General features: G+C 39.4%; 9 protein-coding genes and 4 pseudogenes across 37 annotated transcripts in view; 7 read left to right on the forward strand and 6 right to left on the reverse strand.

Annotated features, from left to right (window-relative positions):
- ZNF283 (zinc finger protein 283) overlaps window positions 1-14,198 on the forward strand; it is a 21,004-nt gene extending 6,806 nt beyond the window's left edge. For 4 of the 6 annotated variants that reach the window (XM_081030304.1, XM_081030303.1, XM_081030306.1 and 1 more), the window contains 2 exons: window positions 1,902-2,028; window positions 8,998-14,198. In XM_081030304.1, the coding sequence (XP_080886430.1) occupies window positions 1,902-2,028; window positions 8,998-11,027 (2,157 nt within the window). In that variant the 3' untranslated portion in view covers window positions 11,028-14,198. The remainder of the gene's footprint in view (window positions 1-1,901; window positions 2,029-8,997) is intronic. The other 2 variants (XM_081030308.1, XM_081030307.1) reach the window with 1 other exon arrangement.
- LOC308490210 (tetraspanin-6-like) lies at window positions 7,321-7,792 on the reverse strand (annotated as a pseudogene). Its single transcript has one exon. The product of its transcript is annotated as a tetraspanin-6-like (transcript).
- Window positions 14,199-26,457: 12,259 nt separating the features above from the next.
- Window positions 26,458-43,715, reverse strand: ZNF404 (zinc finger protein 404). Of its 4 annotated transcripts, none has more exons than XM_081032008.1 (5): window positions 43,682-43,715; window positions 42,829-42,899; window positions 35,748-35,823; window positions 33,364-33,490; window positions 26,458-27,148 (listed from the first exon to the last, which is right to left on the reverse strand). In XM_081032008.1, exons 3-5 carry the CDS (start codon window positions 35,754-35,756, stop codon window positions 26,469-26,471), a joined length of 816 nt encoding a protein of 271 aa, XP_080888134.1. In that variant the 5' UTR covers window positions 35,757-35,823; window positions 42,829-42,899; window positions 43,682-43,715; the 3' UTR covers window positions 26,458-26,468. The 4 variants fall into 4 exon arrangements, with proteins under 4 accessions (XP_080888134.1, XP_080888133.1, XP_080888136.1 ...); XM_081032007.1 differs by lacking the exon at window positions 43,682-43,715 and adding an exon at window positions 43,520-43,681; XM_081032010.1 differs by lacking the exon at window positions 43,682-43,715 and adding an exon at window positions 43,661-43,673.
- A 59-nt stretch (window positions 43,716-43,774) lies between these two features.
- ZNF45 (zinc finger protein 45) lies at window positions 43,775-77,258 on the forward strand. Of its 3 annotated transcripts, XM_081032434.1 has the most exons (7): window positions 43,775-44,115; window positions 53,822-54,336; window positions 65,782-65,931; window positions 67,316-67,362; window positions 69,440-69,566; window positions 70,192-70,287; window positions 73,487-77,258. In XM_081032434.1, the coding sequence occupies exons 4-7, from the start codon at window positions 67,348-67,350 to the stop codon at window positions 75,313-75,315; spliced, it is 2,067 nt and encodes a 688-aa protein (XP_080888560.1). In that variant the 5' UTR covers window positions 43,775-44,115; window positions 53,822-54,336; window positions 65,782-65,931; window positions 67,316-67,347; the 3' UTR covers window positions 75,316-77,258. The 3 variants fall into 3 exon arrangements, with proteins under 3 accessions (XP_080888560.1, XP_080888561.1, XP_080888562.1); XM_081032436.1 differs by lacking the exons at window positions 43,775-44,115; window positions 53,822-54,336 and adding an exon at window positions 66,021-66,093 and having other exon boundaries at window positions 65,808-65,931; window positions 73,487-76,796; XM_081032435.1 differs by lacking the exons at window positions 43,775-44,115; window positions 65,782-65,931 and having other exon boundaries at window positions 54,224-54,336; window positions 73,487-76,796.
- LOC308490350 (ATP synthase subunit f, mitochondrial-like) lies at window positions 55,980-58,292 on the reverse strand. The gene has a single exon (XM_081032437.1). The coding sequence runs from the start codon at window positions 56,320-56,322 to the stop codon at window positions 56,017-56,019; it is 306 nt and encodes a 101-aa protein (XP_080888563.1). The 5' UTR covers window positions 56,323-58,292; the 3' UTR covers window positions 55,980-56,016.
- Window positions 77,259-82,755: 5,497 nt separating the features above from the next.
- On the forward strand, window positions 82,756-95,543 carry LOC308490352 (uncharacterized protein). Of its 6 annotated transcripts, none has more exons than XM_081032442.1 (6): window positions 82,756-82,915; window positions 84,828-84,958; window positions 86,298-86,391; window positions 88,908-89,034; window positions 89,571-89,663; window positions 93,479-95,543. In XM_081032442.1, the coding sequence occupies exons 3-6, from the start codon at window positions 86,377-86,379 to the stop codon at window positions 94,903-94,905; spliced, it is 1,662 nt and encodes a 553-aa protein (XP_080888568.1). In that variant the 5' UTR covers window positions 82,756-82,915; window positions 84,828-84,958; window positions 86,298-86,376; the 3' UTR covers window positions 94,906-95,543. The 6 variants fall into 6 exon arrangements, with proteins under 6 accessions (XP_080888568.1, XP_080888570.1, XP_080888567.1 ...); XM_081032444.1 differs by lacking the exon at window positions 82,756-82,915 and adding an exon at window positions 84,237-84,336 and having other exon boundaries at window positions 88,818-89,034; XM_081032441.1 differs by lacking the exon at window positions 82,756-82,915 and adding an exon at window positions 84,237-84,336.
- Window positions 95,544-96,806: 1,263 nt separating this feature from the next.
- Window positions 96,807-113,359, forward strand: LOC308490353 (uncharacterized protein). Of its 2 annotated transcripts, XM_081032447.1 has the most exons (5): window positions 96,807-96,934; window positions 97,437-97,507; window positions 100,200-100,292; window positions 103,356-103,482; window positions 110,563-113,359. In XM_081032447.1, exons 3-5 carry the CDS (start codon window positions 100,254-100,256, stop codon window positions 112,428-112,430), a joined length of 2,034 nt encoding a protein of 677 aa, XP_080888573.1. In that variant the 5' UTR covers window positions 96,807-96,934; window positions 97,437-97,507; window positions 100,200-100,253; the 3' UTR covers window positions 112,431-113,359. The 2 variants fall into 2 exon arrangements, with proteins under 2 accessions (XP_080888573.1, XP_080888572.1); XM_081032446.1 differs by lacking the exons at window positions 96,807-96,934; window positions 103,356-103,482 and having other exon boundaries at window positions 97,374-97,507; window positions 110,563-113,332.
- A 4,746-nt stretch (window positions 113,360-118,105) lies between these two features.
- LOC308490414 (uncharacterized protein) lies at window positions 118,106-127,966 on the forward strand. 4 transcript variants are annotated; one of them, XM_081032566.1, is made up of 6 exons: window positions 118,129-118,279; window positions 118,801-118,836; window positions 122,491-122,549; window positions 124,186-124,312; window positions 125,147-125,239; window positions 125,737-127,966. In XM_081032566.1, the coding sequence occupies exons 3-6, from the start codon at window positions 122,535-122,537 to the stop codon at window positions 127,923-127,925; spliced, it is 2,424 nt and encodes an 807-aa protein (XP_080888692.1). In that variant the 5' UTR covers window positions 118,129-118,279; window positions 118,801-118,836; window positions 122,491-122,534; the 3' UTR covers window positions 127,926-127,966. The 4 variants fall into 4 exon arrangements, with proteins under 4 accessions (XP_080888694.1, XP_080888692.1, XP_080888693.1 ...); XM_081032567.1 differs by lacking the exon at window positions 125,147-125,239 and having other exon boundaries at window positions 118,130-118,279; XM_081032568.1 differs by lacking the exons at window positions 124,186-124,312; window positions 125,147-125,239 and having other exon boundaries at window positions 118,106-118,279.
- Window positions 127,967-137,404: 9,438 nt separating this feature from the next.
- On the forward strand, window positions 137,405-151,029 carry LOC308489655 (uncharacterized protein). Of its 4 annotated transcripts, none has more exons than XM_081031088.1 (7): window positions 137,405-137,642; window positions 137,959-138,109; window positions 141,209-141,281; window positions 141,714-141,775; window positions 143,177-143,303; window positions 144,090-144,212; window positions 147,979-151,029. In XM_081031088.1, the coding sequence occupies exons 4-7, from the start codon at window positions 141,761-141,763 to the stop codon at window positions 150,102-150,104; spliced, it is 2,391 nt and encodes a 796-aa protein (XP_080887214.1). In that variant the 5' UTR covers window positions 137,405-137,642; window positions 137,959-138,109; window positions 141,209-141,281; window positions 141,714-141,760; the 3' UTR covers window positions 150,105-151,029. The 4 variants fall into 4 exon arrangements, with proteins under 4 accessions (XP_080887214.1, XP_080887213.1, XP_080887215.1 ...); XM_081031087.1 differs by having other exon boundaries at window positions 137,405-137,465; XM_081031089.1 differs by having other exon boundaries at window positions 137,424-137,465; window positions 144,111-144,212; window positions 147,979-150,629.
- A 2,125-nt stretch (window positions 151,030-153,154) lies between these two features.
- On the forward strand, window positions 153,155-175,916 carry LOC308489658 (large ribosomal subunit protein eL13-like; annotated as a pseudogene). The gene is made up of 3 exons (XR_013995415.1): window positions 153,155-153,233; window positions 172,502-172,563; window positions 175,148-175,916. The product of XR_013995415.1 is annotated as a large ribosomal subunit protein eL13-like (transcript).
- Window positions 175,917-180,357: 4,441 nt separating this feature from the next.
- Window positions 180,358-180,893, reverse strand: LOC308490211 (ferritin light chain-like; annotated as a pseudogene). The gene has a single exon. The product of its transcript is annotated as a ferritin light chain-like (transcript).
- Window positions 180,894-181,814: 921 nt separating this feature from the next.
- On the reverse strand, window positions 181,815-190,120 carry LOC308489896 (small ribosomal subunit protein eS6-like; annotated as a pseudogene). The gene is made up of 2 exons: window positions 190,077-190,120; window positions 181,815-182,564 (listed from the first exon to the last, which is right to left on the reverse strand). The product of its transcript is annotated as a small ribosomal subunit protein eS6-like (transcript).
- A 9,620-nt stretch (window positions 190,121-199,740) lies between these two features.
- ZNF235 (zinc finger protein 235) lies at window positions 199,741-212,275 on the reverse strand. 3 transcript variants are annotated; one of them, XM_081031095.1, is made up of 5 exons: window positions 212,199-212,275; window positions 210,696-210,757; window positions 208,657-208,783; window positions 208,066-208,149; window positions 199,741-203,004 (listed from the first exon to the last, which is right to left on the reverse strand). In XM_081031095.1, exons 2-5 carry the CDS (start codon window positions 210,708-210,710, stop codon window positions 201,041-201,043), a joined length of 2,190 nt encoding a protein of 729 aa, XP_080887221.1. In that variant the 5' UTR covers window positions 210,711-210,757; window positions 212,199-212,275; the 3' UTR covers window positions 199,741-201,040. The 3 variants fall into 3 exon arrangements, with proteins under 3 accessions (XP_080887221.1, XP_080887222.1, XP_080887220.1); XM_081031096.1 differs by having other exon boundaries at window positions 199,747-203,004; window positions 208,665-208,783; window positions 212,199-212,227; XM_081031094.1 differs by lacking the exon at window positions 212,199-212,275 and having other exon boundaries at window positions 199,747-203,004; window positions 210,696-210,866.
- Window positions 212,276-216,212: the final 3,937 nt, after the last annotated feature.

Raw genomic sequence — 216,212 nt, forward strand, 5'->3', positions numbered from 1 at the left:
TCCCTTTTCCTATCAGTGTCATTATATTCATTGAACACATTGTTCAACATCTCCTGTGTTCTCAGTCTTCTATCAGGAGCAGTGAAGAAATGGAGTCTTTTGAGAGCAATATTGAACTTCTGTCAAAGACTAAATCAAAGAAATACAGCTGACAGCACACTTTCATGTGTATGCAAGGAAAACCAATAGTAGATTGATTTCATCTAGCAAAGCACAAACAGGATTTATATAAAAGAAGGAGGAAAGAGGAGAGAATGAAAGACTGTAGACATCTTGAAAACAACAGCTTTCCTTTGATTGGCAGGCAGCTTGGAAAGAAACCAGGCAAGGTATTGTGCCCTTAGACATCTGGATGGCCATCCAAGAGAGCAGTTTCACTTGTGCATTCTTTGGAAGACCTTTGGTATTTCACTGTGACACATCGATGGCAGGCCGTCTTGGGTTACCACCTCCATCTTCGTTCCTCTAGGACTGCACCACTTCCCTGATCAGAATCTCTTACCCCTGGGACAAGTTGTGGTGTGATGAGTTAGTCATGAGGGTCTCATTGGACCACACAGGAAAGCTTGGAACTTCGTCACAGACCGGAGTTTTCCAGAGCATTAAGGTGGACTTTGTGTTTTCTTGGTCTCAGCCTCAGTTTCTGTGTGATCGCATGCTTTGTGAGGCTTTGAGGATTAGAGTGGGGAGAGAGTGTTTCTTTCCAGGGATTCCCTAATTGATGAACACCAGTGTCAACGTCCATTTCTTCATTGACCAGGATGTGTAGGTCTTGGGTGACATCTGTATCCTATATCAATATCCTCCAACTTGGGAATAAGAAAGGTGTGAAGCAAGGGGTGGTTGATGGTACCAAGTAAGTAGATGATCCAGATTTTTTTTTTTTTTTTTAAGATTTTATTGGGGAAGGGGAACAGGACTTTATTGGGGAACAGTGTGTATTTCCAGGCCTTTTTTCCAAGTCAAGTTGTTGTCCTTTCAATATTAGTTGTGGAGGGCGCAGCTCAGCTCCAGGTCCAGTTACCGCTTCTAGTTGCAGGGGGCACAGCCCACCATCCCTTGTGGGAGTCGAATCAGCAACCTTGTGGTTGAGAGCCCACTGGCCCATGTGGGAATCGAACCAGCAGCCTTCGGAGTTAGGAGCACGGAGCTCCAACTGCCTGAGCCACCGGGCCGGCCCCCAGATTTTTAAGTACTAGATGATAACGGAGCCCCAGAATTAAGAAAATCGATAGGTGTTTTGTTCAATCTATATGTATACATATAATAGTTATTAATGTCGTGTATCCAAATGATGAACTGAATTGTAGCTAATAAAATATTTTATGTATTCATCATAAGAAAAAATGCTTATGATGTAACTTAACAGAATGATTTACTTGCGTTTTAACGATAATCCTTAATTTAATGGAAATCATTTTTCTGAAATAGAGATTTATAGTGCATTTGGAAAGAAAATGTTTTCATGTGTTTTTTTTTTGTATTCCTTAAAGGGAAAAAAGATGGTGTAGCAGTTCACATTTATAAAGTATTTAGGAGGCAGGCACATAGCAGGTTGCATATATGTATACACACCCATAAACACCCCTTACACACACACACACACACAATTTTTATTTAATAAAAGAGGAACTGGGATTATTTTACATATTACCAGACAGGTCTGGGTAGCTGAGTTATCTCACAGTATCCAGGAAGTTCTTTCTGCTATAACAGGATTCTTTAGAACATGTAGACATTGTGCTTTAGTAATACTAATGTCCTTACTTTTGCAAACTACTGTGTATCATAGGCTTTCAGCCTACTTGTTATATTTTCCTCTTCTTGCAGTTGATCCTTCACAACCTTCTTTTTACATCTTGGAAAAATTTCACAAGTAATGCGTGGGTTTTTGGTTTTAGGGGTCGGTGACTTTCAGGGATGTGGCCATTGACTTCTCTCAGGAGGAGTGGGAGTGCCTGGACCCAGCTCAGAGGGACTTGTACATGGATGTGATGTTGGAGAACTATAGTAACTTGGTCTCACTGGGTAAGGTCACCTGCCTGAAATCATTTAGAATCTCCTCTCTGCAATCAGCTTTCTCCACTGGGAATTACAGGGCTGCCTTTGAAGAAACCAGGTGAATTTCTTCTCCCTGTTCTCAAAGGAACGTTTTGATATTTGTTGGGTTAGAAATGGCTTCCTTTATTTAGCACTTTGATCTTTCCCTCCCTCAGCGAGCTTCCTCTGCCCCTTCCTGCAATGTCCTCTCTTCTTTAATGACCAAGGAGCTGGATTTGTATTATGGTGTATTTATTTCATAAGCATTGTCAGAGAAACCAGGTTTCATACTCTGTTTAACGTCAACATTTCTATAGATAATCTGTGTCCTTGCTACTCACAATGTGGTTCTGTTGTTGGAGGAACCGTTAGAAGGCCTGAGCTGAGTTAGTGAAGGAGAGAGTATCGAGAATTAGTGAGGGAGACAGGCGGGGCTCCAACGACAGCCAGATTTATTGGTTTGGGGGAATAATCTGGATTGTTTTCTCAGTGATTAGAAGCCAAGGTTTGGTTTACGTGGGGTTTTACCTTTTTTATTGTTAAGTATGACACAAATACATAACATCAGCTTCTCCTGTGGCTTGTTAGAAATGCAGCTTGTCAGGCCCTAGCCCTGACCAGCAGAACAGAATCGGTATTTACACAGGATCCCCAGGTGATTTGTATGCACGTTAAACAAGCACCGCTCTTAGTTTTTTTCTGACCCACATGCAGGGAGTATAGCTATTAGGTTGGTGCGAAAGTAATTGCTATTTAAAAGATTAAAAATAGTTAACAAAAACCGCAGTTACTTTTGCACCAACCTAATAGAAACAGGGTCCTGATATACTCTGGCTTGCAAAAGAGCCTCTCCTTTCATATAGAGGTGGACTGAATGAACAGAACTCGTTTCAGACTAAGCAAAGGCATTTCTTTACTTACAACAAATTTGAAGTTGGAGTAAAAATGTCTCATGAAACTTCTTGTTTTCCTCTTAGCAAAATGTGGGGCAGAGCCAGGAGTGCAGTTTCCAAGCTCTCACCCTTACATGGAAAGATGCTGGTTCAGGTAGTAAATGGCCATCAACTGTGATTGGATGGCCATCAGCTGTGGCTAGTTGGCCATCAGCTGTAACCAGTGAGCCATGGGCCACTAATATAACTGTTATGGTTACACTAGCAGCAAATGGGGGCTAGCAAGAAGATGGGGGCTGAGCCTGCAAGCGTTACAGTGAGGGTTGTGAACAGTGTGGCTCCTGCTTCCTGTGTCTCCAACCCGGCCGCCAGTGAGACTATAGTGTGTATGACTCCCCTATCTATGGCTCCGTGGGTGTTCCTTTTTGGTCTAGCCATATCCTGCGTTCTTATGTGGGGAGTGGGACCAGAGACCCCGCAGGCCGCCCCGAATGACACAGAATTATGACAGTAACAATAATAACAGTTAGCACTGTGCTTACTAAACCAGGCTCTGTTCTCAGCAGAGCAAATACATGAACTTATTTGACTCTCATAACATCCTCATGAGGTAGATACTATTACTGTTTTTATATGAGGCTCGTACAGTTCAAGTGACTTCCCAACGTCACACAGCTGATGGGAGGCGGTGGCACCGATTAAACGTAGGAAGTCTGTCTCCAAAATCTGTGTTTTCAACCTGTTCGTTCTATTTGCTTTAACAAGATAAAGCCTGAATGAGTCTAAAACACGATCTATTTCCTAGGTGATATCATGCTCTTTATTCCCATCATCCTTCTCCTCTCAGAAGTCTTTATTAGTATTATTTTACCTTTACTTTATTGCAAATTAACTAAATGTTTTGAGCTTACAATTATTTAAAAAATTGTCTACACCATTTGGCATTTCTTTTTTTGCAAGCAGACACTGCATTTGTAAGTCAGATGGGATGACACTGGAGCAAGGAGAGGAGCCCTGGATGGTTGTGTGGGGAGGGCCGAGAAATTGGAACTCAGGAAGTTGAAGATGAGAGGGAACCAACACTGCAGGGAACAACCTCACAGGTCACAGAGAAGGAGAAGGAGGAACAGCTGTTCGGGAAGCTCCCTAGGAGGGACCAAGCACTGTGGAGTGAAGGCCTGACACCTGGGAGGAAATTGAGGTCTCACTTTGGGCCACCTTACAAACTTCATCGTGATCTCATTTCCTACTCTTCTTGGTTTTCTTCTCATGTTTCCCTCACATTTCGGTGAGGAAGGTGTTCTTTTTTTGTTTCCAGTGCATCCATTGTACTTATACGTGGGATTAGGCTGCTTTTCCACTCTTTTGCATTTTTCTCTCTCTGTGAATAAATATACGCATTCATTCATAAATTCTGCAAATATTTTGAGTGCCTGCTCCCAGCCAGTTATTGTACTGGGCATTGTCAATACAGTCATGGCCAAGATTAATGACTTACCCATTCTCATGCAGTTTGCGTAGTCAGGGAGAAACATAAAATAAGTAAATAAATAGATAAATGATGTCTTATAATGAAACATGTTGTTCAGGAAATGTAAACAGCATAAGAGAATGGAAAACAATGGGACTTGATAGGCCTAATTCAGATAAGATGGTCAGGGGAAGCTATCTGGAATAGACACATGAAGCCTGGGATCAATTTAGATAAGTATCTGGAGAGGAGTATCAGTTGCAGTGAACAGTAGGTGCAAAGGCCCTGTGGTCGGAAAGGAACTTTGTTGGAGGAAGTGTAAAAAGGTCAGGGCAGAGTTAGTAAAGGAATATGTACTAAGAAATTAGGTCAGGAGATAGGATAGGCAAGGACAGGATAATATACAGCTTTGTTGTTTTAGGAATTTGGGTTGTTTAGTCTCTTTCAGTCTGAAATCGCTCATATGTCTCTCCTTGACTTGCATTGCCTGCTGCTTTTGAAGATTAGAGGTCAGTTGTTTTGTACGGTGTTCTTCAGTGTGGGTTTGTCTGCTCTTTCCTCATGCTTCGATTTCGATTATGCATCTTTGGTGGAAATATCAGAGTCGATGCTGCGTTCCTGCATTCTGTCAGGTAGTGCAAATGATTTGTCATTACGGCTGACTCTTCCTTTGAGCCATTGATTAGGGTAGTATCTGCTGGCTCCCTCCCTGTAAAGTTAATCTTTTTTCCTTTATTGAGTATTTTGTGAGGAGGAACTTTGAGGCTACTAAATATCATATTCCTTTTCACACTTGGTTTATTCATATATTGCATGTCTAGTCAGTGAGTTGTAATCTGTTCTTCCCATTATTTATTTTGACGCTCAGAATATTTGAGCTTGTCCCAGATTTGACCATTGGGAACTTTGTCGTATGGCATTTGTGTCCTTTGGCACGTCCCCATCACTCTTTAAATGCTTCTTTATTTTCTTATACAACAACACGTTCCAGGCTCATCTTGTACTTTCCCTATTCTAGCTCTAAAGCCAGCCATTTCTTCAAGGTGCCCTGGTTCTTTTTAGTCGAGAATGGTTTTTAGAAGCCAAGATCTAGGTAGTAGGTTTGCTCATTGCTCCTGAGGGATGGTTGCTCCCAGCCCCTCTTAGTGGACAGAACTAGGGTATACTTACATATATATACGTATACGTATATATACATATATATGTGTATATATATACATATATATACACACACACACACATATACACACACACACATTTATAGCTATACGAGGTCAGACAACAATTAAATTTGCGAACTTGTTGCAATGATGTTGCTAACCTTTTTTGATATCAGATGGATTATTCATTATGGATTTGTACCAACTGGACAAACAGTTAACCAAGTTTACTATTTGGAAGTGCTGAAAAGGCTGCATGAAAAGTTAGACGAAAATGACCTGAACTTTCCGCCAACAATTCATGGCTCTTGCATCATGACAATGCACCAGCTCACACGGCACTGTGTGTGAGGGAGTTTTAGCCAGTAAGCACATAACTGTATTGGAATACCCTCATCTGATCTGGCCCCCAATGACTTCTTTCTTCATCCGAAGATAAAGGAAATATTGAAAGGAAGACATTTTGATGACATTCAGGACATGCAGGGTAATGTGACGATAGCTGTGACGGCCATTCCAGAAAAATAGTTCCAAAATTGCTTTGAAGGGTGGACTAGGCGCTGGCTTTGGTGCATAGCTTCCCAAGGGGAGGACTTCAAAGGTGACCGTAGTGATATTTAGCAATGAGGCATGGAGCACTTTTTTTAGGATGAGTTTGCGAACTTAATTGTCTGACCTCGTATATCGGTAACCTTGTGTCCACACAGATATCTCCCAATTCCAACTCACCACTACAGGTTTCATTTCAGCTTATTCATTTTCCATATTTCTGACTCCCTTCTTTGGTAGTAAAAAATCTGGCTTCCACCATCCTGAATCTATTATTTGATTGAACTCTCTGTATGTAACTAACCTTCCATTATCACCACCACCTTGATCATGCTATTGTCTGTCTCATCCCACGGGGCCTGTGCAAACCCATGCTACATCACGTACACACAGACACTTGGCCTTCCCCTGCTTGCGTTCTGACTCCCACATGCAACCCTTTTCTGCTGTAACCCCCTTCGTGCTGGTTGACCTTCAAATACTCTGCTCCGTGCTTCATTTGATTAAATCTTGATCCTTTAGTGTTCATTTAGAAACTATTCTGTGTGATAATATGGGAAGTAGTCATTAAGCTCTTCTGTTATATACCAAAGTGTGATGGTTGCCTTGAGGAAAACCACTTGTGAAGTTCGAATTATGAGTTAAACTGGGTGCTTTTTCCATGGAACACCATTTTTTTTCTTGAAAGAATGACTGATAGACAAACCATGGTTATCCAGACTTAAAGTTCCTCCTCACAAAATACTCATTAAAGGAAATGTTTTTTTCTGATTAGATAGGGGGTAATACTAACATCTGATGACATATTATCAATATTAACATTGATATTATATAATGAAAAATGTCAACATCTCAAAATCTGCATAACTCAGTGAACCACTGTTTTTCAAATGACCAGTGCATGATGTCACAAAATTATGCACAGATAGAAGAGCCTCCAAAGTGCAATGGATTTTTTTTCTTTTTTGCAATTTGCTAGCTCTTCCAGTGTTTCAGAGTGGTAAGGGGGTTTCAATGATCTTAGATGAATGGGACAAAAGGTGGATTTATATTGAACAAATGTCTAGATTGAATTAGACTATTGGTGTAGTTTTTCATTGGTGACAAATGTCAGGCAGTTTTCCATCCAGGTGATCTAGTAGTTCATGGGGGTAGAGGGATGTAAATGTCTTTGAAGTTGGATAGGAGTAAGACCGTGTTATGCTGGTTACACTGTCTCATACTGGTTATTTGTTATGGCGCAAGAGAGGCAGTAGGCAAGAAGGATTCTGATCAGCTGGAAGTAAGCAACACCAAAGGAAATTCCGGCAACAACTCCCATTTCTGATTCTATAATGATCATCACCTTTACAAAACAACCTTCACCGTTTACTTTATCTGCATCTCTCTGAGGACCACAATCTTCAAGTTTACAACAGCTTTCTGGAAATTCTTTTTCTGAGTAATAATTAGTATCTTTCTAGTCTCTAAAATTGGTGTCACCACAACAATGCAACGTATGTTGAATCTTGTTTACTGCATGGCTTCTGTAATTTCCTGTAGTGTTATACTGCTTTAAAGCCTTCCCATAATTATTCTTAAAGCTGTTCTTAATCTCATGTCTGAAAACCAATCTTATGATGGCAGCGACCAGTTCAACCAAAAATGAGAGTCAGAAACATTGCATACAGTTTTAGCATCTATGCAGAGGCTTGGCAGGTAGCAAAACAGCCAAAGGTTCCCAAAAGAATGATAACAGTGCCAGTGCCAATGAGTATAAAGGGGACATTGGTGGCCTTCCCATTTAAAAGGGAAAAATAATTCTCTAGGCTCACATTGCCAATTCTCCAGGCTCAAACGCCAACGGCCAGAACATGAAAGTAGATAAGGAGGATACTCTTGAAATAAGTAATGACTGGTTTAGCCTGCAGTCTCCGAGATGGGGGTGCACGGGGTCATCAGAACAGCTAAAGTACAATGGATTTTAATGTAACATAGTATGAAAAATTCATAGGTATGGTTGCATATTGCACATTGCAACTAACCTTTAAGAAACTACCGCTTCTCAAGTTTTACTGTAGTATCAAAGAATAACATCCCCAATTATCTGAACAGACTCATAAAATATTTTACCATTTTACAGTTATCTGTGGGAAGCTGGGTTTTCTTCAACTACTTCAAGCAAAATAGCATTGCCACTGACTGAATGCAGAGACAGATACCCTGTTTCCCGAAAATAAGACCTAGCTGGGCAGTCAGCTCTGATTTGTCTTTTGGAGCAAAAATTTATACCCAACCCAGTATTACATCATATATCATATCATATCATATCATATCATATCATATCATATCATATCATATCATATATCATGCCCGATCTTATATTACATAAAACCTGGTCTTATATTATAGTAAAATAAGACTGGGTCTTATATTAATTTTTGCTCCAAAAGACACATTAGAGCTGATTGTCCGGCTATGTCTTATTTTTGGGGAAATGCGGTAGTCATTAAAAGTTCAGCTGGAACCACACCTGGGCACAGAAGGGCTTGGTTGATGGAAGGGCACATTTTGGTTTAAGGGACCATCTACATAGGAAGATGAGGGACTTGTTAAAGTGATCTTTGTCAAATTCTCCAGACAATTGTCAGATCAGAACATTAAGATCACAAGAGCTGAAAAATCAAAGCTGAGTTTGATAAGGAGAGACTGGATGGTTAGGAGTTCAGTAAGTTTACTAATCCAATTCACTTATAGGTATTATTTTTTTATTTTTATGCATTATATATATACATATATATATATATTTTATATGTATTATTTTCAATTTGTCTTTTATTTTTACTATAGAGGTCATTTTTCTGGTAGAGGAAGTAAAATGTGTGGTTTTCTTGTTTTCTTTCAGATTTGGAGTCAACATATGAGACCAAAAATACATATTCAGGAAAGAACATTTTTGAAATAAAATTTTCCCAGTGGGAGATAAAGGAAAGAAATAAGACCCTTGGCCTTGAGGCATCCATTTTTAAGAATAATTGGAAGTGCAAAAGCAAATTCAAGGGACATCAGGAGGACTACTTCAGTCAAATGATAATCAGCTATGAAAAAATGCCCACTTACAGAAAAAGTAAATCTCTTAGTGCACAGCGAAGAATTCATACTCCAGAGAAACCCTGTGTTTGTAAGGAATGTGGGAAGGCTTGTAGTCATGGTTCAAAACTTGTTCAACATGAGAGAACTCATACAGCTGAAAAACACTTTGAATGTAAAGAATGTGGGAAGGACTTTTTTAGTGCCTATAAACTCGCTGTGCATCAGAGATTTCATACTGGTGAGAAACCCTACAAATGTAAGGAATGTGGGAAGACCTTTAGTTGGGGATCAAGTCTTGTTAAACATGAGAGAATCCATACTGGTGAGAAACCCTACGAATGTAAAGAATGTGGGAAGGCCTTTAGTCGTGGCTATCACCTTACTCAGCATCAGAAAATTCATATTGGTGTGAAATCCTACGAATGTAAGGAATGTGGGAAGGCCTTTTTTTGGGGCTCAAGCCTTGCTAAACATGAGATAATTCATTCAGGTGAGAAACCTTATAAATGTAAAGAATGTGGGAAGGCCTTCAGTCGTGGCTATCAACTTACTCAGCATCAGAAAATCCATACTGGTAAGAAACCTTATGAATGTAAAGTATGCGGAAAGGCTTTTTGTTGGGGCTATCAACTTACTCGACATCGCATATTCCATACTGGCAAGAAACCTTACGAATGTAAGGAATGTGGGAGGACATTTAATTGTGGCTCGAGTCTTGTTCAACATGAGAGAATTCATACTGGTGAGAAACCCTATGAATGTAAAGAATGTGGAAAGGCTTTTAGTCGTGGCTATCACCTTACTCAACATCAGAAAATCCATACCGGTGAGAAACCTTTTGAATGTAAGGAATGTGGGAAAGCCTTTAGTTGGGGTTCAAGCCTTGTTAAACACGAGAGAGTGCATACTGGTGAGAAATCCTACGAATGTAAAGAATGTGGCAAAGCCTTTGGCAGTGGCTATCAACTTACTCGACATCAGATATTTCATAATGGAGAGAAACCCTATGAATGTAAGGAATGTGGGAAAGCCTTTAATTGTGGCTCAAGTCTTGTTCAACACGAGAGAATTCATACTGGTGAGAAACCCTATGAATGTAAAGAATGTGGAAAGGCTTTTAGTCGTGGCTATCACCTTACTCAACATCAGAAAATCCATACTGGTGAAAAACCTTTTAAATGTAAGGAATGTGGGAAAGCCTTCAGTTGGGGTTCAAGCCTTGTTAAACATGAGAGAGCCCATACTGGTGAGAAATCCTATGAATGTAAAGAATGTGGGAAGACCTTTAGTCGTGACTATCACCTTACTCAACATCAGAAAATCCATACTGGTGAGAAACCTTTTGAATGTAAGGAATGTGGGAAAGCCTTCAGTTGGGGTTCAAGCCTTGTTAAACATGAGAGAGCCCATACTGGTGAGAAATCCTATGAATGTAAAGAATGTGGGAAGACCTTTAGTCGTGACTATCACCTTACTCAACATCAGAAAATCCATACTGGTGAGAAACCTTTTGAATGTAAGGAATGTGGGAAAGCCTTCAGTTGGGGTTCAAGCCTTGTTAAACATGAGAGAGCCCATACTGGTGAGAAATCCTATGAGTGTAAAGAATGTGGGAAGACCTTTAGAAGTGGCTATCAACTTTGTGTTCATCAGAGATTTCATACTGATGAGAAACCTTATCAATGTGAGGAATTTGGGAAGTCTTTTACTCATGGCTCAAGTCTTGTTCAACATGAGAGAACTCATAGTAATGATAAACCCTATGAATATAATGAATGTGGGGAAGCCTTTATATGGCCATCTTACTCAAATGAGTCAGTTGATACTGATGAGACCTTATGAAGAGATGTCAAAGAACATTTTTCTGTGTGTGTATGGACGACTTACAACAAGAAGAGAAATTTTACTCTTGAGAAATCTTATGAATGGAGGGAATGTGCAAAAGCCTTACCTGTGTATGGACAGTTTACTTGATATCAGAGAATTCATACTAGTGAGAAATACTTTGAATATAAGGAATATGAAAAAGCTTTTAGATTTCTGCACGATTTTATTGAATGTCAGTTTACACTGATGTAAAACCATTCAAATGAAAGGAATATCTTTATTCATGGCACAAAGTCTGATAAACATTGGAGAATTTATACTCATTAGAAATACTTTAAGGAGTGTGGAAAGACTTAAAGATGAGGTAAACGTCTTAGGGTACATCATAGGATTCATCCAAATGAGAAACCCTTTGAATTAGAATGTAGGACCGCCTTTAGACAAGTGCTGTTCAAATTTGTCTAGAGACTAGTGCTAGCCCACAAAATTGTTACCTGTCCATCATGAGATAAATGCAGAAAATGAGAGTGAATGTTTGGAAACTTTTACAGCAATTTGATATGATATTGCCATGGCATCATTACATTTTACAAAAGTATCAATCAGTCCATGAATGATTGGAAATTAAATACAAAAGTTTGCCCTTTTTCAGAAATAATTTGAGACATTTACACTTTTAAAGACATGAGACAAGTCATGATATGATTTAATTAGAATAAGAAACCCCTCACTTGTCGCCTCTCTGATTAGAATAGCAGAATATTCATACTATAGGATTTGGCAAATGTGGGAATCACAACTTCCTTAAGCCCATAAAAGCATAAATTTATACGAAGTTTGTTCATTTAGCAAATGTATAGAAGACTTCCAACACTTCTGTCTGTTAAATTTCAGCAAATTCATCCTAGAGAGTAACTGTTAACGTAACAAAGGTAGAAAGCCATTTATCCATGGCCAAACCATACTTGTTGTCCTCACCATTCCACCTCCTTACTACCTGTGGAATGTTGGACAAAATGCCTATCCCCAATGGGCATTATCATTAAATTGCTGGTGATGGTAACTAATAGTGCTGTTGTAGAGATCGAATGGATTTAGTGTGCATCAGGTCCTTTGAAGAGCATCTGGTATGAAGCTTATGCTCAATAGATATTAGCTGTTCTTATCCTCCTCATTCGTATTACTAGTGAATTCTCAGGAGAGGAACACACATTGGTATAATGAATTTAACAAAGCTTTTCATAATCACTTATTCATTTGAATTTCAGATAGTTCATTCTGGATGAGATTTAGGCAAACAAAGAACTTGAGAGGATTTTTATTCAGAATTTAGCCCTTAAGCTGCATGAAAAATTAAGGCTGAAAAGTAAAGTGGATTTAGCAAGTGTTAAGATGTTGGGAATATGCCTCTTGAAGAACCGGGGAAAGGTGTGAAACAATTCTCCTGTGATAAATTTCGAGACAGGTAGGCAATAAATAAATTCTCTGTTCACATTTCAAGATAAATTAGAAATTTAAAAGAGAACTGTCCAAAAAGAAAATTGTCCATTTGGGAATTCTCTCCCAAAATTTTATTACGACAATTTTCAGACATTCAGAAAAGTTTAAAGAATAGTATAATGAATATACTCTGTCTAGAATCAATAATTGTTAATATTTGGCTGTATTTGCTTTCTTTCTGAACTTGTATATGTGTATGTATGCTCATGTACCATTTGACTTACGATGTACAAATCATGATAGTTCATTCGTGAACACATTAACATGTACCTTTTAAAAACAAGAACACTCTGATTCTTTAATACAATGGTCACACAAGAAAATTACCATTAATTCTGTAATATTCTTTTATATTCATTTCTATTTCCCAATGCTCCCAAGACTTTATGCTATTGCTATTTATTTTCTAACCAGCATCTTCTCTATATTCATGCATTGCATTTGGTTGTCATGTCTCTAGATTTCAGTCTTGAACAGACTTTTTTGGGAGGTCAGTAAGCACATGAAGTAAATTTATTAATCATTGGGGAAATGCAAATCAAAAGCACAGTGAGGTACCACTTTACACCTACTAGTATGGATATATATAGGATTTTTGGGTTAGTTTTAGGTTTACTAAACAACATAATGATTAGACATTTATGCCCCTTACAAGGTGATAACCGCCGCCCCCCCCCCGTGCCCTCCCCCCCGCCAAGTCTACGTTGAACAGACGACTTTTTGAAGAGCTCAGGAAAGCTGTTCTGTAGAATGCCATACATTCTAGGTTTGTTCCCCCATGGTGAAATTTAATTTGTGCCTCTATTCTTCATATCTCTTATAAAATCCAGTTAGAGCTAGAGGCGTAAACAGCTTTGGCCAGAACACTTCATACCGTGTTTCCCCCAAAATAAGACCTAGCCGGACAATTAGCTCTAATGCATCTTTAGGAGCAAAAATTAATATAAGACCAGTCTTATTTTGCTATGTTATAAGACCGGGTCTTATATTAATTTTTGCTCCAAAAGACGCATTAGAGCTGATTGTCCAGCTCCGTCTTATTTTCAGGGAAACACAGTAGGTGCTGACGTGTTCTTGATGTTGGCAACACATCACAAGCACATAATAGCTATTTTCCCACTATCACCAGTGCTACATTTGATCACTTGATTAAGATGGTGACTGTTAGAGCTCCCCATTCTAGAGATTCATTACACAACTAGAAGGATTGGTGAACCTTGGTCAACTACTTTTGGAAATGTGTAAACATGTATATGTGTAAGTTCTGAATTAAAGAGAAAATTGATACAATTATAGATTCTTCAGAAAAAATTATAATGAAAAGATTGTGTATTGGAACTTGTAGGAGGTAGCTGAAGCTCTACTCAGTGGCAAACTAATACCCAGACGAAGGGCCAGAGCTGTGCCTCATTTTCCCCAGTGTCTACATGGTCCATGTCACACTGAATTAAGGAACTAGAAACATAGCAGCCCCTAAATCAAGACACAGAAGCAATTAGGACAACTAAAATTTGAGATTAGTGATTAAGAATTTAAGGGGTGGCCGGTTAGCTCAGTTGGGTAGAGTGTGATGCTGATAACACCAAGGTTGCCGGTTCGATCCCCTCATGGGCCACTGTGAGCTGCCCCCTCCTTAAAAAATAAAATAAATAGAATAGAATGGAATAGAATAGAATTTAAAGCAGTAGCCGTCAATCAGTATTTTTCTGTGAAAAATCCATTTACCTCAATGAGACTGATAAATCTGAACAAGGAAAAATCAAGGAAGAAAGAGGGCAACATTATAGAATAATGGATAAGGAGATATTATAGAGATGGAGGGTATTTTTAAAATTTAAGGTAATACAATGTATTTAAACCCATTTAAATAAACAAAGGAAAAGTTTGAAAAATTTGGTCCAGGATCTCCCTTTTAGGAATAACACTTGGAAATTGTTAGTCCCTTAGGCAAAAATTTCAAGGTGAAAATAATTTCTGTTTTACTAGCTCATCTTACCTGGATAACACAAATCTAGTAACAAAACTGAATGGAGGTAGCTTCTAACAAGAAAAAGCTACATGGATTGGGTGGGGGGAGGGAGATGAGGGTAAGGGGGATCAAATATATGGTGATGGAAGGAGAACTGACTCTGGGTGGTGAACACAGTGAGATTTATAGATGATGTAATAGAATTGTGCACCTGAAATCTATGTAATTTCACTAACAGTTGTCACCCCAATAAATTTTTTAAAAAGTGTAAAAATTCTAATGAAAACATCAGCAAACAATCCAAATATAAGTTGTAAGAATTGTGCAATAGAAACAATCTGTATGAAATACCCAGATCCAAATTCTTCTGGTTTAAATATAAGTAGAAGCTAACTGACAATAAACGGAGTCAGCACAAATTTAATTAATTTGCATATTTTATCTTAGATTTATATGGTTTTTAGAGTAGGAAACCACACATACATGAAATGATTTAATCTATTCTAACAAGAAAGACTTAATATTTGGAAAGCAGAATGCATCTTAAAATTGATGGCTTCTCATGATGACTTTCAACCAGGTGGCTGTCAAGACTTAGTGCTAGCATCAAAGCATATTAGTTATAGTGAAATAAGAGTGTTTATATACTCACAGTTAGAATTCAACCCTTTAAAAATTATTCATCTCCACAATTGTCGGTTCCATCGAAACTTCTGCATTGGCAAAGATGTCTGTGGTTCATTTTGGTCATTATTTTAATCTGCACGTCACCCTATGTCCATTTTGTGCAGATAGGCCGTCCACGATATCACTGTTCAGTTATTCATCTAGTGATTGACAGCATTGTTCCACACAAGTGCAATTTTAATAATCAAATGTACCATAAAGCAGAATACTTTGAGGGTTTTAGTAGAATAAAACATTGCTAATGAGTCTGTCACTCCCAGATACCATGTTTTCATGTTAACTAGCATTTCTGAAATTATGTCTCAAAAATCACGAGTGCTTAATAGTACTTGAAAAACGAGGGGGATATCTGGTTAAGGAAGCAGAATCTACTAAATTCCCCCTTAAGGCATAACCTAAGTACCTTATCAGCTTGTCAACAGACTAAAGAGTATTCTAGTGAAGAAAATTGTTCAACTTTGTTTAAACTGGTGCATCTCAAACTTTGCCATCTTAGAGATGTGAAACTGCACTGGGAAATGCTGCCATAACTAAAAGAGACTTAAAGCTGGAAATATTAGTCATCAAGTCTGCTTGTTAGCTCCGATGAAATGGCAGTTAGCTTCATGCTCTCAAATGATTGCCTTCTAATGTCTTACCTTGTTTGTGAGTAAAAATCTTTATTGTTCTAAGTTGGAGTGGGCCCTGAGTTTTTATCAAATGACATATCATCTCTTCCTGCAATTGTAGAGTATTTAATTTGTTAACTGGGATCATTTATTCTGACAGATTGACTTCTTCCCATTCCTAGAAACACCCAGGTTAGTCACTGATATACTACTTTTTTTTTTTTAATTAATTTTATTGGGGTGACAATTGTTAGTAAATTTACATAGATTTCAGGTGTACAATTCTGTATTACATCGTCTATAAATCCCATTGTGTGTTCACCACCCAGAGTCGATATATTACTTTTTGATGCACTACTTGATTTTATTTGCTATGTTATTTAAACTTTTTACATCTGAGTGAGATTGTATAATAGTTTTCCTTTTAAACATTTTTTAATGCAATTACCCATTTTTAAAAATTGTACGACTATATTGGTTGTTTTGTTTTTGAATTAGATACCCTTAATCACTTCTAGTTTCATCTGTCGGTTTTCTCTGTGAATTTCTAGTTTGGACACAACAAATTCACTGAGTGCCCAGCATAATTCCTTTAAGGAGCCTTCGTAGCCATGTAGCACCAGCCAAGGTCCACATAACAGGAACCACAGTCCCTCGCCGAAATCCTTCATTACATTTTGTTAGGAAGTCAGGGCTCCTTATGGGACTATTACAATCAGACTTGTAAGTGTGTTATAGAGCATACATGTGTACATTTTTTTCTGCATATACTGAATGTGGAATTGGCTTGGGTTTCGTCATAGATATGCCTGTGTTAAAACATTTGTAAGTTTAATTCTTCTAAATAGATTCACAAACAAATATTCCAACTGGCACTTCCACCAGCAGTGTATGAGTGTGCTGCTTTCTCCAAACCCTTCACAGTACTTAGCATCAGTTAGAAAACTTTTTTTTGCTACTCTAATCGGTATACAGTAGTCTCTGATTGTGATGATTTTTGTTTCTATTTCCATTTTTCTGATTGTTTATTGGCTATTTGGATATTCTTGCAATTTCTCTCCACTCCTGGCTCCTGATATTGGATGCATTAGGTATGTCTAGCTTCACAGCTTGGATAACATTTAAAGTGTGTGTGTATGTGTGTGTTTTCATTCCCCACCAGACATTGAGTTGGTTGATGGCTGGGGGTGAATCAGCTTTATCTCTGCATCTCCAGCTCTTAGTATGAACCATGACCCTTAGTTTTTTGATACAGATAGGATACACTCAGCAGAAATTAAAATAAAACTAACTGAAGCAATGAGAAAATAGTATATTGAGTCACATAATGGGCTTTCAGAGGGAAAGCCCAATCCAGAGATTTTTGATTTATCAGCAAATGAAATATTCAGAGACTCAGATTCTCTTCCATTTTCCAGTCTGCATTCCCCAATGTTGGCTGGTACCATGATGGTTGACAGATTTCTAGACATTCTACAGACACAGGACAACATGAGAGATCATTTTCTGTGACTTTTAAGAGTAAGGAAACATTTCCTGTTAACCAGTGGTCTGCTAGGCTACAATACGTCTGCTCTTAATTGCTAAAATGGGTTATAGATAATTTCTGAAATAATCACTCGTATTCCTTTAAATTAGTTACAGACTCATAAGTTTTATTTAAATAAGAAATCTAGCAGATTCATAAATTCCATTAACTTGTGTATGGACAAAGAACCTGTGATCCTTTATTTTAACAAAAATTTGCAAATATGTGGACAATTCATAAAATAGATGACAACTCATATGTATATATTATTAAAACCACAAAACATAATTACAGACTGTTCAGAGGTTAATGTTTACTTCAAAAAGACATAGCAAAAGTTCTGAAGTATTGAAGTCTGTATTATTAGTGAGAACATTTCCTAAAAGTTTTTTTATTATCTGATTTTTTTGTAGCTGTGGAGGAGAGGAGGAGTATTATTGGTCTAACCTTGTAAAGTTCTTTTTTCCCCCCGAGTCAGTTCTTTTCACATTCTTTTTAAGTACCCTTTTACTTACAGTGAATTTTGGGGTGGCCATTCATTCACATAGCAGACAGGACCTGTTTGTGCCTCACTGTTCTATGTTCTGTTTCACAGCTTATGAAACTGAAAGCAAGCAGAGCTCAAGTATTCTTCCTACATTCCTGCTTGGGATGTTATTAAAAGAGTTCCCAATCTGCTTCAGGGGCTCATTTTATAAAAACTTGGAGGACATGTCTTAAACAAGAATCACATCCTTAATTCCTGTAGCTCTGGAGGTTAACATTTGGGTCAACACATTCACCCTGCAAACAGAGAGGGCTGTGCAGGGGCAGAAAGAAAGCCAAGAGCTCTGTATTGAGCTGAGGTTTCAGCCTCAACTGGAAGCCTCTTCCAGAGGGAAATTCTCCAGTCTCTGAGGGAAAAAATCATAAGGGAATCAGACTCCTTCAGTAAGAGAAGTGCAATGACATGTGACCCAGGGAATACTGGACTTTCAAGTGTCAGTTGTGCTTAAAGTTGACTTTGCAAGATTGCAAATTTGCGTTAGCAATGATGAGAGTCTGTTTCCTCTTCACACCCTCTCCAACCTCCACTGCACAGGTTCTCTGTCAGACTCTTCCTGTCTCTCTATACACTTGCGTTCCTGGTTCTAACTAAAAAACAATTTTTAAAGGATTTGAATGGAAAAGAATAGAATAAAATAGAATCCCTCTTTCTGACCTTATTCCAGTATCTTCATAGAGCAATGGAATGAGGATGAGAGAGTTGGGAGTTAACAGTGCTCTTCTGCTCCCTGGGATTCAGGAAACTTCTAGAATAAGTAGGCTTGTCAAGATGAAGATAAGTAGGCGTATAGTGGTCCAATCATGTGGAATGTGCCACAGCAATAATGGCTCCATGCCTTGTGTTCCAGAGAGCACGTCCGTGGATTTTGTTTTGGGGTTTCAGATTTCATGATGAGATAAAAGCAAAGCTTAATAAGCTGTTTTTGCAGCTGTGCATTATCTTACTGTTATTTGAGGGTCTCTAACGATAAGCCCCTCCAAAGGCTTCCAGTCACACTTGCAATTATACATTTGTTATTAGGTCCTAAATGACCTTGACTCCATGACTCTGACATTATTCCCATGGTTCCTCTTACCTCCCTGCTATGGTCCACCACGCTATGTCCAGAATACAGCCTTACAATGGCAAGCTGTCTGTCACGGGACACTATCAGAATGCCTCTCCTCAGCTCTCCACAAGGCTTCTTGTAATTCAGGTCTCTACCCACATGCTACCTGATTGGGCATGTCTTCCTTGACCACCCAATCTTGACTAGCTCCACCCTTATGCCCGTCACACTGCTTCACTTTTTTTCCTTATTGTACTTAACACTAAGTTATTTATTTGTCTATATGTTGATGGTCTTTTCTCACTCTTGAATGTAAGAAGTTTCATGAAATCAGGGATCAAGTCTCTTATGATCGTTGTAGATCCAATATCCCGAGAAATGCATAGCTCAATGAAGATGCTCAATAAATACTTGTCAGAGGAATAGAAGAGCAAATGGATTAATGCATGTTGAAGAATTTAGATGGAGGTAGAATACTTCTACCTCATTTAGAGACTAGACCCATCCACTCAGGGCTCTGGACATTATCAAAATGAGTTCCTCATCTTTAGAGAAGGAAAATACGTGAGCACTACGACAGTTAAATGTACCGAGGAACATAATCTCTATGAGGATGCAATTTAGAATAATTTTATATCCTGGATTTAATTGAGCTCTGGTAATATCAGTGTAAGTGGAATCAAACCTTATTCATTAATTCTGGAATGAAATAGAGGAGTGGTGGAGAGGATTGACTCAGAGAGTAAGTGGGTTCCCAACATCGGTAATCACCACTTACTAGTAGTTTAATCTCTTAATCACTTTTGTATCTTTAATAGAGAGATAACGATAGTGTATGTCTAGGACTGCGAAGGGTGTACAATCTGCCCCTGTATGCCTGTCTTACCTCATCTCTTACCAATTCTCAGATTACTTCATAAATCCTAACTACATTAGCAGTTCTATCAGAGACACATGTGACCCTGAATAACAAACTGCAGTAATTTATATACTCAATTTTTATTAAGTATTAATTTTTTACATTATTATAAGCAAGTAACTTCTGAGTGCGATGAGTTAACTATGTTGCATTTTCATTCTACTTTATTTTTATTTTGAATTTCCAATTTGTTCATTTTTAATATGGTTTCTTTTCTGTATAAAAACTATTTACTATTCATTTCTGAATTCTTGAGAGACCATATCAGGAATTCTGTCATAGTTTCATTTTGGAAATATCCAATAGGCATGTGTCCGGACTGTGCAATCTCTGTAAACCCAGTTGTCATACATGGTTTTCCTTCTCCATCACTGAAGTGGTCTTATTAGCATTTTTCATACATCGAATTCCAATTCCTAGATCCCATATTTTTATTTTTTCCCATTTGTTTAATAAGTGGAGAACACCTTTAATAATTTCTGGAAAAGCATTAATAAAAGGAGAAAATTTTGAGACCTTGCCTTTCTGAAAATATATACTAAATCATCCTTGATTGATAATATGACTGGTATCTAACTTGAGTTTGGAAAACATTGTAGAAATTTGAAATAATTGCTGTGTTGTCTTCTGGTTGTTAAGAAATCTGAGGTCTTTGATTTCTCACCCTTTGCATAGGACCTGTCCCCTCCACCCCCAAAAGCCTTAAAAATATTTTTTCTCCCCAATTTTTTGAAATGTAGATGTGGATTTATTTTATTTCTCATTAGATTAATGAGCCATTTGAGTCAGCTTTGGCAAATTCTGTTATAGTTTCTTTGATACTGTTCTCCTCTCCATGTTTATATTTCTCTCTTTTGGGGAATAGCAGTTAGTCAGACATTCATTTCCAGGAAAGTTTTGCTATTTTTCTAATGTTTCTTTCCCATTTCCCACCTTTCCCCACTTTCCTAGAGGTTCCTCCATATTATCTTCCAACCGCTCTACTGAATGCCTGTCTCTTCCATCTGATTCTAATTTCCCAAACCTCTTCATTCTTCTATCATTTATGTTAATAGCATCCTTTATTTGCTTCAGGGATGCAACATTGTCTATCTGACAATATTAATTATAATTTTTGAATTTTATTTTGCTTCATTCATATGCTGTGTTTCTCTCATGTAATTTTTTCCTCTTTGTTTTTATTTTTCAGAATAGAATATTTGTCCAAGAGCTTGCTGATCCTTAGTTATCTGTTCATATTAAAGGGCAAGGCCTTAAAAACCTGATTCAAATCACATGTGGTGGGACAGGAATTGTATCAGGTGAGTCTTGCATTAGGATTATTATATAGGCCCTGCAATTTCATTAGGGTAATGCTAACCCATATAAATAGGCCATTTTTTCTTGAGGTGGGCAGTTTCTGCAGAGCAGAAAACTCGTATTTGCTGCATTGGAAGACAATATTCAAAGAGAAAATAACATTTAGGAAAATAATGCACTTAGGAAAAAACATAAATCACATTACTAAAATCTCACATGAAAAAATAACCAGGATAAATTTTAGATGAGTCTGTACAGTTAGACCCAGAGTGGTCAAATATTGAGTGCTTCAAAATTGTCGAATGAATGAGAGCTGTTTGTAGAAGGACTAGTTGGAGTTTTGCTTTACCACAACGGATGAAGTCAGTTCTGAAGATTTGTGTCACAGCTGATGAGCACAAAGGTCCTGGGGGCTGAAAAGCAAGCAGCCAGGACCGTAATGATGTTCACCAGTGCAGGCTTTGGTTGGCAAAGCCAGTCATGTAAAGTGATAAGATAGGAGAGAATAAAATGAAACAAATGAGCTCACTGGGAGGACAGTGTGAGGGGTGGTAGTCAGTCTCTGAGGAACCCCCCTGACGACACTAGTCTCTGTTTACTGCCTTACAGCTGAGGTAAACTTGACTTTTCAGTAGCCAGGGATTTTCTTGGACTATTAGCCCCACGGAGACCTCTTGTTTTCCCATTGCTGGAAGAAAGCGATTGCTTTTAACAATACAGCTCTTTAAGTAAATGCCTGATGTTTCAGTGATACTCCAAACTTGGAACGATAGAGTCTATTACCTGCCAAGTATTGTTCCCTGTACTGAGTACAGAGCAGGAGTTGGGAAATTTTTTTCTGTACAGGGTCTGACAGTCAATATTTTAAGAATTTGTTGGTCACAGAGTGTCTGGCACAACTACTGAACTCTGAGGTTTTAGCATGAAAGAAGCCATAGATAGTATGTAAATGATTGAGTGTGGCCATGTTCCAATAAAACTTTATGGACAAAAACACTTGAAACTCATAATTTTCAACTGTCAGAAAGTTATTATTTGTCCTCTGATTTTTCCAACCATTAAAAAAATGAAAAACCATTCTTATATTTGCATATTTGCCGTAGTCATATAAAAACGATGGCTGGATTTGGCCCATGAGCTCTAGTTTTCTGACTCCTGCTATAGACAAATAACCAAAGAGTCAAAATTCTTGCTGTGATGGACATTATATTTGACATAGAATAATCCGAATATAAATAAACAGAAAGTTACACATTGTGATGAGTGGTAAGCAGGAAAAAGAATATTTTTTTGAGTACATAAAAGATATCAAATTTTAGATGGAGATAAAACAAGATAAATATTAGTTTAGATCATTTTGTTACAATATTATGAAAAAAGACTAAAAATTGTATTTTATAAAAAGTGAAAAAAAATTAAGCTGCCTAACAGGTACACATAGAATACAAGATCTTTCTAAAACTATCAAAGATCAATTAGTTCAAAAACAGAAAAGCTACATATACTCTTCTTTAGTTTTAGATGAGTTGTACAATGTGAAATACTGTCCAATTAATACTCTGGGTACATTTTGCCTCAAAAGACTTCCAAATCAAAAAGAAAAGTTGTCAATTTGTAGCCTACAAAATCAGATTCATAGCATAGGTTTTTAAAATCAGATATGTCAAAAAAGAATTTCCACAAGGTATGAAAAAAAGTCATTTCTGTTATAACAGATGGTGCTCCAGCTATGTTAGGTTAAAAATGTGGATTCCTTGGAATTTTAAGGCAAGAGATTGATGTTTTCCTAATTGCGTTGCTCCACAGTATGAAAAGTATAGTTTAGTATTTATACATGTAAACATTATGAATCAGAGTCACTTTATGGAACTGTTGAAAGAAACAGAAAAACAATGAATTTATTTTATGTTCTTTGCTAGTACTCAGTGGTTGAATGGTGGCATAGTTTTATAAAGATTTACTGTACTTTGAACTCCAAGACATTCTTTAAAAAAGTACTTACCAAATATTTCATAATTAAATCACAACAAATGACAGTATGATTTGTTTTCCCACCAGTATCACACTGCATATGAACAAACAAAATCTGAAACTCCAAGGACAGAAAAACCTTTTTTATGACCTACCTAAAAGGGTAGGAACATTTGTTGAAACTGAAACTTTTCATAAGTTAATGATAATTTTATATATATTTATAGGATGAGTAAATATATGGAAGTATTTCACTGGAATCAAAAGTCTTGTGAAAGTATATTTTCAATGAAGAAATAGGAAATCTTGGTAAAGAAACAGAAACTATATAAATACTAAATGAAAATTCTATAACTGAAAAATGCAGAACCTCAGATTAGATGTGATAGATAAGCTGAATATCAAAGTGGAGATGGCAGAGAAAAATATCAGTGAACTTGAAGACAGAGCAATAGAAATTATCCAATCTGAAAAACAAACAAAAAGACTGAATAAAAGAGCCAGTGAATAATGTCAAAAGATTTAACATATGAATACTTGGAATCCCAGGAGAAAAGCATAAAAAATACCTCAAGATATAATGGCCAAATTTTTCTGAAATTTGGTGAAAGGCATAAAGGTACAGATTTCAGAAACTCAGAGAAACCCACACAGGATTAACACAAACCATACCTAGGTACATCATAGTCAAACAGTTTGATAACCAAAGGTAATGAGAAAATCTTGAAAGCACTCTGAAAAATGACATATTACATACAGAGGAAAAATAATTCAAATGACTTATAACCCAGAAAGGCCAGGAGTCAGTGATACATTATCTTTTTTTTATAAAAATAAAAACAAAACCCATAATTCTATAGCAAGAACAAAATATCCTTCAAGAACAAAGGCATTTCAGTAAAAGAAACTATGAAAATTTGTTACCAGCAGATGTACATGTCAAGAAGTGCTAAATGGATTTCTTCTAGCTGAAGGGAAATGATACCAGATGGAAATTCAGCTCATTGGGAAGGAATGAAGAGCATGAGAAAAGGTAAATATATGGGTATATATAAAAGATGGGGTGTTTTGGTCTTAGTTTCTTTAAAACACATAAGACTTTAAATTTCAAAGTTGAGTGCAGTGTGATTTTCCATGGGTTACTTATTAATTGAAAAGAAAAAATGTACTGATACAATATAGAGAGCTGGTGAACAAGAGATCAAACATAATTTCATTAGTATGTCACCTGATATTTTACAATATTAAGTACATAATACTATCTATGAAGTAGTCTTGCCAAAAATGTTAAATCTGAAACCTAATCAAGTTTCTAGACATAACCTCTAGTTCACAATACAAATGATAGAGAAATAAGTTAAGCTTATCTTGAGAAGCAATAGGACTAATACAGAATATACAACATTATATAGGTTACTTCTCTTGAGTCTTCAGAATGTCTAAGTCACAAAAAAGGTGACCAAAATAGACTTAAAAGCCATAATCATATGAAAAATATGAGCTTAGTTTGGTTCTCAGGTTTTAAAAAAGACAGTACTTTTAAAAAGACATTCTTTAAACAATTGGAAAAATTTGTAGATGGACTGAATATTACAGGACACTATAGAACATAACTATAACATAGTTATAACGTAACAACACTATAAAGCATAACTATAGTTAATGTTTTTTTTAGGTGACAATGGTATAGTGGTCATGTAGATTATCTTTAAATCTAGGAATTGTATGTTGATTTCTTAGAGGTGAAGTGATACCTAAAACATTCACTCACAAAGCACAGCAAAATGATATGTAACATATATGTCATTTACATATTATTATATATTCAATATGTAATGAGTATAATATATGTTCATCTGTATATATACATTTTCATACAGAGAGAGAGAGAGATCTATATCAGGTACACTGAATCTAGGTAGAGGGCAATCAATTTTTCATTGTTTTACCTTTTATGTAAATTTGAAAATTTTAAAAAACTGGAGGAAAAGTTCTCCACGTCAGCTTCTGTCTTTGGCTACCCAATTGTTAATTTCTAATTTCTTTGAATTATAAGGGATGTCGAGTGTACGTTATCTATATTACAGAATATATTGTAAGAAAATTTCTTTAAATCACTCTTTTTTCAACAATTATATTCAACAACTATATTTTTCAATAACTGTAGTCAACATTCAACAAAGGCAAGGTTTTTTTCCCCATTATTGATCCTCAGGGGGATGAGCTTTAAATAAAAAAGCTTCTTGTTTAATATATTCTATGAGATTTTATCCAGAATGAATGATCTGAAATAAAATATGACTGAGAGATGACAGAAATATTTTTAAAATACCATACTCAGTGTCTTCCTTCCACATGAATTTATTTATAGTAATACTAGTGATCATCATAAATATAATATTTAGTGAGCAAATAGTATGTGCCAAATACCCTTCCAAGAATTTATATGTTAAATAATTTAATCTTTACCATAACACCATTGGGTAGTAGAATAGTGATAATGATCAAGGATGTGCCACGGCGACAGGCTTTCAGACTCTAATTACATTAGGAGTTTCTCACCACTGTGAAATCTTAGATGTTGAGTAAGTTGATAGCAACGACTAAAGGCCTTCCCACATTCCTCACATTTGTGTGGTTTCACACCAGTATGGATTCTCTGATGTTGAGTAAGTCGATCGCTTCGATTAAAGGCCTTCCCACATTCTTTACATTCATAGGGTTTTTCACCTGTATGAATTCTCTTATGTTGAGAAAGACCGGAGATAGAACGAAAGGCCTTTTTACATTCTTTACATATATATGGTTTCAAACCAGTATGAATCGTCTGATGATAAATTAGTTGAGAATTAAGTCTAAAGGTTTTTCCACATTCCTTACATTCATAGGGTTTCTCCCCAGCATGAATTGACAGATGTGTTTTAAGGTCTCCAACACGACTGAAGGCTTTCCCACATTGTTTACATTCATATGGTTTCAAATCAGTATGAATTATCTGATGTTGAATAAGGTACGAATGAAGTTTAAAAGTCTTTCCACATTCTTTGCATTCATGTGGCTGCTCACCAGTATGAATTCTCTGATGTTGTGTAAGTTGAGAGCCTCTACAGAAGGCCTTTCCGCATTCCTTACAATCATAGAGTTTCTCACTACTATGAATTCTCTTATGTTTAAGAAGGCTCGAGCCCCTGCTGAAGGCCTTTCCACAGTCCTCACATTCATGTGGCTTCTCGCCAGTATGACTTCTCTGATGTTCAATGAGTAAATAGCTGCGAACAAAGGCCTTTCCACATTGCTTACATTTATATGGTTTCTCACCAGAATGAGTTTTCTTATGTTGATAAAGACTTGAACGATGACCAAAGGCCTTCCCACATTCCTTACAGATAGGGTTTCACACCATGATGAATTTTCTGATGTACACACATATGTCGGTACAATCTAAAAGTTTCTGCACATTCCTTACATTCGTAGGGTTTCAAACCAATATGAATTTTCTGATGTTCAGCAAGGTGAGAATGACGTCTAAAGGCCTTCCCACACTGCATACATCCGTAGGGTTTCAGAGCACTATGAATTATCTGATGTTGAATAAGCTGTGAATAAAACCTAAAGGCCTTCTCACATCCATTACATTCATAGGGCTTCAAATTGGTGTGTATTTTTTTATGTCTGATAAAATGCTGGAGAACTATAAAGGCCTTTCCACATTCCTTACATTCATAGGGTCTCACATCACTGTGGTCCCTCAGTTGTTCAGTAAGGTGTGAGTATTTTCTGAAGCCCTTCCTACAGTCCTGCCATTCACATTTCTCTCCAGTGTGAATTCTCTGATGTAGAGGAAGGGCTATATGTTTTCTGAATATCATTTGACTAAAATATCCCACTTTACGTTCCTGTTGTCTGCCACAGTCAATTCTGCCCTGTGGGTAATTTCTGAAAATAAACCTCATAAGGTTCAAGGTTTTACTTCTTTTCATTGTCTCCCAGTGGTATGAATTTACTTCATAATTGCTTTTTTCTGAAGATAATTTGTTGGTCTCAGTTGTGAAATCAAAGTCTGAAAGAAAATGAGAAAACAAATTCTATTTTCCTGTACTGGGGGTGGTGAGAGGCCTTCTATAGTAAAAATAATAATAAATTGACAAGTATTTCCATAGAAGTAGAAGGGTCATAAAATTCTAAAACACTGTCATGAAATTCTTTAAAGGCAAGAAGAGCTCAGAAAATTATGAACGTTCATGAGAATGTAGTTTTGTGAGTAAGCAAACAGAAAAAGTCAGTAGTTCTCACATTTAGTTCAGGATTAGAATTACCAAGGGAACCACTTACCTTTTAGATACCCACTGAGACTCTGTGAATCAGAAGCTATAGGAGTAGGTCCTGGTCATCAAACTACATTTCTAACATTATCTGCCAGATGGCTCTCTATGTAATTTTTTCAATGATTTGTCTTTATCTTAAACTGAAACCCAAACACATAACCATAATTTGTGTCCCCTATATCCTACCACTCAGCATCTTTTCAGCTACTAGAACACACCACAATCTTTCCCATCACCCGGGGCTCATGCAGGGGCTCATGCTCCACCTTTCAGGAATCCTCTTAGGTGGCTTCTTTTAGTGACCATCTTCAGGTGTTGCATGTTAGAAACCACTTCCTCAGAAAGACTGCCTCTGCTAAGTGTAAGTAAATTCATACCCTTATTCTGTATTCCAACACCTAATCTCTGCTTTCATAATGCTTTTATCACATATTGATGGTCTCATTTGTTTTACCATTTATTTTCTTACTCTAAAGCTCAAGTATAGATGCAAAACATTCTTCAACTACCACTGAAAAACAAGTCCCTATCACAAAGTAAGTGTTAAATAATTAACTGTAGCATAAAATATTGAATTAAAAAAGTAATTTGGATGAAAATAAAAGTAAACAGTGATGAAAATCACTGTCACTGAGGAAGGCAACTGAATAAAATAACCATTTAGTTTCTGAAAATGATGCAACAGTTAACTACACTGTTTCCCTGAAAATACGACCTAGCCAGGCCCTCAGCTCTAATGCGTCTTTTGGAGCAAACATTAATATAAGACTTGGTCTTATTTTACTGTAAGACTGGGTATAATACAATATAATATAACATAATACAATACAACATAATATAATGTAATTAATATAATATAGGGTCTTATGTTAATTTTTGCTCCGAAAGACGTATCAGAGCTGATGGTCTGGCTAGGTCTTATTTTCAGGGAAACCAGGTAGTTCTCCCTGATCCTAATCTCTTACACCTTATTATAGTAAACTATGCTTTTCTCTATCATTTATATTACAGATGAGAAAGATGCACATCCAAATTAGCTCAGTCAAAAATGTAAGTGGAAAAAGTTGGTAACTGATCATTCTCCAGTTGCATTTCCCTTTAAAAATATACATGTCTCTACCACTGTTGTTCAGTCTTTCCTGTGCATAGTCATGACTATTTTCTGTTTTTATCTCAGTCAAGGTAATCAGTTATTGTATTACCTTCATTGATAGAGTTTTAATATCACCCATCAGTCCTACAGATGTTCAGTCTGTTTTGTTTCTCTGATACCTTTCCCAAATTCTCCCTTCTACTCCTTTACAGCCAAGGCTAATTTTTCTTGAATTTTGCAGAAATGTATTTCAGTAATTTTTCTTTTATTACAGTATATATTTCAGTTCCGGATTTTTCTTGAGTGGTTACCCTTAAGATTATGTAAAAGAACGTTTGATATTTAGAGTATTCCATTTTCTCAGTAATTTTTCAGTAATTGTATTAATATTATTTCTAAAGGCTCATGTAAATCTAAGCAAATACATTTGGCGATGTTTGGGAAAAAAATTGACTAAATAATATGAGGGAAGAGTCTGGGAAACTGAGTGCCTGGGACTCCGCAACAAAGGGTACGTTGAAGGTAGGCCGAAGACTGGTAAACCAGATGACAGAGCAGCTTGACGCAATCTAATGTGGTAAATGGGTCAAGTACGAGGTCAAGACAAGCAGAATTCTTCTACAAAGAAAGTATGGTATGTTTACAAAGTTGAAATAATACAAACAATATTCTCCGAAGCAATAAGAAATAAGTAACAATCATAAAAAGCCAAAAACACTTTCTGTTTATAAATAAAAAGCTCTCAATGACTACTGTTAAGTCAATAAGAATGTAAAACCACAGAACTTTTTGAGGACAATGATAATGAAAATACCAGGCATCAGAATCAATGGCCTTAACTATAGTGCTGCAGACTCAGACTGAAAGGCCTGCATCTAATGGGAAATAAAATAAAATGAATGAATTAAGCATTCTACTTAAAAATTAGGAAAATAAAAAAATTAGAAAACGAATGATGATGTAGGTTGAAGAAGACAGAAAAGGGAAATCAATACAATAAGAGCAAAATTTAACTAAAACTGGACAATTGACCCATACAGACCACTAACTTACCTATATTCTGGGAACAAAAGGAGGAACATCCACACATCATGACAATAGTGAAATAGTCATCAATAAAGAAATAGAGAATGTTAAAAAAAAATACAACTATGCAAATAAGTTTGAGATATACATGAAATGATGAGTCTCTCTGAAAATATAATTTATCAAAACTGACTCCCAACTAGATTTACTGACTTTGTTTCTAAAAAATACAATATGGAAAGGAAAAAAAAAACACGAAAAACCTTAAAGTAAAGAAAACTGACAGATGCTACGTTAAAGAAGTTTTTAAGGTTAACCTCCCAGAATGAATCATGTTATCACATAGTCCCAATGTGATACGATGAGAAGGGCACTTCTCTGGTATTCTCCCAAATCCATAATCTCAGTTTAATCCTAAGAAAACATCAAACAAACCCAAGTTTGGGGGCACTACAAAATACCTAACTAGTACTCTTCAAAGGTATCCAGGTCATGAAAGACAAGGAAATACAGGAACTATCACAGATTGGAAAAAACTAAGAACATATATGATGACTGAAAGCAGTGTATCCTGGATTGGATCCTGAAACAGAAAAAAAGTGCAAAAACTGGTGAAATATGAATAAAATATGGAGGTTAGTAAATAGTATTAATATTTTAAAATGTTCATTTGATAGTTTTCATAAATGTATACAATTATGTAAGATACTATCATTATGATACTGGAACTCTTTGTAACCCATTTGTAACTCTTCTGTATAAAATTAAAAAGTAAAACAACAACATACCGACTCCAGAAGAGATGGAAAACCTGAACAAACCAATTTCCACTGAAGAAACAGGAAAAACATTTGTATATTTATCTTCACAAAAAGCTGGTCACAATTAGCTCCCCTGTTGGCCAGGTTTCAGTCTCTATAAAACTATTTTCTGCTAATGCGAACTGGGGTGCCTTGGAGTAATAATAGCTAATTCCTAGTCCAGGGAAGATAAGATACAATGTGAATCTGGGACCTCTTGTACTGAAATGCAAAGGAGCTTTCAGAGACAGAGTCAGTAATTTGTGCTTCTGGTCATGTAGCATTAAGAAGGATATGAGTCACCCTCCTACCTTAAATAACTAGAAAATCAAACAAAATATACAAAACAATGGTTTTCAGATATTGAGCAGCAGGTAGTGCAGGATAGTAATCTCCCGAGAGAAGAAACAAATAAAGAGAGTCCTACAAGAGCCACAAAGCATGGGCAGGGAGAGCTAAAATAGAGCCCAGCTATATCCTTGAGTTGAAAAGACAGAATAGAGAGTTAAAGAAGAGAAAGAAATACAGAAGTTGCAAGGCTGAGTTTTGGAGAGCAGGGAGCTGCAAGGAGAGATACGTCTAGAAATCTGTAGAAGGATCCCCTTGAGACTTTGAGTACAAATCTGGACAGGCCTGTGAGAAAACGAATGAGGCCACTGAATGTACTACCAGATAGGATTAGGCAGAACAATCCCTGGAAATCACACAGGTTAGGGGATAATTCCTTTTCTACCAACCAGAGTGGAAAACCCCTGTAACACATGAGATTTCAGAGTCCCCAGAAGGGTATGGCCTCAGTAGTGGGGCCAAATTAGCCCTTGTGTAAAAGCTGTTCTGGACCCACTCTAGCAGAGCTTTAAAAGCAAACCACAAAAAGGACCAACATGTTTTATATTACATAACTGCATCCCAGAACAAAGCCCAAAAACATACAAAAGAATATTAAAAATGCAGCATCCCAACATAGTAAATTTCAAACAATATCTGACATCTAATAGAAAATTATCAGGTATGAAAATAGGAAAATAATGACCCTTACTAGGAGAAAACCCAAAAGAAACAGACCAAGGAATGACACAGATAATGGAATTAGTAGACAAGGATATTAAAAGAGCTATTATAAATATACTCCATATTTTTAAAAAGATAGTTTTCCATTTATCTCTTACTTTCTATAGCTTATTCTTTATTAGGCTCAACATACAAAGAGCTCATAGGGAAAATTTCCTGTGTATTTTTTCATGTTCAAACTGCTGCACTTATACCTTAATGACAAACCATCTAGGCCTGAATCTTCCAATTTATGGGAAGACTCTTGATGACTAATTCAATTGTTTTAGTGCTTATGAGACTTCAGGTTTTGGTCTTTGTTTTTTCCTCAAGAGGAAATTTTTGTACATTAAAATTTTCTAATATATTTCATTTGACTTTTTAAAGTTTTTGGCACAATGTTTTCCAAAATATCATATTTTCACTGTTTCTAAGAAGGTGCTTTTTTTTCCCTTACATAGGGTTTTTTCTTGATTCATGTTGAAAAAATTTCAGTTCTTTGAGATAATCAAATTTATAGTTGTGACTTACTCTTTTGTATGTTTAGTTTTTATTTCATTAATTTCTGTTATTTCTTTTATTATTTCCTTTCTTCTACACTCTTTGAGTCTACTATGCTCCTCCTAACTTATCAAGTGGATGATTTGCTTATGAATTTTCCGCATTTCTTCTGGAAATAAAAGATCCATTGGGAGAGGAGGCTTACCTACCACCACCTTTCTCCTGCAGAAACTCAGTGATTCTGAGTACAGCTAGAGGTAAAGGCACAGTGATTAAAAAGAGAGGTAGCTGAGTGTTGCCAAAACTGAAAACCAGCACTGACCCAGCCTAGTTCCTGATTGTATTATAGTGATCAGCCTATTCCATCAGACTAAATAGAGGAAAATGTAAATATTCTCTGGTAGAAGAGACCATCATTTAGAGCCATCTTTAGAAGATACCATCATTTAGAATCACGAGTACACAATGTCCAGTATACAATCAAAATTACTAGTCACTTGAGGTGGCATTGCCAATATGATCAATAACAAGAGGAAAAAAGAAACAATAAAAGCAGACCCACAGATGATACAAAAATATGAAAGCATACAAGATTCCAAAACAACTACGAACAAAATGTTTCAGAAAACAGATGAAAAACAGTAATGAAAAGAAAGTAAATAAAAGAATGAAGAATTTCAACAGATTGGATGTTACAAAGACAATCAAATTGAATTTATAGAACTGAAAAAGACATCTGATATGAAAAACCCCCTCTTTAAAAGCAGATTCATCAAAGCAGAATACAGGATAAGTAAGCTGGAATACAGGTCAACAGAAAATAATAATATAGAGAAAAGAAGATAATACATGATAAAATTGAGATATGGTCCAAAGAATTAGCATAGGTATAATTGGAGTCCCAGAAGAGAGGAAAGAATGGTATTTTCCAAAAACTGAACAAAGACTATCACTTTGCAGGACAATCTATCAAATCACTGCAAGCCAATATTTCCACTGCTATAAGTATAAAAAATAATATGAAAAAAGATAATGTTCTAGAATCATTCTACTACTGTAAAAATTATCAAGCGTCTTTTGTAGTAAAGAGAAAATCAGGACCTTGTGTTACCTGTTCTCCATGTAGGTAGACCAGCAATTAAAATAGAACGTTTATGGCTATTCTGAACATACACACAATATGAAATTTGTTTTCTTTGCCAGTGGGTATGCAGAAAAACTCCAAGAATTCAAATCTTTAGTCATTTAGAAAAAGGAGCAATTGTAAGACGGGGCAGAGGGAGGTAAAAAGGTAAATGAAAGATAAAGAAGATTCAGGAGGTGAATGGAAGTGCCCATTTCCATATAACAAAGTCAAAATAGTCTTTTGCTAATAAGGAGAAATTGAGCTTGTTTCTTGGCACAGAGCATAAAATATACAGTGGAGAAAGCAAATATTCCAGATAGCAGATTTTACATCATTTCAGGCCGACGTCCTTACCCAGTGAGACCAGGTTACTGTAATTCTCCAACATTACATCTCTGTACAAATCCCTCTGATCTGAATTTAGGCACTCCCACTCCTCCGGAGAGAAGTCTATGGCAACATCACTGAATGTCAGTGGCACCTGAAATGACAAACCCATGTATTATTTGTAAATAAGGAAAAAACATTCAAGATGGAATATTGAATTGCAGTAAAAGGACAATATATACAAACAAGTAGGATGAAGTTACAAGGTCATAACATGAGTAGATGAGAATAAATAAATTAGTACCTGAAGTAGAGTGCATACACACTTTTGAAGAATCCTTTTGAAGCACACAACATTTCTTCAAAAATACAGAAAAACTTAAATACCAAATATATGAAAATGAAGAAAGTAATCAGAGTTTTCCCAATTAAATGACATTGTCTATATATAAGCATAATACAAACTATGTACCTAAATCACAGACTATTAGTAAATGCAATTTCTTACATCGTTTCTCTTCAAGGAATACGTAAAAATAATGGATTGTTTCCCCCCCCCAAAAAATAAACTATAAAATCTCTTCCAGCCAAAATGGAATAACAGGAATTGGATTTACCCTCCCACATGAAATAACCAGAAACCTGTATAAAATGTACGAAATGATGGTTTTTAAGACAGAAAACATTGGGCAATGAAAAACTATCTCTGAGAGACAAGTAACAAATGAAGTGAACTTTATGATTGCCCTAGCTTACTGCCAGGAGAGAGTGCTACTCCACAACTATTAGAATATTAAAAGTAAAAACACTGACCATTTTAAGTATTGGCAAAGATGGGGAAAAAATGGAACTGATACACTGCGGTAGGAATGTAAAATGGTACAATCACTTTGAAAAATAGTTCACTGGTGTCTTAAAAAGTTCAACATCCATATGACCCAGCCATTTCACCCTAGTGTTTACCCAAGAGAAATGAAGCAGAGATTCCATGAAGGTTCATAGCAGCTTTATTTGTAATAGCCCAAAATGGAAAGCACCCAAATATCCATGAACAGGGGAGTGGATAAACAATTTGGTATATCCTGAAAATAGAATACTAGTCAGCAATAAAATGGAATATGCTACAAATTAATATGCAATGACATGGATGAATCTCAAAGTAAACGTGGAATGAAATAAGAGACAAAAAGGAGTGTATAATGTATGATTTCATTTATATAAAGTTGTAGAAAATGCAAACTAACCTATAGTGACAGAAAGCATACAGCGGTTGCCAGGGCACAAAGGTCAGGGTGGGAAGGGGCAGGAAGGAGCAATTATGAAGGGGTATGAGAAAAATTTTGAAGTAATGGATATGTTTATTATCTTGACTGTGGTGATAGTTTTGCAGGTGTATACATATGTCAAAAATTATCAAGAATAAATAAAAATAAAAAATAATTATCAAATTCTGCACTTTATGAGCAATTTATTGTCTGTCAGATTTCAATAAAAGCAGCTTAAAAAGACAAAGTACATATACTTAATTATATGTCAATTATACCTCAAAAGACTGGTAAAGTTTCTATCTTAGGACATAGTTTGTGTAAAATTAAATAATTTTAGACACAAATTTATTATGTCAGAATTCGTCCAAAGTATTTCTTTATTCTGACAAATCAATGTTTTCATTTATTCCTCGTAGACATTAGACTTAATCTTTCTTAAAGTATTAAGGTATTGATAATTATATTAAATATTATAATTAATTATATTAAAATACAAAGTATTGTACTATTATGATATTTCGGTTGGACAGAAATCCTAACCTCTTCCCCACAGTTCAGTATTATCTAACACATGTAGTTCTAGATGATACTCCTTCCCACAATCCCTTACTGAGTTTGACCACACCAATGCAGGGTGATTCAGATTCACTCAAGACCAGCTGTGTCTGTTCCACTACATCTCTCCAGGCAGGCACCAATCCCATTTCTACCCAAGCCTAAAAGCTTTTCAAAGCTGAGATTTCATCTCACACTGAGACTGAGACCACTTAGAACTCAATTCTCTCTTATCTGCTTGGAAAACTATAGAGAAAGTTTTCCCTCTTATGGTCAAATAGAACCGTGATTTCTATAGCGTGAAACCATGAACGTGACAAGGGAAGCTCAAGGTACTTCACTCTTTCACTGCTCTTGAGACCAGACTGAACACATAGCAGATGAATAAACTATCTGATGAATAAGTGAAAATCAGTTCGAAACAAGGGAGCAAATGAGGAGGACAGCATCCTTCTCTGTAATGGGAGAAACTGAAATAGGGTCAGAGATACAGCTTTCTTAGGTAGGAGGTTTCTGGATAAAGAATGAAAGTATTACATTAATTATATATCACAATATTTCAGGAGGGGGAAAGAGACATCCACGTACCTGGGCCATGTTTTTAGAATTGCCAATCCTCCTCAGGTTTCCTCTACTAGAGAAGCAGAGTTCAGAGAAGCCAGAGCTGGGGGAGGAAAAAGAGGCCTTGAGACCTGGTGTATCTCAGAACTCCAAAAATTATTTAAGGTAAGATAGCCTTTTTAAAAAAAATTCCTTCTTCCCCGTGTCCTTGCCAACTCTCCCACCTCCCAAACATACCAACACATGTCAGGGGACATGAGAAGTCTAGACAAACTCAAGCCCTTTCCCATACCTAGAGAAACAAGCCACACAAGTGTGGTTACAGAGCACAGGTAAGTGGAGTTACACTAATAAAATGTTCTTATATTAGTTATGTGGTAAAAACTTTAATTTAAAGGAGATTATATTAAAGACGCATCTTATAATATCTAAGGGAATGACTAAATAATTATACAAAGATGTACAACCAAAATATCTAATAGAGGAGATAAAACGGAATACTGAAACATAACTGAGTAATAAAAAAGCGGGCAGGAAAAGAGGAATAAAGAATGGATGAAAAAAAGAAAAAGAATGGATGGGACAAAGAGAAAACATTTTAGCAAGATGACATACTTAAGCCACAGTGTCAGTAATTGCATTAAAATGTAAATAGACTAAACAGCAATTAAAAACTAAGATTGTCAGATCAAATTAAAATGATAAAATAGGATCGATTATGATGTTTACAAGAAACATACCTTAACTATAAAGTCACATGTGTTAAAAGTAAATGAGTGAAAAAATATATTTGACAGTAATTAGAAGATCTGCATTAACAACAGATAAAATAGACTATAATGTATTAAGTATTATTATAGAGATGCGTCCTATATTTCAACAAGAACATAACAGTAGTTCTACATTTGTTATGTACCTACTAACATAGCTTCATAATATATAAAGCAAAAACAGAATTAAGGGACAGATAAATTTCTAATTAAAGTTGAGGTTTTAATACCCTCTCTTGGTAACTGATAAAGGGAAGAGAAAAAAAATCAACGAGGCCATAGAAGTTTGAACAGGATTAATCAAATTGACCCAATTGAACATTATACCCCAAACTACAAACTACCTGTTCTTTTTAAATGCTCACCTCCTATTCATCAGAATAATATTATCAGTTGTAAAACAAGTATTTATAAATTTCAAAGGATTAAAACCCAGTGATAATTATGACCAAGAAATTTATTCAAATAATGCAAAGGTCATTTAATTTTCAAAAAGCAATCAATGTAATCTTCCAACTTTAAATAATAAAGGAGAAAACCATTCAATCATTTCATTAGATGCAGAAAAATCATTTGATGATATTCAACATCATCTCATGATAAAAATTCTCAGCAAGCTGGGCAGAAAACATCTTTGATAAAGGGGATCTACAGAATAAAACTACAACTACTGTTATATGAGAGGTGACATATGGAGCACTGTCCTTCTGAGTTCAGAAACAAGCTAAGGTTGTCCACTCCCATCACTTCTATTCAAATTTGTACCAGCAGACCTATCCAATACCATAAGGGAAAAATGTGAAATGAAAGGAATAAAGATTGGAAAGAAAGAAGTAACCCATCTTTATTTGCAGATAATATCATTTTGTACACAGAAAAATTTCAGTTCTAGAAACTATTAGAATAAGTGCATTTATTAGCAAAATTGTTGACTAAAAGATCGATGTGTTATGCCTGATCACTGCCCTGTACACCTGAAGCTGAGGCTGAACAATAATGAATGTCAACTATAATTTTATATGTATATAGTTACAAGAAGCGGAGTACAGCATTGGGAATAGAGAGTGGAAATGTAAGGGCTGTGTGCGATGGCAGAGGGCTAGTGGATGGGGGGAAAGGGGTTGTCCCTGTGTGAGGGATATAAATGATAAACATCTAACTAGTACATTGTTTTGTGCACCTGAAACTAATTAAAAGTTTAAAAAAAAGATCAATGTGTAAAACACAACTGTATTAAAGCAAAGTCATTGGAAAATGAAACTTTAAAAACCGCAACAGTTTATAAAAAATATAAAACACCTTGCAATAAATCTAACAAAGGTGTGCCTGACCTTTAGATGGAAAATAACAAAACATTAATGAAAGAAATGAAAGATGAATGAAATAAATGGAAACATATTCCATGTTTGTGAATTGGAAGACTCAATTTTAAGATTATCAATTCTGTCTAAATTGATCTATTGATTTAGTGCATCTTCAACAATATCAGCTATTTTTCTTGAGAAAAATAACAAACTCATCCTAAAATTATGTGGAAATGCAAAGAAACCGGAGTAGTGAAGACAGTTTTGAAGAACAAAGTTGGGGAAATCACATTACCAGATATCAAGACATAATGTAAAGCTACTATAATTAGAACAGTGGGACTGACACAAGGAATGAAGAATAGACCGACAGAATAGAACAAAGAATCCAGAAAGAGACCTGCACATATATAGTCATGTTTTTTACAATAAAAGTGTAACTGCAACTTAGAGCAGAAAGTATAGTCTTTTCAACAAATGGTGCTCGAGCAATTGGTTATCTGTATAGAAAAAATGATTCTGACCCTGATCCTACTACATACACAGATAAAAATTCAAGATGGATCATAGGCCTAAATATGAAAACTAAAACAATAAATAAAGTTTCTGGAAGAAAAAACAGGAAGACATTTTCATGATCTTGGAGTAGGCAAAATTTTCCTTTTTTTATTTAATTTTTATTTTCATTTATTATAGACTTAGAGAAAAGTTGCAAGAGTAGTACACAGAATTCTTATATACCCGACCCTAATGTTAACATCATAGATGGTACAATGATCAAAACCAGGAAATTAACATCGGCACAATACTATAAATAGCGTATTTACTCAAACATCACCAGTTTTCCCGCAAATGTCCTGTTTTCTTTTCCAGGATCCTCTAGATGATCCCACATATCATTTAGCTGTTATTTCTCCTTAGTCTCTTTCAATACGTATAGTCTTTCTTGTGGTAGTGATTTGCAGTTGCTGCCCTAACAAATTACCACAAATTTAACTTAAAATAACACACATTTATTTTTTCACAGTTTCCATGGACCCAGAGTCTGGACACAGTTTAGCTGGGTACTCTCCTCAGGCTGGTCTCATAAGCTGCAAAAAAAGTGTCGGTTGGGCTGTGTTCTCAGTAGGAGGCTCAACTGGGGAAGAATACACTTCCGCATTCATTCACATTGTTGGCAGAATTCATTTCCTTGAGGCTATATGACTGAAGGCCCAACTTTTGCTGGCTGTCAGCTGGAGGATGTCCTCAGGTCCTAGAGGCCACCTGCAATTTCTTGCAATATGAGATTCTCCAATATTGCCACTTCATCAAGCGGGTAAGGCGCGTCTCTAGCTCCAGTCTGCTATGATGGAGTCTTACATGACAAAATGTAATAACCAGAAGTGACAGCCCATTACTTTTGCCATATAAAGTAACCTAATCACAGGAGTGAAATCCCTTCATCTTTGCCATTTTCTATTGATTAGAAACAAGTCACAGGTCCTGCTCACCCTCCAAGGGAGGGGATCATATACGATTATACCAGCAGGCAGGAATCACGGGGCGATCTTAAAGTCTGTCCACCATACCTATCTTCATGCCTTTTCGTGTTGGAGGAGTACCAATCATTTATTTTGTGAAATGTCCCTCTACTTGGTTTGTCTGATAGTTTCATAGTTAGAATAAGGCCATGCAGTTTTGGCACTGCCACAGTGGTGCTGTGCCCCTCGAGTATGAAAGGGATCGTGATGTCAGTGCTTTATTACTGATGTTAACCTTGATCACTTGGTTGGAGTGCATTATGCTGGGTTTCCCCTCTGAAAGTTACTACCTTTCCTGTTGTTGTCAGTAAGTATCCTGGGTGCTGGAAAATACTTCGACACCATGAAAATCCTCTTTCTCCTCAAACTTTCAGCCACTAATTTTAGCATCTATCCATGGATTTTGTCAGAAGCAATTGTTACTGTGGTGTTTTCCTAATGGCCATTTTTTGGCCTTTCTTTTCAAAATTTAGGTATAATTAATGTATAATTTAGTCTTGTCGTCAGAGGGGCAGAGAGGTCCAGCACAAGGGACAAAGTAAAGCCACTCAAGGGACCAAGATGATGATGCTTGAAGGAAAAGAGGGAATGATCAATGACTCTCAAACAAGTCCTTCATAAATTCAAATACCTGAGCCTCCCTAGAGGGTCATATTGAGGGAATAAGAAAGCTCCAGAGATCACATTTTGACGTTAAAGATATGGTCACACAAATTCTGCTCCTGTGGTTTTTCAGCATCACATCCCTGTACAAGTTCTTCTAAGAGGGCGCAGTCATCAGTACTGCACCCAGAAGAGGCTGCTGCCACATTCCCAAATGTCACTATCTTTGAAATTGCAAAGACCTAAGTTCCTTGTGGCACTGAGAAATTGGAAGACGTGAATTTGATCAAGATATGGAAATGAGGCAGCATGTAGAAGCGATGTTTTCAGCATTCTGAGTTCAGGAACAGCTGATTGTTTATGTAACAGAACATCCATGTAATGAAATTTTAAGCAGTCATTAAATGCTAAGTTTGAGAAGCTGTTAAGGGAATGAAAATATTCGCCATACAGTGTCAGTAAACAAAATTAAGTTACAAAGACCAAAACCCAATTAAAAAATGGGCAAAGAATTTGAAGAGACATTTCTCCAAAGAAGATATACAAATAGCCAATAAGCACATGAAAATATGCTTAGTATCATAAGCCACAAGGGAAATTCAAATTGAAACCACAAAACCAACTTCCTACCCACTAGGATGGTTATAATAAAGACAGATAATAACAGGTGTTGGTGAGAATGTTGAGAAATTGGCTGCTGGGAATGGAAAATGGTGCAGATGTTTTGGAAAACAATCTGACAGTTCCTCAAAACAGCTACCGTATGAACCAGCAATTCTACTCCTAAGTATAATGCTAAGAGAAATAAAAACATGTCCGTACAAAACGTGTACACAAATGTTCATAGCAGCATCATTTACAACAGCTAAAAAGTATTAACAACCCAAATGTCCATCAGCTGATGAATGGATAAATAAAATGTGGTATACCAGACAATGGAATGTTATTTGGTAATACAAAAAAATGAAGCACTGTTCCATGCTAAAACATGGATGAATCTTGAAAACACTATGCTAAGTGAAAGAAGCCAGTTACAAAAGATCACATATGGTATAATTTCATTTTTCTGAAGTGTCCAGATGGAGTGAATTAATATAGATAAGTAGAAAAGTGGTTGCATATAGCTGGGGAAATTGGGGGAAATGGGAAGTGACTGCTAATGGGTTTAGGATATCTTTTGGAGTGATGAAAATGTTCTGAACTTGAATGTGGTGAGGTTGCACAACCCTGTGAATATACTAAATATTTTAAATTGTACACTTTAAATGGTTGAATCGTGTGTATGTGAATTGTATCTCAATAAAGCTGTTAAAAAATTAAGTTACAAATGCGCAAATTTATACAAACACAAACTAGGATTACTTTATTTATCAATATGGAGAGAAAAAGTGACAAACATCAATAAATAGAATAAAGTTTGGAAAACTATATATCCATACATTAACATTGCTTATTTGTGCATTATACTCCTGGTTTTCTTCCTTTTCCTAAAAGTTTATGTAATAAAATTTTAAACAATGGCCATTCCTTAATTTTACACACACACACACACACACACACACACACACACACTTTTTAAAAATTTTTTAAATAGGTGGAAAAAAATTTCACCCCACCCCTTTTAATATCCCTGAACCTGAAGATGAAACCTAGTACATTCTAGAACAAAAGTCCTCAAAATTTTGTGTCTGGGAGCTTGTTAGAAATGCAGATTGTCAGCTCAGACCTACTAAATTAGAAACTCTGGGGCTGAGGCCCAACAATCTGTGTTTGAACAAGCCCTCAAATGCACCCTACATTTGCGAACCAATGCTGTTCAAAAAATAGCTGCTGTGTTTTTACTGAAAGGTTTTACTTCATTCCCGTCAGGTTCCAGTGTCTCAACCCACCCTACAATTTGTTTGCCTATAGAAATGTATTTTCATGTAAACCAGAGACCATATTTGGATGTTTTGAAATGGATTAATGGTAGTCTCAATGTGGTTTCCTATTATATATGAGTATTCCTGATGGCTGGGCTTATTTTGCTTCTGAACCTGCCCTCCTTAGCCACAATGTCCTGAAAACCGCTATTGAGACATTTTGTCCCATTTAATGCCACTTTGCATTTAACATCACTAGAATAAAAACAGTAAGGTATAAAAACCAAATTATGAATTCTCATAATTTGAACATACTCTGTAAGTGCTCCTATAGTCAAAATGAGGGCTCTTTTAAAGAACTTCAATGCAAGTCACCTGACTTTCTCTAAGTGGCAATTCACACCTTCTATCTTACTTATTCTGAGTTCACTTCCTTACTGGATAACAAGTTGTATGAAGTATATCATTGTAATCCAATGAGTACAGCATATTGGTATATTTTAAATACCTGGTATTTGACTCCCAATTTCAAAACAGAAATATATCCTAACAGAATGACTATAAAAGGACATAATCTATACGTAATGTTCATTATAGACTAATTTAGTTTTGTCAAAAATTAGAAATAAAAATTAGAAATAATTTTGTTGCTAACAGTAGGCAACAGGTTACATAACTTATGGAGAGAAAGGGTTTAGGGTCCTGACAAGGGTGTCATGTGCATGACCCCACGATTTACAAATATGTCACTACCGTGTTTCCCCCAAAAGAAGACCTAGCTCGACAATCAGCTCGAATGCGTCTTTTGGAGCAAAACTTAATATAAGACCTGGTCTTATTTTACTATAAGACCCAGTCTTTATAATATAATACTGGGTCTTATATTAATTTTTGCCCCAAAAGATGCATTACAGCTGATTGTCCAGCTAGGTCTTATTTTCAGGGAAACACAGTATTAGCAAAGACATTCGGCAGAAGAAAAAGAAGGGTCTTGTGTCTTTAAAATTAACGTGTGTTTTATGAATAATGAAGAAACATAAACTCACCTGGATTTTAACTTTTAGATGCCTAACAAAAATTCTTTCCTCTTCAGCATCCATTTTTTAGACAGGCACCACTGGAAAAATAGGAGGCAATCATGAGACATCAGGATTTTCTTGGATATCACAGTAACTTAGAAAACACCGTCCATAACCACACCCTCTGACCCAGTCCACCACACACAACCAGTTGGCCATAGGAAGGAGAATGGAACAGTGTTGACCTTCCCAGTACAAGAGAGGCCAGGGTCACTGATGTCTAAAGTGGAATCTGTCTCTATAGCAGGTTCCTGGGGCTAGAGTTGGAAAATGCTGTGGTCATGAAACATGTAGCTGGCCCCTCGGTGCTTCCGAGGCAGAACCTCCCACGAGGGAATCTTACTCTTAGGACCTCTTCCTCGGAGTCGCATACAGCTTCAAAAAAACAAAAAAATCTCAAGATCAAGTCTTCTTGCTGGGATCCTCCATTCTTTCGTTCTAAGGCTCAGGATCTGGCTTCCCTCTTTTATCTCCTGGAGACCCCAAGTGGCTGTGAGGGGCGAGGGCGGAGGAATCAGCGGAGGAATCAGCCTTGAGTTCCGCTGACAACCCATACGGCCACACATCCCTCGCTCAACCATAAGCCAGGTAGTTAAGCACAATCAACAGCAGTCACTGACACAAACGCACACATTCACACACTGTTACGGACACACACCTGATCTCCCATCAGAGACACAGATCTCTGACGCTCACGCAGACACGGGCCTGACACTCCGGGCCCACACGCTTCTCACCCCCACCGCGGGCTCCAGTCCGGCTCGGGCCAGGGACTGTGGAAGCCTCCGCTCATGATTACCTTTGGACACGACTAACTCACCACGTAGGGACCACAGCTGCTTGGACACCGGAAGAGGACCCAGAGCTCGAGGTCGATGAGAGCCCCGTGGCTTCTGGGAAATGCAGTCCAGACGGGATAGTCCGAGCGACTGGGAGCCGGTGGTGCCGCAGCTTGTTCTCGGTGTGCGCAGGCGCGGGGGTGCGCCCGCGCGAGGTGGAGGATACCCCGAGGGTGCCCCCACTGAGTATGATGGTGAGTTCAGGTGGTCTTGTGTAGGTGGAGGAGGCAAGTGGAATCTGCGTCGAGGCTGTAGAAGACACAGCAGGGGCATGCGGACTCGGAGCCTCAGACCTGCGTGCAGGAAGATGAGGTGGCGGGTTCCTGGGTATGGTGGTTCCCTGGATACGAGCTCTGTGAGGACAGGGACTTTGGTCTTTTCGCCGCCTAAGGTAGCGCCAGGAGCACAAGCGGCGGTGAGTATACATTTGTTTTAAAGAAAGAGTGCCTGGGCGTCTGTATATATTCATGTTTTCATTCTCTGTGACATTCTGGGACCCACTGTGTGTCTGTACCACATATGGGTTTGTATTTCTGTTTGCGGGTTTTTTTGGAGTGTGTCCCTTTGGGTATGAAAGTGGTTTGTATTTCAGATTTTGAGATTATATAAAATTTGTTAAGCCCTCTTCTTTCCCACCCTGAAATTCCTCATGCCCAGTAACTTTCTCTTCTCTCCATTAAAACCCGAGTCTGGCTGACTTTTGTCCAAGACACATCCTAGCAGGACCAACTCATCCATTAGGCACAGTAGACAAAGTGCCTAGGGCCCACAAAACTTTTAGCGGCTCACACAAAATTCTTTTAAAAATCAGAATTAAAAATTTATTTTTAAGTTGAAGAAAATGTTTACGTCAAGGAAATTCAATATATTAACTTATTAATTACTAGACCAATACAACTATAAAATGTAATTTTAATTTTTATGGAAAAGGGGGCCCACCAAAGTCGTAATGCAGCCCTGCATATAGCCAAATCAAATCAGATTTCAAAACATTTTTATCTCTTCCAATTCCCATTTGGGACTTGTGAAAACAGCATGACCTTAGATGAAACTGTGTGTAAACTCTGTCACTCATGCTAGCCCCCTCTCCATGGCCCCAATATAGACTGGAACACTTCCTTCCCCAGCTGGACGAGCACCTTGAGAATGAAGTTTGAACACTTGTTTTAGTCTCCTAATAACATTTTCTTTCCCAGACTCTTTGGGAAAGACAGTAAAAAGTTAAAACTTGAGTGCTTGTGTGATTGTGTGTGGAATTGTACCATATGATACACTTTTTGAGGCCTGTGGGATTGTAACTTGAGTTATGACGTTGTGTTTTTATCTGTGAGCGTGATTTAAAATTTATATGGTGTTTTGAATAATATGCTTTTTTTAAGTGAATTCTGTGGAGAATGTGAAGGTGAATCACTGTGTGAACAGGATTGTTGAGTGAGAAACTGCATGACTGAGTTGGATATGTGTGTCTTTGATTATATAAATATAGAACCCTCTGACATTATGACTGTGTATATTTGTGAATGACCGTAAGCCTTCTTATCTTCTCAACAATGAAATAAAGAGAGGAATGTTGCATCTTTTTGGAGCAATAACTTTACTTCAAGATTTGGATGAAAGAGGATTTGCTATTTATCTAGAAAATCATTTGATATTTTATATTTAGTCAGATAGATTTTTTTCCCCCTCAGGAGAATACATCAGCATACCTTTTCAAATAAGAAAGAATTTAGAGCCACATGCTCTGTATGCTAAAGGTTTCAACTTTCATGTCCATCTTAGACACCCAGAGGCAGGATTCCATTCTCTTGTGCTGTGAGGGAGTTTTTAGTGAATACATTTGGAAAGCCCTTGAAGAAAAACATAATTTACACTTAGAGAGGCAGTTTCGCTGAGAGCAGAGAACTAGGAGTAGGGAGTATTGTCCTGGATTTTACATCAAGTATCATTATTTCTATTTTCTGAAAAGAAAACAATGACTCAGAGAAGACAATAGGTTTAAGACCATTCAATTTATCCATCAGAGAACTACATGCCATGCTTCAAATTATAGATAATTAATACATTGTTATATGATTCCAATGAAATGCAAAATTAGAGTTCTGTTTGCTGTGTAAGGCTTTATTACTGTTAAAATATTTCAACTTTGAATGACAGAGTGGTCATTGTCAGTAATAACACAGCGATTTTATCTTTGGTACATTCCCATTCCTCACATTGAGTTTTTAAAAAACATTTCCTCCTACTTTTTTTTTTTTTAACTTTTATTTATTTTAAGTGTGTTTTTCCAGGACCCATCAGCTCCAAGTCAAGTAGTTGTTTCAATCTAGTTGTGGAGGGTGCAGCTCACAGTGGCCCAGGCAGGGATTGAACTGGCAACCTTGGTGTTGAGAGCACTGTGCTCTAACCAACTAAGCTAAGTGGCCACCCATTTCCTTCCACTTTTAATAAAATACTAAATACTTCAGTATGCATCTCCTAAAAATAAGGTTATATATACATGTATGTGTGTATATATACACACACACACACAGACACGCGTGCGAGGTCTGACAATTAAGTTCTCAAACTCATTCTAGAAAAAGTGCCACATACCTTATTGCTGAATATCAGAACGGTCACCTTCAAAGTACTACCTTTGGGAAGCTATGCACCAATGCCAGTGCCTAGGCCACCCTTCAAAGCAATTTGGGGACTCTTTTTCTGGAATGGCCATTAGAGCTGTCATCGTATAATCCTTGATGTCCAGAATGTCATCAAAATGTCTTCCCTTCAATATTTCCTTTATCTTCAGGTAAAGAAAGAAGTCATTGGGGGCCAGATCAGGTGAGTAATACAGTTATTTGTTTACTGGCTAAAAACTCCTTCACAGACAGTGCTGTGTGAGCTGGTGCATTGTGGTGATGTAAAGGCCATGAATTGTTGGTGAAATTTTCAGGTCATCTAACTTTTTCATGCAGTTTTTTCAGCACTTCTAAATAGTAAACTTGGTTAACTGGCCAGTTGGTACAAATTCATAATGAATAGTACCTCTGATTTTAAAAAAAGGTTAGCAACATCATTGCAACAAGTTTGCAAACTTAATCGTCATACCTCATATGTGTGTGTGCAAGTGCGCGTGTACTATATATATATAACATATATGTATATAACATATATGTTGTATAGATAATGAAATTACTGGGACAGAGATTATATACATTTTTAAGCCTCTACAAGAGAACTTTGCAAGAATAGATGAGTAATGTAAGCAGAGAGAGAGAGAGGGAACGATGGAAATCCTAAGAAAGATTCCAGAGGAAATGCTAGACACCCATGTTCATAACAGCATTCTTCACAATAGCCAAAAAGTTAAAGCAGCCCAAATATCCACTGATGGATGAGTGGAAAAACAAAATATGGTATATACATACAATGGACCATTATTCAGCCTTAAAAGGGAAGGACATTCTGATACATGCTATAACTTGGATGGACCTAGAGGACATTATACTAAGTGAATAAGCCAGTCACAAAAAGATAAATATTGTATGATTCCACTTATATGAGGTACCTAGAGCAGTCAAATTCATAGAGACAGAAAGTAGAATGGTGGTTGCTAGGAGCTGTTGGAAAGAAGTGTGGGAGGTAATTAGTTGATGATTATAGTTTCAGTTTTACAAGATGAAAAGAGTTCTGGATGTGAATGGTGGTGATGGTTTCACAACAATGTGAATGTACCTAATACCACTGAACTGTACACTTAAAAATGGTTAAATGGTAAATTTTGTTATATATATTTTACCAAAATTTAGAGAGAGAAAAAGCCTGAAATGCTCCAAAAAACAAAACAAAACTGATGAAACGAAGAATGCCTTTGATGGAATCACCAGTTGACTGAATATGGCCAAGCAAACAATCAATGAACTTAAAGATATATTAATAGTAAACTGAAATGCTATGAAAAACAGAAAAATGGAATGGAATTTTTAAAAACTTGAGGATAAATACAAAAGGTGTAATATATGTATAATGGAATACAGGGAGGAAAAGAAAGAGAAAGGAGTAGAAAAAAGATTGAATTGATAATGGCTGACAATTTTCCCCAATTAATGACAGGCACCAAACCACAGTCCAGAAAGGTTAGGATAAATACCAAAAACTACACCAATGCATATCATATTAAAACTTTAGAAAACCAAAGACAAAATCTTGGAAAGATGCCAGAGTTTGGGGGGTGGCAACTAACTAGAGAGACACAAGGATGAAAATTAAATTAGACTTCAAAAAAACAGACAAGCAAGAATAACATGGAGTGAAATATTTGAAGTGTTGAAGGAAACACCCACTAACATAGAATCCTATATCCAGTGAAATTATCCTTCAGAAGTGAAGAAGAAATAAAGGCTTTCTTAAAGAAGTAAAGATAGGGAATTTGTTGCCAGTAATTCTGCCTTGCAAGAAGTGTTAAAAGAAGTTCTTCATAGAGCTACAAAATGATACAGGTCAGAAACTTAGATCTATGAGGTGTGATCAAACAATATGGTGAATGTTTAAATTAAAATAATTATTACAGTAAAAGACACATTGCCATTAATCCCCCTCAAAATACTCTCCCTTGCTTCGAACACACTTATCCCATCGTTCTTGTCAATTTCTGAAGCAGTTCTGGAGGTCCTCTTTCATGAGCGTTTTTAGTTGCACTGTCGCATCTGGAATGAAGCATGATCAGTACCCTATCTCATCCAGATGATTAAGGTCAGCATCAACAGTGATAAGTCATGTTGATTGTGCATCCTTATTATGATGTGATAAAATAAAGAGACACTTCACCTTTGTGATAGGCTAAAAGAAAAAAACTGCCAACCAAGAATGTCCTATCTGGCAATGTTAGCTTTCAGAAATGAAGAGGAAATAAAGACTTTCTCAGACTAACAACTGAGGGACTTCATCACCACTAGACCTGCCTTACAAAATGCTGAGAGTTCTTCAAGCTGAATTGAAACAATGCTAATAAATAAATTGAAAATACATAACACACTGGCTAAGGTAAATGCACAGTCAAATTCCAAATTTGGTCGTTTGTTAACCACTTAACTATAGAATAAAGGTTAAAGGACAGAATAGCCAGGTAAAATTAATAAGACAGCACTAGTAAGTCCTTACTATCAATAATTACTCTAAATATAAATGGATTGAATTCTCCAATCAGAAGGCATGAAGAGGCTGGATGGATGAAAAAAGAGCAAACAACATGCTGCCTAGAAGAGACTAACTTCAGCTTTAAGGACACACATAAGATCAAAGTGAAGGAATGAAAAAGATTCCTTGCAAGTGGAAACCAAAAGAGAGCAGGGTAGCAATAATTATATAAGACAAAATAGACTTTAAGCCAAAATGGTTAACTCTTGTTATTATATAATGTAAAAGGTCATTACATAATGTAAAATGTGTCAATTCATCAAGATGGTATATCAATCATAAATATATCCACACCCAACATTAAAGCACCTAAATATACTAAGCAAATGCTAACAAATCTCAGGGAAGAAATGGACAATGTTACAATAATAGGGGACTTCAGTACCCCAATTTCAAGAATAGATAGATCATCCAGAAAATCGACATGAAAATGTTGGACTTAAACCATACTTTAGATTAAATGGACCTAACAAACATGTATAGAACATTCCACTCAACAGTGGCAGAATATGCTTTTTTCTTAAGGGCACACGAACATTATCAAAAATAGATCATATGATAGGCCACAAAACAAGTCTTAGCAAATTTAAGAAGAGTGAAATTATATCAAGTATTTCTTCTGGCCTTAATAATATGAAACTAGAAATCAATAACGGGGAAGCTGGAAAATCTACAAATATGTGGAGATTAAACAACAAACTATTGGACAACCAGTGGATCAAAGAAGAAATCAAAAGAGAAATAAAAAATTCTCTTGAAAAACATGAAAATGGAAACAAAACATACCAAAACCTGTGGGATGCTGCAAAAGCATTTCTAAGAGGGAAGTTTATAATAATAAATGCCTATATTAAGAATATAAAATCTCAGATTAACACCTTAACTTTACACCAGAAGGAACCAGAGAAAGAAGTACAAACTAAATCCAAAGCTAGCAAAAGGAAGGAAGAAACAAATATCAGGGCAGAAATAGAGACCAGAAAAGCAATAGAAAAGATCAATGAAACTAAGAGCTGTTTTCTTGAAAAGGTAAACAAAATTGATCAATTTTTAGCTAGACTGAAAAAAAAGGGACACACACACACACACACTAAAAACCAAAAGACATAAATAAATAGAAATGAGGCAATGCTGCTAATATCACAGAAGTACATAGAATCATAAGGAACTAGTATGAACATTTATATGTAAACAAATTGGATAACCTAGAAGAAAAAGATAAATTCCTAGAAACATAAACCTACCAACACTGAATCAGAAAGAAATAGAAAATCTGAACAAACTAATAACAAGTGAGGAGATTGAATTAGGAATAAAAATCCTCCCAACACAGGAAATGTCAGGCCACCTGGTTTCTCTAGTGAATTCTACCAAATATTTAAAGAATTACCACCAATCATCCCAGCTCTTGCAAAAATTTAAGAGGAAGGATCACTCACAGACTTATTTTGTGAAGCCAGCAATTATCCCGATACCAAAGCCAGACAAGAACATTACAAGAAAACTACAGACCAATATTCCTGATGAATGTAGATGCAAAAAAATCTCAAAAAAATATCAGCAGACTGAATTAAACAGCACATTAGAAGGATCACACACTGTGATGAAGTGGAATGTATCCCTGCAATGCAAGGATGGTTCTGCATACACAAATCAATAAATGCGATATACCACATTAATAAAATGAAAGATAAATCATATGATCATCTCAATAGATAATCAAAAAGCATTTGATAAAATACATCCTTTCATGATAAAAACTCTCAACAAATAAGGTATAGATGGACCATACTTCAATATAATAAATGCCATATACATCAAACCCACAGTTAACATTATACTCAATGGTGAAAGGTTGAAAGCTTTTCCTCTAAGATGAGGAACAAAACAAGATTGCCCACTCTCACCACTCTGATTTAACAAAGTACTGGAAGTCCTAGCAGAACAATCAGGCAATTAAAAAAAAGACATCCAGATCATAGAGGAAGATGTAAAATTGTCTTTGTTTGCAGATGATATAATCATATATATAGAAAATCCTAAAGACTCTACCAAAACTCCCCAAAACAGTTAGAACTAATCAATGAATTCCCTAAAGTTGCACAACACAAAATCAACATATAGAAATCAGTTGTACTTATGTACAATAACAACAAAATATTTAAAGATGAAATAATCCCATGCCCAATAGCATCAAAAACAATAAAATACTTAGGAATAAATTTAAACAAGGAGATGTAAGATCTGCATGAAGTGTAATAATTGAGTTTGCGAACTTGTTGTAATGATGTTGCTAACCTTTTTTGACATCGGAGGGATTATTCATTATGAATTTGTACCAACTGGACAAACAGTTAACCAAGTTTACTATTTGGAAGTGCTAAAAAGGCTGCGTGAAAAAGTTAGACGACCTGAACTTTTCAGCAGCAATTCAAGGCTCTTGCATCACGACAATGCACCAGCTCACACGGCCTGTCTGTGAGGGAGATTTTAGCCCGTGAACAAGTAACTGTATTGGAACACCCTCCCTACTCACCTGATCTGACCTCCAATGACTTCTTTCTTTACCTGAAGATAAAGGAAGACATTTTGATGACATTCAGGACATCAAGGGTAATACGATGACAGCTCTGATGGCTATTCCAGAAAGAGTTCCAAAATTGCTTTGAAGGGTGGACTAGACACTGGCATCAGTTCATAGCTTCCCAAGGGAAGTACTGCGAAGGTGACTATAGTGATATTCAGCAATGAGATATGTAGCACTTTTCTAGGATGAGTTTGCAAACTTAATTGTCTGACCTCATATACTGAAAACTATAGGAGTTCAGTTAAAGAAATGAAGAATACACAAACAAATGGAAATACATCTCGTGTGCATGGATCAGAAGAATTAGTATTGTTAAAATGTTCTTAATATCCAAAGCCATTGATAGATTCTATCCTATCAAAATTCCAACTGCATATTTCATGGAAATAGAAAAAACAATTCTACAATTTTGTATGGAACCACAAATGACCTCTAATAGACAAAGCAATCAGGTGAAAGAAGAACAAAGCTGGAAGTGTCACACTTCCTAATTTCAAACTATACTACAAAGCTATGGTAATTAAAAAAGCATGGTTCTGACATAAAATTAGACACACAGACCGATGGAACAGAATTAAAAGACCAGAAATAAACCCCTGAATATACAGTCAAGTAATATTTGATGAGGGAGCCAGGAACACTCAATAGGCAAAGGATAGTCTCTTCAACAAATGTTTTTGGAAAAACTGGATAGCTACATACAGAAAAATGAAATTGTACCTCTCTCCACACCACTCACAAAAATTAACTCGAAATAAATTAAAGACTTAAAGATAAGACCTGATAGCATAAAACTCCTAGAAGAAAACATGGGGGTCAAACTCCTTGACATAGGATGGGGCAATAATTTTTTTTGGACATGACACCAAAAAACAACATATGGAATTCTACATCAAACTGAGAAGCTTATGCACAGAAAAAAAAAAAACCCAAAACAAACAGACAAAAAAACTGAAACGTGTATATATGGAAAGGTGCAACCTATAGAATGTGAGAAAAGACAAAAACTACCAGATAAGGGGTTAACATCCAAAATATATAAAGAACTCATACAGCTCAATAGCAACAATAAAAAATCTGATTGAAAAAATGGTCAGAGGAACTAAGTAGACATTTTTTTCAAAGAAGCCATCCAGGTTGCCATCGCGTACATAAAAAGATGCTCAGCATTACTAATCATTGAAGAAATGCAGATCAAAACCACGAGATATCACCTCACACCTTTTAGAGTGGTTATCATCAAGAAGACAAGAGATAACAAGATGTGGAGATAAGGAAACCTTGTTCACTGTTAGTGGGAATATAAATTGGTTCATCCACTATGGAAAACAGGGTAGAGGCTCCTCCAAAAATTAAATATAGAACTACCATATGATACAGTAATTCTACTTCTGGATATATATCTTGAGGAAATAAGAGATACATGCACTCCCATGTTTACTACAGCATCATTCACAATAGCCAAGATATGGAAACAACCTAAGTATCCATCAGTGAATGGATAAAAAAAGTTATGGCATATATACAATGGAATATTATTCAGCCATGAGAAAGAAGGAAATGCTGCCGTTTGCAACAACGTAGATGGACCTTGAAGGCATTATGCAAAGTGAGCTAAGTCCAACAGAGAAAGATATACTGTATAGTATCACTTTTATGTAGACTCTAAAATTTATGAAGTCATAAAAAATAGTAGAATGATGGTTACCAGAGGCTGGGGGTTGGGGGAATGGGGGATATGTTGTCTTAAGAGTACAAATTTGTAACTAGTAGATAAGTCTTGGGGGGCTAATCCACTGCTTAGTGATTATAGTCAACAATTCTGTATTAAAACTTCAAAGTTGCCAGGAGACTAGATCTTAACTGTTCTCAACACAAAAAAGTAATGAAAATTATGTGAAGTGATAGAAGTTTTAGCTAACACTCAGGTGGGAATTATATCGGAATATATCAATGTTTCAAATCAACGCGTTGTACATCTTCAATTTACAAACCTTCTCTGTCAATTATATTGCAATAAAAAGAGCAAGAGTTATGTGATGTGATTCTTTAATTTGAACTCAAAGAATTTTTATCAAGATATTATATAGTGTGGACCCTATTCTATACCATATTTTCTCCAGTTCCCTGCGAATGCAAGAAAACTAAACAAGGAAAAGCGGAGAGTTTTGCAGCTCTGTTTCATATCCTGCTTGATGGTTACATCTCCTTTTTATGAGTTCTTGGTCACAGGTGAATAAAGGCCCATGTAATAAAGGCTTATTCAGTGCAACTCAGCCCGCCCCTTTCTCTTCTGGTCTCTATTTTTAGTTCAAATATGGCACTCCTTTGTAATTATTTTCCATTTATTTTTCAGATTTCCAACTTCTGTCACGTGTAAAAGAGAACAGTGAGAAAAAAGAAAAACGCAAACGGAGTTCCACAAGGACCCGCTGGTTTATTTGGATTCCACCTGCTACTCTAAAAGGAAACTTGCACGCCGGCGGGAAGCTCAGCCCTCCAGAGGATTCTGGGACACGTAGTCCAGACGCTTGCTGTGATTGTAGCTCTTCCGCTCCAGGACAGTGCGGGCATCTTACTTGCTCTCCCGGGGAAATAAGGATGTATAATTCTGCATGTATGGAGGCATTTCGGCTACCGGAGGGCGAGGATAGGAATCCTGCACCTTTCGTGGATTCTGGGAAATTCGATTCAGGTCGTCGGTGTTGGAGCGGGTACTTTTACCCCAGGCAGGCGGGGCAGCGACTCTTGTTCCTCTCGAGGATGCTGGGAAATGTAGTCCTTGAGCTCTCTCTCTCCCCCCCCACCCCCAAGTCAGAGACACTTCCGCTGCAGCAGGTTGAGCTCGCGGCCTTCTTTTCTCTCTGGGAGGTGAGTGAGGTGGGTGACCATGGGGACCTCGCGGCTTCTTTCAACTTTTCTGACCGGGTCGTGAGATCCGCGGAGCTGGCGGTGGGTCTCAGAGAAGAAAAGCTGCGGCCAGCGGCAGAGGGCGGGATTGAGGGGCGGGGGCGGCCGCTTGCCTTACCCTGGCCGGAGCCTCTGCGTTAGGGGCGTTTCGCGAGCCCCCGTTGCAAGCGGACCGGGATCGGGCAGGGTTTGCAGGTCTCCCGGGCTGTCTGCTGCCAACCCACCTGCCCCTACCCCTTCCACACGCACGGTCACTTTCTAACCATACAATGTTGGCTGAGAACTTTAATTAGCTCGGTGCCTCAGTTTCCTTTTCTGTAAAGGGATAGTACAAGTACTTGCCTTATACGTTTGTTTTAAGAATTAATGGTATGGTACAAGCGAAATGTTTACAACACTTCAGGCATGTGGCAAGGTGTTAAAGGTTAATGTGATCACAAAATCTCCTTTTCTCTGGAAGCTCCTCGAAGTGTCACTTGTCATTCTCTCGTCGTTTTGACCCCTGCAGAAAAGGAGGCTGTGCCAGGACTACTGACCGTTTTTAAGAAAGAATGCGTCACAGGTATTCTCTGTGGTTAGGACCAGACAGAATCGTAGTATCTCCCAGCCCCCTTTCCTTTCCCTGCCCTGACTTTCGAAAGGGGGCTGTAGGAAGGAGGGGAGCCAGCCCAGGGCTCCTCTCCACAGAAACCCACTGCGACAGTACTTAGCATTTCTCTTCCTTTTGTGTTCTGAGCCACAAAAGGTATTTTATTCATTAGCAAATGTTTCTGCTACAAAGGTGTTCAGTTGGTGTTAACTAGTTGTGAAAATATGTAGAACATGTATGTACAGGGCATGAGTGATAGTCATAGCAGTTAAACACTGAGTGCTAAGTATCATTCTAAAGGCTTAATAAAAATTAATATATTTAACCTTTACAAGGCCCTCTGAAGTGGATACTGTTACTACCTCTATTTTACAGGTGAGGAAATGGAGACAGGGTAAGAGCAGTGGGATTTGCCTCTAGAGCTAGTGTTCCGTATATCTTTGGGTATCCTTAGTCCCACAGTCTAAAATCCCACAATTGGAATTAGGAACCAAAATACAAAAAACAATCTACAGAAATAGTCAACCATAGGAAACTGGCTGCAGAGGAGTCAGTTTTGATTTGGAATCAAATTGTGGAGATAGGTTGGAATTTATTGTAGAGGCTTTTCAAAGTGGTTAGTGAATTTGGACTTCGTCATAAAATTTTGAAAATGTTTTCATTTTATTTTATTCCAAACAACATTTATAGTCCATATTCTGATTATAGAAGAAATGTACACTCATTGTAGTGAATTCAGAAAATACAGGAATCTACAAAGTAAAACATTAAGAATTACCCAAAACACTAGGATATAGACAGTTATTAATATTTTAATGCGTTTCTATTCAGCAGTTTTAAAGTATTTACGTTTTTTGAAATTGTTATCTATTCATAGTTACCCCCTTAACTCTTTTTTTTTTTTTTTTTTTTTTTTTTTTTTTAGCAGTCACGTCATCTTTTATTAGGTGTCAATTAGGATACGAAAAGATTCAGGGGTGCTGGGCAAAAAGGCCATGGTCAGGAATGCAGTGTGTGTCCTCCACACTGAGCCCTCTTCAGCGGTACTTGCGTCAGTGGTACTCATGCTTGAGTTCCTTGTAGGAACGGCAGTAGTTGAAAAGCACATAAGCTGCCAGCACCATGGAAACCCCAGCTACACTCCCTTGCTTCACATTGACGTACTTGTTGTAATACCGGTAATAACCTTTCTGAAATGCTCCAGCAATGCCTTTAGGGGTGAAATCTCGCATCAGTATCCACTTTGGCAGCTCCGCTATTTTGACATCCATGAGTTTCTTGTCCTTCATTGGTAGGACCAGCGCCATCTTGGAGTCCAGGACCCCCCTTAACTCTTTACTGTGGAAATTTCCAAACATACCCAAAGTATGGTATAATGAACTCCTATGTAACAATCATCCTGCTTCAATCCTTGTTAATAATCTTGTTGCTTTTTCTTCTCCCCATGCACGTATTTTTCCCATTGAGTGTTTTAAAGCAAACCCCAATGTTGAGTCAGTAAGACTTGAAAAATTAATTATCATAACTTGTTTATATATAAAGACCAACGGGGGCTGGTGGGGGCAGGTTGTATTAATTTGCTAGAGCTGCTGTAACAAAATATCAAAGACTGAGTGACTTAAATAACAGAAATTTATTTTCCAACAGTTTTGGAACTAGAAGTTCAAGGTCAAGGTGTGGGCAGGTTTGGTTTCTTCTGAGTCCTCTCATTTTGGTTTACACATGGCTGCCTTCCGACTGTGCTCTCACATGGTCTTTCCTTCGTGTGCTTACATGCCCCTGCTGTCCCTATGTGTATCCAGATTTCCTTTTACAGGGACACCAGTCAGATTGGTTTAGGACCCACCCTGATGGTCTCATTTTAACTCAGTCACCTCTTTAAAAATGCCCTATCTCCAAATATAATTACATCTGAGGTACTGGAGTTTAGGGCTTCAACGTATGAGTTTGAGGGGCATTCAACCCTTACCAGATATTAACAGCAACTCTGTTTTTCTCTGTTGGCAACTAGGAGAATATTACTTACATGAAAAAGTTAGAAAGCTTTGCAGTTAGTGAAGGAGGATGAATAATTTTCTCCTTTGGAGTTGCTCTTGCCCCTAGCATGTACCTCTCAGTTTCTTCTCTCTCTTCCATTAGGCTACAGGGACCTTTGTTTCATGGACCTCGTCATGCTCTCAGAGTGCCCAGCACGAGGTCAGCAGAGAAGAGTGACTCAGTGAGTGATTCATGTAGCTGTCCAAAAGGGTGCTACATCCTGGGACTAGAGAACAGAAAAGAAAGATAGTCCATATCCATATTCCTTGTCTGTTTTTTTACTTTCGGTGGGCTGTAGAATCCATCAACCTTTTCAGAGTATTCAAAAATTGCTGTGCAGTTATGCATTAAATTAATATTGTCCCGATCTATAACAAATTTCCTTAGAAACAAATCCGTGTTAATGTTCAATGTTTTTGTTTTTTGCATGGGGATCATAATGGGAATGAGAATGGTCCACATATGTGGTGTACCTCTTGGACTCAGAATTTCCAGTGCTTTCTATGTACTAACTCATTTTTCATCACAATGCTATTTTTAGTCTCATTTTTAAAAATGAAGAAACAGGCAAAGACAGTTGAATAAATGACCTGGTGGCACAGTCAGCAAGCGACAGAACCAGGATCAAACCTCAGCAGCTAGGTTTGCAACCTAGCTCCAGTACTCTGTGACTGGGTAACCTTGGGCCAGTTTCTTAAGTTCTCTGTGCCTCCATTTTCTCACCTGGCAAATAGGGATAACATCACTACCCACATCCTGAATCTTTCTGAGAAGGTGAAAAGAGAGATGATACATAAAGGGCTTGAAATAGTGCCTGGCACATCGTAAATCCTCTATATTACAGACTAGAGTTGTCCATTATCTATTACAGGTGAGTATACAGCATGAAAAATGCAGCGAGTTATTGAAAGGGCAAAAAGATATTTTAAGGTATTCTTTTCTCCCCTGCCTTCTGCTTTTGGTACTTCAACTCTGTCTTACAATGGAACAAAAATGAATAGTTTCTACCATTGTTTAAACCTAAACCAATTTGCTGTCTTTTGAACCTAGAGAGTCCCGGGAGGCTGAGTGTATGGTCTCTGCTGCTTTAAAAAGGTCTGAGTCTGCATTAATATAGGAACCATTAGCCACATGTGACTGTTGAGAACTTGAAATGTGGTGAGTGCTAATTAAGACACAGAATGGATTTCTAAGACTTGGTATGAAAAGAGAATATAAAATATCTCAAGTTTTATCTTGATTACAAGTTAAAAGTGGTAATATTTTAGCTATATTGGGTTAAATAAAATATATTGTTAAAATTAAGCTCACTTGCTTCTTTTCACATTTTTTTAATGTGTCTACTAGAAACACTTAAAGTACATATGTAGCTTGCATTACATTTCTGTTGGACAGCACTGGTCTGGCATTTACAAGTCACTCTTGCCTCTGAGACCTCTGAGGGCATCTTACAATAGAGAGTTGGTAATCAGGAGGCTTGAGCCACGCATAGCCCTGCCCTTGGCTTCCTAGATGTCCTTGGACGTTCAGATAACTCCCTAAGAGGCGGAATAGAATAATGTGGTTCTCAAACTTTGGTCATATCAGAATCACCTGGGGAACATGGTGAAAAATAAAGAGTCAGGCCTTTCACTATTTGAGTAAGTTTGGGCTTTATTAGCTTTCTCTGTAATCCCGATTTTGCTCTGACCCCCTCCTGTTCACCCTGTTTGGGGAGGAGGAATTCCTTTCCTAAATAGGGAGATGGCTGAATACGTGACTCTTAACACTGGACAAATGAGACTGGCAACTGTTTATTAGTCACATACTCAGAGCTTGTGGGAGGAGGACACGTAGCATGCAAGGCCATACAGGGCGTGCACTTGGGATTAGGATGAACCAGCAAGGGCTGTAGTGGGCGGGCTTTGTAGTGACAACAGGGTAGGGTGACCCTCGGTTCCCATGGAGGATGTGATTGTCTTGTTTGAATAATGTCACAGTCTGGCAGGGAGGTGAAACCTATTAGATTGAGGACCTGGTGGGGGTGCAGTTGGTCCAACTGATAGGGTGAATCGTGTCAGGTCTTAAGTTATAAAGGTGACTGAGTGACAACGTGGAGAGATTGATGCCACTGAGAAAGATCTAATACAGTTCCCCCAGATAGGAGAGGCGTAGCATGCCACAAGGCCACCTGAAGCCTGTCACACACAGGAAGCAGGAAGCAGGGGATGGGAGTGGGAGATGGAACTGGAACTATTCCGTTAGTCCTATACTGGCAGGAAGGAACTAGGCAGAGACATCCCATGTTGGATGCTAAGTAAAACCAGGCAGGTCAGGGTCAGTGGTTGGGGGAATTACATTAGGTTGGTGCAAAAGTAATTGCGGTTTAAAAGGTTAAAAATAATTGCAAACACCACAGTTACTTTTGCACCTACCTAATAATGTGACCTAATAATGTGACTCATGTCCTCGAAAGCTTGCTTGCAGAGAAGTGGTACATAACGTTGGTCAATAGTCTGGCCCTGTGCTTCAGCAGATGTATGGAGAGGTCAGGAATAACAGCAGTCAAATAGCCAATATAGAATCTTAAAACATGGTTAACATACAGGGGAACTAGCTGAGTGGGGTGCCTTTCCCCCAGGGTCAGGGCCATATCTGGAGAGAGCAGAGGAACTCATGGCTAGGGTTTTGGGGCCATGTGAGGCCAAACATTTTAAGGCAGCACCTGGCATTTCAGACTTTACAATACAGACACACATCAGTTTACGGTATGGTCAAGGGCATGGGTGCTGATGTCAGATTGCCTGGGTTCAAGGTCTGGGGCGGTGGGAGGGGTGCAAAAATGCAGATATCCGCCACCCACCTCCACAGATTCGGATTTAATTACTTGTGGATATGACCTGAGCATTGCTTATTTTTAAAGCTCCCTTATGAGTCTAATGTAGTAAAAAAGGCTCTGGGTGAAAATCTTGACTCTTGTATTGGCCACTGATTAATCACGAGCCAAGTTAACTTAGCTTCTCTGTTTCTCAGTGTCCTTATCTGTAAAATGGGGCGAATTATTGCCTCAATCTCTAGAATCGTTATGAAGATCAAATGACATGCTACATGGGAAGCATTCAGGTAAACGATGCCGTGTAGGTGGTAAGTCAGCTGCTATATGTAAGGCTTGCCGTGAGATAATGAGGCTAGTCAGGCGGGTTGAGAAAAGTGAGTGCTTTATTCTGCGCTCCCGAGCGAGGTTCACCGGTCCGCAGACCGGAGCGGCGAAGTCGGCCCAGGGTAGAGGGAGGGAGGCTTATATGCGATTTTGGGGGTGAGGGGTTGGCTGAGTGAGGTGGCAGATGAGCAGGCCCCCCTAGCAGCAGATCGGGGGCTAGAGGCTGTGTCCGGAGTTGCTTATCGCACCAGCGGTCTGCTGCCTTTTCTGGGGAACGCGAGGGGTCCCAGTCTCTGTCAGGCGAGGAAAGATCTAATTTAGCAAAGGGGAATGACTTGGCTCCTGGGGAGGGGTCTAATTTGGCAGAGGGGTAATGACTTGGCTTCCGGCCGCTTTGACCATGCCCGCAGCTGACCTAACACTATAAAGGTCAGCTACCACAAGTATTGGGAGTATTTTATGGACGGCCCGGGTTTCCTTGAGGGTAAAATTAGGTACTTAGAGTTGATCTTGGTACTCCTTTTGATCCTAACAAACCTTGATGGTAATTCTGTTTGTTAGGATCAGAGAGAAAGAGAAACTTGAGATTTGTGTTTACTTTCTTTAGTTTGTTTGCCCTTGAGCACTAGGGCAGTCTATTGGGGTTAGTAGTTGGAGGTGAAAAGCTCAAGTTCTTAGTCTGTCTGAAAATATCTAGAGGGCTGTATGTAACTGATGCCACTCAAACTGCCCTCCAGGCACCAACACCATCAGCATCACCTGGGCTGTTGTTAGACTATAGATTACTCTTAGTCCCCACCTGGATCTTCTGATTTAGAATCTCTGGGGTGAGACATAGGCAGCTGAGTCTTCATGGGGTCCCCAAGCGATTCATGGAACATTACAATTGGTAGAGAGAACAGTCTTTTTAACAACAAATATTTTCTGTTTCCCTCTGGCTAAATTACATGTCCTTGAGATATCAGATACTGACTTGGCCCCTTTGCCTTTGGTTCGGGGCTCTGCTGAAATGGAAGGGAAGCCTTTCGTGACACACTTCCTCTGTGACAGCCCCTCTTTCCATCTCTTGTATTCCTTTACCCTGCCTATTGTTCTTCAAAGCATCTCTCACTATGTTATTGGTTTGTTACCCTTGTGTTCCATTATATCAGCTCCATGAGATCAAGGTCTTGGCCTGCTCTGTTCACTGCATTTTTCACGTCTAGGATCGTTGGCTCTCGATAATTACATGTGGAATGAGTGATTCAGGTGACAAATAACGAGGCCTGATCTGTATGATGGATCTGCCGGCCATTCACTACAGCAATCATTCTGAAATCTCTGTTGAGTTCTTACCAAGTGCTTGTAGCAGCATATTAGGAGTTGGGGATCCAGAACAGGCAACAAAACTCCCTGTGGGACGGATGTGATGAATATAAATAAGTAAAATAGCTAGTGGTGTTAGAACGTGGTGTGTGCTAAAGAGAACAGAATTAGCAAGGACAGGGGATAAGAAGTGTGGGATGTGATTAGGAGATCAGAATTGTCTATACGGTGGCCCAACAGAACCTGTCTGAGGAGGTGACATGTGAATAGAGAAGGAAGTGATTATAATTAGTTTAGTTAATTAGTTTCAGGTGTCCAAAACAATGTGCTAGACATTTTACACCCTTTACAAAGTTATAACCCCCTCCCCAATCTACTACCCCTCTGACATCGTATGTAGCTGTTATAGTTCCATTGACTCTATTCCCTGTGCTGTACTCCAATCCTGTGACCATATATATGTTAAATTATAGTTGACATTGTTATTCAGCTTCCGCCTCAGGTGTACAGCACAGTGGTCAGGCATCTACACTGTCCCTTAAGTGGCTTCCCTAATAAGACAAGTGCCCATCTGACACCCTACAAAATCTTTACAACATTGATTATATTCCCCAAACTGTCTTTCATATCCCTGTGGCAATCTTGTGGCTACCAATTTGTGCTTTCTAATCCCCTCACCTTCCCCTCATCTCCGCCCCCCTCCCATCTAGCAATCTCAGGTTTTCTCTATATCTCTGAGACTGTTTCTGATTTGTTCATTTATTCTATTCTTTAGATTCCACATATTAGTGAGATCATATGGTATTTGTCTTTCTCCATCTGACTTATTTCACTTAACATAATGTTCTCTAGGTCCACCATATCTTTGAAAATGGTAAGATTTCATTCTTTATGGCCGAGTAATACTCCATTGTATAAATGTACCACAATTTCTTAATCCAGTCATCTACTGATATTCAACAAATGGTGGTGGGAAATCTGGACAGACACATGCAAAAAAAAAAATGAAGCTGGACCACCTCCTTATGCCATATACAAGAATAAATTCAAAATGGATTAAAGACTTAAATGTAAGATCTGAAACCATAAAACTTTTAGAAGAAAATATAGTAAGTAAATTGTAGGCATTACCCTTAGCAATATTTTTACTGATATATCCCCTCGGGGAAGGGACGTAAGAGAAAAAAATAAACATGGGATTACATCAAACTAAGAAGTTTTTCACAGCAAAGGAAACCATCAATAAAACAAAAAGGCATCCTACTGAATGGGAGAAAATATTTGTCAGTGATACATCTGATAAGGGGTTAATATCCAAAATTTATAAAAACTCATTCAACTCAACACCAAAACAAGAAACAAACCAATTAAAAAATGGGCAGAGGACATGAAGAGACACTTTTTTTAAAGAGGACATACAGATGGAAGTGATTCTTGAATTGGCTCTCCTAACCACATTTTTCCCCTCAAGTCTCCTCCTGTCTGTCTGCTTGGAGAGTAATCTGTTTCCAACACAGAAGGAATCTTCTTACACTCCCTTCCTCAAGTCTTTTGCTGCTTTCTGCTGACCTGTGGATGAAACTGAGACTTTCACATCATCGTAGTATGAATCCTGCCTTTCTGCACATCTTTTTCTGCTTCTGATTTTTATTGGGGAAGGGGAACAGGACTTCACTGGGGAACAGTGTGTACTTCCAGGACTTTTTTCCAAGTCAAGTTGTTGTCCTTTCAATCTTAGTTGTAGAGGGTGCCATTCAGCTTCAAGTTGTCCTTTCAGTCTTAGTTGTGGAGGGCGCAGCTCAGCTCCAGGTCCAGTTGCCGTTGCTAGTTGCCGGGGGCGTAGCCCACCACCCCTTTCGGGAGTTGAACCGGCAACCTTGTGGTAGAGAGAATGCATTCCAACCAACTGAGCCATCCAGGAGCTCAGTGGCAGCTCAGCTCAAGGTGCCCTGTTCAATCTTAGTTGCAGGAGGCGCTGCCCACCATCCCTTGCGGGACTCGAGGAGTTGAACTGGCAGCCTTGTGGTTGAGAGCCCAATGGCCCATGTGGGAATCAAACCGGCAGCCTTCAGAGTTAGGAGCACAGAGCTCTAACTGCTTGAGCCACCGGACCGGCCCTTTTTCTGCTTCTTGTTTGTCCTCATGTTGTAACGTTCCTTCTCTTGCAGTTTTTCAGTGGTTCTGCTTCTCTTTGGCTGATAGAAGTCAGTAATCCTCCAGGACTTAAATCAAACCACATGTTTGTAGAACTCCTTGCAATCAAGTGTGGGTTGAGCCCAGGATCTCTTCCAGAGGACCCTGCTCACTACTCTGCTACTTAGTATGTGTAGCATATGAGGTCAGACAGTTAAGTTCTCGAACTCATCCTAGATAAAGTGCTACATATCTCACTGCTGAATATCACTATGGTAGCCTTCGCAGTACTCCCCTTTGGAAGCTATGAACTGATGCCAGTGTCTAGTCCACCCTTCAAAGCAATTTTGGAACTCTTTCTGGAATAGCCATCAGAGCTGTCATCGTATTACCCTTGATGTCCTGAATGTCATCACAGTGTCTTCCTTTATCTTCGGGTAAAGAAAGAAGTCATTGGAGGCCAGATCAGGTGAGTAGGGAGTGTGTTCCAGTACAGTTAATTTGTTTCCTGGCTAAAATCTCACTCACAGACAGTGCCATGTGAGCGGGTGCATTGTCGTGATGCAAGAGCCATGAATTGTTGGTGAAAAGTTCAGGTCGTCTAACTTTTTTTTTTTACGCAGCCTTTTCAGCACGTATAGATAGTAAACTTGGTTAACTGTTTGTCCAGTTGGTACAAATCCATCATGAATAATCCCTCTGATATCAAAAAAAGGTTAGCAACATCCTTGCAACAAGTTCACAAACTTCATTGTCAGACTTCTAATGTGCCAGTTTCCTAATCACTAGACTAAGTTGAGACTGGGTAGTTGGATTTCTCTTAATAAGGTTTCCATAAGTGTTCATTCAATTAATAAACTCATTTATTTAACGAAGAATAAGTTAGCCTGTCTAATGCTAATTGTGCAGGCGATGACATAGTTGTTCTGAGTATTTTGAAGGGCACGTTCTGTAGATTTTGCAACAGGATTCCACCCACGTAGGCAGCACCTTGGAAGAACAGAAAGCACCTTCCTTCGATGATATTTTTATAAGTCCTTTTGGAAGGCTCTTTTCCTTTCAAAGAGGACTTTGATTTTGCCCAAGGACAGCAAATACGGTGAAAGACTTAGAGGCAAAACTTGGAAACAAAACCCCACTCTCCAAATCCTTTCCACTGGCCTCAGCCTTAGAATTTCACAACTCGGAGACCTTTTGACTACTTAATTTAGTCTCTCATGTGCCTCTGCCTGATGGCGGGTTCATTCATCAGGACACTGACAGTGACGTCTGAGTGACTGCTGGAGCAATTGCTATGTTACAGGCACCGTTTTAGGTGCTTGGGATATAAAGCTAAGTAAGCATGAATCACCAGGCAGACAGTTTATATGCTAATGATCCCCTTTCCCCCAGAGGTGATGGGGGGAAGATTGTCCTGCAGAACACTCCTACTGAGCAGAAGTCACTGGATAAATACACGGTCAGAACACAGTGAGTTACAGATTCCCAACGGGTATTTCTACGAAGATGGGAAAGTTTTACATTGCCCTTTTCCCTACTAGCGTTCTTCTATCTTCAGTTGGATGGCTAATAATAGTTAACTCATAAATAAGTAAAATGTAATTAACTAATGATAATCTGTTAACCTGGGCATTTTACTCTCAATGTCCACCCTCCCCAGAATCGGAATCAAACCTTGGGAGCTACAAGGAGAACTTCAGGGCCTCCATGTGTCTTTGGGCGGCTCATGGCTGAAGGGGAGAGTGGTGTCTGGAGCCCAGCCCACACTCTGCTCGTCAGGCTGTGTGCGGCTGAGCCACCCCAAGGAGGTGGTTCCTGACTGTTTCATGCAAAGCCGCCACACGGGTAACTTCTACTGAATGTTTAGGCTGCCAGACACTGTTCCAAATGCTTATGTGTAGTCGCTTAGATTGACCTTCGTATGCAGTTTTATGAGATGGCGTCTATCATCATCACCAACATATAGATTAGACATCGAAGCACAAAGTCCTAGCAAGTTGGAGATGCCAGTATTCAAATACTAGTGGTCTGATTCCAGAGCCTACACCCTTCACAACTCTGTTCTCTTTTCCCTCAAGCAGATCCTTTGGCTTCAGAGTCCTCTCCCTGTTTCTATGTCTTTTATCCCTAGCTCTGAAGTTCTCATTTCTCTTTCTGTGAGCCCTTAGACCCCCCGCCCCCATCTGCTTATTTTCATCTTTAGAAGCAACAGAGAGACAAGATCTTGATGTGAGAGCTGGATTCAGGTTCCGCCCCTGCCTCTTGACCTCGCCAAGCCTCAGCTTCCTCATCTATTAAATGGGAACAACAGTCACCATCATCATCATTTACTGAGAACTTCCTAAAATGCCAGGTACTCTGCCAAAGGTGTTGCTTAAATGAGCTCATTTATTCCTCACAACAATCCTATGACTAACATTCTGTTTTTCTGTCATGTTATAGGTAAGGATAGGCACAGAGGTGTAGGTGATTGGAATAGAGTCACCCAACTAGTCCAACAGTAGGGTCTTCACAGGTGTGTGGGCGGTACCTTAATGAAACAATGCATGCCAAGTGCTTCGCAAGGTCCCTAACCCGTCCTCAGTGCTTATTCAGTGTTAAACATTACCACGTTTGTTGTTTTTATCGTTACTGTGATCACAATAGCTTGTTAATTTAAATGACATCTTGATTACCTAACTTACAGTTAAATAAATCTTGCAGAGTCACAGGTTTTTATTAATTTTTCTTCATCTCCATGATATAGTCTTTTTAAGGCCCTACTGTTACCAAAGTAAATTTGGCAAGGTCTTATATCTTTGAAAAAACAGTCGCCCATAGAGTCAAATTCAGCGAGAAAGAATAGTGGACAAAGGGGGGATGGGGAGTTATTGTTTAATGGGTACAGTGTTTCCATGTACCCAGGGATGGCGAAAAGTTCTGGAGATGGATGATTGTGTAACAATATGAATGCACTTAATGAACTGTATACCTGAGAATGGTTAAAAGGGTAAATTTTATGTGTATTTTACATTGAAGAAAAACCACAGTCGTCCATGCAATCTTAAATATTATTGCAAAGGCATCAAATTAAGTATGACAAACCAAGGGAGAATTAACAGGTATTTCAGAGGTGAGAGGTGGTTTTCATACGGCAGAGCAATGACTTACACAGGCTCCATTGATAGGAACCATTTATGAGGACAGGTTTTATGTCAGTGAATATTAATCTGCTTTTCTGCTGCTACTGAGAATTAAGTTACTCTGAAAGTAACCTTTGAGCTTTATGCCTATTCACTTAATTCTTACAACAATCCTATGAGGAAGGCATTGTTAATCCCTCCATTCTTAATCCCTCCAGATGAAAGAATTAAGGCATCAAGATATTAATAATTTACCCAAGATGTTACAACTAGTAAGTAGCAGTTCCATGAACTCAGGCATTTGGCCCCAGATATTACTGTCTTAACCTGGGTACTTGACTCTCAGTTCTACCCTCCCTAGAATCAGGATCATACTCTGGGAGCCACAAGAACTTGTATCAGGGCCTCCATGTGCAGTTTGGCGGGTCATTCACTGCACAGGGTCTCTTGGCTGAAGGGGTGCATGGTGTCTGGAGCCCAGCCCACACTGTGCTCATCAGGTCCCCCTGAGGAAGGGGCACGGTTGCTTTTCCACATAAAGTAGCCATATGGGTTACTGACATCCTTGGCCCGACTGATGGCTTTTTTCTCCTTCTCCCCTTGTGCCTTCCCAAGACTGAGCCCTTCCCCAGAAGAAGGAGGACAAAATGACCAAGTTCAAGGTGAGTGGGGCTTGCCTCTCTAGGTTTTAAATTGTCATCTCATTTCTCAGTCGTTAGACACAGCCTGTTTTTTTTTTTCTTGGGAAGGATTAAAGAGAACAGTATGCATTTGGGAAGCTCTTATGTGCCAGATAGTCCCTGCTTTTTATTTTAGCGTAGTTTAATTTTTGTTCTTTTATAATTTCAGAAATAAGACTAAAATAGAAAAAGTCAACACCAGTGGAAAAAAAATCTTCCACTTTACTACTGTTTTCCCATGTTCTTTTCCTTGTATGCATTCATAACTGTATATTTGTAATCACTGCATAGTTAAAATTCTCAAATTATAATTAATATTATATACCTTAAATTTTTAATGGCAACATCATCTTCCCGTGAATTGATGTACTGTGTGTGCCTCTCATAACTTTTCCCCATTCGTGGACATTTATGTGGTTTTGATTTTTTTACTGTTTTAAAGAATATGGTAGTAAGTTTTCCTAACATAACCATTTTTCTCCAAAGGGAATTTGGAAGAGTTTGCCATTCTTTGTTCTTAATGTTTTAGGAATGCTAAATTGAAAAAGTACTTTTGACATGCGGTACCTTGGCTATTTTGTATGTAGAATATTCAAATAGGGCCTGGGACAAAAGGGTCCTACTGATGCTTCACACGGAGAAAATATTGTTAGATATTTTCCCATAAGAAAGCTAGATTGTTTCTTACCCATGTCTAAATCATATCACGTGCATGTTTTACATACCGATTTATATTTTTTATTCATGTATTAATTTATCAAAGTAATAATGTACTTCATTTAAAAAGTCCAGTAGTACAGAGGACTTGCCAGATAATTTTCTTAGTCTTAGACCAACCTTAGGTAGTACTTGGTCTCATCTGCATTTTTTAATTACAAAGAAACAGGATTGTAGAATTTCAGAAAACTGCTTAAGTTCACACAGGAAACCAAAGATCCAACTCATCCAAAAAGCCCTGTAGGATTTTTACTTGGAGAAAGAGAGAAGCAAGGGAAAAAGAATTCTCCAATCAGTGACTTAGTCCTTTGTGTGTGGGGCCTGGTTATGCTAGTGGGTAGAAGACACCACATATATACGCCTTCCCTGGTCACTCTTTGGTAGCCCCTTCTCGGTTGCTCATTTACGGCACCTGAATGTGCAGCAGTCCGGTGATGCACACAGTTTTCATATGAAAAATTAAGACAATACTGTATACCAGTGATTCTTAATCATGGGCGATTTTGCCTCCAGGCAATGTCTGGAATCATTTTTGGTGTCACAACTTGAGGGATCCTACTGGCATCTAGTGTGTGGAAGCTTGGGATGTGCTCCACATCCTGCTGTGCACAAAACAGCCACCACCACAAAGAATTACCTGGCCCAAAATGTCGGTAGTGCTGAGGGTGTGAAACTGTACCAAGGATGCAGAACTATACAGGACCAAGAGCAAAATGTGGGTGAAAACATTGATAATACGTATGCTGAAAAAACAGAAGCTGAAAACCTCGATTAGAAGTTGTACAGAGTCATATGATAAAATCGCAATTGGAGTGTGAGCAAAGAACATTAACTGGCAAGGTACTGAAGGAAAAGTGAAGATGGCCAGTAAACGAAATATGATGAGCTTATTAAGTATAAGCATACAGATAACCCCAGTAAGTTGTTTTTTTACTGATCAGGTTACCCAGGATTTAAACACATTGGTTATGTTCAGTGTTGTGTATGGTATGGGGAATCAGGAATGCTAATATTCTCTTGGGGGAAGGGTAACATAGGGAAAAAGTTGGAAAGAAAATCTGCCATTGTACATAACTTTGAAGTTGCATATTCTTTGACATTGTAGTTGCACTTCTTGGAACTTTGGTCCAAAGAAAATAATTAGATGGGTGCTAATATCTATGTAAAAAGTTGTCCTTTCAACATTTATTATGAAAGGAAACAATTTAAAACAATTTAAGAGACTCAGGTCTCTTAGAATCTGGAACCACTTCGTACACATCCTTTCCACTTTTCTCAGTGCTGCCCTTCTCCCAGTGGACCTTTGTTGCAAGATTTAGGTGGAGTGTGTTTGGTGTTGTAGGAGCCATTGACTTTCAAGGACGTGGCTGTGGTCTTCACGGAGGAGGAGCTGGGGCTGCTGGACTCCGCCCAGAGGAAGCTGTACCAAGACGTGATGCTGGAGAACTTCAGGAACGTGGTCTCATTGGGTGAGGACAGGGGCTCTGAACTTCAGCCCCCTGCGGTGTTTGTGTGTCTTTGGATGTGTGGGGCTTTGGAGCACTTGAACTGGTTGCCAGTATTCTAAGCCAGTATTCTAACACAGCTCAAACTCTCACAAAGCATGGGACACAGAGATGGCATTTTTCTTGTCTTCTTCCCCAGCTATAAAGTATGTGTTTTGTAAATGAATTGTAAATGGCAGCACGACTGCTGTACATCTTTGATCTTTCCCAAATTGTGATTGTCTTCAATTAGTGGGTCATGACACCCATTTAGGGAATTGTACCAGCATTTTTTAATGAAATAGAGTAGAAAGTATCAGAGCCCGTGGCAATAACTGCACCTGGCAGCAAAAACTGCAGCCTATTGCCAAGAATAGTGTGAGAAACGGTGGAGAGGGTGTGATGAAAATACACATTTTTTTCCCCAGTAGTTCGTACTTAGATCTATATATCCTGGGGTTTTGCATAAAATGTATTTCCTCTGATGGGTCATAACTGACAGTTTTGAAAACACTAATTTTGATGTCCTAAAGATGATGCAGTGAGAACCCACAATTTATAGTAATTTTGGCGGGTAATATATTAAATGCTTGTCCTTACCTTTTCACAGGGCATCAGCCTTTCACACCAGATGTAGTCCCCCCGTTAGAGAGAGAAGAAAAGCTTTGGATGACAAAGCCAGCCAGCCAGAGCCACGGTTCCTTAGGTGAGAGCCGTGCGCCTCTGGGTCCATCCCACTGCTTGTCGCCTCCACTGCTCTGTATGACTCTGGGCTCCGTCACTCCCTTGGCGGTGGTTTACTGCAGGAGTCTGAATCGCTCTCACTCTCCTATTTTGCTGTTTCACAATGAATTCCCCACTCCAAGTGATCCTTGTAAATGTTTGTCAGATCCTATGAGTCCTCTGCTCAAAACCTCTAGTAGTTTCTTACCTTATTCAGAGTAAAATCCACGTGTTTAACGTGGCTTAAGATATTCCATGTTGCTGCTGTGTCCTGTTCCCCCAGCCCTCTGTAAACACGACCTGCCACTTCCCCCCTTGTCAGTCCACTCCATCCAGGTGTGCCTCTTTGCTGCGCCAAGCAGGCTCCTGCCTCAACACCCTCCTTGTTCTCTCTGTCGGTAGTGCCGTTTTGCTGTAATCCTCTTGATCTCTCCCTTACGTCACGTAGGTCTTTTCTCAAATGTAATCCCATGAAAAAGGCCTCTTGTACACCTGAAATTAATATAAAATAATATTGAATGTCAAAATAAAGTGTGAAAAGAAAAAAGAAAAAGATAAAAGGCCTCTCATGACCCCTCTGTTCATAATACCTTCTTCTTCCTCCACTCTCCTTCTCCTTACCCCGTCGTAGTTGGTGTCTAAGCACTGATCACCACTTAACATATTAACATATAATATATTCCCACGGGACTGTAACCTCAGGAAAGGAGAAATTCTGTCTGTTTTCTTTATTGCTACGTCCTCAGTGTATAGAACAGACATGGAAGAGAGTAGATGTGCTATAAGTATTTGTTAAATGAATGAATGAGTTCATAATCGTTACATGAACTTTTTTCCATTAGTCGTGGGGATCCTTAAAGGGTGGTAATCAAAAATGTATGATGAAGGCATAGTCTAGAGCAGCTATTTCTCCCCAAGGAGTGTCTAATTTTTATCTATCAGGTGCTTTTGGACACATGTAGATACGTATCCATTACACCACATCTAATGAAAGCTTAGCTTTGCACTTATAACAAAATTGATTATCATTTCTCCCCTGTGGCTTTCCTGCAGCCTTAGTAATGAATCTTACTGTCTTGGTAGAGAACTACTTTTTAGAATGAAGATTCTAATAACCATTTTATACAGATAGATAGCTGTACTACTTACAAAGCACCTCTGATAGTTTTCTATTGTTAATGCTCATCACAAGGTACTACATTTATTTTAAACTCACTGAATCCCAGCCTTCTGCTTGAAAAACAGTGGTGTGATCCATATAGAAAAATGTATCTACATCCATCAATTTGATAGTCTGCTTTCAGACATCATTCCTGAGGCTCTAAATATTGACTCCTACTTGAAAAAGGAAAACTTTTTACGCACAGAGAAAGGAAATACACAAATTCCAGAAGTAATCAATCCATAAGCCCCATGGCCACGTTTATGCCTTATGCTTTTCTTTCCCTCCCAAGTGATTCTTAACATGATTTCTGATCAGTATGATTTTCTCATCAGCAACATCCACTGAGTTTAGCCCTGAATCTGGTGAAGCTTTTCCCCTTTCCAGCAAAATTGCTCTTTCCGAGCCCTTTCCTATTATGGGTAACTTAATTGGAAAAGCTCTTTTTACTTTTGTAACACAGCTCAAACTCTCACAAAGAAGTCAAACTGGGATCTACATACAATGCATATTTATTCAGTGTATATTTATTAAACACTGAGTGCCAGGCATTGTTCTGGGAGTGGTGATAAAGCAGTGAACAATATGCCTGTCCTGTGATACTGCATTCAAATGGGAGAAGACAGCAAAAAAAGGAAGGTAGTATGTCAGATGGTAATGTGTGTTGTGAAAAAACAAAGCAGGGTAAGGTGAATGAAAACTGCCAGGGGTGTATAGTGGATAAAGAATTTACTATTTGATACTGGGTGGTAAACGGTCCCACCACTAAGGTGTTATTTGAAGAGAGACCTGAAAAGTAAGTAGCAAGCTGTCTGACTAATTGATAGAACAGAGTTCCAAGGAGAACATAACTCTTCCTGTTCAGTGTTGACTTGGAGAATCTGTATTCTGCCCTGTTTATTTCCTCCGTACCAGTTCTTGCTCTAGTCCTCTTGAAAGCTGTTTCCCAGCAGGAGATGAAGGACCACTCTCTGCTTACACTCTGAACTTCAGACTCTTTTTTTTTTTTCTGATTAGTTCATTTATTCTTTTCTTTAGATTCCACATATAAATGAGATCATAGGATATTTGTCTTTCTCTTTCTGACTTATTTCACTTAACATAATGTTCTCTAGGTCCATCCATGTTGTTGCAAATGATAATATTTCCTTCTTTATGGCTGCATAATACTCTGTTGTATAAATGTACCACAGTTTCTTACTCCAGTCATCTACTGATGGGCATTTCAGTTGTTTCCATGTCTTGGCTATTCTGTATTGTGCTACAATAAACATAGGGGTGCATAAATTTTTTTGAATTGGAGTTTTGGATTTCTCCGGATAGATACCTAAGAGTGGAATTGCTGGGTCATAAGGTAGTTCCATTTTCAGATTTTTGAGATACCTCCATACTGGCTGTGAACTTCAGGCTCTTGAGTGATGTTTTCTCCCAAATGTCTTTCCAACCCACCTGGTGCCTCAAAGGCCAATAACATTGGAGTAAACTTCCAATAAAATAATTCAAAGCAAAGGTTTTCAACATTGCTTGGGGACAGTTGGTAATCTATTCGTAAGAATTTTACTAGACATTTTGAGCAAGGCTCAAGTGTAAGGATTTTACTAGACATTTTGAGCATTTTGGTCAGATGTGTTTGCAGTAGGCAGAATTATGTGGAAATTATTTGTCAGACACCAGCTTCAGCTAAAGAAGAGAAGGCTTCTAGTAAGGTTCAGCTTGGTCATTGTAAAGATGCTCTAGGAAGTGTTTTTCTTGCAGCCACCAAATTTTGAACCTGTAGATCTCTAATGAAATTTAGTACAATTCTGAATGGGTCTTGTTAATGTGTAGTGAATGGGGACCTGGTGAACCAACCTCCTTTTGGTTTGGGGAGGCATGTAAATCAGTGAACGTGATACATGATAAAAATGGAACTTGGTCCTGGTTCAATAAAGCCTGAGGGTATAGGTCTAAGTTTATAACCTCGACATTTCTGAACGAAGCATTTACATGCCCCAACTTCAAATTCTCTTTATCCTTTTAGGAGACAAGAATCTAAATGATATGAAGATTGTTCAAGAAGTTGGATTAAGGTACCTGTCACATGAAGAGCTTTTCTGCTCACAGATTTGGCAACAGGTTACTAAGGAGTTAACCAGATGTCAAGATTTCATAGTAAATACTCAAGAAACTGGCTCACAGTTGGAAAAACAAGATGATGCACTCTATAAATTTGAAGAATTTGGTATAGGCTTTAATCTGAGTTCACATCTTGAGGTTCCCCACAGAGTCCACACTGCAGAAAAGACTTACAAAGGGGAGGAATGTGGGAAAGGTTTCATTCAGGACTTTCATGTTCAAATTAACCAGATGGCCCATGCAGGAGAGAAGCCCTATAAATGTGAAAAATGCGAAAATACCTTCCGTCGGTTTTCAAGTCTTCAAGCCCATGAGAGAATGCACAGCAAAGAGAAATCATACAAATATGATACGTCATGTAAGAGTTTCAGTCAGAGGTCATATCTTAGTCATCATCAGAGAGTTACCACTGAAGAGAATTCACACAAATTTGAGGGGTGTGAGAGGAACATCGGGAAAAGCTCACATTGTCATGCTCCTCTGATAATCCACACTTTAGCAAAACCCTATAAATGTGAGGAGTGTGGGCTGGGTTTCAGTCAGAGCTCATATCTTCAAGTCCATCAGAGAGTCCACATGGGGAAGAAACCTTATAAATGTGAAGAGTGTGGGAAGGGCTTCAGTTGGCGTTCACGACTACAGGCTCATCAGCGGATCCACACTGGAGAGAAACCATACAAATGCAATGCATGTGGCAAGGGCTTTAGTTATAGCTCACACCTTAATATTCATTGTAGAATCCATACAGGAGAGAAGCCCTATAAATGTGACGAGTGTGGGAAAGGCTTCAGTGTGGGTTCACACCTTCAAGCTCATCAGATAAGCCACACTGGAGAGAAACCATATAAATGTGAGGAGTGTGGGAAGGGCTTCTGTCGGGCCTCCAATCTTCTGGACCATCAGAGAGGCCATACTGGTGAGAAACCGTATCAGTGTGATGCATGTGGGAAGGGCTTCAGTCGTAGCTCAGATTTTAACATTCACTTTAGAGTCCATACAGGAGAGAAACCCTATAAATGTGAGGAGTGTGGGAAGGGCTTCAGTCAGGCCTCAAATCTTCTGGCCCATCAGAGAGGTCACACTGGAGAAAAACCATACAAATGCGGTACATGTGGGAAGGGTTTCAGTCGGAGTTCAGATCTGAACGTTCATTGTAGAATCCACACAGGTGAGAAACCCTATAAATGTGAGAAGTGTGGTAAGGCCTTCAGTCAGTTTTCAAGTCTTCAAGTGCATCAAAGAGTCCATACGGGAGAGAAACCATATCAGTGTGCAGACTGTGGGAAAGGCTTCAGTGTGGGGTCACAGCTTCAAGCCCATCAGAGGTGCCATACTGGAGAGAAGCCATACCAATGTGAGGAATGTGGGAAGGGCTTCTGTCGGGCCTCAAATTTCCTGGCTCACCGTGGAGTCCACACGGGAGAGAAACCATACCGATGTGATGTGTGTGGTAAGCGCTTCAGACAGAGATCATACCTTCAAGCCCACCAGAGAGTCCATACTGGAGAGAAACCATATAAATGTGAGGAATGTGGTAAAGTCTTTAGTTGGAGTTCATACCTTCAAGCCCATCAAAGAGTTCACACTGGAGAAAAACCTTACAAATGTGAGGAGTGTGGGAAGGGTTTCAGTTGGAGCTCAAGTCTTATAATTCATCAGCGAATCCATGCTGACGATGATGGTGATAAGGACTTTCCCTCATCAGAGAATTCATACAGCAAAGAAGCTCTATAAAATTATATGTTTTAGTACCTCAAATGGGTGCTGAAATAGTCCAATTATCAGGCCTGTCATAGAAGATGAAATATTTCTTTTATAAGTCAGTATTTCAACCAGAGTGTGACATGTCATAGTGGTTGGGTGACCACATAGCAGAGAAGCCTCATGAGAGTGGAAAAATAAGGACTTCATGCATAACCTTGATATTCAGCACATGTTACACAGAGGAGGGGCTTAAGAAGGAAGGATGAGTTTGATCTGGAGTTAGCCAAAAGTACTAAGACGGAAATGCCAGGATGTATTCCACTATCACATAAGTGCAAGAGGGTAACCACTTTGTTGACTGCCAAATATACTCTGCCTTTCAGTGCCTAACACATAGATGTTCAGTAGTTGTTAACTGAGTTAAAGAGAGCACAGTCTTATTTCAAGTTTTTATTCAGTTCATCTCCAGATATGTTTATAAGATTGTACTTAAAAGGGGAATTCTGCAAGGCTTGGAGGACATTTAAATTAGACACATGGGCTCATTTTCCCAACCTGCAGGTCCTGTGAACTAAACTTTATCAAAAATTGAAGGTTGTAACCCATTAGTGGATCCAAAAACAATTCAGTAGGTTGTAACCAGCACTTTGTATGATAACAATCGAGGTATAATTTGCATGCAGTAACATGCATAAATCTCAGTGTTTACAGCTTCATGAATTTTGACAAACGTGTACACTTGTGTAATCACTGAGATCAGCATATACAATATTTCTATTAAACCAGAACTTTTTTTGGTGCACATTTCCAGTCAAGGCCACTTCCAGTGGCAACAGCAAGTATTGTGATTTCTACACCATAGATTAGTTAGGTCTGTTCTTGAGCCTCATGTGGGTTCAGTACGTATTGTTTTGTGTTCTTTTGATCAAATATATGATCATCTCAATACATTGAGAGAAAGCTTTTGACAAAACATCCCTTCCTGATAAAAAGTCCTCAGTGATATAAAAGGCATCTATAAAATTCTTACAAACTAACATTCTCTTTTTTTAATTAAGGAATGATTTATATAGAGTAAAATTGACTCTTCAATGTATCATTTTGTGTTTGGGCAAATGCTTACTGTCATATTTATCACCACCACAATCAAGACATTTAACAGTTCCATCACTCAGCTTCCGTCCTGAAATTCTTTTGTACTTTTGTAGTGACCCTTTTCCTCATCACATCCCCTACATCCTTAGCAACCATCAATCTGTTTTCTGTCTATATTGTTTACCTTTTCCATAATGTCATATAAATGGAATCATAACAGTATGTAACCTTTGGAGTCTTGGCTTCTTTCACTGATGCTCCTGAAATTCATCAGCCTTGATGTATGCGTCAGTAATCATTCCTTTTATTGCTGAATGGTACTCTGTTGTATGATGTACCATACTGTTTATCCATTTATGATTTGAAGAGTTTCCAGTTTTTAGCTGTTATGAAGAAAGCAACTATAAACATTCACATACAGCTTTGTGTGTCAACATGAGTTTTCTTTGTCTTAGTAAATACTTAAAAGTGGGATTGCTAGGTTGTATGATAAGAGTGTGTTTAACTTTATGAAAAACTGACAAACTTTTCTAAAATGGACATACCATTTTGCATTCCCACCATCAGTGCATGTCAGAGTTTTGTTTTTAGTATTTCAGTAGGTTTATAGTGGTATCTCATTTTTGGTTTTAATTTATATTTTCTTAAGTATGTTGAGCATTTTTATATATGAATGTTATCCTTATACCAGTTTTCTTTTGTGAACTCTTCTTGTTCTTGATTTTTGAGAATTATTTTTATGTTCTGGATACATGTCCTTTGTCAGTTATGCATTTGCAAATATTTTATCCCTGTGTGTGGACTGTATTTTTATTCCATTAACTTTTTCACAGAGTTTTTTAATTTTTTGATAAAGTTTAATTTTTGTCTTCCATGGATTATGCTTTTCGTTTCTGATATAAGAATTCTGCCTAATCCAAGGTCACAATACATCATTGTTGACTATAGGTGTTATAGGTATAATAGGTATATTATAGGTGTAATGTTGTATAGCAGATCTCTGGAATTTATCCATTTTGCTTAACTTTATGCCCATAGATTAATAACTTCCCATTTCCCCCCATCCCCAGCCCCTAGCAACCACCATTCTACTTTGTATTTCTATGAATTTGATTACTTTAGACACCTCATATAAGTGGACTCACATTTACTTATTGTGACTGGCTTATTTCACTTGGCATAATGTCCTCAAGGCTCATTGATGTAACATATTACAGGATTGCCTTCCTTTTAAAAGGCTGAATAATATTCCATTGTATGTATGTGCCATATTTTGTTTATCAGTTCATCTGTCAGTGGACATTTGGGTTGCTTCTACCTCTTGGCTAGTGTAAATAATGCTGCTATGAACATGGGTGTTCAAATATCTCCTTAAGACCCTATGTTCAATTTTGTATATATACCCAGAAGTGGGGTTGCTAGATCATATAATAGTTCTATTTTTAATTTTTTGAGGGATCTACATATTGTTTTCCATAATAGCTGCACCAGTTTGCATCCCACCAACAGTATGCAAGTGTTCCAATTTCTCCATATCCTTGCCTACACTTGTTGTCTTTTTTTTTTATAATAGCCATCCTGATAGGTGTGAAGTGATATTTTTATTGTGCTTTTGATTTGCATTTCCCTGATGATTAGTGACATTGAGCATTTTTCATACACCTTTTGAGTGTCTTCTTTGGACATATGTCTATTCAGGTCCTTAATCCATTTTCAAAATTGGATTATTAGGCATTTTTGAATTATTGAGTTGTAAGAGTTTCTTATAATTTTTGGAGATTAACCCTTTATCAGATATGATTTGCAAATGTTTTCTCCCATTCTGTAGGTTGCCTTTTCACTCAGTTGATTGCTTCCTTTGCTGTGCAGAAGCATTTTAGTTTGATGTAATCCCTCTTATTTTTGTTTTTGTTCCATGGGCTTTTGGTGTCTTATCCATGAAATTATTGCCAAGACCAATGTCAAAGAGATTTTCCTTTAGTTTTTCTTCTAAGAATTTTACACTTTCAAGTCTTAGATTTAAATCTTAATCCATTTTGAGTTGACTTTTGTGTATGATGTGAGATAAGGGTCCAATTTCATGTGGATGTCATTTTCTCAGCACCATTTCTTGAAGAGACTATCCTTTCTCCATCATGTGTTCTTGGTGCGCTTGTTAAAGATTAGTTGATCACATATGCATGGGTTTTTTTCTGGGCTTTCTATTCCATTGGTCTATGTATCTGTTTTTATGCCAGTACTGTACCATTTTGATGAACATAGTTTGAAATCAGGAAGTGTGATGCCTCCAGCTTTCTTCTTTCTCAAGATTGCTTTGGCTATTTGGGGTCTTTTTTGGTTCCACATGAATTTTTTGGATTGTTTTTCTATTTGTGTGGAAAATGCCATTTGAATGTTGATAGGAATTAACATTTAATCTCTAGGTAGCTTTGGGTAGTATGGACATTTTTAACTATTAATTCTGCTGATCTGTGAAGATGGGATATCATTCCATTTGTTTGTGTCTTCTTCAATTTATTTTATCAATGTGTTATAGTTTTCAATGGACAGGTCTTTCACCTCTTTGTTTAAACTTATTCCTAAATATACTGTTTTGATGCTATTGTAAATGGGATTGTTTTCTTAGTTTCTCTTTCTGAGTTTTTTTTTTTTTTTTAGGTTTTATTGGGAAAGGGGAACAGGACTTTATTGGGGAACAGTAAGGATTTTTTTCCAAGTCAAGTTGTCCTTTCAATCTTAGTTGTAGAGGGCGCAGTTCAGCTCCAGGTCCAGTTGCTGTTGTTAGTTACAGGGGGCACAGCCCACCATCCCTTGTGGGAGTCGAGGAGTCAAACCGGCAACCTTGTGGTTGAGAGCCCACTGGCCCATGTGGGAATCGAACCAGCAGCCTTTGGAGTTAGGAGCATGGAGCTCCAAACACCTGAGCCACTGGGCCGGCCCCTCTTTCTGATAGTTTGTTAATATGTAGAAATACAACTGTATTTTGTTTGTTGATTTTGTATCCTAACTACTGACTTTGTTTATTAGTTCTAACAATTTTGGTGGCATTGTTAGGGTTTTCTCTATATAAGGTCATGTCATCTGGAAACAGACAAATTTACTTCTTTTTTTCTGATTCCTTTTTTTTCCTCCTTTTTCTTGACTAATTGCTCTGGTTAGGTCTTCCAATACTATGTTGAATAGAAGTGGTGACAGTCGGCATCCTTGTCTTATTCCTGATTTTAGAGGAAAAACTTAGAGCTTTTTCATTTTTGAGTACGATTAGCTGTGGGCTTGCCATCATATGGCTTTTATGATTATGAGGTACATTCCTTTTATACCTAATTTGCTGTGACTTTTCTCATAAAAGGATGTTGATTTTGTCAAATGCTTTCTCTATATCTACTAAGATGATGATATGATTTTTATCCTTTATCGTGCTGTGGTCTAGCACATTGATTTGCATATGCTGAACCATCTTTACACTACAAGGTTAAATCCCACTTGATTATGGTGTACCATCTTTTTAATATGCTGTTGTATTTTGTTTGCTAGAACTTTGTTGAGGATTTTTGCACTTATATTCCTCAGAGTTACTGGCCTGTAGTTGTCTTTTCTTGTCTCTGTTTGGTTCTGGAATGAGGCTAATGCTAGTCTCATTAAATGAGTTCGGAAATGTCCTCTCCAATTTTTTGGAAGAGTTTGAGAATGGTTGAATTAATTCTTCTTTAAATGTTTGGTAAAATTCATCAATAAAGCCGTCTGGTCCTGGGCTTTTCTCTTGGGATATTTTTGATGACTGATTCAATCTCCTTGTTATCGGTTGGTTTAGATTTTCTATTCACGATTCTGTTGGTTCCATTGGTCAGAACTTATTACATGACCACACTTGTACTTGAAGCTAAGGAGTGAAGATGTTAGTGAGATGGACATGTGTTGATTTGGCTAGCCCTTGGTGATTGTTTTGCTAAAGGAAAATTGGGAGAATAATGTTATTGGTCACTGAAACAACAGATGATTTTCATTTCACACAGTCATCTAAATCTTATCATTGTAACGCTCAGGGAATCAACTTTTCAAACAATATATGAAAAACCAGTTGGAGTATTATGAAAAGCCTTCGCTGATGGTGAGAAAACCTGAAGGAGATAAGATTCATAGCCATTTGAGGACCCGGCAGTTATAATACCTCACAGGTAAAATCCCAGTTACTTAGTGAAAGGCTGGTCCCTTTTGAATTACTGATGGGAGAGCCCTTCCTAATTTCTCCCCACATTTAATCCTTATGCTTCTCGGAAGGAGTCTGATAAAATTCAGAGACCATCAATATGTTTGGAAAATCTATAATCAAACAAAGTACATAGATCATTGTAGACAAGTATTATGTAGAGGTAGAAAGTATGGACTCGAGCCAGAATTTCTTAAAATCCTAGATCTTACTAGCCATGTAACCTTATGTAAAAGCTTTACTTCTCTATGCCTGTTTAAATTATTATGTATTGTGGATCTGGACAGAATTTACCTAAAATTTTCCCAGGGTTAAATAAAAGTATAAGTACTTAGAATAATGGTGGCCACCTAGAAAGTGGGTTTTAGTGACAGATGATTTTTACCAATATTGATGCCAATATTTCTTAACTTTCTTAGCCTCCTTAAAGAGCCTTGTTAGACTTCTTTTAACCTGCCCCTGACCCTGTGAAATTTTAATATTGTAGATGAACTCTATTTGTTCATGTATTGTATGTATAAACTGTGCTTTATGCACAAAAAGTAGTTTGGTTTGATTTGGTTTTTAATTCTACAACATACAAGCCCAGCCTAGTGGACAATATCATTCTCACTGAGAATACTTCATACTCATATACACCAAGGTTTCCCTATTTCAGCACTATTGGCCATCTGGGGCCCCATAATTCAACCATAGTTGACGACCTCTAATTATTGGTCTCTAATCATTTCCTCGTGCTTCTCAAAAGGATATTGACAGAGTTAACAGCTCATGGTCTGTACAATCTATTATCAAATGGAGCAAACCAGATTTTTGTTAGCAGAGCAATATCATAGAGCAGTTAATTCTAATTTTTCAGCATTCTTGTGTCTATACAGATAGATATGCATTATTTCAATTTATCATTCCCCACTTCCACAAGATGTAACAAGTAAATAAAGCCAATGAACACCACTTGAAAACATTTTAAATCATTAGAATTAACCTGTTAAATGTTAAAGAGCAAAATTCACTTTGTTTACTTTGGCAATTTACAAAGACTTTATAAGTAATCTTTGATCCCAAGAATTATACTGGGCTCTGCATAGAAAAAGCATGAAAATGAGTCATAGACTAACATTCTTTAACATGTGTAAGGTCTCTTGTAATTTCATTAAAAATATTTATTAGATATTAATATTGTTAATAAATATTTATATAGTTATTTCCCAGGCATTGGGTTGTGTGTGTTCAACATGCAATTAATCTTCATTCCTCTCATGTAACACTTTCCCAATTTTCATATTTACAAGTGAAGTCTTCAAGAGGTTAAGTCAGTTTCCTGAGGTCAGGAAGCTATATGTGGCAAAAATAGGTGTGAACACAGGTTTGCCCAACTGATTTCAGTTCTGCACTACCCACCATCAAGCTGCTCTTAGTCTAGACATCTGCCGGGTTTAAAATGCACACAGTACATTCCTCTGATCTTCCCTTTTACAGGATTCTGACTATTAGAACCATATTAATGTTTCACATGCTAATATATATATATATATATATATATATGTATATACATGTATATACATATATATAAATAAAAGGAAAAACATAAAACTTTAAAGCAAAAACAAATGAACCAAACTATTATTTCATTTAGTAACATAATCACACTGAAGAGGGGAGCAGCAAATTTGAAGAATCTGAACATTAAAATGTTTATAATGTAATATGAAGAAAGATGTGAAGGAAGGAAGGAAGAAAAAAGAAAGAAAAGAATATAAACTCTTATAGTAGAAAGCTAATCCATAAATGTAGAATGGTGGAATGAGAAAATGCCTGGCAACCATCATCACAAATACTAGGATCATCAAGGAATGCTAAAAATGTTAGGTGAAAGTTTGAGGAACAGAATATTATACCGTCCCAATATCTCTACAAACTATTAATTACAAAGAAATGTATAGTAAGTTTACTGGGGAGAAATGTGATGATCATATTAGCTCAGAGATCAAAGTTAATGTTACAAACAATAGAACCAACCAACATTTCAGGCCTCCGGATATGATTACTGAGAAGGACACAATATCACTTCTGTATTATTGTTCCTGCCAAAAATATTCAACCTGCAGAAACATCAGATAAACTCAAATTGTGAGACAGCCTTCTACTTTACAAAGATCCAATTACAGGCAGCACAACTGAACAAAACTCCCAGCTGTTTTGTACTTTGGAGGCCACTCTCCTATTGGATGCTCCTAGCTAATGCAGCATGGATCCTCAGCAGACCCATTTCTGGAAACCAGAATTCCTCTTTACAACAACTTTCTCCAAGACCCCCTGATGGCGTTGGTGAGTATTTAACAGCTTAAAAGGCTAAGTGATCAGTCCACTAAATCTTCCTTCCCACTCTCCTTTAGTCTGGGTCATATCTGCATCATGGTCATATGATTCTTATAGATTCCCCTGGCCTCCTGCTTTTTCTTTAATATAATGTTCTTATACATTAAATTCTTAGTCTTAGTGTCCATTTCTTGGAGGACCAGAACAAATCCAACACCCTAGAAGCATCCCTGATGCCTCATTCTAGTCACAGTCCTTTACTGTGGCATTCACTAACTCGTAATATGATAGATTTGCTGAGGCTGTTTTTGTATTTTACATAATGGAATCAGACCATCATACAGTATTTTGTGTCAAACTTCATTTCCTCAACATTATGAAATTCAAATTTGGAGACTAGATGAGTTTTATTCACTCTCGTTGGTGAATATTTTTACAATGTGTACATTTACCAATAATCCATTTTATTATAGCTGGTCATTGGGTAGTTTCCGCTTAAAAGTAGTGCATACTGGGAAATGTCTAGCTAAATGTATGGATATATTAATTTGAGGAATGTATGTATGGGTTGAACCAAAAGGTTATGGGGTATGAATATCTTTAAGTATCTTAAATAATAGATGCTTGAAAAAATGTTTCAAAGGGTTATACCAATTTACACTCTAGGAGTGGTATGAAAGTGTTGACATTGTGCAATTTTTTCTTTCAATTTTAGCTTTTCTGGTTAGAATGTAGTGCTATCTCATATTAATTTAATTTGCATTTCCATTATGATTAATGGTGTTTAGTAACTTTACACATGATTCTTGATTGTATCACTATATCCTATCAAACCACTGGTACCACTAGGTCAAAAGTAAAGTTGAATACCTTATTTGCAAATCATTGCCTCCCCAAAACCAGTCTACCTGCCCCATTCTTCGAATTCCCAGCTTCACTTATCATACTGTCAGATTGCATTACCCTGCTTTCTGCTCCCTACTGCCCCTAAATTGAACATTTCCCAGGTCGAAATTAATTTTTAATCTCGTGACTCACTGTTTACTCTTTCAACTAATAATTGAAGACATTTAGACTTCAGGAAGTCACGTCTATCTAAAATTTTCCGCTCACGGATTCGGGAGAGGGTAACACTAGCTCTCAGTGCAGGTACGTATCCACACAACCACTCAAAAGTTGACAGTGGGAACTTTCTCCCCAAGGGTATTGTGGGAATTGTGGTCCAACGCCTCCCAGAGGTCTCAAGTACTTCCGCCTGAGGGGCGTGAGAATGTTCTCCTCTGGCTTTCTGGGAAATGTAGTCCACAGGTCCCGCAGAGACTCGGATACTTCCGCACAGGCAGCCGGGCAGGGGAATTCTGGGAAGTGTATTCCTTCGTGGCACTTCCGCTCTAGGTTCCCAGGTTGCTGCTGTCTTTCACCTTGCTGTGGTGAGTTGGTTCTGCTTGTTGCTACCCTTCCGAACGTTCCTGGGTTCTGGTACTACTCGGCCATGAATTAGGAGAAAAAGGTTGCATGAGAGCGCGGTGGCTTTCGGGCTGGGGGGCGGGCAGCACCCTCCTTGGCGGAGCCTCTGCATTTGGGTCGGTGGGTTGTGCATCGCCTGGTTGGAGGGTCTCCAGCGCTCTCCGCCTCCCCAAGCCGCGCACCTTCCACCCTCTGTGTCGTTTCCCGCCGTAGAACGTTCTGCGAGTTACCTAAATGTCTCTCTCCGATGTTTTTCTGTAAAATTGGGATGACGTTACTACCTCCTACAGTGGTTTGAAAATTAAACGAGATAGCATAAATAAAAATGCTGCTCCTAGCATGTGGCTTCCACTGTTGAGTTTTGGGTTTGTGCTCAGTTCCCTGAAAGCCGTGAACGCTAATATCTTAAGTGGTCCAGCTGCAGTGTCCCTGGCACTTCTTTTGATCTATGCAGGAGGTCAGACTTAACTCCCAAAACCATTTTTCACTGGAAAGGAGGAGAGGATGGGAAGGGCAGAATATCCAGTTTCTCAGAGACCGAGATGTTAAAAACGAGACAACGGGCCCAGAATGGAGTCACTTATGGTAAGTCTTGAGGACAGAAAAGCCGCCACAAGTTAAACCTGACAAGGTCAGGAGACGGAAAATAACCACACAAGATAGGCTGAACATAAAAAAATTCATAACTAAGGTGGGCCACAGCGGGAAGTCACATCTTTAGCCTGAAGCTTCCTTCATAAAGTCAATCTTCATCTTAAGAAAGCCTGTCTATTGTCTTTTTGCATCTAAGATGACAACCTTGGAAGGTCAGTAATCCCTTTTTCCAGACCAAAGCAGGAAACTACAGACTCCCTCGTTATTCTTGTCCTTTGCTTAATGTCTCTATGTGGACTATTACCATAACTGTGCTGTGCCCACCTATGTAAAACAAGTACCTGTTTCTCCAATTTACTTTTATCCAGTCCCTGGGATTCCCCACTTTGCTTTCTCCCACCCCCTTAATCTACCATCAGTGGATTTCATGTAACCCACCTCCTTTGATTCTATGTATAAAATAAGCTGCAACTGCCGTTTTTTGCGGTGCGTTTTCTCAATCCGTTGAGATTTTGCTTCCCAGCAAGTGTCAGTTTGGCTGAAATAAACTTTTAGAAGCTTTCTCTTAGGCTGGTTGTTTTTCATCGACAGTCTCATCTCACCAAAGTGAGATTTAATAAGTTTTGACTCTCTCAGAAATAGAATCTTAAACCAGTCAAGCAGGAATCTCCAGATCAACACTAGTTAGGAAATGTGCCTGATAGGCCCTTACCATCCCCTAAAGTAAATGACCTTGCAATAACCAAGCTGCTTTTTGCCTAGTATAACTTCCTTATTCCTACTCCTTTCTGCCTATAAAAGTCCTGATAGAAATCATGTTTACAACAGCAAGTTCACATTACAGAGTATCATCTTTTTTACTATAGCTACAAAAATAAGAAATCCTGATAGTAGTATTCAAGGTGCTGTCCAGCTGCAAACTGTTTAGTGAATTGAAATTAATATTCTTGCAGTTGTACAGATCACAAAATTCAGGAAAAGAGGTGTTGCTAGTTTGCCCAAGATGACCCAGTTAAGTGAGAAGCTGAACTAGAATTTGAACCTAGATATTGTTTCCCTAGAGATGATTCTTGCATAGTATTGTCTCAGTTTCCATCGTATCAGAATCCAAATTTCTACCGTGGGAGCCACAAGTTAACACTGGAGATGGTGCCAGTGTATGTGTGTTTGTTGTGCAGGAACAGAGTACCCAGGCCTTGATCTGCTCTTCAAGCTGTGTACAGCAGCAGCCACCCCAAGGAAGAGGCTCCTTGGCCAATTCACAGTAAGCATTCATGGAGATAAGCAACATCCTTCGTCATCCTTTCATGTCCTTTTTCTGTCTTTCCAGACACTCACAAGGCACAATTCTGCCTAGCAGGACTCTCCATATTCAGGAATCTGTACACCTGCAGAAGTGAGAAGAAAAAATGACCACATTCCAGGTGCAAATGGCTTGCCTTTGTTGCTGTTGTTAAAAATCTCACCACACAGAAGGTCAGGTGTAGTGACTCAAGGAGAACACCAAGCACTTAAAGACCTGTTTACTTTGCACTTGTTTTTAGTGTTTGTTTCATTTTGTTATGATTTATTTTATTTCAGGAATAAGTGTGGAAAAATTAATAGGAATGACGAGTTTTTTCTGTTTTTTTTAATTAAAGTTTATTGGGGTGACAATTGTTAGTAAAGTTACATAGATTTCAGGTGTACAATTAGGAATGACTAGTTTTCCCTCTTCATTACTTCACTGCTGACACATTATCTACTTTTCCTCATGTGCATTCATAGTTTTATTAATATTCATGATACACATCTATTGTACTTTTTCAATTAATATGATGTAACATTTGTTACTTATGGTTATGTAATATTCCTATTAAATTGATGTACTTTTTTATTTTTAACTACTTAGCACTCATTGACATTAAGGTGGTTTGTGGGTGGCCGGTTAGCTCAGTTGGTTAGAGCACGTTGCTACCAACACCAAGGTTGCCGGTTCCATCCCCGCATGGGCCACTTTGAGCTGCGCCCTCCTTAAAAAATAAAGGGAAGGACATTAAGGTGGTTTGTGAATTTTATTGTTTCAAGCAACACTGAAGTGACACTTTTCCTACCTGCAACCTTTTCCTCCAAAGAAATCAAGTCTCCAAGTAATATGCCTACTTTTTTTTTTTTATAGGACTTTATTGGGGAACAGTGTGTACTTCCAGGACTTTTTTCCAAGTCAAGTTGTTGTCCTTTCAATCTTAGTTGTGAAGGGTGCCTTTAGCTTCAAGTTGTTGTCCTTTCAGTCTTAGTTGTGGAAGGCGCAGCTCAGCTCCAGGTCCAGTTGCCGTTACTAGTTGCAGGGGGCGCAGCCCACAATCCCTTGAGGGAGTCGAACCGGCAACCTTGTGGTTGAGAGGACACGCTCCAACCAACTGAGCCATCGAGGAGCTCAGTGGCAGCTCAGCTCAACATGCCGTGTTCACCTGGTGGCTCAGGCGGTTAGAGCTCCATGCTCCTAACTCCGAAGGCTGCCGGTTCGATTCCCACATGGGCCAGTGGGCTCTCAACACACACATACACAAAAAGGCAAAAAAAAAAAAAATGCCGTGTTCAATTTTAGTTGCAGGGGGCAGAGCCCACCATCCCTTGTGGGACTGGAGGAATTGAACTGGCAACCTTGAGGTTAGAGCCCACTGGCCCATGTGGAAATCGAACCGGCAGCCTTCGGAGTTAGGAGCATGGCGCTCTAACCACCTGAGCCACCGGGCCGGCCCAATATGCCTACTTTTTTGTCCTCAATGTACTAGGGACTCAATATTGAAAAAGTTCATTTGATAAATGCCACGTTGGAATTTTATAGATAAATTGTTCAAATGTGGCACCGTATAGGCTCTAACTGCTGCTTTACACAGATATTATTAGAGATTTTCACACAGGAAGAGCTAAATTCTTTCCTATGTCTGAGTCACATCCTGCATGTCTTTTACTTACTGATCTATTTTTATTCCTTCATGTGTTAGTTTTTTTTCCAAAGTAATAGTGTAACTTTAGGTTGGTTTTTGTGTATTTTTTAAATAATAGTCTTTACATTTTAGGGCAGTTTTGCATTCACACTAAAATCCAGCAGAAGGTAGGGAGTTCCTATGTCCCCTCTGTGCCCACACATGCACCGTGTCCCCCATTGTTAACGTCCCCCACCATATTGGTACTTTTGCTATAATAAATGAACCTATCGGACATTATTATCACCACATCATTATCACCCTGCGTCCACAGTTTACATTAGGGTTCACTCTTGGTATGTATTCTATGGGTTTAGACAAATTAATAACGAATGACATGACCCCACTGTTACACTATCACACACAATAGTTTCACTGCTCAAAATATCCTCTGTGCTCCACCTGTTTATTCCTCCCTTCCCCCGACCCCTGGCAACTGGTGATCTTTTTACAGTCTCCATAATTTCACCTTTTCCAGAATGTCATGTAATTGGAATCATACATATATGGCCTTTTAGTCTAGCTTCTTATTAATATGCACTTAAGGTACCTTCAGGTCTTTTTATGGCTTGATAGCTCATTTCTTTTTAGCACTAAATTACACTTTGGTCTGGGTATACCACAGTTTATCCATTCGCCTTCTGAAGGATATCTTGATTGCCTCCAGGTACAAACTAAGGTAAAACTTTGGTTAAAAACATCTAGTCTTGCTGGATTTGCCAAGCCCTTAGTTCTGTCTCTGCATTTACTCCTTTGAGCTGCTGGATAAGGAGGTTTTTGATCTCATCTTCCATTTAAATACACAAAATATGAGAAAACTGCTTAGGTTCACACGGGAAACCAAGCAAGTGTCAAGGAATAATAACCATTCTGTTTGAAAGTGACAGGCAAGAAGATAACATGTACTCAACACTGTCCCTCTCCCAGTGGCCATTGGTGGTAAGGTTGGGATTATGTGTGTGGTGGTGTAGGAAGCGGTGACCTTCAAGGACGTGGCTGTGGTCTTTACGGAGGAGGAGCTGGGGCTGCTGGACTCCGCCCAGATAAGCCTGTACCGAGACGTGATGCTCGAGAACTTCAGGAACCTCCTGTCCGTGGGTGAGGACAGGCGCCCTCTCGACTCAATGTCCGGTTCCCTGGACGTCTTTGTATCTGTGGGTTTTCAAGGCTTTGGGGCCCTTGACATGGTTCCCTGAGTTTGGGGGTCTGACTTTTCTAATATATGTGCGACACTAAGAGGGAATTATTTTGGTTTTTATCAACAGGCAAGTTTGTGTTTTGTTCAAGACTGTAAATGGACAGCGTCCTGGTCTATATTATCCATTCCTGACCCTATCATGAGTTATAAAAGCAATTTATTGCATACTACTATCATTTTTTAATGAAATAAAATGAAATAGATAACATCAATCCTTGTCACACTCTTCCAAAAAAATCGAGAAGTACTTTTTAACTCATTATGCGTATATGTATTGGTCTTCACAAATGGCATTTCTTCAAATGGGTCACGAAGAAAAAAGGTTTGAAAAACACTGCCTCTGATTACTTGAAGAGTATGCAGTGGGAACCTAATTTTCCAGGAAATTTTACCGCAAATGTGTTGGTTTTAAGCATGCAACTTTGCATTTTCACAGGGCATCAACCATTCAAACAAGGCATGGTCCATTTAGTAAGGGGAGAAAAGTTTTGGATGATAAAGGTGGCAACCCAAATAAAAGAGAATTCAGGTAAGAACCAAGCAACTATGAGTCTTAGAGGCAGCTCTCCTGCCACTTTTTCTTTTCTCTATGCTGATTTCTGTCACCTTGTTCTAAATCACCAAACCTCAATACTGGATTGTTACGACCACCTTCTTACTGGTTGCCCTGCTCCCACTCTTTCCATTCTAGACCTATTCTTCATATAGCAGCCAAAGCAATCCTTTGGAAATGTAAGTCAGGTTGCCATTTGTCTGTTCAAAATCCTTTATGGCTTTTTTATTTTCTTAAAACCACTTAAAGTGGCTCTTGGAATCCCCTGGGGTCTACTCTGCATCCCCACTCTCTCTTTGAAAACATCTCTGATCCTCTCCCTCTTGCTCCATTTTTTTCCACCCACATTTGTCTCCCTCCTGGTTCTCAGACCTGTCAAGAATACTATATAGTGCCTATTAGAGCTTTAACAAATTACTATAAATGTAACAGAGCTAACAACAAAATTTTACCATGTTTTAGTTCTTTAGGTGTGAAGTCTGATATACCTCACTGAGCTAAAATCAAGATGTCTGTAGGGGCTGGCCTGGTGGCTCAGGTGGTTGGAGCTCTGTGCTCCTAATGCTGAGATTGCTGGTTCGATTCCCATGTGGGCCTGTGAACTGTGCCCTCTACAGCTAAGATTGTGAACAATGGCTCTCCCTGGAGCTGGGCTGCCGTGGGCTACCATGTGCTGCCAGGAGCAGTGGCTGGCCAGTGTGAGTGGCCAGCAGCCAGTGTGAGCGGCCGGCAGCCAATGTGAATGGCCAGTAGCTGGCAAGAGCTGCCGTGAGCGACCGACCCACAACTGGCTCAGAGGAGGGGGAGCGCAAGGCTCATAATACCAGCCTGGGCCGGGGAGCTGTGTCCTACACAACTAGGCTGAGAAACAATGGCTTGAACCAGAGAGTGGGCAGGGTGGGGATGGAAGAAGGGGAGGGGGAAAAAAAAGATGTCTATAAGGCTGCGTTTCTTTCTGGATGCTGTAGAGAAGAAACCTTTTCCTTGCGTTGCCAGTATCCTTGGCTCTTGTTCCCCTTCCTCCATTTTCAAAGCCCATCATGTTGCCTTACTGACCATTCTTCTGTACTCTTCCTCTGCTGCTCTTCCACCTTTGTCTTCTGCCTTTCAGGACCCTTCTGATTACATTCATCCTTCCTGGATAATCCCAGAAGCTCTAACTATTGTTATGGTCAGCTGATTAGCAACCTTAATTGCATCTGCAACCCAATTCCTCTTTGCTGTGTAATAACATGTTCATAAGTTCTGGGTATCGGATCTTACTGTCTTTCCTGCTGGTGGTGATGTTTTGATAGTTTCCATCTCGTTAATTTTTGTAAGTGCTTATTACAAAATTTTAGATTTATTTCACAGCTCACAAAAGGTCTGTCATTTTCAATTTGAAAAACTGATGTGAAAGGCCCGTTTATCTACATTGAAAGTTTTTCCATACTGTTTTCAGACAGTCCAGCACCCACCTAAGAAAGCAGTGCATGGGCCCTCATGCTTCCTTTTCACCCCGTTGCTCCATGACTCATGGAGACAGCTAATAAATGATACATAAACCAGAGTGAATCAAAGATACTGCAGAACATTTCTTGTCTTCAAATGGCTGCCTGTCCCATTTCTACTTACTCAGATGCTCTTAGTATGATTGTGTGTTTGTGTGTGTGCACTTGACCCATAGCCCAGGGAAACTTGTAAGCATTGTGGTTGTGACCACAAACATGCCTTCTGTGTAACTCTCCTGGAGTCTTCCTTAGGGGCCATAGTCATTCCTGGGGAGAATACTTTTTTTAATGAGGACCCTGGTGTCTACTCCTAGACAGTTCCCCACAAATGGGGGGGGGGAATCTATTTCCTGAGCTCGCTGACAATAATCAGCTTACAGGCTGATTATTATGGTACCTATTAAGAGGTGCATACTCACCTACAAGTATTTTTCCAGATTTCCACCTTTCGAGCTTATCTTTGTATTTGAATAATTAAGGACTTGCTAAGTTCCTGAAAAAAGTTTTCAAACTTTTTAGACCACAAGCCGTACTAAGAAATGCATCTTTCAGTGTAACCGAAAGAAATATTGTACATGTGTGTAGATTTATATGTACGACTTTGCGAGCCAGTTCATGAAATGACCCCATCCTTTCTCTGATAGTTTCTATCCTGATTCTTTTTTCCAGATGCTTATTGCATGATTTGAAATTTGTTTTACAGCTAACTAAAAGGCTGCAGTTTTCAATCTGAAAAACTGATGTGAAAGCCCAATTTATCTCCATCCAAAGTTTTTCCACACTGTTTTGAAAGAAACGGTCGAGAAACCTCAGAAGAAACCATTACATAGGCGCTCGTGTGTTTCTTTAACCCCTACTGATTCTTGGTCATCCGTAGTATCACCCTTTGTGTATTCCCATGGGGTACAGACTTGGCTTCATAGCAAAACAGCAGATTCCTCTCTCTTTTATATTTCAGATATCTTAACTAAGTTATTGTATCAACACAGAAAAACAAGATGAACTATAGATATTATATAGAATTTGCAGGAATGCCTTGGATATAAAGATATAAACAATTCTAGGTTTTGATATATAGGGTTACAAAGAATTTAATGAACTACATAATTTAGAGAGACAGTTGACACTCATCCACTTGACACCAAGACCTCCTGCACTTGACACCAGCTGCAAGTTTGGGGGTTCCCAAAGCAACCTTAAGATTGAATAATTCTCTATAAGTCCTGATAGAATTCACTGAATGCTGTTAAGCTCATGGTTAGAGTTATTGCAGAGAAGGATACACCTTACAATTAAGTAACAGAAAAGACACATGAAAGGGAATCTAGGGAAGAACCAGATGGAGCTTCCACTGTCCTCTCTGCATAGAGTCAAGGGAGTGTTTCTGTATTACTTTCCAACATGAAGGTATAAAATTATACACAGGGTAAGTCCATTCAGGGAAACTCACTGGAGTCTCAGTGTCCAAAGTAATTAAGCTCCATCATATGGCCAGTATACATTGCATAGTTTCATGTGGTTATTCTCAGTCTCCTGGTCCACACCATCGGGTAACTGAAAGCCCCATCCGAAATCACATTCTTGGTCTTTCTGGTGTGGTCACCCTTATTCCTAAATCATATTGTTACATCAGCCAGTATGACCCAAGAACCTCAGGAACTCTTTTTGGGTGTGACATTCCATGGGGTTAGAGCTTATCTGTCAAATGTCCAGGGCAAGGACCACACCCCTTTTTTGGTAAGATTAAATTTTTTTACTACCTAAGGATATGTAACATAAATCCAAATATACAAAGAATTGTATATACTAAGTATTTGTATATACAAAGTATTGTATATACTTTGTATATACAAAGTATTTTATGTATATTATATATATAATATAGCTTTTCCTTAAAGTTAGTGTTGATTAGTACTTTATTGTGTATGTTATTTATTTGCTGCATAATTTACTATCCAAGAGTTTATACTGATTATGAAATTCAGTAGAAATAGCAACAGATTAGCATTGTGCATCATATTATCATTTTTGTTACGAAGTCTTTGGTTTCTAACTTGTACCTCACATAGGAGACTTGGTGTGGTTCTAAATTGGTTTCATTGATGGTTAGTGGAGAGGAGCCTACTGGACTACCTCTTGATTTCTGTGGGCATGTAAACCAGAGACCATGATACATGCCCAGAGGACATAGTGAATAGTGCCTGGATTCATTAAAGTCTTATGCTTTCTCCTAACTGAAATCTTGAAGACAATAAACAAAGCCTTCACTGGTCCATATGTCTGCATTTTCTGTCCTTATAGGAGACAAGATCCAACAAGAGATGGAGATCATTCCAGAATCAGAACCACATGAAGAACTTTCCTGCTGGCAGATCTGGCAACAAATTGCAAGAGACTTAATCAGGTGTCAAGACTCCATGATAAGGAGCTCTCAGTTCCCCAAACAAAGGGATTCTTCCAGCCCTGTTGGGACAGGACTGTCTTTAACTCACACAGGCCAGAAATCTTACCAGGGAAATGAGTGTAAAAAATTCTTCAGTGATGTGTCCATCTTTGATCTTCATCAACAGTTAAACTCAGGAGAGAAGTCTCATACATGTTATGAGTGTGGAAAAAGCTTCTTCCATAGGTCAGCACTCCGTATTCATCAGAGAGTTCACTTCGGAGAAAAATGTTATAAGTGTGATAAGTGTGGTAAGGAATTCAGTCAGAGCTCACGTCTGCAAACTCATCAGAAAGTCCACACTGTAGAGAAACCGTTCAAGTGTGAGGAATGTGGGAAAGGCTTCAGTCGTAGATCAACACTTAGTGACCATTGCAAATTACACTCAGGAGAGAAACCTTATAAGTGTGAGGAGTGTGGGAGGGCCTTCATTCATGCTTGCCATCTTCAGAACCATCAGAGAGTCCACACTGGGGAGAAACCGTTCAGATGTGATATTTGTGGGAAGAACTTTCGTCGTAGATCAGGACTTAATAGTCATTGCGTGGTCCACACGGGAGAGAAACCATACAAATGTGAGGAGTGTGGGAAGTGTTTCGGTTGGAGCTCACATCTTCACATCCATAAGAGCGTCCACATGGGACAGAAACCATACAAATGTGAGGAGTGTGGAAAGAGCTTCTTTTCTAGGGCAGATCTTTATTGTCATCAGAGGATTCACATAGAAGAGAAACCCTATAATTGTAAGGACTGTGGGAAGAGCTTCAGATGGGCTTCACATCTTTTGGCCCATCAGCGAGTCCACAGTGGAGAAAAACCATTCAAATGTGAAGAATGTGGGAAGAGATTTGGTCGGAAATCATACCTGAAAGCTCATCAAAAAGTCCACAGTGAAGAAAAGCCATACAAATGTGAAGCGTGTGGGAAGGGCTTCAAGACAAGTTTGGATTGTGACGTGCACCAGAGTATCCACACGGGAGAGAAACCGTACACATGTTGGGAGTGTGGGAAGTGCTTAAGTAAGGCCTCACATCTTAAACTTCATCAGAGAGTCCACACTGGAGAAAAGCCGTACAAATGTGACTTGTGTGGTAAGGTCTTCAGTCAGTTGGCACATCTGCAATCTCATCAGAGAGTTCACACAAGGGAGAAACCTTACAAGTGTGAGATATGTGGTAAGCACTTCAGGTCAAGTTCATATCTTAAAATTCATTACAGAAACCATGTTGGTGGTAAATTTCATCCAGTCTTACAGGAAGGAAAACAATTTGTTTTATTAAAGTGAGTGTTTCAGCCCTAGCTCAAAATATCCCAGTGATCCCGAACCCACACAAGTGATGCACGAAGGGCTTCAATCAGAACCTTGACAATTACAGTTACCACTCAAGAGACAGGCCTTAGAAATAATAACTTGTTCAGACATTTACAAAACTAATGTTAGATGTTAAAATTGGTGTCCTCTAGGATGTAATCTACATGAGGGCAGGAAGCTGGTTTGCTGCTGAATCTACACAACCTTCACACTGTGTGCTTGTTAAATGAATCAAAGGGAGAAAATGTATATTTAAAAATTGTGTCTGGAACAGAAAACCTGTGAAAATTCAGAGAATCATGAGTTGAAATACAGAAATACACTGGGTACTGCATCCCACAGCATTATTTTGGTAGTATCCTATTGCAGTTGGCTCCTAGCCTATCCTCTGCCTCAGTTCTGAGGTTGGGTTCTTATTTGGGTTTCTGTCTGGTGTTCCATTGCTGTATATAATGTAAATTCAACACTATTTTGTGATTTTTTTCTCATAGTGCAGACTGAAACAGTTTCAACTTTGTAATAACTGGCTACTACGTTTCACAATTGAAATTTTCAATGTTCAGTAAGTGTTCAAAGCAACACATTAAAAGTATCAGATTTAGTTACCAGTGACAAAAGTTTCCTTATTTCATCTTCAATTTATCATTGCTTTTTAATTTTTGCATTTCCATGCAGGCTTTAACATGATTGCCTTCTAATTTATAGCATTTCTCTATCAAACTTCATGAAATGTATTCATTCTGGTATAGGAATGACAGTTACATGCTTTTTTTCTTGGTAAAAATACATTAAAAAAAATTTTTTTTAATTGGGGAACAGTGTGTTTCTCCAGGGCCCATCAATTCCAAGTCGTTGTTCTTCAATCTAATTGTGGAGGGCACAGCTTAGCTCCATGTCCAGTTGCCATTTTCAATCTTTAGTTGCAGGGGGCACAGACCACCCCTCCGGAAGCTCAGCGGCAGCTCATTGTCTTCAATCTAGTTGTGGAGGGCGCAGCTCAGTGGCCCACGTGGGAATTGAACTGGCAATCCTGTTGCTCAGAGCTCGCGCTCTAACCAACTGAACTGTCTGGCCGCCCTGAATTTCATAGGCTGTGAGAGTCAGAGTGACACCTATGCCAAGCTCTTCAGCCGTCGTGTTTGGTTTGATAGTGGATATAATTCTCTGAAATTTGGTGTTTTCATTGCCAAAGGAGGGATAATAATAACTAATGAAAAGTTCAAATGAGGGCAGAGCTCTTTTCCATGAGGACAAGTTTCCACTTTGGCCCTGAAGTTGTTTTTCCTACCAAATTAGTGGTGCCATAAGGTCCCGAGTAGGGGCTGGTACCTTCGTCGCTCTTCATCAAATCATTCTACCTTGCTCATTATTTAAACTCTCAGTTTTAGTCTCATATTATACTAGTCATTCTCCTTTCAATCATCTGGGGTCCCCTAGACAGCCATTCACCGGTAACTTCTTGAAGAGTGTATCTTCTCACTTGTTCCCTTTCCAACAATACACCTGTCATAATTGGAAGCATGTGGCCTTCAGGAAGTCATGTCTTCGGAATATTTTCCCTGGAGGACTCAAGGAAAGGTAGAGCCGACTCTCAGTGTCAGAATCCATATCCCCAACCATGAAGTAGGGACTATGAGTTTCTCTCCGCTCTGGCAATTTGGGAAGTGTAGTCAAGGAGCTTCCTGCAGTCGCAACACTTCTTCCTAGAGATTAAGATTGTTCCTAAAGGTTTTCCCTCGGGCTTTCGGGAAGTGCAGTCCAGACGCCCCGTTGTAATTGCGGGCACTTCCGCTCAGGACGGCGGATCTGGTGACTTCTGGGAAATGTAGTCCAGGAGCTCCGTGGAATGGGAGGCACTTCCGTTCCCTGAGTGTGGGGTTGCCATAGTGTTTTGCATGGGAGTGGTGCCTCCGCTGTACCTCTCCGAACTTCCTGGATGCTTGGGACCCACAAGGACCGGTCGGCCGCTTTAGGGAAAAAGAAGCCTTGGCCGATAATGCAGGTATCGAGGGGCGAGGTCGGCGGAGCGTCTGCGTTTGGGGCAGTTCTCGCGTCCCCCAGTGGGTCGCGCGCGTATCGCCTGTTTTGAGAGTTCCCGCGGCTCTCAACTCGTGGCGACTTAATCTCCCTGTGCCTCCCGTTACTCTTATTTAAAACGGAGATTTAGGACCTTCCTAATAGAATAGTTCTGGGAATTGAAAGAGGTGGTACAAATCTAAATCTTCAAAGAGTTCTTGCCTTCTGGTCAATGGTGGTGTCTCAATTGCCCGAGGAGCGATCAGGTCCCCAAGTTAGGGTCAGAGCTCCCCAGCTGCAGCGACCCTGGCTCTTTTCTCTGATCACGGCATTCCGCTGGGTAATCCTGGACTCCTTCTAACTTCTTTTTTTTTTTTTAAAGAAAGGTGAGGATTGCTTCTAGATTGCACGGAGGGAGAGGAGGCTTTAATTTTTCTGGAGGACGGCGTCACGATCATGGCATTTCATAGCATTGTTTCTTTCCCCAGCTGGATTTCTCAAAAAGGACTGAACCGAGGTAGAGGGAGTGACTCCTTGGCTACTGACAGCAGAGCTCCACGTGAGTGGGACTTGGCGTTTTCCTTTTACAATAGTTCAGATAAATCGGAGAATGTGTGTGGGACGTGTAATCGAGCATGGGTACTGGTGATAATTAATCCTTAACTGCTAACTTCGATGATGAGGGCTTCATACAGATGAATACATCATGCCACACCGTGGCTCTGTGACGAAATACTGCTTTTTTCTTGTTCTGTAAATTGAGATCGCGACCCAGGGAGCGTAAGTTATTTGCCCATTGTCACCCACCATATAAGAGGCTGACCTGGGGTTGGAATTTAAGACATCTGAGTCCAGAGTTTGAGTTCATAATCTCATGGATGTATTCTCCTTAAACAATAGGAACTACCTGGAATCAGGCCGGGGAGTTAGGACTTGGTTGTGGGGGACCTTAAAAGCAAGACTAATGAATGAATGGGCTTGGACTTTTCTATGATTTTTTTTTTTTTAAGTTTGATTGGGGAATATTGGGGAACTGTGTTTCTCTAGGGCCCATCAGCTCCAAGTTGTTGTCCTTCAGTCTAGTTGTGGAGGGCGCAGTTCTCTGGCCCATGTGGGAATTGAACCAGCAACCCTGTTGTTCAGAGTTCGAACTCTAACCAACTGACCCATCCGGCCACCCCTCCATGATTTTTAAAACATTGTCAACTGTTTTGTTTCATTTATTACAAAAAATATATTTTTAAAAATTTTACCATCTTAAACATTTTTTAAAAATGTTTCTTATAGAATCATATCATTGTGATTCATTCAGAAATTACAGAATTATGAGAGAAAAAAAATTGAAATTATCCATTCACCTAAGATGTAAAGATAGCAATTGTTAAGCTTCTAATGCATTTCAGTTTAGTAATTCTTTGTGTATATTTGTGTATCTCTTTATAAACATTTTATAGATCTTTTATCATACTTTTCTTAATGCTTTTCCCTTTATGTGTTTTAACTACAGAAATTTCCAAACACTGCCAAGAAAGAATAAACTAATGAACTTCCATATAATTTCATGATTATCCTTATTATTCTCGTTAATATTGTTATTCCAATGACTGTTTCCTGATTTTTGAAAACTTTTTGTATAATTTTAAACCTAGAGAAAAGTCACAAAAATAGTATCGGGAATTCGCATATACTCTCTACTCAAATTCACGAATTGTTTACATTTTATCTTTATGCTTTGTGGTTCCATCAGCCAAATAGCACCAGGAATATACCTATATTTAATGGCAGCTTATTTTAGCTTTCTGCAGGAAATCAGGAAGTGTCTTGGGAAGAGAGATTTAGGATAGGTTGATTATAAGATTTTAGCATCACGTACTTGGTAATATTAGACATTATTCTAAATAAAGTGTCATCTATTAGATATTAGGTGCCTGTTAAGTTATTACTAATAGTGGTTGTTAGTGTTACCTATTAGATAATGTTAGAAAACATATTAGATAACATACTGTTATATAACCCACAGTCCTTTATTTCTTTTGTTCTGTTTTTCATTTGAAGTCCTTGTAATATAATATTTTTGCTGGAGGACTCGGAAAGGCAATGCAGACTTGCAGTGTAGTCAGGCCCCCACACCCCGACACCATTTCAAAGTCCAATTTTAGGCATTGCCTTGATTTGTATATTTGTTTATAAACATTTTACAAATTTTTGTTATACTTTTCTTTATGTTCTTTAATGTGGAACAATTCCACAGCCTTTGTCTTTTTTGTTCTCGTTGTCGTTGAAGAACATAGAGGTGAGTTATTTTGGAGAAAGCCCTTCATTTGGGGTTTAACTGATATATTCCGTGTTTACGTTCAGATCATGTGTTGTTGGCAGGGATTCCACAAAAGTGGTGAGTTGTCCTTGTCATTGCAACATAACAGGAGCTGGAGGATGTCGGTTTGTCCCTATGTTGGTGAACTCAACTTTGTTCACTAGGCTAAGGTGATGTCTGTCAGATTTCTCTATTGTAAAGTTACTTTTTTTTTTTCTGAAGTTAGTAAAGTTTTTTCTGGGGAGATACATTTATTAGTGGGTATTCTATAAAGGCGAGCTTCCCCTTGTCCTCCACTTAGTCATTCATTCAGATATAACTATTATATCAGTGTGGACTCAGAATCCCTAAGTTAGTTCCTGTTAATAATTTAAATGATGTGGAAATTAACAAACATTTATTTTTACAACTTGAGGTATTTTGTACATATCATAGAATTCATCCATTTCAGGTGTTCAAATCAATGATTTTTTAACTTTGCTGAGTGGTGCAGTCATCACCATAATTTATTTAGAACATTTTTGTTCGCTCAGTTGTATTCCCTCATGCCCGTTTGCACTTAACCCCCATTTGCCTCCCAGATACCCAGGCAACCATTAACATACTTTCTGTCTCCATAGATTTGCTTGTACTGGGCATTTCACTAAATGGAATCATACAACATGTTGTCTTTTGTGACTGGCTTTTTGCACTTTCTACGATGTTTGTGAGGTTCATCCACACCGGAGCTTTATCAGCACTTCATTCATTTTAATTGGCAAATAATATTCCATTGTGTGATTATGCCACAATTTGTCTATTCATTCACACATAGGTCGACATTTCGGTTGTTCCCAGTGTTAGGTTATTATGGATGATGCTGCTGTTCGCAATAATTGTCCTTGTGGGTGAGTAGCATCCAGGCCACCCTTTCATGTCTTGTTTTCTGGCTTCGCAGGCACTGCCAGGCACAATTCTGCCTCGCTGGGACCTATATTACTCAGGACTCCACATGTTCCCAGAAGTTGGAGGAAGAATGACCACATTCAAGGTGAGTCGGGCTTGCCTTTCTCACTTTGAAAATTCCATCTCATTACTCAGTTGTCACCCACTTTTCTTGGGACAACTTAAGCAGAACAACGGGAAATTGAGGACCTGTTGTGCTCCCAGGTCTTACTTTGTCCCTTTTGAGTTTACTTTGCATGTGTTTGTAGTTTTTGTTTTATTTTATTATTATTTTATGGAATGGAAAAAATTCTTAGACATGAACAATTCTTCCACTTTACTGCTTCTCTACTGACAAATTGGTGGTTTTTATTTTCTCATACTCTTTTTCTCATGTACATTCATAACTATATTTGTATTTATGATATACAAATCTTATTTTAAATTGTGACTTTTTTCCTCTGATATAATATAATGTTTATTTTTAGGGTTACATCACATTCCCATTGAATTGATGTACCTTTTAATTTTAACTACCCCCCCAGTCATAGACATTTAGATGATTTAAGAATTTTACTGTTTTTTTTTAATTTATTTTTATTTTTCAATTACAGTTGACATTCAATATTATATTAGTTTCAGGTGTACAGCATAGTGGTTAGACATTTATATAATTTATGCAGTGATTCCCCCTGACTAGTCTAGTACCCACCTGGCACCATACATAGTTATTACCATTTTATTGACTATATTCCCTATGCTGTGCTTTACATCCCTATGAGGAATTTTACTGTTTGAATCAACACTGCAGTGATGGCTGTCTTACATAAAACCTTTTCCCCCAAAATCAATTCTAAAAGCAATCTTCCAAATTTTGGTCCCATAACAAATTTGATATGTGTCAAGTTGTCTTTTTTCTAGGTAGAGTATCCAAATATAAGCACGACCCAGCAGACTCTCACTGCTGCTTCACACAAATATCATTGGAGATTTTCACACTGGAAGAGCTAGATTCCATCTTCCCCACGCCTGAGTTGTGTCTTGTGTGCATTTTATTTATTGGTCTTTGTTGTTGTTTTATGTATTAACTTGTTTGACTAAAGGAATAAGTAACCTTATTTTAAAACGTCCAGAGATACTAGAAGATTTGCCAGTAATTTGTATTCTGCTACTGCATTTACTCAGAGCAGCTGAACGAGGAGATTTAGGTCTCATCTTAATCTTAAATACATGAAATGTGAAAAACCTGCTCAGACTCCCACAGGAAACCAAGGACCAGGAATGGTAACACAGAAATGCTCAGCGCTCCCGACACACAAAGACATAACTTAGCACTGTCATTGTATAAAATCTTTACACTTTTCTGTGGCTAAAGACACCTTACATAGTATTACCAGAAAAAATAGCAACGTAGGCCAAGAATACGTACCACACAAATGCCAAAGAAGACATAATAGGAATCTTATGCATAGAATAAAGAAAAAACCCAATGGAATATGAACGAAGGACACGAACAGGCATGTTTAAAAGAAGAAATAGAGATGGTTAATAAACATTTGAAAAGGTGAAGATATTCATTTATAATCAAATAAGTGAGAAAAAGAAAAAAAATCATTCTTCCAATTACCAAAACCATGGGAAATTTTATAACCTGCTCTTGGCTGTCATATGGAGAATCAGGGTGCTTGTATTCTTTTGTAAGATTTGGGAAATAGGAAAAAAATTGGGACAAAAATCTGCTATTGTATGATCCTAATTTTAAGCATGCTTATTTTAATTTTTATTTACAATTATTTTAAATAATTAGCAAAGTTAAGTCTACAATAAATGACATTCTTTGCAGGATGAGTTATAGTGGAAAAAATATGTAAATAAAATATTCGTTACTTAGAACAGATAAATATAGATCTTCGGTTCCCTGGAATAACAGAGATGAAATAAATATTAATAATGATAATAAGAAATAAGAATAACAGCAAATGTTTATTAGGCACTTAGTCTGTGCCACACACTGTCCCAAATGCTATAGATATACCCTTGCTTAATCCTTGAAAGAATTCTGTCATATAAGGACCATTATACAGAGAGGAAACTCGGGCAGGTAGGCACACTTGTCCCAGGTCACACAGCTGGTAAGGTAGAGACCTTTGGGATGCGTGCTGAGGCATGCCGGCTCCAGATGCTGCCATTAAGAGATGTGCTTGGGCCGGCCCGGTGGCTCAGGCGGTTAGAGCTCCTTGCTCTTAACTTTGAAGGCTGCTGGTTCAGTTCCCACATGGGCCAGGGGGCTCTCAACCACAAGGTTGCTGGTTCAACTCCTCGAGTCCCACAAAGGATGGTGGGCTCCACCCCCTGCAACTAAGATTGAACACGGCACCTTGAGCTGAGCTGCCGCTGAGCTCCCGGATGGCTCAGTTGGTTGGAGCGCGTCCTGTCAACCACAAGGTTGCCGGTTCAACTCCGGCAAGGGATGGTGGGCTGCGCCCCCTGCAACTCTAACAACAGCAAGCTGCACTTCCACAACTGGGGCTGAGCTGCACCTCCACAACTAAGATTGAAAGGACAACAACTTGATTAGGAAAAAGTCCTGGAAGTACACACTGTTCCCCAATAAAGTCCTATTCCCCTTCCCCAATTTAAAAAAAAAAAAAAATCTTAAAAAGAAAAAAGAGATGTGGTGTGTGGCTTGAGATTACACAGGATGACCTACATAGCTGTGCCCCCCAGGTTACCAAAAACTTGTTCATTAAAGAAAGTGATAGCATCCAGGATTCATGTGTGTGAGAGAAAGAAGGTGCGTGATATCAAATATGTATCAAATATGTTTGGACTAAATTACTAAACGCTTCTGGGGGAATTTGGCAGTAATCACTGAAAAGTAAAACATGTAGCCCAGGATGCATGTTTAGGTTTCCTGGGGTTCCTTGTAAGTAGACTCAGTGAGGGCACAAAATTAAAGTGGAGGACTATTATCGTTGCCGCACTTTTGATGAGCTGAGGAAAGGTGTGGCATTGGCAGGATGGATGGAGAAGGGCTGGGAGGTCTACAGGTTGACGTAAGCCCCTCACGCTCTGGCACCACTTCCACCCATCCACTCCACCTTCTCAGTGCTATCCCTCTCCCGGTGGCCATTGACTGTGAGATTGAGATTACATGTGTTTGGTGTAGGAGGCAGTGACCTTCAAGGACGTGGCTGTGGTCTTCACTGAGGAGGAGCTGGGGCTGCTGGACTCCGCCCAGAGGAAACTGTACCAGGATGTGATGCTGGAGAACTTCAGGAACCTTCTGTCAGTGGGTGAGGACAGGCGCCCTCTCTAGCTGAATGTCAGCTCCCTGGATTGGCTTTGTGTCCTCAGGTGTTCAAGGCTCTGGGGGTCTTGAAATGGTCACCTGCATTCGTGGACCTGACTTGTGTACCAACAGTTTTTAAAGAAATAAAATTAGGTAGAAAATACCCGTTTATTAGGAAGAACAGAATGCGTTGCAGCAAAAACTGCGGCCAATTGCGTGAGCGATGTAAGAACCACTGTGAGGAGATTTAATGAAAATAGACATTGGTTAGAAATAGCTGTTAGTAATACATTTTAGTGCATATCTTCTGGGTCTTGAGATGTTGGTATTTCTTCAAATAGGTGATGTTTTTTTAAAAACGTTAGAAAAACACGGGTTTTGATTAATTGCTCAGTATACAGTAGGAATCTAAGTTTCCAGTAAATTGTACCTTTAGTGTGTTCATTTTAAATATCTGACTGCTTGGTTCCAGGACGTCACCCCATCAAACATGATATATTTCACTTAGAAAAGGAAAAAAGGCTTTGGATGATAACAGTAAGCCAAAGGGAAGGGAAATCAGGTAAGAACCAAGCTGATGGGAGTCCTTGTAGATGTTTTTCCCATGTGTTTTACTCCTCTCCACCCCTTTTGCTGACATCTGGTCCAAATCACAAACCTCTTTCTTGAATTACTTCGTCCGCCTTCGTGCTGGTTGTCTGCTTCCACTCTTCCCTTCCTTTGGTCTATTCTCCACGTAGCAGCCAAAGGGAGCCTTAGGAAATATACGTCAGATTGCCATCCCTCTGCTCAAACCCCTTTACAGCCTCTTATTTTTCTTAAAACGTCTTAAAGTGGCTTCTAGAGTCCTCCATGGTCTGCTCTGCGCCCCACTCCTTCTCTGAACACATCTCCGATCCTCTGCTTCTTGCTCCATCTCTTCACCCACATTGTCCTCCCTGCTGACTCCCAGAGCTGCCAGGGAGGCTCTATTGCCTGTGGCTGCATAACAAATTTCCATGACGTCATGGCCTAAAACAGCACGTTTATCTTACAGTCCTATAAGTTGCACGTGTGGCCTGGTTCTTCAAGGTGTCGGCACAGTTGCATTTCTTTTTGGAGGCTCTAGTGGAGAATCTGTGTTTGCGTTTTCTGCTTCAAGAGAGTCCCCACATTTCTTAGGTTGTGGCTCCCTTCCTCCATCTTCTCAGCCTAGTGCTTCTCTCTGCCCGCTCTTGCTCTTTGGTAGACACATTTCCCCCTTCTACTTTGAAGGACCCTTTCGGTTACATTGAACTCACCTGGATAATAGAGGATCGTCTTCCATTTTAAGGTCAGCTGGTTATCAACCTTAATTCCCTTTTGCCATGTAACCTGACATATTCCAGGCTCCAAAAATTAGGATGTGGATTCTTTGGGGAACACTTTACTTTGCTGCTACAGGTACTTCTACCTCAGAGCCCTTACTTGCTTTCTCTCTGCCAGACATATTCTTTCACCTAACATCCTCCTATTGCCTCCTTACTTCATTCAGGTCTCTGCTCAGTTTTAATTTCATGAGAAAGGCCTTCTCTGACCAACCTGTGTAAAATACCATCCTTTGTCTGCTCTCCTTGTTCTGCCTTTTATTGTGTCTGATGTATTTTTGTTTACTTGCATATCATCTCTCTCTGCATTAGAGTGTAATACCCACGAGTGAGGAATTTTGTCTCTTATTTATTGCTCTATCCGTAGTGCTCAGAATAGTCTGGTATGTGGCAGGTGTCTGTAAATATTTGTTGACTGAGTGAATGTGTTAATAGATCTGTCCATGGGTAGTGGAGATAGCTCTAGGTCCTGTGTAAACCAGAGTGAACGAAGGATGTCGCAAGTCATTTGTTGTCTTCTGACGAATGCCTGTCCAATTACTTTCTACCTCAATTGCTCTCTTGGGTGCCCTTGGCATGAATGCATATTTGTGTGTGTGCACTTGACCCACACTTAGTTTATATAAAGACTTGTAAGCATTGTGGTTGTGACCAGACTGAGTAACACACATTCCCTGTGGCTTTCCTGAAGCCTTCCATGGCGGGACATGTTCATTTCTGGGGAGAATTCTTTGGAATGAGGATTCTGATGTCTAATTCTGAGATAGCTCCCCCGCAGAAAGATAAAAGACCTGTTTCCTACAGTGTCAGACAGTCACCAGGGTACAAGCCGCCTTTCCCATCTGCAGCCCATTCACCTCTTTCAAAGTGCCCATCCATTTCGTTGTCCCCAGGTTTCCTCTTCCTGTCCCTGAAGGGGAGGATTTAAGATGATTGAGAGTGACATGAGACACACACCTGAATGTTGCCTATATCTCTGATTCAAAAATCTGTTTTGTTTTCTACAAATTTAGCCATTTAACAAATATTAAAGAATATAGATTTCATCAATTTTCCCTTTAAAGACTTGGTATTTTCTTAACTAGTGAATATTATAACCTGCAAAGAATCAGGAAACTTCCTGCTCAAACTTGACATATCTTCAGAGAGACTCTCTGTCCCCCTCACACAACTACTTTTAAGGGTCAATTTGTTAAATATAACCATAAACGACATTACTTACCAAGAAGTACTACTCACTGAGTAAACATTTTTCCAAGCTTCCTCTCTTGGAACTTACCTTTCCATTTGAATAATTTGTTTAATTAAGGACTGGGTAACTTTTAGAACCAAACTTTTCAAGGTTTTTTATTTTTTTAAAATCATGAACCATAGTAAGCAACGCATCTTTCATTGTAACCACGACAAACATTTCATGTGTTGTGGAAGTACCGTGTTTCCCCCAAAATAAGACCTAGCCAGACAATCAGCTCTAATGCGTCTTTTAGAGCAAAAATTAATATAAGACCGAGTATAATATTTCCCGGGTCTTATTTTCCGGGAAACACGGTATACATATGGCTTTCATAGGTGTTTCATGGAATGACCCCTTTCCTGTTGAAGATGATGCTCTGATAGTTCCTATCCTGGTTCTTTTTCCAAACGCTTATTACAAGCTTTTCAATTTATTTCACAGCTCGCTAGAGGGCTGGAGTTTTCAACTTGAAAAACTGTTGTGATAGGCTATTTTATCTATATGCAAAGATTTTCCACATTCTGTTTTCAAAGAGATAGTCCAGAAGCTTCAGAAGGAACCAATGATGGGCCCTCTTGCTTCCTTTTCACTCTAAGGAATTTTTGCCGCCTTGTTTTCTCATTACCATCTTGATTGGTGTACCTCTGTGTCTGGAACAGTGTTTCAGCTTTCCAGCAAGACTGTAGTTTTCTGCCCCTTTTCTGTTTCAAATAACTTACCTGAAAAAGATGTATATCACCAATGCCTTCTATGGCTTGACTTCAACACACACCAGAAAAGTCAAACGAGGCTGGCCCAGTTGCTCAGCCGGTTAGAGCTCCATGCTCCTAACTCCGAAGGCTGCCGGTTCGATTCCCACATGGGCCAGTGGGCTCTCAACCACAAGGTTGCCGGTTCAATTCCTCGAGTCCCACAAGGGATGGCGGGCTCCTCCCCCTGCAACTAAGATTGAACACGGCACCTTGAGCTGAGCTGCCGCTGAGCTCCCGGATGGCTCAGTTGGTTGGAGCGCGTCCTCTCAACCACAAGGTAGCCAGTTCGACTCCTGCAAGGGATGCTGGGCTGCGCCCCCTGCAACTAGAACTGGCAACTGGACCTGGAGCTGAGCTGCGCCCTCCACAACTAAGACTGAAAGGACAACAACTTGAAGCTGAATGGCACCCTCCACAACTAAGATTGAAAGGACAACTTGACTTGGAAAAAAGGGCTGGAAGTACACACTGTTCCCCCATAAAGTCCTGTTCCCCTTTCCCAATAAAATCTTTAAAAAAGAAAAGAAAAGAAAAGAAAAGAAAAGTCAAACGAGGGTTTATTTATTTATTCATTCAACATGCATTGGTACTCACCATGCTCCAGGCACAGTTCTGAGCCATGGACATAAAGCAGAAAAGTGAAATGTGTTCAGTGTACAAGGTGCAAAATGCTTCCTTCTTCAATGCTGCATTTGGTGGGAAAGACATACATTAAACAACAAATGACTTAATGTGTCACATGGTAAAAAATGCTACATGGAACATCAGCAAGGAGCATGGAAGTTGCCAGAGGTAAATTGAGTGAGGACAAGATTGATTATTTCACATTGGGTGGTAAAGAGGCCTCGTTGGTGGCTGACATTGAGCGGAGACCTAAAAGACATCGGGAGCCATCATGTGTCTGTCTGGGAAGAGTTCCTGGCAGAATCTAACTCCCATTGTAGGGCTGGCTTTCCAAGTTTATCCATGACCTCATTTTTCCTTCTCCTAGGCTGTCTCCATTGTAAAAGATTACTTTCCACTTTTTCACTTTTTTTTCTAGAGGTCTGAATTACTGTCAGGTTTTAGAAGAATGCATGTTATCTGTTCAACTTTATTTCCTTTTTGTGCTTATGAAGAAAACTTGCCAGTAAGATCTATCGTTTCATTCTCTGCTTTACACTGTGTTTTAATCAATATATGATTATTATATATTTGCTCCCAAACCTGCAAGTCATTCTAATCCGTCTGGTCACCTTGACATTGACGTAACTTTCCAATAAAATGACCCAAGGCAGAGTTATATAGAGGTTATCTATCATTTCCACTGGAGCAAAAGAGGAGGCAGCTTTAAATTGATTATTCCTACAGGGAGGGGAGTGAGTTTCTCCTTATAAAACATTTTTTCAGAAGTATTTTCTATGTTTAAAAAAAGACTATTTTTTAAGAGCAATTTTAGGTTCACAGCCACATTGAGAGGAAGCTACAAGATACGCTATTTATCCCCTACCCCCACTCACCCACAGCCTCTTGCATTATCGACATGCCACACCAAATACAGTTGATGGACCTACATTGACACATCATTGTCACCCAGAGTCTATACTTTACATTAGGGTTCATGCTTGGTGTTGTACATTTGATGGATTTGGACAAATATATAATGCCACATTTCCACCATTATAGTATCATACAGAGTAGTTTCCAAAAATGTCCCAAAAATCCTCTGTGCTCCACCTGCTCATCCCTCCTTCCCTTAACTCATGGCAACCACTGAATCTTTTTTTAAAAAAGATTTTATTGGGGAAGAGGAACAGGACTTTATTGGGGAACATGTGTACTTCTAGGACTTTTTTCCAAGTCAAGTTGTCCTTTCAATCTTAGTTGTGGAGGGTGCCGTTCAGCTTCAAGTTATTGTACTTTCAGTCTTAGTAGAGGAGGGCGCAGCGCAGCTCCAGGTCCAGTTGCCGTTGCTAGTTGTAGGGGGTGCAGCTCACCATCCCTTGCAGGAGTCGAACCAGCAACCTTGTGGTTGAGAGCTCACTGGCCCATGTGGGAATTGAATCGGCAGCTTTCGTAGTTAGTAGCATGGAGCTCCAACCGCCTGAGCCACCGGGCCAGCCCAACCACTGAAATTTTGATTGTATCCATAGTTTTCCTTTTCCAGAATGTCTCATAGTTGTAATCATACAGTATGTAGCCTTTTCAGATTGGCTTCTTTAATGTAGTGATACCATGTTTCTCCGAAAATAAGACCTAGCCGCCGGACAATCACCTCAAATGTGTCTTTTGGAGCAAAAATTAATATAAGACCCAATCTTATTTTACTATAAGACCTGGTCTTATATAACATAATATAATATAAGACCAGGTCTTATATTAATTTTTGCTCAAAGAGACTCATTAGAGCTGATTGTCTGGCTAGGTATTATTTTTGGAAAAACATGGTATGCACTTATCTCCATGTCTTTTCATGGCTTGATAGATCATTTTATTTTAGCACTGAACAATATTCCATTGTGTGGATTCACACAGTTTATTTATCTGTTCACCTACTGACGGCCATATTGGCTGCTTTGAAGTTTTATCATTGTAAATAAAGCTGCTATAAACATCTATGTACAGGTTTTTGTCTGAACATAGGTTTTCAACTTCCAGTAAATATCAAGGAGCACAATAGCTGGATTGTATGGTAAGAGTATGTTTAGTTTTATAAGAAACAACCAAACTGTCTCCAAAGTGGCTGTGCCATTTTGCATTCCAGCAATGAATGACAGTTCTTCTTCCTCCACATCCTTGTCAACAGTTGGTGTTGTCAGTGTCCTGGATTTTGACCATTCTGATAGGTGTGTGGTGGTATCTTATTATTATTTGAATTTGCTGTTTCCTGATGACATAAGATGTAGAACATCTTTTCATATGCTTAGTTGCCATCTGTATACCTTTTAGGTAAGGTGTCTGTTAAAGTATTCTGCCTATTTTTTAAATCGGGTTCTTTGTTTTCTTATTGTTGAGTTTTAAGAGAAGTATTTTTTAAACTAATTGAGAAGTTTATTGAAAGAATACTCACCAGATATTTAGATAACGTTACATAAATATAGAAACTTTAGAATAACAACAAGGGTAAGTCTTTTAGAAAACACATTTCTAAACTTAAATTATTAAAAGTGGACAAAAGTTTGTAATAGTTGTCAACTCATTTAATGTCTATGAACACACAAAAAAACGAGGTGTATATGTGCTAAATTTCCAGCAATACTTTGAATATATAAATATAAGTACTTCAAGGTGTTGGATATCAGAATATGTTATATTAACCCCAATTTGAAGTTTTGATTATGTTATTGCTCTTCCTTAAAGTTCTAGTTGATACATATTTATATATAACTTTTCTGTGTACAGTTTATTAACTACATAATTTACTATTCAAGATTCTATACTAACTTTGAAATTCAGTAGAAATGGCCAGAGGTTAACAGTTTGAATCATATTGTCAATTTTTTAAATTAAGTCTTTGACATCTAGCTTGTATCTCACATAGGAAACTTGGTGTGTGCTAATGGGTTTCATTATGCTTAGTGGATAGGAGCCAATTGAACCACTTCTTGGTTTCCGAAAGCATTAAAACCAGAGAACATGATACATAGTGGAAAAGACAAACTGAATAGTCCCTGGATTCATTAAAGTCTCGTTCTCTCACTTAAATGTGAAATCTTGAAAATGATAAAGAAAGCCTTCAGTTGTCTGTTTCTCTGAATTTTCTGTCTTTACAGGAGGAAAGATCCAAAGTGAGATAGAGACTGTTCCAGAAGTAGAACCACATGAAGAACTTTCCTGCTGGCAGATCTGGCAACAAATTGCAAGAGACTTAATCAGGTGTCAAGACTCCATGATAAAGAGTTCTCAGTTCCCCAAACAAGGGAATTATTCCAGCCCTATTGGGACAGGACAAGCTTTAATTCACACAGACCAGAAACCTTATCAGTGTAACATGTGTAAAAATTTTTTCACTGATGTCTCCCGCTTTGATCTTCATCAACAAATACACTCAGGAGAGAAATCTCATACATGCAATGAGTGTGGAAAAAGCTTCTGCTATAGCTCAGCACTCCGTATTCATCAGAGAGTTCACTTGGGAGAGAAACGCTATAAGTGTGATGAGTGCGGTAAAGAATTCAGTCAGAGCTCACGTCTGCAAACTCATCAGAAAGTCCACACTGTAGAGAAACCATTCAAATGTGAGGAATGTGGGAAAGGCTTCAGTCGTAGATCAACACTTACTGTTCATTGTAAATTACACTCAGGAGAGAAACCTTATAAGTGTGACAAATGTGGAAGGGCCTTTATTCACGCTTCACATCTTCAGGAACATCAGAGAATCCACACTGGGGAGAAACCATTCAGATGTGATATTTGTGGGAAGAACTTCCGTCGTAGATCAGCACTTAATAGCCATTGTATGGTCCACACAGGAGAGAAGCCATACAAATGTGAGGAGTGTGGGAAGTGCTTCACTTGTAGCTCCAATCTCCATATCCATCAGAGGGTCCACACAGGAGAGAAACCTTATAAATGTGAGGAATGTGGTAAGTGCTTCATTCAGCCTTCACAATTTCAGGCCCATCGGAGAATCCACACTGGAGAGAAACCATATGTCTGTAAAGAGTGTGGTAAGGGCTTCATTTACAGTTCAAGTTTTCAAGCCCATCAGGGAGTTCACACAGGAGCAAAACCATACAAATGCAATGAGTGTGGGAAGAGCTTCAGGATGAAAATCCATTATCAAGTTCATCTGGTAGTCCACACAGGAGAGAAACCCTATAAATGTGAGGTATGTGGGAAGGGCTTCCGTCAGAGTTCATACCTCAAAATCCACCAGAAGGCTCACAGTGTAGAGAAACCTTTCAAGTGTGAGGAATGCGGGCAGGGTTTCAATCAGAGTTCACGACTTCAGATTCACCAGCTGATCCATACTGGGGAGAAACCATACAAATGTGAACAGTGTGGGAAGGGATTCAGCCGTAGAGCAGATCTTAAAATTCATTGCAGAATCCACACTGGAGAAAAACCGTATAATTGTGAGGAGTGTGGAAAGGTATTCAGTCAGGCCTCACATCTTCTGACCCATCAGAGAGTCCACAGTGGAGAAAAGCCATTCAAATGTGACAAGTGTGGGAAGAGCTTTAGTCGGAGTTCACACCTTCAAGCTCATCAAAAAGTCCACACTGGAGAAAAGCCATACAAATGTGAGGAGTGTGGGAAGGGCTTCAAGTGGATCTTGAATCTTGACATGCATCAGAGGGTCCACACGGGAGAAAAACCATATAAGTGTGGAGAGTGTGGGAAGCACTTCAGTCAGGCCTCAAGTCTTCAACTTCATCAGAGTGTCCACACGGGAGAGAAACCGTACAAATGTGATGTGTGTGGTAAAGTCTTTAGTCGGTCTTCACAACTTCAGTATCATGGGCGAGTTCACACAGGGGAGAAACCTTACAAGTGTGAGATATGTGGTAAGACTTTCAGTTGGAGATCAAATCTTGTAAGTCATCACAAAATTCATGCTGGCGATACATGTTATGAAAGTGACGAGAGTGGTAAGAACACCAAAGAATTGTCAGAGGAAAGGAGTTCTACAAAATGATGTTTTTTTTAAAACTCGTGCAACATGAATTCTTATAATCATCAGAATTCATAGAAGAGAAAGTATTTGTTTTAGTTTAGTGGGTATTTAAGCGATAGTCAAACATCTCAGTTTTCAGCAGGCCACCTTTGTAGATGCTGCAACAAATGCTTCAGAACTTTGACATTTATCAAATGTCACTTAGAACATGGGACTTATAAAGGAAAAGAATTAGGTCTGGACTTTAACAAAAGTGTAATGATGGGCAAGCCAGGACTGACACCCACTAGAATGTAAGCTCCATGAAGGCAGGGCCTTTGCTGTGGAGTCTACACAGCCTTCACATTGACCTTTGCTGGGAGGTGTGCTGCATACTTGTATGTTACATGAGTATTACAGTCCACAATATGAATGTGGCATTGCCCTGTTGCAGTGGGCTCCTGTCCTCCCCACAGCCTCTTCTCAAATTGGGCTCTTATTATTTGGGGCCCCGTCTTGTTTTCCAAGGATTGTGTACAGTGTAATTTAACTATCTTTGTGATTTTTCTGACAGTCCAGATTGAAACAGTTTTTTAACTTTACAAGAAGTTGGTGCATATTACACAGTTGACTTTTATATATCAATATTAAGGCAGGTGTTTACTTTGTGACACTTTGAAAGTGTCACAAGTAGTTATCAATGACAGTTTTCTTAATCAACTTTGAATTTATTATTGATTTCTGATTCTCTGCATTTCCATCCAACTTTGACATGTTTGCCTTCTGATTACTGTAGCATTTCTTTGATCAAAACTTCTCAGGTAGGGGCTATGTCATATTTTCCCCCATATCCATGAAATGAATACCAAAAAAAACTTGTGGGAATTTGATAAGTTTATCAAGTTTATTACTAAGGCTCTCCTGGGTAACATGAGCTCTATGTTGGTCACAAGATAACCATAGCATCTGTGAGCTTTGCAGTTTTTTGTTTGTGTGTTCTTCTTTGTTTATAGTCAAGAGCAAAGAGCTGTCTCATTTGTAGTGTGTAGTTCATGTCTCAAAGTGCATGAGGCCTCTGAACTTGACTCCCATCCCTGTTCAAGATTAATTCCCTAGCTCTGTACCAAGTTCATTCAGTTTCAGCTCCTACTTTTCACCATGAATTTGACTTACCTATACATTTCTGGCCACTGGGGATTTATTTCCCTGTCTTAAGTCTAAGCTGGCTACCGTGATGATTAATTGTGTGTCAGTTTGACTGGGTCAAGGGGTTTCTGTGAGAGAGTTTCTAAATGAGACTAGTATTTCAGCCAGTGGACTTAGACTGTCCTCCCAATGTAGGTGGGCATCATCCATCCATTGAGAACTTGACTAGAACAAAAAGAGGAAGAAGGAATTTGCCCATTTTGTTTTCTGCCTGCCCTGTTTCCGTGGAGACATTTTTCTGGCCCTCAGACTGGAATTTAAACCATAGGCTTCCCTTGTTCTCAGGCCTTGAGGTTTGGTCTGAATAGCACCCACCATCTTTCTCTGGTCTCCCTTTTTAGCCTCCATAATTGCATGAGCCGGTTCCTTGTACATTATCTGAATGCGTATTTACCTGAGATATCTGCTCACCATGCTTCCCTTTTGGAACTGGCACAGGCCACAGGCCTTGGGATAACAACATGGGTGTCGGCCTGGAGTTTCTTGGGGGCATTTGGTTAACTACCCACATTGAGTAGAGGTCAAAGACAACCCTAGATGAAGAAACAGGGATGGGGAACACCTGCTGTAGATCTAGGATTGGGCACCCCACCGGACAGCACTGTTAGTTGTGGAGGGAGATTTTAAAAACTTTGACGAAGGAACTCAAATTGTGGGGATTCTTGAGGTACAGGGTCTAGAACTTGCCTCGCCCTCACTTGCCTACTACCTAAGGGTAGTACTCCTCTTGTCACCTCCTATTGCCAAGCTCACCACATCCTCTTGGAAAGCACACCACAATGACTATCCTTGTTCATTTGTTTTTGAGCCCTAGTTTCAGTAGTGTTTCCATTTTTTGAATGGAGCCTGCTAAGATCAGGGCATGCGCACCTCAGTGAGATTTGACATACCAAAACTGTATTCTGAAACGATTGGGCATATGTCACAGGGATTGTACTACTAAGTATATTCCCAAGAGCACTGACAACATATATCCACATGAAAACTTGTGCAAATGTGTCCATAGCAGCATTATCCACAATAGGTAAAAAATGGGAACAATCCTATGTCTATCAACTGATGAATGGATAAACAAAATGTAGTGTATCCACACAATGCAATGTTTTTCAGCAATATGAAGGAATTAAGTAGTGGTTAAAGCTTCTACATGGATGAACTCTGAAGACATGCCAAGTGAAAGCAGCCAGACGCAAGACATAATGTGTGGTATTTCATTTGTATGAAATGTGCAGAATAGGCCAATCCATAGAGACAGAGTAAATCAATGGTTTCCAGGGGCTGAGGGTGGAGGATGGAGTTGGGAATGAGGAGTGACTGCTAATGTGTAGGGGGGTTCTTTTTGGGCAGATGGGAAAGTTATAGGACCATCTAATCCTATAAGACGCACAACATTGTGAGTCTTCAAACATGGAGATATGATAATCCTCCTGTAAGTGTTAAAACGTAGCTATATTAAATTAGCACAGGTTCTTCAAGAAACAAAACCAGTAGTACTACTGTACACATTCAATACACTAGAAAAACTTAGGGTGATGAGTCATCCAAAAGAAGGTGAGGAAGTGGTTACACAAAAAAACCTCATGTGCAACTCTTGGTAAGGCGGACTGCTATAGCCATTACGAAGGTCAAGCTGGCTAATATTAAATTTAAGTATACACACATGCTATGAAATAATTTCATTCTTGGGCACATATTCCACAGAACTCTAGCATTGGTCTATTCCAAAGAATTCCACATTCTCAGAGGTCTATAAGCAGATATGTGACAATGTGTATTTCATAATTGGCAAAGGCAATGGGAAGAGCAGGTAGGTAAAATGTGGGTGCAGAAAATGGAATTCTGTGAATTTCCATCTACTTTGATTTTGCCATTTTGTAACTTCTTGAGATGGATATTTTCTGAATCGATTTTCAGTTTTCCTTCTATTTTAACATAGGCACTTAAGGCTCAACATTTCCCTGTATGGATAGTTAAAATCTTCAGCTCCAATTATGAGTTTGATTTTTTTTTTTTACAACATGTATGCTTTTGCTCTTGGCAAAGACTAAAAAAATGGTTTGCTTATGAAAATAATAGCTGCCATTTATCAAGTGTTTCCCATGTTCAAAGCACTGTATTCAATACTTGACACTGTCCCTAATCCTTTTAAACAAACTGTAGAGTTAGTGATAATAGCCTTGCCTTGCAGACAAAAAAACAGACTCAAGAGTTGTTAATACGTTTGTGCATAGGTGGACAGCCTACACTGGCAGAGTGAGAAACTGAACCCATGAATGCTGGATTCCAGGGCCCATGCAGGCTCTCCCAGTGCCCCTCACTGCCTCTCCACTCACTCTCCTTCCAGGCTTTTGCCAAAAACTGTGCCATGCCGGGTTGAGAAGAGGCTTTCTGTTTAAAGAAAAATGTGTGTGTGGGGGGGGGGAGGGGAATTTACTGTTTGTTTTTGATTTTCTGCAACATTATATGGGAGAAGGTGGAGTATTGGATTATCTTTTCAAGGTTGAGAAACACTATAATGAAGTAAAGTTTAGCATCCTTGAGAATGAACAGATATATTACCCATGACCCCACAAGTGTCAGGCAGATGGCTTTTATTCATTCGTTCACCAGATATTTCTAGAGAGGCTATTTCTGGGGGAGCATTGTGTGTAAGAGATGGAACCAAATGGGCAGGATCGCCATCTCGGAGCCTTCGCTCCCTTGATGAGCCCTGCCTGTCCCAAGACTAGAGTAGGGAGCACTTGACCCTCCCTGAGAGGTTCTGTGAGTACTTTAGTCAGTTGTGCTATTGTTTGTGTCCCCCCAACATAACAGAGAGGGCTGGTGATGGTGGTGGTGATTATAAACGTATGCTCTACCCTGTCATGACCTTTTGGATACTGACCCAGTAAGGAGTGTGTGCAGTTAAAATAAATCACCTCCTTGAATCATCAGTAGCCCAGCTACAGAGCTCCTCTGCTCACTCTGGGCACTCGAGGCCTTATCTCACCAGCTTTGTGTTTTCTGTCCCCTATGCAGTAACTGCAGATGAAATGGCCTCGCCACATCCCCTCCAGCACCACAGTCAAGGACACCAGGTCAGCGTTCCCAGCACACTTAGTAAGTCTGTTTCTCCTTAAAGAGCCAAAGGGACACTCTTGCTCACCTCGCCCCATGTCACTGCCTCCCTTTCACCTTCCCGAAGCTAATAGGGTCTAGAGACATTGCTTCAAGTGTATGAGTATCATGAGGAAAAGCTGAGCAGTCAAGGCATTAGCAAGCAGGTTGTTACCCATGCATTTCCCCACCCCTTCCATCTCAACATACATGCACATACCACCTAGGATGTCGTGTGATTTTTTTTTTTTAATACTAGTTTTGCTTATTCTCAAGTGAAATTGTTGTGCCCCTGAACCCTGTTAGTCTCTTTTCCTAGCATTCAGATGTCTCAGTTTTGGAGTTTTCTGTCCTCCCCTTCATTCCCTTTCTTTCCCCTCTCCACTGTAGAATCACTTTTATTGCATTGCTTGACCAGCATTCATTCATTACATAGTTGGCTTGTTTTGATCTACACATTAAGATGATGTGTGAAATCGATTCATGCTGCAGTGTGCTGCGTGGAGACGTGGGCTACACAGCCTACAGTGCTCACTTTTTTTTTTTAACCTCTAACCTTCTTCATCCATTGAATTTTTCTCGTTGTGGTTCGGTCAGTTTTGCTTTATAAAACATGAACTTACTAGTTTCCGGTAACTTGAAACTTTTATCATTCTGAAGTGTCTCTCCGTGTGTCAAGTAACGCTTTTTTCCTTAAAGTTCACCTGGTCGAATATTAATATCATAAATCATATAATTATAGAAATAATTTGAAGCCTAGGATGATATCTTTCATTTGCTTCTGCAAGGGCCGAAAGATGCTAAGAAAACACGTTCACCTTTATGCAATTTCAGGGATTGAGATGATTTGACGTTTGGTGACTTGAGTTCCTGCCAAAGAATGCCCAGTTTCTTTTGCTCTTATTCCTGTGGTGAAGCTCTTTGGAGTTTACCAGGAAGCCTCTGTGGTAGGCAATGGATTTATGTCAGTTAGCCCCTCCAATCTGTGTAAAATGCTACTCGGCTTCTCAATGCACTGAACCTACACTCTTCTAAAGACGACAGGCTAGAAGGAACGCCAGCCAAGACATCTGCTTGTGACGTCCTCGGGGATTCCCGGAAGTGAAAACCAGGAGCTCAAAGTAGGTGGGCACTTCCGCACCAGAGGTGCGACTTTGTCCGTTTTCCGCTTGGGAATTGTAGTCCACGAAGGTGGTACTGTTGTCGTTTCTCCCCCTTAGCCTTCTGGGACATGTAGTCCAGAGCTTCGTGTAGTCATGCATACTGCAACTACAGTAAGGCCGGGCTGTAAACATTTTTCCCCGCGGAATTCTGGAAAGTGCAGGTCCCAGAGCTCCGTGTAGTCGCAAGCACTTCATTTCAGGGGGGGGGGGGCCGTGCTGGGGCATCCGGGAAATGTAGTCCAGGCGCTCCTTGTAGTCACAGGCACTTCCGCCCCAGGAGGACGACGTAGCAGCCATCTTTTCCCTGGTTAGGCTGATTCAGGTCGGTTGTTCACGACCCATTCAAACTTCCCCGAATTGCGCCTGGCGCCAAGAGCAACCGGCTTTTTGTTTGGGGAGAAAGAAGAGGAACGGCTGACAGCGGAGGTGAGAGGGCGGAGATGGCGATTTGAGTTCTTAGGGTGGAGTTGCTTTGCGGTTGGGGCATCCCAGGGATGGGGCGGCCTCGGCCGTGCTTCGCGGGGTTTGAGGGTCTCCCGGGTTCTCTGCACCCTCGAACCCAGCTCCCCCACCTACTGCTTCATGCGGTGTCACATTGGGCGCATTACTTAACCACTCTGTGCCTTCGTTTGCTGTTCTGTGAAAGAGAAGTAAAAGTATTATCTTCCTAATTAGTTTGTAGTAGAATGTTTTGAGAAAGACGAGATAGTACAAGTAAAAGGTTTAAAACTGCCTGGCACATGGATTATTGTTATTAATACTACTATCCTTCTCTGAGAACTGCCCATCTCACAGTGAGATTCTGTGAGCCCCGGAAGCTGAATTGTCCTGGACCCCTAGTATTTTTTGGAAGGAGAGAATTGCTTCTAGGTGGTACCCCGGGGGGTGTGAGTCATCGGGGATGCAAACACAGTCCTGCTATCTCACAACTTCTTTTCCTTCCCCAGCCCTGACTTCTCACGCTGGAGAAAACAGAGCTCCACGTGAGTAGGACTTGGCATTTTTCTACTACCATAGTCACAAAAATTGGAGAATGAGTAGGACGTGTAAATGGACATGGGTAATGATCATAACTAAACCTTAGTTGCTAAGTTCCATCTAAAAGCGTATACAAGTGAACACATTTCTGTCACACAGAGGCTCTGTGAAGTGGTGCTGCTAATTCTCCTAATTTAAAGGTGAGGCTGAGATGCAGAGGACGTAACCTGTTTGCCCATGGTCACCCTGCTAGCAGGAAGCAGAGAGCTGGGGCTAGAACTGAGCCCAGCACTTGAGTTCATTCATCTCTGTGGTATAGCCTCCTCCAGCGTAGGGAACCGTCTAGAATCACATCAGGGAAGTAGGTTGTGACCTGATTGTGGGAACCTTGAGAACAAGGTTTAGGCTGTTCTACGAATTTTTAAAATAGTTTTCTCAACTGTTTTACTATTTTATTTCAGATAATATTTATGTTTTAGAAGTAACATAATCATCATGGAAAACTCTGAAGATACAAAACTATATTAAGAAAAATTTAAATTACCCATAACCTTAGGATGTAAACATAACCATTGTTAACGTTTTAGTGCCTTTTTGTCTGGTTACTTGTATGTATTTCTGTTCCACGAGGCTGTTTCCTTCGGGATTGATGGTACACTGCAGTACTACTCAAATTGTGATCTGCAAACAAGCGGCATTGGCATCACTTGGGTAGACATGCCCATCCTTGAGCCCTATATGAGACCTTCTGATTTAGAATTTCTGCATTTGGGACCTAGGAATCTGTATTCCAAGAAGATCCTGAGGTGATGATTCCTGTGCACAGGAAAAATTGAGAAGCCAAAGAAAGGTTCTTGTCTGGAAACTGAGGCCTAGAGAATTGACCCTGCCAACTGTCACAGATAAAACTGAGCTGGATACACCAGAGCCCTACTCAGTTCAGTGATTTCCCCCCACTAATTATTGTCAGCTGTCAAGTCTCCTTGCAAAATTCTGGCATGAGCAGAAGGCAGCTAGCAAGTATAGAGACAAAATAGAAGGAATTAGAAGTCACAAAGATACATTTCTCCCAGCCTTTGGGGAGTGGATCCATTGCCGTATTTTGTAATACAGGATTTCTGCCTGAAGTGGGAAGATCGGCTAGTATAGTCATCATCATCAGAAATATTGTTATTGTATTATTACTATGACTTTCCTAATTTCTGTAACTTTTTTTTTTTTTTTTTGTTGAGAGCCCACTGGCCCATGTGGGAATCGAACCCGCAGCCTTCAGAGTTAGGAGCACGGAGCTCTAACCGCCTGCGCCACCGGGCCGGCCCAATTTCTGTAACTTTTTAAATGTAACTTCGTACTTACAGAAAAATTGCAAAAATAGTATAAGGAATTTGCATATATTCTTTACCTAGACTCTTCAGTTTATGTTTTGCCTACTTGCTCTGTTGATGACCATCACCCCGATACTGCCAGGAACGTACCTGTAATCAAAGAGTTAAGTTTGTTTTAGCTTGATGCAGCAAGGAAGCCTACACACCATGGGGAATCATGGGGTGTCTTGGGGAGATGCAGTTAGGAGGGGCTGCTTATAGGGTGTTGGCTTGTGCTAGCTGATTGGGGAGAGTTGTAGGCAGTGAGGGAGGGTTTGTTCCGAATTGGATGCTGTCAAGAAGCAGAAGCAATTTGGTGACTGAATGTTTTAAGAATTTTTATCTAGTAAATGGGAGAAACAACACGAGACTGGAGTTGTCACTATTAACAAAGTAGTCTCATGTTAGCTGGGAGGGGCAGTTCTTTGGCTGTTTTTGCCACTGTAGAGTGTAGTTTGTTTTTGTCTCTATATTATGGAGTGTCTTATCTTTTTATTTTTCACAATGATCACTCAGTGGCCATGATTTTCGTTCATCAGTTGAAAACACCAGGTTCTAGCTGCTGAGGCAGTTAGATTGTTAGTTATTCTTTTTTCTTTCACAGCTTTATCATGCTTAACATATTTGAGGGGCTTTGTGCTGAACCATTTGAGAGCAAGCTGCAGACAGTGATCAAGGTGGAGTTATTTATATTGATAACATACTGTTATCTAGTCCATGGTTCATATTTAAATATTTTCAGTTTTCCTAATAAAATCTTTGAGAGCAATTTTTTTTTCTGGTTCAGTCCAGTTACATGCATTGCACTTGGTTTTTTTTGTGTGTGTGTCATTAGTCTCCTTTAATCTAGAATGATTTCTCAGACTTTTTCTTTTTTGCTCTTGATATTTTTGAAGAGCAGTGGCAAATTATTTTGCAGAATGTCCCTCTTTTTGGTTTATCTGATATTTGCTCAGGGTTAGATCCAGGCTGTACATTATCAGTAGAGACGGCACAGAAGGGGTGAGGCATTCTCAGGGCTTCACATGAAACAAATGTCGGTTTGTTGGTTTGTCTCAATTGATCGTCTCACCTTAGTTTTCTTAGTCAAAGTGTCTGCCAAGTTACTGCTTTTCCATTTGCAGTTACTACTTTAAGACTACTGTATATCTATCTTATTGCTCGCCAAACTTTCCCAATTTTTAGCATCCATGGGTGATTTTCTACTATCTTTTCATTCTACATTTATTAGTTTGCATTCTACCATGACAGTGTTCTAAGAGCTTTCTCTTCTTACCTATTCACTTATACATTCCCATATTTATAACTATATTCGTAACTCAGATTCCTGTCTTTTTCATTTAAATTAGGTATGGACTGTCAAACTATTTTTTTTTTTATTGTTGCAGAATTGTGGGTTTTGTCTACCTCTGTGCATATTTGTCAAAGGGGCACTTCCTGTTTTAAAAGAAACATCATACATTTTTATACCTTTTATAAAAAGGTGTCTGTGTCAGTGTAAATATCATTATTGAGGTAACACGTTGTTAGGAAAACAAAACCAGAGACTTTTTGGAAGTTATAGAGTCTCTAACATGACAGAGCAACAACCTGTGCACTCAATGTATCTTACAATATTCTATTGGTAGAAATCAGACTTATAAAAATAGTATCTATCGGGGCCGGCCCGGTGGCTCAGGCGGTTAGAGCTCCATGCTCCTAACTCCGAAGGCTGCCGGTTCGATTCCCACATGGGCCAGTGGGCTCTCAAAAAAAAAAAAAAATAGTATCTATCTACAGACTATTGTCTGCTTTACCCCAATTACTAAGAAATGGGAAACCCTAACAGTGTTCTGAGAGCTTTCAATCTTATGACAATCCCATGAGATCTACACAGTTATTCTCCCCTACTTGTAGATGACAGAATTGAAGCAAAGAGATGTTAATAATTTACCTAAGATGACACTGCTAGAGATTAGCCTCGCCAGGATTTCAACCTATGCATATTGAGTCCAGATCCTGCCCTTACATTTTTTTGTCTCAATTTACACCATACCCAGCATAAGAATGACTACTGTCAAAGCTACAGGCACACTAGTGATGGGGCTACTGTGTGTGGTTGGGCAGGCTGTTCCCTGAACTGCTCCTGAAGGGGGCAGGGCGAGTATCTGGCATCCATGCCAAGTTCTATTCAACAAGCTGCGTGCAGCTGCCGCTATCCTGAGGACCAGGCACCTTTGGGAATTCACAGTGAGCAGCCGCGTGGGTTAATGACGACCTTGACCAGTTTCCATTGACTTCTTTTTCCTTTCCCAGTCCTTCTTCCTAGTATTCTGTTTCCCCAGAAGGAAAAAGAAAAAATGAGCATGTTCAAGGTGAGTAGGGCTTGCCTTTCTTGCTTTAAAAAATGCTGTTTCAGTACTGGGAGATTGGACACAGGTTATTTTGTCTTTCATCAAGAGTCAAGGCGTTTGAGAAGCTGTTGAGTGTCAGGTGCTTGTTTTGTCCCTTTTAAGTTAAATTGCCTGTGGTTTTAGTTTTTGTTTTATTTCATCATTTTTTTTTATCTTACAAGTAAAAGAAAAATGAATAGAAATGAAAAACATTTACTGTACTATTTCCCTACTTACAAATTAGCTGCTTTTTTATTTCCACTTTCCATCATACGTTTTCATACTATGTGTTTGTATTCAGAACATAGATACAACTTTAAATTGGTGTTTGCATTTAATACTATATAACATTTTAAAGTGCTATGTCATGTTCCCATCAAATTTATGTACCTAATTATTAAACTATTCTCTATTCATAGACATTAATTTAGGATTTTTACTGTTTTAAGAGCATTCCAGTAGTTTTCCTGCATTTAACCTTTTTCTCAAAAAAATCAATTCTGAAAAAATACTGCCTTTTTTTTGTCCTTAACATACTAGGTATTCAAAATAGAAAAAGTGTGCTTTATATGTGGTACCTTGAATGTTTTTTGTAGAATATTAAAATAAGGTGCAGTGCATTGGGGTCAAACTGCTGCTTCACAGAGAAAAAAATACCGTTAGACATTTTCTCACTACAATAGCTAGAGTCTGTCTGTCCTCCTGTGCCTGAGTCATATTCATACCTTATGTGTATTGTTATTTCTTGGGTTTTTTTTTCCTTTGCGAATTTTTTTAAAATCAAAATTAAACATGATCTTAGTTTAAAAAGTCCACTGATACTAGAGGGCTTGTCACTGCATTGACACCTCAGGACAATTTTATGAAGAGGCTTTTGGTGTCATCTGCCTTTTAAATATGAAGAAAGTGGATTGTGAAAAACAAGGAGGCTTCAGAATAAAACCTACCTTGGCAGCATCTTGATCTTGGACTTAAAGTCTCCAGAACTGTGAGAAATAATTTTCTGTTGTTAAAGCCACCAAGTCTGTGATAGTTTATTATGGCAGCCTGATAAGAACAATACACTATTAAAATATATTTAAGGTTACAAAAGAAATAAGGAACCTGCTCGAGTTCACATAAAAAACCAAGTTAGAGTACTGCACTCACATGAAAGACAGAGACAGGAGGAAACAGTTTTTCATGCAGAGACCTGGCAAGCCCTTTTATTTCCACATGTAATGCTACTCCTCACCTCGTTCCCACCTCCGTGGAAAGGTAGGTGCTAACAAACATTTTTGGGACTAAGCTGGAAAATGTGTCTGGGGCAATTAGCAATATTAACTAAAAAGTAGAACCTTTTTAGTCAGAATGAAGCAGTTAGAATTCCATGGAGTTTACTTACCACAGTGCTCTGGGAGCACCAGGCAAACATACAAAACTTTCTTTCTCATAGCAGCACTTTTGGTGAGGGAGAGCAAAGTCAGCATACGGCATTGGCAGGATAGAAGGACAAGGGCTGGGAGGTCTACAAATTGCTCAGGGGCCAGAGCAACTTCCCACCCATCCTCCCACCTTCTCAGTGCTGTCCCTCTTCCAGTGGACATGGGTGTGAGATTGAGATGTATGTGTGTTGTAGGAGGCAGTGACGTTCAAGGATGTGGCTGTGGGCTTCACGGAGGAGGAGCTGGGGCTGCTGGACTCCGCCCAGAGGAAGCTGTACCAGGATGTGATGGTAGAAAACTTCAGAAACCTGGTCTCAGTGGGTGAGGACAGCCTCTCTCTGGAGTGTCTTTGTGACCTTAGTTTGGGGACCAGACTTTCCCAATACCTGTAGGACACAAGAGACAGAATATTCCTGGTCTTTCTAAACAGGATGTTTCAGGTCTTTTTCATTTGTGTTTTGTGTGAAATAAAATAAACTATAAATGAACAGTATACTGCTATACTGTACATTCTTTTCCAGATTTACTCTTGTCGCATTAGTGAATTATAAAACCAATTTATTGAATCCTACTAGCAATTTTTAATAGAGTAGAAAATATTAGAGCTCCTTAGGAAGAATACAATACACTGCAGCAAATACTGGCCAATTGCATGAGTGGTGTAAGAACCACTGGGAGGAGACCTAATGAAAATAAACATTGGTTACAAATGGGCCATTTGACCACTGTTGAAGTAATATGTATTCATGTACCATGTGTGCCAAAAAAACGTATACAAGTGGATACTGGTCAACATTGCTCAAGCAGTAGTTCGCCATAATCAGAAGTGTCTGGAGGCATTGATGGTAACCACTTTGAGCATCTCTCTTGTAATGGCAGAAGTCAAACGTGACTTGTATTCATCTGTTGTTATCGATATATATAGAGTATTACAATTTTTATACAGTTTTCCTTTCTTAAAATGTGTATACTTTTCTGATACCCTCGGTATGTATGTCTGGGTCATGAAATAAATGCTATTTCTTCAATGGATTATGTAAAAAAATTTTTGAAAAACACTGCTTTCAATATCCTGAATATGCAGTTAGAACTCAGATTTCCAGCAAATTTCAGCTCCAGTGTATTCATTTGAAAATTGACTTTGCGTGTTCTCAGGACATCAGCCCTTCAGGCGAGACGTATCACATGTAGAAAGAGAAGAGAGGCTTTGGATGATGAAGACATCACCAAAGATAGAGAGAAATTTAGGTAAAAACCAAGTAATTGTGAGTTTTTATAGTTGACTGTCCATTGATTTTGTTTCTCACCACCTCTAGGCCCTTGCACAGTCCAAATTGTCAAATCTCTTTTCCTAGATTATTGCAACAGCTTTCGTACTGGTTGCCTGCTCCTACCGTTGCCCTCCTATCATCTGTTCTCTAAGTAGCAGCCAAAGTGACCCTTTGTGACCTTAAATCAGATTATGTTATTCCTCTGTTCAAAATTTTCTTATGGCTTATTTTACTTAGAATAAAAACCACTTAATGTGGACCATAGAGTCCTCTATGGTCTGCTGTTAGGAGCTTAATGGACCACCGCCTGGTTTCTGTGGGTATATAAACCAGAGAACTCCATATATAGTGAAAAAGATAAGCTGAACCATCCTGAGGTTCATTAAAGTCTTATGCTATGTCTTAAGTGTGAAATCTTGAATCTTTGAGCAAAGCTTTCACTTGTCCATATCTCTGAATTCTCTGTCTATATAGGTGATAACAATCAAAGTGAGCTGAGGACTGTTCAAGACCGAGGAACACATGAAGAGCTTTCCTGCTGGCAGATCTGGCAACAAATTGCAAATGACTTAACCAGGTGTCAAGACTCCATGCTAAAAAGTTCTCAGTGCCACAGAAAAGGTGAATCCCTCTGTCAGGTTGGGGCAGGACTGTCTATTCAAATTTCTGAAGATGAGAACAATGTACTAAATTATAAAATGGATGATCCCAGTGACACTGGAAATCCAGAGTTTCCAACTCTGAGAGCCCAGGATTCTTGGAAGAAAGCTTCCCTGACTGAGTCACAGAATTACCAGAATAGATATCTGCAAATTTTCAGTGAAAATAAACTGTGTCGATGTAAACGGGATGTTGACACCATCAGTTGGACATCATATCACCTCAACGATCTTGCAGTACACAAAAGTGAAAACTCTTATAGCAGCAATGATTATGGAAGAGATAGCATGAAAATTTCAGCATTGGATCAGAATAGTATGATTCACCCAGGACAAAAACCTTACCAATGTAATGAGTGTAAAAAAAAATTCAGTGATCTCTCCACCTTTGATCTTCATCGGCAATTACACTCAAAAGAGAAGTCTCAAAATTGCAGTGAGTGTGGAAAAAGCTTCTGCTATAGCTCAGCGCTCCATGTTCATCAAAGACATCACTTGAGAGAGAAACGCTATAACAGTGATACGTGTGGTAAAGAATTCAGTGAGAACTCACATCTGCAAACTCATCAGAAAGTCCACACTGTAGAGAAACCATTCAAATGTGAGGAATGTGGGAAAGGCTTCAGTCGTAAATCAGCACTTACTGTTCATGGTAAATTACACATGGGAGAGAAACCTTATAATTGTGAGGAGTGTGGGAGGGCCTTCAGTCAGGCCTCCCATCTTCAGGACCATCAGCGAGTCCACACTGGGGAGAAACCATTCAAATGTGATGCATGTGGTAAGAGCTTCAGTCGGAATTCACATCTTCAGTCCCATCAGAGAGTCCACACGGGAGAGAAACCATATAAATGTGAAGAGTGTGGGAAAGGCTTCATTTGTAGCTCAAATCTATACATTCATCAGAGGGTTCACACAGGAGAAAAACCCTACACATGTGAGGAATGTGGTAAAGGCTTTAGTCGGCCTTCAAGTCTCCAAGCCCATCAGGGAGTCCACACTGGAGAGAAATCATACATATGTAATGTGTGTGGTAAAGGCTTTACTCTGAGTTCAAATCTTCAAGCACATCAGAGAGTCCATACTGGAGAGAAACCATATAAATGCGATGAATGTGGGAAGAGCTTCAGGAGGAACTCCCATTATCAAGTTCATCTGGTAGTCCACACAGGAGAAAAACCCTATAAATGTGAGGTATGTGGAAAGGGCTTCAGTCAGAGTTCATATCTTCAAATCCATCAGAAGGCTCACAGTGTGGAGAAACCTTACAAGTGTGAGGAATGTGGGCAGGGCTTCAATCAGAGTTCACGACTTCAGATTCACCAGCTGATCCATACTGGGGAGAAACCATACAAATGTGAACAGTGTGGGAAAGGATTCAGCCGTAGAGCAGATCTTAAAATTCATTGCAGAATCCACACAGGAGAGAAACCGTATAATTGTGAGGAGTGTGGAAAAGTATTCAGGCAGGCCTCAAATCTTCTGGCCCATCAGAGAGTCCACAGTGGAGAAAAGCCATTCAAATGTGATGAGTGTGGGAAGAGCTTTGGGCGGAGTTCACACCTTCAAGCCCATCAAAAAGTCCACACTGGAGAAAAGCCATACAAATGTGAGGAGTGTGGGAAGGGCTTCAAGTGGAGCTTGAATCTTGACATGCATCAGAGGGTCCACACGGGAGAAAAACCATATAAGTGTGGAGAGTGTGGGAAGCACTTCAGTCAGGCCTCAAGTCTTCAACTTCATCAGAGTGTCCACACGGGAGAGAAACCGTACAAATGTGATGTGTGTGGTAAAGTCTTTAGTCGGTCTTCACAACTACAATCTCACCAGAGAGTTCACACAGGGGAGAAACCTTACAAGTGTGAGATATGTGGTAAGACTTTCAGTTGGCAATCAAATCTTACAATTCATCACAGAATCCATGCTGGTGATAAATCCTATAAAAGCAATAGGGCTGGTAAGAACACAAGAGAGTCTACACAGGTAAAAAGTTTTATAAAATAAATTTTTTAAAAAATGTAAGTGTCATGCGAATTCTTCCAATCAAGTTCAAAAGAAAAGAATTTTTTTTTCCATTAAAGCAGTTTTAGTTTTAGTCATAGCTTAACGTTTCCTACTAGACAGGAGGGCACACAGCAGAGAACCTTGTCAGTAAGGGCTTCCGTTAGAACTTTGACCTTCATTAACGATTACTCAGGAGAGAGGCCTTAGAAAGGGTAAGAATTTTATCAGGCCTTGTACAAAATTGTCATGATGGACAAGCTAAAGTTAACGCCCAGTAGAATGTAATCTCTAAACACAGAGACCTTAGTTGTGAGTCCATTGGTCTTAACGTTGCCAGGTACTTGACAGGTGCTCCATATTTGTTAATAAGTGGGAAAAATTATATTTGAAAACTTGAGATCACCTCCAAAATTTCATACAAATTTGTATTCAGAACACGAAACAATGAAACCTTACAAAATCAATTCAGGGAGACAAAATTGAAATGTTAGAAAACCATCCAATACTGCAATCTGTAGTATTAATTTGGAATTGCCCTGTTGTGATAAGTTTCTGTTCTCCCTTGGTCTCTCATCAAGTTGGGTCCTGTCATCTTGGACTTTGTCTACTGTTCTATAGATTTTATACAGTATAAAGTCAATTATTTTTTCTGACAGTGCAACAACAACATCACATGATTTTTTTAAGAATGTCAAAGCAGGGGTTTAAATGTTAGACTTACTAATAATGACAAACATTTCTTCACAGCCAATGAAAGAGGTGCTCTTTCGATAATATTGGGTGTTCACCATTGACTCCATATGTGCATGGTTCTTCTGACTTTGACTCCTATCTGCACCAAATAATAGACTTCTAGCTGTGTATCAAGTTTCACTCAACCTTTGTGGGTCACTCAGTTTCAGCTCCCCTTTGACACTATGGGCTCAAATTCTCTGTTTTTGGCCTCTGAGGAATCTACTTATCTTTGATTTGAGCTTGGCTACATATTAATACTCTGCGGACTTGTTATATATAATCAACATTTCTTTTTTTAAGGGATGTGAAAGCAAATCCAGTCAGTGGCTGAATGGTATGGCAGCACATTGATTCACAGCCTTATATATTCCCTTATGCCCTGGGGCATCGATGGGAAAGAATAGAGTACTGAAAAATTGAGGTGGCAATATATGACCAGATTCCAATAAAGCTAAGGACTCTGACCTCTAAACTTGGGAGCCTCCTTTGCCATTAGAAGGAAGCCTTCCTCTCTCTGAGTTAGTCTCCCCTTTACTTGAAGAACTGTTATGACCTCCCCTGAAATAATTTCCTTGCAGGGGACTGTAGGTCCTCAAGACTTGCCTCTACCACCTCCCATTTTTCTAGGTTTATTAATTATTGCAGGCTACGGGGATGGGGTCTGGGTGGGGAAAGTCATCAGGTATCTAGTATGACCATGAGGAGATGCTAAATACCTGCCAAAATAAGGATTTTTATAATTTACATCAATAGGAAGTATGGTTGTGAATCTTGTAGATATTGAATCAAATAACGTAATTTGGATTAGGCTGGATTTGTTGACATGGGTGCACTGACCATCATTTCCAGACCGAGCGTGTTAGCTTGAGCACCTGGGAATGCATTCAACAGTTTGCTCAATTGAATGACTGAAACCTGGACCAAAGTTAGCTTATGCTAAAGCCAAAATGCCAGAACTTTCTAAGTGTTGTAGGAGAGTTGACAATCAGTAAGATAATTCTTCACTGTAGGGAGGAATCCTGTGTGTCGTAGGATGTTTAGCAGTATCTGCCCTCTACCCACTAAATGCCAGTAGCACATCCTCTTTCTCCCAAGTTGTAATAATCAAAAGTGTCTCGGCACTGCCAAGTGGCCTGGGGTGGGGAGTGGGGGGAGGAGCAAAACTGTCCCCAGTTGTGCACCACTGCGATAGAAGAAGATACACAAACGGGAATGCCAGGCTGCTGGAGTGTAAGACATGCTCGCCCAACACCCTATGTGCTCTGGGAGGATTCAGAGGACACTCTTTACCAAAGATTGAAGAAATTTCATTGGTGAGGGGAGCACTGGCCATCTTACAGAGCTCTGTAGTTACTCTTTTCTGCAGGCGAGAAATGAGAGGGAGATTAGGACATCAAAATGGGCTCCCTGAAGTCAGTGAGAATGATGGGATTCTGGGGCATCAGAGGTCAAGTGGAGGCACTTTATTGGCAGAGAAAGTGTGTTTGTTATAATGAACAGCAAAGCCAAAGGGATCATCAGAATGCTTTGATTCACAGAAATTTTTGCATTTGCTCATTGTGCTGTCCCTGAGGCTGAAATAGATGGGAAGCCTATTAATATACTACTTGATTTCAATAAGTGGAAAATCTCTAGGTCTGGTGAACATAAATCTGACAAATCAATGTGAGAGTTGTGGCCCCTCAGTGAATTCCATAACATTAGTTCCCATTTCCAGAGCACCTTGAATGTGGAGCAGGCCAGGTCCTCTTGAAGAAGGACCCTGATATACCGCCACCATAAATTGTCCTAGACTTCTTCAAAGTGATTTGCAGCCATCTTTATTGGAGATTGTGTATTAGGTAAGTGAAAATGCCCAGAATAGGAAGGAATTACTGGACTCTCGAGCTGACATTAACTCCTAGAACCACTCCCACCCCCTAAATGGCTCTGTGGTCTATCAGTTAGTAGAGGGGCTTATAAAGGACAAATAAATGTTCTTGCTCAGGTTTATATGAGGTGGTCTGAAGGATCCCCGAACCCATCTTGTGTTTATTTTGCAAGTTCCAGAATGTAGAGTTGCAATAGAAATAACAACTATCAGAATCCTCACATTGGATCCCTGATCCATGGAACAAAAGCAAATATTTTGACAAGAAAGGACAAGTAAACACTATAACTGCCCCATATGTACCAAAACAAAATGAAGAAAATCCCATATTCTTGGCACGACTACAGAGATTAGTGCCACTATCAGTGTCTTGAAAGTTGCAGGGGTCATGATTTCTATCACATTCCCATTCAAGTCACTCATTTAACCTGTGCAGAAGACAGGTAAGTCTTAGAGAATGACATGGGGTTATTGTAAACTTAATTAGGATTTAAGTCCAGTTGCAGCTCCAGATGTGGTTGTATTACTAGAGCAAATCAACATATCTGTCGGCAACTGATGTGCAGCCATTGAGCCAACATGTGCTTTTTTTCTTTATACCTACTAAATATCAAAAGAAACAGTTTCATCTTGTTGGACTATCAATACACTTCTGTGTCCCCAGCTCAGGGCTACATCAATTCCAATCCTCTTTCACAGATTAGTCCAGGGATTGGCAATCTATGGTCCACTGGTCAAATCTAGCTCCCACTTGTTTTTGTAAAGAAAGTTGAAACATAGCCATGACCACTCTGCATATTGTCCATGGGTGCTTTCATGTAAAATGATAGTTGAGTAGTTGTGACAGACATTGTATGGTCTGTTATTTACTGTCTGACTTTATAGAAATAATTTTATGACCCAATACATATCTGATGTATGAAGTGTCTATTACAGGGATGCTGCATGGAGCTCAAAACACTGATGTTTAGCATTTTGGAGCAACGTTATGTCTCTCTGCAAATGGCATAACTCCTGAGAAAGCAGCTTCTGGCTTATTTGGGCTCTAGTTAAAACTAAATACTTGGCCATGAGCCAGAAAGTTACTATGCAGTGAAGTCATAAATGTGGGCATCCCCACAGCACTTCACCATCAAGTGTGATACATACAAGTTCTGACAATTAAGTTCACAAACTCATCCTAGAAAAAGTGCTACATACTTCATTGTTGAATATCACTATGGTCACCTTCAAAGTACTCCCCTTGGGAAGCTATGCACTGACGCCAGTGCCTAGTCCACCCTTTAAAGCAATTTTGGAACTCTTTCTGGAATGGCCATCAGAGCTGTTGTCATATTACCTTTGATGTCCTGGATGTCATCAAAATGTCTTCCTTTCAATATTTCCTTTATCTTCGGATAAAGAAAAGTCACTGGGGGCCAGATCAGGTGAGTAGGGAGGGTGTTCCAATACAGTTATTTGTTTACTGGCTAAAAACTCCCTCACAGACAGTGCCGTGTGAACTGGTGCATTGTCGTGATGCAAGAGCCATGAATTGTTGGCGAAAAGTTTAGGTCATTTTCATCTAACTTTTTCATGCAGCCTTTTCAGCACTTCCAAATAATAAACTTGGTTGATTGTCCAGTTGGTGCAAATTCATGATGAATACTCCCTCTGATATAAAAAACAAACAAACAAATAAAAACATTAGCCCACATTGTTGCAATAAGTTCATGAACTTAATTGTCAGACCTCTTATGACACGGCTCAAATTGAAGTCGCAAGTAATTTGCATGAGGAAGTGCTCAGATTCTGTGTTAGTATATGCTTTTAAGGCTCTACATTTCTAAGTATGTATGAAAGTTTTGCGTTATGATTGTGAATTTTTCTCCTAGTTCTGTCCATTTTGCTTTTTAAAGTTTGCTTTATATTTTGTGAACCCGTTATTCTTGATAATTTGAAAGTAATTGCTATGTTTCTTTTTATATCTTATAATGCTTTATTCAAGGACTACTTTGTCCAATATTAATATATTTTTTTAAATTATAGAAATAATTTGAGGGCTAGGAAGATGGTCTCTCTAAAGAAGTTTTGCATTTGTTCCTGCTAGGTGCTAGAAGATACTAGGATGGTTCATTCTAATCCAGTGTCAGGTGCTGAGGGATTTTTCCATCTCTGACAATCCATTTCCCTTTTATTCTTACTCCTATAGGGCAGTTGTTTGGGGTTTTACCAGGGATTCCTCCAGACCCAGACGTCCTCTGAGCCCCCTGAACGTGTTGTTCAGCTTTCAATTACAGAATCGGTAGGTGCCAACAAAGCAGACACTACCACTCAAATATGGCACTTTACGAAGGTTTCCTCTGGCTTTCTAGAGATTACTACCTAGAAGCTCAGAGTAGCCCGAGGATTTCCGCTCCATGGGCGGGGCTATGGTCTCGTTTCTCTCGGGCATTCTGGGAAGTGTAGTCTGGGGCAGTGTAGTCAGCAGCACTTCCGCTTCTCGCCGGCAGGGCTAGGGAATTCTGGGAAGTGGTCCAGGCTTCTGTCGTGTCGTCCGAAGGAGATACTTGTGACTGTAGGACGTCAAGGATGGTGTCTGGGATCCCCGGAGCCCCTCCAATCCGGGGACTGCCCAAGCCGCCGCCAGCTGCAGCGCACAGGGACGGGAGACGTTTGCGTTCCCTTCCCCTAACCTCTCGTTTGGAGCGGTTCTTGCTCGGGTTGGGGGCGGCCTGGGTCGCATACGCCTAATTTGAAGGTCTCTTGGCGCCCCTCAGCCGACTTCCCGTACCTACCAGCCAGCTCTGTCACTTCCTAGAGTAACAAACATGCGAGTTACTTAATCTCTCTTGGCTTCATTATCCCCATCTCCAAAGTCATTTCATCATTAGTACTCCCTTATCATTTTATACTAATTAATTCACTACAGCCTTATGAGGTAGGTGCCGCTATTAGCCTTTATTTTTAACGGATAAGGAAACGGAGGTAGTCTAAGAGAAATAAAACACCCTATCAACACAGAAAGTCCTTTCTTCACAATGTAGAAAAGAAAGCCATCTTATTACTGAATAAGCATATCAGAGTACAGTCATGTAAGTAATTTCCTATTTATATAGTCAAGCAATTATAAACTTTTTATAGCATTCTGTTTTTAACTCCTAGGTATATACATCCTCAAGTTAGGGGTGGAATCTTGTCTTCCTATAAGAGGACTTGACTACACCATTTGCTGTAAATTCTTTCATAAAGTTTTCCAAAATTTACATTGAATCAAATCTTAGTTCATTGATTTTATCCAAAGGAATAATAAAACTTATTTCCTCTGCTAGCAGACTTACAGAGAAAGTCACCTTAGTTAACCTCCCACAGTGATAGGGACACTCACTTTCTCAGATGTTTACATTCAAAAGGGACAAACCCAAGACATTTGAAAACACTTTTCTGGGTTGTAAACTTGGTTAAGAGTCTTAGTCTCTAACAAGATTTACATGCATACCAAAATATTAGAGAAAGGATCCAAAAGCACTAGGTTTCGTTTGGAAATGCTCTATGAAAAAGGGAAAGGGAAAATGGATTCTTTAGACATGGAAAATTCTTTTTTTCATTTACTCTTGATGAGTTTATGTTGTTTGCCCAAGATTTACAGCTAGTAAGAGCAGAACTGCTGTTTAAACCCAAGGATTTGGAGCCTGCAGTGGGAATTTTTAATCTCTACGCCGTACATTATTTTAATCATAGAAAACAGTTGTGTATATGGCTTGAGGAAGCTTTTTCTATCAGGTTTAGAAGGTGGTTTGCAGCTTTATAGTTTATATTTTAATTATAGAAGAAATGCATGCCCATTATAGAGAGATCAGGAAATGCAGAAATATAAAAAGGAAAGAATTGAAATTACTCATAATTTCAGGATTTAGAGATAAATCACTGTCAACATTTTTAATGCATTTATGCATTGGTGCTGTGTTACACATATTTTTTCCTTAAAGTTTTATGATGGAAATGCCCAAACATATGTAAACAGAGAAAATAATGTAATGAAACTTGCCCCCCCATGTTCACTCATCTGCAACCCTTGTCAACATTTGTCTATCTTACCACATCAATTACCCTTCTCACAGAAAATACTTATTTGGGGAGCGGAGACTTGGGGAGGGGGAGCTGTAATACTTTAAATCAAAACTAAATCCCAGTCATGGAGTGAGTAGAATTTAAAAGCCTTTAACTTAAATTGATTGTATAGGAAAAGCAAAAGGGTTAACTTCAGAATTTTCATTCCTGGCAGATGGTAGTTATGTGAGAAAGCTAAGGAACACACAAACGTTGAGATTTGGACAGGAATAATTACAAATTTTTTTTTTATTTGGAATTTGACTTGGCACAATCTTCTAGATCTTGGTTTCCAATCTGTTTCTTTCATAGGCTGCATGCTACTTTGTTGCAGGGAATATGTTCCATTCTTTACATTTTGCTTAGCACCCAGCCAGAGACTAGGGGAGAGCAGTTCTTTAGTGGTTGAGGCTGTTACAGTACAGGGGCCTGCAGCTCAGTTAGACTGTATTCAGAATTCCTGAAAAGGATTTAGGAAACAATAGAAGGGAATAATATAGACTTTAGTGATTCCTTATCTCACTTTCAGTGGGATGCAGAGTCTGGTGGTTTTCTCATAGGCTTCAAATTTGAATGTAATTATTGATAATATCTATTTTAATGACTTAAAGCACACTTATTTAGAAACAAACTATCCCTAATTTATGAGTCTAGTGTTTTCCACCAAGGATAATAGTTCTTAACTTTTTATAGGGTTGTCATGAGTTTGAGTTTCCAGTGCTTTTATGTGTATTTGTTCATTTGTTCCTTATATCAACCCTATTATTTATCTCCATTGTACAAATGAAGAAAAAAGGAGGGTAAGGGGGATCAAATATATGGTGATGGAAGGAGAACTGACTCTGGGTGGTGAACACACAATGGGATTTATAGATGATGTAATACAGAATTGTACACCTGAAATCTATGTAATTTCACTAACAATTGTCATCCCAATAAAAAAAAGAAAAAAGAAAAGAAAAAAGGGACAAACCTCACAGAATAAGTGGCAGAATTAGTACTTTCATCTTGGCAGCCTGATTCCAAGTCTGTAATCTTGGTTATTGCACATTGCTTTTATTAGTCTACAAAACAAAAACTACAGAAGTCTTACTGGATCAGGCAATATTTAAGCTATGGATGAAGACTATGACCTAGAAGAGAAAAGAGCAGAAAGATGTGACATAAGGAACATGGGTGGACATGTAGAGTGGAACGTGGATTTGAAGAGGGAACCAGGTATTTTGTGCAAATGGAAACAAGAAAAAAGTTGGTGTAGCAATACTTATATCTGACAAAATAGACTTTAAAATGAAGACTATAATAAAAGACAAAGAAGGACATTATATAACAATAAATGGATCAATCCAACAAGGGTACATAACCCTAATAAACATCTATGCATCCTACATAAGAGCACCTAAATATGTAAAACAAATATTGACAGACATAAAGGCAGACGTCAACAGTTACACAATAATAGTAGGGGACTTTAACACCCCACTGACACCAATGGACAGAACCTTCAGACAGAAAATCAGCACAGAAACAACAGCCTTAAATTACACATTAGACCATAGGGATTTAATAGATATTTTTAGAGCATTTCACCCCAAAGAAGCAGAGTATACATTCTTTTCAAGTGAAGAGGAAACCAGCATGTGAAAGATTCCTGTTTATGTGACTTGCTAAAACTTTTGTTTCTTCTCTTAGATAGACATGCAGGTGAAAATAATTGAATTTCCATGTTAGGATATATCTCTCTGGTAATACAAAGGACAATAAATTGAAGTTAAATATTCTGTTCATGTTGATTAAACAAGATGTGATTAATGTAGTGGGTAGCACTCAAGTTCTGGTCATCACACATCACATTTTGAAACATGGTGCTAGCACTTACAGTAATGTGGGAAAATTATTTAACCCCTTGCTGCCTCTGCCTCGTAAACTGTAAAATAGAGGAAACAATGGGACTTACTTAAAAAAAATGGTTGTGAAGATGAAGTGTCTTAAGAGTGGAATAGTCCCTGGCACACACTACATACTCCATAAGAGATAGCTGTGTGTAGCAGAATAAAAGCAGAATGTCCAGTAAATGAGAAATGCAAACATGTATTGTGTGTATTTATGGATATGTCTTTACAGTGACCATGTTTAAACATCTAATTAACAATGTGTTTATCTTTCAAATTTGTAAATTTCCTGAAAATTGATTTCAATGGCCTCTACTGCTTTGAGAAGTTGATCATACAAATCTATGCTGAAGCGTGGCTTTTCACCCTGAGTATGTCTAGTTGTCCTCAACGGGCAAGTTGTTCTGACTTATTTGTGCTATTAACAAACGTGGAAATCTGTAACATAATTCTGTCTCCATTGCTTTTTCCCCCATTCCTTGTATATCTAAAAAGTGCCTGAAACTGCACAATAGAGGCTATCATTTTTTTCCTTTTTCGGGTAGTAGTGGGTACAATCCTATCAGGAAAGCATCACGTGGTATTTCTTACAAGACTGACTTCAAATATTTACTAGTATTATGTTTTGTTTGTCAATGAAAAACAGCTAAACTCTACTGGCATCAGAGAAATGCTTGAGGTTGGCAAAATGGCGGGAAGCCATTAAAGGGATTTGTGGAAGTTGTAAGTTTACAGGCCGGGAACTCTGAGAATTTGGCGATTTTATTTTTCATTTTCAGTAGATCTAATAGGGCGGACATAGTTCTTCCTCCTCTTGGAGGTTCTGGGAAATGTATTCCCCATCTCTGTCCGGAAACAAGGTGCTTCTGGGAAGTGTAGTTCCGGGGTGCCGAGTAGTCGAAGGCACTTCCGCCCCAGGATAGCGAGGCCGTCACCGTCTTTTCTGTCCGGGAGGTGAGTCAGCCCTGCGCCCCCACGATTCCTCCGCGCCTTTTCGGCCTCACTGCGGGACTGGTCGCTACCTAGCCGGCTGTCTTAGGATGGAGGAGTCGCGGCCGCCGGCGGAGGCTGAAAGGCGGAGGGCGGAAGCTCTCCTCGCCGGCTTATCCTGCAGCGCTGCTACTTGCATCGGTACTATATGTGGCGAGTTACCTCCGCGCTCTCCTCTCCTCCTTAAAATAGCGAGAGAGAGAGCAGTTACTGGGGAGGGTTGTGATTAGAATTAAATGAGACAATACGTGTCCAAAGCTTAGGACAGTGGTGGTGGCACATGATGAGGAGTTGGCTTTGCTCTTGGTACAGTGAATTCCCTCACCGGCGTCCTGGTAACTGGAAGCCCCACTGAAGATAGAGGTTAGGGCTGTAGGAGCAAGGCCATGGCCCTTCTGTCATCCTTCCGGAAACAGAGCTCTTCCCTGACTTTACTGAGTTTTTATTTCTTTTTTAGGAAACACTGAATCACCCCGCGCTAGGGCTTGGGGATGTCCTCTGCCCCTGCAGTTTATCGTCCTGTCCCAGTGCATCCTTTTCTTCACCACTCCTGAATTCGGAAAGGGGAAGAAGAAGGGATTTCTTGGCTTTTCACAGCATAGCCCCAGGTACGAGCTACTCCAAGTACTTTCCTGGTCTGTCATCTCTGTTTTCGGTTAATCAGGTTTCCTTCAATTCAGTAAATTATTGCTAGGAAAATGTTCAAATATTTGTTGAATAAACCCGGAAATGTTTAATTTGTTTCTTAATATGTATGTGTGTATTTCTACACCCCACATATTTTATATATTTATTTTAAATACATATTCATTTTTAAACTTTTTTTTAAATACTGCGCTTTACATTTCTTTTTGTTGTTGCTCTCTTGTCTTCAGTTTAGTTTGTTCCCTTTTATTTGCTCTCAAATGGTTTGGAAATTATGGGCTTGTGGTATTCTTTTAATTCTTACAAATGATTATCTGTCTCAACAAATACTAAATTTAGTCAGCCTGTATTCTCATTCTGAAAAATATAGAAACTAAAAATGTATTTGAAATTTGATGATGGCTTCCCACCACCCCCACCAGCATCTTTTTTAAACTGCAGGCTGAGTTGTAGATACACTTTTTATTATAACCGCCATCCAAATTTGTCATATTATTTCTTGGGGGTTTTTTTCTCCCCCTTCTGCCGCCTTCCCCTGCCCCTGTTCAAGCTGTTGTTTCTTAGTCTAGTTGTGGAGGACACAGCTCCCTGGCCCATGCTGGTGTTATGAGCCTTGCGCTTCTGTCCCCATTTCCCCCCTACCTTGAGGCAGTTGGTGGTCTGCTGCTCACAGCAGCTGGTGGCAGGTCGTGCCAACCTGGGGAGGACAGCCCAGCTCCAGGTGTTCAGAATCTTAGCTGTAGAGGGCGCAGCTCACTGGCCCATGTGAGAATCCAACCATCGATCTCAGCATTAGGAGCATGCGTGGCGCTCCAACCACCTGAGCCACCTGGCAGGCTGGCTTTTTTTTTTCCTTAACAGTGACATTACCAAACATATTTACAAATGTTTTCTTACCATTGCTTCAGAGTTCATTTAGTCATAAATTCATTTCTGTTCAGCTAAAATGTCTAACATTTTAAATTAGTTCAATAATCATTTAGTTGAGCATAGAATTTCAGGTTGACTATTTTCTTCATTTTGGAAATACTCAGTTGTTTTGCATCTCTGTTGTGTTTCCCTGTTATTGTCAATCTGTCATTTCTGTTAGATAAACTATATTTTCTTTCTGGGAGCTTTAAGGATTTTTGTTGTTTTTAGTTTCTTTATTTGGTCTTTTGCATTCCTGAGTTTCAATATGATCTGTTTAGGACTATACTTTTATTTGTACTGTTCATAATTTCCATTTATGAACTCAGCAGCTAGCTCTTGAAATAAGACTTCTCTGCCTTTTTTTTTTAAATTAAAGTTTATTGGGGTGACAATTGTTAGTAAAGTTACATAGATTTCAGGTGTTCAATTCTGTAATACATCATCTATACATCACGTTGTGTGTTCACCTCCCAGAGTAATTTCTCTTTCCATCACCATACATTTGATCCCCTTTACCCTCATCTACCACCTCCCTTCCCCCTTACCCTCTGGTAACCACTAAACTATTGTCTGTGTCTATGAGTTTTTGTTTCTTCATTTCTTTGTCTTGTTCTTTTGTTGTTTTCAGTTTTATATACCACATATCAGTGCAATCAGATTGTTCTCCACTTTTTCTGTCTGACTTATTTTGCTTAGCATTATAATCTCAAGATCCATCCATGTTGTCGCAAATGGTATTATTTCATCTTTTTTATGGCCAAATAGTATTCCATTGTATATATATACCACAACTTCTTTATCCATTCATCTATCAAAGGACACTTTAGTTGTTTCCATGTCTTGGCCACTCTAAATAAAGCTGCAATGAACATTATGTCTTTATGGATGAATGTTTTCAGATTTTTGGGGTAGATACCCAGAAGAGCGATTGCTGGGTCATATGGTAGTTCTATTCTTAATTTTTCGAGGAACCTCCACACTGCCTTCCATTGCGGCTGCACCAGTCTGCATTCCCACCAACAGTATATGAGGGTTCCTTTTTCTCCACAGCCTCTCCAGCACTGGTTACTATTTGTCTTGTTGATGATAGCCATTCTGACTGGGGTGAGGTGATACCTCATTGTGGTTTTTATTTGCATTTCTCTGACGACTAGTGATTTCTCTGATGACTAGTGATGTTGAGCATTTTTTCATATATCTATTGGCTGTTTGTATGTCCTCTTTGGAGAAATGTCTCTTCAGATCCTCTGCCCATGTTTTAATTGGATTGTTTGTTTTTTTGTTCTCTGCCATTTCTTTTAAATTCTCTTACTCATACTCCTTATTATTAGACAGATGTTGGGGGCTCTGAAGCTATTCTCTGAGTTTCTTATTTTTTCTTTCATATCTTTCTCTTTGCTGTGTGTTTTTCTTTTTCTCCATGCACATAGGATAAAAGGCTTTTACCAAGAAGCCTTTTCTGGCTTCATGAAGTAAATTGACCCGAAATAACACTTTTTAGAAAGCTAATACTAATGTCAATAAAATGTTATTAACTGGGCAACGTACTATTAAATACGAAATTTTAAGTCAGCATTAGGGCTTTTCAGAGATTAAAGATGCCTTTCATAGGAGAGCAATAGTAAATGAAATCCACGTCCCTTTCAGGTTGTTTTAGTTGTTGTTAGAAAAGATGTTTTCAAATACAGACGCTTTCCGTCTTAACAATGGTTCGACTTAATTTTTCGACTTTATGATGGTTCGAAAGTGATACACATTCAGTAGAAAGTGTACTTAGAATTTTTATCTTTTCCTGGGGCAATAATGCATGATCCTCTCGTGATACTTGGCAGCTGCAGTGGGCTCCCACTCAGCATGAGGGTAAACACCCGACACTCTGTAGTGTACTGTGCTGCCAGCGGTTTTTTGGATATTGTGTTTGTGTTCTCACACCCTATCTTGTCTACAAAATGCCCATCTGTGTCTCCTGCTTCTGGCGAAAGGAAGCAAAGGAAGTCAATTACTCTTGAGATGAAACTCAAGATAATGTACAATTTAGATAATTTAGAAATTTAGAAACAATTTAGATAATTAATACAACTTAGAAACTCAAGATAATGTACAAGCATCTGTACAGTTTAGAATGCAGCGCATTATCTCCTTTTTTGCAGCTACAAGAGAAAGGGACTCCTGGTTCTTAGAACTTTCCATTCACTCATTCACTCCTTGGAACAGCCTGATGAGGTGCGTATGATCCTTATTGTACAGATGGCTGAAGTGAGGCACAGGGAAATTTTAATACCCCAGATGTTACATAGATGGTAAATATCATTTCCAGGATTTAAACCTAGGCCCCTGACTCCAGAGCCCATTTTATTTTTTTAACCCACGTGTTGTTACAATGCCTCTCATTCCCTACCATCTCCAGGATCAGAAATGCTTGTAGTAGGGATACTGCATTTGGCTGTGCAGGTTGTTCACTGTCCAGTGTTCCCTGGCTGAAAAACCTGTTAGTAGCTGGAATCTCTTCCATTTTGTGCTTACCAAGCTGTATCTGGCTGCATATTCCTGGAAGCAGGAGGGCTCTTGTGTAATTTCTGCAAAGATCATGGCAGAAAATCTGTGGGCTCGTGGCAGCTCTGGCCTGCGTCTCATGGCTTCTTCGTCCATTCTCAGTTCTGCCTTCTCAGGATTCAGACCTTCACCAGAAGGAACAGGAGAAAATGACCAAGTTTCAGGTAAGTAAGGCATTCCTTTCTGTCTCCTAAGATGTGATTTTATTTCTCACAGATTAGGACAATCTTTTTTCCCTTCCTTGGAAACATTAATGGAAAACAACAGATCTTGAGTGTGTGTTGTGTGCTGGACTGCGTGTGATTTGTTTGTTTTATTTTATCTTTATTATTTCACAAAACAATCTTTGAAAAAAAATAGAAAACTGAAATAGATAAAAGTAATTTACACTACTACCCTGCTTACAAATGAGCTCTTTTCATTTTCTCATTTCCCTGTTTCACATGCATTCGTAACTATATTTTTGGAATATTAGAATTGATGGGATATACTTATATATATTAGATAAAAGCTTAATATCTCTAATTCTTATTAAGATTAGTAAGATAAAGAAAAACCCAAGGGAATATGAGTAAAAAAAATTAATAGGAATGTTCCCCCCAAAAAAGGAAATTTATGAAGAAATTAATGATCATTAATAACTAAATGTGTGCAAATGTTAATAAAAGAGTTCTATTTATTTATTTCACTTACATTGTTAAAGATTGTCTTTTAAAAAAAGGAACTGTGTCATATGTGGCCAGAGTCTAGAGATTCGGGGCCTTTTGTACTCTCTCACATGAAAGGTGAATTGGGAAAACATTTTGAGAGGGAAATCTGCCATTGTGCTTTCAAAAAATTTTAAGTGCATATTTTATGCTTTTTAGAGTCACTACTTCTAGGCTAAGTAGGTCTCTGTAAAAGGACCTTTGCAGCATTGATGATAAGTAAAAAGTTATAACCAATTATAGATGATTTGTACTGACTAAAGATAAATCGTCAGTTCTAAGGAATGCTATACTGTCCAGTCATGAGATGGAATGCAAGAGATGATAATGACACTAATTGTTCAGATTCATTGAGCATTTTTTGTGTGTGTGCGAGACACACGGTGCTTTATATTCTAAGTGCTTTATATATATTCACTCATCTAATCCTTTCAAACACCTTGTGATTTTGATACCATTGTAGAGAAGAGAAGTTGAGATTGTGAGAGGTTAAGGATTTTGCCCAGCGTCCTGTAATTAAAACCTTGAAATTTGAACTCAGCCTATACCTTCCCCAACTGTGAATGCCGCAGTAGGTGGACTTGGCATATGCCTTGAAAACACAGTGGAAGAGCTATATACCTGTCCTGGAGGGTCGCAGAGATGGCCTGTGGACTTTGCAGACATTAAAAACTGTGATAGAGTCCAAGCTCTGTGGGGAGGCAGAGAGAGAGGGACAACTGTTGGGACTAAAACCTGCATGGAGTCCCTCCAGCTCTGTAACAATTTTTTTGGTAATCCTCTTTAACTTCTTGATACTTGCCTTCTCCTAGTTGACCTTTGTTGCAAGATTTAGGTGGAGTGTGTTTGGTGTTGTAGGAGCCATTGACGTTTAAGGACGTGGCTGTGGTCTTCACGGAGGAGGAGCTGGGGCTGCTGGACTCCGCCCAGAGGAAGCTGTACCAGGATGTGATGCTGGAGAACTTTAGGAACCTGCTGTCCGTGGGTGAGGACCGCAGAATCTCTTTCTAGATGAATCTCAACCTCTTTGAGAATCTCTGTCCTCAGTTGTTCAAAGTTTTGGACTCTTTGAAATGGTTCCCTGACCTTGAAGATAGAAGTTTTTCTAACCCCTGAGACTATAGGCAAAGATTTTCTTGGTCTTTTGCTCAAGCAAAATTCTGTCCAGGGGTGATTTTTGTCCCCCTTTCCCCCACCACGACATTTGGCAATGTCTGGAGTTTTGATTTTCACAACTTGGGGGAGAGATACTGCTAAAAGTCCCACAATGCACAGGACAACCTCCACAACAGAATTAGCCAGTCCAAAATATCAATAGTGCCTCGGCTGAAAAGCCCTGTTTTAAATAAATTATAAATGGACAGCTTAGGTTCTATACTTTGTCTTTCAAATATGGTTGTGACCCATTGGTGAATCGTGGAATCAACTTAATACATTGTACTGGCATTACTTTTTTCCTCTGAAATAGTTTCTATGCTTCTAGTTTATTCTATCTGAGTTCCTTATCAAGACTTGTTCACATTGCAGCAAAAACTGATCATTTGCAGTGAGTGGTGTGTGAGTATGGGAAATAAGCTGACAACACATTGGCTAAATCTAATTTTAATCTATATATAGACATGAACTAGGTCACGATCTAAATTTCTTATTACAGTTCATGATAAAAAATTCTTGAAGTATTGCTTTCGAGGTTCTGAGGATTATAGAATTTGAGCAACAGTATGTTTTAGCTGCGTGTGCGTCTTAGATACTTATATATGCCTTTTCATAGGACATCTTCCCTTCAAATCAGATATGGTATCTCAACTGGAGGTACAAGAAAAGCTTTGGATGATGGAAAGAGAAGCCCAAAGACATGAGAATTCCAGTGGGAGCCACACAGCTGTTCTTTCAGGTACCAGCTAATCTGCTGCTCCCCACGTCCATGATTCCAGTCTTGTCTGAGTGCTGTCATTTCCTGCCTGGACTGTGACAATGGCCTTCACACTGGTCTCCATGCTCCCCACTTGCATTCCTATAATCTTGTAGCCAGAGTGATTTCTTTGGAAAGCAAGTAAGATCATGCCGTTCCTTTGCTCAGAACCCTCTGAAGACTTCCCATGTCACTCAGCATCCTTACAGTGGCTTGCAGGATGCTACCCGATCTGGCATCCTCACCAAGTCCCTCTTTGATCGCCTCTCCTTTTCCCTGGCTTAGATCATTCCTGCCATCTTGGCCCCCTTGGAGTGGCCTTCAGTTTCATGGCCTTTGACCAGCTCTCTTCGGCCTCGGAATAGAGTCCCCAGCCACTCCCTTACTCACTCAGGACTTTGCTCAAATTTCATCTCATCAGATAGTCCGTCTGCATCTGCATGTGCCCTATTTAAAATATCATCTTCTCTCCATTCTCCATCCCGTCACCCTGCCTTATTTTGTGTCTAAGCACTGATCCCCTGTGGACCTAGAAGCATATTTTTATTTACTTGTTCATCACCTCTCTCCCTATGAAAATAGGAATTTGGGCAGTTTTATTTGCTGTGTCCACGCAAAGCCTCCAATGGGCCTTCTGCATAGCAAGGGCTCAGTATGTAGTGGCTGAATGAATACATTATTTAAATAATTCTATTCTTTAGATAGAAGTGAGGAAGCTCTCTTCATGGCTTCTAACCTATTGTCCCAGCCTTTCCCATCTGTGAGGAGTGCTTCATCCATATCCCCAGGCAGCCCTTTTACTTTTCCACCTGGCCTCTCTCCTTTACTTTTAACTTCATTTTTTATCCTCCTTCCTTTCTCTTCCCTTCTTTCCTTTTGCTTTAATTTGTATATTTCTTAGTTCTACCCATTTAAAATTTAAAAATCCCTAGGGACTATAAATTTATATAGGCTCCCTCTGCCAAAAAACAAAACAGAAGCTTGTCTATAAACACGACAGATCAGGCCCTGCATTCTGTCAGTAATTGATGGGTATAACTTGTCTTTTTTTTGTCCATCTCCCTTTTATTTACATTTGTTCACATTTGTGCATTCAGGAGTGTTAGATCCTGCCTCCACTTTACTGGGTCTCATTTTCATTTGCAGACTTAACCTTAGGAATTATGATCCTACGCATTTATCACTTCAGTTTTGCTGAATAGACCCAAGTCTCTCTTTTAACAACTCTCGTAGCATTTTCTGCCAGTTTTTCTCAAAAAAAACTCAAAGGTTTTTTGATCTATTGAACATCAACATGGTTCGGGACTTTGCAGCCACACTCCATGTACAGACACCGTCTTGAAATGCTCTTTATAGGTCCCAGAAGCACAAATTAAAAACCTGGTTTTTGTAAGGACTCCTAAAAACAAAAAGCTTACAGATAATGGAGACAAGTAGACCTCACGTCGCATTACTCCCCAAGATGGCTCAGGGGTTTAGAGCACACTGGTGTGACGAGTGGATTATTTTGGAACATTGTCTTCCAGTGAGCGTCTAACATAATTCTAATTTCTTAGACATCTTTGAATATGTAATGATTCAGAGCTGTTAATTTCAGGAGATAAAAGCTATTCACAATGATCAGAATGTATAACTAAACTATCAAACTTATCGGCACTGATATGCGAGCCCTTATAATTCATCAGCTCTCATGTAACAATTTCAAGTTGGCTACTTATGATTGAAAACTGCCTCATCCTTATGGCCAACTGCCCACTTACCTCCCTCCCCTCTCTCTTACACCTAAACACTCCTATAACCGATATGTGGTAGTTGTTTAATAATTTCAAATTGGATTTTTCCAGAAGTCAAAGGCACTGATATGCCTGTAGAGATGAGGAAAGTCCTGATTAAGAAAGAAAAGTCCAGAATTTCAAATAAGTTTTCCAGTATAACTTGTATCCTAGTGATACTAACTAGCTGATATCCCAGGCAATGTGAGTAGTCTTTGACATGTTGCAGTAACTTCTGATACCAAACAGGAATTTAGCCCCAACTTCACAGGCTGAGGGCACAGTCATCCACGAAACTGCTCACCAAGACTACACACACCAGCTGGGGTTCCCAGGGCCACCCTCACCTCTGAACCAATTCATGGGTTCCCATGATAACTCACTAGAATGACTTAGAACTCAGGAATGTGCAATACTTAAAATTATAATTTTGTTATAGCACAAAGGATACCCATTAAAACCAGCAAAAGGGATGATACATGGCGTGAAGTCTGGGAGAGTTCCCTTGTGATTGCTGTGGGTCCATCCAGATAATCCAGGATAACCTCCCCTTTTCAAGAGCCTCAGTTTAATCTAAAGTCCCTTTTACCATATACACTAACATATTCATAGGTTCCCAGGATGAGGGCAGGAACATCTTTAGGGGGCCTTTCGATTAGCCGACCACCCCCCAAAATGGGTGCATTCCTGCTCGTATTATCAGAACCTAACTTTCTACTAAGCAAATTAATTTTTCAGGACTTGGTACCCCTCCAACCCCCTTAAATATTTTAAGACAGTGGTTTCTATACGTTTTTAACCATGACCCTCAATGAAAAATATTTTACATCTTGACCCAGCATAAATATATAAAAAATGTGTATATTTATATATATGTCTACACCTGAAACAAGACTTTCATGTAGTGGTACCCTTACCGCTTGCGACATTTCTTGTGTTTTTATACTGTTTCTTTAAAAAATATATATATTTGTCACAATTGTGGAATTGGGTTCACAGTTCACTAAAACATCCCAACAATTTGCAAAATTCTGTTGCAGTGGGGATAAAGCAATGAAGAAAACAGTGTATGTTTTCCTCATGACTGTTATGTTCTAGTGGGTCTAAAAAGACAAGAAAAAAATTAGGAAGTGTGTAGTCAATCAGATAAGTGCTATGGGGAAAAACAAAGCAGGGTAAGGCGTATGGGAAGAATCAAGGGTGTAGCGGGGTGGGGAGGAGTTATTTTACATTGGGCGATAAAGAAGGCCTCACCCAGTTGAATGATATTTGAACAGAGACCTGAAGGGAATGAGAGAAAAAGCAAGTGTCGCAGCTTTCTGGGAGAAAGCTTTTCAGGCTGAATAGACCCCTCCCTCTCATCCTGGTCAGGGTTGCCTCTAAGAGTCTGCATTATGTTCTGTTTCTCTTCTCCCATGTTCTTTCTCAGTTGGACTCGATTTGTTTTCCCTTTTCTACACTTCTTTTTACAGAGACCTGAATTACTTCCAAGTTTAGAACAAATAGTACTCCAACTATTTGCCAGATTTGCTCTTAGATAATTTCTGCCAGGACCTAAAGTACTATTTTATGCCTACATTCTGAGCTTTTGTAACCTAACTGGGTAGCATCCCACTGGTCATAAGAATACTGAGAAACAGGTGAGTAGGCTTTTAACTGATGTCACCATAGGGTGGAATGGGGATTGTCTTTGTTACCTTGTGGCCATCTGATTTCAGACTTACAGCTCTTGTGTTAAACTATTACACTGATGATTGTAAACAGCTCAGATTTACATTTAGTGGATAAGAGCTAACTCTATTCTTTGCTTTCCACATGGAAAAATGGAAAAGCAAGAAAGGATAAATGATGTTGGACAGACATGACCCTTTCTCCGGTTTGTTAAGGCTTTTTCTTATGGTCTAAGTGTGAAATCCTGAGATTTCTGAACAGAGTAGTCAGTTGTCCTCATGTCTGAATATTGCTTTTTCTTATAGGCAGCAAGAATCAAAATAAGGTGGAGACTCTTCAAAAAGTTGCATTAAAATACCTTTTACATGAAGAGCTGCCCTGCTGGCAAATCTGGAAACAGGTTACAAATGATTTAACCAGGTGTCTTCAGAGGAAGAGTTCCCAGTCACTGCAAGTTGATTCTGTTCAGGTTTCTGCAAATGGGAGCGATCTGGTGAATCATAAAGGAGATCGCTCCTGTTACCTTGAAAATCAAGAGTTCTCAATTTTGAGATCCCAGGATTCTTATGGGAATACATATCTGAGTGAGTCACAGAATCAGAGTAGAGGTAAGCAAAGTCATGTGAAAAATAACCTGCATGTATGTGAAGCCTTCATGAAGAAACCACCACTTAGTGATCATATTAAAACAGACACAGAACAGAAACCCTACAAATCTAATGAATGTGGCAGAAGTGTGAGTGATGGCTTCAGTCAGCATTTACCCTTCGGAGAGAAACTCCATCCATGTAATGAGTGTGGAAAGGGTGTCAGTTACAGCTCAGTGCTTTTATGTCATCAGAATATTCCCACAAGAGAGAAATGCTCCAGTCAGAACTCACATCTGCAGACTCGTCCGAGGACTCACTCAAGAGAGAAACTCAATAAATGCCATGAATCGGGTGATTGCTTCAATAAGAACTCTTTTCATTCTCATTCTAATCATGCAGGAGAAAAGTCCTATAGATGCGACAGCTGTGGCAAGGGGTTCAGTAGCAGCACAGGTCTTACCATTCATTACAGAACTCACACTGGAGAGAAACCTTATAAATGTGAGGAGTGTGGTAAATGCTTTAGTCAAAGTTCAAATTTCCAATGCCATCAGAGAGTCCACACTGAAGAAAAACCATACAAATGTGAACAGTGTGGGAAGGGCTTCGGTTGGAGTGTTAATCTTCGTGTCCATCAGAGGGTCCACAGGGGTGAGAAACCCTACAGATGTGAGGAGTGTGGGAAGGGCTTCACGCAGGCCGCCCATTATCACATACATCAGAGGGTCCACACTGGGGAGAAACCTTACAAATGTGATGTCTGTGGTAAGGGCTTCAGTCACAATTCACCATTAATATGCCATCGGAGAGTTCACACTGGAGAGAAACCGTACAAATGTGAGGCGTGTGGGAAAGGCTTTACCCGTAATACAGATCTTCACATCCATTTCCGAGTCCACACCGGAGAGAAACCCTACAAATGTAAGGAGTGTGGGAAGGGCTTCAGTCAAGCTTCAAATCTTCAAGTCCATCAGAACGTCCACACTGGGGAGAAACGATTCAAATGTGATACGTGTGGGAAGGGCTTCAGTCAGTCATCAAAGCTTCAAACCCATCAGAGAGTCCACACTGGAGAGAAACCGTACAGATGCGATGTGTGTGGTAAGGACTTCAGTTATAGTTCAAATCTTAAACTGCACCGAGTAATTCACACTGGAGAAAAACCATACAAATGTGAGGAGTGTGGGAAGGGTTTCAGTTGGAGATCAAATCTTCACGCTCATCAGAGAGTCCACTCAGGAGAGAAACCCTATAAATGTGAGGAGTGTGAGAAGAGCTTCAGTCAGGCCATCGATTTTCGTGTACACCAGAGAGTCCACACTGGAGAGAAACCATACAGATGTGGTGTGTGTGGGAAGGGCTTCAGTCAGTCCTCTGGTCTTCAGTCCCATCAGAGAGTCCATACTGGGGAGAAGCCATACAAATGTGATGTCTGTGGGAAGGGCTTCAGGTACAGTTCACAGTTTATATACCATCAGAGAGGCCACACTGGAGAAAAACCTTACAAATGTGAGGAGTGTGGGAAAGGCTTTGGGAGGAGCTTGAATCTTCGCCATCATCAGAGGGTTCACACAGGAGAGAAACCCCATAAATGTGAGGAGTGTGGGAAGGCCTTCAGTCTCCCCTCAAATCTTAGAGTCCATCTGAGTGTTCACACTAGGGAGAAATTATTTAAATGTGAGGAATGTGGTAAGGGCTTCAGTCATAGTTCACGTCTTCAGACCCATCAGAGAGTCCACACTGGAGAAAAACCATACAAATGTAACGTATGTGGTAAGGACTTCAGTCACCGTTCACGTCTTACATATCATCAAAAAGTCCACACTGGCAAGAATCTTTAAAAATGACAAATGTAAAAAAAAAAAAAAATGACAAGTGTGCTAATGGCTTCAGTCGGGACGTATATCTACAAGGTTCTGGAGCATCCATGCTGGTGAGAAACACTATAAAGGATTGACAGCGGAAAGGATTTCTTCAGTTGGAATTTTTCTAACAAATCCATTAAAATGATGACATGGAACCAGAGTAACAGGAATAGGACTCAGATTCAGGAGAGAAATAGGTTGTAACCCTCTTGGTAAGATCCAATTGGTAAAAATGGTCTTTCAAAGTGAATACATGTCTAAAGATAATTGTAAAAAGGATGTTTGCCATATCCTAGCTAGTTTTGGGGGGTGGGGTCAAGGAAGGTTTTGGACTATTTTTCCTTTAACATCCATCTTATACATATTTACAGTGGCGCTTATTTTTACTAAAGCTATGAAAAGTGAATAAAATAACTGACTGAAGGTTTCCTGTAGCTGAGAACTCATAATATGATTGTTTTATTTCGTATGGTATATTGAATTAAAACTAGTAGCTCCTCGGAGATGAATCTTTGCTGTTTGGAAGTAAGTTTGTATCTGCCGCAAATGTATATAAGAGCAGCATTGTTTATGAGAGCAAACCTAGAAATAATTGGATTGACAAAGTATTTTACAATTTATTGATCTAGTAGAACACTATGCATACATCAAACGGGAGAAGATAAGCTTGTACTTGTAGATGTTGGAAGATGTCCACAATATATTAATGTGGAAGAACACAAAGTATGGCATTTTTATGTGATCTCATTTAAAAAAGAGAAGGTATACGTGAATAGATAGGTATTTACTTGTACTTATCTCTAAGTGATGGGATTTTGCATTTCTTTAAACTTCTTGTTTTGAAAAAATTGAAAACTTTCCCCCACATTGTAAAAATTATATAGTCTCTCATATACCCTTTACTCAGAATCACCAGTTGTTAACATATTTGCATCTAAGTAAGTGAATGTGTTTTTATACACACACACACATTGATACTTACGTGTACACATACATATCAAACATAAAAGATAGTTGATCCATTTTTTTCCCCCCTAAAATTTACTCAGCCTCGGAGGGGGCAGAGGTTGCTGTGGTTCCTCTGGCTACCCCACTTCATCCTCCAGGCCACTGCCACGGCTTGGTCCTGGCTGTCTTGGGACTGGCTCTGCCCCTGTCATCCCCCACCCTGGCTGGAGCCCAGTGTCCTGGGTTGATCTAAATATAATTGTAATGTGATTATGATCACATAAGAACAGAAGCCCAGGGAAAACCCACCTTCATTGTTACTGCACTTTTTTTCCTTGGAACCTGAATAGATAATTTACTTTTTCTAACTGGTCGGTCTCTCTCTTTCTCTCTCTCCCTCCCTGTTCCCCCTCTCCCTCCCTCCCACCCTTTCTTGCTCTTGAAATGTGTTTTTTGGTAGGTGACAAAATCAACTTATGGAAACTTAAAAGAAAGGTATACGCGCATATTGCCTCTTGCATAATTTACTTATTCTCCATGTGAGTATCCAGTTGTTCCTATATATAGTTGTTCCAGTTACTGAAAATTTTCCTCATTCCGCAGTACTTTGCAGTGCCACTTTTTAAGAAAATCAGTAATCTGTACAGGATTAGATGTGTGTCCTGGCTCTCATTTCCCTTTGGTCTATATTTTAATACTTTTGCCAATACCACACCACTTTAGTTACCATAGCTTTGCAATGAGTCTTGGTATTTGGTAGAGGATGTCTTTTCTTCTTGTTCTCTTGGGGTGTCTTGGCAGCTTCCTGTAAGGGTAATAGGAGATAGAAACAAAATCACGTTTCAAAAAAATATGAATCAAATTGAAATTCTAATTCTAACCGCTGGTGTACAGAAAAGATGGAGAAATATTTGCAACAACAAGTGAAACTGGAGGGCATTATGCTGAATGAAATAAGCCAGACATAGAAAAACAAATACTGCATGGTATCACTTACATGTGGAATCTAAGAAAACAACAACAACCCAGACACAGAAACAGAGTAGAATGGTGGTGGTTGCCTGGGGCTGGGAGGTGGGGGAAATGGGGAGAGGTTGGTTAAAGGGTACAAACTTTCAGTTGTAAAATGAATAAGGTCTGAGCATCTAATGTATAGCATGGTGACTATCACTGATAATGCTGTATTGCTAAGAGACTAGATCTTAAAGGTTCTCACCATAAAAAAAGTCACAATGTACTATATGTCAATTCATCACATAGACTTTAAATATATGACAATTTTTTTGTCAATTACATGTCAATAATGCTGTAAAAAAATTGAATTTGTTACAGTTATCTGAGCAGGACCCCTCACTTCCACACCTACTTTTTGAATAACCATCGCTCATTAACTAACTACCTTATAGAAAAATAAAATAGTCTATGTATGTACTTAGGATGTCAGGAAAACACTGGATGTTGAGATTTTTGAAGGTCAACTAAAGAAACATTTGCATGCTATATTCTAGGCTTTTTTTTCAAATTACAGTATTTGCTTCACTTTCTTCCAGGTGCACCTTCTTTCATTTGCTACAAAACCCCACGTTTCTAAATGAGCAATTAAAACCAACAAAAATGGGAAACTTACTTGTCGTGTGGCTGGATCAGAGGTTACTTTTCCTTCTTGTGAGTCTTTAGCATCTTGTAATGAATAATAACTCACACCAGGTAAACTGTCAGAGGTCTAGATGCAGCCAGGCACGAGTAAACTCAAAAAAGCAACAGCATCAAATGAAGTTTGAGATCCTCTCTTCACCTTTTTCTCCTATACAGCCACATTTATTATTACTGATTTTTAAAAAAATTAAAAGGAAAGAAGGAAAAAAAATAAAAGCCAGGGGCTAATAGCGCCTGAGAACTGACTGAACCGATCCATCCTGTATATCAAAAAAGAAAGAAGAAAAAGTGGCAACCTAGTGTAAGCACTACCTTGTCGAGGATTCTGGGAAATGTAGTCCAAAAGCGCCAGGTAAAGCCGCTTCTGCTGTCGAAGGGTGGAGCTGTAGCACCTGGTTTTTCTCGGGGATTCTGGGAAGTGTGGTTCAGGAGCGGTGTATAGTCCGGACACTTCCGCCACAGGAGAGCGACGTGCCCTGGTCAATCCTTTCTACGTAGGAGGTGAGTGAGAGCCGAACCCCCGTGTCTCTTCCGAGTTTCCTGGGCTTGGGACCCGCAGGTGCAAACCCTCCCCCCATCCCGGGGAATAGAAGCGGCGGAGGGCAGGGACCGCGGTTTGCATCACCTTGGCGTTTAGAGCGGTTGGTGCGTCCCGTGTGGGGGTGGGCTGTGGTCGCGATTCTAAGTTTGAAGGTCTCCTGGTCGTCCGGGTTCCCTCGCCTCCCCCATCTTCCGCTCGCTTTTCCGCCTTTTAGTGATATAATCTTTGTAGTTATGTAATTTCTCCGTTTATCTTTTGTAAAGTGGAGTTAATAGTAGTATCTGCCTAGTAGGCGTGTTGTAAGATTTAGGTGAAGTAAAAAGATGTAAAAACGCTTAGAAGCGATCCTGGCACAAGCTAAAAAGGTGGTCGGTTTTTACCAATCTATTATTTCTTTCCGAGAAGCACTCAGTCCCTGAAAGCTTCTGTGCTGAGCTACGGGTTGGTGGGCCCCTGCTTTAGCTGCTGAGCCACTAGCCCTTCTCTGATCCTTGCCGGAAGTGGGGCTGTTCATAGATTCCTACTGACTCCCCACTCCATCCTTACCCTTTTTTTTTTTTTTTTAAAGATTTTATTGGGGAAGGGGAACAGGACTTTATTGGGGAACAGTGTGTACTTCCAGGACTTTTTTTCCAAGTCAAGTTGTTGTTCTTTCAGTCTTAGTTGTGGAGGGCGCAGCTCAGCTCCAGTTGCCGTTGCTAGTTGCAGGGGGCACAGCCCACCATCCCTTGGGGGAGTCCAACCGGCAACCTTGTGGTTGAGAGCCCACTGACCCATGTGGGAATCGAACCGGCAGCCTTCGGAGTTAGGAGCACGGAGCTCTAACTGCCTGAGCCACCTGGCCGGCCCCCTTACCCTTTTTTTAAAAGGAAGGAGTGGTTCTCACCGGCCAGCTGGTGCCTGGGGGTGTCCACTGTGATTTATTCTGAGCCAGAGACAAAATTGTGCTATCTTGCCGCTTCTTTTCCTTTCTCAGCCCTGACTTCTCAAAGAAGGTGCAAAAGGGAGGGCGTGACCCGGTGGCTCCTGGTAACATTGCCCAACGTGGGAGAACTTACCGTGCTGTGTGCCATTTAAGCTCTCAGTTGGAGAGCAGACTTCCTAAACTCATTAGCAATTTTTTTCTCTTAGGCAAATGCTCCAATGTTAATAGCATACAGGGAGGTTGGATGAGACATGTGTTGACAGTAACAATTTTCTTTAACATGTTAAGTGCCAGATAGTCTTCTACAGGCTTTTATGCATTAATTAACTTAATCCTCATAATAGACAAAGACAGTAGTCCGTATTTTACAGATGAGAACGTTGATAGGTAAAAAATTTTAAGTTGTTTTCCCAAAGTCAAACAAGAGAAAAAGACAGAACCAGGAATTTGAACCAGGCAGTCTGGGTTCTTGACCTACGTACCGTATTCTCCTTCAGCCCTAAGAAATGGTAATCCCCATGACTGAAGCAGGAAGGGTTATTTTATAATATTAATAATTTAGGACCTTAGAGGACTTGAAGGCTATGCTCATTTAATTAAGTCCTTGTTATATTATGTGACATTATGTTCATATTCTGATTATAGAATTAATTTGTGCTCATCATAGAAACTTTGAGAGACATATAAAGAAAGCCAAAGATTCGCAAAGTGTAGAGATAAATAAGACCTAGCCAGACCATCAGCTCTAATGCGTCTTTTGGAGCAAAAATTAATATAAGACCCAGTCTTATTTTAATATAAGACCGGGTATAATATAATATATAATATAATATAATACCGGGTCTTATATAATATCATATAAGACGCATTAGAGCTGATGGTCCGGCTAGGTCTTAGGTCTTATTTTCGGGGAAACAGTATAAACATGTTAATTTGTTTCTCTTTTTTTTAAATTTGTTTCTCTTTAGTTATGTCTATGTCTGAGCTGTGTCTATTTTTTTCTATGCTTCTCAAAAATTGTATCATACTTGTACTTTTATATTTGGTAACTTGTGATCATGAACTATTTCAAATACAAATGTATACTAATGAATTCTCACGGAGCCATTAATCCTTGTCAACCTTTAACTGTTGTCAACCTTTTGTCAATCTTGTTATATAATTCTCCCTCTCCCCCTTTATTTATTTTTTATTTATTTATTTTTTAAAGATTTCATTGGGGAAGGGGAGAACAGTGTGTACTTCTAGGACTTTTTTTCCAACTCAAGTTGCTGTCCTTTCAGTCTTAGTTGTGGAGGGTGCAGCTCAGCTCCAGGTCCAGTTGCCGTTGCTAGTTGCAGGGGGCGCAGCCCACCATCCCTTGTGGGAGTCGAACCAGCAACCTTGTGGTTGAGAGGATGCATTCCAACCAACTGAACCATCCGGGAGCTCTGCGGCAGCTCAGCTCAAGGTGCCATGTTCAATCTTAGTTGCAGAGGGCACTGCCCGCCATCTCTTGCGGGAGTTGAGGTATCGAACTGGCAACCTTGTGGTTGAGAGCCCACTGGCCCATGTGGGAATCCAACCGGCAGCCTGCGGAGTTAGGAACACGGAGCTCCAACCGCCTGAGCCACCGGGCCAGCCCTCCCCCTTTATTTTTTGCTTTAGTAGTTTAATGTAAAATACAGACATTGAGTCAAGAGGCTTTATACTAGATTATCGTAAATATATGGAGGTCAAGGAAGAGAGGACGTTAACATTTTGAAAGTTTTCACATGGTAACTCGGAGAACTGTTTAGTGAGAAAGCTAACCACAAAAGAATTGTAGTTAAAGATGTGAAAGTGATGAATTTTGTTTTCTCATTTGGAATTTAATTTGCTCTTGGTTTCCAGTCAGTCTCTCCTTCTAGGCTGTAGATTCCGATGTTGTGGGAATTGTGTCATATTCTTTATAGTGTGCCAGCACTGTGATAAGGTTTGCAGAGAGAGATTATTCAATCCAGTGTTTGTGACTGGTGCAAGTGTCACCTGGCAGTTAGATACTAGGGCCTGAGTGTTTTCTGAATTCCCAAAAGCGGATTAGATGACAAAATAATAAAAAGGATGTACATAGGTATTTCTCATCATTTATCTCCCTCATGCTTGGCTGTATACAGAAGCTTTTTCAGCGTATTTGATAGTTTAAGTTCAGTCGTTGATAATACTTTCATGTCCTAAAACAAATTTACTTAGGAATGAACCAGGACTAATGTATCATTTCTGTATTTATTATTTATTACATAATAATGAAGGTGATAATAATAATTAGCATTTATTGGGAGCTTATTATGAGTCAGGCAAAGTTTCCAAGGCTTTCTATGTACTAACTCATTGTTCCTCAAAACAACATACAGATGAGACACGAGGATAATTCACCTGCAAAGGTCACTCAGCCAGTAATTAGAGCACTAGGATTAAAACTATCCTTTCTATAATAGCACTTCTCCATTTCCTTCTCTTCCCCCTTTTCCTGCCATATTTTTCTTTTCCTTTTCTTTCTTTTCTTTTTTCTCTCTCTTTCTTTCTTCTTTTCTCTTTCTTTATTTCTTTCTTGTTTTTCTTTTCTTTTTTTATCTTTTTAAGAGAATTTTATTTGAGTGGTTCTTACAAAGATTATTGCAATCCTGCCTTATTTTCCTTAACAGTATCTATCACCGGCTAACACATTATGTACTATTCTGTTGATTGGTTTAGTACCTGTCTCCTACTATAATATCAGCTTCACGAGAACAGGGACTGTTTTCACTATCGTGTCTTTAATATACAGAATTATGCCTGGCACATGTTAGATGCTCAATATATATTTGTTGAATGAATGAATGAATGATCCTGATGAGTAGTAATGCAGTAAGGGCTTCAGCTGATATAATACAGGATGGATATTTATCAACTATTCATTATTTCATATATATATTTTAACAAATCTAAAAAAAAAGCAAACAACAACAACAACAACAAAAAAAACCCCAACAAATCTGTCTTGAGTGTCTGCTACATGCCATGAATTGGAGAAAGAATAGTGACCAAAACAATACAGCTTAGATTCTTAAAAAATAGATAGATTAAAGTAAGATAAATAACAAAAACACAGTATGTTAGGGAGATGGCACTAAATATAAAAAGGGAGTGAATGGGAGAAGAAGGGAATCGGTGGGGTGGAGGATTTAAATTATATAAAGCATGTCCATAGAAGAACTCTTTGAGGAGAATGACATTTGGGTAAATACCTGATGGTGGGAAATAAAGAAAAAAAAAATAAACAGTTTGAAATAAATAAATAAATAAATAAACACATAAATAAATAAGGTTTGCCTTATCCAGAGCCCATGATGGACCCTTTTATGATATTTCACATTTAAGGATGACCTGGACATTGCTTGAGCAAAGCAAATGAAATAAGAAACCCAGAGGAAGAAATTGGAAGATACATTTCACCCTCTCCTCCTCCCAGTTGGAACAGCCTCAGAATTGTACAGCTCAAAGGAACCCCAGAGATCGAATAAGTGGAGTGTGTCTTCAGTCATTCTTTGATTCAACGTGTTTTGAGTACTCCCTCTATTCCAGGTGCTGGGGATAAAAAGATGTGTTAGTCATCTCATAGGCAGACCAGATGCTTACCCACTAATTATCCCCACCTGCCCTCAGGTGATGGAAGGCTTCTGGGAGAGGGATTTGAAAGGTGAGAGCCAGCAGGTAGCCAGCGGAGCGAGGCACCCCAGGCCCCACTTGCTTTCCTCTACTAAATACTCTGAAACACCAGGTCTCCTTGCAAAACCCTGTTACTGAGCCAAGCAGGAGGTTGTGGCAAATACAGGGCCAGAGACAGAGAACTGGGTATTACGCACTGCTATTTCTTCCAGGCTTTGAGAAGTGGATGCGTCACTCTCGTCCCTACTAGAGTATTTCCTGAGGTAGGAGGACCCACAAACATGAGTAGCTATCAGGTATTCTGCGCTTATTTGAATGTATTCACCGAAACCTCTTAAGGATGCTGTGGACTTGATACTGGTATTGTCCCCATTTAAAAAATGTGGAAAGACAAAGAGCTAGTATGACAGAGGAGTCAATAGTGCAGTCCTAACGATTTGCGCCCTCCGCCCTCAGACCTTTTAGCCTCAGAGTTCACTGTCATAGTCATAGCCACTACATTCCCCTGCCTTTCATGTCCCATGATACCCAGGATGAGAACGATACCCTGGGAGCTGCAAGGACTTTTAGCCTTACTGCTTAGAGCTGGGCAGGTTGTGCACTGTACAGGGGTCCCTGGCTGAGGGGCTAGTGATACGGGCCAAAGGAGGGGTTGCTTTTTAAAATTCACACAGAGAGCCGCCATATGGGTCAGGGCCTATGGCTCGTGGCTTTTTTCTTTTTTGCAAGTTCTGCCTTCCTGGGACTCTGCTCTTCCCCAGACAGAGCAGGAGAAAATGACCAAGTTTCAGGTGAGTTGAGTTTTGGTTTTTAGCTCTTAAAATTACATTTCTGGTGGCAGCCCGTTAACTTAGCTGGTTAGAGCGGGGGTGCTCTTCACAAAGTTGCTGTTTGATTCTCACATGGGCCACACTGTGAGCTGTGCCCTCCACAACTAGATTGAAACAACTACTTGACTCGGAGCTGATGGGTCCTGGAAAAACACACTTAAAATAAATAAAAGTTTTTAAAAAAAGTGACTTTCTAGAGCAAAAAGAAGAAAAATTACATCTGTGTCTTCCTTAATGATCAGACACATCTTTTTTTCTCTTCCTTGGGAAGTATAACAGAAGAAAACAGGTGTTTATGTACGTCAATTACTAGCCTTTTTATTACTTCTTTTTTTATTTGTTTTTAGTTTTTGGTTTGGTTTGTTTTATCATCTTCATTTCACAAATAGTACAGAAATTCATAGCTATCAAAAAAAATGTAAAAAGCCACATTACTATACTGCTGATAAACAGCTATTTTCCCCATGCTATATTTTATATAATCACAACCACAATCTATGTACAATTTTCAGTTCTCTTTTTTCACTTAATGTTACCACTTGAGTTTTTTGTGATTCAGCATTCTTTTATGTACCTGTCTCAAACTTTTTGCCTAAACTTCAAAAGCTACAAACAAGCATACATACCGCTGTGCCTCTGAATACATTTTGTTTTGATTCATAGCACTTTTGCATGGGGATTTAAAAATTGAAATATAATTCACTTACAAAAATTACACAGATCTTAAGTGTGAGGTCTGTGACAGTTGTATATCCCATTTTGAAAGTTGAATAATTGCATTAGTCCACCACCCAAACAAGAAATGCAGTAGGAACGATGAGTGTGGTGATGTCAGTCAGAGCTCACATCTGCACACTCATGAGAGAGGCAACACAGGAGAGAAATCCAACGTGTGTCAGGTATGCTCTAAGAGCTTCAATCAGAATTCTTCTCTTCTCACTCATGAGCCCATTCACCCAGGAGAAAATCTACACAGGTGTGATAGGTATGTGAAGGGCTCCAGTCATATCTTAGATCTAACCCCACCCTGTGTAGACAACACTGGAGAGAAATTCTAGAAATGTGAGATATGTGATCAGGGCTTCAACCAGATATCCCAACTTCAAGCCCGTTGGAGAGCCCACCCTAGAGACAAAACATACAAAGAGGAGTCATGTGATCAGATATTTAATCAGAAATCTGGTCCTCATCAGGGAGTTCACACTGGAGAGAGGTCATATGAGTATGAGATCTTCACACTTGTGGTAAGGACTTCAGTCAGGCCTCAAATCTTCAAGCTCCTAGAATCCACACCGGAGAGAAACCATACAAATGTGATGTGTGTGAACTTCAGCCATAATTCCCATCTTCAGGCCCATCAGAGAGTCCACTCAGGAGAGTAGCCATACAAATGTGAGACATGGGGTAAGGGCTTTCATCAGATTTCTCATCTTCGTGACCATCAACGAGTCCACACTGGAGAGAAACCCTTCAAATGTGCTGTGTGTGGGAAGGGCTTCAGTTGGCATTGATATCTTGAAGCCCATCAGGAAGTCCATACAGGAGAGAAGCCCTACAAGTGTGAAGTATGTGGGAAAGCCTTCATCTGGAACGCGTACCTTCATGTCCATCAGAGGATCCACACAGGAGAGAAACCCTATAAATGGGGTGTCTTTGGTAAGAGCTTCAGTCAGAGCTCACACCCTCAAGCCCATAGGAGAGTCCATACTGGAGAGAAACCCTACAATTGTTTTGTGTATGGGAAGGGCTTTAGGAAGAGTTCATATCTTCAGGTGCATCAGTACATATATATGAGGTCTGACAACTAAGTTCGTGAACTTGTTGCAAAGTATTGCTAACCTTTTTTGATACCAGAAGGATTATGCATTATGAATTTATACCAAATGGACAAACAGCCAAGTTTACTATTTGGAAGTGCTGAAAATGCTGCATGAAAAAGTTAGACAACCTGAATTTTTTGCCAACAATTCATGGCTCTATCATCACGACAATACATGGCACTGTCTGTGAGGGAGTTTTTAGCCAGTAAACAAATAACTGTATTGGAACACCCTCCCAACTCACCTGCTCTGGCCCCCAATTGCCTCTTTCTTTACCTAAAGATAAAGGAAATATTGAAAGGAAGACATTTTGATGACATTCAGGACATCGAGGGTAATAGGACGACAGCTCTGATGGCCATTTCAGAAAAAGAGTTCCAAAATTGCTTTGAAGGGTGGACTAGGCACTGGTGTTGGTACATAGCTTCCCAAGGGGAGTACTTCGAAGGTGACCTTGGTGATAGTCAGCAATGAGGTATGTAGCACTTTTGCTAGGATGAGTTTGCAAACTTAATTGTCTGACCTCATAAATCCAGTACACCTGATGAGGGTGATAAAAGTGCCCTTCAGAACTTAGACTTCTCATTTTCATCAGAAAATCTACACAGCAGAGAATGTAAAATGTTGTGTTTTAAGAATTCAGGCACGAGATAAGTTTTTTACAGTTGTCTGAATTCCACTGGAGGAAACCTGTTTGTTGTATGAATATTACCAGTGTTACTGACAGAACTTCAAAATGTCACAGTTTTTAAGAGAATGCACAAAAGAGAAACCCTCTGGTACAATATGTTTGTCAGAACCTCCACATTCTACAGAATCTACACAGGAGAGAGGCCTTAAAAATGATAAGGAAGTTCAGGACTTCAGCACAAGTATAATGATGGACATGACAAAATCCATGCCCACTAGAATGTAAGTTCCACGGGAGCAGGAGGCTTGTTTACTGCTGAATGACCATGACCTTGAATCAGTGCCTAATACAAGGTGTCTTGGAAATGTCTAACTTGATGGAGAAGAAAACCTATTATAAATAGGACAACCATTTGAAAATTTTAATGAATTCAAACAATTTGTCATAACAAATTGTACTAGGAAAAGGATTTTTGTAAGAAGCCTTAAAAATTAATTCAAGAAACTGATCACTTAATAAAAATACATAAAATCATGCAATCTGCAATTTGAGTGTAAGAGTTTTGCAATTGGCTCCTGACCTCTGCTCAGCTTCACTTTGCAAGCAGCAATGAGCTAAAGTTTTTATCTTATAATTTAAGACTTTCCCTTAAATTATAAGATATAAATTTGTGGGAAGCTGTCCCCTACCTCCAGTAAATATATACCTGTTTGAGTAAACTGTTCAACCAAGCAAAACCAAAAACAAAACCAAAACCAAAAACTACTGAAGCAGCTGAAAATCATGGGTGGTGTCCAAAATTCTCTGTGCCTTAAAGCTTGGTTCACATCCAAAATGCATGTTATAGTATGTTCCCCTTTTCCCCCACAACCCTTTCTCATGAAGCTTGATGGAATTAAAAACAAATTTCTCTTTTTTCATTCTGTCTGTTCCTGTCACACAAAAAACAAAAAGGACAGTGAAACTTATGCTATTACACAACTGATGGTACAGTGCACAGGGAAAGCCAAGAACCTTAGCTCTTTCTGTGAAGTCTGGTCCAGGATCCACACGAAGGCTGGGCTGCAATCATGGCCATTCTGGAGGACGGTTCAAATTCTTACCCAAAGCTACTTTTCAAGTTTGAAAATACTTATTCAAATTACCTGCAATCCATAGAAGACATCAAGTTCAAACTTACTCATTTAAGAACTGCAGTTTCAGTCATGGCCAAGATTCTGCTGTTGGAGTGCCTAACCAGACATAGTTACAGGGAATGTTTGGGAAGACTGGATTCTTCACCAGAAAAGACTGAGACGAAAACCTCCACTGAATTGGTGCTCTCTCCTGATATGCCTAGAATAACTAACAAATCCTTATTAACCTCATTTCACAAGTCAGTGGAACAGGTAGCCCCAGATACTGCAGATGCTGAAAGTGGAAAAGAAATTAGGGAATCTTGTCAAAGTACTGCCCAGCAGGATGAAACTACAGTGGTACCTCGGTTTTTGAATGTCTCCGTTGATGAACATTTCAGTTTACGAATGCCATAAATTTTATGGATCTATGGTATCATGAGATAGTAAAATTCATGCTAAATTTGAAGTTCTAGGGGTTGATTTTAAAGGTCTGGAATGGATTAATCCATTTTGCATTACTTTCTATGGGGAAACCATGCCTTGGTTTTCGAACATTTCAGAACTCGAACGGTCTTCCAGAACGGATTATGTTCGAAAACCGAGGTACTACTGTACAATAGATGCTAAAGAAGATCTGCCTTTTAAAAATGTTTCTTGGTCAGACTGGATAAATGTTCAGGATAGACCTAATGATGTGGTATCGTTGGTCATTAAGTGCTTTGATTCCATGAGCAGGCTTGATCCAAGGATTATTTGACCATTTAGAGTAGAATACCATCAAACTACTGCCAAACTTGATAATCAGAATATGAAAGCCATTAAAGGACTTGAAGATTGTCTGTTATGCTCTGGCTCCGATGATCGCTAGCTGTGGCCGGCTGGTGAGTGAGCAGAAAGAACTTGCTCAGGGATTTTTAGCTAATCAGATGAGAGCTGAAAACTTGAAGGACGCATTTGTATTACCTGATGTATGCCTGAGTCATGCAAATCTGTTGATGAGTATGTTGCAAAATCATAGAAAACTGTTGGATGTTAAACAAGTGTACCACTGCCAAACAAGAACTAGCAAGTAACCTACACGTCAGACTGAAGTGGTGTTGCTTTGTAATGCTTCATGCTGATCAAGATGGAGAGAAATTGCAAGCTTTGCTCCACTTGTAATAGACATTTATACAATGGAGTATTATTTGGCCATAAAAAGAATGAAATCGTACCATTTGCAACAACATGCATGGACCTAGAGAACATTATGCTAAGAGAAATAAGTCAGAGAAAGACAAACACCATATGATCTCACTTATATGTGGAATCTGAAGAACAGAATAAACGAGCAAACTAAACAGAAATAGACTCAGAGATACAGAGAAAAACTCATGGTTGCTAGATGGGAGGAGGTGGGGATGGGAGAGAAGGTGAAGGGATTAGAAAGTGCAAATTAGTAGTCATAATATAGTCACGGGGATATGAAATACAGTATGGGGGATATAATCAATAATATTGTAAAGATCATGTAAGGTGCCAGATGGGCACTGAGCTCATCGGGGGATCACTTCAGAGACGGTGTAGATGCTTGACCACTGCACTGTACACCTGAAGCTGAAGTAGAATAATATTGAATGACAATATAATTAAATATACTGGGGTGCCAAAAAATGAATACACATTTTAAGAGCTATTATCTATGTATCACTTTCCAAAGTTGAATTGAATTACAGTAGCAATGTGTAGTATGACCTTCGCTCAAAAGATGGCGTTAATCAAATGACTGCTAGTGTCACCATGTGACAGGCAGGACAGTCAAAGAAAATAATGGAAGCACGGCAAGACTATTTTGAAGTGGTATTTGAAATTCGAGAACATCGTGGAAGTACAATGACAATGAAGGCGTCAGTTTGCAACAGAACCTACAACACGCCTAACAACTGCACACATTTGTGATAAGTCTGAGATGCACGGTCCTGTGTGTGATGTGCACCAGGGAAGGCCCAGGAGGCTTCCACAGCCACAAGTCCTGCTGGCTGCTTCTGCTGTGCTTTTACTTTACAGCTCACCACGGAAGTCTACCAAACAGTGTTCGCCGTCATCGGAAGCGTCTGGACGCTGATGGTAAGCACATTGAGCACCTCTTGTCATCGCAGAAGTCAAACGTGACTTGTATTCGTCTTTTGTTATCGGTATATATTGAGTATTACAATTTTAATACAGTTTTTTCCTTTCTTAAAATGTGTATATATTTTTCTGGCACCCTCAGCCATGGGTGTGGAGTACAGCATAGTAAGATAGTGGAATTGTAACTGCTATATACGATGTCTGAGGGGGAGGAGATGGGGGGGTTATCACTTTGTGAGGGGTACAAATGTCTATTACATTGCTTTGTACACCTGAAACTAATAAATAAAATAAAAAATAGAATATATAATAATCACAGAATGAAAAGGGAATTATAGTCTTTTGACCTGGTGGAGAATGTTATAATGAGACTGAGAAAGGAAAAAGGCACTTGAAAGAGTTCTCCCTTTTTTAAGTTCAGGAAACAAACAGAAACAATCAGTATTCCTGTTTATGTAACCAAATGTACAGCAATTTGACTTCAAGCTTAAATTACTTCCTTGGTTATCTTAAAAAACAAAATTCAAGCTTGAATTTTGTAACAGAAGGGTAGCCTGAAAAAAATTCACATAATTTCTAATAGTCTTAGTATTGTCCTTTTTGTTTTAATTCTATTTTTTCCTTATAGTCAATTTTAAGAGTTAAGAGTTACTGTACTGGGATCATACAGAAGCTATTATTTCCTGTATATTGTTAAAGTAATTTAAGTTTTATATGTGAAATAAAGTATAAAGAAAACTAACAAAGTTCACAGGATAGAAAATGAATCAATAAAAAGCTTTACAATTTGATTCTGAGTTCTAAGATTATATGAATATGCTTTTGTTTTTGTTTTGATATATGAACTTTGGGCAGCACACAGTTGCACAGTCAGGGCTATCTAATGAACTACTGAAGGCTAAGCTGCTAGATTTAATGTCTAAAATTTTACTAAAAGGGAAAAAAAATCTCTTCACAACCACAGTGTGCTATACTCCATCATTTATATTATTTGGCTTTTCATTGCCAAGAACTTGAATTTGCTTCAAGCACGATTGTTTCCTTTACCATTGTCACTTCTCTGCCAGGTATTTACCGTGTTTCCCTGAAAATAAGACTGGGTCTTATACTGTATTTCCCTGAAAATAAGACCAGGTCTTATATTAATTTTTGCTCCAAAAGACACATTAGGGTATATTTTCAGTGGATGTCTTATTTTTTCCTGTACAACAATCTACATTTATTCAAATATAGTCATGTCATCATCTTCTGGAACATCGTCATAATGTACTAAATGCATCCGTCTGGCTGACGATCTTAACTGGGGCTTATTTTCAGGGTAGGTCTTATTTTCGGGGAAACATGCCATGTACTTTTCGTTCACAGCTACTGCTAACAGCCCCAGACTTATCTTCTGTGACTCCATCTCTCTCTCTCTTTTTTTTTTTTGGCCACCAGTACTTGAGTCAAACTTTAGTGTGAATTCTTCTGATTGGCATATCCTTGGTCAATAAGCTTCTCCACTAGCTCTGGTGAAAATGGGGAAATAGTTGTATTAGACAGAGGCAGAATATTAACAAACCAATGAAGAAAGTTCCTTCAAAATTTATAGCATTCAACTTAGGGGAAGAAAATAAAAAATTCTGTTTTAAGTGACGTATCTTCAAAAATAAGCATACCTCTCTTTATGTTTTATGGTTGATGTTGCTATTGGTGATGGTGATGGTTTGTACATTTGGTTGCTTTTGCTTTTATCTATTTTGTTTTCAATTCACTAAGGTAGGGTGTAGATTTAAGTTACAATGTGAGGTATTCAGCTTTATTATTAGGAAAATACAAAGTTATAAATGCAACTGTTGAAAACTATCCTACTGAGTACTATGGCAATAGCTTCCATTCTACTTTTGCTAGAAGTGTAGCCACTTGCAACATAATACGTATTTTGTCTTTGTCCAGGTTGTGCCTCCTGTTATTCAACATGAAGCTTTATTTCTAATTAGTTATTAACCTTTAAATATATTACACTTGCCAAATCAATCCCAAAATTTTCAATGAGATCATAAGTTTCATGGCATATTGTATAGTCCATTCCTCCCAAAAGTATGAAAAATACATGTAATTCTATATTTCCACAACCCTTACAATTATAGAACTTATCGAAAGATCCTAAAGTCATGCTTCCCATTTATCTTTAAGTTACTGTGTTTTCAAAAAGTTCCTTATAATTAAAAAGAAAGAATTTAAAAAAAGATGAGTATAAAATTTCATAAATTACATACTCTCATTACCTCTATTTTTCTTTTAATAACATGTTTCCTCAATAATATAAAAGCATATTTTCCTGTCAATACATATTGACATCATTATTTCATTGGCTATACAGAGATTCACTAAATGGATGTATCCTTTCATTTAGTCAGTCTCCTGCAAGGGGATGCTCACTTTATTTTTAGTGTTAAACATTATAAATAGTATCATAGGGACATTAGTATGTCTACGTCCCCTGGCATTTGTCATATTTTCTCCTTGGGATAAATTTCTATAATTGAGATTGCTAGTTCTAAAAGACAAACATACTTAAAATTGTTTTATTTTTAAAGCCTAACTTGGAAATTATGATAGTTTCTTAGGCAATTTCAAATGTGCAGGGAGGTCCAGGCGTCCTTCACCCAGCTTACCCCAGTGGTAACATCTTTTACATCCCACCATTACAATATCAAACCCAGAAAAGCGACACTGTATAAAACGCAGAATTTATTCCGATTGCACCAGTTTTACAAGCACTCCTGTGTGTGTGTGTGTGTGTGTGTGTGTAGTTCTGTGCACGTAAAATGACATGTAATTTTATGTAACCACCCTGAAATCCATAGAGAACTGTGCCATCCCCTCAGGCTCCCTCGTGCCATTCTTTATAGCCACACCCATTCCCTCCCCACCATCCCTCACCCCTGGCAACCACTAATCAGTTCTCCATCACTCTTATTTTATTTCCAAAGTGTTACATAAATGGAATCATACAGTGTGTAAGCTTTGGAGGTGCCTTTTTTCTCTCGGCATAATGACCTTGAGAGCCAACGAACTTGTTGTCTGTGTCACTTGTTAGTTCCTTTTCATTGCTGATTAGTATTCCATGGTAGAGATGTGCTACGGTTGGTTTAACCATTCACCTGTGAAAGGACCTTTGGGTTGCTGGTTTTTGACATCATGAATAGAGCTGCTATCAATGTTCATGTACAGGTTTTTGCATGAACATAAGTTTTCATTTCTTTGGGATAAATGCTCAAGAGTGTGACTGAGGGGGCAGATGGTAATGGAGTTTTAATTTTCAAAGAAATTCCCAAACTATTTCCCAAGTGTCTGTGATAATTTACATTCCCACCAGCAATGTATGAGAGATTCCGTTTGTCCACATCCTCAACAGCATTTAGTGTTGCGACATTTTAAATTTTGGTCCAGATTGTCAAAGAGTCTTCCAGAAAGGCTGTACCAGCATATTCTGACAAAAAGTTCATGAGAAACCCATCCATCTCCCCCCCACTCCCAATACCAAATTTCTCTGTGTCACATATAAGGAAACAATAAGAGGTCAGATACTGTAAAAGTTATTTATGACCTTGAGGTCTGGGAACTCGGATTTTGGTAGGGTTTCCACCATTCCCTATATGATAATGATGATTCACTGAGCCCAGACTGTTTGTACGAATAATGTGGTTTATACCAGACACCAGCTTGGTTTCTGGGCACTGGGAATTGGAGCACGTGACCAGCTGGCCATCAAAGTCTTGGACACTGAGTGTCTAATGGGCTTTCCTGGCAACCACACATCACGTGTTGTCGCAGCTTCTTGCTGGGGGGATTAGGTGTGTCCTGTGTGGCTCACAGGAAGGGGACTCTTGGAAGCCTGGACAGGTTTCCTCTAGACTTCACCCCATGAAACAAAGCTTTACATAAACCAGAGTGAAAAGGAGGGGCCCCCAGGAGGGAAACACTGAGCTTCCTGGTGGAAAACTAAGTTGTCACAACCTCTGTCCCCAGCTGTTAACCTTGTAAATGCTGGATTAAGCGCCTGGGCTTTACGTTCACTTGCAATGAGGGATAAGAGGACTTTTAAGAGCATGGCTTTGTATTTTGTGGCTCCTACACCTAGACATATGATAAAAATTGATGTAAATGTGTATACGCCTATAACTTTATAAACGCTAGAGGGATCACCCCAGTCACAGAAAGCTGCAAAGAAAAAATGTTTAGGGCCACAACTCCCTTACTACCTGCTGCCGGTTGTTGGTGGTGGTGGTTGAAATTAAAACTCTTTGAATTTTAGGAACAGAATAAGTCTCTGTAACTGATGATTTTTGCTGAGTCTCGCCTATTTGAGCCTCTGGTGGAAAAGGGAGGCCACATGAAAAGAGAGGCCATCTCCAGACACACTTCCAGAATTTCCAGAAGCAGTTTTTAGCTGCTAATGAGCTCTTGGGAAATCAGACGCCTGACCAGATAGCTGGACGCTTTTCCAGCCTGCGTGCCTATTGCTGAGAGAGCCTTACTTAGACTTGCAGCACAGCTGTCTGGCAAGAAGAGCATCTGGCATGTTTGGACTCCTGACATCACAGATCCTAGCTGCCTGGACCTGTCTCTAAGCTGAAACTAGATACTGGCTGCCTGAGCTGCTCCAGCCCCAGCACATGCTGTGTTGTACTGAATGCAGTGGAATCGCTCCACTCAAACCTGCTCAGACTATGGGACTATGACAGATTTAGGGTCCACAGTGGGGGACTCTAAACTGTTGCACAACATCATGGCGGCTCTCACTTCTGAGTATATATCCAAAGGAAATGAAAACAGGTTACCGAAGAGATATGTGCACCCCCGTGTTCACTGCAGCATTATCCACAATAGCCAAAATATGGAAACAACCTACGTGTCCAACCACAGATGAATGGATAAAGAAGTGGTGTATATATACAGTGGAATACTATTCAGTCATGAGAAGAGAAAAGGAAATTCTGCCATATGGGACAATAGGGATGGACCTTGAGGACATTGTGCTGAGATAAGTCAGAGGGAGGCAAATACCATCTGATAGCTCTTATATGTGGAATCTCAAAAAATCAAAATCGTAAAATGGTTGTTACCAGGGGCTGGGGAGGACAAACTTTCAGCTAGTAGGTAAATCATATTGGAGACCTACTACATGATGTCATGATTACAGACAAACACTAAATTTGCTAAGAGACTGGGTCTCAACCGTTGCCAACACTAGAAGAAATGATGTGTGTGTAACGAGATAGAGACGTTAGCTAAAGCTCCAGTGGCCATCCTATTGCAACATAAATGTATCAAATATGTCGTACACCTTAAATTTACACAGTATTGTATGTCAAATAGATCTCAAAAAAGGTGGGGGGAAAAAACCCCATGGATGCTGCTGGGCCCTCTGGGTCACATGGAAACGCCCCAGCAAAGGGCTTGTTACTGTCTAATGGGACGTCTGAAACTGAGCTGATTGGCACTATGTGTCAGTACAGAGACTGGCTGCACTTCTAACTACGAGCCCTGTCTGTCAAAGAACACATTTGGATTTCCATAGGAGATCATTCAAAAAGACATGCAATAGGGAGAGTGCTCCCCTTTCAGAAATCTGCAAGTGTCTCAAACGTAAACAGAAAGGGGCTTTTCTAAAGCAGGAACTTCCTGGGGGAGGAGATGGGGAGGAGCAGGTGGCCAGAGCAGGGCTTTAGCAGGAAATGTTTACTGTCAGCAGAGACATCCCAGGGATGTCCTCCAGATGCTTGAGAATTGTAGCTACGGTAAGAAACCCAGAGGAAGTGCCCAGAAAATGAAACTGCTGCACATGGCCCCTGTCCAATTGTGGGTTCATTCATTCCTTCACTCATTGTGCATTCCGCCCTTCATTGGTATAGGGGCTGGCGAGCTGGCGATAGGAAGCTGAGTAAGAATCACCTCTCAGCTTCATATCTCCAGTCCCCTGTACCCCCTCAGGTAACACAGGAGGTTAATTAATAAAATATTCCTGGAGGACGATGGAAGGCTTCCTGGAGGCAACACCTGGGTAGGGTTGGGAAGGGCACGTGAAAGGTTTCCAGGAAAATGAAGGGAAAGAGGGCCACCCAGGTGGAGACAGTGGCCTGAACAAAGGGGTGAGAGGACCTAAGGACTCAAGAAAGGCCACATCTGGAAAGTCGGGGCTAGAAAAGGGACCTGACTGATTGTCACGGACAAAACTGAGCCAGGCGCACCAGACCCTTACTTGGTCGGTGCCCACTAAACACCTGAAATTGTCACATGTCCCTGTAATTCCCAGTTACTGAGCAGAAGGCATCTGATGACCCTGGAGCCAGAGAGAGAGGATAATAGGGGTTGTGAAGGTATACTCCAAGTAGGAAGAGAAACTAACAACGACCTGTGACTTGTCTCAAATGCTTACCGCGGGCTCGCCACTGTCCTGTGTGTTTTATGTGTATTTTATTAAGTTATGCCTCACAAACACCCTGGGAGGAAGTTACGACTATTTTCCTGTTATAATGATGAGGCAGCGAAGCGCCTGTCAGCGTTAGATGGGGCTCCAGGAAACCAGCACGTCCTTCCCTGTGTCTCATTATCTGGCAAGCGGCCATCTGGTAGGGGGCGCTTTCTCCCTTTTTGGTGTCCTTTACTCCTTAGGGTAGGCTGAATACTGCCCCCGCCCAAAGATGTCCAGGTCCTAATCCTCAAAACCTGGGAATATGTTTCTTTCTATGACAAAAGGAATTTTGCCTATGTGACTAAACTCAGGGAGGTGGGGAGCGTAGTAGTCTGGGGTAACCAGGTGGGCCCAATGTAATCACCAGGATCATCTGAAGGGAAGGCAGGCGGTTAGAGAGAGGCGATGCTGGGCCGCTGGCCTTGAAGGTGGAGGACCGGCCAGAGCAGCCTCTAGAAGCCGCAAGAAACTGGCTCCCGCCTGGAGCCTCTGCGAGGAACCAGCCTTGCCGACGCCAATCCAGACCCCAACATTTAAAAATTGTTGCTTTAAGCCATGTTTGTGCTGTTTTTTACAGCAGTCATAGGAAACTAATCCACTTCTCACCTTTCTTTCACTGATTCCATGAGAATGTTCCCCATTCGTCTGCACTTGTCTTTAAAGCAGCCCGGTGACACAGGCTCCAGTCAGAGCTTACGGGAACTCGGCCTGCCCTTCTGTAAAGTCCGAGCAACAGTAATCGTAATCCTTCTTTATGGAGAGTTCATCTCACGTGCCAGGCCTTGAGCCCCGCCTCACACACATAAGCTCCCAAAACCTCTTGGTTGGATTTTGTCATCACTAAAGTCTTGTTAAGTGAAACAGAGACTCACAAAGTTTTTGTTTAAGACGATAAATGAAGAAAAGTCAAAGGTTTCATTAGTCCAGAGATCGCCGGAGAAGGGGGATGAGCGTTTGAGCCTCTTCTGGCTTCAGGAAGAAAAGTCGCCAGCAAGTGAATATTCCTTTTTCTAAAACAAATATGAACATCAAATAAGTTACTAGGCAACAAATAGGTAAAGCTGCCAGCCAGAATTTCACATTTTTTAAAGATGAAAGTCTCTGATGTTCGGGCATCTTCCAAGCACATTTGCAAAGATGGCTTTGTAAAGCGGGATAGCATCTGCTTCTGTGCAGCTGCCAGGACATGGGGTTCCCCCCCAACTTCCAAGCAGAGTTATAACAGCTTTTCTCCACTCTCACATTCATCTTCACAGCTACCCCACGAGGTTAGGCACCATTGTCATCCTCAACTTGGCAGATGACAGAATCCACTTCAGCCAAAGTTATCTGACTGGTTGGTAGCATGACTGTGATATGAATTTGGGCATTTTGGTCCCAGCACTAAAATACATTCTCCTGCCATCGCTTCCCACATTTCTGGGCCTGGGGCTGGCTGGCCTGGGAGCTCTAAGGAGCAGCCTGCTGGACGATTAGACGCATCTGTGCAGTTTGTTCTCCTCCCAGCTGAACTAGTGGTACCTGGAGTCCAGCCCAGACTCTGCTCACCAAGCCACAGGGGCTGGGTTGGCTGGTGGAAGGGGCGCCTTTTTCTAATTTTCTCAAAGATGTCAAATCAGCTGTGGAATTCCTGGCCTTTCTCTCATGACTTCTTTTATCCTTTTTCCAGGTCTGTCTTCTCATGACTCTGGCCTTCCCTAGACAAAGGAGGAGAAAATGACCATGTTCTAAGTGAGTTGCGTTTTTATTATCACGTTTGCATAGTGGCCACATCTTTTTTCAATTTCTTGGAGAGCAAAAGATGACACAAATACTTAGTGTCTGCGAGGTATTGGGCATTTGCTTTTCATTTAATTTCATTTACGGTTTTTGTTCTCTTGTTTAGCAAATAATAGTGTAAAAGTGAATAAATACATTAAAGTAGAAAATTCCTCCATTACTCCTCTGCTCACAAATCAGCTCTTTTCAATACTTTTTAATAGTCATTCTTAAATATACTTATACAATGGAATAAGTGATTTTGTATAGTGTTTTATCTGTTATTTTTTTATAATAGCATTGAGATATAATACCATACAATTCACCCATTTAAAGTGTAAAATTCAGTGGATTTTAGTATATTCACTGATACGTGCACCCATCACCACCATTTTATAGCATTTCCATCTGCTCAAACAGCCCTGTACCCTTTAGCTCACCCATCCTTCATGAGCATGGAGTCATATAGTATATGGTTTTTTATGACTGGCCTCTTTGATTTGGTGCAATATTTTCAGGGTCCATCTAAGTTGTAGCCTGTAACATTACTTCATTCCTTTTCGTGGCTGAATAATATTCCATCATGTGGATGTAGCGCAATTTGTTTATCCATCTCTCAGTTTGGATGATTCCAAACTTTTGGCTATTATGTATAATGCTACTGTAAACATCGTCTGTGTGCAGTTTATTGCGTGGACATATGTTTCCATTTCTCTTGGGTAGGAGTCGAATTGCTGGGTCATATGCTAACTCTGTTTAACCAGGCTGTTTTCCAAAGTGGCTGAATCATTCCTGCCAGCAGCGTGTGACGGTTTCAAATTCGCTACATTCTCTTCAGCACTTGTTATTATCTGACATTTTTTCATTGTAGCTACCCTGGCAGGTATGAAGTGGTATCCCATTGTGGTTTGGGTTTGCATTTCCCTAATGACTAACCTGCTCACTTTAAAGTTGGGTGATTTGACTTTGTATTAAGTTGTAAGGATCTTTATATGTTCTAGATACTAGTCCATTGTCAAATATATGAACTACAAATAGCTTTTCCCATCCTGTAGGCTGTCTTTTCACTTTCTTAATAGTGTCCTTTGCACAAAAATGTTTACTTTTGATGAAATACAGTGTATCTTTTTGTTTGTTGCTAATGTTCTAAGAGTCCATTCCCAAATCTGAGGCCATGCCGATTCACCTGTTTTCTCTGAAAATTTTGATAGCTGTAGCCTCTCACGGTTAGAGCTTAGCTCAATTCTGAGCTAATTTTGCACATAGCAGGAAGTAAGTGTCTGCTTTCATTCTCTTCTATGTGGCTAAGGAGTTGTGCAGCATTATGTGTTGAAAGAAGATCATTCTTTCCCCGTTGAATGGCCTTGGCACCCTGTTGAAAACCAGTTGACCATAGACAAAAGGTCTTATTTCCGGCCTCTCAATTCCATTCCGTTGATTACATTGGAATTCCATTGATCTAGGTATCTATCCCTATGCCATCATTACACTGTCTTGACTACTTCGAAGTAAGTCTACTTGACTACTTGACTACTTTTGAAGTTGCTTTGAAGTAAGTTTTGAAATTAAAGTGCGAGTCTTCTAAATTTCCATCCAACATTTTCTTTTGATGCCTGTCAAAGTACATTGAAGTTTTATCCTCCCAAATACTCCAGCATACATGTCATTAACAAGGACTCAATATTTGTTTATGGATGTTCCTTTTTTTTTGAGGTATAATTTAATACATTGAAATGCCCGTATCTTAAGGGAACCATTCACTGAGTTCTAAAATCTGAATGTATGTGTGCAGCCTGAGCCCCGATCGAGATAAAGATTCGTCCTGGAGAGTTCCAGCGTGCCCCTTCTCGGGGTTTTCCCACAGCCTTCTCTCCCCCACAACCAGACAAACCACTGTTCTCCTGTTTTATCCATCACAAATTAGATTTGCCTGTTCTGGTTTGTGCTGCTGATGTAGTTTGATATGTTTCTGTGGTTTTGTGGTTGTTTGCTATGCTTCCCAGGTCTCTTTTCTTTTTAACATTATGAAAATTTTCAAACATACAGTAAAATGGAAAAATCTGTTGGATTGACCCTTTGATCATTCTAAAATGTCTTTCTCTGTGTCTGGTAACAATTTTTGTCTTAAAGTCTGTTGTCTGATATTAGTATGAACACTCCAGCTCTTTTGATTATTGTTGGCATATTTTTTCCCCATCCTTTTACTTTCAACTTATTCGTGTCTTTGAAGCCCTAGAGGGTGGCTCATTCCTTGGCTTTTCCTTTTAAAGGTTTTCGTTAGCTCACTATTTGCCCCAACTATTAGGAACTGCCTCAGGTCAAGGGGATGGTAAAATGTTGAGAGAATTCTTCCAGAGGTGATTGGCTCAGTAAGGATTCTATTTTGGGGCTTTGAAAGAGCTTCTTCGGTTCCGTCCTGCTTCCTTCAGTATGGAGAATGCAGACTGTCCGTTTCTAAGGCTGCTGCTGAGCTGGGGAGTGGGAGATGGGCCTGGGCTAAGACAAAAACCACAGTTTTCGCCATTTCTGTTCCGGTGGCTGTTCTCCCTGGGAGAAGGCCGGTAGGCAGCAGCCATGGCGCCCAGCCGAAATGGCATGATCCTGAAGCCCCACTTCCACAAAGACTGGCAACGGCGTGTGGCCACGTGGTTTAACCAGCCAGCGCCGAAAATCCGCAGACGCAAGGCCGGGCAAGCCAAAGCGCGCCATATCGCTCCGTGCCCTGCGTCGGGACCCATCCGGCCCATAGTGAGATGCCCTACTGTGAGGTACCACACCAAACTGCGAGCTGGCAGGGGCTTCAGCTTGTAGGAGTTAAGGGTGGCCGGCCTCCATAAGAAGGTGGCCCGGACCATTGGGATCTTAGTGGATCCAAGACGGCGAAACAATCTACTGAGTCGCTGCAGGCCAACGTGCAGCACCTGAAGGAGTACCGATCCAAGCTCATCCTCTTCCCCAGGAAGCCATCAGCCCCCAAGAAGGGAGACAGCTCTGCTGAAGAACTCAAATTGGCCACCCAGCTGTCAGGCCCAGTGATGCCCATACAGAATGTCTACAAGAAGGAGAAAGCCAGGGTCATCACAAAAGAGGAGAAGAACTTCAAGGCATTTGCCAGCCTTCGCATGGCCCGTGCCAATGCCCGGCTCTTTGGCATCTGGGCGAAAAGGGCCAAGGAAGCTGCAGAACAGGATGTTGAAAAGAAGAAATAAAGTTCTATTGACAATTAGTGGGGGGAAAAAAGAAAAAAAAAAAAGAACCACAGTTTTCACTGCTCTTACTAAGATTCAGCTGCTTTTCTTGCCTAAACACTCCCTGGGTTGTTGCAAGCCTTTGGTTAATTTCCAGAGTTCTGAAAACAGTCGATTCTATTTCTGCCAATTTTTTCATTGTTTTTATGTAAGGGAAACTTTCAGAGGTCCTTACTCCATCATTCTCGCTGACCATTCCTGTACAAGTATTTTCATGGACTTACATTTTCACTTGCCCTAGGTAGATGCCTAGAAGGGTAATCACTGGCTCGCAGAAGAGATAAGTGTGTTAAGTTTTTTAAAAACTGCCAGACTTTTCCCCACAAAGTTGTACCACTTACAGTGCAAACATGAGGTTTTCAGATGTGACATTCATAATGAAGATGTGGGACATCATAAATGTCACATGAACTGAACTGTACAACGGAAGTGTCATAATTGAAGCATGCTTTTGTGTATTACTTACCTACATTTAACATAAAATTGAGTTTCAGCAATATTGTTCTGTTAATCAGTTCATTCCTTTTGAAATTCTGTTTCATGGTATGATGTGGGTATAAATGTATGACATGGATTCATCACAGTTTATCTATTAACCAGCTGATGTAACTTCCAGCTTTTGGCACTTACGCAAAAGCTGCTATAAACGTTTGTGTGCAGGTTTTGAATGTGTGTTTTCATTTCTTTTGGGTAAGTAGGAGTGAGATTGCTGCGTCTTATGGAAAGTTTTAGTCAATTTCATAATAAATTGTTAAGCTGTTTTCCAGAGTGCTGTTACAGTTTGTGTGTGAGTTCCAGTTGTTTTGCGTCTTCATTAAAACTTAGTATTTTCAAATTTTTGGTTTTGAATTTGATCCATTCTGATAGGTGTGTTTTCTTATTGTGTGTGTCTTACTGTGGTTTTAATTTGCATTTCTCTATTAACTAAAGATGTTGAGCATGTCCGTGTGCTTTTTAGCCATTCCTATATCTTCTTTTGAAAGTGTTCAAATATTTTTTGCATTTAAAAATGTTGGATAATTTGACTTACTGAATTGTAAGAGTTCCTTTTGTATTCTGGGTGTTAAGTCGTTTGTCAGATTTATGTCTTACATTTTCTCTCACTATATAGCGTATATTTTAAATTTTATAATAGCATCTTTAGGAGTTTTTCACTTAATGAAATTGAATTTATCAAGCTTATGTTTTATGATTCATCCTTTCTCATCCAATATAAGAAATCTTTGACTAACCCACATTCATAAAGGTTTTCTATGTTTTATAAAAGTTGTATAGCTCGTTTCACATGGAGATTGATACATTCTGAGTAAATCTGTAAATATGGTATAAGAGTCAAAGTTCATGTATTTTAACATGGTTGTTCAACTAATCCAGTAGCATTTGTTGAAAGAGTACCTTTTCTCCATCGGTGCCTTTGTCAAAAATTAACTGGTACTATGTGTGGTACTAATTATGGAGCCTACTCTGTTCCATTGAGCTGTGTGTCTGTTTCCATGCTAATCCCAACCTGTCTTGATCGCTGTATCTTTAGAGGACGTCATGAAATTAGGTGCTGTAAGTCTTCTAACTTTGTTCTTTTTCAGAATTGTCAGGAGTGTTCTAAATCTGATTGTCCATGTAAATTTTAGAATCAACTTGTCAACACCTACAGAAAAGCCTGATAGGATTTGGGTGGAGGTTGTGTTAAATCTATAGGTCAATTGGGGGAGAACTGACATTTTAACAATAATCTCTCACCCAAGAAAAATGACGTATCTCCAGTTACCTGGGTCTAGTCTCCTTCAGGTGCTGTCCGTGTGTCACAGATCATAGCATATAAATCATATTGCTCTGTCACATCCCACCTAACTCTGAAGGAGGGGGGTCACCTCCCCTATCTCCAGTCCCTCGTCAGATGCCATGGTGCTTGGAGGAGCACCCCAGACCCCTAGGCTACCCGGGAGCCCTTTGGGATGAGCTAGTGAACAGCAATAGGAGTTTGTTGACGGTGTGAATGGCTCTGCCATTTGTGCACCATATGTGATGGAGCTCAGTGGGGTGTTGCTGCTTTCCATCCCCGAGCCAGAATGTCCCTGATAAAGGATGGGACACAAACATCCACACGTGTGGCCAGGCTTCATTCGTTTTAGCACTGGATGCCCTGGCCAACGAATGGCACATCTGCACATTGTCACAAACTATTTGAACCATTGCCTAAAAATTGTCCTTTTGGGGCCAGCCCGGTGGCTCAGGCTCCATGCTCCTAACTCTGAAGGCTGCCGGTTCGATTTCCACATGGGTCAGTGGGCTCTTAACCACAAAGTTGCCGGTTCAACTCCTTGAATCCCGCAAGGAATGGTGGGCTGCGCCCCCTGCAACTAAGATTGAACAAGGCACCTTGAGCTGAGCGGCTGCTGAGCTCCTGGATGGCTCAGTTGGCTCAGTTGGTTGGAGCGCCTCCTCTCAACCATAAGGTTGCCAGTTCAGTTCCTTGAGTCCCGCAAGGGATGGTGGGCTGCGCCCCCTGCAACTAGCAACAGCAACTGGACCTGGAGCTGAGCTGCGCCCTCCACAACTAAGACTGAAAGGACAACAACTTGACTTGGATAAAAGGCCTGGAAGTATACACTGTTCCCCAATAAAGTCCTGTTCCCCTTCCCCAATAAAATCTTTTAAAAAAATTATCCTCTTGAGGATAAAGGACTCTGGGAATCTCTTTCCTCATAGATACCCAAGATATAAATCAAATCACACGTGTTTCTACGAAGGCGACAATACAAGGCCTTTCCAGGACACTCCTTATCCTCTTCGAAATGACAGAAACTACTGATAGTAACCAAGGCACACATTTCACTTCCTAAACCATGCATTCCTAGCTCTTGGAAAAGTCATCCAGTAGACTTTTATGTTCCTGATAGGTCCCAGGTTGCCGGTTTAATTAAGAGAAAAGGTCACCTCTAACAGCTTTTCAAATTTCAGTCCAGCAGGTCTTATTTCCTTTTAATTCAAGGCTCCTTGGCTGACCCACACCAACTTTTAAAAAACTCCCCCATCGCCCTTTTCTGTATTTAAAGTGGGTTTTGTCTAGCCTCCATGTATATAGACTCATTGTATATGAGGCCCTTTCATGTTTCCCCCCATCTTTATAAATTTTCCATCTTGCCCCATCCCAGAAGAGCTGGAAACCAGATTGAGGGCACGTACTCTCCTGGGACCTCTCTGAGCTCAAACTTCCACCACCCGAAAAACCTTTCCTGACTATTCAGATTATGAGGGGTGGCTAATTAACCTGTGCTCTCACTCTGATCCTCTGCAGGAAATTAAATTAGTACCCCTGAGCCATCTCCACAGACAGTGTGGGCTACCAGCAAAGGGAGGTAGAGAACTCCACTTAGTAAACAACATGTGGACGTAACAAATTCAACGCTGTGTTAGTCTGCTCGAGCTGTCATTAACAAAATACCATAGGCTGGGTGGTTTTAACAACAGAAATGAATTTTCTCACAGTTCTAGAGGGTGGAAGTTCAAGGTCAAAGCTTTGGCAGGGTTTTCTTCCTGGGCCTCTCTCCTTGGCTTGCAGTTGGCATTTGTTGCTGAGTTCTCACAGGGCATTTTCATTGTACACGTGCATACCTGGGGTCCCTTTGTGTGTCCAAACTTCCTCCTCTTATAAGGACACCAGTCAGACTGGATTAAGACCCAGCCCACAGACCTCGTTTTAACTATCGCCTCTTTAAAGACCTCACCTCCACATATGGTTGAATTCTGAGGTACTGGGGGTTGGGGCTTCAACATATGAACTTGTGGGGGAACAGGTTGGACATAATTCAGCCCAGAGCAACACCCTATTTCATAATGATGAAACCAGACATCCCCCCCCCCCCGCTAATAATACATCAGCGTCATGCAAGAAAGCCTGTCAAATGCAGCTGCACACCATTCTGTTGACTGTTGGTCTAGTTACTATTAGTTTGGGTGTTTTCAGTGGTTTGTAAACCCTCCGAGTAAGCCATTGTTTCAAGCATACCTGGCAAATGCTGAGGCCTGCATGCCATCAGATTTGGCTAATACAAGCCCTGTACCCCAAAGACCTTGCCAGTTGGCCTGTCACCTCAGTTGTTGGATTGGTTGATAAAGGGCCCACGGTCATGGGCCAAATTAGAGAGGTAGTGAGATTGGACATTTTTGCCTTGTTCTTAATCTTAGCAAGAAGGCATTCATGCTTGCAATATTAAGTATGAAATTAGCTGTAGAGTTTTTATAGATAACCCTTTATCAATTTGAGGAAGTTTCCTTTGATTCCTAGTTTGAGGAAGTGAATTGGGACTGGGTGTTAAATTTTGTCAAATGCTTTTTCATTGGTTATTGAAATGGCTGTGTGGTCTTTTTTTTCCTTTTTTTTTCTTTCTGCACAAAGCTTTATTGTTTCAATTTGGTCCATGGCATGGTAGGGGGCCCCAGGCTGATTAGAAAGCTGCCTAATGGTTGCAGGAAGAGGCTCAGGCAGAAGCCCAATGCCAGGGGGATGTAGAGGGGCCCCTCAAAGGCCTCTGGGCTCCAGAGGCTTGAGCGTGAGCCTTTCGAGGAGATACTCGCCCAGCCCAGCCTGGGTGCCCACCAGCCTGTGGATATCAGTCAGGTGCTCACCTATCTCCTTGATGAGTTTCACCTCCTCATCCAGGAAGTGGTTCTCCCGGAAGTCACAGAGATGGGGAACTACGGGCAGAACCCAGGGCATGCAGATCCAAAAGGGCCTGGTTCAGGTTCTTCTCCATGATCATGGCGGCTTCCATGCATCCTGAGTTTTACCCACTCATCTTGGGAAGGCTTCTGCAGGTCCCGGAAGAGGGTGCAGACACCACGCTGGTTTTGTGTCTTCAAAAGATGCTTGGCGCCCTCATGCTTCACCTCGGCCAACTCGCAGAAGGGGCCCATCCCCTCCAGAGCCACGTCATTGCTGTCTAAATAGCAACACAGAGACAGGCAGGTGTAGGAAGCCCGCAGATGCAGGGTGACCAGGCTGTTGATGGTGTACTCCACCTTGGTGGAATAATTCTGACGAACTTGGGAGCTCATGGTTGCTCAGCAGTTAGGAGATAAGCTTGGAAAATGGTGTTGGCTGGTCTCAGAGGCCACGGATGGCCAAGATGGTTCTGAAGGTTGAGACTGGAGAAGAAGTTAGAGGGTGGCCGGAGGCTGGAAGAAGGGGTGTCTCTGCGTCTGTTCCCTCTAAACACTGTTGAAGCAAGAGACAGATCTGGGGGGAATGCCAAGGGCACTGCCCACATGGTCATTCCTTTTAGTCTCTTATTAACATGGCAAATTATATTGATGTATTTTCTTCTTTTCAAGTCTCCAGATTTTGTATAAAGTTAGTCTTAATTTAACTCTTTGGTATAGAATTCACCAATGAAGCAATCTGAGAACTTGAGTTCTTTGTTCATTAGTTTTAAAATTTTTATTTATTTATGTATTTATGTATGTATTTATTTATTTTTTAAGATTTTATTGGGGAAGGGGAACAGGACTGTATTGGGGGAACAGTGTGTACTTCCAGCACTTTTTTCCAAGTCAAGTTGTTGTCCTTTCAATCTTAGTTGTGGAGGGCTCAGCTCAGCTCCAGGTCCAGTTGCCATTTTCTAGTTGCAGGGGGCATAGCCCACCATCCCTTGCAGGAGTCGAACTGGCAACTTTGTGGTTGAGCGGATGCCCTCCAACCAACTGAGCCATCTGGGAGCTCATGGCAGCTCAGCTCAAGGTGCTGTGTTCAATCTTAGTTGCAGAGGGCGCTGCCCACCATCCCTTGCGGGACTTGAGGAGTTGCACCAGCAACCTTGTGGTTGAGAGACCATTGGCCCATATGGGAATCGAACCGGCAGCCTTCGGAGTTAGGAGCATGGAGCTCTAATCACCTGAGCCACCAGGCCGGCCCAAATTTTTATTTATTTACTTATTTATTGATGTCTAATCGTATTTATTTGTTACTCTGACAAAATCTCATTTTTTACTGGACTCAGACTTAGAGGTAGAAGCTCTCAGAGAGGATTGCCCACATTTCTTGGCAATCTGTTCCTGGCAGTTTTCTTTGGCCTTCTTCATTCTCTTGGCTAAAAGTTGAGCATATCTTGCAGCCTCTTCCTTATTTTTCTTAGTCCGCTGTTTCTTCAGAGCAATACGCTGATGTTTGTGTTGCAGGACGCGTGGAGTCACACGGCACTGAATCTTGGGTGCTTCGGTCCTGGGCTTCTTACCTTCCTCGTTTACGGTTTTCTCACAACATACTGGCAGACATTTATCTTCTTTAGAGAGACTGAAAAGTTTGCGATTCTGCCAGCTGTTTTGGGCCCCAGGCGACGAGGCACAGTAGTGTCAGTGAGACCAGGAATAACTGTCTCCCCTTTTTATACAATGACCAAGTTGAGAACACTCAGACTGGCAGCCACCATGCAACCCCCAACAGATCTGCGCTTTCTTTCTCCAGTACTCCTTGGTCTGTAACAGGAATGCCCCTTACTCAGGAGCAGGCGGACACGGCCATGGGTCACGACACCCTGCTTCATGGGGAAACCTTGTTGGTCGTTCCCACCACTGATTCGAACCACATAACCCTTCCATTCTTCACCCAGAGTGTCAGCAGCAACTTCTGTGGCCACACGCTTCTCATAAAACGTACACAGTTTGCGTCCATCGTCCACTCCAGTGAGTTTCTGGCAGCCACTGGCTGAGAAAGAGATGTTCAGCTTCCTCCTGAAGCAGCCAACCGCCTCCAAAGCGCCACAAGAAAGAGCAGTTTTTTATTTTCTTAAGTGGGAAGGAATTTATATACCTTTATTCCATTTTTTCTTGAGTTTGCTATGGATAGTTTATATCTTTCAAGGAACGTTTCCATTTTATGTAGGTTTTATTGGTACAAAGGTATTAATAATATTTTATCTTTTAATAGCTTTAATATCTGTAGTAATATCATCCACTCTCAATCCTGATATTGGTCATTTTAGTTTTGTCTCTTTCTTCCTAATATTCGATTGGCTAGAGATTTGACGTTATTGATTTTGTCAATGAAGCACATTTTTTGTTTCACTGATTTTTTTTTCCTCCTGTGTGTGTCTGGTTTTGTTTGTTTGTTTGTTTTACTGATTTCTGCTTTATTGTTTCCTTTCTTTGGCTTACTTTGGAGTAATTGACTTTTTTTCATTTTGGGTTGTGAAAGCTTGTATTATTGATTTGAGAACTTTCTATTCTAATATAGATATTTGTTATAAAGTTTTTCTAAGCATCATTTTAGCTGCATAAACTACTTTCGATGTATTGTGTTTTCATTTATCCTTATGATTTCTTTTTTTGTCCCATCCCTTATTTATAATTTCAACTTTTTTGAAAGTTGGTTTGCACATGAAAGGAATTTGTATTCCGCTGCTATTGGGTGGAGAAGTCTACCGATGCCAGTTAACGTCAAGTTGGTCGGTAGTGTTCAGGTCTCTTTGTCCTTACAAATTTTCTACTTGTTCTATTGTTTACAAAGAAAAGAGTGTGCAAGTCTCCAGCTTTAATTGTGGTTGTGTCAATATCTTCTTTAATTTGTATCATCTTTTGCTTCATGTATTTTGAAGCACCTTAATTAGATATATACACATTTACAATTGTTATGTCTTCTTCATAAAGTTACCTCCCTCTCACTGTAGAGTATCTTTATACCGGTTAATATTTCTTGTTCTAAAGCCTACTCTTTCTGATAATAAAATAGACACGCTAGCTTTCTTTTGACTAATATTTACATGACATACCTTTTTTCATCCTTTTATTTTTCCTATCTGTATTTTTGTATTTAAAATAGGTTTTTGTATACAACATGTAGTTGGCTCTTGTATTTTTTTCCTACAACATTAGAATTTCTGCCTTTTAGTTTGGGTGTTTAGACCGTTTACACTCAATGTGACTGTCACCATGTTTGGATTAAAATCTAGCATCTTCCTGTTTGTTTTATATTTCATATGTTCTTTTTTTTTTTTTTTTTTTAATTAATTTTATTGGGGTGACAATTGTTAGTAAATTTACATAGATTTCAGGTGTACAATTCTGTATTACATCGTCTATAAATCCCATTGTGTGTTCACCACCCAGAGTCAGTTCTCCTTCCATCACCATATATTTTATTTCATATGTTCTTAATTCTTCTTTTTCTGTTTTTTTGTTGGATTGAGTATTTTTCATTCCATTTTCTTTTTTTTATTTTATACTAGCTTTTATAATATGCAATATACAATGTCATAGTCTACCTTAAAATAATACTTTACTGCTTAGAGTGCCAGATAATTACAACAGTATACTTCTATTTGTTCCCTTGTGTTCTTTGTGCTATTATTATACATTTTACTCTACATAGGTAATAAACTTCAAAACATATAATTTGTGCTTCAAATAGTCAATTTATTCCTTCAAGCTTTACTTAAAAATGGTTACACAATAAACAGACCTTTTTTATTTTGGTGTTCAATTCTGTGAATTTTAACACATGTGTAGATTTGTGTAACCACTACCATACTGAGGACACAAAACAGTTCCTTCACACCAAAAAGAGTTTCTTATTTTAGCTCTGTATAGCCTCTCCTCAGCATACCTATAACCCCTGGAAATCAGTGAAATATTCTCTATCGCTATAGTATTGCCTTGTTGAGAATGTGTGTAAATGAAATCGTATAGTACATAACATTATATGTGACTGGCTTCTTTCATTGAAGATATTGCCTTCAAGATTCATGCAAGTTATTGTGTACATTAATCATTGTTTCCTTTTTATTGCTGAGTGGTGTTCCATTGTATGAATGTACTGCCACTAATTTATCCATTCATCCATTGGTTGTTGCATTTGGGTTTCCAGTTATTTACAATGATGAATAGGGCTGGTATAAACATTCGTATACAGGTGTTAGCATGAGGATAAATTTTCATTTCAAGAATATTTTTAATTTGTTATAAAATTTCATTGTTTTTCACCAAAGTGTCTGTACGCTTTTGGATTCCCCCCACCAATGTATGTGAGTTCCAGTTGCTCTGGGACCTCATGAGAATTTGATATTGTCCCTATTTTTATTTAAGACATTCTAATAGATGTGTAGTGGAGTGGTTTAGTTTTTCATTTCCTTAATCGCTAATGTACATATTTTCATGTGCTTATTTGCCATCCTTATATCTGCTTTGGAGAATTGTCTGTTGATATCTTTAGCCAATTTTTAATTGGGTTGTTTGTTATTATTGAGTTTAAAATTCTTATTGTTGAATTTTGAAAGTTCTTTATATATTACAGAGAAAAGTTATTTTTTGAATATGGGATTGGCAAATATGTTCTTCCAGTCTATTGATCATCTTTTCATTCTCTTTACATTGTCTTTTACAGAACAGAAGTTTTAAAATTTGATAAGGTCCAATATATTGTGTTTTTCTATGGATTATGCTTTTGGTGTAGCATCTAAGAACACTTTGCTTAACCCCAAAGAGTTTTCCTTATGTTTTCTTTTTTAAAATTTGTAGTTTTACATTTTATAGTCAGATCTATAAATAATTGTTAATTTTTACATGAGGTGTGACGTTTAGGTTGAGGCTCATTGATTTTGCTCACAGAAGGCCAATTGTTCAAACATGATTTGTTAAAAGAATATCTTTCCCCCACTGAATTGCTTTTGCATCTTTGTCAGTCAATTTGCCATATTTATATGCATACATTTATGGACTTTCTGTTATGTTCCATCTGTCTCTGTGTCTGCCCCTTCATTATTACCACATTCTTGATTGTTGTAGCTTTGGAGTATTTCATAACCCCAAGTAGTACGATTCTTCAAAGTTCTTCTTCTTTTAAAATAAAATTTTGGGGGCCGGCCGGTGGCTCAGGCGGTTGGAGCTCTGTGCTCCTAACTCCAAAGGTTGCCAGTTCGATTCCCACATGGGCCAGTAGGCTCTCAACCACAAGGTTGCCAGTTTGATTCCTCAAGTCCCACAAGGGATGGTGGGCAGCACCCCCTGCAACTAAGATTGAACACAGCACCTTGAGCTGAGCTGCTGTTTAGCTTCCGGATGGTTCAGATGGTTGGAGCGTGGGCTCTCAACCACAAGGTTGCCAGTTCGATTCCTCGACTCCCTCCTCCAGCAACTAGCAACAGCAACTGGACCTGGAGCTGAGCTGTGCCCTCTACAACTACGATTGAAAGATTGAAAGGACAACAACTTGAAGCTGAACAGCACCCTCCACAACTAAGATTGAAAGGACAACAACTTGACTTGGAAAAAAGTCCTGAAAGTACACATTGTTCCCCAATAAAGTCCCGTTCCCCTTCCCCAATAAAATCTTAAAAAAAAAATAAATAAATAAATAAATAATTTTGGTCTATTTAAGTTTTTTTCCTTTTCCATATAAACTTGAGAATGAGATAGTCTATATCTACAAGAATATGCTAGAACTTTTTTTACTATTGCATTAAATCTGTAAATCAATTTGGGGATAATTGACATATTTACTGTGTTGGGTATTCTAATTCATGAACACTATATGTCTCTTCAATTCTTTAGATGTCCTTTGATTTCTATCAGCAGTTTGTAGTTTTGGGCATGCAAATCCTATACATATTGTTAGATTTATATCTAAGCATTTCATTCTTTGGGAGATTTTAAGTGGAACTATTTTTGTACATTGCTAGGACATAGAATTATAGTACATTACTAGGGTTGAAAAAAATTGCCAGGATATAGAAATATGATTTTTTTGTGTTTTGACCTTCGATTGAGTGTCCTTGATAAACTACTTATAAATTCTAGGTTTTTGTAGATTCCTTAGATTTTTCTGGGTAGCTAATTATTTTTCTTGCCTTGGCACTCTGGCCGATTCCAACACAATTTTGAATAGAAATGGTTAGAGTGGACATCCTTGCTTTGTTCCCAGCCATATGGGGAAGCCATTCAGTTCTTACTATTATGATGTTATCTGATGGTTCTTGGTAGATGCCTTTGATCAAGCTGAGGAAGTTCTCTTCTTTTCCTAGTTTGCTGAGAGGTGTTTGTTTTTTTTTTTTATCATTGCTGGATGTTTTATTTTGTCAAATGCTTTTTCTATATCAATTGATATGATGACAAAGTGTTTTTTCTTCTTTAGACCAATATTGGAAAACTTTTTCTGAAAAGAACCAGACACAGTCGTAATCCTTTTAGGCTTCGTAGGCCAAGGGGCAAAACTGATACAATTCCTGCCTTCAATCATCCCATCTGCCTGGTGGGCTGCCCAGATGGTGGGCACACTTTGCACCTAGTTGCCATCAATTGGAGACATTCTCGGGATGGAGACTATCTGGCTTGAGGAGGAGGCCCCCAGCAGGCCAGTGGGCAGCCACTGGAGTCAGTTTCACTTTCCGCCCTAGTGACATCCTGGTCCCTGCATTCCTCTCTTCCTTCCCAGAGAACCTAGCCATCTCAACTTGGGTAGCTGACTGGAGACAAGTCACCTCCTTTTGTCACTGACTCCTACAATGTGACTCCATAGCTTGGTACCAGTTCACTGAAAGCAGTGGCGTCCCCAGTGTGTAGGTGGTGAATAGCACAGGCCTTGGGAATTGGTGAGGCACACCTGCCCACCAGGGAGGCAAGCTCTCCACCCAACAAGAGGTGGAGAAAGATGCCCAGGTTTGGTCTCCATGGCTCAGAGTGCTAGACCGCTCAGTGTCTGCAGGCCTTGAAAAAAACAGTTGAGTTTATCAACGCCTGCTTTAGACTAGTCATATAGGTGGATTACAAAATTGGTTGATTTCCAAAGATTGAATCAGCCTTGAAGTCGTGAGATAAACTCTACTTGGTTAATACTTGGTTATTATATACAGGTAACCCCCGTATAACACAGTTGTTAGGTTCCTTAAAAAATGCCGTGTTATGCGAATCCGTGTCATATGAGACAAAGAACTAGTACAAAAAATTTAAAAAACATACTATTATGTTTTTATAATTAAGAAAAATATCTTTTTAAAGCAATTTTCACCGAAAGGATAACGTATTAAGATTTATGAAATAATGTTTTCTTCGTCATCACCACTAAACACCATTAACCAAGGGCATTTTCTTTTTGACAAGATACCTTCATCTTCTGAACTTAATACTCCCCGAACAAAATTGATTCAAAATTCTAATAAATTTTAAAATTCTGCAGTCAAATCTGATACAACATCCACGCTTGAATGAAAAATTTCAAATGAGATATCTTTTGCTCTTAAAAGCTCTTATTATATTCTGTGTTGTTTGGGGATTTCCCTAATTTCAATGAGATATTTTTTGCTCTTAAAAGCTCTTATTATGCTCCATGTTGTTCAGGCATTTCTCTAATTCTCAAACCGTGTTAGAGTGAAACCGTGTTTTAGGATGCTGTTGTATGAGGGTTTTCCCCAATTCTCGAGCCGTGCTATATAGAAGTGCCGTGTTATATGGGGGTTACCTGTATTATGATTTTTATGTATTGCTGGATTTGACTTCCTAATTTTGTTCATGAAGGATATTGATCTGTAGTATTTCGTTTTTTGTACTGTCTTTGTCTAATTTTAGTATGAGGGTAATGCTGGTCTCATACAAAGAGTTGGAAAGTGTCTTCTTCTGTTTTGGGGAAGAGATTGTGTAGAATTAGTATTATTTTTTAATTTAAATATTTTGAATTTACTAGTAAAATCATCTGAGCATGTATATTTATTTTTTGGAATTTTTTTAAACTATGATTTCAGTTTATTTCATACTTAAGACTATTAGGCTTATCTATTTCACCTTGGGTTATTTTTGGTTTGTGGTTTTGGAAGAATTGATCCCTTTCATCTAAGTTGTTGATTTCTGTATATAGTTTTTTTCAATTATTGCCTTATTATCCTTTTAATGTCTGCAGTATCTGTTGTGATAGCCTCTCTTTCATTCTTGATATTTATTTTTGTTTTCCCTTTTTTCTTTGTCAAATTGCTAGAAGTTTATCAAGTTTTACTGATCTTTGTGAAAAGACAGTTCACTTTTATTGATTTTTCTCATTGATAACTGTTATGTTGACCCTTTTAAAATACAAACTTAGATTATTGACTTGAGACCTTTCTTCATTTCTAATATTAAGCATCTAATATTATAAGCCACTATGTAGCTGCATTACATAAATTTTACTATCTTGTATTCTTTTTCTATTTCAAAATATTTTCTAAATTCCCTTGAGTTGTCTTTTTTAACCCATGGATTATTTGGAAGTGTAATGTTTAATTTCCAATGTTTGGAGGTGTTTCTGCTATTGGTTTCTAATTAAATTCTTTTATAGCCTGAGAATATATTTTGTATGACTTCAATTATTTTAGATTTATTAAGGTTTGTCTGTGACCCTGGAATGTGATCTATCTTGGTGACTGCTCCATGTGTCCTTCAAAAGAATGTCTGCTCTGTTGTTCTGTAAATGTCAATTATATCCAGGTGGACGATGGCATTGTTCAGTTCTTCTGTATCTTTGCTGATTTTGTCTAGTAATTCTATTTATTATTGAAACAAGACTATTGAGATCTCCAGATATAATTGTGGATTTGTCTTATTTCTCCTTTCAGTTATGTCAGCTTTTAAATAGTTGGAAATTCTATTGTTAGGGGTTTATTGATTTAGAATTATGTTAACTTAATGAATTGATCCTTTTATCATTATATAATGCCCCCTTTTATCCTTGGTAATTTTTTTTTACTGTGAAGCCTAGTATGTCTCATATTAATATAACCATTTTGACTTTACTTTTAAAACTTTTTATTTTGCAATACTTTGACACAAGAATTTTTTTTTTTTTAAAGTGTTCCCAAGTGGCCTTCATACAGCTTTTCACAATGACATCTTATGTAACCATTGCACATTCCTGGTTTCAAAACTAGGAAATTGGCATTAACACAGTATTATTAACTAAACTACAAACCTGTTTTGGTTTTCATCCATTTTTAATTGAAATTTTTATTGAGATAATTTAGGTTGACATGCAGTTGTAAGAAATAATAGACAGATATCTTGTACACATTGCCCACTTTCCCCAAATGGTAATATTTTACAAAACTAATATTACAAGTAAGATATTGACATTGCTACAATCCACTGATTTCCTCAGGTTTACTTGTGCTCATTTGTGCGTGAAATAAGTGCTATAAATTTTATCACATGTGCAGATTCATGTATCCACTTCAGTCAAGATACTGACAGTTCTTGCTCTTTTATAACACTCAGCTTTCTCCACTTCCTTACCCCATCCCTACCACTAATCTGTTGTCCATCTCTAATTTTGTCATTTCGAGAATGTTGTATAAATAGAATCTTACAACATGTAATCTTTTGGAACTGGATTTTTTCACTTATCAAAATTCTCTGGAGATTCATCCAAGTTGTGTGTAGTAGTAATTTGCCCCATTTTATTACTGAGTAATATTCCACAGTATATATATATACATTCCACAGTTTGATTAGCCATTCGCCTGTTGAAGGACATTGGCATTGATTACACTTTTTGGCTATTACAAATAAAGCTGCTGTGAGGATTTGTATACTGGTTTTTGTGTGAACATAATTTTTTTCTTCTGGGATAAATGCCTAGAAGTGTAATTGCTGGGTTGGATAGTAGAGTATTTTCATCTGTGTTTGTATGCAGTATTGTGTGTGTGTGTGTGTATGTGTGAAATTTGACATACAGATTTTGGTCACCACAATCAGAACAGAACTGACCCACGTTGTGTAACCCTTTTATACTAATCAGACCCTACCTGCTGGAAACCACTATGTTCCCGATGACTAGAATTTTGCCTGTTACAGAGCTGCTGTGAACATGTGTACATAGGCTTTTGTGTGGATACATTTTCATTTCTCCAGGATGAATTCCCAAGAGCACGATTTCCAGGTCATATGGTAGTTGCATGTTTAGTTTTTAAAGAAACTGCCAAACTCTTTTTCTAGAGTGACTACCGTTTTACATTCCCACCAGCAACTTATAAGATATCCAGTTGCTCCCCATCCTCACTAGAACTTGACATTGTAATTATTTTCAAATTTCATCCATTCTGCTAGGTGTGTAATGGTATCCTGTCATGGCTTTAATGTGCATTTCTCTAACAGCTCTAGCTTTCCTTTGATTCATGTTTGCGTGGTGTCTGACGGTGGGGCACAGGCATAATGGCCACCATAATGAGACAATAGCTTAAGATCGACAATGAAGCAGACAACTCCACAGAACATAACAGAATTTAATACAAGATAATTTACTTGCGGGAAGATTGGGTTGGACTGGAACTGACGACCCAGCAATTCCGTGCAGATTATACTCCATTATAGGCTCCGGTGACTATATTGTTTTTATGGTATAACTCAGATACTAATGATTGACAAGACAAAGGGACAAAGAATGCCGTAGCGCCAGCAGCCATACCTCCTGGTGGTCTTTGATAGATGATTGTTTAAAATTAATACCATCACCAGTTGGATATTTATCTTGGTTGTCACGCCACTCTGGTGGTTACTAATAAATATTTATGGCTACATTTTAAGGAACACAGATAATCATCAACTAGAAGGCTTTGATATATTCATTAAAGACAGTGAGTTTGGTCAAAGGTCATAGCATGAAACTTAAACATGACCTGACATCTGAGATGGAGTTGGTTTTGTTCATATCTACATGTATACATGGGATAAATCTTTTCCCATCATTTTATTCTTAGCCTACCGGTGTCATTATAATTAAAGTGCTTCTCTTGGAAACAACATGTAGTTGTCATTTAATAATATTGATTTTGGCAATCTCTGTCTTTTGATTATTGTGTTCTTCGACTGTTTATGTTTCCTGAAGTGTTTGGAATTTCCTTCATGTTTTTAATTAGGTCTACCATTTTCTTTGTTCGCTGTTTCCCACTTCCTGCCCTCTTTTGTACCTAATCAACTTCACAGAAAATCAATGTTGCACAAGGCCACATTGTTACCACAATACATCAATGCATAGCTTAGACCACTCTGCAGTCATGTCTCTACAGGGACAAAACATGAATTCCAACAACAGGTGACCAACCAGCCCCCTCTCCTGGCTGATCTGAATGGCTGCTTCTTCTTACCAGTCACACCTGTAGCGTTGGTCAACTTTTCCATCCTTCTACAGAAGACACGATAATATACCCAATCACAGAATTACCCCCACTCCCTGACCGCATCCAATCAACAAAGCCCCACTTTTTAACACCCTCCCCAACATCACCTGACACAAGTCCAAATCTTACTGAGAACCCCTGTGGTTGTGGAGTTTGTAGCCCCTTGCTGCCTTGAGTACCGAGTTTCCCCGAAAATAAGACCTAGCCGGACAATCAGCTCTAAAGCGTCTTTTGAAGCAAAAATTAATATAAAACGGGGTATTATATTAAAATAAGACCGGGTCTTGTATTAATTTTTGCTTCAAAAGACGCATTAGAGCTGACTGTCCGGCTAGGTCTTATTTTTGGGGAAACACGGTACAATTTGGGTCTTTTTATGTAAAATGACTAAGTTAATTCATGCCCAGATTAAAAAAACTTCCTTTTATGTCACCAAATTTTTCTGTTACACTTTCAATTAACAGTTAAACAGTGAGTGTTCAGTTGTTCTTAGGTACAGTGTTCTAACATCTAACACCCATTAGATCAGGGAGATTGATATTGTTTATAATTGTTTTCACTGATTTGTCCCGTGTTGTTTAAGAGAGAGAGGTGAAATCTTTACCTCTGATTTTGATTTTCCTATTTTTTCCCTTTGATTTTTGTAAGCTTTGTTTCATGTATTTTAAAACTTTGTGATTTGTCACATAAACATTTAAAAATTGTGTTACTGATGTATTGACCTTTTTATCATTGTAAAAAATTCCGCTTTAGCTCTGTAATAGACTTTGTGAGAAATCTACTTTATCTAACGTTACTATAATTGCTCCAAACCTTCTCAAGTTTACTCTTTATATGAACTTTTCCATTTATGTATTTTCAACCTCTCTCGGTGTCTAATATACACTTCTTGAAGAAAGTACATACCGTAGTTACTTTTTAATCCATTCAATCCTTGCCTTTGTAGAGTCAATTAACATTTAATGTAATTATTTATGTGGTTATATTTAGGGTTATAATTTCACTATTTGTTATATTTCTCACTCTTGTTACTTATTCTTCTGTACTTTCCTGCTGTCTTTTGGACTAAAGATTTTTAAGCATTCCATTTTTATCATCTTGGGTTTTCAGCTGTACCTCTTTGCATTTTTCACTGTTTTCATGATAAGGCTCTTTAACTTTTTATGTTAGAGTTAATATTGTATCATTCATGTAAAGTGAGTAATGTATTTGTGTACATATTACATCTACACATACCGGGGGTGCCAAAAAATGGATAGGAGTGGACACTGGTAAACGTTGCTCAGGCAGTAGTTCGCCGTAATCAGAAGTGTCTGGATGCTGATGGGAACCACTGAGCACCTCTTGTAATTGCAGAAGTCACACGTGACTTGGATTCATCTTTTGTAATCGGTATATATTGAGTATTACAGTTTTAATGCAGTTTTCCTTTCTTAACATGTGCATACTTTTTGGCCCCCTCTGTAGTATATTTTTGCATCTTCAGTAACACGTATATTGAGTAAATTAAGAAAAATAGTATTTTATACTTTTCCAGATACTTACCATTTCTGGAGTTCTTCCTTATTTCCTTATTTCCCTGTTTCCAGTGTCATTTCTGTTTGGTCTGAAGACCTTGAGCATTTGTCATGCAATTCTGCTGGCAGTGAATTCTCTCTGTGGCCCTCTATTTGAAAATGTCTTGATTTTGCCCTTATTCTGAAAGTATATTTTCTTTGAATATAGAATTATGGTTTTTTCTCCCCTTGCTGCAGCTAAAGATACTGCTTTTCTTTCTGCCCTAGTTTTCTGCTGTGACGTTATTTTCAAATGTCAGCAGTCATTTGAATCATTTGATGTTGCTTCCCTCTGCAACATCATTTTTCTTCAGCTACTTTCATGATTGATTTTGTTTTTTATTTTTAAATTACAGTTGCCATACAATATTATATTAGTTTCAGGTATACAATGTAGTGATTAGACATTGATATAACTTACAAAGTGATCCCCCTGATAAGTCTAGTACCCATGTGACACCAAACAGTTATCACAGTATTCGTGACTATCTTCCCGACACTTTACATCACTGTGACTGTTTTTATAACTGGCAATCTGTACTTCTTAATCCCTTCACCTTTTTCACTCAGCTCCCCAAGCCTCCTCCCATTTAGCAGCCATCGATTTCTTCTTGGTATCTATGTGTTTCTGTTTTGTTTGTTCATATATTTTGCTTCCTAGATTCCACCTATAAGTGAAATCATATGATATTTGTCTTTGTCTTATTTTACTTAGCATAATATGTACTAGGTCCATTCATGTTGTTGATGCTAAGATTTCATTCTTTTTATGGCTGAGTAATATTCCATTGTATATATTTAGCAGACTTTTTAAAATTTTTTTAAATTTATTGGGGTGACAATTGTTAGTAAAATTACATAGATTTCAGGTGTACAATTCTGTATTACATCATCTATAAATCCCATTGTGTGTTCACCACCCAGAGTCAGTTCTCCTTCCATCACCATATATTTGATCCCCTTTACCCTCATCTCCCACCCCCCAACCCCACCATACTTCTTTGTTCATTTGTCTACTGATGGACACTTAGGTTGCTTCCATATTTTGGCTATTGTAAATAATGCTGCAGTGAATACAGGGGTGCACATATCTTTTCAAATTATTATTTGGAATTTCTTTGGATAATTACCTAGAAGTGGGACTGCTGAATCATATGGTAGTTCTATTTTTAATTTTCTGAGGAAGCTCCATACTGTTTTCCATAGTGGCTGCACCAATTTGCAATGTTACCAACAGTGCACGAGGGTTCCCTTTTCTCCACATCTTCACCAACACTTGATGTTTGTTGGTTTATTGGATGGACATTCTGACAGAAGTGAGGTGGTATCTCATTGTGGTTTTAATTTGCATTTCTCTGATGATTAGTGACGAGTATCATTTCATGTGTCTATTAGCCGTGTATTTCCTCTTTGGAGAAATGTCTATTCAGTTCCTCTGTCCATTTCTTATTTGGATTGTTTGATTTTTCTGTTGTTAAGTTGTATGATTTCCTTGTATATTTTGGATATCAATCTCTTATCGGATATGTCATTAGCGAATATCTTTTCCCATTCAGTAGTTGTCTTTTCCTTTTGATGGTTTCCTTTGTTGTGCAAAAACTTTTTAGTTTTCTGTAGTCCCATGTGTTTAGTTTTCCTTTTGTTTCAGTTGCTCAAGGAGACATATCCAATATTATTAATACTAAGAGTGATGTCTAAGGATTTACTGCTTATGTTTTCTTCTAGGTATTTTACAGTTTCTGGTATTACATTTAAGTCCTTAACCAATTCTGAGGTTATTCTTGTATATGGTGTAAGAAAGTGGTCCAGTTTCATTCTTTTGTGTGCATCTGTGCAGTTTCCCCCAGCACCATTTATTGAATAGAATGTCTTTACCCCATTATATATTCTTGCCTCCTTTGTTTAGATTAATTGACCATATAGGCATGGATTTATTTCTGGGCTCTCTGTTCTGTTCCACTGATCTATGCGTCTGCTTTTATGCCAGTACCATGCTGTTTTGATTACTATACATTGTAATATAGTTTGATACCAGGTAGCATGATATCTCCAACTTTGTTCTTTCTCAAGATGGCTGTGGCTATTTGGGGTCTTTTGTGGTTCCATGTAAGTTTTAGGATTATTTTTTCTAGTTCTGTGAAGAATGCCATTTGTATTTTGATAGGAATTGCATTGAATTTATAGATTACTTTGGGAAGTGGGAACATTTTAATGATATTAATTGTTCCTATCCATGAGCATGGTATATTCTTCCATTTATTTGTATCTTCACTGTCTTACAGTTTTCCAAGAACAGGTCTTTTACCGCCTTGGTTAAATTTATTCCTAGGTATCTTATACTTTTCGATGTAATTGTAAGTGGGATTTTTTTTCTGAGAAGGTTTTATTACACACAGAGGGAATGGGACTCAGTCCTTCTTGGCTGCTGCCTTCCTCGTGGCTGCAAGGACATTGCTCAGCTCCTCTCTCTTCCTCTTGGCGCAGATGTGTGTTCCCACCCTTGATGAACTAACTTCAGGGCCTGCTTGTCCTTAGAGGTCTTGAGCAGCTCCATGACACACCACTCATAGGGAGCAAAGCCACACACCTCGGATCTTGTCCCACTCAAACTTGGTGTGCTTGGTGAGGTGCCCACGGTAGTGGCTGTGCCTAGGCTTGCTCACATTCTTGGTCACCTTTACAAATAAATGTTCTCACATTTTTCAGGTAGATACCCAGAAGAGGGATTGCTGGGTCATATGGTAATTCTGTTCTTAATTTTTTAAGGAACCTCCAAACTGTTTTTCATAGTGGCTGCAGTAATTTACATTCCTACCAACAGTGTATGAGGATTCGTTTTTCTCTACATGATGTCCAATATTATTATTAATTGTCTTGTTGATAACAGCTATTCTGGCAGGTGTGAGGTGGTATCTTATTGTGGTTTTGATTGGCATTTCCCTAATAGCTAGTGAATTTAAATATCGTATTCATCGATTTGTTGGCCATTTATATGTCTTGGGAAAAGTGTCTGTTCAGGTCCACTGCCCATTTTTAAATGGGATTATTTTTTTAATGTTGGGTTGTATGAGTTCTTTATGTATTTTGGATATTAGCCCCTTATCAGAGGTATCGTTTGCAAGCATGGTCTCCCATTCCATTGGTTGCCTTTTTGATTTCTTGGTTTCTTTTACTGTGCAGAAGCCTTTTAGTTTGATGTAGTCCCATTTGTTTATTTTTGGTTTTGCTTCCCTTGCCTTTGGGGTCAAATTCATCAAATCCTCTCTGAGACCAAGGTCTGTAAGTTTAGTACCTGTGTTTTCATCTATGTATTTTATTTTTTCATGTCTTATATTTAGTCCTTGATCCATTTAAGAGTTAATTTTTGTGTATGGTGTCAAATAGCAGTATTTCATTATTTTGCATGTAGCTCTCTAATTTCCCCAGAACTATTTATTGTGTTGTTAGTTTTTTCCAGTTTTTCATTTAGTCCTGTTAGATGTTTTATATATTTTGGTGGTCCCAGGTTGGGTGCATACGTATATATTGATGTGTTATGTCCTCTTGCTGTATTGTCTCCTTTATCATTATAAAATGTCCATCTTTGTCTCTTGTTACTTTTTATCTTGGAATCTATTTTTTTGATGGAAGTATGGCTACACCCACTTTTCTCTGGATGCCATTTGCCTGGAATATCATCATATTCCACATCTCTTTGAGTCTGTGTTTGTCTTTGCAGCTGAGATGTGACTCTTGAAGGCAGCATGTATAGTTGGGTTTTGTTTTTTGATTTACCCTACTACTCTGTGCCTTTTAATTGGTGAATTCAGTCCATTCACATTTAGGGTGATTATTGAAATATGGAGATTTCCTATAGGCATTTTATTTTCTTTTCTGGTTGCTCTGTTGTCTCCATTGTTTCTTTCCCCTGTGTTTCTGTCTGTGTAGTTTGGTGGTATTCTATCATTTTTCCTCTTTCCTTTTTATGTTGTGTCTCAGTTCTAGATTTTTTGTGTGTGTGGTTACCATTAGGCTTATGCAAAAGAATGTTTCATCCATACAGTAGTCCTTTTTCTTCTTATTGCATCTTACCTCTATTCACCTGTGCTAGTTCAGTCCTTTTCCCACTCCCCTTTGTTGTCACAAATTATCCTTTTTATGCTGTGTGTTCATTTCTAAATTGAAGGAGCTACTGTCATTTTCTTTTTAAATGTTTTTACCTCCTTTAACCTTTATATTTAAATGTTTAATACTGGATTCTGAACAAGGGTTGAACTTTTCTGCTTCTGTCTGAGTAATCATATTACTCATAGTTTTGTATCCTTTTGTCTTTTTTTGTTTCAGATAGAAGAGCATCTTTCAGCTCTTCTTGTATTACAGGTCTTGTGGTGGTAAATTCCCTGAGCTTCTGTATGTCTGCAAAAGCCATTATTTCTCTTTCATATCTAGAGGATAAATTTCCTGGATATATTTTTATTTGATGGTGATTTCTCTTGCATTACTTTGAATATTTGGTTCCACTCTCTTCTAGCTTGTATGGTTTCTGCTGAAAAATCTGATGATAATCTAATAGGGTTTCCTTTATAGGCTACTGTTTTCTTTTCCCTGGCTGCCTTGATAATTCTTTGTCATTACTTTTTGACAGTTTTAATCTAATATGCTCTGGAAAACACTTTTAGATTCGAGGATCCAGTTCTTTCCTTAGGTTTGACAAGTTCTTGTTGATTATTTGATAGGTGCTCTTCCCCCTTCTTCCCCTTGTCTCCTTCTTGTATAACCATTATTCTTATAGTGCCCTTTCTAATGGAGTTAGTTACCATACAGTTCTTTCATTTTATTACTCTAGATTCTCCTTCCACCTGAGTCATTTCTAGATTTCTATCTCCTATGTCACTAATTCTTTCCTCCACGTGGTCTATTCTGTTTCCTAAGCCCACTGGTTTATTCTTCATCTCTTTTACTGAGTTCTTCAGCTCTAAATTTGTTTCGTTCTTTTGTTAATAGTTTCAATCCCCATTGTTCATTTTGATTTTTGAGTTCACTGATCTGCCTTTGAGTTTTTTTGTATCTTGCCGAGTTTTTTCAGAATGGCAATCTTGAGTTCTCCATCATTTAAATCACATACTTCCATGTCTTTTATTTCCTGAAGATTTTTCATTTTCTTTCTGAATTCCCTCATTATTGATTATTCAGCATGCTTGGATTATTTCTCTGCCTGGGAATTTGTGGGAATAACTTTTAATGTATTTGATACTTCAGTGTATAGCAGATTGACATGTAGAGGTCTTTTTTCAGTAGGTAGTACTGAAGTGCAAGTTTTCCTGTCATCTGCACTGCTGGGGCTTGGGGCATCTCTGTGGGGTGTTATAGCTTTGGCTGAGGAAAATGCCCCACATTCCTTGAAGAGGTGGGTGTCCCCTTTAAGACCCAATCACCTTGGTCTCAGGGCACCTCTCCAGTGGACTGGAAGTGGTGGACTGTGGGTCTCCTGTGTGTTCCCAGAACCACTTTCCTGTAGCCAGAAGCTGCCAGCAGAGCCAATCTGAGTTTACCCAGCTGCCTCTACCCAGCTGCACAGAAATGGATGGAGGGATTGGCTGGGGGCAGGGGCAAGTGGATTATGTGTCTGCGGCTCTGCTCTTACTAGTGGGTTTAGCCACAGTGAGTAGACCACTTAAGCTGGAAAGCTTTTTTCATCCCTTTTGCAGTCTGCTGAGTGGGCCACGGGGAGGGGGTGGATGGGTTCCAGCATCTGTGGAATCTTTTGTCTGGTGCTGGCGGGCTGTGGAACACTGCGACCATCTGCACATCTCTGACTTTGACCGTGATCCTAGTAGCTTCTACGTGTGCCAACCACCCAGGCCCGACTATTATCTCTGCCTCTCTGGTTTGCCCAGTGGGGTTTGTACCCCCATCCTTCAATGCTATTGCATCTATGGGAGCCGTGGCAGGTGACGTGCTGCACCCGGCTTCTGTCCCTGTCCTCTGCCCTGTCCCATCTCTGCTGTTTGCTCAGACACATCCACCTTCAGATTTCTCAATGCACGGAGCTCAGACGTGTTTGAGTGTTGAGCAGGGACTCCTTTGTTGAATTATAGCTGTCCAACTTGTAACTTAGCGGAGAGACCTGCAGGTCCTCTCATGCTACCATGCTGCTGACGTACTCTCATCTATATCCACTTTTTCATGGCTGTACGTTATTGAAACACATGCAGATATTTTGCTGATATTTCCTTTTTTTTTTTTAAATTCAGTATGAAGATCTCTGTGTATGCTCTTTCTCACTTTTTCTAATCTCCTAAGCAAAACCTCCAGTGCTAGGGTTGCCAGGTCAAAGGGTGTTTTGATACATATGGACCAGCTAATGTTCCCTCTACCAAGAGGTGTTGAACAGAGTGCTGTGTAAGTTCCAGTACATGTAAATTGTTACATTTAATGAAATTCAATAAAAATTAAATAGTTTCTTGTACCACTGCCCCCTCCCCATTTTAGCAGGAAAAACAAGGGTGGAGTGTGACAAAATTAATGTCCTTGAAATTTGACCAAGCCCCTGCCTAAAAAGGTCAGGATGGAGGAAGGACTGTGCAGAAAAGGCAATTTGACCTAAGCCTGCATGGAAATAATGAGACAAAACCCATTATTAACAATTCAAGTTTACTGAAATTTTGTCATAAGTAACCACTTTTAACACTTTGAAACAATTACAGTAAAACCCTACCATAATGAGTTAGGGTTCAAAATTTCCAATCTTACAAATTCAGTCATTGGATTAATAAAAAAAACAGTACATTTCAGCCTATAAAATACAAGCTAATGATTGGCTAAATATTACACTGTACACACTGAGGCTCGCTGGGGGATGGGAGCCATTCACAAATCTTGTCCAAATGTCTATTATTGTGGATGGCAGAATTATATGATTTTTCTGTAGTTCAGTATTTCCTGAAACGAATCTTAAGGCTATTTGCAGGAGTCTTTTTCAGTATGTTGTTATGAATTTAAGGTAGGGAATTGACTAGAATTTTTAAATACTTGTCCTAATTATAGGATTTTTCTCCACTTTTAGTAATTGCTGGGTACCCACTACCAGTCAAGCAGTTCTACAAGGTAGAGAGACAGTGGTGAAAAGTACCCCTGCCTACGTGGAGGTTACACTGGAGTTGACATCAATATTGTTTATCCATCTTTATCCTTTTGTTAAAGTCCTATCCATACGCTTTTATAAGCCCTTTCTGCTGGGTAGACTCCAATGAAATTTAAGAGTCTTCAATAGTATTCATCTTGAGAATTATGACATTCAAAACTCTGGTATAACCACTGACCATATTTATAAAACCAGTTTTCTGTCACACGTGAAATCTGATGTTTATAAAGAATTCACCTCCCACCTGAGTCCTTAGAACAGCATTTCGTAGAGCTTCTTTCCTGTGATGATTCCTTAAAGCTTCTGAGTTCTGAAGGAACTTTCCACAATTACCAGCACAGACTTTCCAATGGAGACAAAGATGTGAACTCTTAACTGAAGGCTACATCACACCTCACATTTCTATAGATTCCCTCCAGTGTGGATTCTCTGATGATATACAAGGTGTGATCTCTGGCTGAAGCCCTTACAACACACATCACATATGTAAGGTCTCTCTCCAGTGTGGACCCTCTGATGTGTGTGAAAATGTGAGGCCTGACTGAAGCCCTTCCCACACTGCTGACATGTATAGGGTTTCTCTCCCGTGTGGACCCTCTGATGGGCACTGAGCCCAGCACTCCAACTGAATTCTTTCCCACACTCCTCACATTTAAATGGTTTCTCACCGGTGTGAATTATCTGATGGACTTGAAGATTTGACCTCTGGCTGAAGGCCTTACCACAGGTATCACATTTGAATGGTTTCTCTCCAGTGTGGACCCTCTGATGGGCTTGAAGATGTGAGGCCTGACTGAATCGCTTCTGACACGCTTCACATTTGAATGGTTTTTCCCCAGTGTGGACACTCTGATGAGCTTGAAGATTTGAGGCCTGACTGAAACCCTTCCCACACTCTTCACATTTATAGGGTTTCTCTCCCGTGTGGACTCTCTGATGATTGTGAAGGTTCAAGCTCCAATTGAAGCGCTTCCCACACACCTCACATTTGTATGGTTTTTCTCCAGTGTGGACTCTCTGATGGGCTTGAAAATATGAACTCTGACTGAAGCCCTTCCCACACACATTACATCGAAATGGTTTCTCTCCTGTGTGAACCCTCTGATGGCTCTGGAAACTTGAAGCTGAACTAAAACCCTTCCCACATTCTTCACATTTATATGGTTTTTCTCCCGTGTGGACTCGTTGATGACTGTGAAGATTAAAACTCAAACTAAAGCACTTACCACACTCGTCACATTTGTATGGTTTCTCTTCAGTGTGGACTCTCTGGTGGGTATGAAGATTTGAGCTACAACTAAAGCGTTTGCCACAATCTGCACATTTGTATGGTTTCTCTCCAGTGTGAATTCTTTCGTGGGCCTGAAGGTGGGATCTTTGAGTGAAGCCCTTTCCACATATCTCACATTTGTAAGGTTTCTCTCCAGTGTGGACTCTGCAATGAATATTAAGATCTGTGCTGCGACTGAAGCCCTTCCCACAACTTTCACATCGGTAGGGCTTCTCTCCTGTGTGAATAGGCAAGTGAGCATAAAGATGTGAGGTCTGATTAAAGCTCTTACCACACTCATGGCACGAATAGGGTTTCTCCCCTGTGTGGACTCTCTGATGAGTCTGCAGGTTTGAGCTCTGACTGAAACCCTTGCCACACTCATGACACCAATAGCGTTTTTTTCCTGCACGAACACTTGGTTGAACATGGACGGTATCCTTCTTGTTTGTACTGTATGTAAGGGACTGCTTTCCCAAGTGTACCTGCTGATGAACTTGAAGACTCGTGCAGTCACTGAATGCCTTTTCACATTCGTTACACTGGTCGGTGTTCTGTCCTGTGTGGATTGTCCTGAGCTGGGCAAGAGGTGACACCTTGGACATGTCTACACCACAGCCCTTGTTGCTGTGAGCTTCATCTCTTGTGTGGACTGGATCATCATGGTGGTGTGAAATACAACTGAAAATGTTAACACACGGAGCAAATAGACATAATTTGTTTTTCACTGGTGTCTGCTTACAACTTCTCTGGTAATTCTGTGTTTCGTTCAGATATAGTTTACTCCAGGGATTCTGGGCTCTCGCAGCTGGAAAGTCTTGCTTTTCATTAATACCGGAATGACCCTCTAGGAGATTCAGTATACAGCTGTCTTCCACAGGAGCCTGAATGGATATTCCGGTTCCCACCTGATGGGGGGAATTGTGTTCTTTACAGAGTTGAGAACTCTTTTCTTGAATATGTATCATGGAGTCTTGACTTTTGGTTAATTTACTCACAACATGTTTCTTGATTTGCCAGCATGGAAGCTCTCCCAATGAAAGGCACCTTACTCTGGCTTCATGAAGAGTGTCCATCTCATTTTCATTGCTGCCTCCTGGAAGGAACAAGAGAATAAAGAATTAAGGACAAAGAGACTGACGTCAGCAAGAAAGCGATTAAGGAAGCTGCAAGCCATTGTTCCCCCAGGAAACATTAAAAAAACAACTAGAGACAAGAAATATGTAAGAGTTCTGGAAAAGGATTGAAGGTCTACAGCAATCAAAAGAGCATCCAATCAAGAGCAAGGCATATTTACAAAGGTATGAAATTTGGGATCAGCCAAGACTGAGGGGATAAGGTCTTCTTGGGTCTGTGAGTGGTTCTTCCCATTCCCCACTATATACAACTACTTTTAAATATCGCATCATTTTTACTTTTGGTATGGTATGGTCTGAAGGATGCAGCAGGCTACCTCCCAATTCCCCACCTTGACCTGGATACAGCAGAGTAGACTTTCTTTGCAATATTGTAACCTGTCTTGGGGATGCCTGAGGAATCAGTTCTCTGCTTTGCCCGACTCAGAGACAGGATGGGTGAAAGCAGCAGACACTCTTCATGGAAGCTACAGGGGGACTACAGACTCACCAAAGCCTGAAGAAAGAGATTATGTGTGAAGGAATGGACTAGAACATCTAACATCAAAAAAACCTAGGGTGGCACTTTTTGGGAGATGAAGAGATTTAAAAGCATCTGTGTATGAGGAAATCGAGCAATCATACACACAGACCCAGGAAAGACATTAATTTAGAAAAAGACCTGAGAAGACCTTAAGCCCTCACCCTGGGGCAGACCCGTAGGCTCAGAACACACCCTGTACATGGATCGTCCTGGGGGAAAAAGCCCGTTGGCAAAGACTGGAAGAGGGGGCTGTTTTCTCAAATGCCCTATTTTCAACAAAAACAATAAAAGTATAAAATAAACAGGAAGATGTGGCCTATTTAAAGGAAGAAAATAAAGTGACTGCAACAAACTACCCACAAAGAAACACAGGTATCAGAGTATCGAAGACTCTAAAATAACTGTCACATACGGTCAAAGAGCAAAGGAGAGAGTGAGGTAAGCAACATGGCAGGGTACGCAGCTCCCGTCCCTCTCCCACGGCAGCACCTAATCATCAACACATATGGAAAAAACTCACTTTGAAAACTTGTAAAACCAGTTGAGAAGCTGTAACAACTAAGAGAACATCTAACCAAAACAAGCTGAACTCAAAACTGTACAAAATGTCCTGGTGTTTCCACTTGCCTCAGCCAGGCTGGCACAGTGTGGTGCGGGTGGGAAGCCTCTGCCCCATTCCTGGTTCCTCCCTCAGGATGGAAAGGAAAGAATAGAACTTGCTTATGGTTCTGGCTAGCCTGGGACTGGTTTCTGTCTCACCTGAGGAAGTACTATGGGAACCATGGCGTAATTAGTCATGGGGATGTACGTAAAGCATAGGGAATCTAGGCAGTGATGTGGTCATAACTATATATAGTGCCAGGTGAGCACTAGATCGATCAGAGTGATCACTTCATAAATTTCATAAATAGCTAGTCACTGTGTCGTACGTCTGAAAGTAATGTAATATTGTATGTCAATTGTAACTTAAAAATAAAACATTAAAATAAAAAAAATACCCAGTGAACATAGGTGCAAAAATCTTAACAAAGAGAAAAATCTTTGTTTCTAGAAACATAATAAAAAGGGTAGTACATAATGCATCAGTGGGGTTAACCCCAGGAATGTAAGGTTGGTTTAACATGTGATCATTTAACATTTAATCATCAATGCCTTTTGCCACATTAACAATAAAAAAGAGAAAAATCCTACGATCATCTCAATAAATGCAGAATAAGCATTGACAAAGTACCATACCCATTCGTGATGAATAGGCACTGAACTACTAGGAGGAGAAAGGAACTCTACCCAGTAAGGACACCTGCAGAGGCCCTACCGGTAACACCATCCTCCGTGGTGAAAGTATGAGCGTTTCCTACCTGCATCAGGAAAAAGGAACAAGAGGCATGCAGACTAGAAAGGAAAGAAGTCAGACTATATTTACAGAGGTTATTCTATACACAGAAAATCTTTGGGAATATACAAAAGTGCTTCTAGAATAGGTGAATATAGGAGGGTTGCAGGCTACAAGGTTGACATACAAAAATCAATTGCATTATTATATGGCAGAAGCAAATACTGAAAAATGAAATTAAAAAATAATTGTTTATATAGCATCAAAAAAATAAAACACTTCTGACAATTAAAGATATATAATTCCTATATACTAAACACTATATTGTGATTTAAAAGAAATATATATTTGGTCTTCCTCCCTGGTTCCTGGCTTACAGCTCCCCAAACCCTTGAAATTTCCCAAGTGATAAGAGCAATGGGAGCATATTTTGTTATATTTGGTCTTTTAGCCTAGCTTCCTGAAATGGCTTCAGAGGCACAAAGGGGAAATGGGTGTCTTGTTATTCCTAAGAAGTCCCTTTCAAGCACACCTGAGTGAGAATTGCAAAAGGTTCAACATTTCAGTAATTTCTCCTCTTTTCCTCCATAGGAATCTCCTTGTTTACACAGTTGTATCAGTGACTTCTATAAATGTCACATTTGAAATTGCTGCCAGAAAACTTCACCTAAGTCATATGATTGTTTAAGTATTGGAGGGAGGGACAGGGAGAATAGGATGGATGGTATAAGTGAGAGATGATGACCTGGCTGGAAATACAGATTCCACAAAAAACTAAAACCAAAACCCAAAAACAACCTGTTAAAACTATTAAGTGAATTCAGCAAAGCAGCAGCATACAATGTCAACACATGAAAACCAGTGGCATTTCTATACATAATGAACAATCTGAAAAGGAAATTAAGAAAGCAATTCCATTTACAATAGCATCAAAAATAATAAAATAGGAATATACCAAAGGGTGAAAGACTTGTACACCACAAATATAAAACATTAATATAAGAAATTAAGATGTTAAAAAAATGGAATGACATCCCATGTTCTTGTTTGGAAGATTTAATATTGTTAAGATGCTGATGCTACCCAGAGGGGATTTACAGATTCAATGCAATCCCTACCAAAATCCCAACAACATAAAAACAGAAAAGTTCATCCTAAAATTCATAGAAAACCCCGAGGGAACCCGAAGAACCAACACAATCTTGAAAAAGAAGAAAAGAGTTGGAGGACTCATTCCAATTGTACAACTTCCTATAAAGCTACAGTAATCAAAATAGTGTAGTACTGACATAAAGGAAGACATACATAGAGACCAGAATAGACCAGCGAGTCTAGAAAGAAGCCATTGCCTATATGGTCAAATGATTTTTGACAAGGGTGCCAAAGCCATTCAGTGGGGGAAAGGACTGTCTTTTCAACAAACGGTTCTGAGAAAACTGAATATCCACATGCAAAAAAATGAAGTTGGACCCTTCCTTATACTACATACAAAAACTATCTGAAAATGCATCAAAGACCTAAACATAAGAGCTGAAACTATAAACTCCTAAAAGAAAACACAGGCAAGAACTCCACGATATTGGATTTGACAATGATTTCTTAGATTTGGCACAGGCAACAAAAGAGAAAACAAATATGACTTCATGAAAATGAGAGACTTCTGTGCATCAAAAGACCTTATCAATAGAGTAAAAAGGCCACACATCAAATGAGAGGAAATACTTGCAAATCATATTATCTGATGTGGGATTAATATTCAGAATACACAGAAAATTCATAACAACAAAAAACAAACACCCTGATTCAAAAATGAGCAAAAGACTTGAGTAGACATTTCTCCAAAGATATACCAATGGTCAGTAAGCCCATTAAAGATGCCCAACATCACTAATCACTAGAAAAATGCAAATCAAAACAATGAGATACGACTTCACACCCAACAGGATGGCTATTACAGAAAAAAGGAGGAAATAACAAATATTGGTGAGGATACGGCAAACTGGAACCCTTGTGCGCTGCTGGTGGCGACACAAAATGGTATGGGCTGCTGTGGAAAACAGTATGGCAGCTCCTCAAAAATTAAAAATAGAATTACTATCTGATCCTGCAATTCTACTCTGTATGTACACAAAAAAGGATAGAACAGATATTTGTACACCTACGTGACAGCAGCATTATTCACAATAACTAAAAGGCAATTAAAACAACTGCATTTACAATAGCATCAAAAGAATCAAATATTAGGAATTAAGTATTAGGCCAACAACCCAAATGTCCATCAACGGACATATTATTCAGCCCTAAAAAAGCGGTTCTAACACATGCTACGTCACGGATCCACCTTGAAAACACTCTAAATGAAATAAACCAGTCACAAAAGTAGAAATGCTACCTGATTCCACTTACAGTGAGGTACATGGAATGGTCCAATTCATAGAGACAGAAAGTATAACAGTAGTGACGGGTGAGGGGAGAAATGGGTGTGATTGTTTAATGGCGACAGAGTCTCAGTTTGGGACACTGAAAAGTTCTGAAGATGAACAGTCGTGATGTTGGCACAACCACGTGAAAGAACTTAATGCCACTGAACTGTGCACTTCAAACGGTAAAAATGATAAATTTTATGTTATGTATATTTTACCACAATTACAATATATGCTAATATTTCTGGTGCCCTAGTGCTGAAAGTTAAGGATGTGGAGTGAAGGGAAAATGGTGTTTTAAATAGAGTGGCCAGAGAAGGCCTTGGATGAAATGAGTTGAGCAGAGACAGGACTGAATAAGAAAGAGGGGTTGGAGGTTTATGGAAAAGCAGCATTCCAGCCGAAGAAAGGAAGACGTCCTGACGCAGAAGAATACTGTCACATGTGAGAAACAGGTGAGGCCGGCGGAGCCAAAGGGATAAGGAAATGACGGGAGAAAACTATGGAATGGTAAAGCTGGGAGAATGAGCAGACACCACGGGGCTTTCCAGGCCCCTGAAGTACTTTGGGTTTTTTTGAGGGAATTGGGAAACCAGTGGAGGGCTTGAAAAGGAGGAGTGACCCGATGTGACATGTTCCCAAAGTCTTTCTCAGACTGCTGCGTGGGGGAAGAGTGCCCAGAGGCAGAATGACGGACTGTTACCTACAAAGTCTCCCCTGCAGTTCTCCCCCAAATGCCTACCTCTTTGGGTCTGGATGTCCATCATCCAGAGCTTTTCTTCCCTCTCCAGCTGAGATATCACATCTGGCTTGGAGGACTGATGCCCTGAGAAAAGATTAAGAGTTAAGCGAAAACATTCACGGTAAAAACTACTAAACATGTGGGTTCCAATTCCATGGTGCCAGGCTCTACCCACCTCTCCACACATTACCCAGAGCAGTGCTTATCAAACACTTTGATGCAACTCACTAAATTCGTGACCCACCAATGGCTCATGACCCACACGTTTTAAAAAGATGTGTGAAATTAGGAGCCAGGTACAGCCACGCTCAACTGTTCACTTATAGTTAATTTACAAAAGACAAACGTTTGCTTTGGAAAAAAGGCTAGAATTGTCTTGTCTCTGTGTTCCGAAGGGACTGGGAAACTGGTCTCTAAGGAGTCCTGATGCTTTGAAGTAGTGGGCAGAGCCCAGGGAGGCTACCAAATGCCTAAAATGCACAGGACAGTCCCCACAACAAAGAATTATCTGCCCCCAAATGTCAATAGTGCCAGGTTGAGAAACACTGCTCAAGGGGATGAAGCCACATTACACAGGGCGCCTGTCCTCACCCACTGACAGAAGGTTCCTGAAGTTCTCCAGCATCACGTCCCGGTACAGCTTCCTCTGGGCGGAGTCCAGCAGCCCCAGCTCCTCCTCCGTGAAGACCACAGCCACGTCCTTGAAGGTCACCGCCTCCTACAACACCAAACACAGGCACCCTCGATCTTACGACCAATGGCCACTGGGAGAGGGGCAGTGCTGAGAAAGTGGAGGAGATCTGCATGAAGCTGTTCCAGACTCTAAGGGACCGAACAAGTCTCTTTAGTAGTGTTTCTCCTCTTCCCCTTCCAGTCACAGCAAAAATGTTGGGGGTGGGGGGTAGAGGGAGGGAATGAAAAGAAAAATTAAAAAAAAAAACTTTGTACATGTAACATGGTGCCCTTTATATAGTTAAATAGTCTCCAGAACTGTCACCATTAAACCATAGTATGTACACGTTTTACAATTAGACTGACAGTACCAAATTTTGTAAGAAATTCTGAGCGAATTTAGTTCTAACAGTATTTAATAGAGTCTATCTCCTTCTCTCACTGGGTGAGACCCCAGGTGAGGGGCAACGTTACGCTTGGAGTCCTTCACCCACCAGACATGCCAGGCATACACGCCACGTGGCCTCATGCTCCTGAATGGTAGTCTCATTTCTTCTGGGTCTCTCCATTTACCCTAACTGGACACTTGAAACTCCTGGCTCAGGTCATTGAAACTTTAGTGTGTAAAAAAAAATATAAACGGAGACTCTTCAAAGTGGAATCAGAGCCGCCATCCCAGAGGAACTGCCTTGCAAGCTTTATTCCTCAAACCTTTGAAATGTTAAAACTGGGAAAATAACCTTTGGATGGGCTTAAAGCAGCACTGTGTTCCAAACCGTTTCCAAAGCTAACAGGAAAGCGGACAGTATGACTGCAGGACTGAAAATGAAAGGTTCTTTAGAATTAGCATCACTGTTTATCTGTACCTATAGAAATTCCTTCCTTAGCTTGTTAACACCCACAGAAACGCCTTCTTTCTATTCATATAATTGTTCCCCTTCCCTCTCTCATGAATACCCCTCACCTTGGTCTCCTCCTCAGACCACTATCTGGGTTTCTGCCTGAAGCACTGATTCCTGAATAGTTATTCTTTGGGCTCTGGGAAGCTATTGCCTCTCGCTTTGGTCTTTTATTTTTAGGTTAAGTGTCAGCTGGGGACTGAGTGGACTTCAGCAGGGATCTGAAAGTTCACAAATCTGTTTGTTACAATGAAGACAAGACCATTTATATTGTCACACTGGTTTTCACGGAGTAAATGGCTGGCCAGTCCTGGGTGCTACTGGACCTAGGATGTACTTCTTTAAAATATACTAACACGTCAGTGAGTAAAACAGGTACTTAACTATCATACATCCCTGGTTTAACTTAGAATTAAAGAAAGAATCTAGCTCTTCTGGTTTGAAAACAACTAAAATTCTTTCCTCTGACTTCAGTACCAGCTGGATTGTTGCACCAAGCCATACTTGAGACATTCTTTCCACAAAATGTGAGGCACCACGTATAAGAAAACAACTGAATCCCTAGAACTTTAAGGAAAGAAAAATTTGTAGACTTTTCCTGTTTGAGGAGAAAAGTTTTATGTAGAAAAACTCACTGCAAACATCTTTGAAGTGGTAAAATTCATAAACCACATAAATGAGGAGGAAGCGGGGAAGTATTAGGTATACTGTGGAAAATGATGTGGCCGTTTAAGTTGTAGGTGATATAAAATTAAACTTTAAAAACCCAAAATGGTACTTAAACTATGATTCGGTATACATGCAAATGATAAGGAATGTGGGAAAATGAAAACAGCTAATTTGGAAACGTGTTTATAAGGTGGGAGTTTCTATTTATTTTTTATTTAAAAAAATATCTAACTTTCACAGTATTTGGAAATATGCAAAAAGCAAGAGCCTGGCATACAATAATATGTGAAGTGCCTTTGGTTCCATTTTACCCTTCCTGAACAGGAGGAAAATGTGACCAACCTTTGAAAAATGAGAGATGTCACTTTAAGAAACAAAGACCCAACTTACCTGGAACTTGGTCATTTTTCTCCTCCTCCTTTGGGGGAAAGCAGAATTCCGGGAAGGCCAAGCTGGGGAAGGGAAAGCCATCATGAGAGAGATGCTAGGGATGCTGCTCGTCCACATGACACTCCACGGGGACATGACGGGTGCCCCTTTCTCTAGGCAGAGGCAGTGGCAACAAACCTTAATAAGAAACGGGCTGGAGTCCAGCGTCCCCTGGGCCTCCTCAACCAGCTGCCATTATTCATGAACAACCCTTAAAACAGCCCTAACCTAAGTGCTTCTTGTAGCTTCTAGAATATTCCTGAGCCTGGTATCAGAGGAAATGAGAGGCAAGCATACAGGCAGTATAACTGAATGGGGCCAAATGTCTGAAATTATGGCATTTCTACGCATTACTTTCTATTAGACTCACTAGCAGCGTAAACTTTGAGCAAGTTATTAATCTCTGAGCCTCATTCCAGTCACCTGACAATGGGGATGATAACGATGCCCGTATTCCCAATTTCCTGTAGCTAAAGACAAGCAGTGGTATTATGCTTTACGAAACTGTCCTTGCGAAAGTGCTTTCCAAAAAACGAATCTTTTAAGAAACCCAGAATTCAAAGATGATTGTTCTGTCCCATGAGTTACCCTTAGAAAAGTCTAATAACTGACTGGCTGTTCTGTCGGTCATGACCGTTCAATTGCCAGAGTCTTCCCCCCAACGGGTGTAACTACTTGCAAATGATATTAAGCTGGAAAAGCCTTAACAAAGTTCCTTCTCTCATTTGCAAGTTAAATAATGACTAACAAAAACCTAAGCAAGAGAAATCCCGTTGCATTTAAATGCACAATACGGGGTTGTTACACAACAACGCACACTTGTTAAGACCTCACTACACCTGTAGTCAGGCACCCGGCAAAGCCGACGTCACGACAGTTTGTCCGGGATAAACCCCAGAGGACCTTCCCCAGGATCCCCGAAAGATCACGCTCCTCCCCAAACTGGAGGCCGGGAGTCCGCGTGCAGCCCCACGTCAGGCAGCGACCCCATCCCGGGTTCGCGGGCGCGTGCAAATACAGGGCTCCTTTCGGATTATTGTAACAAAATGTATGGTAACAGCCAACATTTTACTATGCGCTGGGCACTGTTTTAAGCTTTTTAATATATAACTTCATTTAATTATCACAAGAACACCAATGGTAAAGAACTAACCCTCTTTAGTCAAGAGAAACTGAGGCCAAGAGCGATCAAGTAACTCTGCGAAAAGAGGCAGAGCTGGCTGCTGGGTCCTGGCTCGGAGGATGGGGGAGTGAGGGCTCGGGAGACCCTGAAACTCCAAGCACCAGGCAAGCCCGCCCTGACGCGAGAGGCTCAGCGGGGCGGATGCGTACAGCCGCCGCCTCCATGTCAGCCCTCTACCGCTGGCCGTGGCTTCCCTTAGCCAGGAGGGACAGGGTCACTGCTCACCCGACGCCAAGGCCAAGAAGGCTCGGAGGAATCGTCGGGACGTGGGGTTAACTCACCTCACTGCGAGCAATCTCCGCCCGACCTCGCCTTCCCGGGAGCGGAAGTGCCTGCGACTACATACCGTTCCTGGACTACACTTCCCAGAATCCCCAAGGGAAAGCGCCTCAGATTTCACGCACTCCTGTACTACATTTCCCAAGATGCAGCTCGCAGGACAGCACTTTCAATTCTCTTGCTTGTGTTTTGACTACAGAGGAGGGTTGGGTTTGAGTTCTCTGCCGCTGTAACTGTCAGATTCCTTTTGGCGTTAAACATTTCTTAAAGCTTATGAGAAAATAATTGTGAATTTTTGAAAATGAATCTGTATAAGAAAGAAAAGCAAAGCTTGCACTATGAAAATAAGCTTAAAACCAAATGTTTTGGGACTCGCTTGGTGGCTCAGGCGGTTGGAGCACCATGCTCCTAATGCCAGTTCGAGTCCCACATGGGCCAGTGAGCTGCGCCCTCTACAGCTAAGATTGTGAATGACAGCTCTCCCTGGAGCTGAGCTTCCTTGAGCAGCCGGAGGTTGGGGGCTGTGTGCTGCCATGAGTGGCCGGCAGCCAACAAGAGCTGCCGTGAGCTGCTGTGAGTGGCCGACTGGCGACTGGCCACTGACTGCCTCAGCCTGGGGGAGTGCAAGGCTCATAACACCAGCATGGGCCAGGGAGCTGTGTCCTACACAACTAGTCTGAGAAACAACGGCTTGAACTGCGGGGCAGGGAGGTGGAAGAAGGGAGGGGGGGGGGAACCTAAATGTTTTAGGGGAAGTAAAGGGTATGGGAAACATAAAAAATGATTTAGGCTGCCTAACATAGAACTTACGGAACACTAGATCTCAAACTTGTTTCAAATGCTGGCTCCCCAAATATCACCAATACAACTTGCTAATAAGACAAAAACGGAGTTTATTGCTTATCACAGTAAAGGGAGAACACCACCTTGACAGAGCTTTGACACCTTGACAGCAGGGTGTCAGCACAAGGAAAGCAAGGTTGAAATTAATTGAGAATTGGAAGTTTGATGGGTCCTGGAAAAACACACTGTTCCCCAATTTAAAAAAAGATCAATTGACCACATACATGTGGGTCTACTTGTAGACTCCATTATATTCTATTGTTCTATGCTTCTATCCTTTCACCAATACCACACTATCTTGATTACAGTAGCTTTATAGTAAATCTTGAGATCAGATAGTGTAAGTCTTCCAACATTGTTTTTCATTTTTTATGTTTACACATTCTTGTTTCTTTGTTTTTTTGTGTAGATTTTAGAAATATCTTGTCAATTTCTGCAAAAATGTCCACTGAGATATTGATGGCACTATGTTGCATTTATAGGTTGATCGAGGATAAATGGCTTAACAATACAGAGTCTTCCATTCCATAAACTGGTCCAATCTATTTTTGGAGTTTTTTAAAAAAATCTTTCATCAGTATTTTGTATGATGTAGCATAGAGATCACACACATCACCTCCCTCTATATATTTGGTGCTATTGTAAACAGTACTGCCATTTTCTTTCTTAATTTCAATTTCCACTAGTATAGGACTAGAATAGTGATTGTTGTATATTGCCCTTGTTTCCTGCGACTTTGATGAACTCACTTGTTAGTTCTAGTAGCTTTTTGTTGATCCTTTGGGCTTCGCAATATAATCCTGTTTTATGCAAAGAGTTTTATTTCTTCCTTTCCTACCTGTATCTTTTCTTTTTCTCACCTTAGTGCATTGGCTAGTACCTCCCGTCTGATGTTGACATGGGGTGGTGACAGCAGAAGTCCTTGCTTTGTTTCCAAAACTTCGGGTTCAATCTTTCACCATTAAAAATGATGTTACCATTATTTTATCAATGCTCTTTATCAGCTTGAGGAAGGTTCCTTTTAATCCCTAGGATTTTTTTTTAGACACGATGTTCAACTTTATCAAATGCTTTTTCTGTATCTATTTCTTTTTTTCTGTTGATGTAGTGAATTAGTTTGATATTTGTATATTAAAACAATCTGCATTTCCATAATCTATATCACTTTGTCATGATACATTATCCTTTTTATAATTTGTTTGGCTAGAATTTGCCAATAAAGCCATCTGACCCTGTTTCCTTTGTTAGAAAGTTTTTATCTATAAATTCAACCACTTTAGGAGATATAGGACTATTCAGGTTGTATACTTCTTATGTATGCTTTGGTAATTTGTTTCTTTCATGGAATTTGTACATTTTGTTTAATTTGTCCAATTTATAGGCACAACGGTATTCACAATGTTCCCATAAAGCTGTTCCTAATATTTGGGGGTACCCTCAACACCTGGAAACAATGCAGTGGGTTGACATTCTGCGACTGCTGCTCCTGCTGGTAGGAAACAGGTAGGTATCACTTGCTCAATACAGTTTAATGCCATTTGGGTCAGAGAACATACTTTCCTGATTTTACTTGGTATGGTTTATTTTATGGCCCAGAAGGTTTATTTAAATGTTACAAATGCAATTAAAAGGAATGTGTACTCAACCACTGTTGGATGAATTGTTCTCTAAGTGGCAAACACGTCAAGATGGGTGGTAGTGTTGTTCAAGTCTTCTATATACTGATTTTCTGTCATCTTGACTTATTAATTACTAAGAAAACTGCTGAGTCATCCACCTATATTTGTGATATTTATTTATTTATTTTTATACCCTAAAGGGATATGTTTACACATCCCCCCCAAACCAAGGGGGTGTGTTTACAGATGCCCCTAAATCAAAGACATGCATTGCTAAATGCCAGAGGTCTAGGCACGTCACTGGGAGAGAGATAAGAGAAGGGAGAGGGGGAGGCAATTCTACCCACAGAAATAAAAGCATTCATGCAATGTAAGGTGAGACTGCTTCCCTCTCTTGGGTCAGACTGCTCCATGTCTCGGACTGTACTTTCTTTTACTAATAAATTTCTTCCTGTCTTATTGCTGCACAAAATTCTGTCTCTTGATTGAATTCATTCCTTCAAGATGGTGAAGAGCCGAGGTTCAATGTCATTTCCCAGTAACAAATTCACAGGATATCCTTTGAAACCCAAGGGTTGACTCATTCAATGGCCTTTATCTCCTCTTTCTATTAGCCATACATTCATATGGCCTCACCTTGGAATTCTTCCATATTGGAAACAGTGTTCTAGCCTCCCCTCTAATACAAGCTCCTCTGAGAATGAAGGGTAGGGCCTAACTAATAGGGTAGGTAGATAAATAGAAGTCAGCAGGAGAAAGAGAAATTTAGCCCAGATTAGAAAGCCCCCTGCTGCATCTTCTATTTGGGTCAAGACACCTGGCAGCTACCCAGCAGGGCTCCAGGCTTACACACACTTCTAAATCAAAGGGATGTGTTTACATATCCCCCCAAATCAAGGGGATATGTTTACCCAAGCCCCTAAATCAAAGAAATGCATTGTTAAAAGAAGACATCCTGCTTATCAACACATCCTACTTGCCACCAATACCTTACTAGCCCAACAGGATTCCAGACTTTCACACACCCCTAAGGGATGTGTTTACATATTCCCCCAAAATCAAAGGGGATGTGTTTACCTACCCCCTAAATCAAAGGGATATATTTACATATGCCTCTAAATCAAATCTGATTTAGAGTATTAATCTGATTATGTCATCAGATTAAGCATTAATCTGATTATGTCATCAACCAATTTATTTGTGGTTTTATATCAGATTTTGCTTCGTGAATCTTGAAGTTCTACTGTTAGGTGCATATATTTAGGATTATATATTTCCCTGGTATACCCCTTTTGATATTCCTTGTATAAATTTTTGGTTGCTATTAATATAGCTAGTCCACCTTTCTTTTCACTTATTCATTTAATCCACTCTTTATATTTAAAGAGGCTTTGTTGTAGAAAACACATAGCTTATGGTTGGGTCTTGCTTTTAACCCAACCGGACAATCTCTGTTTAAATAGTGTGTTCAGAACATTTACATTTAATGTAATTATTGATATCATTGGATTTGAACCTACCGTCTTGCTCAGTGTTTCCTATTTGTACCATGTG

This window comes from Rhinolophus hipposideros, assembly GCF_964194185.1.
Source record: "Rhinolophus hipposideros genome assembly, chromosome: 21".
NCBI classification, from domain to species: domain Eukaryota; kingdom Metazoa; phylum Chordata; class Mammalia; order Chiroptera; family Rhinolophidae; genus Rhinolophus; species Rhinolophus hipposideros.

Excerpts from the sequence above, each read along its gene's own strand:
- LOC308489655 (XM_081031088.1), top strand. Across the intron at positions 143,304-144,089 it reads TAGGAACCTGCTGTCCGTGG|GACATCTTCCCTTCAAATCA; the intron begins GTGAGGACCGCA and ends GCCTTTTCATAG. Across the intron at positions 144,213-147,978 it reads CCACACAGCTGTTCTTTCAG|GCAGCAAGAATCAAAATAAG; the intron begins GTACCAGCTAAT and ends TTTTTCTTATAG.
- ZNF45 (XM_081032434.1), top strand. Across the intron at positions 69,567-70,191 it reads CAGGAACGTGGTCTCATTGG|GGCATCAGCCTTTCACACCA; the intron begins GTGAGGACAGGG and ends ACCTTTTCACAG. Across the intron at positions 70,288-73,486 it reads CCAGAGCCACGGTTCCTTAG|GAGACAAGAATCTAAATGAT; the intron begins GTGAGAGCCGTG and ends TTATCCTTTTAG.
- LOC308490353 (XM_081032446.1), top strand. The coding sequence starts at position 97,405 with ATGGCATTTCATAGCATTGTTTCTTTCCCCAGCTGGATTTCTCAAAAA. Across the intron at positions 97,508-100,199 it reads TACTGACAGCAGAGCTCCAC|GCACTGCCAGGCACAATTCT; the intron begins GTGAGTGGGACT and ends CTGGCTTCGCAG. Across the intron at positions 100,293-110,562 it reads GAAGAATGACCACATTCAAG|GAGGAAAGATCCAAAGTGAG; the intron begins GTGAGTCGGGCT and ends CTGTCTTTACAG.
- ZNF404 (XM_081032008.1), bottom strand. Across the intron at positions 27,149-33,363 it reads CAGTAACCTGGTCTCACTGG|ACTTTGATTTCACAACTGAG; the intron begins GTAAGGACGTCG and ends ATTTTCTTTCAG.
- ZNF235 (XM_081031094.1), bottom strand. The coding sequence starts at position 210,830 with ATGTCCCCGTGGAGTGTCATGTGGACGAGCAGCATCCCTAGCATCTCT. Across the intron at positions 208,784-210,695 it reads GAAAAATGACCAAGTTCCAG|GAGGCGGTGACCTTCAAGGA; the intron begins GTAAGTTGGGTC and ends TTGGTGTTGTAG. Across the intron at positions 208,150-208,656 it reads CAGGAACCTTCTGTCAGTGG|GGCATCAGTCCTCCAAGCCA; the intron begins GTGAGGACAGGC and ends ATCTTTTCTCAG.
- LOC308490352 (XM_081032440.1), top strand. The coding sequence starts at position 89,396 with ATGCGTATATGTATTGGTCTTCACAAATGGCATTTCTTCAAATGGGTC. Across the intron at positions 89,664-93,478 it reads CCAAATAAAAGAGAATTCAG|GAGACAAGATCCAACAAGAG; the intron begins GTAAGAACCAAG and ends CTGTCCTTATAG.
- LOC308490414 (XM_081032566.1), top strand. Across the intron at positions 124,313-125,146 it reads CAGAAACCTGGTCTCAGTGG|GACATCAGCCCTTCAGGCGA; the intron begins GTGAGGACAGCC and ends GCGTGTTCTCAG. Across the intron at positions 125,240-125,736 it reads AAAGATAGAGAGAAATTTAG|GTGATAACAATCAAAGTGAG; the intron begins GTAAAAACCAAG and ends CTGTCTATATAG.
- LOC308490350 (XM_081032437.1), bottom strand. The coding sequence starts at position 56,322 with ATGTTTGGAAATTTCCACAGTAAAGAGTTAAGGGGGGTCCTGGACTCC.